Source organism: Erinaceus europaeus, chromosome 10 (assembly GCF_950295315.1).
Source record: "Erinaceus europaeus chromosome 10, mEriEur2.1, whole genome shotgun sequence".
Taxonomy (NCBI): Eukaryota; Metazoa; Chordata; class Mammalia; order Eulipotyphla; family Erinaceidae; genus Erinaceus; species Erinaceus europaeus.
The window spans coordinates 70012867-70301224 of NC_080171.1; the positions used below are offsets into that span (position 1 = coordinate 70012867).

At 39.8% G+C, this 288358-nt stretch overlaps 3 protein-coding genes across 11 annotated transcripts in view; 2 read left to right on the forward strand and 1 right to left on the reverse strand.

Moving 5' to 3' along the window:
* Positions 1 to 21486: 21486 nt before the first annotated feature.
* Positions 21487 to 168558, reverse strand: CFAP95 (cilia and flagella associated protein 95). Of its 4 annotated transcripts, none has more exons than XM_060199733.1 (6): positions 168414 to 168558; positions 90170 to 90278; positions 87724 to 87842; positions 85286 to 85354; positions 46176 to 46233; positions 21487 to 21754 (listed from the first exon to the last, which is right to left on the reverse strand). In XM_060199733.1, the coding sequence occupies exons 1-6, from the start codon at positions 168506 to 168508 to the stop codon at positions 21566 to 21568; spliced, it is 639 nt and encodes a 212-aa protein (XP_060055716.1). In that variant the 5' UTR covers positions 168509 to 168558; the 3' UTR covers positions 21487 to 21565. The 4 variants fall into 4 exon arrangements, with proteins under 4 accessions (XP_060055716.1, XP_060055718.1, XP_007531158.1 ...); XM_060199735.1 differs by lacking the exon at positions 168414 to 168558 and adding an exon at positions 111691 to 111776; XM_007531096.2 differs by lacking the exon at positions 168414 to 168558 and adding an exon at positions 110437 to 110631.
* Positions 168559 to 171571: 3013 nt separating this feature from the next.
* Positions 171572 to 234859, forward strand: PTAR1 (protein prenyltransferase alpha subunit repeat containing 1). The gene is made up of 7 exons (XM_060199732.1): positions 171572 to 171974; positions 179756 to 179925; positions 208276 to 208342; positions 212759 to 212863; positions 215520 to 215733; positions 222624 to 222928; positions 225418 to 234859. The coding sequence occupies exons 1-7, from the start codon at positions 171616 to 171618 to the stop codon at positions 225755 to 225757; spliced, it is 1560 nt and encodes a 519-aa protein (XP_060055715.1). The 5' UTR covers positions 171572 to 171615; the 3' UTR covers positions 225758 to 234859.
* A 35520-nt stretch (positions 234860 to 270379) lies between these two features.
* Positions 270380 to 288358, forward strand: part of APBA1 (amyloid beta precursor protein binding family A member 1) — a 467998-nt gene continuing 450019 nt past the window's right edge. For 5 of the 6 annotated variants that reach the window (XM_060199719.1, XM_060199722.1, XM_060199723.1 and 2 more), the window contains exon 1: positions 270380 to 270510. The gene's annotated coding sequence lies outside the window, so the exon portion shown is untranslated. Of the gene's footprint in view, positions 270578 to 288358 lie in introns of all 6 variants that reach the window. The other variant, XM_060199720.1, reaches the window with a different exon arrangement.

Genomic DNA, 288358 nt, shown 5'->3' on the forward strand with positions numbered 1-288358 from the left:
TGTGGCAATTTCCACAAATGGAAAACCCTCATCTCTCAGCTCCTATGCTGCATATTGCTCTTGGACTTCAGATTAAAAGTAAATGAGGTGGAGGGGTGGCAGATGATATGGCACACTTGGTTGAGTGCACGTTACCATGTGCCAGGACCTAGGTTCAAGCCCAGGTCAGGTTCCCACTTGCAGAGAGGACACTTCACTAGTAAGGAAACAGAGCTACAGCACTCTCCCTTTCCCACCCCCTCTCCCTCCTCCCCTTTCTATCTCAGTTTCTCTGCTCCTATCCAATAAATATAAAATATTTTAATAGAGGGGAAAATCATATCATCCAGTAGAGGGAGCTAAACTTTAAGAATGAACTAGAATACAGTTTGTTCTATGACAGTATTTTGTCTCACACAGAAAGAGAAAATAACCATTTTTTTTCTTACCAAATTCTCATTTCTGGGTCTTAAATAATGCTGTAGCATCTATACTATAGATACCAACATTTATTTTCAAAAGGGCAAGATTATTCCTAGTAATGAAAATTGTTTTTATTTTTTAACCTTTCTCTATCAATTCCATCAGAAGTGGTAGGAATTTTACAAACATCCATTCAGCTTGTGTTTAATTCAAGACAGACAAACTGATGAAGATGCCAATAGGATTTTTTCTTTCTTTTTTTTTTTTTTTTTTAGTTCAAGTAAATTTTTTATTACCTTTATTTATTGGATAGAGAGAGCCAGAAATTGAGAGGGAAGGGGGGGGGGATGAGAGGAAGAGAAGCAGAAAGACACCTACCTTCAGCACTGCTTCACCACTTGCAAAGCTTTCCCCCTGCAGGTGGGGACCTGGGACTCATGTACACTCAACCAGGGGCACCACCACCCAGCCCCAGTTTTTTTTTTTTTTTTTTTTTTTTTGCCTCCAGGGATCCTCAGTGCCTGCTCCAGGAATCCACTGCACCTAGAGGCTATTTTTTAAAAAAAATTTTTTATTTAAGAAAGGATTAGTGAACAAAAACATAAGGTAGAAGGGGTACAACTCCACACAATTCCCACCACCCAATCCCCATAACCCACCCCCTCCCATGTTAGCTTTCACATTCTTTAGCCCTCTGAGAGCATGGACCCAGGGTCGTTGAGGGTTGCAGAAGGTAGAAGGTCTGGCTTCTGTAATTGCTTCCCCGCTGAACATGGGTGTTGACTGGTCGGTCCATACTCCCAGTCTGTCCTAGAGGCTATTTTTTCCATTTTGTTGGCCCTGTTTTATCGTTGTTGTGGTTATTATTATTATTGTTATTGTTATCAGATAGGATAGAGAGAAATGGAGAGAGGAGGGGAAAACAGAGGGGGAGAGAAAGATAGACACCTGCAGACCTGCTTCACTGCCTGTGAAGTGACTCCCCTTCAGGTGGGGAGCCAGGGGCAGATTTTTTTTTAAATTGTGACATTTACTTATATTTAAAAAGTTTTTTCTTTTTATATGTAATTTACATATAACATTGTGCTAGTTTTAGATGTACAACATAATTTGATATATATATGTATATATACATTTTCCAAAATAATTACTCCAGTAAGTTAACATCCATCACCCCACAGCTAGTTCTTCTCTTTTGATGACAATTCTAAGGTCTAATCTTTTAGTAAATTTCAACTATAAAATACAATATTGTTGGTTATACTCACTGTATGTTACATTCATAAAATTTATTTTATAACTAGAAACTTGTACATTTTGATCACTTTCACTCATTTCTGGCAACCACAAACTATTCTCCTTATCAATGAATTCAGGAATTTGTTTGTACCCATGTATGGATGATATCATACAGTAATTCTCTCTCTTCTGACTTAGTATAAAGTCCACATGTATTTCTTTAATTAGTTGTTTGTTTATTCCTGGATATTTGTTTGATATTTTAGGTTATAACACAATACTTAAATTTTGTTGTTTGAGCTATATCTTACTATGAACACCTGGAGGACTTTTAGTCAACTCCTGTGTCCCTTTGACATATCTGAATCAGTGTGCTTGTGTGTGCATTTACTTAGTTACCAAAATTACAAGATGCTCCAGACCCAGCACTCTCTACTGTACATGAGATTTAATCATTTCACCAAGAAATTCTAGTGCCAAAAATGCTTTCAAGTCAAATTCCATTTCAAACTGAGTAATCAAATGTACATTACTACTGTTCCTTTCTAAAAGTCTAAAAAATGTTGAAAATGGGTGCTGGGTGATGGCAGATCTGGGTGAGTGCATATGCTACAATGCATAAGGACCCATGTTCAGGGACCCAGCCCCCACCTACAGGGTGGGGGTGGGTAGTTTCACAAGCAGTGAAGCAGTGCTGTAGGTATCTTTCTTTCTCTCCCTATCTCTCACATCCCCTCTCAATTTCTCTCATATCAAATAATAGAAAGATTTTTTAAGGGTGGAGGGAATATTGAAAATGCTGACTATTTTTTCCATTAATAATGTCTAATTCCAACTCTTTACTAGGATTTGAGAAGTGAGACAATTCTCTTATCCTCTTCTCAGAAAAAAAATCCCCATACTCCCATTTTCAGAGAAATCCAAGATTCTCTAGCATTCCATCTGACAGTCTTGAATACTTTTCTATGCCTTATTTCTCTGAAGTGAAAGGCATTACATTTGCTTCCACATTCAGTTCACCTGCTTTATTTCATAGTCTTGCCACGTCTTTCAATTACCCATTTCCTTGAGTTTTTTTTCCTCATACAGCCAGTGTTTTGCAGTTACTCAGTACAATCAGAAATGACAACAGCTTCTTTTTCTATATTTTTCTACTTTATGAAAGAGCTTTCTGCATACACCACTGAACTTTAAAATACTTATGAAAAATAAGCATCCTGAAAAGAAATGCTTTTATAATTCTTTTATGTTCTTTTCTTCAGTTGACTAGAATAGAATGATTTCAGAGTCACATATTTTCTTGAGCTCTATTGAAATATTTAACATATTTCTATTTTTAAGCTACTCTATATACTGTGCAGATTTTTAAAAATTTATTTATAAAATAAAAATAGAAAATGTCAACAAAACCATAGAATAAGAGAGGTGAAATTCCACACATTTTCCACTACCAGAGTTCCATACACCATCTCCTCCACTGGAAGCTTTCCTATTCTTTTTTTTTTTTTTTATCTTTTTTTCACTTTTTTTTATTGGGGAATTAATGTTTTACATTCAACAGTAAGTACAATAGTTTGTACATGCAGAACATTCCCCAGTTTCCCATATAACAATACAACCCCCACTAGGTCCTCTGAATCCTTCCTGGACCTGTATTCTCCCCACCCACTCACCCCAGAGTCTTTTACTTTGGTGTGATATGCCAGAAGCTTTCCTATTCTTTATCTCTCTGGGAGCATAGACCCAGGGTCATTATGGGGTGCGGAAGGTTGGAGGTCCGGCTTCTGTAATTGCTTCTCCGATGGACATGGGCATTGACAGGTTGATCCATACTCCCAGCCTGTCCCTATCTTTCCCTACTGGGGCAGGGCTCTGGAGAAGTGGGGTTCCAGGGTACATTAGTGAGGTCGTTTGTCTGGGGAAGTCAGGTTGGCATCATGGTAGCATTTGCAACTTGTGTTTGGAATACGTATTCCTTTGCTTCCTCCTTTCTTGTGGGACTCGAATCATTAGTTCTTGTAAGGTGGGGTTGATTATGGCAAATTCCTTTAGTTCTTGGATATTTGAGAAAACCTTTATTTCTCCCTCATATTTGAAGGATAATTTTGCAGAATACAACATTCATGGCTGGAATTCCCTCTCCTTTAGAACTTTGAATATGTCATTCCATTCTCTCCTGGCCTCTAGAGTTTGTGAAGAGAAATCTGATCAAAGTCTTATAGCTCTGCCTTTGTATGTAATGTCTTTTCTTTCCCTAGCAACCAGCAATTGTTTTCCTTGTTGTTGACTTTTGATAGTTTTACAATAATGTGCCTTGGCGTTGGTCTTTTTGTAGTTATAAATCTAGGTGATCATTCTGCCTCTTGAATGAGAATGTGCTAATGGTTTTCTAAGTGAGGGAAGTTCTCAGCTTAAATTGCTCTGAAAATGGATTCTGGGCCTTTGGCCTTGTTCTCCTCCTCAGATACACCTATCACTCTTATGTTTGATCTTTTGCTGGAGTCTACAGTTTCACAGAGAGTTGCTTCAGTCTTTCAGACCCATTCCTCTCCCTCGTCTTTGAATTGAAAGAGTGGGCTGGCTGTGTCTTCTGGACTGGAGATTATTTCTTCTGAATGTGTGAATCTACTTCCTAAGCTTTTTACCTGGGAATGGATTGCAGTTAGAGTGTCTTTTACTCCCTGGAGTTCAGACTGAAGTTCTTCTTTCAAGATTTGAAGATTCTTAGTGAACTCTAAGTTCTTCTCTTGTCTGTTTTGATTCCATAGTAACATGCTATTTTAATTTTTGCTTAAATTCTTGGAGAGTTCTCATAATGAGCTTTCTGCAGTCTGCCTCTAAGAGTTTCTCTAAATTTGTAATGGATTTCATCTGCTTCATTTATGTCTAGCTGATATGGCATAGTTGGCTGTTTAGTTCTGTTTGCACATTTTTATGTGCTGGTTATTGATGGCCAGCAGGTGTTGCTATTGTGATCTCTAGGTTTCTCTCATTTGTATGATCTGTGTCAGGTGGGAAGGGGTGAGGGGGTTTGCTTTGGACTGTCTTGTGGTCACAAATGACCTGTTTTATGTTGTGTGCTTACATTAAATTCAGAAGGCTAAAAAATTAAGAGGTTTTAAGCCCCTGTCTCTTTTCTTCAGGCACTAGTAACAATGTTAATTGCTTGCTGCACTTAAAGTGAAATCACCAAAATGGCACAGCTCAGCAACTGTGATGTCAGAAGTTCTGATTTGACTTTGCTGTTCTTCAACCCACGCCCCTTTTTGCTCCAACCGCACCAACCGCATGTGAGCACCCACCTGGGGCTGCAGAACTTTCAGCTGTAGATTATGATTTCAGTTGGGTCTCTTGTTGTATTTATTTGTTGTTTTAGGAGGAGATGCGATTTGGTCCCAGTTACTCCATGGACATGCCACCTGGAAGTTCTGTGCAGATTTTTCTCTTGAGAGTGACTAAGAATTTTTCTGTGACCAACTCTTGGGTTTTATTAAAATACATTTTTAATTAAATGGAAAAAACCCCACAATGTATTGTTAGGCTTAATACCAATACACCACCTGTTTTTATGAAAAAGAGAAATAAAAATGTCCAGGTAACCCTCTTTGGTGGATTTGATCAGCCACCTACCCAATGTCAGTTTGTCATATCTTTCCTCCTAATGAGACTCTGCTTTCTTTTGGGCAATCATGCCACAGTGGGCAGAGGAAGTTAAACCAATCCTCAGTTCAGAAGATTCTGATTTTTCTAGGCCAATCATGATGTTACTGCACATAGTACAATTCTCAACATGGAGACTAATTCCAGTAAATATTTCACCCCCTCAATATCTGGCTATCTCTATCCAATAAATACATAATTTTTAAAAAAGAAGTAAGATTTTGAGGCTAGACGTGGCACACCTGGTTAAGCACACACATTACACTGTGAAAGGACCCAGGTTCAAGTCCCTGGCCCCCACCTGTAAGGGGAAAGCTTCCTGAGTGATGAAGCAGGGCTTCAGGTATCTCTCTCTCTCCCTTTCCCAGTCTCCCCATCCCTTCTCAATTTCTCTGTCTCTATCCAATAATAAATAAATAAAAATATTTTTAAAAAGAATGTTACTACACTTGATAGAATTGAGAGCCCAGAAGTGAGCCCCCACACCTATGGACATCTAATGTTTGACAAAGGGGCACAGACTATTAAATGGGGAAAGCAGAGTCTCTTCAACAAATGGAGTTGGAAACAATGGGTTGAAACATGCAGAAGAATGAAACTGAACCACTATATTTCACCAAATACAAAAGTCAATTCCAAGTGCATCAAGGACTTGGATGTTAGACCACAAACTATCAGCTACTTAGAGGAAAATATTGGCAGAACTCTTTTCCACATAAATTTTAAAAACATCTTCAATGAAACGAATCCAATTACAAAGAAGACTAAGGCAAGTATAAACCTATGGGACTACATCAAATTAAAAAGCTTCTTCACAGCAAAAGAAACCACTACACAAACCAAGAGACCCCTCACAGAATGGGAGATCTTTACATGCCATACATCAGACAAGAGTTCAATAATCAACATATATAAAGAGCTTGCCAAATCCAACAACAAGACAACAAATAACCCCATCCAAAAACGAGGGGAGGACATGGACAGAATATTCACCAAAGAAGAGATCCAAAAGGCTGAGAAACACATGAAAAAATGCTCCAAGTCTCTGATTGTCAGAGAAATGCAAATAAAGACAACAATGAAATACCACTTCACTCCTGTGAGAATGTCATACAACAGAAAAGGTAACAGCAGCAAATGCTGGAGAGGGTGTGGGGTCAAAGGAACCCTCCTACACTGCTGGTGGGAATGTCAATTGGTCCAACCTCTGTGGAAAACAGTCTGGAGAACTCTCAGAAGGCTAGAAATGGACCTACCCTATGACCCTGAAATTCCTCTCCTAGGGATATATCCTAAGGAACCCAACACATCCATCCAAAAAGATCTGTGTACACATATGTTCTTGGCAGCACCATTTGTAATAGCCAAAACCTGGAAGCAACCCAGGTGTCCAACAACAGATGAATGGCTAAGCAAGTTGTGGTCTATATACACAATGGAATACTTCTCAGCTGTAAAAAATGGTGACTTCACCGTTTTCAGCCAATCTTGGATCGACCTTGAAAAATTCATGTTAAGTGAAATAAGTCAGAAACAGAAGGATGAATATGGGATGACCTCACTCTCAGGTAGAAGTTGAAAAACAAGATCAGAAAATAAAACACAAGTAGAACCTGAAATGGAATTGGCATATCACACCAAAGTAAAAGACTCTGGGGTGGGTGGGTGGAGAGAATAAAGGTCCAAGAAGGATGACAGAGGACCTGGTGGGGGTTGTATTGTTATATGGGAAACTGGGGAAATGTTATGCATGTACAAACTATTGTATTTACTGTTGAATGTAAAACATTAATTCCCCAATCAAGAAATTTAAATAAATAAATAAAATTTTAAAAAGGTTACTTTGCATACTATAAAGCTTTTATTAAATGAAAAAGAAAAGCCAAAGCTTCTGGATATTTCATGTCTTAACCTTTGATATGGAAGGGGCTTTCAGTAGATAGTGATAAGCAGAAGTAATCAGTATTCAATTACCACATCCTATATTTTAAGTATCTTTAATAATTCACTTGTTTGTTCTAATTCTAGCCCAAATCTACCTCTTTGTTCTGAAATTCCTGATGATTTGTGAAACTTGTTTATAAAAGGACACTGGACTAGCCTTTTTGCTGGCCTGCTCTTACTCCTATGATAATACAGGGCAGTGAAAGAACACCTCCAGATTCTCAGTAAAGATTTAGAACTCTCTAGTCTGAGTAATCTTTTTGGGTATCCTATATTTCTGGCCCTGACAGTGTGATACCCAAACACACTCGATAATATTGGATCAAATATCTGGACACCAGATGCTGATACAGTGCCTTATTTGTACCCAGAGTGCAATGAAGTTCCAGAACACTGGTTATGAAGTAGAGCAGTAGATATAGTGCCTTTTTAAAAAATATTTTGTGTATTTATTTTAATGAGAGAGCGATACACAGAGAAAGAGACAGGGGCCAGGTGGGCATACCTTGTTGGAGGATGGGGCCAACTGTCCTGTAATGTCCAGGCTGTTGTTTCCATGAGGTCCAAGTGAGTTGACCCCAACTCTCCCTTCTGGTCAAGACAAATGCAGGTTCCCCTGACCTCTTGAACTAATGAGGGATGACTTCTCCAGAATGGAGGCTACCTTTCTGCACATGCCCTCCTCTCCCAATAAAATAAAGGCCATGAATTACTGTACATTGTGTTTGGCCTAACTTGAAAGCCACCACATACTTTCTTGCTCAACTACTTCCCCCCTCACCCTGAGGTGCCTTTAATTTACCCCCAAGGAACCATGCACTGTGAAGCTTGTGATCAAACCTTATATGGTAACGTTCTACTTGTTATCAAATAGTTTGCAGGTCAAAATGTGACTATGCATTGTGTTGCTCTGTGTTTGGGTTAATGATTACCTTGACCTTCTCCCTGTGCAATGGGTATAATTGCCTGCTTTCTCCCTCAGTAAAGCCCCCACTGAGGCTCTCCCAGAGCTGACTCTCTCTTTGTCTCTCTGAGCATCTGCCCTTGACACTCGGAGCTACCCCAGGACTCCTGAGGGGCCACTTTACTTCCGTCTCCCAATGACCAGGGAGGCGGGGGACCCGGAGTGGCCAGGACCTGAAGTACCTGATTGAACACACTTGTGACAATGCACAAGGAAGGACTCAAGTTCAAGCTCCTGGTTCCCACCTGTAGGGGGAAAGCTTCATGAATAGTGAAGCAGTGTTGTAGGTTTTTCTCTCTCTCCCTCTCTATCTCCCTACCCTCTTGATTTCTGTCTCTATCCAATAAATATATAGAGAGAGACACCAGAGCACTGCTCAGCTCTGGCTTATGGTGGTGCTGGGGATTGAAGTTAGAGCTGCAGAGCCTCAAGCATGAAAGCCTTTTACATAACCAATATACTATCTCCCCAGATCTATGGTGACTATATTTATATGTTAGCTTGACTAGGCCATGTTGAAAGGAGTTTGGGAAAGAAGTTCCTAGAACCCTAGGATAGAGAGCACTACCTGACAAGAGCTATGACAACCAGCATATGTCACTCCATTTCACCTACAAATTTTATATCTTAAATATTCATAGTAGCAAAAGAAATAACCCAATGTCCAGTGACTGATCTATGACAACGCAATATAATCCACAACTTTTGGGGATATGTAATCCAAAAATTGAATTACTAAAGCTTATATCAACATGGTTAAATTTAGAAAACATGGCAAAGAAACCCTCTTGTGTTCACAAATGTACCATAATCCAGAAAGCCTCTAATGAAGTAAAATAATACTAACAATAATAATAACGAATATCATATATTATATGACTTCCCTAATTTATTTTTTATTTTTTCCTACTTAAAATTTATTTTATTGAAGAAAAATTAGTTCTCCCCTCATATGTATTTATATATTCATATATATGTATACATATATACATACATATACATCTATACGTACACATATATGTATGATATATATATGCATATACAAATACAATGTTATGCATGTACAAACTATTGTATTTACTGTCAACTATAAAACATTAATCTCCCAATAAAGAAATAAAAAGAGAGAGAGGAGACACACACAGAGAAAAAGAGAGAGGTCTTCTCAGCCACTCATCTGTTGTTGGGCACCTGGGTTCCTTCCAAGTTTTAGCTATTATGAATTGTGCTAATAGACCAGGTCCCCTGAGGTAGAGCATATGTTCACACGTGTCCATAAACCAGGGAAAAATATATACCTGAAAGCAGAAGTACACAAGAATCTGCAGTGAGTACCCCCCAACACTTCATCTGCACTATTCCAGCCTCTAGGTCCATGATTGATCAATTTGTTTGGCTTTGTATGTTAACTCTCTTTTCAGCCACCAGGTTCTGGATGCCAGCATGGTGCTGACCAGATGACCCCACCAATGTGTCCTGGAGCTCTGCTTCCCCAGAGCCCCACCCTACTATGGAAAGAGAGAGGCAGACTCTCTCTTTATGTTGTTTTCGACGGGTTATGTTGTTTTCGCCGGGCTAGCTTCACCAGCGGGTAACAGATGACCAGGGACTCATGGTTGAGCTGTAGGCAGTATCTCTTTATTCATGCAGGATGCAGCACAATCTAAGACGAGCTAAGCTAAACTCAAGGTACAGTACTCTAAAACTCACAATGCTGTCTTTATATATACTTCCCAAGTAGGGTGGAAACAGAATGTGACATAGAGAGGGTGGAGAGAAAAGTGACTGGCGAAAATCAGAGTGTGACAAGGAGGGGGTGGAGCAGGCGAGAATCCTATCACTGAACCACAAATGCCCTGGAGGGAGGGTGGAACTTGTTAACAGTGGTTATGTAAATAGAATGAAGTGGTTATGTAAATAGAATAGTGTTAAGCAGGGGGGATTTAAACCAAATGAAACAGAAGGAGTCTCATGCATACCAACATCTTTGGACTCTCTTTTGGGAATATGGATCGACCAGTCAATGCCCATGTTCAGCGGGGAAGCAATTCCAGAAGCTAGACCTTCCACCTTCTGCAACCCACAATGATCCTGGGTCCATACTCCCAGAGCGCTAGAGAATGTGAAAGCTATCAGGGGAGGGGATAGGATATGGAGATCAGGTGGTGGGAATTGTGTGGAGTTGTACCCCTCCTATCCTATGGTTTTGTTAATGTCTCCTTTCTTAAATAAATAAAAAAAGAAAAGAAAAAAGAAAAAGAGAGAGGCCACAGTACTAAAGCTTCCTCCAATGTGAGAGGGCTAGGCTAGAACCTGAATTGTGAACATGGTAAAACAGCATACAAATCAAGTAAATTATTTTGCCTGTCCCCATTTTGATTCATAATACATTGGTTCTAATGGTTGACCCATACTAGTTATTTAGAATGGGCTTCTAGGTATTGGCAAACTGCCATGATGCTATTTCTGAAATAAAGTTAGCTGTTGGGCAATATATTTAAAAGTAAGATTTCAACCTCACCAATATGTTCTAGAGCCCCAGCTCCCCAGAGCTCTGTCCCACTAGGGAAAGAGAGAGACAGGCTGGGAATAATGGCTCAACCAGCCAACACCCATATTCAGCAGAGAAGTAATTACAGAAGCCAGACCTTTTTCTGCACCTCATAATGATCCTGGGTCTATATCTGAGGGATAAAGAATAGAAAAGCTTTCAAGGAAGGGGATGGAATACAAACTTCTGGTGGTGGGAATTATGTGGAATTGTACCCCTCTTAACCTAAGATATTGTCAATATTTCCATTTTATAAATAAATTTTAAGAAACTATGAAAAAAAGTTTTTTTTTCAACTACTTTATTTTTTAAGGCAAAGCCAGGAAGTGAGTGTAGGAATAACTTAGAAAGGAAGTGAAATCAGGAATGTAAAAAAATGGGCAAAAAATAACTATAGATTATGTATGCATATATAATTATCAATATAAAGTCAATTCATATCTGTGGCCTGGGGAAAACTGCAGTTTCCACTGGAGGGGATGAAGACATAGAACTCTGATGGTAGAAACGATATGGAATGATAGCCCTATTATAATCTTGTAAATCAATTTTAAACCACTAATAAAAGAAACTGCAAAAATAAACTAAGGGAAAATAACAATAAGAATACATAAAAATAAAAGTAAAGAGTTAGAAGGTATGGGAGACAGCACAATGATACTACAGCAGACTTTTATGCTTGAGCTGTGAAGTTCCTTTGTTCAGCACCAAGCACAACCCCAATCCAGAGCTGAGCAGTACTTTGGTCTCTCTCATTAATAATTTTTTTAAAGTTTTAAAAGAATTGGAACAATGTCAAATTATCACTTATCATGCATTTATCCTAGGTTGGCTTTTCAGAAGACATGAAAATTCAAATACACTCAAAGATTAATTAGAGCTTGCCATCTAGGCAACCTTGTGTAACTTACTTAAGCCTTTGTAGGATTATTTGTTCATCTGTAAACTCAAAGAGTAAATCAAAGACACTGTAAAGAGGTCTTCTAAATCTAATACTTGGTGACTAGACTTTCCCATCAAACTCCTAGAGTTTCTGTTTACATCTCTGTTATCCATACACTAAACAAAAAAAGGAGAGGAACATATATTCTTCACCAAAAACTCTCACCAAAAAGTTACAATTTCTTTTATTAACTATTCAACATGCTTGTGGATAGAGATATAAATGAAAAGCAACAAAAAGGTTTTATCTTGATTAATAGCAAATACTATATTAAGTAAACAATAAACTAAAACACAGATAATTACCATAGATAAATCAGTCTGTAAAACACTCTCAATGCATACATACATATACACTTACATTCAGTTTTTTTTCTTTCTTTTCTGATTTTGTCACCAGAGTTATCACTGAGGCATGATTCCAACATTTCTCTTATCCATATTTTGATAGGTAGCAAAAGACAGAGAGTGAGAGATATAAAAAGAAAACACCTGCAGCTCTGCCCCATCTCTTGTGAAGCTTGCTCCTACAGTGGGGATTGGAGGCTTGAACTCAGTTTCTATGCATGTTAATGAGTGTGTTGCAATGGGCACATTTTCCCACCTTATGCTAGAGCTCTTTCCTCTTTTTTAGACAGGGAGAGAGAAACAACAAAGAAAAGATACCACAGCACTACTTCACTGCTCATGAAACTTCCCTTTGTGGAAGCTGCATGATGGTGCAGTGGGTTAAGCATACATGGTGGAAAATGCACGGGCCTCATCAGGATCCAGGTTTGAGCCCCTGGCTCCCCACCTGCAGGGGAGTCGCTTCACAAGCAGTGAAACAGGTCTGTAGGTGTCTATCTTTCTCTCCTCCTCTCTGTCTTCCCCTCCTCTTTTGATTTCTCTCTGTCCTATCTAACAACAATGATGATAAGCAAAAAAAAAAAGGGGGGGGGAACTTAAAAAAATAAAGTTTCTTTAAAAAAAAAGAAACTGAATAATAGGGGGCGGAGCCAAGATGACTACTGGAAGGTAGCTGTACCAGTATGAGCTCTGACAACAACTTCTAGAAAGCCTTAGAAATCCTGGCTTTCAGCAGGACAAACGAGGCATCCTAAACGTGAGTCCAAGGAGGTGACTATAATTCAATTTGGGTTAAAAATTAGAGCAAAAAGAAAGGAAATTTCTTGATTATTTCTTTCAGCCCCCCTCTCCCCATAACCAGACCCAGGTTTGGGAGCTGCTGCTAGCAGGCTCCCCACTGAGCTCCTTTCTTTACCAAGATTCCTGACCCACCAGGGTGCCACTCCAACTGCTCTTCCAAATTTCTAGGCTATCTTTGTTTTTCCTGAGTAAGGGACTTAGACCCATTTGGAGTGATAATTAGCTAATCAAGCAAGCCTCAAGCAGCCTGGGAAAGACTGCTTGAAAGTTTTTTTTTCTTTTGTTTGGTTTTGTGTTTTCTTTCTCAATCAGTTGTCTAGATTCAATGTGCATATGCTAAATGGGAGCTGTCCAAGCTGCAGACCCACTGCTTCAGCTTTTTACTCTGTTCTATTTTACTAATACTATTATATATACAAGCATATCCCTTTTGCCCCCTCCCTCAGGTTGACCAAAATTAACTCTTAGTATACCTTCCATTGGGAGGCAACAAGAACTATCACTCACTGTGAGAGAAACTTGTCTCACTTTTCATACCTCCTCTATCCACTCTTGCCCTTCTCCCACACCTCCAAGCCAATTAAAAAAAAAAAAAAAACAACTCTCCTTTCACTGCTTTTTTAAAAAACTGTTTTCTTCTTTTCTTTTTTTATTATCTTTTTCCCCCCTTTCTTCCTTTCTCCCTTCCTCCTCCCTCTGCCTTCTGAATTCACTGATACTCATTTGTGAACTATTTCAGGGAAGAAATCTGACTCATAGCAGACTCTATTTGTGTTTGTCTCTGCTCTACTTCCCCTTCTCCTCTTGATACCCCTAGAATTTACAGTGGACAGTAGATTTGCATACTTGTCTACTCCTGCTATCCCCTTTTTCTCTTTTTCTTTTTCATTTGGATTTGGTTGCTATTTTTTCATGAACTGGAGACATTGTGGGACTACTGGTATTGGTTAAACTGCTTCAGTCATTGCTTTAGTTACTATTGTAATTTCTGAGGGTGGTGATTGCATTTGTCATAAAGGTATTTAGTATAGTGTGGCTTGTACACAAAACACAATAACTGAGGAACAACAGGACATAAAAATAAAAAAATGGATAGATCAAGAGCAGGTAAAACTGCTACTACAATGAATGAAGACAAGAGCCCAGAAGAAAATACAAATGAGCCAGAAGTAACCATAGATAAGAAAAGCATGCAAGCAATAATAAATTTATTTATCACAGAAATGAAAACAACTTTGGAGGAAAGGAATAGCACTATTAGGGAAACAACAGATGAGACCCTCAAGGAAAATACTAACTACCTTGAGGCAATTAGAGAATTGAAAGCTGAAATAGATGAAATGAAGAAATCAGCTGAGGGAAGGGAAAGAAGACTAGCAGACGCAGAAAACAGAATTAGCCAGACAGAGGATGAGCTAGAAAAAACTAAGAAAGAGGTGAAAGAGCTCAAAAAGAGATTGAGACACACGGAAAACAACAACAGAGACATATGGGATGATCTCAAAAGAAGTAACATTTATATAATTGGCCTGCCAGAGGAAGAAAGAGAGAAGGGGAAGCAAACATTTTAGAGGAAATCATAGAATAAAACTTCCCAGACCTGAACAACAGAAAGGACATTAGGATTCAAGAGTCCCAGAGAGTCGCAAACAGAATCAACCCAGACCTGAAGACACTAAGACACATCATAGTCACAATGAAAAGAAATAAGGATAAAGAAAGGATCCTAAAGGCTTCAAGAGTAAAACAAAAAATCACATACAGGGGAAAACCCATAAGACTATCAGCAGACTTCTCCACCCAAACTCTAAAGGCCAGAAGAGAATGGCAAGATATCTATGGAGCCCTGAATGAAAAAGGGTTTCAACCAAGGATAATATATCCTGCTAGACTTTCATTCAAACTAGATGAAGTCATCAAAACCTTCTCAGACAAACAACAGTTAAAGGAAGCAACCGTCATCAAACCCTCTCTGAGTTTCTAAAAGACCTCTTATAAACAAGAGCATCACCATAATACTTGCAACATAGCAGAACAAATAAAAACTTGTTGAACAATGGCACTACAACACAATAAATCCATATTATCAATAAATGTCAATGGCTTAATCTCACCCATCAAAGGGCACAGAGTGGGAGGATGGATCAGAAAACACAACCCAACCATATGCCGCTTACAAGAATCCCACTTGACCCAACAAGATAAACACAGACTTAAAGTGAAAGGATGGAAAACTATCCTACAGGCTAATGGACCACAAAAAAGGGCAGTAACAGCCATTATTATCTCTGACACAATAGATTTTAAATTAAATAAAGTAATAAAAGATAGGCAAGGTCATTACATAATGATTAAAGGATCAATCAGCAAAGAAGATTTAACAATTATTAACATCTATGCACCCAATGAGGGACCATATAAATACATCAAGCACCTACTCAAAGAACTTCAAAAATACATCAATAGTAATACAATAATAGTGGGAGACTTTAACACCCCACTCTCACACTTAGACCAACAAAGCACAGAATCAACAAAGAAACAAGAGAATTAAATGAAGAGATGGACAGACTAGACATTTTGGACATTTTCAGAGTTCTTCACCCCCCAAAATTGGAATACACATTCTTTTCAAATCCACATACTCAAGGATAGACCACATGTGAGGACACAAAGACAGCATCAACAAATTCAAGAGCATTGAAATCATTCCAAGTATCTTCTCAAACCACAATGGAGTAAAGCTAACATTTAACAACAAACAGAAAACTATTAAAAGTCACAGAATTTGGAAACTAAACAACATACTCCTTAAGAACCACTGGGTCAGAGAGACACTCAAGCAGGAAATTCAAATGTTTCTGGAAACAAATGAAAATGAAGACACAACCTATCAAAATATTTGGGACACAGTTAAAGCAGTATTGAAGGGGAACTCATAGCCATACAATCACATATTAAACAACAAGCAAAAACTCAAATAAACAACCTTACTGCACACCTTAAGGACTTAGAGGAAGAGGAACAAAGGAACCCTAAAGCAACCAGAATGACAGAAATCATTAAAATTAGAGCAGAAACAAACAACATCGAAAATAAGAGGACCATACAAAAGATCAATGAAGCCAAATGTTGGTTCTTTGAAAGATTAAACAAAATTGACAAACCCCTAGCCAGACTCACTAAACAAAAAAGGGAGAAAACTCAAATTAATAGAATTTTAAATGATAGAGGAGATATCGCAACTGACACCACAGAAATCCAGAAAATCATGCGAAACTCCTATGAAGAACTATACTGCACCAAGCTAGAAAATCTGGAAGAAATGGAAGAATTCCTAGAAGCATATGCCCTTCCAAAACTGAACCAAGAAGAACTACAAAACCTAAATGCACCAATCACAGACAAAGAAATCGAAACTGTTATTAAGTATCTCCCCAACAACAAAAGCCCTGGACCAGATGGCTTCACAAATGATTTCTACAAAACCTTCAGGAAACAGTTAGTACCCATACTCCTAAAGCTTTTCTATAAGATCAAAGAGACAGGAACACTCCCTTCCATCTTCTATGAAGCCAACATCACCCTGATACCAAAAGCAGATAGAGGAAAACTAGGAAAACTACTGACCAATATCTCTGATGAACATAGATGCCAAAATATTAAACAAGATCTTGGCCAACCGGATACAGCAGCATATCAAAAAGACTGTTCATCACGACCAAGTGGGATTCATCCCAGAAATGCAAGACTGGTTCAATATCTGTAAGTCAATCAATGTCATTCACCACATCAATAAAAGCAAAGCCAAAAACCACATGATTATCTCAATAGACGCAGAGAAAGCCTTTGACAAAATCCAACACCCATTCATGCTCAAAACTCGACAAAAAATGGGAATAGACGGGAAATTCCTCAAGATAGTAGAATCCATATATAGCAAACCAACAGCCAACATCATACTCAATGGACAGAAGCTGAAAGCATTCCCCCTCAGATCGGGGACTAGACAGGGCTGTCCACTATCACCATTACTCCTCAACATAGTATTGGAATTTCTTGCCATAGCAATCAGGCAAGAGAAAGAAATCAAAGGAATACAGACTGGAAGGGAAGAAGTCAAGCTCTCACTATTTGCAGATGATATGATAGTATGCATAGAAAAACCTAAAGAATCCAGTAGAAACCTACTGGAAGTTATTAGGCAATATAGCAAGGTATCAGGCTACAAAATCAATGTACAAAAATCAGTGGCATTTCTTTATGCAAACACTAAATCTGAAGAAGAAGACATCCAGACATCACTCCCATTCACTGTTTCAGCAAAATCAATAAAATACCTAGGAGTAAAGCTGACCAAAGAAGTGAAAGACTTGTATACTGAAAACTATGAGCCACTCTTCAAGGAAATAGAAACTGATACCAAGAAATGGAAAGACATCCCATGCTCATGGATTGGAAGAATAAATATCATCAAAATGAATATTTTCCCCAGAGCCATACACAAATTCAATGTGATACCCATCAAAGTTCTACCAAGCTTCTTTAAGAGAATAGAACAAAAACTACAATAATTTATATGGAACCAGAAATAACCTAGAATTGCCAAAACAATCTTGAGGAAAAGAAACACAAACAGAGGCATCACACTCCCAGATCTCAAACTATATTATAAGGCCATCATCATCAAAACAGCCTGGTACTGGAATAAAAATAGGCACACAGACCAGTGGAACAGAATTGAAAGCCCAGACCTAAACCCCCACACCTATGGACATCTAATCCTTGATAAGGGAGCCCAAAGTATTAAATGAAAGAAGGAGGCTCTCTTCAATAAATGGTGCTGGGAAAACTGGGTTATAACATGCAGAAGAATGAAATTGAACCACCTTATCTCACCAGAAACAAAAATCAACTCCAAATGGATCAAAGACCTGGATGTCAGACCGGAAACTATCAAATACTTAGAGGAAAACATTGGTGAAACACTTTCCCACCTAAACCTCAAGGACATCTTTGATGAATCAAACCCAATTGCAAGGAAGACTAAAGCAGAAACAAACCAATGGGACTACATCAAATTGAAAAGCTTCTGCACAGCCAAAGAAATTATCACACAAAGAGACCCCTCACAGAATGGGAAAAGATCTTCACAAGCCAAACATCAGACAAGAGACTAATCACCAAAATATAGAAAGAACTCAGCAAACTTCGCAACAAAAAAGCAAATAACCCCATCCAAAAATGGGCTGACGATATGAACAAAACTTTCACTTCAGAGGAGATCCAAAGGCTAAAAAAATATATGAAAAACTGCTCCAGGTCACTGATTGTCAGAGAAATGCAAATAAAGACAACATTGAGATAACCATCTCACTCCCGTGAGAATGGCATACATCAAAAAGGACAGCAGCAACAAATGTTGGAGAGGCTGTGGGGACAAAGGAACCCTTTTGCACTGCTGGTTGGAATGTAAATTGGTCCAGCCTGTCTGGAGAGCAGTCTGGAGAACTCTCACAAGGCTAGACATGGACCTTCCATATGACCCAGTAATTCCTCTCCTGGGAATATACCCCAAGGATTCCATAACGCCCAACCAAAAAGATATGTGTATATCTATGTTCATAGCAGCACAATTCATAATAGCTAAAACCTGGAAGAAACCCAGATGTCCAACAGCAAATGAGTGGCTGAGAAAGCTGTGGTACATATACACAATGGAATACTACACAGCTATTAAGAACAATGAGCCCACCTTATCTGACTCATCTTGGACAGAGCTAGACGGAATTATGTTAGGTCAGCTAAGTCAGAAAGATAAAGATGAGTTATGGGATGTCCCCACTCATCAACAGAAGGTGAGAAAGAACAGAAAGGGAAACTAAAAGCAGTATCTGATTAAATTGAGAGCAGGGCACCAATGTAAAAACCGTGGTGAAGGGGAGGGTGGCCACTGGGCTTCTTGGTGCGACGGGGGAATGGGGGTTGGGACACAGTCTTTTGGTGGTGGGAATGTTGTTTATGTACACTACTATTAAAGTGTAAACATATAAACCACTATTTAATTAATATGAGAGGGGAAAAATTGATCATATGTCTAGAACTTCTTAAAACACAGACTGAGTCTTTTTAATACATAGGCTGAGTCTTTTATATGTGGACTCTCTCAAAAGCCTAGACCAGGGAGAACAGAAGCAACAGGTAGCACAGCTATATACAAGATGCTGGGTATTACACCCCAAACCCTAACAAAGGGACTTTCCAAAGTTAACCCAATCACCAAATAATGTGATGATAACAATAACTATCCATTGTCTTCTTGAACCGTAAGAAAACAGGAACCTTACATTTCTACTATAGAGCCTATATTTCCCCCAGTCCTGGAATATTAGGGTGGGGCCCACTTTCCTACATGCTGTTCTCAATTCAAATCAAATAATACTGCATCCATGGATTGCAACCTAATCAATGCAACGAGTGCCACCACAACATTCTTCACTTCAGACTGTGTCCGGGTGTGGAATGACAACCCTTCAGCTTCATCACTCGGGTGAGACCTTTCCTTTCACAGTATTCTCTAATTCCATTCCAGGTGGTCCCCTCCCCAATAAAGTCCCCAAACCTAGATATAGTCCAGGTCCCCTGAGATAGAGCATAGGTTCACACGTGCCCATAAACTAGGGGAAAAATATATACCTGAAAGCAAAAGTACACAAGAGCATGCAGGGATTAACCCCCAACACCTCATCTGCACTATTCCAGCCTTTAAGTCCATGATTGTTCAACAGTCTGTTTGGCTTGTTAACTCTCTTTTCAGCCACCAGGTTCCGGATGCCAACAAGATACTGACCAGACTTTCCTGGAGAGACGATCCCATCAGTGTGTACTGGAGCTCCACTTCCCCAGAGCCCCACCCTACTAGGGAAAGAGAGAGGCAGACTGGGAGTATGGATCGCCCAGTCAATTCCCATGTTCAGCAGGGAAGCAATTCCAGAAGCCAGACCTTCCACCCTTTGTAACCCACAACAACCCTGGATCCATACTCCGAGAGAGATAGAGAATGGGAAGGCTATCAGGGGAGGAGATGGGATATGGAGATCAGGTTATGGGAATTGTGGAACTGTACCCCTCCTATTCTATGGTTTTGTTAATGTCTCCTTTCTTAAATAAAAAATATATAAAATTAAAAAAAAAGAAATAATACTTAGCCCATATCTGCAATCTTAGGAGAACTGCTCTAGCTTACAATGGGGGTGGGGAGAGTGGGAATACAGAACTCATGGTGGGAGCAGTATCAATTTGTACCCCTGTACTTTTGTAAATCATTGTTAAATCACTAATAAAATTTTAAAATAATAAAAAAAAGAAAAGAAACTTCCCTTTGTTTAGGGTTCCCATGTGGTAGCTAGGGGCTTGAACCTGGGTCCTTGTACATGGCAATGTGTACAGTCTACCAGGTAAGCTATCATCACCTGGCTCCTACACTCAGTATTATTACAGGCAGATATGCTAAGCTACAACTTTTTTTTTTCTTTTTTTACCAGAGCACTGCTCAGCTCTGGCTTATGGTGGTTTGGGGAGTTGAACCTGAGATTTTGGAGCCTCAAGCACAGAGTCTCTTTGAATAACCATTATGCTATCTAGCCCCGCCCAACATTTTTTATTGCTGTGCCAAGGAATGAACCATCTCAGAGCAAACTCCTAGATCCAATAGTTTTATTTTTCATTTGAGAGAGAGGGAGGGTGGGAAGAGAAAGGTAGACAGACCACAGTAACCCACAGCCCACAGTATTCCCATGTGGTTCTGGGACTTGAAACCTGAGACACACCTGGCAGGTATGTGCTCTACCAAATGAACTACTTATCTCCCAGTCCTATATGAAATGTTTTTTGGTTTTTTTTTAATTTTTTAATTTATAAAAAGGAAACACTGACAAAACCATAGGATAAGAGGGGTACAGCTTCGCACAATTCCCACCACCAGAACTCTGTATCCCATCCCCTCCCCTGATAGCTTTCCAATTCTTTAACCCTCTGGGATTATGGACACAAGGTCATTGTGGGATGGAGAAGGTTGAGGGTCTGGCTTCTGTAATTGCTTCCCTGCTGAACATGGACATTGACAGGTCGATCCATACTCCCAGCCTGTTTCACTCTTTCCCTAGTGGGGAAGGGCTCTGAGGAAGCGGAGCTCCAATTTTTGTCCTGCTTCATATCTTAATTGCCTTTCAGCCACCAAGTTGCAGATGCTACTATGATTCCATCCTGAACTTCCTGGGCAGATGACCTCACCAATGTATCCAGAACCTCACCTCTCCAGAGCCCTGCCCGACTAAGATGACAAGAGGGCTCTGAAACCAAGTTCCATCAGGACCCAGAGAAAGAAGAAGAAGAAAAAGGAAAGACACTTTTAGTAATAGGTGTAGGTAGACTTAGAAAGAAAAAGGCAGAACCATAGGAAAAAAATGGGAAAAAATATAGGTAGATAGACAGATATAGAAATAATAGTCAAACCCCACCAATGTGCCTTGGAGCTCCGCTTCCTCAGAGCCCTTCCCCACTAGGGAAAGAGTGAAACAGGCTGGGAGTATGGATCGACCTGTCAATGAAATGTTTTTAAAAGAAACGTCTATGGTAAGATTACCATTGTGTTTATTAGGGGAAGAAATCAACTGTTACATTCATTATTCTTTCAGAGAATCAGATTCCATACCCTACTTTAAAAAGGGGGTGATAGGCCCATCTGTTAATGGACAGAGTTTCTGTTTCACATATGAATTAGCATAAATCCCACTCTCATCATGCCAAGTGTTGATACCAAACCTTTTGGAACCATCTAGATCTGTGAACTGAGAACGGCATTTTCTGTGAAGTATTGAATAATCATCTTGACAAGGATAAGCCTATGGTGTGGGAGAGGGGAGAAGAGAAAGAGAAATAATATTGAATGATTGAAATGTGTAAAAATAGGAACAATTTCCAAAAGATGATCTTTAATATATTGGTCTTGTTATAGTCAAAGACTAATTTTCAAACAGTTGACTATTCTCAAATTACAAATACCTCAATGGAAAAATAACTATTGTAGTTACAAATACTTTTAAATGTGGGGGAATATGCACAATTCGTGGTTATTTCAAGACTAAAATAACAAATTCTTTGATTGTAAAATTTTTATAAACCATAATATACAAGTTTATAATTTAAATTTCGAGATTATCTACTTATAAAACCAAAACAATTATAATTTAACACCTTTTAATAATTGGTTTAATTTGTATTGTTAGTTATATCTTTAATACAACACTATTAAGTCATACTTGTCAACAAATTTTCCAAGCTCAAAAATTCACTTCTATAAGAAATTTACTTCAGTTTAACTCAATATAATATTTAAAGTATTTATTACAAATTTATTTGTTTTTTTACCAGAGCACTGCTCAGCTCTGGCTTATAGTGGTACAGGGGGTTGAATATGGGACTTTGCAGCCTCAGATATGAGTCTTTTCGCAGAACCACTATACTACCTCCCCTACACTAACGTTTAAGGTGTTTACCCTCAAAGCACCTCATAAAAGCTCCTAATACAATAGAATGAGACACTTATCATTAGGAATTTGCCAAAAGAAATACTGATTTTCTCAGACTGTATCAAAGGTAACGGTAAATATGGATCATAAAACCCTTGGACCAACTGTCTAATTTCTGCTTTAAATTAGTATTCATTTTAAAACACTAAGGCAATATCAAAATTAAATCAACGAAAAAATTAAAAATAATGAAAGAAAGCAAAAACAATACTAATCTTAGATTGAACCTTATTTAAAATGACTGAAAAAAATTTAACCATATATTCCATCATAATAATCATTATCATTATGGTGTCTACCTATCTGATGAATGCCTATTATGGGTTGGCCATGGTATTTAAGTGTTTATGTCTTTTAATCTATAACAGGGTTCTGAAATAGCAAATTTTATTTCTACTTTACATATAAGAAAATCACATATAGTATGGAACTATACTCCTTATCTTAAAACCTTGTAAATTACTATTAAATCACTAATAAAACATTTAAAAAGAAATCATAGGAGATAATTTAAATAATGTCAAAAGCTAAGTAGCTCATCCAGTACTTCACACTAGTGGTAAATCCCATTATCTTTCCAGGGCCTTCACAAAATTTTTTTTTAATTTTTTTTTATTTAAGAAAGGATTAATTAACAAAACCATAGGGTAGGAGGGGTACAACTCCACACAATTCCCACCACCCAATCTCCATATCCCACCCCATCCCCTGATAGCTTTCCCATTCTCTATCCCTCTGGGAGCATGGACCCAGGGTCATTGAGGGTTGTAGAAGGTAGAAGGTCTGGCTTCTGTAATTGCTTCCCCGCTGAACATGGGCGTTGACTGGTCGGTCCATACTCCCAGTCTGCCTCTCTCTTTCCCTAGTAGGGTGGGTCTCTGGGGAAGCTGAGCTCCAGGACACATTGGTGGGGTCTTCAGTCCAGGGAAGCCTGGCTAGCATCAAAATTCTTAATTAAGAGATGAAAAGAGGGGCATGGAACAGTTTATCTGGTAGAGCACATTTACCATACACAAGGATCTGAGTTTAAGAATTTAGCATCATAGGAGTCCATCGGTAGCACAGCGGGTTAAGCGCACGTGGCACGATGCGAAAGGACCATGGTTCGAGCCACCTGCTCCCCACCTACAGGGAGTCGCTTCACAGGCAGTTAAGCAGATCTGCAGGTGTGCCTCTTTTTCTACCCCTCTCTGTCTTCCCCTCCTCTCTCCATTTCTCTCTGTCCTATCTAACAATGGCGACATCAATAACAACAATAATTACTACAACAACAATAAAAAACAAGGTCAACAAAAGGGAAAATAAATAATAAATATAAAAAAAAGAATTTAGCATCATATGGGAACTTCATGCATGGCACCAGGGGGCACTTCATGAACAGTGAAAGTCCAACATTGTTTGTATAAAACAGGTATTAATCTGTCTCTCATTTTAAAAGTATTTTCTTTCTTTTATTTGATACGACAGAGAAATTTGAGAGGAGAGGGGAAAATTGAGAGATAGATGCAGCACGGCTTTAGTGCTCATGAAACTTCCTCTCTGCAGTTGGGAACTGGGGGCTTGAACTTGGGTCCATGTACATGGTACCATATACACTTAACTAGGTGTACCACCACCCAGTCCCCTTTGTTTCTGTGTGAAATTAAAAAGGAAAAAACAATCTGCTTGGGCAGTGTAATCAAGTAGGTAAGAAACCCAGTGCATACAAAAGCAAAGAGAAAGATGGGGGAAAAAATCCTAATGCTACATATTTCTGGTTTTTTTTAATTAGTGATTTAATAATAGCTTATAAGATCATAAGGCTACATAAGGGGAATAGTTCCACACTGCACCCATCACAAATTTTGTTCTCTTCCTCATACCCTCCACTCAAGTACAACCACTATAGTTTCACAACATCTTAGTGAGTTTGGCTATTTTTTTTAACAAGTTCATATATTTTAGTTCTTTATACTGAACATATCAATAAAACCATATGTCTTTCAAATAAATGCAGGTTATTTGGTAACAGATATAAACTATAGCAACAAGAGTCCTTGAACACACACCAAACTAAAGAACCTCAAGTTATTATACATGTAAGAAGGATGAAAATAAAACAAAACAAAAAAATATGTAAGGAAGATTAGAAAGTGCTAGAGGGAAAATGACATCATTTAAAAATACATAAGAGGACCATATGCCTATAAGTGTGCTATACATAAAAGTGTACATATACCTCCGAAGGGAGGCTGGACAACATACTCTGCCTACCACCTGAGGAAGATGGGTCCTGAAGTTGGGGCAGCTTAGAATGTTCCTACTCATGACCACAGAATGCGAGCTCAGACCTACAGGGATGCAGAGGTCACATAGGCTCCTAAACTGAATATGGGCCTCAGATCACTACAGATCAAAGGGGTTTACAGTCAACAATATTTATACACATTTCCCATATTTGGGAGCTACTCTTTTCCCTGATCCAGCTTTCTAGCCCCTTTTCCAGCCATGACATCATTTCCCCAGACAACAACTTAGGTCTACCTGCATATCAGATGTCAGGCTCAGGAAAAAAACTAGTATAGTCATGGGCTCTTTGGAATATAACTAAAATAGGCCTACTACATATCTTCAAAATAGAGACCCCAAATCTTCATCTGCAATATTCCAGTCTTTAGGTTCATGATTAGTCAACAATTTGTTTGGCTTTATAAGTTAACTCTTATTTCAGCCACCAAGTTTCAGATGCTACCATGATGCCAATTGGACTTCCCTGGGCAGATGACTCCACCAGTGTATCCTGGAGCCCCACTTTCACAGTGCCCAGCCCAGCTAGGGAAAGAGACAGGCTGGGAGTATGGATCAGTGGGGAAGCAATTACAGAAGCCAGACCTTCCATCTTCTGCATCCCATAATGACCCTGGGTCCATACTCCCAGAGGGACAAAGAATAGTAAAGAATATCAGGGGAGGGGATGAGATACAGAGTTCTGGTGGTAGGAACTGTGTGGAGTTGTACCCCCTCTTATCCTATGGTTTTGTCAGTGTTTCCTTTTAGATAAATAATTTTTTAAAGTATACATATAATCACTACATAAATGTTTTATATAAATACATCTAAAAGAATCATTAAAAAAACTCTTTTCTCACTGCTCTTTGTTTGAATATCCTCTATTCATTTCTTTCTCCCACTTCATACTTTAAAGTTATTTCATATTTCTATAACTTAGGTTTCTGGGTCTCTTTTACAATATATCATCTTGTTGAGAGTTAAATGTTGCTTCTGTCTTTCTTTCTTTTTTCCTTTCTTTCTTTTTTTTTTTTTTTTTGCCTCCAGGGTTATTGCTGGGGCTCACTGCCTACTCTACCAATCCACTGCTCCTGGAGGTCATTTTATTTTGTTGCCCTTGTTGCCGTTATTGTTGCCATTGATGCTGTTTAGGACAGAGAGAAATTGAGAGGAGGAAGACAGTGAAGTAGAGAGAAAGGTAGACACCTGCAAACCTGCTTGTGAAGCGACCCCACACACACACAGGTGGGGAACCTGGGTCTCAAACCGGGATCCTCATGTTGGTCCTTGCACTTCGCATAAGGTGTGCTTAACCTGATGCACTACCGCCCAACCCCCACTTGTTTCTTTCTTGTGGCACTCTTTTAAGTAACTCTTGCAAGGTAGGATTGGTAATGGCAAACTCCTTCAGTTTTTGTATGCCTGGTACTATTTTGACTGTTCTTTTAAATTTGAATGTGTCTTACAGGGTAAAGTATGTGTGGCTGACAGTCTTTTAAAAGCTTGAATATACCACTCACTCCCTCCCAGCCTCCATGGTTCTTGCAGAAAAGTCTGGTGTGAGTTTGACTACACTGCTTTATAAGTCACCTTTTTTCTTTCTTTTCTTCTTTCTCTTCTTTTCTTTCCTCTTCTTTTTCTTGCTTGTGGAGATTAATGGTTTATAGTGACTGTAAAATACAATCACTGATATATGTGTAACATTTCTCAGTTTTCTACCCCTAGGTCCTCCTTTGCCATCATGTTCCAGGACCTGAACCCTCCTCCCACCCCAGTCTTCTACTTTGGTGCAATACAGCAGCTCCAGTCCAAGTAATGCTTTGTGTATTCCCTTTTGTTCTTACCTTCCACTTCTATCTATGAATGGGATCGTCCCAAATTCATCCTTCTCTGTCGGGCTGTGACGTGAAGGAGAGAGAGAGGAGATCCGGAGTGGAGAGGGAACACAATTCTTTATTTGCGTGGGCACCTCAGAGTTGGATGAGAGCGCAGTAGTTCGGGCCACGTGGAGCTAGCCAAAATGGCGGCCTCACGCAGCACCCTTTTCTGCGTCTAATCACTGAGGTGAAAAGCGGGCAAGAGAGTGAGGGGCGGAAGAAAAAGGGCTTTATAGGGCAAAAACCGGGAGTGACAAGCCAGGACAGGATTGGCTGGGAAAGGCACTCTAAGAATATTGTATTAACTCTCTCAGGAACTGGCAACAGCCTGAGGGGACAACATGGCAGATGTGACTGTATCTGCACAATTTCCCAGCACTTCTCTCTGGCTTATCCCATTTAACATGATTTCTTCAAGCTCCATCCAAGATTAGGTGAAGAAGGTGAATCCACTACTTTTAATAGTTGAGTAGTATGTCACTATGTATATATACACCACAACCTACTCAGCCACTCATCTGTTATTGGACATCTGAACTACTTCCAGGTTTTGGCTATTACAAATTGTGCTGCTATGAACATAGGTATACACAAATCTTTTTGGATGGGTGTGTTTGATTCCTTAGGATATATCTCCAGGAGGGAGTTGCAGGGTCATAAATAGGTCCATTTCTACCCTTGTGAGATTTCTCCAGACTGCTCTCAACATGGGTTAGATCAATTTACATTCCTACCAGCAGTGCAGGAGGGTTCCTTTCTTCCCAAAACCTTTCCAACATTTGTTTCTGCTACCTTCTCTGATATATGACATTCTCACACGAGTGAAATGGTATTTCATTGTTGTCTTTATTTGCATTTCTCTGATAATGACTATAAGTAACTTTCTTCTTTACTCTGGAAGCTTGTAAATTTTTTTCCCTTGGTTCTTGACTTTTGATAATTTCACGAGAGAGAGAGAGAGAGAGAGAGAGAGAGAGTGTTGGGGTAGGACTTTTGGGGTTTAGGAATTTGGGTATGTTCTCTGCTTCGTGAACATCTAATTCTGACCATATCCCAGTTTGGGGGGGAAAAATCACAATTATTCTTTGAATATGGTTTCTGCTCCTTTCTGTCCATCCTTTTGAGACCCTTATAGTTCTGATATTTGTTTTTCTGTTAGAGTCTTCAATCTCTTGAAGAGCTGCCTCATTTTTTCTAAATCTTTTTTTCTCCTACTTTGAAGCCAATGAATGTTATTTGGTCTTCTGGTCCTGATGTTCTCTTTTCTACAGGTAAGTCTACTTCCTTGACTTGCTGTTTGAAAGTGGAATGTATTCAACGGCAGAAACTGCCTCAGTCTCCAAAGAGAGGCTTGAAGAAAACTAGTCCTGAAATGTGTGCAGCATAGATTATTTTCAATAACGGGAACTACTCTCTGCCCTAATCCAATTTTCTAGCACTCTTCTCTACTCTGACTCTATCTTCTTAGAGAATAGTTTTGTCCAACTCCATGCCACCTATCAAACTCAAGCAAAACCTACCATAGGAACTTGCCTAGAATGAATTCCTAGTTTCTTTCCACCCTAAGATCCCTATTCTCACCTGATCTACCCCTATGTTTTGTTTCTAGTTCATTAATAAATTTTTCTTTGTATATTGCTACCTTTCAGTTACCACATTGCAGACACTATCATGATTCCATCCTGGACAGATGACCTCATTAATGTGTCTTGGAACCTCACTGATTCAGAGTTCTTCCCCACTAGGGAAATATAGAAACAGGCTATAAGTATGGATCCACCTACCAACCAACACCCATGTCCAGTGGAGAAGCAATTTCAGAAGCCAGAACTACCACTTTCTGCACCCCCAAAATAATTTTGATCTATACTCCCAGTGTGTGTGTGTGTGTGGGGGGGGTAAATGAAATGGGGAAGATGACAAGAGGGCTCTAAACTCCAGCAGGAACCAGAGTGAGGAGGAAAAAGGAAGGGGTATTTGGATGTAATAATAGGTCTATATGTGACTTGGAAAGGAAGAGAAAATAGGACCTTAAAAAAAAAAGGACAAATATATACAAATATGGACAGATGGTTATAGAAATAATAGTTAACCCATACATACTACCTTGGGAGAACTACTGTAGCTTACAATGGAGGGATTGGGATTCAGAATTCTGGTTGTGGGAATGGTATAGAGTTGTACCCTTGTTATCTTGTAATTTTGTAAATCAATATTAAATCACTAATAACAGTCTTTAATAAAAAATATGTTAGAATGCAAAGTATCCTTCACACTCTGTAACTCTGTTTTTAAGTCTTTCATTTTCCTCTCATGGATCTCTTCCTCTATATTAAATTGAGAGCTCTTTATTTCTTCCAATTTCCTGACAATGTATTTCCCAAGTTATTTTCCTGACAGCTTCACTGAATCTGCATCACATAGTGTCTGTCATCTTCACTGTCCAAATCAGTATCTTTCTACTTTTACCCATCTGTCTTGATTTCTGTTGCTGGCCTGAAGCTGGCACTGGGTTCTGCCTTGTATGTTAGTTGTGGGAGACATATTATGGTGCCTGATATCCCTTAAACAGAACCCTAGGGTGGGGTTGAGGGGGCTGGGGGCCCCAGACCTCCTCCTCTTCTCAGCCTATTTTCTGAAAGTGGGAACTCTGCTGTGAGGTCACTTTTCTCACCTGCAGAGCAGTCTGATCCAATTCACTGGGGTGGTCTCTATAGCAGATGGAACACCTTAGAGTTCTGTTGACTTCCCTACTACCACAAGTTTACAGTGTTCAGGAGAGTCAAGCAGTAGCGCAGTAGGTTAAGCTTACTTAGGTGGCGCAAAGTGCAAGGACCAGTGTAAAGATCCAGGTTCGAGCCCTTGGCTCTCCACCTGCAAGGGAGTCGCTTCAACGGTGGTGAAGCAGGTCTGCAGGTGTCTTTCTCTCCCCGTCTTCCCCTCCTTTCTCCATTTGTCTCTGTCCTATCCAACAATGACTACAACAATAAAACAACAAAGCAACAAAAAAGGGAATAAATAAATAAATATATTTTTTTAAAAAGTTTACAGTGTTCAGTTCCCTGGTTCCCTGGGAAGCCACTCAAGAGTTCCTGATTTCTGCAGTTCTAAACAGCAATCCTGAGCTCCTTTTATTATTTTAAAAAATATTTTATTTATTTATTTACTTATGAGAGGCACAGGAGGAGAGAGAGAGAGGGAGAGAAAGAGAGAGAAAGAACCAGACATCATTCTGGTACATGTGGTGGTAGGGATCGAACTCAAGACCTCATGCTTAAGACTCCAACAGTTTTCCTGGAGCTCAGCTTCCCCAGAGACACACCTTACTAGGGAAAGAGAGAGGCAGACTGGGAGTATGGACCGACCAGTCAACTCCCATGTTCAGCAGGGAAGCAATTACAGAAGCCAGACCTTCTACCTTCTGCAACCCTCAACGACCCTGGGTCCATGCTCCCAGAGGGCTAGAGAACGGGAAAGCTATCATGGGAGGGGGTGGGCTATGGGGATTGGGTGGTGGGAATTGTGTGGAGTTGTACTTATGTTTTTGTTCATTAATCCTTTCTTAAATAAAAAATTAAAAAAAAAAAAGACTCCAACAGTTTATCCACTGCACCACCACCTGGACCACCTGAGCTCCTTTTCTTAAGCTACTTAGGTTACTGAGCAGTTCTAGGCAACTCCTTTAAATCTACTGTATGGATTTAAAGAAGTTACAAGTATGGCATCACCCAACAGTGCAGTACAATGTGTCTCCTTGAGTCTCTCTCTTTCTCCTACTGCTCCAGCTGTCCATAGCAATCATCAACCTTCAGATAATGATACTCCTTTATCAAAATTCCAGCTGTTCTCTCACAAAATTCACTGAAATATTTTGTTTTAATATTTGCTTTCTGGGGGAGAGGCAACTTCTCAAGATTAGGTCACCAGAGCTCCACACTGGAAGTTCTGCTACATGTTTCTATCTGAGGTTAGAAACATATTTCATTGGGCTGGGGAGACAGTATAATGATTATTTCATGCCTGAAGCTCTGAGCTCTCAGGTTCAAACCCCAGTATAACCATGAGCCTGAGCTGAGCAGTGTTCTGGTTCCCTCCCTTCCTTCCTTCATTTCTCTCTATATATCTCTCATTAAAATAAAGTATTAAAAAAAAAGAAATATTTCATTTCAAAACACAGTTAATGGGGGGGGTGTCTTATGTTAATGGCATAGTCAGTAGAGCACATTAACTGCCATTTCTAAATGGCAGTTAATGTTGAGTGTCGACTGGGACCTAAGGTGGTGGGGCTGTTGACTGAAGCACCATATAGGTCCTCAAATTGTGCCTCCTTGGACTTTCTCACAGCATGACATAAAGGAGATATAAAGACAACAGGCAGGAAGCTGTATTGCTTTTTACCTTCTAATCTCAGAAGTCAGATAGCAGAACTTCCACCATCTTCATAGTTCACCCAGATTCATAACTCAAACTAAGCCGTGCAATGGGAAAAGTATCAAAATCATATTGTAGAATGGTGTTGTGTTATACTGTTCTTTTGGGATAATTACAATCTGGTAAATGGAAAAAAGTAGGATGTTACAGTTCCCAAGATTATTTCTAGGATTTGTCATTTCCTAAGGAGACTCACAGGACTCAACATACAGTGGTATTCATGGTTATGATTTATTATAACAAAATAAGGCAGAGTTAAATCTGCAAAGGAAAAGAAAAGGCACAAAAACTGAAGTGCAAGGGAGACCACATGCAAACTTCTGAGAGCATTCTCTCAGTGAGTTACAGAGAATACACTTATTTCCTCTAGCAAAATGCTGTCAACAGAGGAAACTCATTTAAAAAATTAAGTTGGGTGGGGAGTGTCGGGCAATGGTGCACTGGGGTAAATGAGCATAGTGTGAAGTGCAAGGACTGGCTCAAGGATCCCGGTTTGAGCAAGGGGGTCGCTTCACAAGTGGTGAAGCAGGTCTGCAGGTGTCTTTCTTTGCCCCTCTCTGTCTTCCGCTCCTCTCTCAATTTCTCTCTGTCCTATTCAACAGCAACAGTAGCAACAACAACAACAACAGCAACAACACCAACAACAATAGAAAAAATATAGCCACTAGGAGCAATGGATTCATAGTGCAGACACCAAGCCCCAGTGATAACCCTGGAGGCAGAAAAATAAACAAATAAATAAATTCAGCAGCCACAGCTTTTCTTAGGCACTGGTTACACAGACACTATCTGCCTAGTACATGGCAAAATTCCAGACTCCAGAAAGATGTTCAGCATAAACCATACTGTTTGCATAGTCCAAGTTTGAATCACTATTAGAACTATCCCAAAAGTCAAGTTTTTAGATGCTAACATGACAAACAGTATTAAAATGGATAGCAGTTTCAATATTGCTATGTAAGTTCTTTTCTTCAAATAGATTGTAGATCTGTGTGGTGGGGGAAATATTTTTAAAAACTTTTTCAGTGTTTTCACTTCCTTTTAAATATTTTTTTTCCTTTTGTTGCCCTTGTAGTTATTATTGATGTCATCGTTGTTGGATAGGATAGAAAGAAATGGAGAGGGGAGGGGAAGACAGACACCTGACAAAGGGGGAAAGAAAGATAGACACCTGCAGACCTGCTTCACCACTTGTGAAGGAACTCCCCTGCAGGTGGGGAGCCAGGGGCTCAAACTGGGATCCTTACACCAGTCCTTGCGCTTTGCGCCACCTATGCTTAACCCGGTGTGCTATTGCCCGATTCCTGTGTTTTCACTTCCTATAGGAATTATTTAAGTTATGAAATCAGATTATGCTTTAAATGAATTGAAGAGTTAATAGTTTTCCTGTTGATGGTGTACTCAGGAATAAGGCCAGTTACCAGTTTAGACATGCTCCCATTGCATATGTGAGTTGCAGTTATATTTTCAGTACCTAGTATAATATTTAATTTTTTTCTTCCAGGATTATCTCTGGGGCTAGTGCCTATACTATAAATGCACTGCTCCTATGGCCATTTTCCCCCCAATTTTTTTGGATAGGATAGAGAGAAGTTGAGAAGGGAGGGGAAGCCCAGGACCTTGGCTCTACCATAAAGCAATGACCGTAGGGATAGTCCCTTTGGAGACTGGGGTATCCTGCCCTGCCACTCAAAAAACACTGGTCCTGAAATGAGAGCAGGCTGCAATGTTCTTCAGATGTGACCATGAACTATAAGCTCAGACCAATAGGGACTTAGAGGTTACATAGGCTCTAGTGCTAACTATAAATATGTATTTACATATGGGCCCTGGAGCAGGTGGATGGAGGTAAAAGGTTAATTTTAGCCACAGATATTTTTTATAAGAATGGGAGCTATTCCCTGCCCTAATCCAACTTTCTAGCCCTTTTCTCTACTCTGACACCATTCTCTCAGACAATATTCTTATCCAATCTCAGGCTAGCTACGAAACTCAAGCAAAACTACCATAGTTGTATGCCCCCAGGAACATGTCTAAAATGGTTTTCCTAGCTTTCTTCTACCCTAAAATCCCTAATCATCTGCTCTAGTTCTACTTTTTGGTTCCTATTCATTAACCATCTTGTCTCAACTTAGGTTATGTCACCTTCCAGACACCAAGTTACAGATGCTCCATCCCAACTTCTCTGGGCAGATGACCTCACCAATGTGTCCTGGACCCTCACATCTCCAGAGCTCTGGTCCACTAGGGAAAGACAGAAGCAAGCTGGGGGTATGGATCGTCCTGTCAATGCCCAAGCTAAACAGAGAAGCAGCTACAAAAGCCAGAACTCCTACCTTCTGCTCCCCATAAACAACCTTGATCCTTACTCCTAGTTGGGGGAAAAGTGATAGGAGGGCTCTGCACTCCAGTTCCATTAGCACCCAGAGAGAGAGAAGAAAAAGAAGAGGGACATATGGGGGCAGCTACAATGTTATGAGTGGCTTAGAGGGAAAGAGAGGATGGAATCAGAAAAAGAAGGGGCAACTATGTATAAATGTGTACAGACAGTTGCAGAGAAGATAGTTGATCCATGTCTACAACTTTAGGGGAACAGTGGTGGATTGCAGTGAGGAGAGTGAAGATTCAGAACTCTGGTGGTGGGAAAGGTGTGGATTCAAATCTACGTCCACATGTAATTCTTAATGTAAAAATAAATTTTAAATTTTTTTTAAAAGAGGGGAGGGAAAGAAAGACACCTGTAGACCTGCTTCATCACTTGTGAAGCTAGCCCCTTGCAGACAGGGAGCAAAAGGGCTCGAACCAGGATCCTTACTTGTGTCCTTGAACTTCATACTTATGTGTATTTCACCTGGTGTGCCACCTACTAGCACTACAATATTTAAATATTTGGCCAACGTCTGTTGTAGTGGGAATGGAAAGAAGAGTTTAGAAATTGTATAAATAGACATAGTTGTGAATTACCACACATTACTGTTGACTGGCCTATCATTCCAATGCTACACAGATCCTGAGTTCTGATGTAGTTCACTGTGATAGGATAAACACCTCAACTTATTTCCTTCAAGTAGATAAGGGTAACTGGAAGAATGTAAGGTGTGTATTGAGTGAGCATTAGCACACAATGGCTTATGCAAAACCACACTAGAAGAAACAATTCACATAAAGATGCTAAACTTCTTACTTAACTGAAGGTAAAGAACTAAAAATGACCCACAGCTTCAAAGCTGGGTAGCTGAGAGAGTGATCATACTATAAAAAGAATAAGAAAGACATGGAGATGGGAAAGACTTTTTGGGGGGTGAGGGGTGGTGATGATGAGTCATAATTTTTAGACATTTAATTTGAGATGACATCATTGCAATATGTTTATTTGGAAGTGGGTGCTGTGTGACAGATGGTTTGGTGAGAGATCAGTGCCCTGTGCACACCAGTGACATTGGCTGGGGAGAAATAGCTGTACAGAACATTATGGGAACCATGGACAGTGTCTGCATATAGAATGTGCATTATATAATCCTAGTAATTTTCCTAAGGCTGAGAACTATCATAGCAATGTGTCCTGGTTCTTCAGAAATAAGCAGTGAGAGATAAGGTAAGCAGGCATAATGGTTCTACACTATTCCCAAATGGTAAAACATTGGTAACTCTATGTTATGTTTACATTAGAATTCCTTGTACTGTTGCAACGTTCCTGTAAGTTTTAAGTGATGTAAGCAATAAGTTAGCATTCCAAAAGTGATGGTTGGGGGGCCATGGAAGCAGATCTCTGAGATTGTTCAAAATGAGAGAAACAGGGTTCTGAGGTCTAAAATTGCCCATGGTTGGTCCCACAAAGAAGCCATGGAGGGCAGAGAAGGAGTGGTGTGGAGAGAGCCTAGATTCTGAAGGGAAAAGGAAGTCAAAGAGTGCAGAGGTACCCAATAATTGCTCTCTGCCAAAGAAAGTATCATAGTCGGAACTGATAGAACACATTCAAACAGTAAAAAATCAATCTCACCATCTATTGAGTGTTCTGTCTCAGAGAAGGACTGAGGGAAGTTGAATGAAACATTCTGACAAAAGATGGGGAGAAAAGCAGCATGTCAGACAAAGAAACGTGAGGGTAAACAGGCCCTACTGGAGAAAAAAAGAGCAGCCTTAGAGAAAAAATATGCCTTCAGAAAAAAAAACTTTTTTTTCCTTCTTTTTAACAGATCATAGATAGACACATTTATAAGAGGGTCCTTTTGTTGAGCACTTTTCCTCGTCTACCTTTTCACATTATGAAAAATAAAACATAGTTTAACTACTCTTATAAGTAAAATGTGTCAACATATCTTTAAGTGATGGGTAGCCTACTCTCAGCTACCTATCTCCTTCCCATCACCAATATACCTGTGACTGGTATATTCTTATTCCAAGCACCATTATCTCAGAAGCTTTTTAAATAAGATTTCTTTTTCTATGAAAGAAAAGAAGGCGGAGGGAGCACTAGCTCAGCCTGGGATAAAGTGGTGTCAGGGATTTACTCTACAGCCTCTGAAGATTCAGGCATCTAAGTTGTGTGTTCAAACAGGCTGCGTTATCTCCCTGATTCTCAGAATCTATTTATTTTTAAAATATTTATTTAGGGTGGGGGTGGAGACACAGAGCTTTGGTCGTGGGAATGGTGTTAATATACACTATTAACTTAAAATCTTATAAATCACTACTTAATCAATATGTGAGGGAAAAATTAAACTTTCTTTTACTGTATAGACCCCAGATCTGAGTAGATATTCCTCCAATCTAAGCACTTAATGTTTCAAATCGGTAACCTGACTGAATTTAACAGTGGGCTCAAATTTTAACACATTTCTAATAATTACTGCTTAATTGAAATATTAAATCACTGGGGGTCAGGTATTGCCACACCTGGTTAAGTGCATGTGTTACAGTATGCAAGGACCCAGGTTCAAGTCCCTGGTCCCCACCTGCATGGGGAAAGCTTTACAAGTGGTAAAGCAAGACTGCAGGTGTCTTTCTCTCTTACCTCCTCCTCCCCTCTCAATTTCTCTCTGTCTCTATCCAATAATAAATAAAAACATTTTAAAACAAAAGACATATTAACTCACCTATAGTCTTAGACCAGGGAGACAAGAAGTAGCTGCTTGTGTCACTATATAAGATACAGCTATAATGGCATAAATCATGATAAGGTCTTTATGATACCGTAAATCCTAACCATGGGATTTTCTTTTTTTTTAAAGAATTTACACTTATTTATTCATGAGAAAGATAGGAGGAGAGAAAGAACCAGAAATCACTCTGGTACATGTGCTGCCGAGGAGCAAACTCAGGACCTCATGGTTGAGAATCTAATGCTTTTTATCCACTGTGCCACCTCCCGGACCACAATCATGGGATTTTCAAAGTAAATCAAATTCCCTAATAACTTGGCTACAATAATAACTATCTATTGCCTTCTTGAACTCTAAGAGAGCAGGAACCCTCCCCATTCTCTATAAAAACCCGTATTTCTCCCAGTCCAAGAAACTCTGGGGCATAGCTTGCACGCTTTATTCGATCCATACCATTTGATACTGCATCTGTTGATCTCAACCAAATCAGTGCAACCAGTACCACCTCTACATTTTTCACTTTGGATTGTGTCCAGAGACACCAACCATGGAATGTCAACCCTTCAGCTTCAACACCCTGCTGAGACCATTCCTAGCTCATAGGACTCCTCAATTCCATATCGGGTGGTGTACCTCCTAACAAAGCCACAGAACCTAGATGTAAATCTGGGCCCATGAGGCAGAACACATGCACACATGTACCCACAAGCTAGGGGGAAATATACATCTCAAAGAAAAAGTGCACAATAGTTTGCAGTGACCCAAAACAACAATCAAGTAGAAAGATCTTAAAAAAAAAAAAAAAGGGAGTTGGGTGGTAGTGCAGCACAAGGATCCCGGTTGGAGTCCTGGCTCCCCACCTGCAGGGGAGTCGCATCACAGGCGGTGAAGCAGGTCTGCAGGTGTCTATCTTTCTCTCCCCCTCTCTGTCTTCCCCTCCTCTCTCCATTTCTCTCTGTCCTATCTAACAACGATGACAACAATAATAACTACAACAATAAAGACAAAAAGGGTAACAAAAGGGAAAATAAATAAAATTTTTTTAAAAACTTAAAAAAAAAAAGACACCATAAAATGATATAGTCAGAAACAGAAGGATGAATATGGGATGATCTCACTCTCAGGGAGAAGTTGAAACACAAGATCAGAAGAGAAAACACAAGTAGAACCTCAACTGGAATTGGCATATTGCACCAAACTAAAAGACTCTGGAGTTGGGGGGGGGGAATACAGGTCCAAGAAGGATGACAGAGGACCTAGTGGGGGGGTTGTTTTGTTATATGAAAAACTGAGAAATTTTATGCATGTACAAACTATTGTACTTACTGTTGAATGTAAAACATTAATTCCCCAAATAAAGAAATAAAAATAAAAAAGAATATACATTTCAAATATATATACATATATCTGCACATAGATAGTTATAGAAATAATAGTCAACCTACATCTGTGATCTTGGGAGAACTACTGTAGCTTCCAATGGGAAGAATGGGGATACTCAGAGGACCTAGTGGGGGTTGTATCGTTGTGTGGAAAACTGAGAAATGTTATGCAGGTACAAACTATTGTCAACTGTAAAACATTAATTCCCTAATAATAAAGGAAAAAAATGAGATACAGAACTCTGACAGTGGGAACAGTGGGAATTACACCACTGTTATCTTATAATGTTGTAAATCAATATTGTCACTAATAAAATTAAAATAAATAACAAAAAATGATACTTATATACTTTTCCCATATTTAGGAGCTAGTCTCTGCCCTGACAAGCTTTCTAGTCCTATTTCCAACTCTGACACCATCTCCCCAGACAATAGCCTGGGTCCATCCACCTGCATGTTAGCTGCCAGGCTCAGGCAAAAATTAATGAAGTCATGGGCCCCTTGGAATATACCTAAAATAGACCGCACTAGCTTTTTCCAAAATGGAGACTGCAAAACTCATTTTTTATATTCTTGCCTTTATGTTCCTGACTCTTAAACATTTTTTCTGCTTTATATCTTCATCCTTTTTTAGCCACCAAGTTGCAGGTGCTACCATGATGCCAACCTGACTTCCCCGAACTGAGGAACTCATTAATGCACCCTGGACTTCCGCTTCTCCAGAGCCCTGCCCCACTAGGGAGAGAGAGAAACAGGCTAGAAGTATGGATTGACCTACCAACATCCATGTTCAGTGGAGAAGCAATTACAGAAGCCAGACCTTCCACCTTCTGCAGTCCATAATGACCCTGGGTCCATGCTCCCAGGGGGATAAAGAACAGGGAAGCTTTCAAGGAAGAGTATGGGATACAGAACTCTGGTGGTGAAAACTGTGTAGATTTATACCTCTCTTATCCTATGGTCTTGTTGGTATTTTTTATTTTATAAATTGAAAACTTATTTATTTATTTGATAGATGGAAATCAAGACAGAAAGGAGAGATAGGAAAGAAGAAAAGGAGAGAGATACCTGCAGCATTGTGTCATGGTCCATGATGCTTCTCCTGCAAGTGGAGACCAGGGGCTTGAACCCAGGTCTTTACATATGGTAATATGTATGCTCAACCAGATGTTTACCACCCAGCACCCCTCAGTATCTCTTTAAAGAGTAAAATGTTTCTTGATCAACTATAATCTGGTCCTCACCTAGTTTTTCTCAATCTTCCAAGAGGCTGTTTTATGTTTATCCTATTTGGCTTCAACCTTTTTCTTCAAGACCTATTTCTTTTTTATTTTTTATTAGTGATTTAATAATGACTGGAAAGATTATGGGATAAGAGGGGTACAATTCCACACAATTCCCACCACCAGAGTTCTGTATACCAACTACTCCATTAGAAGGTTCTCTATTCTTTATCCCTCTGGGAGTATGGACCAAAGATCTTTATGGGGTGAAGATGGTGGGAGGTCTGGCTTCTTTAGTTGCTTCCCTGATGGACATGGGCATTGGCAGGTCAATCCATACCCCCAGCCTGTTTCTGTCTTTCCCTAGTAGGGTGGGGCTCTGGAAAGGTGGGGTCTGCCCAGGGAAGTCAGTTTGGCATCATGGTAGCACCTGCAACTTGGTGGCTGAAAAGCATTAAGAAATAAAGCAGAACAAACTGTTTAATAATCAGGAACCTAAAGGTAAGAATATAGCAGATGAGATTTGGGGTATTCATGTTGGAAGGAGCTAGGATGTCTATTTTAGGTATAATCCAAGGGGCTCATGACTTTAGTAATTTTTGACTGAGCCCAATAGCTAACATGCAGGTGGGCTAAGAGTATTGTCTGATAAGATGGTGTTAGAGTTGGGAATAGGACTAAAAAGCTGGATCAGGGCAGAGAGTAGCTCCAAATATGGGGAAAAGAATATAAATACCATTAACTATAAACCCCATCGACCTGACCTAGGGCCCATGTCTACTTATATTTGGCACAGAAGCCTGCATCCCTGTTAGTCTGAACTCGCATTTCATGGTCAAAGCTAGGAACATTCTAGGCTGCACTCATTTCAGGACCAGTCTACCTCAAGTGGCACCCAGCTTCCCTTTGGAGAGTGGCACATTGTCTACCATTGTTGTTCTACATTGAGGGCAATGTCCTGCAATGAGGCCCACAAGAGTGTTTATGATGTTATTCCCAGTGGAGATGACCAGTGATAGTGAAGAGAGGGATCTGTTAGAGGTCTAGGCCCATCATATCTATGTGGGAATCCCAAGATTCCCTAAGTAGGGCCTTGGATGATGGGGTGGCCTGGTAGTGACAAAAAGGGCCATCATTAAAGTGTGCCACTAAAGATCTATTTTTCATGGCATTTTTTTTTCAAGGTCACTTTCAGCTTAAGATTTGCCTTCTGGAATATCAACTAACTGTGCCTAATTTAATATTATAACATAATTTGAAAACACAATCACAATTCCTTCATCCATATCATCTATAAAAATGCATAATGTGTTATGTTTCCTGGCCAAATCAGTCGCTGCAAACTAACATTGTATCCACCCTTATAGACAGCCATTAGCCACCTGGAACTCACAAAGGAAAGAGCATCCTCCCCTAGCATGCCCATAACTAGGCTCATTTGGAGTACTTCATTTAGTCAGTCTTAAAAAGGTATTTTAGGCAGCAAATTAATTTATGCAAATGTCACATTGGTTGGAGTGAAAGTAAATGTAAAAGTAAATCACTAATATTGTTTCATTATTTTAGTATATATCATACATAAAATCTTACACTTGACTGGAGACTTGTTTCTATGGTTAAATAGTAGAATCATTTTGGAACACCCTGACATGAATTTAAAACTGCTAAGTATAATCATATGGTCCCTTAGTCTTCAATTCCACCCCCTCACTACTATTACTTCATTTGAAGATTCTAAAAGTGTCTTTCATTTCATTTCAGTCAATTGTACATAATAAGATAAACAAGCACATTCAACAAATGGTTATTATCCTTTTGTTAGAATATACTGAGTCAAAAGATTAACAGGACAAGAAGATGTTGGCTGTATTCAAAGTCAGAACAAAGAAGAGAAGCGTAAAAATTAAGTCATCAAGGGAGTCGGGCTGTAGCGCAGTGGGTTAAGCACAGGTGGCACAAAGCACAAGGACCGGCATAAGGATCCCGGTTCGAACCCCGGCTTCCCACCTGCAGGGGAGTCGCTTCACAGGCGGTGAAGCAGGTCTGTAGGTGTCTATCTTTCTCTCCTCCTCTCTGTCTTCCCCTCCTCTCTCCATTTCTCTCTGTCCTATCCAACAACGACAACAACAATAATAACTACAACAATAAAACAACAAGGGCAACAAAAGGGAATAAATAAATAAAATAAATATTTAAAAAAATTAAGTCATCAAGACATATCATAAAGTATGAAACATTATCTTCTTAAATTTAACCTTATTTTTTTGGTAAAAGTTTGGTTAGATCACACATTATTAAAAATAAAGGTTTATTCAAGGTTATTATATGTGGACACATTAACACTGCATAACTTTTCATACTATTATTCTGAAAAATCCCATAAAATCAAAAAGACTGTCTAGTCTGGAATAAAAATATAGGAGAGAATAGGAACATATAGTGAAACACCGGTGAGAGAGAGAGAGAACATTAAAAAAGAAGTAATAACAAAAAAAATAATTCAGAAAATAACATAGTAACAATATGAATACATTCAGTGTTAGCAAATTCTACACAAAAAAGGTTGAGGTAATAAATTCTATGTTATATGTATTTCATTACAATAAAAAATACAGATGCCATTTTGAAAAGCTATCAAATGATATAAACTTACAATGAAGCTAAACAAGGATGTGGGTTATGTAATATTTATAAAGTCTCAGGGCAGAAAATAATGGTAGTTATTATACAAAAAATTTTGCTAAAAATAGAGTTTGGAAGTGAAAAGTATTCCTCAGAAAAAAATAGTAATGTAGGCTTTATTTTTGCATAATAGCATTCACTAGTATGCTGGTAATTTCAGGAGGGTTAACAATAATATGATCACATAATATACTCATAAAGTACAGTAATATAGTGATAAAAAGGCAATGGGACAATGTAGAGGAAAGCAGAAAAGTTTTTTTTCTTTTCTCTTTCCCTTTTCTCTCTTTCTTCCTTCCTTTTTTCTTCCTTCCTTTCTTTCTTTCTTTCTTTCTTTTTCTTTCTCTTCTTATTTTTTACAAAACATGAATGAGAATACAGTCTGAAAGGAATTTTGTTTAGTAAATCCTTAAATTTAAAATTAATATAATCCCTCACTGCCCTGATCCAGCTTTCTAGTCCTGTCCTCAACTCTGACACCATCTTCCCAGACAACACTCCTAGCCCATCATGCATGCATGTTAGCTGTTGGGCTCAGGCAAAAATTAGTAAAGTAATGGGACCCTCGGAATATATTTAATAGACATCCTAGCTCCTTCCAACATGAAGACCCCAAATGTCATATTCTATACTTTTACCTCTAGTTTCCTGATAATTAAACAAATTATTCTGTTATTATTTTTATATCTTAATGCCTTTCAGCCACCAAATTGCAGATGCTACCATGATATCAACCTGACTTCCCTAGGCAGACAACCTCACCAATGTATGCTGGAACCCATCTTACCACACTAGGGAAAGAAAGAAACAGGCTGGAGGTATGGATTGACCTGCTAAGGCCCATGTCCAGCAGAGAAGCAATTACAGAAGCCAGATCTCCCACCATCTGCACCCCATAAGGATCTTTGGTTCATACTCCCAGAGGGATTAAAGAATAAGGAACTTTCTAATGGAGGGGGTGGGGTGGTGGGAATTTTATGGAATTGTACCACTCTTATCATACAGTCTTATTAATTATATTAAATCACTAATAAAAATTATCTTAAAATTAATATAATCCAAATTGGGTTATATTTGTCATTCAAACCAACATAACTATAAATATGATGACTATTTTTTTTAATGACAGGAGACTAAGAAGAGGGCCAAGGAAAGTTACTTTATAGTCCTGGGCCTGGGGAGTTTAGGGAAGGGCTGGAGCTGCTCAGGTAGTTGGGTCTGAGAAGAATCAAGGCCACAGCTAAGTACTTTAACAATGCTTCAGGCATAGTGCACAGAGTCCCAGTAGTAGAAGAGGCCAAGCCTTCTACTGTTGGAAATAACTGTTAAATAGATACAGCCCCTGCCTTGCCAAACTACGATACATTATGTGGGCTCTTTATGGCCAATTTGGAACGTCAACTTTTAAATATAGTTCTCTGTTAAAAACATCATCAGGGGGTCAGGCAGTGGCACACCAGGTTAAGTGCACACAGTACACAGCAATAACCCTGAAGGCCAAAACAAACAAACAAAAATAATCAGTTTTCTATTTCTATCCCTGGGTGAACAAGGATAATCGACATTTTGGGCTTCAAAGACACTCATATTCTTGAAAGATAATTCCAGAGGCAATACCTAAGAAGATAAAATGTTACTCTATAGTTGATACTGACCAACTAGATGTACCAAATGACAGGTGCATGGCTGGAAGGAACCATTAAGTTTACTGAGTCCAGGTCTGTCTCATTCAGTTTTTGCTAACACCTTTCTTGCATGATTTCCATCACCCACGTTAAGCTTTTCCCCAAAATCTGGCTCCCACTTTTTCACCCTCTTAAGTTAATGTTGTTGTTGTTATTGTTCTTGTTGCTACTGCCAGTCTCATGCCTGCAAGATTCCACTGCTTCTGGTAGGCTTTCACTTTCCTTTTAATTTCAAGTAAAAAGAGACAGAGATAAACAAAGAGGAGAGGAGAGAAGAGGAGAGGAGAGGAGAGGAGAGGAGAGGAGAGGAGAGGAGAGGAGAGGAGAGGAGAGGAGAGGAGAGGAGAGGAGAGGAGAGGAGAGGAGAGGAGAGGAGACACACCACAGTACCACTGCACTGGATCCAGGAGCTTGAGCCCAGATCCTCATGCATGATAATGCATGTGCTCTACAGGTGAGTTGCCTCCCAACCTCTCAAGTCAGTGACTTAGGGACTCTGCTATACAGCTGGTGGAAGTTCAAACTGATGAAGCCCCTCCAGAAGACTGCAATCAAAAAGATGATAGTATGCCTTTGGGGACTAAATGGATAGAATTGGAGGTGATGGTGCTTAGTGAAGTAAATAAAGAGATGGAAGACTACTGAATAGTTTCATTCATATGTGAACTCTAGAGAACTGATACACATAAACTAAACTTGCAAAACAAAACAAAGCTTGCAAAATAAAACAGAAGCAAGCAAACTATTTCTAAGACTTTGTGAGAACTATAGTGGTTATCTTTAGGAGATGGGAGGATGAGGACACAGAATTTTGATGGTGGTTGTGGTGTGGAACTATACCCTGTAATCTTATAATCTTGTAACTCTCTATGAATCACAAATAAAAAATGAAAAAAATCAATGACTCTGATTTCACTATCAAAAGTTCTTTCCAGGGAGTTGGGCAGTAGAGCAGCGGGTTAAGCGCAGGTGGCGCAAAGCACAAGGACCAGTGTAAGGATCCCGCTTCGAGCCCCCAGCTCCCCACCTGCAGAAGAGTCCCTTCACAGGCAGTGAAGCAGGTCTGCAGGTGTCTCTCTTTCTCTCCCCCTCTCTGTCTTCCCCTCCTCTCTCCATTTCTCTCTGTCCTATCCAACAACAATGACAGCACAACAATAATAATCACAGCAATAAAACGACAAGGGCAACAAAAGGGGAAAAATTTTTTCAAAAGTTCTTTCCATTTCCCAGAACTACTCTATCTCCAGAATCCCAAGAAATTCTGGTATGTCCTCTTTGCTTATTGCCTACAGTTCTGACTCTCTCACCCTTCATTGCTATTATAGGTGTTGTTCTCTTCTCTTTTTTTTTTTCAATATTTGCAGACCATTGAACTTATTCTTTTCCTTATATATCCTGAATGTATTCAGTTTATTCCACAATTGTACTCAAATGATTTGTCCCCTATACCTAACGGGGTCTTTGGGTAGTGTTTACAGATATTATTTTAACTACTTTGTTACATATTATTTCACAAACATTATTTTAATTAGTGTTATTGATTTACTACTGGCTTATATTTGTCTATATATACTATAAGTTTTAGGGATAGAGATTCACAGCACTATATAATCCTCAGGGTATCTACCATTAAATATAAGATATATTAATTCATGAGCTATCTATCATGCATTTCTTTCAGTAACAACATATAATGATAGTTGTGTCATGAATCTTTTAACTCCCTAGAATGGTTATGACACTGTTTCAAAACACTTTTGGTTTTTCTCATCTACTTGTTCTTTCAAGTAATTTATAGAATCTTAGCATTCTGATGGAAAACAAAATCCATCAGGATTCCTATTATAATGTCATTATACCTACAAATTTATAATTCAGTTCTATAGTTTTCTACAATGTTTAAGCTGCTCTCTCTCTTTTTTTAAATTTCTTATTGCAGAATTAATGTTTTACATTTGACAGTAAATACAATAGTTTGTACATGCTTAAGTTTCTCTCTTTTATTTGAGATTTCTATATTAGTTACCTTGGATATTTCATTTGAAAAATTAACTGCAAAAAGCCATTATTATATTCTTGAAACTTCTTGTTTTCAGGTTCCAGTCAAGTGGTAGCTGGACCTGGAGTCAGGCTCAACTAGGTAGAATTTTTCCATTCATAAGGCAAGTGTATCAGACCTTTGACCTAGTGAAATAGACTGAATTTCTTGCATAGTGCTTCAGGGCCCTAAGAACCAGAACATTATTTTTAAAATGCCAACTGGAAATGGCATAAGACCACTTTTACCATGTTTTAAATAATCAAATCACTCAACTTATGGCCCAGATCCAAAAGGTGGTGTGGAGAAAACTTATCTTTGATGGATGGGCAAATTTTGAGGATTCCACCAAAAATATTTAAAACATGTGTTACTATAGGTTTTTGCATGATTTTTATGTGTAGTTTACTAAGCAGTTGTAGCTGATATGAAGACAAAATAGTGCTGTTGATATAAATGTTTTGTATTTGTATAATCACTTTCCTTAATGGTCTTATATATTCTAATTACTTCTCAGTTTAATATATTGTTTCTCCTAAGAGTATAGTCATAATTTCTGAAAATAAAGATTATCATTTCCTTCTTATTTTCAGAAGGTACATATCTTATCTGTTTTACAGGTTAATATTTACAACTCGGTAATAGGAAGCATACTTGCTTTGTTTCTGCCATATAATTTTAAAATACAAGCATATCGAGATTAAAGATTTGTTTTTTAAATATATGTACTGCCTAGAATTAAACTAATGCACTTGCTTTATGTGCTAATGTAATACAAGTGAATAGAAAAAGAATTTCTTGGTTCAAATAAATGAAGTTAATGGAGGAGGACATCAAAGCAAAACAAGAAAGAAAGTAACATATTTTGGACACTAACATTTTCTCCTTAAAATTTGTAAGCTTCTTCAATAAGTCAACCATAAAACAGTTCACTATCACAAATAGCTAATATCTCTAAAATAAGTGTAAAGCATAATAAACTTTAGCAACACTGTAAGCACACAAAGAAGTATTACAGTAAGGCTTTCCAGCCTTCTTTTACTCACAAGTGACTGGAATTCATATGGCCAAGTATATTCTTCAGCATAGGTTGTCAATGTATACCTAGAGGGATAAGTCAATATTTGAGAAAACAGTGACTCTAGAAAGTAATAAAAACATTTTAAGGAGGGTTGGACCTAATTAAAATTTTAGATACCACAACTGCCCCAGGACTTCCTTATAATGTTGCCCACCAACAGCATGGTACCCTTCTGTCAACTACTTCCAATACAATAAGCATTGCCTACTATCTGCACTAATAATATGTCTACCAAGTCCTAAATCCCCAAACTCAGCAACTTCTAGATGTCAGGGATTCATTTTAACACCCACTTCCTGCTTCTCAGTTTTTCAGCCTGTGCCACATATTTTCTGCAAAATAACAACTGACAATTGGAGATAGCCAGATGTACTATAATTATACAGATCCCCAACTGCACCCCAGTAAATCCACAGACACACAGGATAAAATACATCTTCTCTCCCCACGTCTACAGGTAAAGCCAAGCTTAAATGGATAATAATGAGAAGCTGGAAAATGGCAACTGATACTCCTTAGAATGGGAAGTCATAAACTGACACCCCAAGGTGGGGGTCTGTAGTTATAAGTCAAGGAGAGAAGACACTGCATTAGGCTCACTTGAGACAAAAAGCTAAACTTCTTACAATCTGTAAGAATTATAGTTCTATAGAATCTGTAAAGATTATAGTTCCATATAAGAGAGACTAGTTTCACCTAATCTCAAATGGAGCTTGAATAAATCATGTTAAGTGAGATAAGCCAAAAAGAGAAAGATGAATATGAGATGATCTCACTCACAGGCAGAGCTTAAGAAACAAGAATAGAAAGAGGAAACACAAAGTAAAACTTGGACTGGTTTGGTGTATTGCACCAATGCAAAGGACTCTGGGGAGAGAGGGGAAGGGATAAGAGTGGGAGGGTCTTTGAAGTCCTGGTGCACAATGATTGAAAAGGATCTAAGCTGGGTGTGAGGTGAGACACCTATCATGTGAGATGGTAAACTATATTAAATTGTACCCATATGTCAACAATTGTACCGTAAACCCTTAACCTCCCAATAAAAAAAAAATTTGAGAGACCAGCATAAATCCAGTGACCAATGCCAAGAAAAGTTCTCTTTGTTTGAAATCACACAATGGAAAACATTATATTATTTTATTAGGAAATAAAATTCTACTTTTGTTTTTGCAATTATAATGGCACTAGAAGTCCAAAGTGAAACTAAAAATACCAGGTAGAAGGAAATATAAACATCTTATTGGATGCTTGAACTGGTGGTAAAGCAAGAGAATCAATAAGAAATTCGGAACAAGAAAGATAGGACTGGCAAAATATCTCACTTGGATAGTGCACTGCTTTGCTATATGTGTACTGATATGGCCCTCACCAGACTGAAGGAAGCTTTTGTGCTGTGGTCTCTTTCACTCTCTTTCTGTATCTCTCACCCTCTGTCTATATTTATATTTTTAAAAAAGTCCAGTTAAGAATGGTTACTGAATATAAGTGCTAATATCTTCCTGATGGTAAATTGTAGTTTCCAGAGTAGCAGCATCAACATCATCTGGGAGTGTGTTCTTATGTTATTATCATATGTAATAGACAAAATAATAAAATTTATTACTTATAAAGATCTTTATTTACTAATTAATCAACAAGTAGATATAACCACCTTAAAAGCAGTAAATCTATAGAACAGTCCCCTGTAGGAAGCTTTAGTGCTGTGGTCTCTCCATTTCTATATCTTTCTCTATCTTTATCTCTCTCTTTTTTTGCCTCTTTGACTGTATCATAAAAAAAATTACAGAATCACAAAGATAAAGCAACAAATCCACATAGACTACTGTGACACCTTTGGTTACAACACGTTCCTAAAAATCCAAACTTCTACATTCATTCACCAAAATTGTACAGTCAATCATATAGTAAAACCACATAAAAGCTCATTACAAGTGGTGGATACTCAAATTTTTTACTAGTGATTTAATAATGATTGACAAGATTGTGGAATAAGAGGGGTACAATTCCCACCACCAGAGTTCTGTGTCCCATCTCCTCCATTGGAAGGTTCCCTATTCTTTAATCCCTCTAGGACTATATACCAAAGATCTTTATGGGGTGCATATGGTGGGAGGTCTGGCTTCTGTAATTGCTTCTCTGCTGTCCATGGGCCTTGGCAAATCGATCCGTACCCCTAGCCCATTTCCGTCTTTCCCTAGTGGGACAAGGCTGTGGCAAGGTGGGGTTCCAGCATACATTGGTGAGGTCGTCTGCCCAGGGAAGTCAGGTTGGCTTCACCGTAGCATCTGCAAGTTAATGGCTAAAATCATTAAGATATAAAGCAAGGAAGATGGCGGACTGAGAAGCTGCTAATGGCTTGAGCTCTGACCACATCTTCTGGAAACAGTAGGATTTTCTGCCTTTAGTAGGCCAGTCAATAAGGGGTCCTAGCGGTGACACCAAGGAGGTGACTATAACTTAATTTGGGTAAAAAAATAGAGTAGAAAAAAAAGGGAAAAAATTTTTTTCTTTTAAAATTATTAAGCACACCTCCTCCCCCTCCCCCCCATAACCAATCCCTGGGGACCAGCTCCTAGCAGGCTCCCCTGCTGAGCTTCTTTCTTTACCAAGATTCCTGTCCCACCAGGGAGTATCATTCATTCTAAGTCTATACCCTTCTGAAACCTCTGGCCTTTTTTCTTTCTAAGTAGCCAACCCCCCCACCTCACCCCGCATAGCTAATTAAATAATTAAAAATAAATAAATAAACTGTTTCCTTTCACCACTCTTTTATGACTGTTCTTTTTCTTATCTTTTTCTTTTTTCTCTCTCTTTTTTTTTTCTCATTCTTGTCATCCTTTCTTCCTTAATCCTACAGCTTCCAAAGCCACAGGCCACATCCCCCACACCACCAAACAGTGTGCTTTTTTGAATTCACTGATACACATTTGGGAATTTGGGGAAGAATTCTGACTCAGAGTAGACTCTCACTGCGAGTATCTCTGCACAACTTCCCTTCCTCCTTCAGCTACCCCTAGAATATACAGTGGATAGTAGATTTGCATAACTGTCTATTTCAGCTATCCTTGTCTAGTCCTGAGGTTTTTTGTTTTTTTCTTCTCTTTCTAACAATCAGCTGCCTCTGATCACGAGGTTTGAGGTAATCTGGGAAAGGGTTTTTTTTTTTACCCTGATCTATTTTATTATTAATATTATATAAAGACATATATCTTCCCCCTCTTAGGTTGATCAGAATTAACTCTTAGGGTATTTTTCATTGCTAGGGTAGTGGGCATCTTATCTATTGTGGGAGGAACTTGTCTCCTTACTCCTACCTCCTCTACATACTCTCCCCTCCCTCCTCCTCCTAGCTAATTTAAAAAATTAAATTAAATTAAATCAAAAATAAAGTAATCAAAAAAAACCTTTCCTTTCACTGCTCTTTAATTACAGCTCTTTTTCTTATCTGTTCTCTTTTCTCTCTCTTGTCTCTCTCTTTTTTTTTATCTTGTCATACACTTCTTCCTTCCTTCTTCTTTGCCTTTCTGAATTTGTGAATTATTTTGGGGAAGAAATCTGATTGAGAGTGGACTCTCTATGTGTGTATCTCTGCTCTAGTTCCCTTTGCCCTCTTGTTACCCCTAGAATATACAGTGGATAGTAGATTTGCATAACTGTCTATTCTTGCTATCCTTTCTTTTCTCTTTCTTCTTCACTGGGATTCGGTTACTATTTTTTCACGGACTGGAGAAATTGTTTGGCTAAGTGGTAGTGATTAAACTGCTTCAATACTTGCTTCAGTTGCTACTGTAATTCCTGAGGTTGGTGAGTGCAATTATCATAAAGGTATTTAGTACAGTGTTGCTTGTGCTCAAGACACAACAACTGAGGAACAACAGAGCATAAAAAAAATGGAAACACATAAATAAAAAAATGGGTAGATCAAAAACAAATAAAACTGCTACTCCAATGAATGAAGACAAGAGCCCAGAAGAAACTACAAATCAGCCAGAAATAACCATAGATAAAAAGTATGCAAGCAATAATAAACTTATTAATCACAGAAATGAAAACAACATTGGAGGAAAGGAATGGCAGTATTAGGGAAACAACAGTTGAGACCCCCAAGGAAAATACTGATTATCTTGAGGCAATTAGAGAAATGAAAGCTGAAATAGCTGTAATGAAGAAAGAAGCTGAGGGAAGGGAAAGCAGACTAACAGAAGCAGAAAATAGAATTAGACAGAGGATGAGTTAGAGAAAACTAAGAAAGAGACTGAGAGACACTGAAAACAACAACAGAGACATATGGGATGATCTCAAAAGAAGTAACATTCATATAATTGGCCTGCCAGAAGAAGAAAGAGAGGAAGGGGAAGCAAACATTCTAGAGGAAATAATAGAAGAAAACTTCCCAGACCTGAATAACAGAAAGGACATCAAGATTCAAGAGGCCCAGAGAGTACCAAACAGAAGCAACCCAGACCTGAAGACACCAAGACACATCATAGTCACAATGAGAAGGAGTAAAGATAAAGAAAGTATGCTAAAGGCTGCAAGAGAGAAACAAAAAGTCACATACAGGGGAAAACCCATAAGATTATCTGCAGACTTCTCCACTCAAACTCTAAAAGCCAGAAGAGAATGGCAAGATATCTATGGATCCCTGAATTAAAAAGGGTTTCAACCAAGGATAATATATCCTGCTAGACTTTCATTCAAACTAGATGGAGAGATCAAAACCTTAGACAAACAACAGTTAAAGGAGGCAACCATCACCAAACCGGCCATGAAAGAGGTTTGACCTCTTATAAACAAGAACATCACTATAATACTTGCAATATATCAGATCAAACAAAAAAAATTTTTTTGAACAATGGGACTACAATACATTAAATCCATAATATCAATAAACGTCAATGGCTTAAACTCACCCATCAAAAGGCACAGAGTGGGGGGATGGATAACAAAACATAACCCAACCATATGCTGCTTGCAAGAATCCCACCTATCAAGATAAACACAGACTTAAAGTGAAAGGAAGGAAAACTATCATACAGGCTAATGGACCACAAAAAAGGGCAGGAACAGCCATTCTCATCTCAGATACGATAGATTTTAAATTAAATAAAGTAATAAAAGATAGGCAAGGACATTACATAATGATTTGAGGATCAATCAGCCAAGAAGACTTAACAATCATTAGCATCTATGCACCCAATGAGGGACCATATAAATATGTCAAGCACTTACTGAAAGAATTTCAAAAATACATCAATAATAATACAATAATAGTGGGAGACTTCAATACCCCACTCTCACACTTAGACAGATCAACAAAGCAGAGAACCAACAAAGAAACAATAGAATTGAATGAAGAGATTGACAGACTAGACCTCTTGGACATTTTCAGAGTCCTTCACCCAAAAAACTGGAATACACCTTCTTTTCAAATCCACATAACACATACTCAAGGGTAGACCACATGTTAGGCCACAAAGACAGCATTAATAAATTCAAGAACATCGAAATCATCCCAAGTATTTTCTCAGACCACAGTGGAGTAAAACTAACATTTAACAACAAAGAGAAAATTCTTAAAAGACACAGAATTTGGAAACAAACAACATACTCCTTAAGAACCACTGGGTCAGAGATTTACTCAAGCTGCAAATTCAAATGTTCCTGGAAACAAATAAAAATGAAGACACAACCAACCTATCAAAATACATGGGACAGAGCTAAAGCAGTACTGAGAGGGAAACTTATAGCCATACAATCACATATCAAACACCAAGAAGAAGCTCAAATGAACGACCTTACTGCACACCTCAAGGACTTAGAGGAAGAGGAACAAAGGAACCCTAAAGCAACCAGAAAGACATAAAATACTAAAGTTAGAGCAGAAATAAACAACATCGAAAATAAAAGAACCATACAAAAGATCAATGAAGCCAAATGTTGGTTCTTTGAAAGATTAAACAAAATTGACAAACCCCTAGCCAGACTCACCAAACAAAAAAGAGAGAAGACTCAAATTAATAGAATTGTAAACGATGGAGGAGATATCACAACTGACACCAAAGAAATCCAGAGAATCCTGCGAAACTTCTATAAAGAACTATACTCCACCAAGCTAGAGAATCAGGAAGAAATGGAACAATTCCTAGAAGCATATGCCCTTCCTAAACTGAACCAAGAAGAACTACAAAATCTAAATGCACCAATCACAGACAAAGAAATTGAAACTGTTATTAAGAATCTCCCCAACAACAAAAGTCCTGGACCAGATGGCTTCACAGATGAACTCTACAAAACTTTCAGGAAACAGTTAGTACCCATACTTCTTAAGCTTTTCCATAATATTGAAGAAACAGGAACACTCCCTTCCACCTTCTATGAAGCCAACATCACCCTGATACCAAAAGCAGATAGAGACACAACAAAAAAGGAAAACTACTGACCAATATCTCTGATGAACATAGATGCCAAAATATTAAACAAGATCTTGGCCAACTGGATACCAAGTGGGATTCATCCCAGGAATGCAAGGCTGGTTCAACATCCATAAGTCAATCAATGTCATTCACCACATCAATAAAAGCAAAGCCCAAAACCACATGATTATCTCAATAGATGCAGAGAAAGCCTTTGACAAAATCCAACACCCATTCATGCTCAAAACTCGACAAAAAATGGGAATAGATGGGAAATTCCTCAAGATAGTGCAGTCTATATATAGCAAACCTACAGTCAACATCATACTCAATGGACAGAAGCTGAAAGCATTCCCCCTCAGATCGGGGACTAGACAGGGCTGTTCACTGTCACCGTTACTCTTCAACATAGTATTGGAAGTTCTTGCCATAGCAATCAGGCAAGAGAAAGGAATCAAAGGAATACAGATTGGAAGGGAAGAAGTCAAGCTCTCACTATTTGCAGATGATATGATAGTATGCATAGAAAAACCTAAAGAATCCAGTAGAAACCTACTGGAAGTTATTAGGCAATATAGCAAGGTATCAGGCTACAAAATCAATGTACAAAAATCAGTGGCATTTCTTTATGCAAACACTATATCTGAAGAAGAAGACATCCAGAAATCACTCCCATTTACTGTTTCAGCAAATTCCATCAAATACCTAGGAATAAAGTTGACCAAAGAAGTGAAAGACTTATATACTGAAAACTATGAGTCGCTACTCAAGGAAATAGAAACTGATACCAAGAAATGGAAAGACATCCCATGCTCATGGATTGGAAGAATAAATATCATCAAAATGAATATTCTCCCCAGAGCCATATACAAATTTAATGCAATACCCATCAAAGTTACACCAAGCTTCTTTAAGAGAATAGACCAAACACTACAATCATTTATCTGGAACCTGAAAACACCTAGAATTGCGAAAACCATCTTGAGGAAAAGAAACAAAAAGGGAAGCATCACACTCCCAGACCTTAAACTATATTATAAAGCCATCATCATCAAAACAGCATGTTACTGGAACAAAAATAGGCACACAGACCAGTGGAACAGAATCCTTCTTCTCCTAGCGTTTGCCCTTCTTCCATAGCCAGTCAACAGTGTCAGGTTGAGCCTGACGTAAAGTTTCGAGACCTCCTTTGAATCTGGAGAGGTGGCAGTCGTTGACTATGTGGGTCATAGTCTGTCTGGAGCCGCAGGGTCAGTTCGGGTTGTCTCTGGCTCCCCAGCGATGGAACATAGCGGCGCACCGGCCATGGCCTGTTCAATAGCGATTGAGGAGGGCCCAATCATATCGTGCTAGGTCAAAGCCAGGTTGACGCTTGCAGGGGTCTGTGATGAGATGTTTGTTCTTTACCTCAGCTGACTGCCAACTCTGTTTCCAAGAGACTGGAACAGAGAAGTTCAGTGTAGGCATAGGGGACCAGATTGGGTGACCAGACGTCAAGCGTTGGACAGGGTGGGCGAAGATATCCACATATATTGGCAGGTCCGGACAAGCGTAGACGTGGGAAATGAGCTTAGATGATGCCGCATCCCGACAAATATCTGGTGGGGCGATGTTGCTAAGAACTGGCAGCCATGGAACCAGGGTGGAATGGATGGTTCCAGAAATTATCCTCATGGAGGAATATAATTTGGAATCGACCAAGTGGACATGGGGGCTACGGAACCATACTGGGGCACAGTATTCTGCAGTGGAATAGCATAATGCCAGAGATGATGATGGTAGTGTGGAAGCGCTCGCGCCCCATGAGGAGCTGGCCAGTCTTGCAATGATGTTATTCCTCGCGCCCACCTTTGCTGCAGTTTTTATGAGATGTTCGTGAAATGACAGAGTGCGATCGAGAGTAACGTCAAGATAGACTGGCTGGGCTTCATGCCGGATTCTCGTATCGCCAAACTGCACATTAAGCTCACGCGAGACCGAGGCATGGTGTAGATGGAAAACAGATGATACCGTTTTTGCAGTGCTAGGGATTAGTCGCCATTTTTTACAGTAATCAGATATCTGAGACATGTCTTTCATGAGTGTTTCCTCGAGGATGTCGAACTTTGATGCCTGAGTTGCACAGCAGATGTCATCGGTGTAGATGAACTTCCTTGAAGAATTTTCTGGGAGGTCATTGATGTAAATATTAAATAGCGTAGGAGCCAGAACAGAGCTCTAGGGGAGGCCACTTGAGAGAAGTCTCCATCTGCTAGACTTATTACCCAGATGCACCTGGAATCTTCTGTTTTGCAGAAGAAACGATATAGTGTTGGCCACCCATGGAGGCAGGCATCTTGAGATCTTGACTAGGAGACCACGGTGCCAGACCGTGTCATAGGCTGCTGTGAGATCAACAAAGATAGCACCCGTCTTTAAATTCTTCTGGAATCCATTTTCAATGTAAGTTGAGAGGGCCAGGGCTTGTTCGCAGGTAGATCTTCCTGGGCGGAAACCAGCTTGGGCGGGTGATAGGAATTTCTCTATAAGATGAGAAATACATGACAGAAGCAGCCTCTCAAGGAGTTTGTAACACACGGAGAGGAGAGAAATTGGTCTATAGCTGGCGGCCAATGTTGGGTCTTTGTTTGGTTTCAAAACCGCTTTCTTTGGTTTCAAAACAGAATTGAAAGCCCAGAAATAAATGCCCATACCTATGGACATCTAATCTTTGATAAGGGGACCCAAAGTATTAAATGGAAAAAGGAGGCTCTCTTCAATATATGGTGCTGGGAAAACTGGGTTGTAACATGCAGAAGAATGAAATTGAACCACATTATCTCACCAGAAACAAAAATCAACTCCAAATGGATCAAAGACCTAGATGTCAGACCAGAAACAATCAAATACTTAGAGGAAAACATTGGTAAAACAGTTTCCCACCTATATCTCACGGACATCTTTGATGAATCAAACCCAATTGCAAGGAAGACTAAAGCAGAAACAAACCAATGGGACTACATCAAATTGAAAAGCTTCTGCACATCCAAAGAAACTATCACACAAACAAAGAGACCCCTCACAGAATGGGAGAAGATTTTCACATGCCATATATCAGACAAGAAACTGATCACCAAAATATATAAAGAGCTCAGCAAACTTAGCACCAAAAAAGCAAATGAACCCATCCAAAAATGGGCAGAGGATATGAACAAAACATTCACGTCAGAGGAGATCCAAAAGGCTAACAAACATATGAAAAACTGCTCTACGTCACTGATTGTCAGAGAAATGCAAATTAAGACAACACTAAGATACCACCTCACTCCTGTAAGAATGGCATACATCAAAAAGGACAGCAGCAACAAATGATGGAGAGGTTGTGGGGACAGAGGAACCCTTTTACATTGCTGGTGGGAATGTAAATTGGTACAGCCTCTGTGGAGAGCAGTCTGGAAAACTCTCAGAAGGCTAGACATGGACCTTCCATATGATCCAGTAATTCCTCTCCTGGGGTTATACCCCAAGGACTCCATAACACCCAACCAAAAAGAGGTGTGTACTCTTATGTTCATAGCAGCACAATTCATAATAGCTAAAACCTGGAAGCAACCCAGGTGCCCAACAACAGATGAGTGGCTGAGAAAGCTGTGGTATATATACACAATGGAATACTATGCAGCTATCAAGAACAATGAACCCACCTTCTCTGACCCATCTTGGACAGAGCTAGAAGAAATTATGTTAAGTGCGCTAAGTCAGAAAGATAAAGATGAGTATGGGATGATCCCACTCATCAACAGAAGTTGAGTAAGAAGATCTGAAAGGGAAACTAAAAGCAGGACCTGACCAAATTGTAAGTAGGGCACCAAAGTAAAAACCTGTGATGAGGGGTAGACATGCAGCTTCCTGGGCCAGTGGGGGGTGGGAGTGAGTGGGAGGGATGGGTCACAGTCTTTTGGTGGTGGGAATGGTGTTTATGTACACTCCTAGTAAAATGTAGTCATATAAATCACTAGTTAATTAATATGAGAGGGGGAAAATTAATTGTATGTCTCGAAGTTTTTCAAAACACAAACTGAATCTTTTTAATATATAGGCTGTGTATTTGATATGCAGACTCTCTCAAAAGCCTAGACCAAGTAGATCAGAAGCAACCAATAGCACAGCTATATACAAGATACTGGGTACTGTACAGCAAACCCTAACAAAAGGACTTTTCAAAGTTAACCCAATTACCAAATAATATGATGATAACATTAACTATCGATTGTCTTTTTTAACCCTAAGACAGCAGGAACCTCACATCTCCACTATAGAGCCGCTACTTCCCCCAGTCCTGGAACCCTTGGATAGGGCCCACTTTCCTGTATGCCTCTCCCAATCCATATCAAATAATATTGCATCTGCCGATCACAGCCTAACCAAAACAACAATTGCCACCTCAACATGCTTCACTTCAGACTGTGTCCAGAGACTTCACGTGTGGAATGACAACCCTTCAGCTTCATTACTTGGGTGAGACCTTTCCTTTCATAGTATACTCTAATTCCATCTCAGGTGGTTCATTTTCTAACAAAGTCCCAAAACCTAGATATACACCAGTTTCTGTGAGAGACAGCATATGTTCACACGTATCCGTAAACTACTGCAAAATATATACCTGAAAGCAGAAGCACACTAGAGTTTGCAGTGAGTACCCCCCTAACACTTCCTCTCCACTATCCCAAGCTTTGGGTCCATGATTGCTCAACAATTTTTCTGGCTTTGTATGTTAACTCTTTTTTCAGTCACCAGGTTTCAGATGTCATCAGGATGCCGGCCAGGCTTCCCTGTACTGAAGACCCCACCAATGTGTCCTGGAGCTCTGCTTCCCCAGAGACTCATACTACTAGGAAAAGAGGCAGACTGGGAGTATGGACTGACCAGTAAGCGCCCATGTTCAGCGGGGAAGCAGTTACAGAAGCCAGACCTTCTACCTTCTGCAACCCACAATGACCTTGAGTCCATGCTCCCAGAGGGATAGAGAATGGGAAAGCTATCAGGGGAGTGAGTGGGATATGGAGATTGGGTGGTGGGAATTGTGTGGAGTTGTACCCCTCCTACCCTATGGTTTTGTTAATTAATCCTTTCTTAAATAAAAAAGAAAAAAAATATATAAAGCAAAACAAATTGTTTGGTAATCAGGAACCTAAAGGTAAAAGGAATACTCAAAATTTTGCTTTACTTCTTGGTGAAAAAGCAATACAGAACCAATAGAGCCAAATCTAGAATCTGTGATGTAACAAAGTAAGATGAATTACATTAAAGAGAAAAGAGAGGGTGGCAGGTGGGTAGAGGGGATGGATCACAGGACACTGTCCCAGAAAAGGGAGTCCCCTTCATTGATAGGAGAATATTGAAAATAGATCAGAGAATAAAGAATCTGAACGCTAGTTTTCCAAGAGACTTGAAGAGTATGAAACATCAGAATGATAGTCTTGGGAAGGTGATGCTGCTTTGAAAGAGGAAAAAGTAGCCAGGTAAGGAAAATAAGAAATAAAGTCCCAAAATTAGTGGTCCTTATATTTTAAAGTATATAATATAATGCTATCACTACTTTTACAAAGAAAACAATGAGATAAAGTTCACTTCAGTGTCCCAACAGAAGGGGGCACTCCTGAACTAAAACACTAAGAATACTGCTAATACACTGAGATTAAAAAGTCAAGGTTCTGTCCAGGGAAATCTGGTTAGCATCATACTAGCATCTGGAACCTGGTGGCTAAAAAGAGAGTTAACATATAAAGCCAAACAAGTTGTTGACTAATCATGAACCTAAATGCTGGAGTAGTGCAGATGAAGAGTTGGGGGAGGGGGAGTTCCGTTCTGTAGAACTCTTCTTATCCTATGGTTTTGTCAGTGTTTCCTTTTTATAAATAAATAATAAAACTATGCAGCTATTAAGAACAATGAATCCACCTTATCTGACCCATCTTGAACGGAGCTAGAAGGAATTATGTTAAGTGAGCTAAGTCAGAAAGATAAAGATGAGTATGGGATGATCCCACTCATCAACAGGAGTTGAAAAAGAAGAACAGAAAGGGAAACTAAAAGCAGGATCTGATTAACGAGAGTAGGGCACCAAAGTAAAAACCCTGTGGTGAGGGGGAAGGTGGACATTCGGCTTTCTAGGGTGGCGGGTGGGTGGTGGTGGATGGGGGTGGGATGGGACATAGTCTTTTGATGGTGGGAATGGTATCTATGTACATTCCTGTTAAAGTGTAAACATATAAACCACTATTTAATTAATATGAGGGAAAAATTGATCATATGTCTCGAACTTTTTAAAACACAGACTGAGTATTTTTAATACATAGGCTGAGTCTTTGATATGTGGACTCTCTCAAAAGCCTGGACCAGGGAGAACAGAAGCAACCAGTGGCACAGCTATATACAAGATGCTGGGTATTATACAACAAACCCTTACAAAGGGACTTTTCAAAGTTAACACAATTACCAAATAATGTGATGATAACAATAACTATGCATTGTCTTCTTGAACCCTAAGACAGCAGGAACCTCACATTTCCACTATAGAGCCTATATTTCCCCCCGTCCTGGAACATTAGGGTAGGGCCCACTTTCCTGCATGCTTCTCTCAATTCATATCAAATAATATTTCATCCGCCGATCGCAACATAATCAATGCAATGAGTGCCACCCCAGCATGCTTCACTTCAGACTGTCCAGAGACTTCAGGTGTGGAATGACAACCCTTCAGCTTCATCACTTGGGTGAGACCTTTCCTTTCATAGTATTCTCTAATTCCATTCCAGGTGGTCCATTCCCCAATGAAGTCCCCAAACCTAGATATAGACCAGGTCCCGTGAGATAGAGCATATGTTCACACGTGTCCATGAACCAGGGAAAAATATATACCTGAAAGCAGAAGTACACAAGAGTCTGCAGTGAGTACCTCCCACCACTTCATCTGCACTATTCCGGCCTTTAGGTCCATGATTGTTCAACAATTTGTTTGGCTTTGTATGTTAACTCTCTTTTCAGCCACCAGGTTCTGGATGCCAGCATGATGCCAACCAGACTTCCTTGGACAGACCACCTCACCATTGTGTCCTGGAGCTCTGCTTCCCCAGAGCCCCACCATACTAGGGAAAGAGAGAGGCAGACTGGGAGTAGGGATCGACCAGTCAACGCCTGTGTTCAGCGGGGAAGCAATTATAGAAGCCAGACCTTCCACCTTCTGCAACCCACAATGACCCTGGGTCCATACTCCTAGAGGGATACAGAATGGGAAAGCTATCAGGGGAGGGGATGGGATATGGAGATTGGGTAGTGGGAATTGTGTGGAATTGTACCCCTCTTATCCTACGGTTTTGATAATGTCTCCTTTCTTAAATAAAAATAAATAAATATTAAAAATAAAGTCAAGGTTCTGGGGGACGGGTGGTAGCACAGCAGGTACAAAGTGCAGGGTGCTTAAGGATCCTGGTTTGAACCCCTGCCTCCCCACCTGCAGGGGGTCGCTTCACAGATGGTAAAGCAGGTCTGCAGCTGTCTATCATTCTCTTCCCCTCTCTGTCTTCCCCTCATATCTTGATTTCTTTCTGTTCTATCCAACAACAATGATATCAATAACAATAATAACCACAACATCAATAAAACAACAAGAAGGGCAACAAAAGGGAAAACAACCACCAGGTGCAGTGGATTCAAGGTGCAGGCAGCAAGCCCCAGCGATAACCCTGGAGACAATAAATAAATAAACAGTAAAGGTTCTTAACAATAGACAGAAAAGGACATTACAATGAGAAGAAAATAGAAAATGAGAATAAAAACCTAGCTGATGAAAAGCTTCCCAGAGATATTTCCTATAGAAGTCCTCCATCCTTTCTGGTCCTTTTTCCAGCCATGACATCATCTCCCCAGACAATAACTAGGATCCACCTGCATATGAGATGTCAGGCTCAGGGAAGATAAAAAGAAAGAAATCAAATCACATCAAATCCATGGGGTTTACAGTCAACAGTATTTATACATCTTTCTCATATTTGGGAGCTACTCTCTTCCCTGATCCAGCTTTCTGGTCCTTTTTCCAGCCATGTCATCATCTCCCCATCCTTTTTATCAATAAAAAAAATCTCCATTTTGCATAGGTAATAATGTTTTCTATATTTAAAAAAATCTGAGATAATCTACAAATCACAAAAATGGTCAATTTTCAGGAAGGTTGTTGGAAACAATATCAATATACAAAAATAGTGTGCCCATATACCAACAAAAAGATATTTTTTAATTTAATTCACTTTTATTTTTATTTTATTTTATTTATAAAAAGGAAACACTGACAAAATGATAGGATAAGAGGGGTCAAGCTCCACACAATTCCCGCCACCAGAACTCTGTAGCCCATCACCTCCCCTGATAGCTTTCCATACTGGGAGTATGGACGCAAGGTCATTGTGGGATGCAAAAGGTGGCAGGTCTGGCTTCTGGAATTGCTTCCCCGCTGAACATGGGCATTGGCAGGTCAATCCATATGTAAGTGTTTAGTCTTAAACTGTGTGACTAATGACAGATTTAAATTTGTTCTTAAATAATGTGTTTTTATAACAAAAGTTCTTTTTCCTCCAGTTTGTTATAACTAAATGTTTATGGGTATGCCTCAAGTTTGGTAACACTAACTTAACGGTCAAAAGTGTAACCCTACAGCTACACTTTTACCAGACAAGGTAAAAATTAATTTGTTAAGGTAACTTACTATTTAGGTAAAAGTCTAAATGTTCAACGTGACTATTCATTCCCAAAACTAAACTATATAAATTTTATATACAGGACACCTTTGAAGGGCCCCCAAAGGTGCCCTGTAAACTATCTTGTGGAAATTAATCCACAACAGATCTGGCATCAATCTGGCACTGTAAACGTTCAAATCATTGTCACGAATATGCGTTAACTCTCTAAGCAATTTGAGTCTGTTTAAAATACATATTTTATGTTGGTATGCATGAGACCCCTTCTGTTTCATTTGGTTTAAATCCCCCCTGCTTAACACTATTCTATTTACATAACAACTTCATTCTATTTACATAACCGCTGTTAACAAGCACCTCCCTCCAGGGCATTGGTTCAATCCCCACTGTTTCATGATATGTTTTTGCTCCACCCCCCCTTGTCACACCCTGATCCCTTCTTTGTCACACACTGATTTTCACCAGTCACTTTTCTCTCCACCCTCTCTATGTCACATCCTGTTTCCACCCTACCTGGCAAGTATATATAAAGACAGCATTGTGAGTTTTACAATACTGTACCTTGAGTTCAGCTTAGCTCGTCTTAGATTGTGCTGTGTCCTGCATGAATAAAGAGATACTGCCTACAGCTCAACCATGAGTCCCTGGTCGTCTGTTACCCGCCCGTGAAGCCAGCCAGGCGAAAACAACATACCCCGTTGAAAACAACAATGTTAGCTAAAATTGGTCTCAAGATCCTGCGGAAGAGGCTCCTACAGGAGGTCACATTAGATGACCTTTAAATAAAATCATAAAGAGATTCTAAACCAATTATAATCATCGAGGTATCAACTATAACAAACCTATAACTTGTTACAAGTTCAAATTAACCACGAGAAGCAGATTGTTTGTGTTTCTTTCACAAGAATCCCAGAAAAACCATCTGAACCCCTGCACACCCTGATGTCACCCACTAGATGGCATGACTACCGTGGCACACCCCCCAAAACCCTAGATGTCACTCAACGCGATCTGAAGAACCTGATACACAGACTCCAAGGACAGAACTTTCTTCATGCCTGGTTACCGTTCCTGCTTCTGACCTGCTTGTCACGTGTTGGCAGTTCCAGCTGGCTATCTACAGAAAAGCAACATTCCAGCAGCTGACCTCCCTCATGCAGCGTTGCATCCCCTGCCAATTCTTCCCCTAGCCATCTACTTCGGACTGAGACTTGTATCGGACTTTCTGACATACCCTATATACATTTTACACAATTTTGAAGCAGCTTATTTCCCTTCACGCTGCTGGTTTTTCATAGACTGATCCTGAGTAACTCATAGACTTTACAGACTGTTGCCTTGAGGACTATACAATGCCAAATAGCCCCTCTGTTTGGTGGGTCATGCCTCCCGCCTCCCCCTCATTATGTACCCTTGCCCCTTTCCCCACCCAAGCAGGGAATGTTCCTTTACACACCAATCCTTCCCTTCACACCACACTGGCTTTTACTACTCCCCTACTTATCCCTTCCTATTTTGTTATATCATTTAGGCTTATGCCCAAAAGGTTTCTGCCCCATGATAGTCTTTTATGGACTTTGTACATCTTATGCAATTACTAGATAGAAAGATAGAAAAGATGTAGAGATATTGTGAAGAGATGGTTGAGCAGGCTGCGCTTAAACCTATGAGATGAGTCTCTCCAGGTAAGTCTCTCTCTCTAAAGAGGGGTTGAGCACAGGAGGAGGCATAAATCTCACAAGGTTCGCAGCCATTTAAGCCTTCCCTCCTCCACAGAAAGTCCTACATCTTCCCACCTGAGCATGGCATTCCTCTAAAACATTTAAGCCTGCTCCATTCCATTTTTCTTTACTGTGTCCATTTAGATATAAAGGGATAGGAGGAGATGTTGCTGAGGAGTTATTCTGATGCAGTCTCCGCCCCCAGGTTTTTCTATGCCCTGCAAAATCCTAGAGTGCCCCCTTCAACCAATCCTGGCCCTACACGTCACCCCTGGTTGTTGCCCAATAAAAATCCCCCTCACGCCCCCCCCCCCCCCCGGGCTCTCAGCTCTCCCTCTCTGAGGTCTCGCTCCCTGCTCTCCCCCCGTGGTCAACGGCCACTGCCGGCTGGCTCCACGTGGTCTGAACCAACCCCCCCCCATCCTATAATAAAGATTTGTGTACCCCTTTGCTCTGGACGTCCGCTCTCTTCTCCGCGGTGCAGCCTGACACCAGACCACCACAACAACAGGTATGAACTGAAAGAAGCATGCAGGAAAGTGAGCCCCACACTAGAGGTCCCAGGACTGGGGGAAATATAGGCTCTATAGAGGAAGTGGGAGCTTCTTGCTGTCTTAGGGTTAAGAAGGCAATCCTAAGGTTTTGTTAATGTCTCCTTTCTTAAAGAAGGAAAGAAAGAAAGAAGGAAAGAAAGAAAGAAAGAAAGGAGGAAAAAAAGAAAGCAGGGAATGCATAGTTATTGCTATAATCACATTATTTGGCATTGGGTTAACTTTGAAAAATCCCTTTGTTAGGATTTGTTGTATCATAACCAAAATCACCATAAATTATGTCCTTTGTCATTATTTGTATATAGCTGTGCCACCGGTTGCTTTTGTTCTCCCTAGTCTGTTGTTTTCGCCAGACTGGCTTCACGGGTGGGTAACAGATGACCAGAAACTCGTAGCTGAGCTGAGAACGCATTTTAATCTTTATTTACGAGCGGGCAAACAATCTAACACCTAATCACCACACAGATCTGTCCTGCATCTTTCTCCTCCTGTGGCAGCAGCAGGAACTCAGGAAGTACGTAGGGTAGGGGGCGGGGAGAAGGAAGAAGCACGAAACTAGCAAGGGCTAAACCAAATCTCCCGGAGATGGGGGCAGTGAGACCAAACCAATGTAACAGAAAAGACCATGTAAATAGACCACAATGTCAAGCAATGTAACAGAAGCAGAGTTAGATCCCAGAAGCAGAACTGAAGCATACCAACACTGGTCTATGCTTTTAAGAGAGCCAGCATATCAAAGACTTAGCCTATGGTCTGTGCATTAAAAAGTTTGAGACAATCAATCAATTCTTCCCCTCTCATATTAATTAATGATTTATATGACTACAAATTAATAGGAGTGTACATAAAAACCATTCCCACCACCAAAAGACTGTGTCCCATCCTATCCCCCACCCATGAAGCCGAACCTCCACCCTCACCCTCAACCCAGGGTTTTTACTTTGGTGCCCTACTCCAAATTTAGTCAAATCCTGCTTTGAGTTTCTCTCTATTCTTCTTTCTCAAGTTCTGTTTATGAGTGGGATCATCCCATACTCATCTTTATCTTTCTGACTTAGCTCACTTAACGTAATTCCTTCTAGCTCCATCCAAGATGGGTCAGAGAAGGCGGGTTCATTGTTCTTAACAGCTGCATAGTATTCAATTGTGTATATATACCACAGCTTTCTCAGCCACTCATCTGTTGTTGGGCACCTGGGTTGCTTCCAGGTTTTAGCGATTATGAATTGTGCTGCTATGAGCATAGGTGTATACACATATCTTTTTGGTTGGGTATTATGGAGTCCTTGGGGTATATCCCCAGGAGAGGAATTACTGGGTCATATGGAAGGTCCATGTCTAGCCTTGTGAGAGTTCTCCAGACTGCTCTCCACAGAGGTTGGACCAAGTTACATTCCTACCAGCAGTGCAGAAGGGTTCCTTTCTCCCCACGGTCTATCCAGCACTTGTTGCTGCTATCCTTTCTGATGTATGCCATTCTCACAGGGGTGAGGTGGTATCTCAATGTTGTCTTTATTTGCATTTCTCTGACAATGAGCGACCTGGAGCAGTTTTTCATGTGTTTGTTAGCCTTTTGGATCTCTTCTGTCGTGAATGTTTTGTTCATATCTTCTGCCCATTTTTGGATGGGGTCATTTGCTTTTTTGTTGCTAAGTTTCCTGAGCTCTTTGTATATTTTGGTGATTAGTTTCTTGTCTGATATATGGCATGTGAAGATCTTCTCCCATTCTGTGAGGGGTCTCTTTGTTTGTGTGATAGTTTCTTTGGCTGTGCAGAATCTTTTCAATTTGATGTAGTCCCATTGATTTATTTCTGCTTTATTCTTCCTTGCAATTGGATTTGTATAATCAAAAATGTCCTTGTGGTTTAGGTGGGAAAGTGTTCCACCAATGTTTTCCTCTAAGTATTTGATAGTTTCTGGTCTAACATCCATGTCCTTGATCCATCTGGAGTTGATTTTTGTTTCTGGTGAGATAAGGTGGTTCAGTTTCATTCTTCTGCATGTTGCAACCCAGTTTTTCCAGCACCACTTGTTGAAGAGAGCCTCCTTCTTCCATTTAATATTTTGGGCCCCTTTATCAAAGATTAGATGTCCATAGGTGTGTAAAAAGATATTTAAAAGAATACTAGAATGAAAAAGTTCCATTTACAGTTGAAATAAAATATCTAAGCTTTTTTGAGGAGTATGTCAGAAGATTTCCAAGACAATTATGGATAAAATATAAATTTTTGGACATGTATATAAAATAAATATTTTATTTATTGCAGGATGATTTGATATGATAATGCTGATTATTCTACCGACCAGATTTAAGGTACTGCTAACCCAAACACTACCTGGGTATTTCATGAACTTGAAAAACATCTTAAATACAAGTGACACCATAAAGTGAAAAAGAGAGTTGAGACAATTAGACCAAAAAAGAAAAAGTCAGCAAAATTCTTTCTACCAGATATCAAGGCTTAAAATAAGCTTTAGTAATTAAGACAATGTTGTATCTGTACTTACACATAAACCAGTAGAGTAGAACAGAGTTTAGAAGCAGATTTACTTAAATATGGGACTAGAATGTATGATGAAAATGACTTCACTAATCAGTGAAGAAAACATAGGCCAAGTAGTGCTAAAGTATTGAAAAATATGTATTTTCCCTTTGAGACATATCATATTGTCTCTCTGGAACAAAATGGATGGAACTGCATGGGACCATGCTTAGTAAAATAGATAAAGAAATGAAACACGGCTACCAGGTGGTTTCAGTCATATGCAGAATCTATAAAGTTGAAATTCTATATGGGAGGTGAGTGTATGTGTGCATGTATGTATATGTATACATATAATTTCTTAAAGGCTGACAGTCTGATATTTTATATACAAGTCTTGGTTAAATTATAATTCAATCAATTCTGTTGTTCAAAAGATACTATAGAGTTAATAAAACAAGAAGTCATAGATAAGATATTTACTAAAAATATAGGCTTATGCCATGCTTTCTGGTGGGCCTATTCCACCAGTCTGTCCCTACCTATTGCTGATAGGTCTACATATCAGACACCAGCTCCCATTCATCAGGTCAAGGACCTCCTTGGGAATTTTTTCACAAAAAAAAACAATGGAAAAAGGCCCGTTGATCTATGATGAGAAATATGAGTGCAACACCTTTCACCTTCAGAGAGAATAAATGAAGTCCATGGGAAGAGAATCCTGGTACCTATTCCACTAGTCTCTGAAACTCTGTGACCTTCCCAAGAATTCCATGAGCTACTCCAGTACTCTTAAAAATCCCTTTTTAGGGGGTCGGGCGGCGGCGCAGTGGGTTAAGCGCATGTGGCGCAAAGCGCAGGGACCTGCGTGAGGATCCAGGTTGGAGCCCCCGGCTCCCCACCTGCAGGGGAGTCGCTTCACAGGCGGTGAAGCAGGTCTGCAGGTGTCTATCTTTCTCTCCCCTTCTCTGTCTTCCCCTCCTCTCTCCATTTCTCTCTGTCCTATCCAACAACGAATTGCGTCAACAAGGGCAATAATAATAACCACAACGAGGCTGCAACAAGGGCAACAAAAGGGAGAAGAAAAAAAAAATGGCCTCCAGGAGCGGTGGATTCATGGTGCAGGCACCGAGCCCAGCAATAACCCTGGAGGAGGAAAAAAAAAATCCCTTTTTAGTTTAAGATCATTTTAAATGTGCTTTTGCCCAGCAATAAAAGTCCTGGTTATTATAGGCAAGCACTTAAGAGTCTCATTTTTTTCATATCTTTTTATTGGGGGGAAAGGTTCATGGTTTGTTGTACAGTTACTGACATATGGGTACAATTTCTCATCTCCCTATGATAGGTATCTGAAAAACATTCTTACTCCCAAGTTAGGTACTGTTCCACCATCATCTGTGCACCAGGACCCCGAAATATTTAGAGAAAAGCACTGGCAGAACCCAGGCTATTTATTAAAGTAGTCCCATAACTAGGACTTCCTTTGTTCTGGTTCCAAACACTAGACAATATTCTGATTACAAGTTGATCTCCTGCATTTTTTTTTTACTGAGGGAATTCTTTTTTTAGAATGATATACAATGTGCCTGAGTATTTTTTTTCTCATTATAAATAACCTAATCAGAATTCTAACTTTTCTCAGAGTTTAATGAGCATAAATCAATCCCCACTAATAAGATATTCTGAAACAAGAAAGATGGCCTTTCTGAGAGAGAAATATAAAGACCACATACAGATAAATTCAGCAGGATAATACCACACTGTAAGGATTCTGGATGCTGAACAACTGGCTTTCAACTGCTGTCACCCACAATTTGCGATTCATGTTCTCTTCAACATTTAATGTAACCATTAAAGGGAAAGAACTACTAAAGGTGCTTTTTAAGATGACTAACAAATATACTGTGTTTAAGTTACAATTAAAACTATGGTATTAGTTCATATATCTGCACCTTTACTAAGAGCAGTAGTAACATTTATGAGTCTATAACAAGATGACTAGCAAAATACATAAAATCCCAATTTCTTGAACAACAGTTTCATTTTTGTTTTGTCTGAAGGAGGGTGCAGATATTTTCTTGCCCAGATGTCTGACAGCCAGAACAAGATCATGTGATATATATTCATCAAATCTGATGGTTCTAACTAAGAGTCTATAGCTGATGAAACTCAAAAAGGCAGGAAACTTCTTTAGAGTTAGTCCCATGCTGGCAGCAGCAGCATTCATCATTTAATCTAAGTATAGACACAGAATATCATGGACTTGACTTTGTGTGAGAGGAGGAAGGAAAAGAGTTTACAACCACTATGAGAAATGGCCTTGTTCTGAAATAGCAGCATCACTTAAAACAAAACAAAAATTCGTATCAAATTAAAATGAGTACTCTATAGCTATTTCCTCTTCTTTCTATCAATTGAATGAAGCCACACACACAAAAAAATCTTCTACTAAACACCAGATCTAATTTTCAGAAATCAGCTTCTAAGAAGTTAATGAGCATGGGAGGAAATACGAAACAGAGGACAAATTGAATATTCATTTATACTTTCTCCAAGTCAAGCCCTTACTTGTTTCCCTAACAATTTGGAAGCAACTCTTTCAGGAACACAGAACTATCAACCTAGGAGACAGTTCTGTGTTCTCTACCGAGAACACAGAATAAGAACACAGAACTATCAACCGATGAGATTCTGGTCTTTGCTTTACCACCAAGTAATCATGGGGCAATGAGTAAATCATTTAAACCCTCTGCATCTTAATTCTCCTTTTAGTAACTCTTCAAAAATATTTATAACATAGACATATAGATTAAATAATTAATAAGAAGTTAGAGTCCTTATCTGAGCTTCAATTTCCTCCCATATACAATTAAGAAAATATACCTATCCAAATGACCTTGCAGGACTACTAGGAGAAAAAGAGTAGTGGGCAGTAACATAAAAGCACTTGTAAAAACATGAAAGAGTTACATACATTTAAAAATGAAAGACACCCCCAAACACACACATACACCTATGGACATCTAATTTTTCACAAGGGGGCCCAAATTATTAAATGAAGAAAGGAAAATCAGTTCAAAAATGTTATTGGGAAAATTTAGTTGAAACATGCAGAAGAATGAAGTTGAACCACTCACTTCACCAGACACAAAAGTAAATTCCAAATGGAGCAAGGACTTGATTGTTAAACCAGAAACTGTAAGATACTTATAGGAAAATATTGGCAGGACCTTTTCCCATCTAAATTTTATACGCATCCTCAATGATAAAAATCCAATTGTAAAGAAGACAAACCTAACTAAAGGAAGAAAATAAACCAATGGGATTACATTAATTTTTTATTTAAATTTTTTATTTATAAAAAGGAAACACTGACTAAACCATAGGATAAGAGGGGTACAACTTCACACAGTTCCCACCACCAGAACTCTGTGTCCCATCCCCTCCCCTGATAGCTTTCCTATTCTTTATCCCACTGGGAGTATGGACCCAAGGTCATTGTGGGATGCAGAAGGTTGAAGGTCTGGCTTCTGGAATTGCTTCCCCACTGAACATGGGCATTGACAGGTTGATCCATATTCCCAGCCTGTCTCTCTCTTTCCCTAGTGGGGAAGGGTTCTGGGGAAGCAGAGCTCCAGGAAACTTTGGTGGGGCTGTCTGTGCAGGGAAGTCTGGTTGGCATCAGGATCCTGGTGGTTGACAAGAGAGTTAAGATACAAAGCCAAACTCATTGTTAACCAATCATGGACCTAGGGGCGGGAATAGTGCAGAGGAAGAGTTGGGGGGGTCCTCCATTTTGTAGATAGCTGGTAGGCATATTTTAGTTATATTCCAAAAGGCCTGTGGCTATCCTAGTTTTCTACTAGCTGGATCAGGAAAGAGAGTAGCTCCCTAATATGGGAAAGGGGTATAAATATTATTGACTGTAAACCCATCGATTTGATGTGATCTGGGGCCCATATTCAGATTAGGAGCCTACGTGACCTCTGCATCTCTCTAGATCTGAGCTCACATTCTGTGGTCATCAGTAGGAACATTCCAGGCTGCCTCAATATCGACCCATCTTCCTCAGGTCTCACATAGACTATGTTGTCCATCCTCCTTTAGAGGATGGAACATTCTTTACCATTGTTGATCTAAGTTGTGGGCAAGGTCCTATGGGGGCCCACAAAGGCGTCTATTGTGTTGTTCCTGATAAAGATGACTGGTAGCAATGGAGAGAGGGATTTATTCAAGGTCTAGGCCCATCATGTCTGTTTGGGAATCTCAGGACTCCCCGAATAGGGCCCCAGCTGATGGAATGGCCTGATAGTGAGTAAAGAGTCATTGTTAAAGTATGCCAGTCTCTTGCCTTTATTCAGCTTTTGCAGTCCTTGCTTTGCTAAGGTTAGCTTTGGAGTGAGTGAGAGAACTATAATAGGAAGTAGGTGAGGAGGGTATCTAAGTCTAAATAGACACTATTTCATTATGAACTTGATACTGACTCACTACAGAGTAATGTATTTTTGCTTTCAGGTATATATTTTGTCCTAATTTATGGGTACATGTGAACATATGTTCTATCTTACGGGACCTGGTCTATATCTAGGTTTTGGGACTTTGTTAGGAAATGAACAGCCTGGAATGGAATTAGAGACTACCATGAAAGGAAAGGTCTCACCTGAGTAATGAGGGTGAAGGGTTGGCATTCCATGCCTGACATCTCTGGACACAGTCTGAAGTGAAGCATACTGAGGTGGTACTCGTTGCATTGATTAGGTTGGGATCAGCAGATACAATATAATTTGGTATGACTTGAGAGAAGCATGCAGGAAAGTGAGCCCCACCCTAGAGGTTCCAGGACTGGGGGAAATACAGGCTCTATAGAGGAAGTGGGAGGTTCCTGCTATCTTAGGGTTAAGAAGACAATAGATATTGCTGTAATCACATTATTTGGCAATTGGGTTAACTTTGTTAGGATTTGCTGTATAATACACAACATCACCATATTTTATGTCCTTTGACATTATTTGTATATTGTTGTGCCACAGGTTGCTTCTGTTCTCCCTGGACTAAGCTTTTAAGAGAGTCAACTTATCAAAGACTCAGTCTATGTATTAAAAAGACTCAGTTTGTGCTTTAAAAAGTTTGAGACATTCAGTTTTTCCCCTCTCATATTACTTAAATAGTGATTTATATAACTACAAATTAATAGGAGTGTACATAAACACAATTCCCACCACCAAAAGACTGTGTCCCACCCTATCTCCTTTCCCCTCCCCCCCACCCCATGAAGCTGAATATCCACCCTCACTCTCAACCTAGGGTTTTTACTTTGGTGCCCTACTCTGGAATTACATTAATTTTAAAAGTTTCTGCGCAGAAAAAAAAAATACTACCCCCCAAAAAAAAAAGCTTCTTTACAGAATTGGAGAGCTTCACATGCATATATCAAAGGCTAATAACCAAAATATATAAAAAGCTCACTAAACTAAACAACAACAACAAAACCAAATGACTCCATCCCAAAGTGAATGTGAACAGAATATTCACCAAAGATAAGGACCAAAAGGCCAAGAGACATATGAATAAATGTTCTAAGTCATTGACTGTCAGAGAAATGCAAATAAAGACAATAATGAGATACCACCTCACCCCTGTAAGAATGCCATACATCAAAAACAACAGTAACAACAATGCTGGATAGGTTGTAGGGGCAAAGGAACCCTCCTGCACTGCTGGTGGGAATATAAATTGGTCCAACTACTGTGGAGAACAGTCTGGAGAACTCTCAGAAGGCTAGAAGTGGACCCACCTTATAATCTGGTAATTCCTCTCCTGGGGATATATCCTAAGGAACCCAACACACCCATCCAAAAAGATCTGTGTACACATATGTTCATAGCACAATTTGTAGTAGCCAAGACCTGGATGGAACCCAGGGGTCCAACCACAGTTGAGTGGCTGAGAAAGTTGTGGTCTATATATATAATGGAATATTACTAATCTACTAAGAATGATGAATTTGCTTTCTTCACCTCATCTTGGATTGAACCTGAAGGAATATGTTAAGTAAGATAAGCCAGGAAGAGAAGAATGAATTTGGGATGATCCCACTCATAGACATAAGTTGAAAAACAAGAATAGAAAGTGAAAATATGAAGTAGACTGAGATTGGTGTATTGCAGCAAAATAAAGGACTCGGGGGCAGAGGGAGCTTTTAGGCCCTGGTGCATGATGCTGGAGGAGGTCCTAGGCTGAAGGTAAGAGTTTCACAGACAACTGACAAATTTTACACATGTACCAATAACCATATTTACTGTAAATCATTAATCTCCCAATAAAAATCCATAATAAAACCATGAAAGACAATGTAAAGTAGCAAAACATAAATGCTATATAATCAGATTAAATATGAGTCAAAACCCAGCTCTGAGCATTTACCAGGTAAGGAACTTTTGGAAAACTACTTTACCTCTCTGAGCCCTTTTGAAAATGGAGATAGTGGCCATGTCTGCCTCACACAATGAGAATTAAATGACACAAGGTACATAAAAACTGCCAGACTCACAGTATGAGTTAAATAGTATAAGAAGGGAAAAAAAGTAAATATGCTCTAATGACATTAATTTATTAGTGGAAGGACATGGCTCTCCTTTCATTTTAATTGGATTATTCAAACAGCAGGATGGAAAATGGATTAGAATAGACAAGACTAGAGGTAGAAAAACTACTTATGATACTTATAGTAGCAATTGGATCTCCATCAGTGAACTTTTTCATGTCGCTGCTTCAAATATCCACCTGCTATCTGACATTTACTCTTCCTCCTGTTTCCACTGCGTCAATGAATGATCTCAGTAACCACTGGTTGCCTAAATTAGATGCATGTGAATCAGCCTTGAGTCACATTTACCTTTAAAACAAATGAGTTACTTGACCCAGGAGGTGATGCAGTGAGTACAGTACTGTACTTGTAAGCATGAGGTCCTGAGTTCAAACTCTGGCACTACATATATGCCAGAGTGATGCTTTTCTGGATTGTGAAATAAATAAAACAAATCTTAAAAAGCCATAAAAAATTAATCAGCTGGGCCAGTGACATAGTTCACAAGGCAGGGTGTGTGCCTTGTTATGCATGGGGTTTTGGTTCCTGCCCCAGTACCAAATGGAACTTGTTATGGCACCAAAAAAAAAAAAAGAGGGGGAATTCTCTCTCTCTCTCTCTCTCTCCATCTCTGTCTCTCTCTCTTCTGTCTCTTAGTCAGAGAGGCTATTCCTCTTTTCCTCTTTTTTAATATGTAGGCTGGCCCATTCATCTGTTTCAACCTTTTTTCTGTCTTATCTCCATTTAGAAGTTGAAAATACTATTCTAACAGGGTGGATGGGGTGGCAATAGCATTGTATTCAGTAGATACAGAATAAAGATTCTGCAGTAGAGAATTAGAGAATTTTGTTATACCTCTTAACTTTCCCATTTCTTCTCATCTTTTTTTTTTTTTTTTGCCTCCAGGTTTATTGTTGGGGCTCGGTACAGGTGCTACAAATCCACTGATCCTGGAAGCCATTTCTCTCTCTCCTCTCTCTCTCTCTTCCTTTCTCTCTCTCTCTCCTTTTTTTTTTTTTTTTGGACAGGACAGAGAGAAATTGAGAGAGGAAAGGGAGATAGAGAGGGAGAGAGAAAGATAGACATCTGCAGACCTGCTTCACCACTTGTGAAATGACCCCCCTGCAGGTGGGGAGCAGGGGGCTCGAACTGGGATCCTTGTGCAGATTCTTACACTTCGTACTATGTGCACTTAACCCCCCAATAACACTATTTAGGTATTGTGCCAGTTTTAAACTTCCTTCTATTTCATGAGAATTTATCAAATTACCAAAGATGCTATTAGTTAAATTTTCTGTTGCTTTCAGCCAAGCATATTTATTACTGATAAAATAGTAGTAACTGGTTGTTTTTATGCTTTATGTTGTATGGTGAACTATTAATATTTAAGAAATAAATGTGTCCTTTGTCACATGTTCCTAGTACTTAATTGTTCCTAGTACAAAGTAGACAGTCTTTTCTTTCTCTAGCTGAAAAAAAATTGGCCTGGTGACAAAAAAGAGAGAGAGAGAGAAGATTATAAAAGGGTAGTGGTGCACCAGGTATGACTGGTATGACAGGAATTGATGAGATACATAAAGGTCAAGACAATTATTCTCCATGATGTAAGCAACTTAATTATCCAAAGGTATTTGAGAGAAACATAGCAGTTAAGTCAGTAGGGTAAGATAGAGAGAAGATAAACACGCTTGACAGATATCAGGAGGCTATAAGGAAATAACATTTGGAGTTTCACTGACTGAAGTCAAGGAGGTGTTTGATGGAGTATGCTTTCTCTAGTGATCAAAAGTGAGGTGATTGTGTGAACTTTGTGTGACTATGTGAAGTTTAAATGAACCTTAAGGCAGGCAGCCATGTGGCCTGCAGTTAATGGAGAGAGGCAATGAGGTTTCTGTGGGCTTGAGAGACTGAAAGGGAAGAACTAAGTCTGAGAGACTGTTTTTCCCTTTTGCTCATCTCAGTTGAGAGAGACTAACAAGGGGGTATCTTCTCAGACCTCCATCCAAGGATGGGGGGAGTTTTCCCTAAGCTCTATCAAGCTTACACATATCCCCACACCCCTTGCTCCCCAGAGCATAAAGGGGGCATCCTCATTATAAAAGCAACTTTTAAACTGCTCCTACCTTCTGGGAAAATATTCAACAATATTTTATCAGGAGACAAGTCACCAAACAAGTGACAGATTAGATAGTAATGTAAATGCTTTATGCTGCACTTTGATAAAAGAAAAGTTTATCAACACACACATACACACACACCTCACTTATCATTTGCAACCATTTTCCTGTACAGAATGCCAAAGGTTTTACAAATGCTAAATACCCCCTGAAAGGGTCAAACTGAAGGACGTTAAGCTGTGGTCTAAGTTTGTTGCTGACTGCTGTGGCATGATTACTCACACACACAAAGATAAGCACTCTGTGACAATGAAAACTTAACTGCCTGATATACTTTTGACTTCACTTAACTTTTCATTTATGTGGCTAACAGATGACTTTCTCCCTAAAGTCATAACATTTTAGGGCAGGAAAGAATTTTACAGATCATTTATTTCAGCATCCTCATTTTCTAGATGAAAGCAACTGGAGCCCAGAGAGTGTTATTAAGCAACACAAGGTCACAGAGCAGGTGCAATGCAGACTCAAAAAGCAGAGCCCAGGCCTTCTCATATTTTTCTTTTTTCCTGCCACCAAGGTTAACACTGGGGCTCTTGATGCCAGCATTATGAATGCATTGCTCCCAGTAGCCATATTCCTTCCCCTGCCCCCCTTTTTTCCCTATTTTTTAATTGGATAGGACAGAGAGAAGTTGAGAGGGGATAAGGAGAGAGAGGAAGAGAGACACCTGCAGACCTCCTTCACCACTCATGAAGTATTCCCCACTATGGGTGGGGAGTAGGGGCTGGAACCCAAGTCTTGCTGAATGGTAATGTGTGTGCCACTGTTGCCCCCTTCCTCCTTTTATTGTTTGTTTGTTTTTACCATGCCCTTTCTTTTTCTTTTTTGCCTCTAGGGTTATCACTGGGGCTCAATGTCTGCACTACAAATCCACTGCTCCTGGAGGCTGTTTTTCCCATTTTTTATTTTCTAGGACAGACAGAAATTGAGAGGAGAGGGGGAGGGGACATAGAGAGGGAGTAAGGTAGACACCTGCAGACCTGATTCATTGCTTGAGAAGAGACCCCCTGCAGGTGGGGAGCCAAGGGCCCAAATGGGGCTCCTTGTGCAGGTCCTTGCACTTTGTACTCTTTGTGCTTAACCCAGTGCACTACTGCCTGGCCCCACCATGACCTTTCTGGAAAAAAAAAAAATCAACCCAGTAAAATACAAACAAACAAACAAACCCAGTAATTCAAAACACTAATTTCTTTCTTCCCCAGAGTATTGTGAATCACGTAAGTATTGGGGTACATTCTGTAAATAAGGGGAAGCTCAGTAGATCGTGCAATAACTGGAACATTGGACTTAAAGAGCCTGAAAGAATCATGTTAACTAAGATAAACTAGAAAGAGAATAGTAAATATAGGATGATCTCACTTGCAGGCAGAACTTAAGAAACAAGCATGGAAAAGAGAAACTTGGACTGGGTGGGTTATATTGCACCAAAACAGAGGACTTTGGAGAGGGACGGTAGGGAGAGTGTTAGAAATGGGGGGACATTAGGGTCCTGGTGCATAATGGTGGAAAGAAACCTAGACAGGTAGAGTGTTCTGCAGACATCTATCATGGTGAGATGAGAAATTGTAGCCATGTGTCAACAACTGTATTATAAACCATTAACCACCACCCCCTATAAAATGATTTAAAGTTTGGGATCCTGAGTTAGAGCCCTAACATTGCATGTTCAACGGTTCTAGCCTTCTTTCATGTTAATAAAAACCTTTAAAAATATGTAAATAAGACATTTATCACAAAATTTCAACAACATAAAGTACTCACTACCACAAGAAGACAGTGGCATTTGGGAAAAAAAAAACTGACAAGATGCTGTGGTTAAATTGGCCTTGAGAAAAGTCAGCCTTGGACTGGGAAGACAGCATAATGATTATGCAAAAAAAGTTCATGCCTAAGGCACTAAGAGTACCAAGTTTAATTCCCCCTCCCACCCTTACCCCACCACTACAAACCAGAGATTAATAGTGCTCTGGTAGAAACAGGGGGGGAAAAGTCATCCTTGACAATTTCTCTATTCTCCAGCAAGTGGTCATTATTCCAGGCCTACCTTTATATTGACTAGACTTTGTGGACTTTTTACTCATCCAGAAAATACTCTGTGCCAGAAATGACTTTTCCCTGTCAATAAGATAACTTCTCCTGTGAACCATTACCCAGAACTACACATGGTTACATATTGATATTTAAATAAAGAGTTCTGAAAAGTAAAATCTTAGACTGTATGTACAGTGTAATTCCCCTTTCAGAAATCAATCTTCTTGATTTTTTGTTTGTTATTTGGTCACAGATGCAGACTAGATACCATGCATTGAGAACCTTGTTAAAATAAATCAGCTCAGAGTCAGGCCGTAGCTCAACGTGGCACAAAGCGCAAAGATCAGTGTAAGGGTCCCGGTTCGAGACCCCAGCTCCCCAACTGCAGGGGAGTCACTTCACAAGCAGTAAAGCAGATCTGCAGGTGTCTATCTTTCTCTCCCCCCTCTGTCTTCCCCTCCTCTCTCCATTTCTCTCTGTCCAATTCAAAAACAACAACATCAATAACAACAATAACTACAACAATAAAACAAGGGCAAATAAATATTTTTTAAAAATCAGCTACAGCTGTCTGCTTCTATAAACAAGTAATAAAATTAATTTTATTAGATTTTAAGATACCCAGGGTCATCTTGATAATTAGTGAGTTCACCTTACATGCCTCAAAAATAACACTTTCAAGTTAAGTGAAAGCTCCGTAAGGATTCTTGAGCAAAACGTTGGAGGGAAAAGGAAAAAAACAAAACAACTGAGTAATGATATTTATGTTCCCATTAAATTTTCCTATGTGCCTGAAGAAAGTGGGTCTCTCTTTACTTTTATGCACTTTTAAGGTCTGTATCCATGTAGTGAAAGTAGTGTGTGTTTGTTAAGGCCACATTGAGCATCATTGATGTCTAAAAGGCTTTTAAACGTCCTTGACTTTCACTACATCCTTTACTGACCAGTGCCAAAAATCTTGGAAATTCACTAATGGAGCTATAAACAACTCTAAAGGTCAATAATAAATCTAGTTCCAGGTGAGCTCAATCTAGCCTCAGTCTATGTAAATCTCATTTTTAAAGGTTAAATCATCAGTAGTACCTATAGTCCCAACAAGACTGCTTCTGATATTGCAGCTTTTAAAAATGCATCTTAATGTAAGACCTATCTGTAATAAATTATCAACTGAGCCTTTTTCTCTAGCTAAAGCCAGGTGAGATAAATCCAGTGTTATTAAACATTCTGGTTGCTTTGATTTTCAATGTGCCCCAAAGATGTTTACTGCCAGCTTGAGGAGGAAAAGTGTTTTGTCTTTGCATAGATTAAGGAAGGTGAGCTATCAGTTGAGCTGTGAAAAACAAAATATCAGTAGAATGTTAAATGGTATCCCAACATAGCAGACATTATCAGGAAATTAAGATAAATGCATCTAATGTCTTCTCAATAACAAAATCAAATCTGTATTATGGTTTTTTGCTTTAGAGGTAACATAAAGTGTAAATTTACATTATAATTACAGTTTCATTTTTATAAGCTGAAGCACCTTACTTTGGTCTACTGAGCAAATTCATTTTTATTCATTGCCTCTTAAAGTTCACATTTAATTTCCACAGCCATACAGTTGACAAGAAGCAAAAGAAAATTTAATATTCAAGACAGCATATTGTGAAACACCACAGTATTCTATGGTATGGGCTATCGTATAATCAGTGTACATCAAATAAAAGAGAAATTACATAGGAAATTGGTAGGGGATGGCTGAATTAAATACTCCTGTATTTAATTCTGTACTAAGGCTCATGAACAAGTTTTGCAATTGAAACTAACAAGGTAATTTTCTAAGAGAAATCACTAATTATAATGATCCAGTGTGTTCATAGTGATCATTAATAATAGCAATTTTCTCAGACCACATTTTTTTCCTTTTTTTTTTCATTTCTTTATTGGGGAATTAATGTTTTACATTTGACAGTGAATACAATAGTTTCTACATGCATTACATTTGCCAGTTTTCCATATACCAATACAACCCCCACTATGTCATTTATCATCCTTCATGGACCTGTATTCTCCGCACCCACCCACCCCAGAGTCTTTTACTTTGGTGCAATACGCCAATTCCATTTCAGGTTCTACTTGTGTTTTCTTTTCTGATCTTGTTTTTCAACTTCTGCCTGAGAGTGAGATCATCCCATATTCATCCTTCTGTTTCTGACTTGTTTCACTTAACATGAATTTTTTAAGCTCCATCCAAGATCAGCTGAAAATGGTAAAGTCACCATTTTTTAATAGTTGAGTAGTACTCCATTGTGTATATATAACACAACTTGCTCAGCCACTCATCTGTTATTGGACTCCTGAGTTTTGGCTATTACAAATTGTGCTGCTAAGAACATATGTGTACACAGATCTTTTTGAATGGGTGTGTTGGGTTCCTTAGGATATATCCCCAGGATAGGAATTGTAGAATCATAGGGTAAGTCTATTTCTAGCCTTCTGAGATTTCTCCAGACAGAGTTTTGACCAACTGATATTCCCAGCAGCAGTGCAGGAGGGTTCCTTTGACCCCACAACCTCTCCTGTATTTGCTGCTACTACCTTACCTGATGTATAATATTCTCACAGGAGTGAAGTGGTATCTCATCGTTGTCTTTATTTGCATTTCTTTGACAATCAAAGACTTGGAGCATTTTTTCTATGTGTTTCTTGGCCTTTTGGATCTTTTCTGTGATGAATAATCTGTCCATGTCCTCTCCCCATTTTAGACCACATTTTCTAATGCATTTACCAGAACAGAATCAAGAACATTAGATTCTCTAGACTTCGAAGCACTATATCAATATGTTAAGAAGTAGTCATACCTCTTTTCCATTATCATTTTCATTTTCTGATCTACATTAGAAATAATCCATTCCATAAAGAATTACTGTGCATCATCAATAGGTCAGGCTTTCTTCTCTTTAGAGCATTGAATTTAACAAGAAAAGTAGACAAGAATGCAAGTAACTGTAACCAAAGTGAAAAAAAAAAAGTTTGGATAAAGAAGAACTAGGAGCTGTAGGCACACACAGAAACCTACAGACTTGTGGGGGCTAGAGGGTGACAATGTGAAGTGAGGGTCCTTCAGAGGAAGTGACATTTCAAAGGAGACCTGATGACTTCACAGTAAAACTGAATGTACAGTTTGTATGTTGCTTCTTCAAAATGCCCCAATGAAAACACATGAAAAAGACCTAAAGCATAATATAACCACAAGAACAAGGAAAGGAACAAGATTAATAAATTCTGGCAGCTAAAGAGAATATGGACAAGTGGACTCTGACTTAGCAGAAAAACTGAATAAAAACTAAGTCAGTAAATAAGAATTGGAGAAGAGCTGCGTGAGAAGCAATTAGAGCTCCAGTTTATTCTGCCACTGCTCCTTCTGCTGTGTCTGTCCTACCCCCTTCCTATTAGATCAGGAAGTTAGGGATGTACTCACTGGGAAGGGTAAAAGAGAAAGTCCCTGGTCAACAACACAGTCCATCTACCAAACACAATGAAGGCTTAATGCTGATGTTCCAGACAATTGGCCTGCTTGCATCAAGACACAGGTGATAGCCCCTTGCTCTTAAAATGGGTGATTAAGGAAGTTTCTGGCTGGAAATCTGACTATCCCATAAGAAGAATATATTGCTTCTCACACAACTCTTCTCCAATTCATATTTACTAACTTATTTTTTATTCAGTTTTTCTGCTAAGTCAGAGTCCACTTGTCCATCTTCTCCTGAATTGCCAGAATTTATTAATATTGTTCTTTCCCTTGTTCATGTACATATACCAGAGCTTCTAAAAAACAAAAACAAACAAACAAAAAAAAAGTACGCCAGAAAATCACACTCACAGTCTTTGTCTCATTTCTTTTTTTTTTTTTTTTTTCTCCTCCAGGGTTATTGCTGGGGCTCAGTGCCTGTACTACAAATCCACTGCTCCTGGAGGCCATTTTTCCCCTTTTGTTGCCCTTGTTGTTGTTATTATTGTTGTTACTGCTATTGTGTTGTTGGATAGAAATCGAGAGAGGAAGGGAGACGGAGAGGGGGAGATAAAAACAGACACCTGCAGACCTACTTACCTGTGAAGCAACCCCCTGCAGGTGATCCTTGCACTTTGCACCATGTGTGCCATGTGCGTTTAACTGCTATGCTACCAACCAACCCATTTCTTAATTGTAAGAGGAAAACAAATGTGTGATTACAGATGTATGAATAAAACCCCTAGGATAGTAAGATAGCATACAAATAAATTTGGAGGAAATAGAAACTGTATGGGAAAAATTTAATAAAATCATTATCATGAATGTCCCCAGAAAGAAAATAATTCTCCCATGAAACTCAAAGAGTGTATAAAAATAGAAGGATTCAGGTCTAGGAAATGACTCATTATTCAAGTGCAGGACTTGAATGCATGACATTTTTAATTCAATTCTTGGCACTGAATATGCTGGCATGATATTCTGGTTCTATCTTAATAAATAAATAAACAAATGAATATTTTAATCCTGAGGGCCAGAGACACAGCTCACCAGCTAGGGTGCATGCCTTGCCATGTGTACAGACCAAGTTCAAATCCTGGCACAACATGGGAGGTGCTGTCATACCAAGGGTGCTCTGGTACTGTCATTTCTCTCTTTCCTTCTCCCTCTCCCTTCTACTCTCCCTCTCCCTCCCCCCTCTTAATTTTTTATCTTTATTTATTTGTTGGATAGAGACAATCAGAAATTGAGAGGGAAGGGGGTGATAGAGAAGGAGACAGACAGAGAGACACCTGCAGCCCTGCTTCACCACTTGTGAAGTTTTCCCTCTGCAGGTGGGAACCAGGGGCTCAAACCTGGGTCCTTGCGCACTGTAACATGTGCGTTCAACCAGGTGCACTCCTCTTCCTCTCTCTTCCTCTCTCTCAGAGAAGAAGTTACCCAGAATGATAAAATAATGCAAATGCATGGCTCTGTCTCTGAAAAGTAAATTCAGTTTTCAGAGAACAAAAAGAGAACTCAAGAGTTGAAGAAGCAGAATGAAGTGGATGCTAAAGACAAAAATAAAATAGATAAAAGGTCTGACTTCTCTGCCTTTTTTTACTATCTTGCATGAAATAAATAAATATTAAAAATGAATAAATAAAGAGAACCAGACCAAGCAATTTAACATCCACATAAAGGATTTCCAAATAGAAAAAATGGAAGGTATAAATTATTAATTAAAGAAGTCAAGAAATTGCACCTGAACTAATAGATGTGAGTTTCCAGACTAAAAATGATTTGTCCAAAGCCTGTTCTAGTTGATTTGCACAACACATACCATGTAAACATCAATTACTGTTGTTATTTTACATCTATTAATTTGCCCAAAGCATCACAAAAGCACTATGACACAGTGTTTCCTTTTTACATACACAAAAACAGAAACTCAAGTACAAAATGAATAAGAAACATGCCCAAAAATCATACAGCTAATACATAACAGGACCAGGATTTGAAGACAATTAACACAGCCCTGGTGCCAACTAATATATGCTACCATGTAGGAAAGAACAGTTATAAAATCTCAGGATACAGTGTAGATAGTGTATTCTATTTGATTAAAAAAGTGAAGAAGACAGAGTGTATATGAATTTGAGAGTGCATGAATGTCCTGTTAAATCAAAGGAGCATGTGATACTCCCCTCTCATCTCAAGAAACACAAAGTCAGAATGGTTGCTATCCATCACTTGACAACAACTGTCTAATATATTTTGCCCAGTTCTAGTATTATTTGTGCCAAGATAGTAATTTTGAAATCAGTTCTTGTATTTCTGAAGATATCTTTCAACATTCACATTTAAATAACTTTAGGTTCAGCATTCTGTTCCAACATTTTAATGCTATGCTCTTATATCCATTGTTGCTAGAGGTAATAATGTCAATCTGGTTTTTACTATTTTGCCTGATTTTTTGCTGATGCTTCCTTTACTTTTGTTTTTTTAAACCAGAGCACTACTCAGTAGGTGTCTCTCTGTCTCTTTCAGAAAAGAAAAACAGGGGACTGAGCAGGGAGGGACATTCCTGGGTAAGTATGCATAGTGTGAAGCACAAGGACCCACTCAAGGATCCAAGTTCAAGCCCCCGGCTCCCCACCTGCAGGGGGGTTGCCTCACAAGCAGTGAAGTATGTCTGCAGGTATCTATCTTCTTCTCCCCCTATTTCCTTCTCCTTTCTTAATTTCTCTCTGCCTTATCCAATAAAATGGAAAAAGTGGACTCCAGGAGCAGTGTATTTATAGTGCCTGCATGAGTCCCAGTAATAACCCTGGAGGGAAAGAGAGAGAGAGAGAGAGAGAGAGAGAGAGAGAGAAAGAAAGAAAGAAAGAAAGAAAGAAAGAAGGAAGGAAAGAAAGAGGAGGAGGAAGAAAGGGGGAAAAAAAAAAGGCCACCTGGCATAGAGAAGTCATTGTGCAGGCACTGAGTACAAGTGATAACCCTGGTGTCAGGAGTGAAAGGGAGCGGTGTGTGTTCAGGTGGGTAGAAAAAGAAAAAGAAACCAAACAAGCAGCCAATGGGTCAAAATAGAAGTGAAAAGGGCAGGAGGGGAAGGTAGATAGCATAATGGTTCTCGATGGAGCTAGAAGGAATTATGTTAAGTGAGCTAAGTCAGAAAGATAAAGATGAGTATGGGATGATCCCACTCATCAATAGAAGTTGAGAAAGAAGAACAGAAAGGGAAACTAAAAGCAGGATTTGACTAAATCTGGAGTAGGGCACCAAAGTAAAAACCCTAGGATGAGGGTAAGGGTGGACATTTGGCTTCCCGGGCACGGGGGGGGGGGGGTAGGGTGGGGGGGTTGGGTAGGACACAGTCTTTTGGTGGTGGGAATGGTGTTTATGTAAACTCCTATTAATTTGTAGTCATATAAATCACTATTTAATTAATATGAGAAGGGAAAAATTGATTGTATGTCTCAAACTTTTTAAAGCACAGACTGAATCTTTTTAATACATAGCCTGAGTCTTTGATATGTTGACTCTCAAAAGCCTAGACCAGGGAGAACAGAAGCAACCAGTGGCACAGCTATATACAAGATGCTGGGTGTTATACAGCAAATCCTAACAAAGGGACTTTTCAATGTTAACCCAATTACCAAATAATGTGATGATAACAATAACTATGCATTGTCTTCTTGAACCCTAAGACAGCAGGAACCTCACATTTCCACTATAGAGCCTATATTTCCCCCAGCCCTGGAACCTTAGGGTGGGGCTCACTTTTCTCATGCTTCTCTCAAGTCATACCAAATGATACTGCATCCGCCGATCCCAACCTAATCAATGCAAGGAGTACCACCCAGCATGCTTCACTTCAGACTGTGTCCAGAGACGTCAAGCGTGGAATGTCAACCCTTCACCTTCATTACTTGGGTGAGACCTTTCCTTTCATGGTATTCTCTAATTCCATTCCAGGAGGTTCACTTCCTAACAAAGTCCCAAACCTAAATATAGACCAGGTCCCATGAGATAGAACATACGTTCACACATATCCATAAATGAGGGCAAAATATATACCTGAAAGCAAAAGTACACAATAGTCTACAGAGAGTACCCCCCAACACTTCATCTGCACTATTCCAGCCTTTAGGTCCATGATTTTTCCACAATTTGTTTGGCTTTGTATGTTAACTCTCTTTTTAGCCACCAGGTTCCAGATGCCAGCATGTTGCCAACCAGACTTCTCTGGACAGATGACCCCACCAATGTGTCCTGGAGCTCCGCTTCCCCAGAGACCCACCGTACGAGGGAAAGAGAGAGGCATTCTGGGAGTATGAATCGACTAGTCAACACCCATGTTCAGCCAGGAAGCAAGAAGCCAGACCTTCCACCTTCTGCAACCCACAATGACCGTGGGTCCATACTCCCAGAGGGATAAAGAATGGGAAAGCTGTCAGGGAAGGGGATGGGATATAGAGATCTGGTGGTGGGAATTGTGTGGAGTTGTACCCCTTCTATCCTATGGTTTTGGTAATGTCTCCTTTTTTAAATAAATAAACTAATTAAAAAGAAAAAAGTGAAAAGGGCAGAAGGGGAAGGTAGATAGCATAATGGTTCTGCAAAAGACTCTTGTGCCTGAGGTTCTGGTGTCCCAGGGTCAATGCCCTGCACCACCAAAAGCCAGAGCTAAGCAGTGCAGTGAGGGACCATGACAACAGGTGGCTCACCCAATAATAGAGCACTCGTGTTTCTAGGCATGAGGACCTGGGGTTGAGCTGAAGAGGCCATGCAAAGGACATTTTATTGACCATGGTATGCCCCTCAACCCCTTAATTCAATAAACAAACCTCCTGGGGTTACTTAGTAACATTTTGTGCAGTCCACAGCATTTTAAGGACTAACCTTTTACGCGGATCTGGTGGGTTTCTAGTAAAGAGAGCTCCAAAACCTGTTGCAGGCAATCCAAGGTCCCTGGAAACAACAGCACAATTTTTAGAAAACATGTCAGGTTGATTCTATAAACCTTTATTTAAAGCTGCACAAAATTAAATTAGGACTATTTTTTAATGATTTTCTTTTTGTTTCAGTGTCTAGGAATGAATTTAGGGCCCTTTGCGCATGCAATATCACTGAGGTGCCTTCTTGCCCTAGCTTTTATTCTATTATTCTGACAAAGGGAGAAAGAAAGAAAGAAAGAAAGAAAGAAAGAGAGAGAAAGGAAGAAAGGATGGACCACTCTACCACTACTGGATTTTGCTTGGTAATGTCTATGATGTTCCCATGTACTGCCCAAGCTCAAACTCTAGGCTTCATGAATAATTAAGTAGGTGTTTTATCCACTGAGCCATATCCGAAGTCCACAAAACTTTTTGATCCTATTTATTTTATTTTTATACCACCAGGTTTATCATTGCAGTTCATTGCCTACACAATGAATCCATCACTACCAGTGGCCATGTTTTCCCTTTTCTCCTGATATAACAGAAATTGATAGGAAAAGGGGAAACAGAGGGTGCCGGCCTAGCTTCGCGGGCGGGAGACAGACAACCAGAGACTTATGGCTGAGCTGTACGCAGTATCTCTTTATTCATGTGGAACGCAACACAATCTAAGCCATCTAAACTAACTATAATCACAATCCTGTCCTTATATATATACTCACCAAGAAGGGTGTAAACAGGATGTGATGTAGAGAGGGTAGAGCGAAAAGAGATTGGTGAAAATCAGGGTGTGACAAGGAGAGGGGGTCGAGCAAAAAGACATCGTGAACCAGTGGGATTAAATCAATGCCCTGCAGGCATGCTGGTGCTTAGTTAACAGTGGTTATGTAAATAGAATACAGTGTTAAGCAGGGGGGATTAAACTAATGAAACAGAAGGGGTTTTAGAAGCAGAATTAGAAGCATACCAACAAGAGGGAGAGAGAAAGACACCTGCAGCACCACTTAACCATTCATAAAGCTCCCCCCTGCACGTGGGACCCAGCACTTGAACTGAGTCCTTTTGCACATGGTAATGTATATACTCAATTGGCCAGCTCTTGTGGTTCTTTAAAACAGATTTTTGGGGGTCGGGCGGTGGCGCAGTGGGTTAAGCGCATGTGGCGCAAAGTGCAGGGACCGGCGTAAGGATCCCGGTTCGAGCCCCCGGCTCCCCACCTGCAGGGGAGTCGCTTCACAGGCGGTGAAGCAGGTCTGCAGGTGTCTATCTTTCTCTCCCCTTCTCTGTCTTCCCCTCCTCTCTCCATTTCTCTCTGTCCTATCCAACAACGAATTGCGTCAACAAGGGTAATAATAACCACAACGAAGCTACAACAAGGGCAACAAAAGGGGGAAAAAATGGCCTCCAGGAGCGGTGGATTCATGGTGCAGGCACTGAGCCCAGCAATAACCCTGGAAGAGGAAAAACAAAAAAAAAAAAAAAAAAAAAAAAAACCAGATTTTTATATTTGCAACTCTTAAATACTTTGCAAAAGCAAAGTAACCCAAAAGTGAATTTTTCAGCATGCTGTCATTACTTTTTAGTTGTCAGTAACTGCAGTAGCAGAGTCTGTCAAATATACCCATGGAAAGACACTGTGCCAGGTTGTAGTACTGCAGATATGACTAAGAAGCCACTCCTAAAGAAACTAAGTGTTATACATCAAAAAAGGTAGCAGCAACAAATACTGGAGAGGTTGTGGGGTCAAAGGAACCCTCCTGCACTGCTGGTGGGAATGTCAATTGGTCCAACCTCTGTGGAGAACAGTCTGGAGAACTCTCAGAAGGGTAGAAGTGGACCTACCTATGATCCTGCAGTTCCTCTCCTGGGGATATATCCTAGGAACCCAACACACCCACTCAAAAAGATCTGTGTACACATATGTTCTTAGCAGCACAATTTGTAATAGCCAAAACTCAGGTTTCCAACAACAGATGAGTGGCTGAGCAAGTTGTAGTATATATACACAATGGAATACTACTCAGCTATTAAAAATAGCGATTTCACCATTTTCAGCCCATCTTGGATGGAGCTTGAAGAAATCACGTTGAGTGAAATAAGTCAGAAACAGAAGGATGAATATGGGATGATCTCACTCTCAGGCAGAAGTTGAAAAACAAGATCAGAAGAGAAAACACAAGAGAACCTGAACTGGAGTCAGTGTATTGCACCAAAGTAAAAGACTCTGGGGTGGGTGGGAGTGTGGGGGGGGAAGAGTACAGGTCCTGGAAAAGGTGACAGAGGACCTAGTGGGGGTTGTATTGTTATGTGGAAAATTGAGAAATGTTATGCATGTACAAACTATTGTATTTTCTTTCAACTGTAAAACATTAATTCCTCAATAAAGAAATAAAAAAATACCTTTCAATAATTCCAGAGCTAATTGTTTCCTCATTCAATAAAGCTTTAGGCTTTACTTCAGCCAGTCTTAAGTTTAAATAAGGCTGTGACATTTGTTCTTGTGTTTCAGATATCCAAATCTGGAAGAATAGAAGTAGAGAATCAGCTAATCTCTTCCCTGACATACTTGTTCCTACTTGCAAATTTCTCTGGGTAAAGAAGAGGGAAAGCTTAAATCTTTAATAAAATTCATAATTTTGATTATTACAATGTGAACAATAGACTTTCTATTATCTGAAAGTAATCATTCAAAGGATGAAAACCACACAAAGCTTTACCCAAGGATGGTAAAAGAATTAACTCTATGACATAAGGCAAGGCATAATGGTTATACAAAAAGATTTTTATGTGTGAAGCATCAAAATCCCAGGTTCAATGTCCCATACCATCATAAACCAAAACTAAACAGTTCTCTAGCTTTAAAAAAAAAACACAGCAAAAGTACACTAATTCATTTTATAAATAGATGAAGAGTAAGTCTCAAATATGGACTATTATTGTAAATGAAAATGTCAGTTGAAATTTAATGACCTCAAAAGAGACATAAAGGGATCTGTGAAGTTCAGTTAACATTGAACTTAATTGTTTCAGATCATTTTTCTTTTTGCTTTCTTCCTTTCTTTCTTCCTTCCTTTCTTTCTTTTTACTGCCACCAGTGTTAGTTATCACTGGGGCTTGGTGACCACACAATGAATCCACTGCTCCTGGTGGCCATACCCACTCCCTTCTTTTTTCATTATTTTCTTTATCCCTTCCCTATTCTTTACATCCTTCCCTTTAAAAAAATATTTCTTAAATACCCTTTATGCATCAGGAACCATTATAGGGATTGGAGGTACAGCAAAGAATCAAAGAGACCAAAGTCCCCTCTATCACAGAGCATATATTCTAGTAGGAGACAGACTAACAATTAAATAAATCTGAAATGTTCATCAATTTAAGTTATATTAAGAAAATTAGGCTAACAGAAGGCATTAAAGAGATTATGTGAATGAACACATAGGACTCTTTTTGACGTCTCAGATAACATGCAGACAAAGAGAATTCCATTTTAAGTTCTGTTATTACAAGTAACAATGCTCACACTAGCACCAGCAGCAGTATTTGAAGGCAAGGAGACCTTGAGTCACTTAGACACAAACAGCAACCACTCAGCAGAAATAATGAAAAGAAAAGTGTAAAGAAAGTATTCAGGAGAGAAAACAGGTGGGGACTGGACTAGTCAGGAAATATGTAGACATAATTTGGGAAATAGGACAGAGGTTGAAGCTAAAATGAATGAAATCAATGCTTCAACATAAATGCATTGAGAAGTAATTCATATCCAGGTTAGAGTAAAAATGAAAAAAATCACCTTTTTTGTTGTTGGCAGTGGTGGTAGCATTTTGTTTTGTTTTGTTTCAATGAGGTGGCCTCCTTGGGAGGGAGAAAGGATGTGAGAATAAAAAGGAAGTGAAGCAACTTAATACTTCACAAGACAGTATAGGAAAATATTTAAGACCTTAGACTTCGGAGCAGAGAAGATGAATGTTAATCTGTAATACACTTTCTAGCTGTTTTGACTTTAAGAAGCGATTAAGCCTAACTTGGCCCCAGTTTACTCATACATATAGTGCTTTATCAAGTGCATAAAGAGTTGCCTGAAGGATGAAACAAAACAGTACCCTACTGCATACATAGAAAGTAGTCATGATTCAGGTTTATTTTAGTCCTGTTGCCTCTTTTATCCACATGGATGGCTAGTTCCTTTCTTTTGCTTAATGGAAATTTTAGGCACATCCCAGAGCTTTCCTGGGTCCTACAATCTCAAGAAGGATCTCATTTAGTTATGAAAATTTCCAATCCCTAGAAATAATTTGAAATGATCAAAACTTGTTTTTATGTTTAAGTTTATTACTTCCCAGCTCAGTGCTGCTTCAGGTGTGGGAGTCTGCAGTGACTGACTATTGCTATTTTAACTTCGGGTCTGCTTTGCCTCCAGCTATGCATTGGCCCTGCCCAGGTCAGGTAGATTTTGGAAGTGAAAAGATGCAACATTAAGTGATACTAACTCTTTTGCCATGAGTGAGTTTCTCCTGGACTATAAATGAGAGAAAATGGTGACTTTGCAGGCTTATTGTGAAGGTGAAATGGGACACTCGACAAGAATAGCATCATTCAACAGTAATAATTTCTTAAGCATCCACTATGTGCTTGGCACTCTACTTGCTTTATCTCATTTTCCCCAATAACCTTATTAAGTGTGCACAACATACAGGTAAGATTACCAAAGTAAACAGTGACCAAACCATTTACCTAGGGAACCAGCATAACTATAAGGGGTGGCAATGGCAATGGGCTCCTCCTCTACTTTTTCCTTATTCACTAGCATGTGAAGTCTAGATTTAAAGAATTAGCAACTACTTACTGGGGGTTCACTGGTTCCAAGTCTCCAATACGTTGAATTGCATAATTTTTTAGTTTCCTCAGGACCTTCTATATCATAATCTTTGGGATAAGCTTCTCTGTCACGGTGCCTTAAGAAGAAAATTAGAATATGATAGGGATACAGTTAATTATTCTATATTACATTTAAATATTTTTTGATTATCTAATGAAAACTGATAAAATGTGAGGCACATTCTAATTGTGAATTTACTGGGTCTGGAATATGTAGAGTATTTTATTAGACATCTCTTTTCAAGTGTTGCCGAGCCTGCTTTGTTGTATGCTTTACATTGGGTTCTAGTTCTCCCCCGCCAAGAGAATTGGATCAGTCCTGTTAATTGCACGGGCCTGCTTGGCCCCGCCCCAAGGAACCCTGCCAGAGTTCCAGAGTGACAGAGTTGGAGGGTTCCAGAGTTTCAGAGTAAGAGAGAGTGCTTGCACCGCCGCAAAGAGACAGCAGAGTTCTGTTTGGTGATTAGTTTGGTTTAGTTTATGAATCGTTGTTCCTGAATAAAGAAATACAGCTTCCCTGCCCAGCCGTTGTCTCCGCGTCTCTGTTACCCGCCCGTGAAGCTACCCAACCAGCTAGAGCCCTCCGAAATTTTTAACAACAAATGGCGCCCACGTGGACCTGACCTGTGCATCTCTCAGATAAGTAAAGACAATTTGGCTACCTATCCACTATGGCCTTCTCTTCTGCTTGTGAAGAGATCTCCAAAGGCCTCTGCTCTTTCTTCACGAGACTGTTTTGCTGTTTCTGGAACATTTATCTCTGGACCACTCTGTGGTTTCCACTCGCTCGGGCGAACTCAGAACAGCCAGCGGGAATAGCCAGCGGGCGGGAGGCGAGGCGTGGAGCTGCTGTTTCCACCTGGTTAAACAGCTAGCCAGCCGGCTGCGCCCAGACAACCCTGCGCACCGCGCCCACAGCCCCGCAGCCCCGCAGCCTGCAGGAGGCTGATGCCAGCACACAGGAGCCCGATGCCACCACACAGGAGCCCGATGCCAACACACAGGAGCCCGATGCCAACATGCAGGAGCCTGATGCCACCATGCAGGAGCGTCCTGGAACTTCTGGGGCATGCTTCTCTCGATCCATACCATTTGATACTGCATCTGTTGATCTCAACCAAATCAGCGCACCCAGTACCACCTCAATATGTTTCACTTTGGATTGTGTCCAGAGATGCCAGGCGTCGAATATCAACCCTTCAGCGCCAACACTCTGCTGAGACCTTTCCTAGCTCATAGGACTCTTCAATTCCATGTCCGGTGGTGCACCTCCTAACAAAGCCACTGAGGCTAGATATAGATCAGGGCCCATTGATAGGACATATGCACACATGTATCCATAAGTTTAAGGAAAAATATATAACTTAATGTAAAAGTGCACAACAGTTTTCAGAGACCCAATCAGTGCAGTAAACAAATAGAAAGGCCTTAAAAAGTTACTTTTTGAGCAAAGATGGCGACTTTGGAGCCGCAGCTGCCATGAGCTCCAAGAGGCAGCAGCTTGCAACCCAGAATCCGCTGGATCTGGTAGGATATTGGGTTGTCTATAGGAGGGTGAACACAGGCTGGTCAGAGTGACACCAAAATACAGTCCCATAACTCTCTCTTGGGCTGACAAACGGAGGTCAGGGGGACAAAGGAAAATCCTTTGATTATTTCTGAGCTCACCCCCTCCCCAGTACCAGCCTGCAGGGACAGCACAGCCTCTCCTAGCAGGCTCCCCGCTGTGCTATTTTCTTTACCAAGATTCCTGGCTCACCAGGGGTGTCATTCCAAGCCTTTTCCTTTTTCTTCTTCTTCTTTTTCTTCTTCTTCTTTTTTTTTCTTCTTCTTCTTCTCCTTCTCCTCCTTCTCCTTCTTCTTCTGCTGCTGCTTCTGCTTCTTCTTCTTCTTCTTCTTCTTCTTCTTCTTCTTCTTCTTCTTCTTCTTCTTCTTCTTCTTCTTCTTGTTTTAAGTGGCTGGAGCTCTATTTGAGTAACAAAATACCTGACCACTCAGAGCCTAATCCCTGCCTAGGAAAGACTACCTGGAGGGTTTTTTTGGGATACTTCTCACAATTGGCTGTCTTTGCTCAGGCTGCCTGCAGCCAATCTAGCAGTCCAAGCTGCATACTGACTGTTAGGGGGTTTTCTACTCTATTTTATTTCATTACTATTATTATATACATGTGTCCCTTTTCCATAAACCTTCTTCAGGTTGACCAAAATTAACCTTTGGTGTTTTTCCATTGCTAGGTGACTGGGTGTCCTATCCATTGTGAGAGGCACTTGTTTCTCTCTACTCTCCTTTTTTCCCTCCTCCTAGATAATTAAAAAAAAAAAAACTCTTTCCTTTCACTGCTCTTCCATTTTTCTTCTTTCGTTCTTCCTTTTTTTCTTTTCTTTCTTTCTTTTTTATTCTTTTCTTCCTTCCTCATTCTTTTGTTTTCTGAATTCACTGATACTCGCTAGTGAATTATTTGGGGGAAGAAATCTGACTTGGAGTGGACTCTGTGTATTTCTTCTCTACTTCCTTTTCTATCCCTAGAATTTATAGTGGACAGTAGATTTGCATAATTGGCGATTTTTGCTTTCCCTTTTTTCTGTCTCTTTCTTTTTCTTTTGTTTGGTTGCTATTTTTTTCTTTGACTGGAGGTGTTTGGCTAACTGGTGTTGGTTGAAGTGCATCATTCCATGCCTCAGTTACTATTGTTGTAATTTCTGAGGTTGGTGACTGCACTTGTCATAAAGGTCTTTAGTATAGCATAGCTTGTACTCAAAACACAACAACTGAGAACAACAGAACAGAAAAAAAAAAACCACATCAATTTAAAAAATGGTTGAATCAAGAGCAAAGAAAACTGCTACCACAATGAATCAGGACAGGAGCCCAGAAGAAACTCCAAATCAGTCAGAAGTAACCATAGATAAGAAAAGTATGCAAGCAATAATAAACCTAATAATCACAGAAATGAAGACAACTATGGAGGAAAAGGCTATCAGAATTAAGGAAACAACAGAGGAGAACCTCAAAGAAAATACAAGCTGCCTTGAGGCGATTTGAGAAATGAAAGCTGAAATAGCTAAACTAAAAGGCCAACTAGCAGAACAACCTAATACTATAACTGAACTAAAGAAAGAAGCTGAGGGAAGGGAAAGCAGATTAACAGAAGCAGAAAGCAGAATTAGCCAGACAGAGGATGAGCTAGAGAAACTAAGAAAGAGGCAAAAGAGCTAAAAAAGAGATTGAAAGACACTGAAAACAACAACAGAGATATATGGCATGATCTCAAAAGAAGTAACATTCATATAATTGGCCTACCAGAGAAAGATAGAAAGGGGAAGAAAATATTCTAGAGGAGATAATGGGGGAAAACTTCCCAGATCTAAACAACAGAAAGGACATTAGGATTTAAGAGTCCCAGAGAGTCCCAAACAGAATCAACCCAGACCTGAAGACACCAAGACACATCATAGGTACAATGAAAAGAAGCAAGGATAAAAAAAGGACCCTAAAGGCTGCAAGAGAAAAACAAAAGTCACGTACAGGGTAAAACCAGTAAGACCATCAGCAGACTTCTCCACTCAAAATCTAAGAGCTAGAAGAGAACGGCAAGATATCAATCGAGCTCTGAATGAAAAGGGGTTTCAACCAAGGATAATATATCCTGCTAGACTTTTATTCAAATTAGATGGGGGATAAAAACCTTCTTAGACAGTCAACACTTAAAGGAGGCAACCATCACCAAGCCTGCCCTGAAAGAGGTACTAAAAGACCTCTTATAAACAAGAAAATCACTATAATACTTGCCATATACCAGAGAAAATAAAGAATTGTTGAATAATGGCACTACAAAACATTAAATACATAATATCAACAAATGTCAATGGCTTAAACTCACCCATTAAAAGGCACAGAGTGGGAGGATGGATCAGAAAACACAAACCAACCATATGCTGCTTGCAAAAATTCCACCTGACCCAACAAGACAAACACAGACTTAAAGTGAAAGAATGGAAAACTATCCTACAGGCTAATGGACTACAAAAAAGGCAGGAACAGCCATTCTCATCTCTGACACCATAGACTTTAAATAAAGTAACAAAAGATAGGCAAGGCCATTACATAATGATTAGAGGATCAAACAACCAAGAAGATTTAACAATTATTAACATCTATGCAGCCAATGAGGGACCATCTAAATACAACAAACACCTACTGAAAGAACTACAAAAATGCATTAATAGTAATACAATAATAGTGGGAGACTTCAACACCCACTCTCACACATAGACAGATAAATGAAGCAGAGAATCAACAAAGAAACAAGAGAATTAAATGAAGAGATGGACAGACTAGACCTCCTGGACATTTTCAGAGTCCTTCACCCCAAAAAACTAGAATACACATTCTTTTCAAATTCACCCAGCACATCCTCAAAAATAGACCACATGTTAGGCCACAAAGACAGTATCAAGAAATTCAAGAGCATTGAAATCATCCCAAGTATCTTCTCAGACCACAGTGGAGTAAAGCTAATAATCAACAACAAACAGTAAATTACTAAAAGTCACAGAATTTGGAAATTCAACAACATACTGCTTAAGAACAGCTGGGTCATAGAGAAACTCAAGCAAGAAATTCAAATTGTTCCTGGAAACAAATGAAAACGAAGACACAAGTTATCAAAATATTTGGGACACAGCTAAAGCAGTATTGAGAGGGAAACTCACAGCCATACAATCACATATTAGAGAATAATAAAAAGCTCAAATAAATGACCTTACTGCACACCTTAGGGACTTAGAGGAAGAAGAACAAAGAGACCCTAAAGCAACCAGAAGAATAGAAATCACTAAAATTAGAGCAAAAATAAACATCAAAAACAAGAAAGGCATAGAAAAGATCAATGAAGCCAAATGTTGGTTCTTTGAAAAAATTAAACAAGATTGACAAACCCCTATCCAGACTCACTAAAACAAAAGGGAGAAGGTCTAAATAAATAGAATTGTAAACGATAGAGGAGCTATCACAACTGACACAACAGAAATCCAGAAAATCATGCGAGACTTCTACAAAGAACTATATGCCACTGAGCTAGAGAATCTGGAAGAAATGGAAGAATTCCTGGAAACATATACCCTTCCAAAACTGAACCAAAGAGAACTAAAAAACCTAAATGCATCAATCACAGATAGTTATTAAGAATCTTTCCTACAACAAAAGTCCTGGACCAGATGGCTTCACAAACGAATTCTACAAAACTTTCAGGAAATAGTTAATACCTATATTTCTAAAGCTCTTCCACAAGATCAAAGAAACAGGAACACTCCCTTCCACCTCTATGAAGCCAACATCACCCTGATACTAAAAGCTGATAGGGAAACAACAAAGAAAGGAAAACCACAGACCAGTATCTCTGATGAACATAGATGCCAAAATATTAAACAAGATACCAGCCAACTGGATAGAGCACTATATCAAAAAGACTGTTCATCATGACCAAGTGGGATTTATCACAGGAATGCAAGGCTGGTTCAACATATGTAAGTCAATCAATGTCATTCACCACATCAATAAAAGCAAAACCAAACACCACATGATTATCTCAATAGATGCAGAGAAAGCCTTTGACAAAATCCAACACCCACTCATGCTCAAAACACTACAAAAAAATTGGAATAGATAGGAAATTCCTCAAGATATTGGAGTCCATATATAGTAAACCTACAGCCAACAGCATAATCAATGGACATATGCTGAAAGCATTCCCCCTCAGATCGGGAACTAGACAGGGATGTCCACTATCACCATTACTCTTCAACATAGTATTGAAATTTCTTGCCATAGCAATCAGGAAAGAGAAAGAAATCAAAGGAATACAAATAGGAAGGGAAGAAGTCAAGCTCTCACTATTTTCAGATGATATGATAGTATACATAGAAAAACCTAAAGAACTGGAAGTTACTCCGTGTTCATGGGTTGGAAAAATTAACACCATCAAAATGAATATACCACTCAGAGACATATGCAAATTTAATGCTATCCCCATCAACATCCCAACCACATTTTTTAGGAGAATAGAACAAGTGCTACAAATGTTTATGTGGAACCAGAAAAGACCTGGAATTGCCAAAACAATCTTGTGAAGAAAGAACAGAACTGGAGGCATCACTTCCCAGATCTCAAATTGTATTATAGGGCCACTGTAATCAATACTGCTTGGTACTGGAACATAAGTAGACACACTGCCCAGTGGAATAGAATTGAGCCCATAAGGGCCGGGCTAGCATGGGGGTGCCTCTTCCTGTGCACGTAATCTCTGGGTTGGAGAGAACGTGACCGAAACCAGCCTGGGCTGCCACTCACTCAGCGACATGAGAGAGATGACTAGGAACAGACTGGTAGTGGCAAGGCAATTTGATTCTTTATTGAACAGAGAGCCAAGGCTTTTAAAGGGCAGACTCAGAAGTGGCAAGTCAAAAACAGAAATGGCTTGACATGGTTTGGAAAGGGGCGGAGAAAGGCAAAAGGGCTGGGAAAAGTAGGAACTTTCTTAGCAACTGCTGTGAGGGTTTTAACCGGTAGGATTAATAATACTCTGCAGGCAGGGAGGGTATTGAGGGTAGAAAGAAGATTGATCAAAGGAATGGAATGGGTGGGGATCTTTAAGGCCAAACAATGATTATGTAGATAGTAAGTCTGATAAAACCAGAGGATAGATGTCCCCTCAAGTCAAGCCCTGCCAAGCTCAACCATAGCCTCATAATTTCCCGACACAGAAGTAAGCCCCCACACCAATGGGTATCTAATCTTTGACAAAGGGGCACAGACTATTAAATGGGGCAAGCAGAATCTCTTCAACAAATGGTGTTGGAAACAATGGGTTGAAACATGCAGAAGAATGAAACTGAACCACTATATTTCACCAAATACAAAAGTAAATTCCAAGTGGATCAAGGACTTGGATGTTAAACCACAAACTATCAGATACTTAGAGGAAAATATTAGCAGAACTCTTTTCCACATAATTTTTTTTAATTAATTTTTTTATTTAAGAAAGGATAAATTAACAAAACTATAGGGTAGGAGGGGTACAACTCCACACAATTCCCACCACCCAGTCTTCATATCCCATCCCCTCCCCTGATAACTTTCCCATTCTCTATCCCTCTGGGAGCATGGACCCAGGGCTGTTGTGGGTTGCAGAAGGTGGAAAGACTGGCTTCTGTAATTGCTTCCCCACTGAACATGGACATTGACTGATCAGTCCATACTCCCAGTCTGCCTCTCTCGTTCCCTAGTAGGGTGGGTCTCTGGGGAATCTGCATAAATTTTAAAGACACAAATAAATTTTGAATCCAATTACATAGAAGACTAAGGCAAGCATAAACCTATGGGACTACATCAAATTTAAAAGCTTATGCACAGCAAAAGAAACCACTACACAAACCAAGAGACCCCCTCACAGAATGGAAGAAGATCTTTACATGCCATATATCAGACAAGAGGCTAATAACCAAAATATATAAAGAGCTTGCCAAATTCAACCACAAGAAAACAAATAACCCCATCAAAAAATGAGGAAATGACATGGACAGATTATTCACCACAGAAGAGATCCAAAAGGCCGAGAAACACATGAAAAAATGCTCCAAGTCTTTGATTTTCAGAGAAATGCAAATAAAGACAACAATGAGATACCACTTCACTCCTGTGAGAATGTCATACATCAGAAAAGGTAACAGCAGCAAATGCTGGAGAGCTTGTGGGGTCAAGGGAACCCTCCTGCACTGCTGGTGGGAATGTCAATTGGTTCAACCTTTGTGGAGAGCAGTCTGGAGAACTCTCAGAAGGCTAGAAATGGACTTACCCTATGATTCTGCAATTCCTCTCCTGGGGGAATATCCTAAGGTACCCAACACACCCATTCAAAAAGATCTGTGTACACATATGTTCTTATCAGCACAATAGTCAAAACTCAGGTGTCCAACAACAGATGAGTGGCCAAGCAAGTTGTGGTATATATACACAATGGAATACTACTCAGCTATTAAAAATAGCGATTCCACCATTTTCAGCCCATCTTGGATGGAGCTTGAAAAATTCATGTTAAGTGAAATAAGTCAGAAACAGAAGGATGAATATGGGATGATCTCACTCTCAGGCAGAAGTTGAAAAACAGGATTAAAAGAGAAAACACAAGTAGAACCTGAACTGGAATTGGCATGTTGCAGCAAAGTAAAAGACTCGGTTGGTTGAGGTGGAGAATACAGGTCCAAACAGGATGACAGAGGACCTGGTGGGGGTTGTATTGTTATATGCAAAACTGGAAAAATGCTATGCATGTAGAAACTATTGTATTTACTGTCAAATGTAAAACATTAATTCACCAATAAGTAATTTTAAAAAAAAGGAAGGCTGGAATAGTTCAGATGAAGAGTTTGAGGGGGGTCTCCGTAGATAGTAGTCCTATTTTAGTTATATTCCAAAGAGCCTATGACTATACTAGTTTTTTTCTTCTTTTTTTCCTGAGCCTGACATCTGATATGCAAGTGGATGCAAGTTATTGTATGGGTAGATGTGATGGCTGGAAAAAGGAACAGAAAGCTGGATAAGGGAAGAGAGTAGCTCCCAAATATGGGAAAGGTGTATAAATATTGTTGAATGTAAACCCCACTGATTTGATCTTATTTAGGGCTCATATTCAGATCAGGAGCTTATGTGAATTCTGCATTCCTATAGATCTGAGCTCACATTCTATGCTCATGAGGAACGTTCCAAGCTGCCCCAATTTCAGATCCCATCTTCCTCAGGTGGAACATATCATATGTTGTCCAGCCTCCCTTCAAGGGATGAACATCCTGTGTTTTAATAGCTGGATCTCAAATATCTTGAGCACATCTGAGGGTTTCTTTAATCTTATCCTGTAGAAACAGATCATGTTGACCGGCTAAAGACAGTATAGATGATGGAAGAGTAGGACTGAAAAAAAAGTTTTTTGAATGTGTATATAAATATTTTTAATATGGCAGCATCATTTTTTAGGATTAGAGATCTAATTGAGGCAACACTGGCTTATATTACTCATAAGTTTCAGAAGTGTTTTCTCTCATCTCTTCATAAGTGGTTTCATTGTATCTACCATATTAAGTTATGGTGAATATTTTCCATGTGCCTGTTTACATGTCTTCTTTGGAGAAATACCTTTTCATTTATTCTGTCCATTTTCGATGGAATACTTTGCTTTTCTAAATATTGTTAGATTTTTTATGGTTTATGTACTTTGTATATTAGTTACTTTCCTGCTGTATGGTGTGCAGATATTTTCTCTTTCTCAGTAGGTTGTCTGTTTTGCTGATAGATTCTTCACTATGCAGTTTTTCAAATACCATGATCCTAACTGTTTGTTTGCTTCAGTTTCCCTTGCTACTGGAGTTGAGTACACCCTTTATTGTAGCTAACATTGTAGATGTTAGCTTTTGTACTCATCCATGGTTTTATTTTGTTGTTGTTCTTTATTTCTTTATTCTATTTCACAGGAGGGAAAATGAGAGGGAAGGGGGAAGTAGGAAGAGAGAGAGAGATAGTGAGACCTGCAGACCGACTTCACCATTGGTGCAGCTTCCCCCTGCAGGTGGGGGGCAGCAGGGGCTTTAAACCAGGTCCTTAGACATTGTAACATGCGCTTAACCACGTGTGCCACCACCCAGTCCCCCTGATTCAGGTTTTATATAGGTTTTACAATAAATACTTTCACTCATTTTTTTATATTTTATTATTTATTTATTCCCTTTTGTTGCCCTTGTTTTATTGTTGTAGTTATTGTTGTTATTGATGTCATTATTGTTGGATAGGACAGAGAGAAATGGAGAGAGCAGGGGAAGACAGGAAGACCAGCTTCACTGCCTGAGAAGCAACTCCCCTGCAGGTGGGCAGCCGGGGGCTGGAACTGGGATCTGTATGCCAGCCCTTGCACTTTGTGCCACTTGCGCTTAACCCACTGTGCTACCACCCAACTCCCACTTTCACTCATTTTGAATCAATTTTTTTGTGTATGGCATGAGATGGTGGTCTTATTCAATTCTTTTGTATGTGGCTATCCATTTTTCCCAACACTACTTGTCAGAGAAATGGTCCTTTGTCAAATTGTATGCTCCCGGCATCTCTGTCATAAGTTAACTGCCCACATATGTGCGCATTTATATCTGGGCTTGCAATTTTGTTCCATTGATCTATGTGTCTTATTTATTCCAGTTTCATGCTGCTTTGATTACTGTATTTTTGTACTATTGTTTGAAGTGGGGGAGTATAGTGTCAGTCTATTTTCTCAGTTTTTAGAGACAGCATAGGACAGAGACCTTCATCTGTCACATATGAATGATTCTGAAGGATGCTAAAAAGACAGAGAAAGACCACCCCATCACCTTGGGCCCTAGTCAGGGAATCCTGGGATTCCCACAGACATGATGGGCCTAGACCACTAACAGATCCCTCTCACCACTGTTATTGGACCCCTTTGTGGGCCCCTTATACTACCTTGCCCTCAGTGTGAATCAATAATGGTAGGGACTGTTCCATTCTCCAGAAGGAGGCTGGATAACATACTCTGCCACCTGAGGAAGATGGGTCCTGAAATTAATGCAGTCTGAAATGTTCCTAGCTGTGACCACAGAATGCAAGCTCAGACCTACAGGGATGCAGAGGCTACATAGGCTGCTTGCCTAATATGGGCCCCAGATCAAATCAATGGGGTTTATAATTAACAATTATTTATATATTTTCCCCATATTTGGGAGCTACTCTTTTTCCTGGTCCAGCTTTCTAGTCCTTTTTCCAACTATGATACCATCTCTTCAGACAATAACTTGGGTCCACCTGCATATTAGATGTTAGGCTTAGGCAAAAATAAAAGAGTAAAATGAATGAATCAATGAATGAATAAAAAGATCCATCTTGCAAACAGAACTACTTCGTTTTGACCAAAGCAACTTAACTGAGCAGAACTTTATCAAAAGGTCAAGTGATAGCATTTTATAATCACTAGCTTTCAAAAAAAAAGGGGGGTGGGGTTGTTTCACTAGTTTTGAAAGAAAAATGTAATCGAGAAAGAAAGTTGAAGACCTCCTTGAACCTGATATTGAAAAATAGAAAATAAGGTGCTAGCCAGGCAATAGCACATCTACTTGAGTGCACAAGTTATCATATGCAAGGACCCAAGTTCAAGCCCCTGATCCGCATCTGTAGGTGGGATACTTCATGAGCAGTAAAGCAGGTTTGCAGGTGTTTCTTTCACTCCCTCTATTCTCTCCTTCCCTCTAAATTTCTGTTTTTATCAAATAAGAAAAGAAAGGGGCCAGGTGGTAGTGCAGCAGGTTAAGTGCATATGGCGCAAAGCATATGGGCCAGCTCAAGGATCCCAGTTTGAGCCCCTGGCTCCCCACCTACAGGGGAGTTGCTTCACAAGCGGTGAAGCAGGTCTGCAAATGTCTTAATCTTTCTCTCCCCCTCTCTGTATCCCCATCCTCTCTCGATTTCTCTGTCTTATCCAACAACAGCAATAACAACAATAACAATAACAATAAATACAATAATGATAACAACAAGGGCAACAAAAATGGAAAAAATAGCCTCCAAAAGCAGTGGATTTGTAGTGCAGGCACCGAGCCCCAGCGATAACCCTGGAGAAAAAAAGAAAGTAAATAAAGTGTTGCTCCCCCCATACAAAGGAGAAAAAAAACCTACTACATTCAAAAAACATTTGTGGGTATGTGCGTAAGTTGAGGAATAAACTGTAGGACTAGATTAAAAATAATCATGGCGTAGGAGCTACCATTATAGAACAAAGACAAGAATGAAAGGGTGGCTAACCAGATGAATGTGAACAACATCATCCTTTTCATGCAACATAAACTAGCAATTAGAGATATTTTTAAAAGGCTCATAATAAACCATTAAGAGTGACTCAGACTCTGAAAGAAATGAAGGATTGTGTCTAAATTTTGATTGTTTAAGGAATGTTTCAAGTGAAAGTTATAAAATGATACAAAAATGTTTAAGCTCTTTTTTCTTCCTTGTACAAAAGCAGATATTCATTTTGGAAAATCTAAAAGTGACGAAGAAAAAAAAAGAAATTCATAAATCCACCATTCAATAACAGTGACTATCATTTCAGTACATAAGAGAAAAATGTTTTAAAGGAAAAAGAAAAAAATCCATCACTTTCTATTTTTTAAAAAAATTTTAAAAAGTAATATTATATTTTTCCCTTCAACTTGATTATCACTTTAATGAGGACATGTTGATTTACAAGACTGTCCTCACAGGGGTACAGTTGCACATATCACCAACATAGAAATCAACATACTGAATCCTCTTATTAACTTTAATATAACCTTTGCTTAATAAATACATGGCATTAATATTTGCATTGGATGAATTAGTAATTGTTTATTTTCCTTCATATTTCTGGTCAAACAGTATTATTAACCCAATAAAGTGATTTGAAGGGGAAAAAATCAGATGGTTTTATGAACAGGCTTAGAGACGACTTTTGGCAAGATACAACAGCTATTTATGATAAAATCTTTCACTAAAATGGGGATAGAGGAAAACACCTCAACATAGTAGTGGCTATAACTAACAAACTCACAGCTAACATCATACTCAATGTGGAAAAATGAAAGTTTTTGCTCTCAGATCTGCAACCAAATAAAGATACCCACTCTCACCACTACTTATTCAGTATAGGATTAGAAGTCCTAGCCATAGTAATTAGGCAAAAGAATAAAGCAAAAGCTGGAAAAGAAAGGAAACTATCACTATTTACAGATGAACTGATAATTAACATAGAAAAATCCTAAAGACTCCACAGAAAACTATTAGTCTTAATATGTGAAGTGGCAAGATACAATATCAATATATAAAAATCTGTTAAATTCTAATATTTAGCGATACAGCAAGCAAGGAGAGAAAGAAATCAAGAAAGCAATATCATTTATAGTCACATCAAGAAGAACAAGGTACATTTTCCAACTGAGAAAATGAAAGACCTACACAATGAAATACACTGCTAAAAGAGAAAGCACAATAGACTGGGAGAGATAATCCTTTTTTCTTTTAATTTCTTTATTGGAGGATTAGTGGTAATTAACAGTAAATACAATAGTTTGTACATGCATAACATTTCCACACAATTCAACCCCCACTAGGTCCTCCTCTGCCATCATGTTCCAGGACCTGAACCCTCACCCCCACCCCAGAGTCTTTTACTTTGGTGCAATACAACAACTCCAGTCCAAGTCCTGCTTAGCATTTTCCCTTTTGATTTTGTTTTTCACCTTCTGTCCATGACTGAGATCATCCCATACTCATCCTTTTGTTTCTAACTTATCTCTCTCAGTGTGATTCCTTTGGGCTACATCTAAGATGGGGTAAAGAAGGTAAGTTCACCATTTTTAATAGCTGAGTAATATATATATCACAACTTGCTCAGCCACTCATCTGTTGTGGGACACTTGGATTGTGGATGGGTGTGTTTGGTTCCTTAGGATATATCCTCAGGAAAGGAATTGCAGGATCATAGGGTAGGTCCACTTCTAGCCCTCTAAGAGTTCTCCAGACTGCTCTGGGAGAGATAATTTTTGTCCATAGGTTGAAACAACTAACATTACTAAAAATAACTATGCCCAGAAAACACCTAGAATTGCCAAAACCATCTTGAGGAAAAGAAACAGAAATGAAGGCATCCACACTCCCAGATCTCAAACTATATTATAAGGCCATCATCATTAAAACAGCCTGGTATTAGAACAAAAATAGGCACTCAGACCAGTGGAACAGAATTGAAAGCCCAGAACTAAACCCCCACACCTATAGACATCTAATCTTAGATATAGGGGCCCAAAGTATTAAATGGAGGAAGGAGGCTCTCTTCAATAAATGGTGCTGAGAAAACTGGGTTGAAACATGCAGGGAAATGAAATTGAACCACTTTATCTCACCAGAAACAAAACTCAACTCCAGATGAATCAAGGACATGGATGTTAGACCAGAAACTATCAAATATTTAGAGGAAAACAATGGTGGAACACCTTCCCACCTAATCCACAAGGACATCTTTGATGATACAAACCCAATTGCAAGGAAGACTAAAGCAGAAACAAATCAATGGGACTACATCAAATTGAAAAGATTCTGCACAGCCAAAGAAACTATCACACAAACAAGGAGACCCCTCACTGAATGGGAGAAGATCTTCACATGCTATACATCAGACAAGAGACTAATCACCATAATATACAAAGAACTCAGCAAACTTAGCACCAAAAAGCAAATGACCCCATCCAAAAATGGGCAGAGGATATGAACAAAACATTCACTACAGAAGAGATCCAAAAGGCTAACAAACACATGAAAAACTGCTCCAGGTTGCTCATTGTCAGAGAAATGCAAATAAAGACAACATTGAGATACCACCTCACCCCTGTGAGAATGGCATACTTCAAAAACAACAGCAGCAACAAATGCTGGAGAGGCAATAGAGACAAAGGAACACTTCTGCACTGCTGGTAGGAATGTAAATTGGTCCAATCTCTGTGGAAAGCAGTCTGGAGAACTTTCACAAGGCTAGACATAGACCTTCCATATGACCCAGTAATTCCTCTTCTGGCGACATACCCCAAGGACTCCGTAACACCCAACAAAAAAGATATGTGTACAGCTATGTTCATAGCAGCACAATTTGTAATAGCTAAAACCTGGAAGCAACCCAGATGCCCAACAACTGATGAGTGGCTGAGAAAGCTGTGGTATATATACACACAATGAAATAATATGTGCTATTAAGAACAATGAACCTACCTTCTCTGATCCATCTTGGATGGAGCCAGAAGAAATTATGTTAAGTGAGCTAAGTCAGAAAGAAAGATAAGTATGGGATGATCCCACTCATAAACAGAACTTGAGAAAGAAGAACAGAGAGAGGGAAACTCAAAGCAAGATTTGACTAAATTTGGAGTAGGGCACCAAAGTAAAAACCCTGGGTTGAGGGTGAGGGTGGATGTTCAGCTTCCCAGGGTGGCTGGGGGACATAGTCTTTTAGGGGTGGGAATGGTATTCATGTACACTCCTATTAATTCGTAGTCATATAAATCACTATTTAATTAATATGAGAGGGGAAAAATTGAATGTCTCAAACTTTTTAAAGAACAGACTGAGTCTATTAAACACATAGGCTGTCTCTGATATGTTGACTCTCTTAAAAGCTTAGACCAGGGAGAACAAAAGCAACCAGTGGCACAGCTATATACAAATAATGTCAACGGACATAAAATATGGTGATGTTGGGTATGATACAGCAAATCCTAACAAAGGGATTTTTCAAAGTTAACCCAATTGCCAAATAATATGATTATAGCAATAACTATCTATTGTCTTCTTAACCCTAAGACAGCAGGAACTTCCCACTTCCTCTATAGACTCTATATTTCCCCCAGTCCTGGAACCTCTGGGGTGGGGCTCGCTTTCCTGCATGCTTCTCTCAATTCATACCAAATGATACTGCATCTGCCTATCCAACCTAATAAATGCAAGGAGTACCACCTCAGCATGCTTCACTTCAAACTGTGTCCAGAGACGTCAGGCATGGAATGCCAACCCTTCACCCTCATTACTCCGGTGAGACCTTTCCTTTCATAGTATTCTCTATTCCATTCCAGGCAGTTCACTTCCCAACAAAATCCCAAAACCTAGATATAGACCAGGTCCCATGAGATAGAGCATATATTCACATGTATCCATAAATTAGGGCAAAATATATACCTGAAAGCAAAACTACACAATAGTCTTCAGTGAGTCAGTATAAAGTTCCTAATGAAATAGTGTCTACTTAGACTTAGATACCCACCTCAGCTACTTCCTATTACAGTTCTCTCACTCACTCCAATGCTAACCTTAGCAAAGCAAGGACTGCAAAAGTTGAATAAAGGCAAAAGACCAGTATACTCTTTAGTCACTATCAAGCCACTCCATTAGCTGGGGCCCTATTCAGGGAGTCCTGAGATTCCCAAACAGACATGATGGGCCTAGACCTCAAATAAATCCTTCTCTCCTTTGTTACCAGTCATCTCTATCAGGAACAACAAAATAGACTCCTTTGTGTCCCCCCCATAGGACCCTGCCCTTAACTTGGATCAACAACAGTAGAGAATGTTCCATCCTCGGGAGGATGGACAACATACTCTATGCTACACCTGAGGAAGATGGGTCGATATTGCGGCAGCTTGGAATGTTCCTACTCATGACCACATAATGTGAGTTCAGATCTACAGGGAGAGATGCAGAGGTCACATAGGCTCCTAAGCTGAATATGGGCCCCAGATCACATCAAACTGATGGAGTTTACAGTCAGCAATATTTATATACCTTTCCCATATTTGGGAGCTACTCTCTTCCCTGATCCAGCTTTCTATTCCTTTTCCAGCCATGACCATGACATCATCTCCCCAGACAATAACTTGGATCCACCTGCATATGAGATTTCAGGCTGGGGGGGGGAGAAAAAAATTTAGTATAGCCATAGGCCCTTTGTATATAAATCTTTGAAATTATGAGTTTTCCTACCCTATGGTGATTATCATAATCTATCTTTCTACCCTTTCCTCCTATTCTTTCTGTCTTTTTCCTATTACAGGGGGAGTATAATAGCAATGGTCCTTAATATAGGGCTGAGGCAGGAGAGAAAAGTAATTGGAATCATAGTTAAAATTAACCTGAGCCCTTAAAACTCTAAGTGTCGCCATGGAGACTGGAATATGAACTGTCTCCATAGAGATTTGAATGAATCTTCTCAGTTTAAATCATCACTCACTACTGGATGTTGATAGCGACCAGGAAGAGATGAGCAAAATAAATAAATAAATGCACCACACACCAGAGAATTTATGAAGGAAAATCTAGTTGTTTTTGTTTTGTTTTACCCCATTATTTCAACAGGTGGGAAGATATTCCAAGAGAACATTTCACCACAACTTGGAATTTCCTTTTTTCTTTCTTTCTCTTTCTTTCTTTTTGCCTCCAGGGTTATCGATGGGGTCCAGTGCCTGCACTATGAATCCACTGCTCTTAGAGGTCATTTTTCCCATTTTGTTGCCTTCATTGTTACCTTTGTTTTTATTGTTATTGTTGCCATTGCTATTGTTTTTGTTGGATAGGACAGAGAGAAGTTGGGAGATGAGGGAGAGAAAGATAGACATTTGCAGATCTGCTTCACCATTTATGAAGTGACCCTCCTGCAGGTGGGGAGCTGGGGCTTCGAACCCAGATCCCTAGGCCAGTCCTTGCACTTCGTGCCATGTGCACTTAACATGCTGCACTACTACCTGGTCCTCAGAATTTTCAATTGAACAATCTAATGCTATAAATCCATAAATGTTATAGGGAATGAATAAAAAAAGACTTTTTTTTTCAGAAAAATCACCAAATTAAAGTATTAAGTTATGTTCCAAGTGGTATAACTCTTTATTCACTACCCCAGAATCAATCTTGAAAATATATTAATCTCAGTAATGGAGCAAAGACATACTAGGCAACTATTTTGTGTAAATCGCTTTATCATGTCTACTATTCACAGCAGTTCATACATTGTACATATTTCCTCTATAACGTACATCCAGCCTTCCTGCACTTAAGGACACTAGACAGAACTTAACCATTATGTTTCAAGGCCATTCTAACAACAAAATCACCAACAAAAAGTCTCAAGATATAAAAAATAAATAAAATTAAAATGCTGCTAAATACATTCATGTGTTCCTTAGTTACTGATTCTCCACATCCATATCCAGAGTCAGTTTACCCAGGGGCTTTTGTGTCCTAGGTGCTTTTACCACCAACCCCCATCATGTCTGACAAGCTTACAGATAACTTTACTAGGTACAGAGTCCTCCAGGCCGGGTTAGGTATTAAGTATATTTACATCAAGTTTGAAATCATCAGATATCTAGCTGGATTGTGCTGCTATAACATTTTCCTTTAATAGTCTATGGAACTCCTTGAGATCAATGACCATGTTCTGATACATGTATCTAACATTTAATATGCTTACCATGTGCCAGGTTACATGTTAAAAAAAGTGTTACACATACCTTTTTTGCTCTTACAATAATTCTATCAACCCCATTTTATAGCTGCAGAAAATCACATGCCACATTGCATAGCTGTAGGGCTGATATTCAAACATAAAGCCCAAGTATTTAATCATTAGGGTATCCTAAAGACATAATACTTGACTCCTAAGTACTACCACTTACGACTGATTAAGGTATTGTGCTAAAGGTTTGATTCAAATTGTGTCATTGAGCCCATCTGATCCACTTTGGTGTCTCCAACATGTAACAAAGTATGTGATGACATGAGTATCTGTTGGATTGAGTTTCATTCTTCCTGCTCTCTAGCCTTTCTAAAGCCAACCTTGCATGGATAGAAAGTTCTCTACATTTCTAGCAGTGATCAAAATTACTTCTAGTGTTTCACTGTCCTCCTTCAACAAGTTCATCTTCTCATTTATTTTCTCCTATTGTTTTTGCCACTGAAGTCTACACTGTTAGTATGGTGGCTAGCTTTTCAAAACAATAGAAGAGAGAAGCATGATATACTTAAATAAGGTCTCTCTTTAACAACATTTTCTAATGGGGATTTATATTGTGATCTAAATCCTTGTGGAGTAACCCAATCATGGAAGAGCTAAGTGGTTTGCTTGAGGGCTATGAGGTGAGCCCTTTATAAAACTTCAAGAGGATTTTCTATTTTTCAAGGTAACTTTGGATTTCAAATCTATATAACTTCTCATGTTTTTTTTTTTTAAGTAGGAAAAAGTTCAAATTTAGGGAAGAGAAGTAAAAGTAGAGATGTGGGCTTGTGGAGAAGTGAGTCAGCTGGAGAAAATTTCCAAGACAGAAATTACAGGCTTCTCATAAATTCCATTAATGAATAAAATTCAGTAGGGCTTGGTGTTAGGCTTAGAGTCAAAATCACTCATATTTTGTGGGCAAAAGTATAAGCCAGAGCTGAGCAGTCATAGATCATCCCCCTCCTCCAGAGTATTCTGCTTTGATGCAATACACCACACCCAGTCTGTTCCATTTTTGTATTCTCCTTCCTTGTCCCCTATATATTAAATTTCACTTATAAGTGAGATCATTGGGTATTTGTTCTTCTCTTTTTGGCTTATCTCAATTAACATGACCTCTTCTTCCTCCTCCTCCTCCTTTTCCATCTTCTCCTCCTCCTCCTTCTCTCTCTCTCATTAAAATAAAAAGAGAAAAAGAAAAAATGCTTTTCTTAAGATAAATATTTGATTTAAGAAGTGATTCCCAGGTCCCAAGCATCTCCTAGCCATCCTCTGCATGAGTGATCTATGACTTCTGATGGCTGCTGGCTAAAACAGGTAGGGGAAGGGATTCTCTTGGAGGGTGTTCCCTGTCTCATCATGGCTACCACCCTCTCCATCTCTCCCTTGAAGATCTGTTTGCCCTTTATTTTCTCTTTTTCCTTTTCCACATCTGTCTCATTTTCTCCTTTTTTAAAAAATTTATTGAGGGGGTTAATGCTTTATAGTACAGTTATTAATCTATGAGTACAGTTTCACTATGCACCAGGACCCCATAATTCTCTTCCACCCCAACCTCCCCCTCCTCCAGAGTACTTTGCCTTGATGCAATACACCACACCCAGACTGTTTCATTTTTGCATTCTCCTTCCCTGTCCCCTATATATTGTTTCACTTATAAGTGTGATCGTTTGGTATTTTTTCTTCTCTTTTTGGCCTATCTCACTTAACATTACATCTTCTAGTTCCATCCAAAGGAGACAACTTTATCATTTTTAACAGCTGATTAGTATTCCATCATGTATATATATACAATTTTTTTATCCACTCATCTGACATTAGACATCTGGTTTGCTTCCAGGTTTTGGCTATTACAAATTGTGCTGCTATGAACATACGTGTACAAAGATCTTTTCTGATAGGTTCTTTTGGGTAAATCCCCAGGAGAGAAATTGCTGGGTCGTAGTGTATGCCTATTTCTAGTGTTCTGTCTCATTTTCTTTCTCATCTCTCTCCCTTCCCTCCCCCCTTTTCTTGTTCTTCTGTATATTCTCTCTTCTTTACCCTAGTCCTCTATCTCTGCACTTCTAACCTCCTTCCCTCTGCCCCTATTCCCCCACCCCATCACCCTTCCCAGCTCTGCTCACCAGGAGTACACCAGCACGGGCTTGGAGTATTTCTTGTGGTGAGAGCGGAGGGTCAGGGAGCCCCTGCGCTCCAGCAGGTCGGGGGGGCCGAGCTCCAGCCTATACTGTCCACTGCGGGACACGTTGTAGCTGTCCATGGCGCCCCGGGGCCACCGACTTCAGAGGCTTTCCCTTTGCTCTCTGGTTCTGACCCTACACAAACCAAAGTTCTGAGTCTCTCATCTCCTAAGCAACGCCCCCTCTGGTTCTAACCCTACACAAACCAAAGTTCTGCATCTCTCATCTCCTAAGCAACGCCTGACAAGGCCAACCGAGAGGGAGGGGCCAGCAGAGGGCCTGTCAGGGACGCAAAAGAAAACATATTCGCTGGAGCAGTATTGTGCAGGGTTAAGCGCACATGGTGGCTTGCCTAGTTAGGCGCACGTTACCTTGCGCCGCCGCCCCTCCTCCCCCCGCCAGAGCGATAGATTTGTATAGTGCAGCCACCAAGGCTCAGTGATAACCTTCGTGGCAATAATACATGAGTAAATACAAACACATATTCCAGGATGCAATTAATGGGCTATGCAGAGGCCTGAGATGAACTGCAGTAAGAGTGTGGTATCTGGTTTCTCTTTCGTTCTTTCTTTCTATCTCTTTCTTTCTTTCTTTCTCTCTCTCTCTCTCTCTCTCTCTCTTTCTTTCTTTCTTCCTTCCTCCCTCCCTTTCTTTCTTTCTTTCCCACTTCTTTGACGCTCAGAGTGACTGTTAGGAATTCAGAGTTTCTGGTTAGCTAAGAGGTAAGGAGACTCCGCAGTGGGGATATTCTAGCTGTCTTTTGCGCAAGTTCATCTCGCCATTCAACCATCATCTGCTGTAACTAACCTTTTGGTCTGCAAGTTAAGTTTCAACAAAAGGCAACAAGAGGGGACTGGAGATGGCGCACCCGGTTGAGTGCATATGTTACAATGCACAAGGTCCCGGATTGGAGCCCCAGGTCCCCACTTGCAGGAGGGAATGTTTAATGAATGCCTGGGTGTTGTCTCCCTCTCCCTCCTCCCTCCCCCTTTTAATTTCTCTCTGTCCTATCAAAGTAAAAAAAATTAAAGAAAAAAAAAGGTGGCTAGGGAACTCTCCCTAATGACTTCTAAAGTTTGTCATTTCTCCACAGCTCTCCATCCTGAGAAAGAGGGGGGCTGAGTCATTCAGCACATCTACTGAAAAGTCTGAGGTTGAAAAGACACGGCTGGTGTCAGTTTCGCCTGCTCTCTTCACCTTTCTGAACTGTAGTTCTTTCCCCCAAAAAAACGAGGCAGGGGATGAACCTTGGGAAGAATGAGGTGGACACAAGAATTTGAGGTCCCTTCAGGTTGTGATGCTGCAGAATCCAACCTCTAGATACAATTTAGGGCTCAGGGTTCACTTGGTGCCCCCAAACCTGTCTTGTTCTCATTGTGACATTTACTGTCTCATAAGTGACAACATATACGCATCATGTTATTACATTGTGACTTATATGCATAAAAGAGATTTTTTAAAAAGATCTATGGTCTCACATTCAAGAAATCATTGGATAGCTCTCATGTAAAAGGAAGGTGTTGGAAGCTGGGCGGTAATGCAGCAGGTTAAGCAAAGGACAAGGACCTGCAGAAGGATGGCGGTTGGAGGCTCCCCACCTGCAGGGGAGTCGCTTCACAGGCAGTGAAGCAGGTCTTCAGGTGTCTATTTTTCTCTCCCCATCCTCTCTCCATTTCTCTCTGTCCTATCCAACAACGATGACATCAATAACAGCAACAACAATAATAACTACAACAATAAAACAGCAAGGGCAACAAAAGGGAATAAATAAATAAATATTTTTTTAAAAGGAAGGTGTTGGGCTGGGTGGTTGAGCGCACATGTTAGAATGCACAAGGATCCAGGTTCAAGTCCCTTTTCCCACCTGCAGGGGGAAAGCTTGGCAAATGGGGAAACACTGATGCAGGTGTTTGTCTTTCATCCTATCACCCACTTCCTTCTCAATTTATGACCGTCTGTATCCAATAAATAAATAAAGATAATAGAAAAATTAATTTTAAAAATAGAAAGAAGGTGTTTAATTCATTTTGGACCAACAAGAGAATACATAGCACATCAGAATTATCTCCATCCTAATTGAGCACCTAAGGGGTATGGACTTAATCGTGGGTACTCTTAGCACCAGGAATGGTGCTTAGTACATGACAGGATCATTTCAGAATGCTGAGTGAACAAAATGAAGATTACATTTTAATAACTTATGTGTCTGGGCTTCCATAAACTCTCTAATCATCTTACTTTTAATAGACCATGTGTATACAGAAATTCAAATGTAAAAACATATATATTTAGAGATCTGCATCACAGAACGATTCTGTAGTATGCAAAAGATTTTTCACAGCATTCCTAGAATTAGTGAAGTGTTCCTTTGACTCAGTTTTCAAAAATTTAATTACACACAACTACTAAGTGCTTTTCTATGGCCTGTGGTGCCCAGCATGGATGCCTGTGGTATCCTAAGGACCCCATTCTACTAACAGAAGCAATTTTACTTAAAACCAAATAAATAGTCCACAGTCACTAGCTAAGTGCTTAAAGAGTGCTGGTTGCTATTTTAAACCCTTTCTTCTTAAAGAAATGAAAAGTAGAAATTAACTTTCAAAAGGTAATTAAAATCTTATTAAGCTCCGTTCCATCCAATCCAAGCATATTGCTGTTGCTTCAAAAGTATTATCATCATTGCTATAATATCACTTTTCCTTTTTTATTTAATTTTTTTATCAGTGAGTTACAAAATTATGAGACAACATGGGTATAATTCCATGCCATTCCCACTACCAGAGTTCTGTGTCCTCAGCCCCTCTGTTGGAAGCTGTAGTGGTTCTCCCAAGGTCACAGATATGAGTAGACTAGTATTTTTATAACTATATATATATATATATATATACATATATATATATATACATATATATCATATCTTTTTTTCTGTGTTTATTTTACTTCAGATTAAAGTAGTCAACATAGTAGGCATGTAGCCCAGATGTCAGGACTCTGCTGGCATTTGACTCTGAGAAAGAAGCTACCCAGAGCCAAACCATTTCTGCAGTGTATGCTTGATTTAAACACTTCTCAGCACACCAACAATTGTGAGTGAAGGTGTAGGGATTTAAATTAGAGTTTCTAAGTCTAACTAATGTCCTATGCTTTGTTGTGGGACTATGTGAAAGCTTGATAGAGCTTAGGGGAGCTCTCCCATGCTTGGATGGAGGTCTGGAAAGACACCCCACTTGTTAGCCTCTCTCCTTATAGAGATGAGCCAAGAGGGAAAACTCCCAGACTCACTTTATCCTTGTTAGTCTCTCAAGCTCACAGAAAGCCTACAGGCCTCTCACACTTAGTTTCCCCTGCTAGCAGCAGGCCAAATGGTTGCCTGCTTTATGGTTTACTCAAAGTTCACACATCTACTTCACCTTTTGATCACAAAGGAGAACACACTCTATCATACACCCCTAACACCAGACAGTGAAAAGCCCCAAATCCTATTTCCTTATGGTCCTTGATATCTGTGATTTACATCAAGTTTTGTTTTTCTTCTCCCCCACCTCACCTTACTGGTTTAACCCCTATGATTTTCTCAAATGCCTTTGGATAATTAACTTGCCTGCATCATGGAGACTAATTGTCTTGACCTTTATGTATCACATCAATTCTTGTCATACCAGCTCCCTACCACAGGGGCAAGCTGACCTTTAAGAAACCTATAATTTCTGACATATGTGAAAAATGTTCTTTGTTTAACTCTCTATATAAACCTATACCCATCTCCAAATAAATGAGTGTTCATACCAGAGTACTCCCTGAGTCCTCCTTTCTGTATCACACAATGATACAGAAGCTAGAGCTGGTGAGGGAGGATTGGAGACTTACCCCCTGGCTGGAGCCACTCCACGTGTGCCAGAACTTTGTATTATATTCTTTCATTTTTGTATCAACTTTATCCTTCTTATAAATCTATTACCATTATTAGTCTTCCATGTCTACATAGTACTTTTCCACATTCTTTTTCTTTTTACTTTTCTACATTATAGAGAGATAGGAGAGTAACTCTCTCATGAACCCTACATCCATGCACTTCATTTCTTTTGGTTTATACTGGTACACTCTGGAGTGTGTGGTTAACTGGTTCCTTATTGATAAAACAGGAACAGAATGATAGAGATTTGGAGAAGAATTTTATGATAATACATATATTGGTAAAATACAAAACAGTGCTTAGATGCTTAGTCCTCAATTACATTTCAACTATAACTGCTTCATTGTTTCCCCAACTGTTTTTATTATTTAAGGAAATATCCTAAAACATAATTATTGTGGTCTGGGAAGTGGCGCAGTGGTAAAGCTTTGGACTCTCAAGCATGAGGTCGCTAGTTCAATCCCTGGCAGCACATGTACCAGAGTGATATCTAGTTCTTTCTCTCTCCTCCTATCTTTCTCATAACTAAATAAAATCTTTTTAAAAAACATAATTATTAATGTGAATTTCCCTATCTATACTTAAGTTTTTTCCCCAAGCTTTGTTTACAAGGTCTTTTAAATGGATATCTCTTTATTATACTTTAATATGGAGTGATGTTGGCTGGGAAGATAACACAATGGTTCTGCAAAAGACTTGGAGACCACAGGTTCAATTCCTAGTACCAACAGCAGTGCTCTGGCTTATCTATCTTTCTCTCCATATCTCTTTCAATTAAATAAAAACTAAAAAATAAAGAAATAGTATCTTCCTTCCAATTTAATATATATTTTAAGAGGAAGTAAGGAATGAAGGGAGGGAAGGAGGGAGGAAGGAAGGAATGAAGGCAGGATGGAAGGAAGGAAGAAAGAGAGAGAGCAAGAGAAAGAAAGATGGGGGGCTGGCGGTAGCACACTGGATTAAGCGCACAATGTGTAATGCACAAGGACCAGTGCAACAATTACAATTCCAGCTCCAGGCTCCTCACCTGCAGGGGAGTTGCTTCACAAGTGGTGAAGCAGGTCTGCAGATGTCTATCTTTTTCTCCCCCTCTGTTTTCCCCTCCCCTCTCCATTTCTCTCTGTCCTATCCAACAACAATAGCAGCCAACAAGAGCAATAGGAAAAAATGGCCTCCAGAAGCAGTGGATTCCTAAGGCAGACACCAAGGTAGGAAGGAAGGAAGGAAGGAAGGAAGGAAGGAAGGAAGGAAGGGAGGATAGAAGGGAGGAAGGGAGGAAGGGAGGATGGAAGGATGGAAAGAAGGAAGGGAGGATAGAAGGAAGGGAGGATGGGAGGGAGGAAGGGAGGATGGAAGGGAGAAAGGGAGGATGGAAGGGAGGAAGGAAGGAAAGAAGGAAGGAAGGGAGGGAGGGAGGGAGGGAGGAAGGAAGGGAGGATGGAAGGAAGGAAGGGAGGATGGAAGGAAGGAATAAAGAGAGGGAGGGAGGGAGGGAGGGAGGAAGGAAGGAAGGAAGGAAGGAAGGGAGGAATCTGGACAGAACTCAGTGAAAAGAGCATAAGGCTTTAATATAAAATGTGCGAATTTGAAACAAAAATGTTGACAAGTTATTTTGACGTTAGCAATGTTAATGATGGTTCTGTAACCATAGAGAAGCCTTTCTATACAAGGCTATTAAAACTTTATAAATGTGTGATCACGGGGAGTTGAGCGGTAGTGCAGCGGGTTAAGCATACGTGGCACAAAGCGCAAGGACCAGCATAGGGATCCCCCATTTGAGCCCCCGGATCCCCACCTGCAGGGGGTTGTTTCACAGGTGGTGAAACAGGTCTGCAGGTGTCTGTCTTTCTCTCCCCCTCTCTGTCTTCCCCTCCTCTCTCCATTTCTCTCTGTCCTATCCAGCAACGATGATATCAATAACAACAATAATAACTACAACAATAAAACAAGGGCAACAAAAGAGAAAATAATTAAATATTTAAAAAATGTGTGATCACTAATCCTCCGCACACTTTTGAGTTATTGTTGTCTTCTTCAGCCTTCACCAAGCCAATGAAGTGTAGAACATAATACAATTAATACAAATTAATCTCTTTTTACCATAATATCCTTGGGATGAGAAAATTACACTCAGGTACCTGAAACATTTTTTTTTTACTTTGTTTTGTTTTGTTCTTTATCCTACGGGATAAGTGCAAGCTAAACAACTTGGAAGATAGAACACTTTCAATTTAGCTTATTTAATATTTACTTGCTAGCAATATCAAATATTCAAAGAGTAGGACAGCAAATCTAAAACAAGTATTAGCTGATTAGATTGAAATGGTCACAGAGACAAACTTTTTCATCTCCTCCCCTTTCCTGTCTTAATAATCCTTTGCTTACTTTCCAGAAACACCCCTGCTCAGGATGTTCCAAGATTACCATCAGATGTTCTCCCCACAAGACCAATATTTAATAACTAATATTAAAATTTTCTCTACCAAAGGTCATTCCATTAAGCTAAAAGACAAACATTTTTAATTATGTAAGAAAATAATTTTCATTAACACTTAATGTTGAATCTTTTACTCAGGCTGTATAAAACTAAGGAGTTCAAAAGTGTATTGTTCTGTGATTCTTTTTTCCAATCACCATCAGGATTATTGATGGGGCTCAGTGCCTGCACAACGAATACACCTTTCCCAGTAACCAATTTTTCCTTTTTCTTTGATCAGAGAGAAATTGAAAAGAAAAGTGGAAATGGAGAGAGAGAAAGAGAGAGAGAGAGAGGAGAGAGAGAGACTTGCAACACTACTTCATCTCTCATGGAGCTTTCCCCACAGGTGGCTTGAACCCAGGTCCCAGAGTATGGAAATGTATGCACTCAGTCAGGTGTGCTGCCACCTGACCTAGTGTTTTTAGTTTTACAATAAAGAGGAACTACCAGTATCCACCTATATCTACATGTATGAGTCCACTTTCAACATTTTTTGTTGTAAAATGTATAAAATGTAAAAGTTCATCTGCTATAAAATGAATGAGAGGTATCTAGCGATTCTTGTTCTACTCCTCCTTTCCTTTTCTCCCTTTTATTCTCTCTGTACTCCCTCTCTCTTTCCTCATATTCCCTCCTCTTTCACTTTCTCCTTTGAAAGGTGATATGGATTTTAGAGACAATATATTACAACAAGATATTGAAAGTTATATGAAAGAAAAATGGTAAGACCTAGAAACCCAGGACCAAAATTTATATAAATAAACTCCTGTTTAGTGGGCCAAGAGCTTGCAAAGGAATCAGTTTGACAAAAGAAGCTTCAAACTTCTTTTTCTTCCTTTTTTTTTTTGCCTCCAGGGTTATTGCCAGGGCTCGGTGCCTACACCACAAATCCACTGTTCCTGGAAGCCATTTTTTCCCTTTTGTTACCCTGGTTGTTTTACCATTGTTGTATTATTATTGTTGTTATTGATGTCATCATTGTTGGATAGGACAGAAAGAAATGGAGAGAGGACAGGAAGACAGAGGGGGAGAGAAAGATAGACACCTGCAGACCTGCCTCACCGCCTGTGAAGCAACTCCCCTGCAGGTGGGGAGCCAGGGGCTCAAACCGGGATCCTTAAACTGGTCCTTGTGCTTTGCGCCACGTGCACTTAACCCACTGCCCTACCGCCCAACCCCCAAAAGCTTCAAACTTCTTTCCTTTCCTTTAACGATTCATAACTACTAATGGTCTTTTTCAGAATGATTTTAAGCTTGAGTTAATTCCTTGATGAATCTAATTTGAACTATAAACTTACTATGCTTTGACTTGTTCAACTCTATTATTAATTAGTTTTAAGTGCTGTCACATATAAGCATTATTTCTGGAACACCTACTATTAGCACATGGGATTAGTATATAAAATATACAATGTATAGTATTCTATAATTCAGCATTTCACTTATTTTGATGTCTAATAAAATCTATAAGTGAAATTCTTTGGCAGAGGTGCCCATAACTATTGCAATAAATTTTTTATGTCCTGGATTAGGAATTTCTTTCTATCCTAAAAATTGGATATTTTTAATTATTCAAAGACTGCAAGCACATTCTCACAAATTATCTAAGCCCTTGACTATTTCTTTTCTTCACTATGGTGCTTCTGTGTTGTTAAAGTTCGGAGGCTCCAGCAGGCTGGGCTAACTTCGCGGCGGTAAACAGAGACAGAGACTCGAGGACACACGGCTGGGCTGAGAAGCTGCAGTTTAATCTTTATTCACGAATGGGCAAATCACCCCACCATGTGCTTCCCCATCATTCTCCCTCAGCCACTGCTGCTGGGACTCTGGATGTCCTTAGCATAGGGGGTGGGGAGAAAGCAGGGTGTGAAACTAGCAAGGGCCAAACCAATTTTCTCAGAGGTCGGGGGAAAGGGAGCAAACCAATATAAAACATACCAATAATTCCCCCTTCTGTTTTTAACTAAATAACCACAGTATCAGGGGTGTGGGGTGAACAGAAACCTATATCGTACAGGCATTTTCAAAAAAGAAACTGGCACAAACATGGAGGAACATGTAAGTGAGCAACAAGAACTAGTGTGCTGCCAAGGGAAGGCCAGAGGGGGCCATTTTTTGCCTCTGTGGACAAAACTTTATCATGCAAAAAAAAAAAAAAAACATTTCCTGCCTCCGGGGGGTGTTACTTGCCTGGGCATTTTCTAGCATGGGGGGAGGGTAAAGCCTAGAGTCCCAAGGCATGGCTGCAGTCAGTCTTTGAGAAACCCAGCAGCATAAGGGAAGCTGCTAGTTTTGTGCAAAGTGTCCGAGGTGTACCAGTGAGTCCAACAGAAGTCCAAAGCAGATGTCCACCGAAGAATTGCCAGGGGGTGAATTGTTGTACATCTGTCTCGATGGGGAATGTCAGCCATTGGAATTTTGCTTTTCTGTAGAGAACTTGACAGATGCAATTCACTTACTTATGAAACAAAACTTGTAGCAGGTTAGAAGTTTACCACAATTGATAACTCTATCACAATTGGAAGTCCCTTCTAGCATGATTCCAAAGCTATTTAAAGTTCAAACAATAAAATGTGGAAAGGCAAACATGAGCCATAGAAAGAAAAAAGCCTCAGGCATGAGAATTATTAGCATAACCATAGCAATCTAACATTTCAATTGAGAAGGAATTTGAGACTTTTACATATCAACAACGTCTTTTTAACCTTTTATTACACCCATTCATGATGGAGACACACCCTAGGTGTGCGCAGGTTTTTTTTTGTGACCAACTTAGTTAAAATATATTGATATTCAAACTAATTTTTACCTCAGACTTTAAATGTAAGTTAATTTTATCTTTATGAGAATTACGTTGAAAACCTTTTTCATTTAACTCTGTCTGGTAAGAATTTAGCCTTAAAGTTACATTTTTAACCTTAAAGTAACTGTTTACCAAACTTTAAACACACACATAAACATGGTCATTAATACACAAGGAGAGAAACCTTTGTTACAAAGACATGTCATTTTAAACACGAATTTAGATCTGTACTGTCTTAGTTGTTGTTGGGGGGTCACCATCCGGAGGTGGGGCCTCCCGTGCAGCTCAACTTCTAGGAATTGTAGGTTGCAATCTCTTTACGAATCTCTGCATATTCTAGCTCGTCTGCCTTCAGACCCGAGCTGAGGATCTCGGCCAGGGGGCCCAGTTTCAGCAGGGAGCCCGTGGTCTCCGGGGGGGTCCGGGATCTGCCAGACTTCATAGCAGGAGGGCGGGCAGGCCAGCTATGCAGAAGGCGCGGGCTGAGGTGCTCTGGGGTGGCGGCCAGAATAGGCCGCCGCAGCCCTGCCCCATGGCCCTGCCATGTCTGCTGTCCTGTTCTCAGCAGCCGAGCAGCATGGAGGGAGCCCATGCCCAATGTCCCACACCACGTGGCAGAAAGCCGGCTCATGCGGGCTGGCGTTGGACTCCTGTGGGTTGGCGTTGGGCAGAAACCACAGAGTGGTCCAGAGATAAATGTTCCAGAAACAGCGAAACAGTCTCATGAAGAAAGGGCAGAGGCCTTTGGAGATCTCTTCACAAGCAGAAGAGAAGGCCATAGTACAAAGGTAGACAAATTGTCTTCACTTATCAGAGAGATGCACAGGTCAGGTCCACGTGGGCGCCATTTGTTGTTAAAGTTCGGAGGCTCCAGCAGGTCGGGCTAACTTCATGGTGGTAGACAGAGACAGAGACTCGGGGACACACGGCTGGGCTGAGAAGCTGCAGTTTAATCTTTATTCACGAACGGGCAAATCACCACACCATGTGCTTCCCCATTATTCTCCCTCAGCCACTGCTGCTGGGACTCTGGATGTCCTTAGCATAGGGGGCGGGGAGAAATCGGGGCGCAAAACTAGCAAGGGCCAAACCAATTCTCTTAGAGGTCAGGGGGAAGGGGAGCAAACCAATATGAAAAGAACCTTAAACCATGTGCAGTCCACCCCGAGAGCTCCGTCCCCGTAGACACGTGTTCAGTTTCCCCTGCGGCCACTACAGCAGTCTCCACGGCACCTTCCACTTCCGTAGCTCTCTCCCCAGCATCACAGAACCAAATCCACACCTTCCCAAGTAAACGTGGCCCCCTCTAGACAAAACCCTCAGACGTGGCACCCATACACCTCTAAAGAACTCAGAGAACTCAGACAAGTGGTCAGGGAGGACAAGTTCATGCACCATGGACAAAGTCCATTTTAAGGAGTTTTTACCAGCACCTTAACACCCCCCATGACTGGAAAGACCTGGCTTGTGCTGCACTCCCAGACCCCCTCTACCTACAATGGAAAGCATGCTTCCGTGATAAATGCTTTAGGCAATCGCAGGAAAATAGTAACAAACAGGTAGAATGCAATTTTGATGCTTTGTTTGGAGCAGGAGCATTTGAATCTGGAACTCAGCAGGCAGAAGCCAGGTTTCCAACTGGTTATTTTGAACAGGTATGCATCTGCGCAACACAAGCATGGGAAAGGGTGACCCCACCCAATGTAGATTCGTCAGTTTCCATTAACTCTCTTCGCCAAGGCACTGATGAATCATAAGCGAGCTTCATCTCAAGGGTGAGGACAAGCTTAGAGAGAAAGGTTTATAATCCTGACGTCTGCTCTCTACTCCTGCGCTCTATTGTCTGGGATGGCATGATACCACAATTCTGTCAGGCATGCCTTAATCTTAAACAACTACACCCAGATAATTGGATTTTAGGACACAGGAACTTACATCAGGCTCTTATGGGGCACCTGCTTCAACACAGGTTTATGCAGTTACCCCACGTAATCAAAACAGGGCCTGCTTTCAGTGCAGTCGCCAAAGGCATTGGTGTAACCAATGTCCTGATAAGCTGCGACCACGCCTCCAGTTAGAGCAACCCCACCCCCAGTCAGGGCAACCACGCCTCCAGTCAGGGCAATCCCACCTCCAGTCAGGGCAACCCCGCCTCCAATCAGGACAACCCCGCCTTCAGTCAGGGAGCCAGAAGCCACGTACAGTTTGTCCCAAATGTCGTAAAGGGTTTCATTGGAAGAGAGATTGTTGGTCCAAATTTCATAAAGATGGCACGCCCCTGAGTGGTACAAATTCAGGGCCTGCGATTTTGTGGACCATTCCTGTTTTAGAACGAGGTCACCCTTCTATGACAGTAAAGGTTGACAATTTTCCTTGTAAATTTTTTATTGACATAGGGGCAGAAAAGACGATTTTAAGGCAAGAAGAGGTTCCCCAAGATTGGGAACTTCTCCCTGGATCCAGTATACATGGAGTAGGAGGGGTGACCCCATCATTTCACACACGAGATTCGCAGGATGGTGCTGTTATCCCTGAAGAACAAGAAATACTACAAGAGTACCAGATGCAGGATACATCCCAGGACCCATAATACGACATGGCTGAACCTACAAAATCTGGCTCACAGAGACCACTCTCCTACCTTTTCCCTGAATGTCTTATGTTATAACTGGCCAGTTGTGTTTTGTGAGTGTGTTGAATGACCAAAAAAAATTTTTTTGCATGACCCATCTGCTTGGAGTACTCTAAAAGGTAATTGGCTTTATATAAAAATGTTGGACGCAGCCAAAGTTTCTGGAGACGTCCAGAAACATTCCAAAATTTTTGTTTTTCCCCCTCTTTTGATTTTTATATATAGTTTTGGTATATATGTAAGTGTTTAGTCTTAAACTGTGTGACTAATGACAGATATAAATTTGTTTTTAAAATGATATGTTTTTACAACAAAAGTTCCTTTTCCTCCAGTGTGTTATAACTAAATTTTTATGGGTATGTCCCAAGTTTGGTAACATTAACTTAACGGTCAAAAGTGTAACCCTACAGCTACATTATTACCAGACAAGGTAAAAATTAATTTGCTAAGGTAACTAACTATTTAAGGTAAAAGTCTAAATGTTTAACGTGACTATACATTCCCAAAACTAAAATATAAATTCTCTATACAGGACACCTTTGGAGGGCCCCCAAAAGTGCCCTGTAAACTATCTTGTGGAAATTAATCCACAACAGATCTGGCATCAATCTGGCACTGTAAATGTTAAAATCATTGTCACAAAAATGCGTTAACTCTCTAAGCAATTTGAGTCTGTTTAAAATACATATTTTAACTAAAATTGGTCTCAAGATCCTGCTGTAGAGAGGTCACATTAGATGACCTTTAAATAAAATCATAAAGAGATTTAAACCAATTATAATCATTGAGGTATCAACTATAATAAACCTCTAACTTGTTACAAGTTCAAATTAACCACGAGAAGCAGATTGTTTGTGTTTCTTTCACAGGAATCCCGGAAAAACCATCTGAACCCCTGCACACCCTGACGTCACCCACTAGACGGCACGACTACAGTGACACACCCCCCAAAACCCTAGATGTCACTTAACGCGATCTGAAGAACCTGATACACAGACTCCAAGGACAGAGCTTTCTTCATGCCTGCTTGCTGTCCCTGCTTCTGATCTGCCTGTCACTTGTTGGCGGTTCCAGCTGGCTATCTACAGAAAAGCAGAATTCCAGCAGCTGACCTCCCTCATGCAGCGTCTCATCCCCTGCCAATTCTTCCCCTAGCCATCTACTTTGCACTGAGACTTGTATTGGACTTGCTGGCATACCCTATAGACATTTTACACAATTTTAAAGCAGCTTATTTCCCTTCACACTGCTGGTTTTTTATAGACTGATCCTGAGTAATTCATAGACTTTACAGACTGTAGCCTTGAGGACTATACAATGCCAAATAGCCCCTCTGTTTGGTGGGTCATGCCCTCCCGCCTCCCCCTCATTATGTACTCTTTCCCTTTCCCCCCCAAGCAGGGAACATTCCTTTACACACCAACCCTTCCCTTCACTTCACACTGGCTTTTACTACTCCCCTACTTGTCCTTTCCTGTTTTGTTATATCATTTAGGTTTATGCCCAAAAGGTTTCTGCTCCATGATAGTCTTTTACAGACTGTGAACCACCTTATGCTATGACTAGATAGAAAGATAGAAAAGATGTAGAGATATTGTGAAGAGATGAGTCCCTCTAGGTAAGTTTCTCTCTCTAAAGAGGGGTTGAGCACAGGGGGACACATAAATCTCACAAGGTTGGCAGCCATTTAAGCCTTCCCTCCTCCACAGAAAGTCCTACATCTTCCCACCTGAGCACAGCACTCCTTAATAACATTTAAGCCTGTTCCATTCCATTTTTCTTTACTGTTTCCATTTAGATATAAAGGGAAAGGAGATGATGCTGAGGAATTATTCTAATGCAGTCTCCGCCCCCAGGTTTTACCATGCCCCGAGTAATCCTAGCAGTGCCCCCTTCAACCAATCCTGCCCCCACACGTCACCCCTGGTTGTCGGCCAATAAAAGCTCACTCACTCCCCCCCCCCCCGCGCTCTCTCCCTTCTGGCCCAGTGGTGAGGTAGTGGGGACGGCCATTGTCGCCTGACTCCACATGGCCTGAGCCACCCCCCCCCATCCTATAATAAAGATTTGTGTACCCCACTTGCTCCGGACCTCCTCTCTCTCTCTTCTACGCAGTGCAGCCTGACACCTAGCCACAACCAACACTTCTGGTTTTTAATACCTTAATTTTTATTGACAGCAAGAATAAAACAACTTAGATACCAGCTAGAGGGCTTTAGGAAAGAAGTTTGTGATTAAAAGTAAATTCAACATGGTTGTGGCTTTCTTTATTCCACATGTCTTTAATCTGAATCAAGTGATATCCATTTCCAGGAAAGAAGCCAAGTGAAAAGAAATTGAATGTGGACTCAGTTCAGCTCCTGCTATCTGGTATCAGGACCCTGGAACAAAGATGCCCACATGTAATTCATTGGTTTCTCAAGAGTTTCTAAGAGGAAAGCACTGTTGCCAACAGCATGCTGTGTATCTACCTGCTTGCTGAAGTCACCTGATGTCATTAGGTATATTTCTTGGACACAGTCCTTTGAAATTGACTTATGTCAACTAACCCTGCTTTTTTTCCCATAAGAAAATTGAGCATTTCTGTACCCTTCAAATCCTAGAAGCATGGGTTGCTTTCTTCAGACTCTGCCACTGTACAAAGGCCAGGACATCTCTTCCTTTACATATTTCCAATTAGAAATGAACACAGCTAACCAGTTGCTCCAAATCCCTGGTGTACATGGCAAAATCTCTAAGGGAATTTTATGTGCTCAATATAGGTCCCAGATCAAATTGATAGGGCTTACAGTTAACAATATTTATATACTTTTCCCATATTTGGGAGCTACTCTCTCCCCTGATCCACCCTTCTAGTCCTTTTTCCAACTATGACACTATCACCCCAGACAATAATTAGACGTCAGGCTCAGGTAAAAAATAGTAAAGTCATGGGCCCCTTGGAATATACCTAAAATAGACCTACTAGCTTTTTCTAAAACAGAGACCCCAAATTCTCACCCACAATATTCCAGCCTTTAGGTTCATGTTAATTAGGCCCTACTTAATTAAAGCTGTGACCATGGACTGTGAGCTCAGACTGAGAGGGACTCAAGAGGTTACAAAGGCTCTTGTGCTGGTTATGAATATATACGGGACCTAGAGTAAAGAGTGAGTTGCATTTATTCAAGTTTGGCCCTAGCCCAGCTTTCTAGTCACATTCTCAATTGTGAAACCATCTTCCCAGACCATATTTTTAGTCCACCTGCATGCCAGCTATCAAGCTCAAGAAAAAATTATTAGCCATGGGCCCCAGGAACATACTTAAAATAGACTTTCTGGCTTCTTTTCACCCTAAAATAGCTATTCTAATTCTGCTCTAATCCTACTTTTGGATTCCTGTTTATTAAACATTTTGTCCTACTTTATATCCTACTGCCTTTTAGCCACGAAGTTGCAGATACTACTATGATTCCATCCTGAACTCCCTGGGCAGTCAACCTCACCAATGTGTTCTGGAACCTTACCTCTCCAGAGCTCTAACCACTAGGGATAGAAACAGGTTGCGATATGAATCAAGATGCCAATGCCCATATTCAGCAAAGAAGCATTACAGAAGCCACCTTCTGCAATCCATAAAGAATTCTGGTCCAAGTAGGGCACCCAAGTAAACACCCTGGGTTGAGGGTGAGGGTGAAAGTTTGGCTTCATGGGGCGGGGGTGTGGGGGGTGGGCAGCTGTGGAGGGGATGGGATGGCACACAGTCTTTTGATGGTGGGAATAGTGTTTATGTACACTCCTATTAATTTGTAATCATACAAATCACTAATTAATATGAGGGGAAAATTGAATGTCTCAAACTTCTGAAAGCACAGACTGAGTCTTTTTAATACATAGGCTGAGTCTTTATTTTTGTTTTAATTTCTTTATTGGGGAAAAAATGCTTTATCTTTGACAGTAAATGCAATAGTTTGTACATGCATAACATTTACCCATTTTCCATTTAACAATACAACCCCCACTAGGTCCTCTGTCATCCTTTTTGGACCTGTATCCTCCCCCCACTTCACCCCACACTGCAGAGTCTCTTACTTTGGTTTAACACGCCAATTCCAGTTCAGGTTCTACTTGTGTTTTCTCTTCTGATTTTGTTTTTCAACTTCTGCCTGAGAGTGAGATCATCCCATATTCATCCTTCTGTTTCTGACTTATTTCACTTAACATGAATTTTTCAAGTTCCATCCAAGATCAGCTGAAAATGGTAAAGTCACCTTTTTTATAGCTGAGTAATATTCCATTGTGTATATATACCACACATGCTCAGCCACTCATTTGTTGTTAGACGCCTGAGTTTGGGCTACTACAAATTGTGCAGCTAAGAACATATGTGTACACAGATCTTTTTGGATGGGTGTGCTGGGTTCCTTAGGATATACCTCCAGTCAGTCTTCCCTGGACTGAAGACCCCACCAATGTGTCCTGGAGCTCCTCTTCCCCAGAGACCCGCCCTACTAGGAAAAGAGAGAGGCAGACTGGGAGTATGGACCGACCAGTCAACACCCATGTTCAGCGGGGAAGCAATTTCAGAAGCCAGACCTTCCACCTTCTACAACCTACAACAACCCTGGGTCCATGCTCCCAGAGTGATAGAGAATGGGAAAGCTATCAGGGGAGGGGATGGGATATGGAGATTGGGTGGTGGCAATTGTGTGGAGTTGTACCCCTCCTACCCTATGGTTTTGTTAATTTATCCTTTCTTAAATAAAAAATAAATTAAAAAAAAAAGAATAGGAATGCTATCAGGGGAGGGGATGGGATATAGAGTTCTGGTGGTGAGAAAAGTGTGGAGTTCTACCCCTTTTATCCTATGGTTTTGTCAAGTTTCCTTTTTATAAATAAAAAAATTTTTAAAAAAACAATGTAGAAAAGAAGAACAGAGAGACAGAGATTAAAAATGACTACAATTCAGATATTGGCCAAATAATTGAGAAAAGTCTTAATAGTTAGATTTGTCCAAAAACCAAATTAACTTATCCTTTATCAAAGATGAACAGCCATCCCTTGGAGAGCACACCTGCAATCTATGTTTCTATTATCTTTGTTTTTACAAAAGTAAACAATCAGCAAAATCTAACATTATTTAACTTCCTTACTCCTTTTCTTTTTTAAAAAAGCAGTAAGTAGAAAACATTATTTTTGTGATGCAAAGAATTTGTACAAATTTTGTATTATAATATGTAAAGGGCATATGAAATAAGATAATAAAGCCATGTGTGTACATCTCCATTTAGGGGAATGGTAGTTCATAATAAATGGTGGAAATGTGAACTAAAAATTAGAAGAGGTTCGGTAGTGGTGCACTTGGTTGAGTGCACATGTTATAGTGTGCAAGAACCCTGGTCAAGTCCTCACTTGCAGAGAGGAAGCTTCAGAACTGCTGAAGCAGGTCTGCAGGTGTCTCTCTCCCTCCCTCTCTGTCTCCTTCTTCCATTAAAGTTTCTCTCTGTCTCTAGCCAATAAATGAATAAGCAAATAAAGTAATAAAAAAGAAAATATTTAAGAAATAAAAAGAAAATCAGAAACATGAAGATGGCGGACTGAGAAGCTGCTAGCAGCATATGCTCTGATCACATCTTCTGGAAACGGTAGGATTTTCTGCCTTTAGCAGGCCAGTCAATAATTATAGTCACCAAAAAGGTGAAGAAGAGCGCTGCTGGGCGGCCGGACCCGGAGGGAGCACTATAGCTTGGGGGCTTTCTCTTGGGAGTCTCCAGGGACCACCGCGACCCTGAGAGCAGATCCAAAGACTTCTTAAGTATAGCTCTCATTGGATCAAAGGACTTGGAGCTAGTTTTCATTTTCGAGAAATCCTTTAAAAAAGTCTGGAGGGGGGTGTTTTCCGGAAGATGGCGGACTGAGAAGCTGCTAGCCACTGAGCTCCGAACATATCCCCTGGAAACAATAGGATTTTCTGCCTTTAGCAGGCCAGCCAATAAGATGTCATAGCGGTGACAAGGAGATGACTATAACTTAATTTGGGTTAAGAATTAGAGTAGGGGAAAAAATTCTTTTTTCTTCCTTTTAATTTTCAAGCATACCTCCTTCCCCCACCCCCCGTCCCCCACCATAAACAGTCCCTGGGGACCAGCTCCTAGCAGGATACCCCATACCACCAAACAAGGTGAAAGAGCTCTAAAAGAGATTGAGAGACACTGAAAACAACAACAGAGACATATGGGATGATCTCAAAAGAAGTAACATTCGTATAATTGGCCTGCCAGGGGAAGAAAGAGAGGAAGGGGAAGCAAACATTCTAGAGGAAATAATAGAAGAAAACTTCCCAGACCTGAATAACAGAAAGGACATCAAGATTCAAGAGGCCCAGAGAGTACCAAACAGAATCAACCCAGACCTGAAGACACCAAGAAACATCATAGTCACAATGAGAAGAAGTAAGGATAAAGAAAGGATCCTAAAGGCTGGAAGAGAGAAACAAAAAGTCACATACAAGGGAAAACCCCTAAGATTATCTGCAGACTTCTCTACTCAAACTCTAAAAGCAAAAGGGAGTGGCAAGATGTCTATCGAGCCCTGAATGAAAAAGGGTTTCAACCAAGGATAATATATCCTGATAGACTTCCATTCAAAATAGATGGAGGGATCAAAACCTTCTTAGATAAACAACAGCTAAAGGAGGCAACCATCACCAAGCTGGCCCTGAAAGAGGTTCTGAAAGACCTCTTATAAACAAGAACATCACTATAATACTTGCAATATATCAGAGCAAACAAATTTTTTTAGAACAATGGCACTACAATACATTAAATCCATAATATCAATAAATGTCAATGGCTTAAACTCACCCATCAAAAGGCACAGGGTGGGGGGATGGATCAGAAAACATAACCCAACCATATGCTGCTTGCAAGAATCCCATCTGTCACAACAAGATAAACACAGACTTAAAGTGAAAGGATGGAAAACTATCATACAGGCTAACGGACCACAAAAAAGGGCAGGAACAGCCATTCTCATCTCAGATACGATAGATTTTAAATTAAATAAAGTAATAAAAGATAGGCAAGGACATTACATAATGATTAGAGGATCAATCAGCCAAGAAGACTTAACAATTATTAACATCTATGCACCCAACGAGGGACCATCTAAATACATTAAGCATCTACTGAAAGAATTTCAAAAATACATCAATAGTAATACAATAATAGTGGGAGACTTCAATACCCCAATCTCACACTTAGACAGATCAACAAAGCAGAGAACCAACAAAGAAAGAAGAGAATTGAATGAAGAGATTGACAGACTAGACCTCTTGGACATTTTCAGACTCCTCCACCCCAAAAAACGGGAACACACCTTCTTTTCAAATCCACGTAACACATACTCAAGGATAGACCACATGTTAGGCCACAAAGACAGCATCAATAAATTCAAGAGCATAGAAATCATCCCAAGTATCTTCTCAGACCACAGTGGAGTAAAACTAACATTTAACAAAAAACAGACAATTATAAAAAGTCACAGAATTTGGAAACTAAACAACATGCTCCTTAAGAACCACTGGGTCAGAGACTCACTCAAACAGGAAATTCAAATGTTCCTGGAAACTAATGAAAATGAAGACACAACCTATCAAAATATTTGGGACACAGCTAAAGCAGTACTGAGAGGAAAACTTATAGCCATACAATCACATATTAAACACCAAGAAGAAGCTCAAATGAACGACCTTACTGCACACCTCAAGGACTTAGAGGAAGAGGAAGAAAGGAACCCTAAAGCAACCAGAAAGACAGAAATCACTAAAGTTAGAGCAGAAATAAACAACATCGAAAATAAAAGAACCATACAAAAGGTCAATGAAGCCAAATGTTGGTTCTTTGAAAGAGTAAACAAAATTGACAAACCCCTAGCCAGACTCACCAAACAAACAAAAAAGAGAGAAGACTCAAATTAATAGAATTGTAAACGATGCAGGAGATATCACAACTGACACCACAGAAATCCAGAGAATCCTGCGAAACTTCTATAAAGAACTATGCCACCAAGCTAGAGAATCTGGAAGAAATGGAACAATTCCTAGAAACCTATGCACTTCCAAAACTGAACCAAGAAGAACTACAAAATCTAAACGCACCAATCACAGACAAAGAAATTGAAACCGTTATTAAGAATCTCCCCAACAACAAAAGTCCTGGACCAGATGGCTTCACAAACGAATTCTACAAAACTTTCAGGAAACAGTTAATACCCATACTTCTTAAGCTATTCCATAAGATTGAAGAAACAGGAATACTCCCTTCCACCTTTTATGAAGCCAACATCACTCTGATACCAAAAGCTGATAGGGACAGAACAAAAAAGGAAAACTACAGACCAATATCTCTGATGAACATAGATGCCAAAATATTAAACAAGATCTTGGCCAACCGGATACAGCAACACATCAAAAAGATTGTTCATCACGACCAAGTGGGATTCATCCCAGGAATGCAAGGCTGGTTCAACATCTGTAAGTCACTCAATGTCATTCACCACATCAATAAAAGCAAAGCCCAAAACCACATGATTATCTCAAAGGATGCAGAGAAAGCCTTTGACAAAATCCAACACCCATTCATGCTCAAAACTCTACAAAAAATGGGAATAGATGGGAAATTACTCAAGATAATGCAGTCTATATATAGCAAACCTACAGCCAACATCATACTCAATGGACAGAAGCTGAAAGCATTCCCCCTCAGATCGGGGACTAGACAGGGCTGTCCACTGTCACCGTTACTCTTCAACATAGTATTGGAAGTTCTTGCCATGGCAATCACTCCCAGACCTTAAACTATATTATTAAGCCATCATCATCAAAACAGCATGGTACTGGAACAAAAATAGGCACACAGACCAGTGGAACAGAATTGAAAGCCCAGAAGTAAATCCCAACACCTATGGGCATCTAATCTTTGATAAGGGGGGCCAAAGGATTAAATGGGAAAAGGAGGCTCTCTTCAATAAATGGTGCTGGGAAAACTGGGTTGAAACATGCAGAAGAATGAAATTGAACCACTTTATCTCACCAGAAACAAAAATCAACTCCAAATGGATCAAAGACCTAGATGTCAGACCAGAAACAATCAAATACTTAGAGGAAAACATTGGTAAAACACTTTCCCACATACACCTCAAGGACATCTTTGATGAATCAAACCCAATTGCAAGGAAGACTAAAGCAGAAACAAACCAATGGGACTACATCAAATTGAAAAGCTTCTGCACATCCAAAGAAACTATTAAACAAATAGAGAATGGGAGAAGATCTTCACATGCCAGATATCAGACAAGAAACTAATCACCAAAATATATAAAGAGCTCAGCAAACTTAGCACCAAAAAAGCAAATGACCCCATCCAAAAATGGGCAGAGGATATGGACAAAACAGTCACCTCAGAGGAGATCCAAAAGGCTAACAAACATATGAAAAACTGCTCTAGGTCACTGATTGTCAGAGAAATGCAAATTAAGACAACACTAAGATACCACCTCACTCCTGTAAGAATGGCATACATCAAAAAGGACAGCAGCAACAAATGCTAGAGAGGATGTGGGGACAGAAGAACCCTTTTACATTGCTGGTGGGAATATAAATTGGTACAGCCTCTGTGGAGAGCAGTCTGGAAAACTCTCAGAAGGCTAGACATGGACCTTCCATATGATCCAGTAATTCCTCTCCTGGGGTTATACCCAAGGACTCCATAACACCCAACCAAAAAGGGGTGTTTACTCCTATGTTCATAGCAGCACAATTCATAATAGCTAAAACCTGGAAGCAACCCAGGTGCTCAACAACAGATGAGTGGCTGAGAAAGCTGTGGTATATATACACAATGGAATACTATGCAGCTATCAAAAACAATGAACCCACCTTCTCTGACCCATCTTGGACAGAGCTAGAAGGAATTATGTTAAGTGAACTAAGTCAGAAAGATAAAGATGAGTATGGCATGATCCCACTCATCAACAGAAGTTGATTAAGAAGATCTGAAAGGGAAACTAAAAGCAGCACCTGATCAAATTGTAAGTAGGGCACCAAAGTAAAAACCCTGTGGTGAGGGGTAGACATGCAGCTTCCTGGGCCAGTGGGGGGTGGGAGTGGGCAGGAGGGATGGGTCACAGTCCTTTGGTGGTGGGAATGGTGTTTATGTACACTCCTAGCAAAATGTAGACATATAAATCAGTAGTTAATTAATATGAGAGGGGGAAAATCAATTGTATGTCTCAAAGTTTCTCAAAACACAAACTGAATCCTTTTAATATATAGGCTGTGTATTTGATATGCGGACTCTCTCAAAAGCCTAGACCAAGTAGATTAGAAGCATCCAATAGCACAGCTATATATAAGATACTGGATACTATACAGCAAACCCTAACAAAAGGACTTTTCAAAGTTAACCCAATTAAGAAATAAAGTGATGATAACATTAACTATTGATTGTCTTTTTGAACCCTAAGACAGCAGGAACCTCACATCTCCACTATAGAGCCGCTACTTCCCCCAGTCCTGGAACCCTTGGATAGGGCCCACTTTCCCGTATGCATCTCCCAATCCAAACCAAATAATATTGCATCCGCCGATCACAACCTAACCAACGCAACGATTGCCACCTCAACATGCTTCACTTCAGACTGTGTCCAGAGACTTCATGTGTGGAATGACAACCCTTCAGCTTCATTACTCGGGTGAGACCTTTCCTTTTATAGTACACTCTAATTTCATCTCAGGTAGTTCACTTTCTAACAAAGTCCCATAACCTAGATATACACCAGTTTCTGTGAGAGAGAGCTTATATGCACACGTATCCATAAACTACTGCAAAATATATACCTGAAAGCAGTAGTACACTAGAGTTTGCAGTGAGTACCTCCCTAACACTTCCTCTCCACTATTCCAAGCTTGGGATCCATGATTGCTCAACAAATTGTTTGGCTTCGTATGTTAACTCTCTTTTCAATCACCAGGTTCCAGATGCCACCAGGATGCTGGCCAGGCTTCCCTGGATTGAAGACCCCACCAATGTGTCCTGGAGCTCAGCTTCCCCATAGACACACCTTACTAGGGAAAGAGAGAGGCAGACTGGGAGTATGGACCGACCAGTCAACACCCATGTTCAGCGGGGAAGCAATACAGAAGCCAGACCTTCTACCTTCTGCAACCCTCAACGACCCTGGGTCCATGCTCCCAGAGGGCTAGAGAATGGGAAAGCTATCATGGGAGGGGGTGGGTTATGGAGATTGGGTGGTGGGAATTGTGTGGAGTTGTACCCCTCCTACCTTATGTTTTTGAGCATTAATCCTTTCTTAAATAAAAAATAAAAAATAAATAAAATAAATAAAAAGAAAATCAGAAACATGAGGGCATTGAGGTAGCATACCTGTTTGAACACACATGTTATAATGTGCAAGCACCCAGGTTCAAGCCCTCCAGTTCCCACCTGTAGAAGAAAAGCTTCTCCACGGGTGAAGTAATGCTGCAGATGTCTCTTTTCCTCTCTATATACCTCTTCCCTCTGGATTCCTTCTGTCTCTATCCAATAAACAAATAAATATGTTTTTTTAAACTTAGACATATATAGCAAGATTATATTATCATGTTTCTAAGAAATATTTAAGAAGTTTTCCAGTCTCTTTATAATTTTCTTTGAATTTAATTATGAGATGGCCTCAATTACACTTTGAAATAATTCTTACTTTTTAAAAATATGGAAATAAAATAACTGATCCTGAAAAAAAAAATTCTGGTCCATACTCTTCATGTGGGAGAAATGTTAGGGGAAGATGACTAGAGGGCTCAGAGAACTCCAATTCTGTCAGGACCCAGAAAGAGGAAAGGAAAAAAAGGAAGGACATTTGTAAGTAGTAAGAGGTATAGGTGTGACTTAGAAAGGAAGTCAGGCCCACAGAAAAATGTATAATATATATATATATATATATATATATATATATCCACAGAAAAAAATGTATATATTGTAATCAATCCATATCTGTCACCTTAGGAGAACTACTGCAGTTTCCAGTGGGGGGAATGGGGACACAGAACTCTGGTGATGGGAATGTTGTGGAATTATACCCCTGTTATCTCATAACATTGTGAATTAATATTAAATCACTAGTTTTTTTAATCTAGCCAAGGAATAAGAAACTAGTCAAATATCAGAGAAACTTTTTATGTGAACAGAGATGTGTTAATTAGTATTTCATTCTGAAAGTCACAAAGATATGGAAAGTATTGGTAAAATTTTTAAATTAGGGTTAAGAGAAAAACTTCAAAAGATTTATAAAGGCTGCTTAACTTGCAGAATTCACATGGCAGTATGTGAAGAGAAGCCCAAGAGCTATATGACAGACAGAATCCTAAAATCCTTGCCACACCCTTTCCCCCAACATTTCCTATTCTAATGCAATCCATGCAAATATATTGAATACAATATTACAGCTGTGATTGTGTTTTGTTATTTGGCAAATGAGATTTTGTATATACAACTGAAAGTATGAGCAAGCTTAGAGTCCATTAAAAGAGAGATTATCTGGGCAGACCTAATTAGTCACAAGATGCCTTTGAAAGCAGAATGTTTCCTCTTTGATTTGGAGCAAAAGGTGAAGTCAGAAAAATTTGAAGCAGAAGGGATTCAGGGTTGTTGAGCAGCCCAGAAGATGGTGGTGCTCTGGACTTGTAAGCTTGAGGTGGTGTTGCTAGCTCTGATGATGAAGGGGCCACATGAAGGGGCAGTGCGTAGTCTCTGGGAACTATGAGTGTCCTCATCGGAGAGGTCTAGTTCACTGTGCAGCAGAACAGACACACCAGCACTACAACTACAAGAAAAATTGGCAACAAGCACAATGAGCTTGGAAGTGACTTCTTTTCCAGTTATTGCAGATAAGGGCCCAGTTTGGCCAATACACTGATTTTGGCTTTGTGTGACAATCACTAGACTTTTAACTTATAGAACTTTGCACTAGCAAATCAGTGTTTCCTTAAAACATTAGCTTTGGGGGTTGAGTGGTAGTGCACCTGGTTGAGTTCACACTTTACAGTGCACAAGGACCCAGGTTCAAGCCCCCCATCCTCACCTGCAGTGGGGAAGCTTCACAAGCAGTGAAACGATGCTGCAGGTGTATTTGTCTATCTGTCTGTCTCCTCCTTCCCTCTCAATTTCTCCCTGTCTCCATTCAAAGTAAATAAATAAAAACATTTAAAAAAAAACATTAACTTTGTGGCAACTTGTTATTGAGTAACAAAAACTGAAATAAGTGGTATTTCCATAATTACCTAAAAAATAATGAGGTATAACTTAATATACAAAATGTATCTTTAGTGAGCAGCAAATAGACTGGGCAAAAAGTGAGGTGAACGGTATCAAATGCCCCCTTTATGAGTGACATAAACAGAAAAGAAAGGCTAAATAGTCTGCTAATGTATACATCCAACCTAGTTCTTATCATCTTTGTTCAAAGAAGCCATTATGATTGTGCTTCTCGCCCCAGTGAAATTAGATCCTTTGTTTCATTTTCATTCTTTTGACTTCGAATTTTACCTTTTTGACTTAATATTGCATAGTTATTCTGGTGCTTTATGTTTTCCTAGTGCATTTTGGTCAACTAACTTTTATTCTTAGCCTGCTAGCATTACTTACCATGAAGTTCAGTTACAGGTAGGATATAGCTGATCTTTGCTTTTCAAAGGGAAAAGTAAGCTGTTTTTCTTGGTTTTTATAACTTATTTTCATCTAGTTCCATTATTTTCCCAATAATTTCTTGCTTTTTTTTATTTCTATATATTCTATGCAGTGTTCTTTGTATGATGTTATATTTTCTACTGTTTTAAAAAAACAGAAATTTCAGTTTTATATCTACTAGTGATTCCTATAAGTATTTTAAAACATATTCTGTAACCTGTACTTGCCTAGCTTTCAAAAACAGGAATGAAATGTTACCTTTTGACACATAAGATAAGAATGCTACAACAACATATGCCACCAAAAGTGTTGTTTTTAAAAAATTATTATTATTATATTGAATTGAAAATAGTCTGTTCTGGCCATCCCATCATCTGGGGCCCTAGTTAGGGAATCCTTGAATTTCCACATAGACAATATGGTCCAAGACATCTAATAGACCCCCTTCTCCACCATCACTGGTCACTTTCATCAGGAACATCAGCATAAGCCCTCTTCTGGACCTCTCAAGGACTTTACCTTCACTATAAAGTAGCAATAGTGGGGACTGCCCCACTTTCCAAAGGGAGGCTGAGTCATTCTACTCTACCACTCAAGGAAGACTGGTCCTGAAATGAGTGCAGCTTAGAATGGTCCCAGCTATGACTATGAACTGAAAGCTCAGACTGACAAGAACTTGGAGGTTACACAGATTGCTGTACAAAATGTGAATATATATGAGTTCTGGATCAGATCAATGGGGTAAAACAGCTAACTGTATTTATATACTTTCTTTACATTTAGAAGCTACTCTCTGCCCTAACCCAGCTTTCCTGTTCTATCCTCAACACTGACATCATCTTCCCAGATAATATTTTAAGTCCATCTGCATATTAGCTATCAAGTTTAGGCAAAAAATACTAAAGGCATGGCCCCTTGGAACATACCTATATTGACCCTCCTAGTATGTTTTCACCCCAATATCACTATATACTTCAAAGTAAAAATGCTTAATAGCTCTCAGAGTAGACGTAAGACTTAAATAGGCCTGACATTCTAGTGGAATGGCCTAAAGAAGGAATCATAAATTCTCCAATAATATATTTACTACTTAGACACTCTTCACTTCCCTCAATCACTCTATCTATTCAATTAACTATACAAAAGAAAGATATATTCTTCCTTTTTTGTTAAATGAGTATTTTCTTTCTTTAAGACTTTATTTATTTTTTTATATTTATTTTATTTATTTTCCCTTTTGTTGCTCTTGTTTTTTTTTATTGTGTTGTAGTTATTATTGTTGTTATTTATGTCGTTGTTAGATAGGACAGAGAGAAATGGAGAGAGGAGGGGAAGATAGAAAGGGGGAGAGATAGACACCTGCAGACCTGCTTCACCACCTGTGAAGCGACTCCCCTGCAGGTGGGGAGCTGGGGGCTCGAACCGGGATCTTTATGCTGGTTCTCGCACTTTGCACCATGTGCACTTAACCTGCTACACTACCGCCCGACTCCCTTTTTTTTTTTTTTTTTTTGCCTCCAGGGTTATTGCTGGGACTTGGTTCAGGCACTATGAATCCACTTCTCCTGGAGGCCATTTTTTTCCATTTTGTTGTTGTTATTATTGTTGCTATTGTTGGAGAGGACAGAGAGAAATCGAGAGAGGAGGGGAAGACAGAAAGGGGGAGAGAAAGATAGACTACTACAGACCTGCTTTACCACTTGTGAAGAGACCCCTTGCAGGTGGGGCACCAGGGACCAATCCATGCACTCCACAGCATGTGCTCTTAATCTGCTGTGCTACTGCCTGGCCCCTCTTCCATCTTTTTAAATCTTTTCTGACAGAGCATCAGCATTACTGTTACCCCTTGATCAGCTTTAGAAGAAACACTATATAACTGACCAAGAGTTATACTGACAAAAACTACATATCAAGTAAAGGACAACTATAGTCCCTTATGACAACCTTTGATAGAATCATCAGACAAGTGAATGAAGAAAGACTTAAAGCTAAGTAAGACCCCACTAAAAAGCTAGGTCTAGGGACTCGGGCGGTAGCGCAGCAGGTTAAGCATGTGGCGCAACGGGTAAGGACCATCGTAAGGATCCCGGTTCGAGCCCCCTGCTCCCCACCTGCAGGGAAGTCCCTTCACAGGCAGTGAAGCAGGTCTGCAGGTGTCTGTCTTTCTCTCCTCCTCTCTGTCTTTGCCTCCTCTCTCCATTTCTCTCTGTCCTATCTAACAACGACAACATCAACAACAATAATAATAACTACAACAACAATGAAAAACAAGGGCAACAAAAAGGGAAAATAAATAAATATTAAAAATTAAAAAAAGAAAAGCTAGGTCTAATTCTTCCCTAACTTGAGGCCAGATCCCATAGGCCTAATACTGGTTTGGATACAACAAAGGACAGTCAACTCTTAAACAACTGGGAGGAAGTCTAAGCTTGTCAAACTAGAAAAGCTTGGTAAAGACAAGAGACTGGCTCACTTAATGATAGTCTTTTTGGCCATCCCATCACCCAGGGTCCTAGACATGGAATCCTTGGCTTCCCCCATTGATAATACGGGTCTAGACCTCTAATAGATCCCTCTCTCTACTATTACTGGTCACACTCATTGAGAACATCATTATAAGCCCTTTTGTAGCTTCTTCAGGACCATACGCTCACTATGAAATAGCCCCAATTTCTGTCTCTAATGCTCCCAACTGTGAGTATGGACTGTGAGCTCAAACTGACAGGGACTTGGAGATTGTATAGGCTTCTGTGATAAATACGAATAGATAAGGACCTCAGGTGAGATCATTGTGGTAAACAGAATGCATTTAATTAATTGCATTTGTAGATCTTCTTCAAGTTTGTGAGCAACTCTCTACCCTAATTCTGCTTCTTAGTTCTATTCTCAACTCTGACACTCTTCCCAGACAATATTTCTGATTCACCTCCATGTTAGTTATAAAGCTCAAGCAATGATTACTAAGACAAAAGCTCCTAGGAATATTCCTAAAATAGACTTCCTAGCTTCCTTCTACCCTAAGGTATCTACTTTCATCTGCTCTATTTCTACTATATGGTTCCTGTTTATTAAATATTTTGTCCTGCTTTCCATCTTACTGCATTTCAGTCACCAAGTTGCAGATGCTACTGTGATTCCATTCTGATTTCCCTGGGCAGATAACCTCACCAATGTGTCCTGGAGACTCACCTTTCCAGAGTCCTACCCCACTAGGGAAAGATAAAAAACAGTATGGGGGGGGGAGTCGGGCTGTAGCACAGCGGGTTAAGCGCAGGTGGCGCAAAGCACAAGGACCAGCATAAGGATCCCGGTTCGAACCCCGGCTCCCCACCTGCAGGGGAGTCACTTCACAGGCGGTGAAGCAAGTCTGCAGGTGTCTATCTTTATCTCCTCCTCTCTGTCTTCCCCTCCTCTCTCCATTTCTCTCTGTCCTATCCAACAACGACAACAACAATAATAACTACAACAATAAAACAACAAGGGCAATAAAAAGGAATACATAAATAAAATAAAATAAAATAAAACAGTATGGTAGTATAGATTGACCTGCCAACATCCATGGAGAAGCTATTACAGAAGCCAGAAATCCCACCTTCTGCACCCTAAAAAGAATTTTGGTCCATACTACAAGAGGGATAAACAACAGGGAAGTTTCCAATAAAGGGGATGGGGCACAGAACTCTGATGGTGGGAACTGTCTGGAATTATACCCCTATTAGAGTTATACCCTTTATAGTCTTATAAATAAATATTAAATCACTAATAAAAAACAAAACATAGGGAGTCGGGCTGTAGTGCAGCGGGTTAAGCGCAGGTGGCGCAAAGCACAGGACCGGCATAAGGATCCCGGTTCGAACCCCGGCTCCCCACCTGCAGGGGAGTCGCTTCACAGGCGGTGAAGGAGGTCTGCAGGTGTCTATCTTTCTCTCCTCCTCTCTGTCTTCCCCTCCTCTCTCTATTTCTCTCTGTCCTATCCAACAACAACAACAATAATAACTACAACAATAAAACAACAAGGGCAACAAAAGGGAATAAATAAATAAAATAAATATTTAAAAAACTATTTTAAAAAAACATAAAAAAGAATTTTTAACTTTTTAAAAAAAAAGGATTTCAGAAGTTAGACCTTCCATTTATTCTGAATAATACTGCCAATCTCTATAATGTGTATTGTAATGGTGGTTTTCTTTTATATCATTAAACTTGTGTTGGACCTACTCCAGGTGCTTATGTTCAGTTCTTCCATCAGTCCGAGCTTAAAAGTGGCACTGTTGATGCAGTAGCCACATTCTACCCCTCTGAGTACATAGGGCAAATGTATTTTGGAAGTGATATAGATTGCTATTTTCTTTCTAAGGCTAGAATTTATATATAGATAAATGCATATAGTAATATGTCTTAACCTAAGACTAATGGAGAAAGGAGACTGAAGTCAAAGAGCAGGTAGGAAAGTGCATAAAGCAATGTTGTGACCTCACAGACCTCAAAATATGCCACATTGCTTAGATAATGATATTTAGTTTCTTTCTTTCTTTTTTTTTTTTTTTGCCTCCAGGATTATTGCTGGGGCTTGGTGCCTGTACTACGAATCCACTGCTCCTGGAGGCTATCCCCCCCCCCCCCGTTTTTTTGCCTTTGTTGTTTATAGCTTCATTTTAGGAAAAGAGCACTGTTCACGTCTGGCAATTGGTAGTGCCAGCGATCCTCCCTCTTACATATAGGTCCTGTGTGTTACAATTGCACTATTTCAGGGAGTCGGGCGTAGCTCAGAAGGTTAAGCACAGGTGGCGAGGTGGCGCAAAGCACAAGGACTGGTGTAAGGATCCCGGTTCGAGCCCTCGGCTCCCCACTTGCGGGGGGGGGGGGGGGGGGGGGTCGTTTCACAGGCAGTGAAGCAGGTCTGCATGTCTTTCTCTCCCCCTATCTGTCTTCCCCATCTCTCTCCATTTCTCTCTGTTCTATCTAACAACAGCGACATCAACAATAACTATATCAACAATAAAAAAGGGCAACAAAAGGGAAAATAAATAATTTTAAAAAACTGTAATATTTCTCCAGCCCAACACTTAATTTTTTATTATTTTCATTATTTTTATGTTAATATTTCTTTATTTTTTTTATTAGTGATTTAATAATGATCAGCAAGATTGTGGGATAAGAGAGGCACAATTCCATACAGTTCCCACCACCAGAGTTCTATATACCATCCTCTCCATGGGAAGCTTCCTAATTCTTTATTCCTCTGGGAGTATAAACCAAAGATCTCCAACACCTAATTTTTAAATGCGGATTTCTGTGAGCAAAGAGGTAAGTGGAAAGAAAGACTTTGATACAGCCACCTCTCTCATGATGGGGCCCTTCATAGGGCCACTTATTTTTGAGTTATTTTGCTGTAACAGGACAATTGATGTCCATGGAGGCTGCACTGACCTCCTGAGGAGACATCCCCATCTGGATTCTCTTCTTCCAATTCCCACTGCATAAGAACCACAATAACATTAGATGTTAAGTGGGGCCTTAATGCAGTCCAGATGTCCATGTTCCATCATCTGGGACCTAGATATGTTGATTAATATTTCCAGAGGGAACATTAGATAAAAAATAATGATTTGCTAAATAGGAACATCTAATTCTCTCCCTGTATTGCCAAATCCCTAACAGGTATAAAGGAAACTCGCTACTTGTTATTCATGTCAGTATCTATTAATAGAGCTTTCAATTCTGCCCATTTATAATGTATAATTCAAATAGTAATAGTGCCAATTTTTGTTAAGATTGTTTTCTGTCATCTATATGGCATATATATATATATGTATTTATATATATACATATATATATATATATATGTATATAATAAAAAATAAGAAAGAGAAATTAGGAAGAAAGACCACAATATCAATACCACTGTTAGCACTTTGGTAAAAATTTTCTAATATTTTTGTTATTGATGATTTGCAATCAGAACATAAATACCATTATACCATTTGAACTTGCTTTACTCATTATATTAGCACTTTTCCAGATCATTAAACATTCCATAATATAAATGTTAATGACATAATTTTTTTTATTTATTCCTTTTTTGTTGCCCTTGTTTTATTGTTGTTGTTTGTTTTTATTGTAGTTATTGATGTCATTGTTGTTGGATAGGACAGAGAGAAATGGAGAGAGGAGGGGAAGTCAGAGAGGGAAAGAGAAAGACAGACACCTGCAGACCTGCTTCACCACTTGTGAAGCAACTCCCCTGCAGGTGGGTAGCCGGGCTCGGACTGGGATCCTTACTCCGGTCCTTGCACTTTGTGCCATGTGCGCTTAACCCGCTGCGCTACCGCTGGACTCCCTACATAACTTCTAATGTGTGGATAGTCTATAAAAAGTTTTCTATTGTTAAATATTTGTTATTTATTAATTTTTAGTATCAAATAATGCTATTGTAAACATTCTATAACTAGATCTTCTGCTTGCATAATGATTTCCACATTTTTTAATTTTATTATCTTTATTTATTTATTGAATAGAGACAGCCAGAAATTGAGAGGGAAGAGGGAAATAGTGAGGGGGAGTGACAGAGAGACACCTGCAGCCCTGCTTCACCACTTGCAAAGCTTTCCCCCTGCAGGTGGGGACCAGGAGCTCGAACCTGGGTCCTTGTGCATTGTAACGTGCGCTCAACCAGGTGCGGCCACCACCCGGCCCAGATTTCCACATTTTTTTTTAAAAAGTGTAGAAATTGAATTTATATGTCAGGTGGGGGAGACAGCATATAGTTATGCAAAGAGACTCTCCTGCCTAAGGCTAAACAGTCCCAGGTTCAATACCTCACATCACCTGAAGCCAGAGCTGAGCAGAGCTCTGGTAAAACAAACAACAACAAAAATGCAAACAAAAACAAATAAACAAAGAATTTATGGGTCAAAAGCTAAGTACATCTTTACAGTATTTTAATCTGTCTAGCAAGCAATACTCCAAAGCAACTGCAGGAATTTATACTCCCTTCAAGAGTATATTCATGTGTTTATTTTTCCATATCCTCTTTGTCATAAACATTACACTTGTCAAAGAAATCTGAGTCACCAACGAAGTCAGCCTGAAACTACCATCCTTCATGGTGAGCCATTCTGTGAGCCATAGGTCAGAACTCAGGGGTCTGATTATATGAAGAGGCAGCACCACAAACTTCCTTATTCTGTGGCAGAGCAGGGACACAATGCTCTAGATGCTTTATCAACCATCAAAGATGGACAATACAGCTGATTCATGGCATCCTATACCTAGTTTCCTGAAGAATGGGTTAATGGGGTAAATGGAAACATTAAATAATGTGACCTTGCCTGGTTTCCCCCAGCCGATAAGCACTGAGTTATACTGCAGAGTCCCTTAGATAATAGATGTAAGCTCCCTCCATTACACAGTATATACACACACCATGATCAAAGCTGTGGACCAGTTCCCTCAGAGCAATGTGAGAACTGTTCTAGGGTTCAAGTCCTTCCAAACTTGAGTCTTCGGTTTGATTCTTTAATAGATGAACCTTAAAAAAAAATCTGGGAGTCGGGCGGTAGCAGAGGTGTTAAGCACACGTGGCGCAAAGTGCAAGGACCGGTGGCTTAAGGATCCCTCCCAGTTCGAGCCCCTGGCTCCCCACCTGTAGAGGGTTGCTTCACAAGTGGTGAAGCAGGTCTGCAGGTGTCTATCTTTCTCTCCCCCCTCTCTGGCTTCCCCTCCTCTCTCCATTTCTCTCTGTCCTATCCAACAACAACAATAAAAAACAAGGGCAACAAAAGGAAAATAAATAAAATATAATTAAAAAATCTAAGTGTTTTTTTTTTATTTTATTTATTCCCTTTTGTTGCCCTTGCTGTTTTATTGTTGTAGTTATTATTGCTGTTGTCGTTGTTGGATAGGACAGAGAGAAATGGAGAGAGGAGGGGAAGACAGAGAGGAGGAGAGAAAGATAGACACCTGCAGACCTGCTTCACCGCCTGTGAAGCAACTCCCCTGCAGGTGGGGAGCCGGGGTTCGAACCTGGATCCTTATGCCGGTCCTTGTGCTTTGCGCCACGTGCATTTAACCCGCTGCGCTCCAGCCCGACTCCCTAAGTGTGTTCTTTTTTAAAAAAATGTTTATTTATTTATTTATCTATTTGCCTGCAGGGTTATCACTGGGGCTCGGTGCCTGCAGTATGAATCCACTGCTCCTGGAGGCCATTTTCCCCATTTTTGTTACCCTTGTTGCTATTGTTATAGTTACTGCTGTCATTGTTGTTGGTTAGGACAGAGAGAAATCAAGAGAGGAGGGGAAAACAGAAGGGGGGAGAGAAAGATAGACATCTGCAGACCTGTTTCACCACTTGGGAAGCAACTCCCCTGAAGGTGGGGAGCCGGGGGCTCCAATCAGTCCTTGCACTTCTCACCATGTGCAATTAACCCACAGTGCCACCACCTGACTTCCAGTATGCCTTTTCAGTTCACATGCTTAAAGAGTCATTTTTACCCCCTTTTAAGCTTCATTTCCTTTTAATCTCTTGACAGCTTTTCACATAATAATGCATCAGAGTTTGCATAACATGAATGTTTATCTTATAAACAGTTTACTACAAAGCAACCTAAGGATCAGGATACACAGAATCTACTAGCTATGACTCAACCTCTCCAGGATAAATCAGGGGTCTTGGGAGAAAAGCAGAGTAATAAAAAAAAGGTCTGGGAGTGAGTATATGAAGAAAATACAAAGTGATCTTGAGTTTTCATCTACGAGAAACTCTGAGTAAAGTGACAAATATCTCAGTAGGACAAATGTATCAGTGTGTGCACAATGTTTAGTCTATATTTTATTCCTAAACTTCAGAATTACAGAAGTTATGCATCTTTAGTTACTTTACTCATCACCACCACTAACATCCAGTCCATTAGAAAGGCCTATCGATCCAAATCCCCAGCCCATTTCTATTTTTCCCTAGCAGGACAGGACTCTGTGAAGGTGGGGTTCTGGATTTATTGGTGAGGTTGTCTGCCCAGGGAAGTCAGGTTGGTATCAATGGTAGCAGCTGCAACTTGATGGCTGAAAAGCATTAAGATGTAAAGCAGAACAAGTTGTTTAACAATCAGGAACCTAATGGCAAGAGTATAACAGGTGAAATTTGGGGTCTTCATTATAGAAGCAGCTAAGAAGTCTATTTCAGAAATATTCCATGGGCCCACAACTTTACTAATTTTTTCCTGAATCCAACAGCTCACATGAAGGAGGGCTAAAAGTATTGTTTGGATGGTGTCAAGAGTTGAGAATAGGATTAGAAAACTAGATCAGGGCAGAGAGAAGCTCCCAAATATGGGAAAAATATATAAATACCATTAACTGTAAGCCCCACTGATCTGCCTAGGGCTCATATCTATTCATATTTAGCACAGGAGCCTGTGTAACCTCTGCATCTCTGAGCTCACATTCCACTGCTAGGAACATTCTAGGCTGCATTTGTTTTCAGGACTAGTCTTCCTCAATGGCAGTGTTTTGACCCAGCCTACCTTCAGAGAGTGAGGCAGTTTCTACCACTATTGTTCTACATCAAGGGCAAGGTTGTATAAAGTCCCTCAAGGGGTTTTATAATGTTGTTCCTGATGGAGATAGCCAATGTGGACCGACTTGTCAATGACCATGTCCAATGGAGAAGCAATTACAGAAGCCAGACCTTCCACCTTCTGTTCCCCATAAAGATTTTTGGTCCATACTCCCAGAGGGATAAAGAATAAGAAAACTTCTGGTGGAGTCAAGATGGTGACTTGCAAGCAGCTGCTGGCGTGAGCTCCAACAAGCAGCAGCCTATGACCTGGGATTCTCTGGATAGGGTAGGATACTGGGCTGTCAGCAGGAGGGTGAATAAGGGGTCCTAAGGGTGATACCACTCTTGGGTTAGAAAATGGAGGCCAGGGGGAAAAAGAAAGGAATAGCTTTTGATTATTTCTGAAGCTTGCCCCTCCCCCCCACCCCAGAACCAGCCCCCAGGGGCTGGACAGCCACTCCTAGCAGGCTTCCCACTGAGCTATTTTCTTTACCAAGATTTCTGGCTCACCAGGGGGTGTCATTACAAGCCTTTTCCTTTTTGTTTTCCTTCTTCTTCTTTTTTTTTTTTTTAAGTGGCTGGAGCACTATTTGAGTGACAAAATATCTGACCAATCAGAGCCTCACCCTTGCCTGGGAAAGACTACCTAGAGGGTTTTTTTTTTTTGGTTTTTTTGGATACTTCTTACAAGTATCTGGCTGTCTTTGCTCAGGCTGCCTGCAGCCAATCTGGAGCAGTCCAAGATGCAGACTGCCTGTTAGGGTTTTTTTTTTTTTTTTTTACTCTATTCTATTTTATTATTACCATTATTATATACATGTGTCCCTCCCCCCCTTCTTCAGGCTGACCAAAATTAACTGTTGTATTTTTTTCCATTGCTAGGTGACCGGGTGTCCTATCCATTGTGAGAGGAACTTGTTTCTCTCTACCTCTTCCTTCCACTCTCCTTTTTTCCTCCTCCTACCTAATTAAAAAAAAAAAAAAAAACTCTTTCCTTTCGCTGCTGTTTTTTTTTTCTTGTTCTTGTCTTCTTCCTTCCTCCTTCTTTTGCTTTCTGAATTCACTGATACTCATTTGTGAATTATTTTGGGGAATAAATCTGACTCAGAGTGGACTCTGTGTGTGTGTGTCTCTCTATTCTCTACTTCCCTTTCTCCTCTTGCTATCCCTAGAATTTACAATGGACAGTAGATTTGCATAATTATCTATTCTTGCTTTCCCTTTTTTTCCTTTTTCTTTTTCTTTTGGATTTGGTTGCTATTTTTTCTTGGACTGGAGGTGTTGTTTGGCTAACTGGTATTGGTTGAACTGAATCAATCCTTGTTTCAGTTACTATTGTAGTAATTTCTAAGGTTGGGTGATTACATTTGTCATAAAGGTATTTAATATAGCGTGGCCTGTACTCAAAACACAACAACTGAGAACAACAGAACAGAAAAACAAAAAACACATCAATGAAAAGAAAATGATTAAATCAAGAGCAAATAAAACTGCTACCACAATGAATCAAGACAGGAGCCCAGAAGAAACTCCAAATCAGTCAGAAGTAACAATAGGTAAGAAAAGTATGCAAGCAATAATAAACCTAATAATCACAGAAATAAAGACAACTATGGAGGAAAGGGCCAGCAGAATTAGGGAAACAACAGATGAGACCCTCAAGGAAAACACAAGCTACCTCGAGGTAATTAAAGAACTGAAATCTGAAATAGTTGAACTAAAAGGTCAATTAGCAGAACAAGCTAATACTATAACTGAACTAAAGAAAGAAGCTGAGGGGAGGGAAAGCAGGCTAACAGAAGAAGAAGAAAACTTCTAAGGAGGGAGAGGTATGAAACTCTGGTGGTGGGAACTGTATGGATTACAGTTCTCTTATTCCACAATCTTGTCAATCATCACTAAGTCATTAGTAAAATAATATATATAGAAAGCCTATTGATTGGGTAAGAATGTATGAATATATATGTGTGTATGTGAATATATATCATATATATATGAATATGAATATATATGAATATATATATATCAGTTGCCACCTCATCTTGAAGGCATCATGTTAAGTGAGATAAGCCAAAAACAGAAGAATAAATATGAGATGATCTCCTTATAGGTGCAACTTAAGAAATGACAGAGAGAGAAAACACAAAATGAAACTTGGACTAGAGGTTAGGGTGGGGCTATATTGCATCAAAGAAAAAACTCTGGGGAAGGAGAGCAAGGAAGAGGGGGTAGAGAAAGCCTGGGAAACCAGTGCATGATGATGAACAAAGGTCCAAGTTGGAGAAGAAAGTGTTCTAACAAAGTCCTTTTACAGGGAGATGGGAAATAATACCCGTGTCAACAACTGTACTATGAACTATTAATCCACCAATAAAAATTATTTTAAACCACTGTGCTACCACCTGACTCCCAAACTATTGATTTTACTTACTGTTGAATGTAAAACATTAATTCCCCAATATTAAAAAAAAAGTTAATTTTTCCCTTTTGGCAGATAGCACAATGTTGTCCTTCTTAGAAAGACCAAAGTCGCCCCAGGTTCAATCCCCCACACCACCATAAGCCAGAGCTGAGCAGTGCTCTGGTAAAAAAAAAAAAAAAAAAATTAAGTGCAGGGGTTGATAGCATAATGGTTATGCAAAGGAGACTTTCATTCCTGAGGTTCCAAAGTCCCAGGTTCAGTCCTCTATACCACCACAAGCCAGAGCTGAACAGTGCTCTGGTATAAAAGAAAAATCATTTTTAAAAGAAAAAGGGAGTCGAGTGGTAGCACAGCGACTTAAGCGCATGTGGTGCAAAGTACAAGGACCAGCATTAAGGATCCCAGTTCGAGCCCCTGGCTCCCCACCTCCAGGGGAGTCACTTCACAAGCGGTGAAGCAGGTCTGCAGGTATCTATCTTTCTCTTCCCCTCTCTGTCTTCCCTTCCTCTCTCCATTTTTCTCTGTCCTATCCAACAACAACGACGACATCAATAAGTACAACAATAAAACAAGGGCAACAAAAAAGAATAAATAAATAAATAAATATTAAAAAAAGAAAGAAAAAAGAAAAGCCTACTCACTCTAACTTTTGTCCATTTTCCCTCAAATGATTAGCATCTCTCATCTGACAATAGATTCTTCACTATTCTCCTTGAGATCTCGTCTGGAAATGGATAGGATCTTTCTTAAAGCAGCTTCATACAATGAGGATGGGACTATTAAGAAAAGCTTACATTTAAGCCTTAAATAATCTATATTATAGCAGAGAGCAAAATGAAAATTATGTCAAGGGGGTCGGGTGGTGGCGCAGTGGGTTAAGCGCATGTGGCATAAAGTGCAAGGACCAGCGTAAAGATCCCGGTTCGAGCCCCCGGCTCCCCACCTGCAGGGTAGTCGCTTCACAGGCGGTGAAGTAGGTCTGCAGGTATCTATCTTTCTCATCCCCTCTCTGTCTTCCCCTCCTCTCTCCATTCTCTCTGTCCTATCCAACAACGAACAACATCAACAATGGCAATAATAATAACCACAAGGAGGCTACAACAACAAGGGCAAAAAAAGGGGGAGAAAATGGCCTCCAGGAGCGGCAGATTCATGGTGCAGGCACCAAGCCCAGCAATAACCCTGGAGGAAAAAGAAAATTGAAAATTATGCCAAGAAGTTGAGATGAGATAAATCTTGGCAGACAATAAATAGTATCTGGTAACTCTGAACATCAGTATTTCAAATTTTTGAAAAATTACTGCATTTCTACACTGAAGAGACAGTAAAGTGGTAGCATAGCAGACCGGCATGCTTGAGGTCCCAGAGGTCCCTGGTTCAACCCCCTACGGTCTTTTTCCCATGAAAATAAATATTTTTTTAAAATAAAGCATCATAATGTATGTTAAAATACAACTGCATTTATTACTAGTTTTCATTAGCATTCTCACATCTGCTAACTATTTTTCCCCCTCCACTTTATTGAGCAGGGTTAATGATTTATGGTACAGTAGTTGACATGACTCATTTGTGTTTAAGTTATTTGAAGGGCTCAATTCTCCTTTTCTTTAAAAAATAAACTAAAATGAAAAAGGAAAAGGAAAATAAGGAATCATATTGCAGGATGACATAATTACTAAACCTGAAGCTACTTTACAAAAGCCACCACTTCAGGAAAATTCTGTCTATAGTTGCCAAGTTCATGAGTTTTGTCTGAGAACAATGTCTATTCAGTATAACAAGTGAAGCAATAAATCCACAAGTGATTACTTGTTTTGTACTAATCACATCTTCATTAGTTGAATAATCAAAAGGACTGATGCTCCCAAGAACAGTTGTAAGTTTTACTAACAACCCAAGACCATTCTCTTGTAATGTCATAAAATAATTTATGTTCTAGATCTCTCCTAAATTTGTCCCCAGACCTTTCCTTAAGGTAGAAAAAGCTAAAGCATCATGCTGAGTGAGACAAGTTAGAAAGAGAAACACTAATACCAAATGATCTCACTTATAGGTAGAACTTAAGAATAAAGAACAGCAAGGAAAAATATAAGGTAAAACTTGGACTGGGTGTGGTGTATTGCACTAAAGCAAAGGACTTTGGGGAAGGAGGGGGAAGGGATAAAGAATCTGTGTCTCCTGAATACCAGTCAAGGGAAGATGAGAGTCTGTACCTAAGTGTTCAAGTCTAGACTGTAACCCATTAAACTTCCCCCCATATTTTTTTAATTAAAAGATAAATTAATTTTTCACATGTGGGAGAACAAAAAAAATATGCCAAAAAAAGTTGAATAACATATTGTTTTAGCTCCAGTTACCTTTTAACTTGTTTTCTTTTGGCTGAATATCATTCACTTGAGGAATAACTGAGGCCAGTGAGAATGAAACCCTCACAGTTTATTCTAGTTGAAATCAGCTCCACCATTTTGAATCAAAACAATAAGTGTTTTTGCAAGTTCTCCTTCATATCTATTTACCCCCAATGTTTTCATTTTATTTACTAATTACATTATAAATTTAACATATATAAAATAACAGATTTTCCCACTAAAAGATGTCCCTGTTGACCACCTGAGAGGTAGTGCAGTGGATAAAGTGTTGGACTCTCAAGTGTGAGTTTCCACACTTGATGTTTAATATCACCTGTACCAGAATGATGCTTTAGTTATCTCTCTCCCTCTCTCCTGCTCTCTCACAAAATAAATAATTAAATGTTAAAAGACAGAACATAGTTCCCTTTTAAATAGTAATATGCAACATGTTCATTAGACAATAATGGGATTGTTTATAATTTTCTTATAAATATATGGCAATTTAAATACTAATATTGATTATTATTATTTTGTATCTCAAAATTTTGATTTCTAGGGGCTCAGGCGGTAGCACAGCAGGTTAAATGCATGTGGCGCAAAGCGTAAGGGCTGGCACAAGGATCCTGGTTAAACCTCAGCTCTCCACTTACAGGTCTGCAGGTGTCTATCTTTCTCTCCCCCTCTCTGTCTTCCTCTCCTCTCTCAAGTTCTCTCTGTCCTATGCAACAACAATGACAGCAATAACAACAGCAATGATAAACAACAAGGGTAACAAATGGGAAAAATGGCCTCCAGGAGCAGTAGATTCGAATACAGACACCAAGCCCCAGCAATAACCCTGGAGGCAAAAAAAAATTTTTTTTTTTAATTTCTAGATGAAATATAACAAACATGTTTCTCTGTTTTCTGAAGTTAAGTGGAATGTCCATGAAGACCTCCTCCCACTGTGAGATTAGGTATATTCACTATTCTTTCAAGCATCTTTAATAAATTTTTTAATTTTTCTGTAATTGTCAGACATCATTTTTGCCCTTAATTCTATACTTAGCTAATGAAAACCTTTCAGAAACTAATAATAAAACCATTTACGTTATGTCTGAGGTGATAAATGAGGTCTTTCATGGAAGGTGTTGTCCTATTAGTGGCTCTCTCTAGATGACAGCATCACCATTTGCAGGTATGTACCTACATGAATAACTACCAAAGCATTTTGATTTCCAGACCAACGTATAAAGGAAATGTAGGAGAAAGTCAAAGTCAGGAAGAAACTGTAAGAATCAAAAGCAAAGAAGTGAGAAGAAAGGCAAATTCTATTACTAGCATGCAGATCTATTATATTAATCTTCTGTTTGCTTTAGTTAAGGTAAAAAATCATATCAGTTATACTATCCTATGGCAATGAACATAGTATTTAGAAACATAATAGACTGTGAAGGGGGGTGTTGGGCGGTAGCACAGCAGTTTAAGTGCACAAGGTGCAAAGTGCAGGGACCAGCATAAGGATTATGGTTCCAGCCCCTAGCTCCCCACCTGCAGCGGGTCACTTCACATGCGGTGAAACAGGTCTGCAGGTGTCTATCTTTCTCTCCCCCTCTCTGTCTCCATTTCTCTCTGTCCTATCCAACAACAACAACAGCTCTAACAATAGCAATAACAACCACAACAAGGGCAACAGGGCAACAAAATGGGAAAAATAGCATCCAGGAACAGTGCATTCATAGTGCTGGCATCAAGCCACAGTGATAACCGTGGAGGCAAAAAAAAAAACTGTGAAGGGAGAACTGAAGAAGGAAAGTATAATTTATGACTCCTTAAAATACATATTGCTGGGGAAATCAGTAATCAGGGCTCTTTTAGCAGCCAAAGAATATACATCTGCTCAACTGTCATAATTACAATTCATGAGCCAACAGGTAGGGTAAAAGTGTTCGAGAATCACTTCTGCTCTTTATATAAAGATATTGACACATTTGCTGTTATTCAAACATTTTTTTCTGCCAGAGAGCTAAAACCAGGCGAGGGGAAGGGATATGGAGATCTGGTGGTGGGAATTGTGTGGAGCTGTACCCCTCTTACCCTATGGTTTTTTTTAATGTCTCCTTTTTATAAATAAAAAAATTGAGACATCAGTTAGGACTCAATTTTTCAGAGATAAATCAATGAAATTCTTAAAACGTTCTTACATGGTGCTCTGAAGTTTTTCTTAGAAGCTAAGGTGAGAGAATTTAGGATATTAATGCATTTGGTTTTTACTGGATTACTGATTAAACATATTGATTTAAAAGTTCATATGTTCTATTAGAGGAAGCAAAAGGAAAATTGTTATTGACAACTGAAAGTTAAAACAAAGAGAAACAGACAAAAAACAAACAAAAACAAAAAGCAGACAACTCCATAACATTGAAAGGCTTGACCCAGAACACATAATTAGAAAAGGTCTGAATTAAGACTTTAAATCAGGTTTTTCTGATCCTAGTTTTAATGAAAATTGCTTCAATTCCACTGTTTCTTTTACTATAAAATTTTTGGGGTTTGAGCCGTCAAAATTGGATAGTGTGTTGCTTTGTCATGTGTGTGTGACCCAGTTTCAAGTCTAAACCCTAGTATATTGAAGGAGGTTTTGGTGTTGTGATATCTCTCTCTCTTTCTCTGTCACTATATTAAAAAGTAAATTTCTCGGGAGTCAGGCGGTAGCGCAGCAGGTTAAGTGCAGGTAGTGCAAAGCGCAAGGAACAGTGCAAGGATCCTGTTTGGAGCCCTGGCTCCCCACCTGCAGGGGAGTTGCTTCACAGGTGGTGAAGCAGGTCTGCAGGTGTCTGTCTTTCTCTCCCCCTTTTTGTCTTCCCCTCCTCTCTCCATTTTTCTCTGTTCTATCCGACGGCAACAATAATAACTACAACAATAAAACAAAAAGAGCAACAAAAGGGAATATTTTTTAAAAAGTAAATTTCTCATTTTTTCAAAATTTTATACTAAGGCTTGGATTTGTGTGTGTGTGTGTGTGTGTGAGAGAGAGAGAGAGAGAGAGAGAGAGAGAGAGAGAGAGGCCATCACTGAGAGAGAACACCACTTTGACATATACAATGCTGGAGATTGAACCCAGGACTTTACACATGCAATGCATGCAACTCAACTATTCAGCCACTACCCAGATACTTCAAACAAGCTGATTTTATTGTTAGTTTTTTAAAAGATTTATTTTTTTATGAGGGAGGGGAGCACACTGCTCAGCCCTGGCATATGGTGCTACAGGGGGGCTTGAGCCTGAGACTTCTGGTGCTCCAGGCATGCAAATCCTATGATCTAACATACTGTACCATCTCCCCAGCCTTCTCTGAACAGTCTGATTTTAAAGAACTGCAGTGGCTTGATATAATTAAAACAAAGGATGATAAAGTTGAGAAGATAAAGAAAGGAACAAGTTGTCATTATACTCTTTCACTTGGTCAGTAATAACTTAATGTGATCTTCCTTGCATGTATTTATAAAGCTTATGCTTTGAGTAGGCCATAAGATCTTTGTCAAGACCTAGGTCAAGGATTTTTACCCTCTAGAATGTTTATGTTTTCAGATCTTGCATTTGAATATTAATTTATATATTTTTACAAATGGTTTAAGGTTGGAGTTTAGTTTTACATCTTTGTGTATATAGTTCCCTTAGTACCATTAATTGAAAAGATTATTTTTTCTCTGCTGGTGATTGTTGGCTACCTTGTCAAATATTAGTTCACCGCAGTTTTCTTTTTATTTAATTTTTCATTAGTAATTTAATATTGATTTACAAAATTATGAGATAACAGGGTATAATTCCACACCATTGTCACTACCAGAGTTCTGTGTCCCCATCCCCTTCATTGGAAATTGCAGTAGCCCGCCCAGGGTCAGAGATATGGGCTGACTATTATTTCTATAACTATATTTACATATATTTGCCAATTTTTTTTTTTGGTCCTGCTTTCTCATCCTTTCTAAGTCACACCTACACCTGTTGCTACTTCCAAATGTCCTTCCTTTTTCCCGCTTCTCTCTCTAGGTCTTGATGGAATTGGAGTTCAGAGTCCTCTGGTCATCTTCCACTAACATATCTCCCCCTCGGGAGGTATGGGCCAGAATTCTTTTGGGGGTGCAGAAGGTGGGAGTTCTGGCTTCTGTATATGCTTCTCTCCTGGACATGGGCATTAGCAGGCCAATCCATACTCCCAATGTAATTTTATTTCTAATCTCTTTATTATATTCCATTGGTCTTTGTGTGTATTTTTGTATTAGAATCATTCTTTGCTGTTAGAGTTTTTATCTGGAAGTGTGATATCTCTAACTTTGTTTTTCTTTCTCAGGGTTGCTTTGGCTATTTTCAAACTATCTTTCATAGGTCTACATACATTTTAGGATTGGTTTTACTATTTCTGTACAAAATTCTATTGCAATTGTGATAGACAACATTTAATCTATAGATCATTTGCAGTAATACCAAGGACCTTATAAACAATATTCTTCCAATCGATGAGCACTGGAAATCTTTCCATTTATTTGAATCTTCAATTTCTTTCATAAATGTCTTAGTAGCCTTCAGTGTACAGATATTTCACCTCCTTGGTTAAATTTATTCCTAAAAGTTTTTGATGCCCTTGTAAATAACTTTGTTTCACTTATTTCTTTTTTGATAAATCGTTAGTCTATAGAGATGTAACCTAAATACATATACATTATTTTCCAAATCATTTTTTGGGACAGATAATGATTTACAGGATACTTGTTGATACATAGGTACAACTTCTCATTTCCCTGGGGCAGGTGTTTTCTCACACTCCCACCACAACCTCAGTGTTTTTATTTTCAGGAATTTAAATTTTATTCAGTAAAATTGAGAACATTCACATGTTAGGACATGAGAGACAGAGAGAGACAGAGAGAGAGAGAGAGAGAGAGAGGGAGAGAGAGAAAGAGGGAGACAGAGTTAATACGTACAAGATGACCTGGATAGAAAGAAAATGAGAAAGGCCCACAGGTCTAGGTTTTTAATACCCAAGCCCGCGTCCACCTTTCGAAGCCACCACTCTCATTTTCTAGGAGGTGCCCTCCAGGTACCTCCTGTCCCTCAACATTTCCCCTTCTAAGAATATGGACCCACAATTCTTTTTTGGGATATAACCCAGGTCTTAATCAACCATCATGTACTGGATTGCAGATACCCTTTCCCTACTGCTCAACAACACTCCTGTTCTTTTTTGTAAAATTCATTTATTTATTTATTTATTTATTTATTTAAAAAAGGAGACATTAACAAAACTGTAGGATAGGAGGGGTACAACTACGTATCCATAAACTACTGCAAAATATATACCTGAAAGCAGAAGTACACTAGAGTTTGCAGTTCCAGATGCCACCAGGATGCTGGCTAGGCTTCCCTGGATTGAAGACCCCACCAATGTGTCCTGGAGCTCAGCTTCCCCAGAGACACACCTTACTAGGGAAAGAGAGAGGCAGACTGGGAGTATGGACCGACCAGTCAACGCCCATGTTCAGCGGGGAAGCAATTACAGAAGCCAGACCTTCTACCTTCTGCAACCCTCAACGACCCTGGGTCCATGCTCCCAGAGGACTAGAGAATGGGAAAGCTATCATGGGAGGGGGTGGGTTATGGGGATTGGGTGGTAGGAATTGTGTGGAGTTGTACCCCTCCTACCTTATGTTTTTGTTCATTAATCCTTTCTTAAATAAAAAATTTAAAAAAAAAAAAAGGAGGGGTAAAACTCCACACAATTCCCACCACCAGATCTCTCACTCCCTGTTCTTTACTTTGCTGTAATGCAACATTTCTGATCCAGGTTTCATCTTATGTTTTCCTCTTTTTTTTTTCTTCAGTGTTTCTTAGTTTGCTACTATAATTGAGATCATCTAATATTTGTCATTCTCCTTCTGTTATCACAGTTTACCAGATGTTAATTTGGATGTCAAGTTCGATCCAAAATAAGACAAGATTACTCCATTATGTTCAGATCTACATAGTATTCCATTTCATATATATATATACAACACTACTTTTTTAGCCATCTGTCTGTCATTGGGCATCTAGGTTGTTTCTCTGTGTCCATCTAAAAAACAACTGTGCTGCATTAAGCATAGGTGTACAAAGGTCTTTTTGGATAGGTGTTCCATCAATAAGAATAGAACTGGACTACCACATATCACCAGGCACAAAGATCAACTCCAAATGGATCAAAGACCAGAAACTATCAAATGCATAGAAAAAAAAAAAACACTAATAGAACACTACACAATGTTTGCTTCAGAATCAAGGCCTGCAGCAAGGAAAACAAAAGTAAAAATAAACCAGTGGGACTACATTAAACATTCTGCACATCCAAACAATTATTAAACAGAAAGATACCCTTACTGAATGGGAGGAGATCTTTACAAGCCATTTGTTGGAGAAAGGGCTGATAACCAAAATATATATTGGGCTCACAAACTCAGTAACAACAACAACAAACTCCATTAAACAATCACAGAGGGGGTTGGGAGGCAGTGCAGCAGGTAAGCACACATGGCATGAAGTACAAGGACTGGCATAAAGGATCCCGGTTCGAGTCCCCGGTTCCCCACCTTCAGGGGGCTCGCTTAATAGTACAGAGGGAGAGACAGAGAGAGAGAGAGAACACACCAGGACACCACTCTGGCCCATATAATGCATGTAAAACTCAAGACCTCATCTATTGAGTACAATGCTGTAGTCACCACCTCCCAGGTCACTGCACTTGTTAAATATTGTATTGTATTGTACAACAAGTGTATTGTACAACAAGATGCATTTTTCACTTCTAACCAGTTTGTAATCAGAAATAATTAGTGTGTATAAAGGCTGATTTAGTACAAAGCACTCCATGTATCGCCTTAAGTTGATATGTGTAATAAATCTCTAACATATTGTACTTGTTTTTCAAAAAAGAAAGAAAACTATTAGAAGCTATTCAGAGCTATATAGCAAGTTGTAGACTGTGAATTCTAAAAATAAGTCATTTCCTATCTGAATTCTTCAGAACAGCCAATGCAAATGTCTTGAAGATGTTTGAAAGTTGTTAGGGATGGGGAAAACAGCTCCCTTGGATACTGTGCGTGCTTTGCTATGTGGGCAACCCCATTGGAGACGGTCCCCACACTAGAGGAAGTTTCGGGCATGTGGCAACCCACAACCCCTATGCACTCTTTCTTTCTAGCAAAAAAAAGTTGGCCTGGAGTTGGAATTTATTAGTTAACTTTAATTACATAATTCTAGTCATTGACATATGGAGAAACTTGTCTTTGAATGGGAGTGATACTTTGTACATCATATAAATAAATTTGAAAGAAATCAAATCCCACAAGGATAAAATTTATCACTTGGAGTAGGAGATAGCTTTCTTGACACACTTTACCAAGGGTGAGGACCCAGGTTTGAGTCTGTGGGAGAACCATTAAAGGAAAGTTCACAAGCAGTGAAGCTGAGCTGTGATATCTTTCCTCCTTTCTTTGTCTCTTCATCTGTCACCTGATATCTGATGGGAAAAAGTCTGCCAGAAACCATCAAGTCGTATAGGCACAAGGCCCAGCATAAACTTCAGAGTGACTCATTACAGTTTTCTGCTCCCCCATAGTGCATTTAGGATGTTTTCCAACATACAACCCAATCACAGCAACAGTCACCCCTGACCTGCTACTTCCTAATCCCTCAGAACAGAAGGGTATTTATTCACAGATGATAAAAGTTCTTCTAAGGGAACAAATTCGGTGCCAAGGATATAAGTCAAAATATTTAGCAAATTTGTTTTTCTGTTATTTATTAATACATATTGTTAAGACTTTCTTTTTTGGTCAGACTATTACAAACTGAAGAATGAATGAGCTGCTGTCATGTATGACTCTCCATATGGCAAAAAGAACCTTGTTCAAAAAGTAAAATTAAGCCATCTGTGATGGTGTTCATTTTTTTTCTTATAAAATGATCCATTTTTTTTTAAATCAATCAAATTTATTGTCCTTTAGGGTCAAAAATTCATTGTAACCTCCATCTCAGTAATTCTATAAATAGCAACCATCACCAAATTTTCCCTGAAGTGGGATGGAGTGTGTGTGTGTGTGTGTGTGTGTGTGTGTGTGTGTGTATGTGTGAAAGAGAGAGACAGAGAGAGAGAGAGAGGGTCGGGGAGGTTTCCAGCACCCAACATGCTTGGTGAATACTCAGAAAGAAACTTCTGTGATCATGTTTGCTCATCTGTTGATTTTTTTTTTGGTTTGTTTATTTTATTGGGGGTTAATGGATTTCAGTATATTACAGACACATGGGTATTGACTGACACTGGTCCTTTTTAATGCTAAAACACATAATATTTTTCATGTAGAGGCTGCATAGTTACTTTGGTGATGATGATGATTTTGGGTTTTTGAAGACCACAGAACCATTTCTCCTTCAAAAGCAAAATGAAGTGATAGTAAATAATACCCTAGAAAACCTGAAATTTTCCTTGTATGCTTTTACACTTTTTAGTTTTTGTTAAATTCTGGAAGTGAAAAAAATCTAAATTATTAATTCCTCACTTGTTACCAAAGTGATAAAGCTGCCACTACTGAGAAATATTTATAGGATATAATAATATAAGGCTATATTACTAAATAAAGACACTTAGAAAAATGACACAGGGGAGTTTCCGGAAGATGGCGGACTGAGAAGCTGCTAGTGGCTTGAGCTCTGACCACAGAGAAACGGTAGGATTTTCTGCCTTTAGTAGGCGAGTCAATAAGGGGTCCTAGCGGTGACACCAAGGAGGTGACTATAACTTAATTTGGGTTGAAAAACAGAGTGAAAAGAAAGGGGAAAAATTTTTCTTTTAAATTATTATTCCCCAAGCACAACCCCTCCCCCACCCCCCTATAACCAGTCCCTGGGGACCAGAGACCTGCTCTGAGCAGGATCCCCTGCTGAGCTTCTTTCTTTACCAAGATTCCTGTCCCACCAGGGGGTGTCATTCATTCTAAGTCTATTCCCTTCTGAAACCTTTGGCCTTTTTTCTTTCTAAGGAGGCAACCAGCTGCCTCTGCTGAGAGGGCCTGGGGCAATCTGAAGCCATCCAAGCTTCAGGACAGGTTTTTCACTCTGTTCTATTTTACTATCAATATAAGATAAACACATACCCCTTTCCCCCTCTCCTTCAGGTTGACCAGAATGAACTCTTAGTGTATTTTCCATTGCTAGGGGACGGGGTGTCTTATTCACTGCTAAAATAATTTGTCTCACTTTTCCTACCACCGCTAGCCATTCTCTCCCTCCCAGGGACTAGACAAGGATGTCCATTATCATCATTACTCTTCAACATAGTATTGGAAGTTCTTGCCATGGCAATCAGGCAAGAGAAAAAAATCAAAGGAATACAGATTGGAAGGGAAGAAGTCACGCTCTCACTATTTGCAGATGATATGATAGTATACATAGAAAAACCTAAAGAATCCAGTGGAAAACTACTGGAAGTTATTAGGCAATATAGCAAGGTATCAGGCTACAAAATCAATGTACAAAATTCAGTGGCATTTCTTTATGCAAACACTAAATCTGAAGAAGACATCCAGAAATCACTCCCATTTACTGTTTCAGCAAAATCAATCAAATACCTAGGAATAAAGTTGACCAAAGAAGTGAAAGACTTGTATGCTGAAAACTATGAGTCGCTACTCAAGGAAATAGAAACTGATACCAAGAAATGGAAAGATATCCCATGCTCATGGATTGGAAGAATAAATATCATCAAAATGAATATTCTCCCCAGAGCCATATACAAATTTAATGCAATACCCAGCAAAGTTCCACAAAGCTTCTTTAAGAGAATAGAACAAACACTACAATCATTTATCTGGAACCTGAAAACACCTAGAATTGCCAAAACCATCTTAAGGAAAAGAAACAGAAATGGAGGCATCACACTCCCAGACCTTAAACTATATTATAAAGCCATCATCATCAAAACAGCCTGGTACTGGAATAAAAATAGGCACACAGACCAGTGGAACAGAATTGAAAGCCCAGAAATAAAGCCCCCCACTTATGGACATCTAATCTTTGATAAGGGGGCCCAAAGCATTAAATGGAAGAAGGAGGCTCTCTTCAATAAATGGTGCTGGGAAAACTGGGTTGAAACATGCAGAAGAATGAAATTGAACCACTTTATCTCACCAGAAACAAAAATCAACTCCAAATGGATCAAAGACCTAGATGTCAGACCAGAAACAATCAAAATACTTAGAGGAAAACATTGGTAAAACACTTTCCCACATACACCTCAAGGACATCTTTGATGAATCAAACCCAATTGCAAGGAAGACTAAAGCAGAAACAAACCAATGGGACTACATCAAATTGAAAAGCTTCTGAACATCCAAAGAAACTATTAAACAAACAGAGAGACCCCTCACAGAATGGGAGAAGATCTTCACATGCCATACATCAGACAAGAAACTAATCACCAAAATATATAAAGAGCTCAGCAAACAAAAAAGCAAATGACCCCATCCAAAAATGGACAGAGGATATGAACAAAGCATTCACCTCAGAGGCGATCCAAAAGGCTAACAAACATATGAAAAACTGCTCTAGGTCACTGATTGTCAGAGAAATGCAAATTAAGACAATATTAAAATACCACCTCACTCCTGTAAGAATGGCATACATCAAAAAGGACAGCAGCAACAAATGCTGGAGAGGCTGTGGGGACAGAGGAACCCTTTTACATTGCTGGTGGAAATGTAAATTGGTCCAGCCTCTGTGGAGAGCAGTCTGGAAAACTCTCAGAAGGCTAGACATGGACCTTCCATATGATCCAGTAATTCCTCTCCTGGAATACCCCAAGGACTCCATAATACCCAACCAAAAAAAGGTATGTACTCCTATGTTCATAGCAGCACAATTCATAATAGCTAAAACCTGGAAGCAACCCAGGTGCCCAACAACAGATGAGTGGCTGAGAAAGCAGTGGTATATATACACAATGGAATACTATGCAGCTATCAAGAACAATGAACCCACCTTCTCTTACCCATCTTGGACAGAGCTAGAAGGAATTATGTTAAGTGAGCTAAGTCAGAAAGATAAAGATGAGTATGGGATGATCCCACTCATCAACAGAAGTTGAGTAAGATGATCTGAAAGGGAAACTAAAAGCAGGACCTGACTAAATTGTAAGTAGGGCACCAAAGTAAAAACCCTGTGGTGAGGGGTAGACATGCAGCTTCCTGGGCCAGTGGGGGGTGGGAGTGGGTGGGAGGGATGGGTCACAGTCTTTTGGTGGTGGGAATGGTGTTTATGTACACTCCTAGTAAAGTGTAGTCATATAAATCACTAGATAATTAATATGAGAGGGGGAAAATTAATTGTATGTCTCGAAGATTTTAATATATAGGATGTGTATTTGATGTGCAGACTCTCTCAAAAGCCTAGACCAAGTAGATCAGAAGCAACCTATTGGTTGCACAGCTATACACAAGATACTGGGTACTGTACAGCAAACCCTAACAAAAGGATTTTTCAAAGTTAACCCAATTACCAATTAATGTGATCCATTGTCTTTTTGAACCCTAAGACAGCAGGAATCTCACATCTCCACTATAGAGCCTCTACTTCCCCCAGTCCTTGAACCTTTGGATAGGGTGCACTTTCCCATATGCCTCTCCCAATCCATATCAAATAATATTGCATCTGCCGATGGTAACCTAATCAATATAACAATTGCCACCTCAACATGCTTCAGCTCAGACTGTGTCCAGAGACTTCACATGTGGAATGACAACCCTTCAGCTACATTACTCGGGTGAGACCTTTCCTTTCATAGTATTCTCTAATTACATTCCAGGTGGTTCACTTTCTAACAAAGACCCAAAACCTAGATATAAACCAGTTTCTGTGAGAGAGAGCTTATGTTCACACGTATCCATAAACTACTGCAAAATATATACCTGAAAGCAGAAGTACATTAGGGTTTGCAGCGAGTACCCCCTAACACTTCCTCTCCACTATTCCAAGCTTTGGGTCCATGATTGCTCAACAATTTGTTTGGCTTCATATGTTAACTCTCTTTTCAGTCACCAGGTTCCAGATGCCACCAGGTTGCCGTCCAGGCTTCCCTGGACTGAAGACCCCACCAATGTGTCCTGGAGCTCAGCTTCCCCAGAGACCCACCCTACTAGGGAAAGAGAGAGGCAGACTGGGAGTATGGACCGACCAGTCAACGCCCATGTTGAGCGGGGAAGCAATTACAGAAGCCAGACCTTCTACCTTCTGCAACCCACAACGACCCTGGGTCCATGCTCCCAGAGGGATAGAGAGTGGGAAAGCTATCAGGGGAGGGAGTATGATATGGAGATTGGGTGGTGGGAATTGTGTGGAGTTGTACCCCTCCTACCCTATGGTTTTGTTAATTTATCCTTTCTTAAATAAAAAATAAATTTAAAAAAATGAAAAATGACACAAAGTATTATGTATGTATTTAAATGAATAAATGAGCTTTTTTTTAATGAAAGAGAACTAGGTTCTAAGTAAGATAAGATTTGCAAATCTAACTTTTGGCTTTCCTTTATTTTTGAGAAAATATAGTTTGGGGACATTTCAGAATTTTGGAATGTTATGTTGAATCTTTCCAATAACTATAAAAGGAGTGATATGTGTGAGGGAACGATCAGAAAGAGAGAAAGGAACTGACACTATGTCCTTAACTGGCCTTAGCTCTCTTTCTCTACTTGAAAGCTAGTCAATCATGAATCATTTCCTAAGTCCATAATGCTATGACAAATCCTGGAGGGTTAGACATGAAAGAGCAACCAATTCAAAAGATAGCTTACCCAGTAGAGTGCATGAGCAAAGACCAAGCACCTGCACAAGGAGAAACTTCAAAAGTAATGGAGTGACACTGATGTCTCTCTTTTTCTCAGTCTTTCTCTTTTTCTCCCTCCCTCTCTGTTTCTTTCTGTAACTGAAAGGGTGGAAAAGTTCACTGCGAGCAATCGAATCATGCAGGTGCAAACCCCTGGAGAAACCCTGGTAAAATAAAATAAAGTTACATTAAAAAGTTTTTAAAAATGAGTGACTAGGAGCCAGACAGTAGCGCAGCAGGTTAAGCGAGCATGGTGACAGCACAAGGAGGCATAAAGATCTAGTTCAAGCCCCCTGCTCCCCACATTTCACAAGTGATGAAGCAGGTCTGCAGGTCTTTTTCTCCCCCTCTGTCTTCCCCACCTCTCTCGATTTCTCGCTGTCCTGTCCAACAGCAATGACAACAATAACAACAACAGGGGCACAACAAGGGCAACAAAAATGGAAAAAAATGGCCTCCAGGGGCAATGGATTCACAATGTAGGCACCAAGCCCCAGTGACAACCCTGGAGGCAAAAAATAAAATAAAATAAAAAAATGAGTGACTGAACAAGAAACAATAATCAGAGCTGTGAGTGAAGAAATTATCTTGGGTATTAAAATCAGACAAGTCTTCAGGTATCTTCAACCCCAGCCACTATCTGATTGTAGTTGGATTATCTTATTTAAAAGTCACCCTACTGAACAAAATCAACACAGAGAACTGTGTTTTGCTATTAGGTTTGAAGGTTTCTCTATACAACAATTGAACAGTATGCCAAACTTCTGATGAAGGAATTCAATTTATAAAAAAAAAGGAATACATGAATAGACTTAATTAAAATTCATGGTATTTACTGGTCATAACATACACCCAAACATTCTGAGGCAGCTGGCTAGATAAGACAGTACCCCTCTTATCCTATGGTTTTGTCAATGTTTCCTTTTTATAAATAATAATAAGACAGTGCAATGTCCTACTGAAGACTCAATTACAGTGCCAGAGAGGGCAGTGGACTGTGGGTTGTGCTATAGTACAAATTACATACGTAATCAGAGCAGTACTTAAAACATGATGCCATATTTTCTGTAACTAGAATCTATGCATCAAAGGGTCAAGAAGTGCCTTCTTTTACCATCATTCTAATGGAAAATCCACTAATTTTTGCTCAGCAAAGCATGAGAAGTGACCTGTACTTAAATAGGCTATTGGCAACTAGGGATGACTGTCACATAGCTATTACCTCATCCCTTTCTTTTTTTTTTGGGGGGGGGTGTTAGTGGTTTACAATATATATGGTTACTGGTATATGTATACAATTTCTCAATTTTCTACAAAATATTCGCCTCCACCTAGGTCCTCCTCCACCATCAGCACCCAGAGATTCTTTTACTTTGGTGAAATACCCCAAACCCAGTCCAAGTTCTATTTTGTGTTTCCCCTTTCTGTTATTTCTCAGGTTCTATCCATGAGTGAGACCATCCCATATTCATACTTCCCTTTCTACCTTATCTCACTTAACATGCTTCTTTCAAACTCCATCCAAGATGAGGTGAAAATGGTGAATTCACCATTTTTAATAGCTGAGTAATATTCCATTGCATATATAAACCATGACTTTTTCAGCTACTCATCTGTCGTTGGGCACCTAGGTTACTTCTAAGTTTTCACTATTACAAGGTGTGGTGTTGTGAACACAGCTCTTGGGATGAGTGTGTTTGATTAATTCTTCCCCAGAAGAAGAATTACAGGGTCATTGGGTAGGTCCATTTCTAGCCTTCTCAGAGTTCTCTAGACTGCTCTCCACAGGGGTTGGATAGATTTACCTCTCCCACCAGCAGTGTAGGAGGCTTCCTTTACCCTAGCAACTTCAACAACATTTGTTGTTGCTATCGTTTCTGATATATGACATTCTCACAGGAGTGAAGTGTTATCTTATTGTTGTCTTTATTTCCATTTCTCTGACAATCAATGACTTGGTGCAATTTTTTCAGGTTTGTTGGCTTTCTGGTTCTCTTCTTTGGTGAATATTCTGTTTATATCCTCTCCTCATTTATGTATGGGGTCTTTTTTTTTCTTTTTGCTGAATTTGCTGAGCCTTATAAATTTTGGTTATTAGTCTTTTGTCTGATGTATGGCATGCAAAGATCTTTAATTATTTATAAAAAGGAAACACTGACAAAACCATAGGATAAGAGGGGTACAACTCCACACAATTCCCACCACCGGAACTTTGTGTCCCATTCCCTCCCTTGATCAATCTTTTTTTAAAATTATTTTTATTTATGTTTAGCTAAAGTTCACAAGCATGTAAATTTAGTGAATTAGGCTCCCCTACATCTTCAAATACTATATAGTCACTATGAAAGTACTAGGTCATTTTATTTATTTTGAAGATTTACTGGAAGGGGAGTTATTAGGGCACTACTGGTATTTGCATCCCTAGGAATCTAACCAGTAACCTCAAGCATGCAAAGATCTTATCCCATTCTGTAAGGCATCTCTTTGGGTGGTGGTTTCTTTTGCTGTATAGAAGCTTTTAAATTTGATATAGTCCCACTGGTTTATTTTTGTTTTGTCTTCCTTTCAGTTGGACTTGAGTCATTGACTATGCCTATAAAATTTAGATGGAAAAAGTTCTACCAATATTTTCTTTCAGTTGTTTGATTCTGATCTAACACCTTGACCCACTTGGAGTTTACTTTTATGTGTGATAAAATATATTTGTTGAGGTTCATTCTTCTGCAAGTTTCAATCTAATTTTCCCAGCACTATTTGTTGAAGAGACTCTCCTTTATCCATTTAATATTTTGTGCCTCCTTGTCAAAAACTAGATATCCATAGATGTGGGTGCAACTTATCTCTTTCTAAAGGGTAAGTCTTCTATAACAGAGAAGCTGGGAGCTACAGAATTGTTCTCTATCTACTTAAAAAATAAATTTAATTTCTTTTTCTTTAATTCAGTAAAGTGTGAATATTCTTCCATAGAATTAAATATTATGCTAGACATTTTTGAACAGTGTGTTATATAAAGTACCATTATTTAAGTAGTCTCCAGATCATTAGCACACGAATTATCTCAATGAATGTTTTTTTTTTTTTATCTACCTCTTCATTAGTTTGAACTTTATTTTTATATGAGTTTTCCTATTTGTTTTATTTTTACTTCATTGGGTTTGGTATATTGCACTAAAGCAAAGACTTTGTGGGAAAAAAAAAGATAGAGAACAAAGAGGGCCTTGGGGTCATGGTTCATGATTGCAGAAAAGGGCCTAAATTGAAGGAGTGTTTTGCAGACATCTGTCACAGGGAGATGAGAAAATGTACCCATGTGTTAATAACTGTATTGTAATCCCTATATACTTTTAGAGTCTACTAGTGATAGCACCAGATAATACAATAGAGAAAAAAGGGGAGGCATTTTTTCACCAGAAAACAGTTTCAAGCAGAAGCACAGGTAGCCAGCCAACATGAAGTTTAAAGTTTGAAGCACTTGAGTTGGTGCAGCAGAGAGATTAGATAGGGGAATTCCGAGAGGTTCTTGTCATTTCCAGTAATTTTTTTAAGAGTCATAGTATAATCACTTGTTTTTGAGTTGAAGGCTGAAAAGAGTGACAGGTTCCCTTTGCTACCCCCCACCCTCCCAGCAGGTATGTCAGACACAAATGACATGTACTAAACTACTTTTCTTAGAATATTTACTAGAACTTGTTTCCATGACAGAACTAATATACCATATAATGCAACAATTTTTCATTATCTGACAATACATCTAAGATACTCAGTCCAGAGAACTAGTTTGGAGTAGCATTCAGGAACCAGCAATCTTGAAATTGAAATCATTTTATATATGCTATTGGGTCAGTAAGAGTCATAGTTTGGCCATCCTTCAACTCCTAAGGAATTGCTAGGTACTTAGTACCTTTACACATAAAGTTTCCACTATAGGGAGGCTTTTTCCTTGCTTTCTACAGGTTTAGTACTTCTCATCTTTCAGAACCCAGATAAATATCATTGCCAAAGCAGGCTTCCTTTGCCACACTATCTAGAGATTTGCCCCTTTCCCACACTGTCATCATATGTCACAGAGACCTAGCTTTTCCCCTTTCACTGTTACAATTTTTCATTACTTATTTGTTAATTTGAATACTATATATATGTATGTATGCATGTATGTATGTATGTATATATATTATAAGACTCAAAGTCCCACAAGAAGAACAATACCTTTTTCTCACCATTACATACCCATTGTGCTAGCTAGCATACTGCCTTCTACACAGTAACATTCATAAAAAAAATTGTGGAGTAAATAAGTATGATTGAGTAGAGTCCCACTCTCTTGGGGATGATAGTCAGCCTTCTCATTCTATGAACCCAATACATCATCCTCAGCATGGTTACTTTTGCATGCCACTAATGATTAAGGAGATTTAACATAGAAATTAAAGTGTCTGGTATCCTCACAGAACTAGAACATTTTTTTTCCTACACTATTTGATTTCACTTCAAGATGAATAAATCCTTGTCAGCACACACACACACACACACACACACACACACACACACACACGAAATTAAAGTGTCTAAAATCAGAAGGTAAATTGGAGGTAAACTCTGGCATTCTTTCCTAAAACTTGGACTTAATCTCTGGATATACTACACTATTGTTATAAGGTAGTACATAATTCAGTATTTTTTTTTAAATGCATCATTTCCTGTAGATGATTTTTGACCTGATGTTAACTTTGACAAGTCTACCCAGTTACTTCAAATATGAAGAAAAGTAAGCTGTATGTTATTATGAAATTTCTTAGCTGAAAAACTAACTTTAGAAGGGAGATGAAAGAAGAGGAGATAATAGCGCTCTCTTAACTTTAAACAATTATTGAATAGAGGTCTCAGACTGAGTATCTTTTGTAATCAAAATGAATTTAGCACCTCCCCATGGTTTCATATATGACTTTTGAATCTATGATTTTTATCAGTTGTATCTATTGAAAAATAAGTACAAATAAAACAGAAAAAAATTCTAGTATTCTACCTTTTTAAAAAAAATTTTATATTATATTTATTTTCCCTTTGTTGCCCTTGTTGCCTAGTACTCTACCTACATTGAGTATGCTTTCCTTTTAACCATCTAATAATACATAGATTACTGAAAAAATTCTTACCTATAATTTGATATCTTCAGCACATGCGAAATATCAATTGCATCATGGAGAGAGACCTGTCTCCCTAGCTGTTTCCATATCCATATGTTTTGCATTACTCTTTTTCTCTCTAGACATTTTCTCTTTTTTTTTTTCTTTCTGAAGATTACATCATAATTCTCCTGGGTTCTGTAGTACAGAGAAAGAAGAAAGTAAAGGGGAAAAATGACATTTTGGAACTATCAAATGTCAAGGCAAATGAAGTGTCACATTATGCTTTAATATGGATTCTAATATCAGCATTAACTGATTGCTTATATTCATCTTTAGTGTCTTGGTAACATTTACCTAATGAGTCAGGTTTTTTCTAAGGCATGTTAATACTAGAAAATTAATTTTAACTATAATAATTTTCTTAGAAATACTGAACAGTAATGCTATATTGAAATATAGCAATTAGTCTTAGTGTAGTGTTTTTATCTGATTTACTAATAGGCAGTACTTTCCTTATTCATAAAATAATAATTTGTATAATGTCTGAGAGAATAAAATTGCTATCACATGCATTTTTCACTTTTACCTCAACAGTAATACTTGCATACTATATAAGTAAAATGCTTGACATTTACTTTCCTGGGTGGTTTTATGAGTAATGAAATTAGTTTTTTGGCGTAAGGATCCTGGTTCGAGCCCCTGGCTCCCCACCTGCAGGGGAGTTGCTTCACAGGTGGTGAAGCAGGTCTACAGGTGTCTATCTTTCTCTCCCCATCTCTGTCTCCACCTCCTCTCTCCATTTCTCTCTGTCCTATCCAACCACAATGACATCAATAATAACAGTAACTACAACAAGAAAACAACAAGGGCAACAAAAGGGAATAAATAAATAAAAATTCTTAAAAAAAAAGAAATTAGCTTTTTATTACCATGAAGTTTTGCATTTGGAAAAATATACTCATACACCAAGGCAAAGAGTATACCAGAACTCCTCTAACATTTGATGTACATGTCTTTTAAAATATGTTTATTAATCTCCATTCCTATTTTTGAATGATTTTTAACAAAAACTTTAAAGATGAGTAACACTGAGATTGACTTGCCTTAAAAATTCATTTAAAAAAAACTTTGATATTAATAACCTCTTGACTACTACATTTCCTTTCCCCTTTGTCTTAGTAAATTCTTGGATTTTAAATTTTGCTATAATGGTAAAGTTGAGGTTTGGCACACTATAAGTATATAGTTAGTCACAGTTATATTATAAGGAAGCATTTATAATTGAGCATTGAATTTTTAAATTAGGGTTAATACACTTGTTTTATAATAGCTAGCACATGGTAAGAATACATCTAGTCTTACATGACAGCTTGAGAAAATGGTCTCTAAGTATAAATGTAATAAACAGTGCATCATAGTAATGTTAAGCAGAATAATAAAGAGCAAATAGGAATACAGAGTACAAAAATATCTTAACTCCTCACCAAAGAAATTACTGCTAGATCTATCACTGAAACTATTTTGGTGTCTTTTTTTATTCCATTGAGTATATATTCCATAACTTCTTTGTAGTCTTTTTTTTAAGACTACTTTTAAATTTTTACTATTGTGAACAATGTATCTATGAATATAAAAGTGCACATATCATTTTGTATTAGTGTTTAGGAAGCTTTGACTATACACTTAAGGGCAGTATTGCAGGATTATAATACATTTCCTTTTTTGTTGTTGTTGTTGTTTCCCATTCCTTCTTCTATAACAGATGCACCAGTTTGCATATCTACTAACAGTGTACTAGAGTTTCTTTTTCTCTACATTTTCATTAGCACTTTTTGTTTTCAGTCTTTCTTTCCTTCTTACCAAGGTTATTGCTACCGGATTCACTGTTCTGGTGACCTTCTCTTTAAATTTAAATAGAGGGTACAGAGAGGAAGAGCCAGTGGGGGAAAGAGACACCTCAGCAATGTTCCACTGTTCATGAAGCTTCCTCAGTTCAGGTGCCCCCATGTGTGGCCGGTGGGGCTCAGGGTAGCTGGAATCTGAATCCTTGCACACTTGGCAAAGTGTGTGCTCTATGGGGAAGCTATCTCCCAGTCCCCTATTTTCTGTCTTTTTGATGAATGTCGTTCGCACTGGTTCTAGATAGTATCTCACTGTAACTTAAAATTGCATTTCCACCCCACCAATGTGTCCTGGAGATCAGATTTCCCAGAACCCCGCCCCACTAGGGAGAGAGAGAGGCAGGTTGGGAGTATGAATCAACTTGTCAACACCCATGTTCAGCGGGGAAGCAATTACAGAAGCCAGAACTTCCACTTTCTGCATCCCACAATGACCTTGGGTTCATATTCCCAGTGATAAAGAATAGGAAAGCTGTCAGGGGAGGGGATAGGATATAGAGATCTGGTGGTGGGAATTGTGTGGTGTTTTACCCCTCCTATCCTATGGTTTTTGTCAGTGTTTCCTTTTTATAAATAAAATAAAAATTAAAAAAATGTATTTCCATAAGAAGTGATATTGAGTACCTTTTCATGTCTGTGGGCCAATTGTTTATCTGTTTTAGAGAGGTATCTAGAGTCATTCTGCCCATTAAACTGAGTAGCTTCTTTTATTTTTAGTTGTACAATTTCTTAATGTAGTTTCATTGTTAAACCCTTGTTGGATGTATGAGTGCAAATATCTTCTTCCAGTTACTAGGTTGTGGAAGTCTCTTTCAATGTGTAAAATGCCTTTTGACATTATCTCATTTATTTATTGATGTAGGCTTATCTTTTTTGCATCTATTAATCTTTAAATTTAAAAAAAATGTCTGAGGCCTGCTTTCACACTCAGGGAACAAAAGGACTCAGTCTGCTATTAGCCTATCTGAGAGTGGCAGATCTGGGAATCTGAGTTACTCTGTTCCTAGTTAACTATGAAACAGATAATGCTAAAAAGTATCCAGAAGGAGAAAAAAATAAAGGGAGAGCAGGAGTAGACAGCATGATGGCCATGCAAATAGACTCTCACGCCTGAGGTTCTAAAGTCCCAGGTTCAGTCCCCAGCACCAGCATAAACCAGAGCTGAGGCGTTCTAATGAAACAAAACAAACATAAAATAGATAAATAAATAAGTAAATAAATAGGGAGAGGGAGGAGCAAAGTCTAGAGGTGCCCAGGGGGAGGGGAGTCTGCACAGTGATCCGGACACCTTCCTCCTGGCCCGAGGGGACTACGAACTTTAAAACCAAATGCGTGGAAGAACCAACCACCTGAGGCAACTTTGCAAGCGCGGCTGCAGAACCTCTCCACAGGCTCCGGAACTTCAGCCGAGCCGAAGAACCGAACGGAAGTCAGGTCCCCGCCCGCTGATTGACCCGGAAGTTCTCGGCGGCGAACGCGACGGGGGGTGGGGCCACGGAGAGAGGCCAAACCGGCGCTCACGCGCGCGCGCGCGCGCGCGCGTTTACCGCACAACTCCCACCGGCTGCTCAGAGCTGTCCTGCAGGCGCGCCGCCGTTAACATGGCCGAGACGAGCGAGGAAGTGGCGGTCCTGGTGCAGCGGGTGGTGAAGGACATCACCAACGCCTTCCGGAGGAACCCGCACATGTGAGTGGCGCGCCGGCGTTGTGCCCGCCTCCGGGGGTCTACGGGGGCTGTGCGCGGGCGGGGTGGAGATGGGAGCGACCTCCGGCGGCGGCGGCCGGGTGGCGTTCGGGGTCCGCGCGCCCCTCGGGAGAGCGGAGCCGCCGCGCCGGGACCGCCGGCATCCCGACACCGGACGCGCTGGCGGGCGAGTCCCCTGCGGCGGTGACCTCGGAGGACCCGGGCAGAGAGACTTTGCTTCGCTCTCCTCCGCCCCGGTTCTTTCCCAAGAGTTCGCCAAAGTGGAAAACCTTCACCCGAGGGTGCACGGACAGACGGATACACACAACACACACTCACGCGCGCGCGCGCGTGTGTTGGACACACAACTCTGAGGCTCCATCCCGGACGTGAGCACCCGGTGCTGGGGATCATCTTCCCAATCCCTCCTGCTCCCCTCCCCAGGAAATTTTAAAGCCCAGTTTACCAAACTCAAGATAGTTTAGGGACTGCTTTTGACCTTCACCTCATTTGCCCCTTAGCTGCGATCCTAGAGGAACCCCGAAGAATCACGGTGAAGAAGAATAGAGCTTCTTTGGGATTCTGGGGCATGATGGTGGGAAAAGGACCTGGCTTGGGGGTGAGAGTGGTCTGCAGACACCTAATCATCACAGGGAGATGAGGAATTGTGCCCGTTTCAACATCTGGACTGTAAACCATTAACACCCCCATCGCCACCACCACCACCATTAAGTAAAAAGAAAAAACATGTTAAGCGTATAGTTGCTGGGTGCGCAGGATGGGTCTGGTCCACAGCAGATGAAACCTCGATACTTTTTAGCATTAGCTGATTCATAGATACAGGGAGCAGAGTAACTTTCAGATTCCCAGTCCTGCCACCCTCATAAGTAGGACACTCACCAGATCCCTCCTCCTCTCTCTCTCCCTTCTTCCTTCCTTTGTATCTTACTTGGAATACTTTGGGAAGATAGCGCAGAGATAGCATTCTTTCAGGTACTACTTTTGTGTAACTGGTAGAAAGGAAGTTACTAAAGAAAATAGAGATCTACATTATAGGAAACAATGAGAAAGGAGCTCTTTCTCCATCCCTCCTCCCCTCCCCCAAAGGAAAGTACTAGGGAGTCTAGTTGTGCATTATTGTCATTTTATCTATGTGTGGTTTATTTTTATAGTAAATATACATAGCATTGAACATTAAACAAAGATATTAAACATTACCATAAAAAACTAACTGGAACGTATAAATTATTCTTTACAAGCATTTTTAACCCCTTTCCAGCTAAAAGAGGTGCCAGATCTACATCTAAACGAAATGTCCTAGTCCTTCAAAGTGATATTTATAAGAGAATTAAGAAGCTCTCTGATGTATTGCTCCCTTGTGACACAATTAAAGACCTGCAACTGTGCCTCATTAAATACAGAATACTACTGGCCTCAAAATACACCTGCTACCTCTGCCACCATTCACTTCCTTTCCCCTGAATGAGTGCTGCCTTTTTTTCAAAATGAGAGTACTTGGAATGATTCCCTGGCAGTAACTATAGTGGGTATTGGGCCTTCTGAAGAATGCTTTGATGCCTTGTTATATATCAGTCTTTCAGTCCCCTTTTGAGAATGAAAGCTTTAGTGCAAATCAGAGACAACCTCAAAAAAAGAAAGAAAAAATTTGGATAAATATGTGAAGGGCCTCTTTTCCCATGGTTGTTATTTTTCTTGAAGAAATTTAGCAGAGGTTGGAAGTCGAATAATGGAACAATTGTCTTAGTTCTTTGAGGTTAAAACTAGCAGAACATCAGTACTTTGCATTTGAAGAAACTGAGATTGAGTGTTCTCCTTGCTAGGTTGACTGAGCAGTTTGAGACACATCCCAGTTCTTCTGGATCATATTTGTCATAAAAAAGACTTTATTGGTACCCTCAAAACATATATATATATATATATATTTTTTTTTTTTTTGAGTAGTGTATATAAACACCATTTCTGCCACCAAAGGTCTGTGTCCCTACTCCTACCCTCCTGTAATGAAGCTAAAAATCTACCCTTCATCCAGAATTTTTTACTTTGGTGCTAAACTCAAATTCTACTTTGCATTTCCCTTTCTATTCTTCATTCTTAACTTCTGTTTATGAGTGGGATCATCCCATACTTGTCTGACTTACCTCACAACATAATTCCTTCTAGCTCCACCCAAGATGCTGTCTTGGTGAAAAATCATTAATAAAGAATTTGAGATAGTTACAGGTCTGGAATTTTTGAATAATGTAACTTTCTAATGTTAGTTGTTAGTTGTAGATTTGTATACATTCCCTACAATAACTATTTTCCATACTATTCATCTTTTGAAATTTCCAATATTTTAAACTTCCTTAAGTTCCCTCCACTTCTACCCCTAGAATAGCCCTTTTACATCCAGAATATTTGGAATAAAATAATCTCTCTCTTGTTCCATTGCACCTAGTTAAAAGAATAAACACATTGTTCATCTTGAAAGTTAGTGTTTAATTACTTCCATTATTATGCTTTTTTCATTCTTAATGTTTTTCCTCTTTTCTCCTAACACAGATTGTAATTTTATTAGCCAACACTTTCTCCATTAAACATGTGTGAGGCCCCAGGGACACTAGGTTTGATCCCTAGCACCAGCATACTCCAGAGTTAAGCAAGTGCTTTGGTCTCACGCTCATAAAAGAATTCTCTTGGAAATGATGACTTGTAGAATTATCTAGCCAGGAGTTGTCAGACTCATAGTGGGTGAGATGTGAGTTCTGTTACTGTTGGGTGTGGATAAGACCCTTGCTCTCATTCTTAGTTTTGATCTTGTGAGATTGATGAGAAACAGGAAGATCACCTCACACAGTGTGTGTAGTACTTCATTGCATTAGGTAAATAATAAACTTCACCTGAATCCTTGGGTTCCTCAAAAAATGTATTGCCTAGAATGAAGTTGGTGTATTACACCAAATTAAAAGACTCTGGGGTGGGTGGGGGTGGGTTCAGGTCCTAGAACATGATGTCGTCAGAGGACCTAGTGGGGGTTGTATTGTTAATGTGGAAAACTGGGAAATGTTATGCATGTACAAACTATTATATTTACTGTCGACTGTAAAACATTAATCCCCTAATAAAGAAAAAAATACATATACATTACCTAGTTGGTGATGCCAGTCACCTACAGGCTGAAAAATACCATACAAATGTTGCGTGGTTGCCTTGTAGAAAATGTTAACTACAGAAACAACTGAAGGCTTCTTGCAGAAATGGGCATTAAGTGTAGAACTCTGTGCTCATGAGGAACGGCTGTTCTCTGTGCCATGAAATTTGTATCAGAAGTCTTTTATCCAGGAAGCGAGTACTTTTTATTGATCTATTAATTGTTAGTTGAACTCTTATTATTGATATGTTGTTTTTTTTCCGACTCCCATATCACTTTATTGAGGAAATGCTGATTTACAGGTCCATTTTTTTTTTAAATTTTTATTTACAAAAAGGAAATACTGACAAAAACCATAGGATAAGAGGGGTACAACTCCACACAGTTCCCACCACCAGAACTCCATATCCCATCCCCTGCCTTGGTAGCTTTCTTATTCTTTATCCCTCTGGGAGTATGGACCCAGGGTCATTATGGGGTGCAGAAGGTAGAAGGTTTGGCTTCTGTAATTGCTTCCCCGCTGAATATGGGCGTTGACAGGTTGATCCATACTCCTAGCCTGTCTTTCTCTTTCCCTAGTGGGGTGGTGGGCCTCTGGGGAAGTGGGGCTTCAGGACATATTGATGGGGTCATCTACCTAGGGAGGTCCAGTTGGCATCATGTTAGCATCTGGAACCTGAAAAAAGAGTTAACATATAAAACCAAACAAATTGTTGGCTAATCATGAACATAAAGGCTGGAATAATGCAGATGAAGATTTGGGTTCTCCGTTTTGTAGATAGCTGGTAGGCCTATTTTAGTTATATTCCAAAGTGCCCATGACAATAACTAGTTTTTTGTTGTTTTTTTTTTCCCTCTGAGATTGAAATCTGATATGCAGGTGGACCGACCCAAGTTATTGTCTGGAGAGATGATGTCATGGTTGGAATAGAAATGGTTGCCCTAGGCTGGGAGTATGGATTAACCTGTCAATGCCCATGTTCAGCGAGGAAGCAATTCCAAAAGCCAGACCTTCCACTTTCTGCATCCCACAATGACCTTGGGTCCATACTTCCAGAGGGTTAAAGAATAGGAAAGCTGTCAGGGGAGGGGATGGGATATGGAGTTCTGGTAGTAGGAATTGTGTGGAGTTGTACCCCTCTTATCCTATGGTTTTGTCAATGTTTCCTTTTTATAAAGATATTAATTAAACAAATAAATAAATAAACAAACAAAAATGGTTGCCCTGTAGGTACTTTTTTTTTCTTTTTCCCACCAGGGTTATTACTGTGAATCCACCATTCCTGGCTACAATTTCCTCTTTCTCCCACCCCCCTTCTTTCATTTAATAAGACAGAGAGAAAGTGTGGGGGAGAGACACACCTACAAACCTTCATCAACCCTTGTGAAGTGCTCCCTCCTCCCCTGCAGATGGGGAACAGAGACTCAAACCCAGGCCCTCACAAACAGTAATGTGTGCACTCTACCATGTGTGCCACCACCTGACTCCCAGTAGGTGCTATCTTTACAGTATGGAAGATGAAGTGGAGAGCACAGCTCTTATACTCAAAGTATCTATGGTGATGGAAATATTTTTCTGTCCAGTTCAATAGGCTTAGCCACTGGCCACTTGTTGGTAAGTTGTGCATGAAGTGTAGTTAATGGTGAATGAAACAATAAATTAAATTTTTTATTTGCTTTTAGTTTCTTTATTCATAATGACCACATGTGCGTAGTTAGTACAGTTCAAGTCTAGATGGAGGTCAAAGGTGTACATTTATCAACAATCCCTTAACACTGCAAAGCAATTTATGATGAAGGTTGGGCCAGTAGCTAGTGTGTCAAGAAGCACATACCCATATGAAATATGGGGAAGTAAGCATATTTTACCAGGCTTCTCAGGGGAGGTTTGCTTTAAGTTGAGCTTTGAAGACAGGGAGGGATTTATAATCTTGGAGGAGTCAGAGACCACCATAGAGAACAGTGTGCTGACCAAAAGTAGCAAAATGTAACTGAAAAGATAAAAGCAATGGCAGATTATGGAAATCCTTGACTATCTGGCTTAGTTTCATTCTGTGCATGAGCTCAGTAAAAGAACACCTCATTTTGACAGATAGGATGCTAGTCAGGGTATATAATGGGTTGAAGACTAGTGAATATGGTACCTGCCCTAATGGGCCTTTAGATAAATCAACTTACTAATTATATAAAGAGCCCAAAAGGATAAGAAAGTTACTTTGAAAAAAATAATAACAAGTAGGCCTAATTTAAATGAGGTCAGAATACTTCTTTCTGAGGAAATAACATATAAAAGTACTTGCAGTACTTGCCTCACCACTTGTGAAGCTTCCCCTTTGCAGGCGGGGAGGAGGGGGCTTGAGCCCAGGTCTTTAACCAGGTGTACCACCACCAGTTGCATATTTTAAATTTCCTAATCAGTTGTATAAATTATTTTTATTAAAAAAAACTCAGCAAATAAAACTTTGGGCTTGTCAGCTCACACACACACACACACACACACACACACACACACACACCTCTATCTATCTGTCTACATATATCCATACATACTGGATAGCTAAGAAGTAACCTATTTTCTAGGTTATTTCATGAGAATACTGGCAAGAGGCCCTAGATGTTGCATGTCACTAATCATTCGTTCCAGATAATCTAATTTAAAATTAGGTCTTGGGGGCCCAAAGTGTTATGTCTTGTTAACTTAAATGGTTAAGAAAGACAAGACTTAGGTGTCTGAGGCACCAAAGGTAGGTTCAGTCATATATGTATATGATTTAAACTTTAAAAAAAAAAAATTCCTAACTTCTGGATATAGTCTATTTGAAGGTCTCAGACTTTTAACTTAAAATCACAATGTAAAGATCTGTCTTTATTTATTACCAACAATCAAATGCTCAACTAATAATCTGGTATCTATGTGTATAATCACTAAAATTTCTAAGAAGCAGACATACTTTGTGCAGACCTTAATTTCTTCATTTATAAAATGGTGGAACTGGGAGTCGGGTGGTAGCACAGCAGGTTAAACGCAGGTGGTGCAAAGCGCAAGGACCAGCCTAAGGATCCCGGTTCGAGCCCCTGGCTCCCCACCTGCAGGGGAGTCGCTTCACAGGCGGTGAAGCAGGTCTGCAGGTGTCTGTCTTTCTCTCCCTCTCTGTCTTCCCCTCCTCTCTCCATTTCTCTCTGTCCTATCCAACAACGATGACATCAATAACAATAACTATAACAATAAAACATAAAGGGCAACAAAAGGGAATAAATAAATAAGTATTTTTAAAAAATGGTGGAACCACCTATTTCTGAACATAAGAACTGCCAGGTCTCATTTGGCTTTCAGCTTTTATGACTCAGAAACTTGGCAGTTGTTCTTATATAAAGAGAATAAAGACAGTCATTATCATGGAATGTAAAGCTCTAGGGGGGAGGAAATCTAGAGATAGCAGGATGTAAAGACAAGAGCATGCAGCCTTCTGAGGTCTAGGGTTCTTGCCAGTCTCCGGTGTACTACCAACCATGTAAATTTTACAAGTCACTTGCTATCAACACCCTCATCCAAAATTCTGAAACACAACAGTACCATCCGGTCTCTTATGAAAAGCAAATGACAAAGTAAAAAATTGGTGAGCTGTAAGTGATAGGCTATAATGAAGTGCTATTGTTAATTCACTTAAAAGTCTATGGGCAAGGGCGAGGTGGTGGGACACCTGGTTGAGTACACCTATTACAGTGCACAAGATCAAGCACCTGGTCCCCACCAGCAGGGGGCAAATTTCATGCATGGTGAACAGTACTGCAAGTATTTCTTTCTCTCTGTCTCCCCCATCTCTTTCAGTTTCCGTCTCTAGCCAAAATAAGTAAATAAAAATATTTAAAGAAAAAGCAGCTAGAGAGTGCAGATGAACTGAAATTGCCCTTCAATAATTTAAAATCATTCAAAAATGTTTGTTGGGGGTCCATCAACTGCCTAGGAAATCTTTTAGTACTTTACCCCTGAGCTAATTCTTATTTATCCAGCATACTTCATTTTATATGTTATTGTCTCCCTCTCCGCACTCAGTTGTTCTCTGTCTGATCAAAAGGGGGAGGAGGAAGGAAAAAATGGCAGCCAGACAGTGGAGTTTGGGGTGGGGAGTGTGCTTTACACTGTTGTTGGCAGGTTTTTTATTGTTAAACCCAGCAAATGCTGATCCAACTCATTCTGTTCTTTGCAACTCTATCAACAACATAGATAAACTATATTCTGTGGGTCTTACATAGATACACATTAAAATTATTTTCAGCTTTGCTATCGTGTTGCAATGACATCCTCTATATGTTTTAGCATAGTTTTCTGAATAATAGAATTACTAGGTCACAGAGCATGTGCATTTAAACATTTTAAACACATTTTCACATTTTATCCAGAAACTAAGACAATATTAATTCCCATGTTAATACTGACGAGAAGATACTATTCTCCCCCCCCCTTATTTTTATCAGTATAAACAAACTTAAAAAAGATTATGTCTCCCATCCTTTGGGTAAATTAAATATTTTTAAGAAAGGAAAATATGTGCAATTTTCTGAAATTCTCTGTTGAACCTGAAATTTTTGAAAAAACTATATCTTTAATCTTTCTTATGTTTTACATCTTAAGAGATGAAATTGGCCTGATCCAGTGCCCTGAAGCTAGATACAACCGAAGTCCCATAGTCCTGGTTGAAAACAAACTTGGTGTGGAGAGCTGGTGTGTCAAGTTCCTCTTACCATACGTCCACAAGAAACTCCTTTTGTACCGAACAAGAAAGCAGTGGCTGAACAAAGATGGTAAGTATGAGGTTCTGTCCTCCTCTGGCTTTGAGAGACAGCTTGCGGTATAGCGGGAAGAAACCTCTCAGGTTGTTGGCAGTCCTGCGTCTTAGATCTGTTACTTTCATTTACTGCATGGCATGTGCTTAATCTGACTGTCAAGTGAGGAACTCAGTTTTAGCTCAGTATTTGAAAACTTGTAGTTTTCAAATTTTGCATTTGTGGGGATTCTTTGGAAAGTGCTGCAAGTACAATTTCAGTCTACATACAGTAAACGTCTTTTAACTTTTTATATATTGTAGTTATTTTAAAAATAGTATTTGAAGAAAGCATCCTTAACTTAATTTTTTCTTTTTTTTTTAATGATTGAAAAGGACTCTAGTATCTCAGATTCAGTAGTTTCTAATCCTTTAGTATTCTAGGAGCCATAGAACTCATTTCACTAACAGTCTAGCTGAAGGGAGTTCTGATGTTGCTGACAATACTGTGAACCAGCTCAATGATTTATAAAAATGCCTTGCACCTGTGAGTCCCAGCTGAGTGTTGACCTTCTGTGTGAGTCCCAGCTGAGTGTTGACCTTCTGTGTTTGGTTCCATGCAGAAATGAGCAAAAGAAAGCCACCCAGCATTACCTCTTTGGCTCTTTGAGATAGTTCTTCGTTGCATCTAACTATCTCAGCTCACCTTGCCAGGTCTTGTTTCTTAGATTTCCTCCTAAATGTGATATTAAACCTTCATGTACACAGCTCTGTTTGCCTTTTAGGTAAAATGAGACCTGATTCTCACTTTTTTAGAAAGTACTCCTCCAAGAATGTGTTCTCAACTGTTTTTGTGATGTATCTTTCTCTTCCCACATACAGCATTAATTTCAAAAGTGCTCAGTTATGCCTGTAGCTAATTTTGACTAAGAACTTTGTTCCATAGAGAATTTTAATTACCAGTTTGTTGGCCATTATCAAGGGCCTACTCATACCAGAAGCTGTTCTAAGGATTGCAAGTGATAAAAAGATGAATAATGCATGTTTCCTTTACTCAGGAAGCTTGGGCTTGAGTAGAGAATAGTGTTGCCAAACATTTGACATAGCTGATTTCCTTATGTTTCTCCAAGTACTGTCTTTAATATACTGTCATACTTGGTTAATGGTTCTTTCACATTTAAATCAGTAGAAAAGGATTTGAGGGGGTCGGACGGTAGCGTAGTGGGTTAAGCGCACGTGGCACAAAGCGCAAGGACCTGCGTAAGGATCCTGGTTCGAGCCCCTGGCTCTCCACCTGCAGGGGAGTCACTTCACAGGCGGTGAAGCAGGTCTGCAGGTGTCTATCTTTTTCTTCCCCTCTGTCTTCCCCTCCTCTCTTGATTTCTCTCTGTAGTATCCAAAAACGAACGACATCAACAACAATAATAACCACAAGGCTACAACAACAAGGGCAACAAAAGGGGGGAAAAATGGCCTCCAGGAGCAGTGGATTCATGGTGCAGGCACTGAGCCCCAGCAATAACCCTGGAGGCAATTAAAAAAAAAGGATTTGAAACTTTAATGTAAAATAGTTTCTGTGTTCTGTGTGGTATTTTACTCAAATAGTCTTTTTACATGTCATTCTTAATTATAAGGCTACATCTGTTTATGGCATAACTAAGTTTGTAGTTAAGTGTATTACGTTTATCTGTTACTAGTCTTCTGTTATTCATTCCCTCATCCTAGGATTATATAGTAGGTGTCAGTAACATAAAAGTGAAAAATAACACAATTTAAATTCAAGTTATTTTTTTTTCCAAACAAAACTGTATTTTGTATGTTCTGACATAAAGAAATTGCACAATTAAGCCAACACATACCTAACTCAGGCTGGGGACTGGATGGAGAGTGATGGTCTTGTAGAGAAGAAACAGTATGGATTTCAAAGTAGCAAAGGCTGTTATTTCAGATCATTATTTATTGCTCATACATGTGTATTAGCTCAATTTGCCTTCTTCCTGTAGGCTTCCAAGTCCTTTTCTCCATTTCCATTTATTTATTTATTTTACTTTGCCTTTCTGGATATTGGCAGGCTTTGCTGAATCTTCTTATCTTGTAGTTTTAGTCTTACTAGGCCCAAGAAGACTCAGGCAAAAGATATACAAGTAGGTGGCATCTAAAATTTGCATTCTGGTGCGACTTTGTTTTTTTCCCCTTAATTTTTTATTAGTGATTTAATATTGATTTGCAGATCTGTAAGATAATATGGGTACAATTTCATCCCTTCCATTGGAACCTTTCTTATTTACCCCTCTGGGAGTATGGACCAAAATTCTTTTTGGGGTGCAGAAGGTGGGAGTTCTGACTTCTCTGGTAGACACAGGTCAATCCATAACCTCCAGGCTGTTTTTACCCTAGGGGGGAAGGGCTGTGGAGAGGTGAGATTCTGGGAAGCATTGGTGAGGTCATCTGCCCAGAGAAGTAAAATGGAACCATAGGAGCACCTGCAACTTGGCAGCTGAAATGCAGTAAGATAGAAAGCAGGATAAAATGTCTAATAACCCCACACCTATGGACATCTAATCTTTGATAAAGGGGCCCAGACTATTAAGTGGGAAAGCAGAGTCTCTTCAACAAATGGTGTTGGAAACAATGGGTTGAAACATGCAGAAGAGTGAAACTGAACCACTATTTCACCAAATACAAAAGCAAATTCCAAGTGGATCAAGGACTTGGATGTTAGACCACAAACTATCAGATACTTACAGGAAAATATTGGCAGTACTCTTTTCCGCATAAATTTTAAAGACATCTTTAATGAAACTTATCCAGTTACAAAGAAGACTAAGGCAAGTATAAACCTATGGGACTACATCATATTAAAAAGCTTCTTCACAGCAAAAGAAACCACTGCCTAAACCAAGAGACCCCTCACAGAATGGAAGAAGATCTTTACATGCCATACATCAGACAAGAGTTTAATGACTAACATATATAAAGAGCTTGCCAAACTCAACAACAAGACAACAAATAACCCCATCCAAAAATGGGGGGAAGGACATGGACAGATTATTCACCACAAAAGAGATCCAAAAGGCCGAGAAACACATGAAAAAATGCTCCAAGTCTCTGATTGTCAGAGAAATGCAAATAAAGACAACAATGAGATACTACTTCACTCCTGTGAGAATGTCATACATCAGAAGAGGTAACAGCAAATGCTGGAGAGGTTGTGGGGTCAAAGGAACCCTCCTACACTGCTGGTGGGAATGTAAATTGGTCCAACCTCTGTGGAGAACAGTTTGGAGAACTCTCAGAAGGCTAGAAATGGACCTACCCTATGATCCTGCAATTCCTCTCCTGGGGATATATCCTAAGGAACCCAACACCCATCCAAAAAGATCTGTGTACACATATGTTCTTGGCAGCACCATTTGTAATAGCCAAAACCTGGAAGCAACCCAGGTGTCCAACAACAGATGAGTGGCTGAGCAAGTTGTGGTCTATATACACAATGGAATACTACTCTAGCTGTAAAAAATGGTGACTTCACCATTTTCAGCCGATCTTGGATGGAGCTTGAAAAATTCATGTTAAGTGAAATAAGTCAGAAACAGAAAGATGAATATGGGATGATCTCACTCTCAGGCAGAAGTTGAAAAACAAGATCAGAAAATAAAACACAAGTAGAACCTAAAATGGAATTGGTAAAAGACTCTGGGGTGGGTGGGTGGAGAGAATACAGGTCCAAGAAGGATGACAGAGGACCTGGTGGGGGTTGTATTGTTATATGAGAAACGGGGGAATGTTATGCATGTACAAACTTGTATTTACTGTTGAATGTAAAATATTAATTCCCCAATAAAGAAATTTTTTAAAAAGTCTAATAAACAGGAACCATAAAAAAGAAATAGGGTAAATGAAAGTAGAGACCTTAGAGTAGAAGGGAGCTAGGAATTTAAGAATGTTCGTAGGAGCCTATGTCTTAGTAATCTCTGCTTAAGCTTGATAATTATCATGGGAGTGGACTAGAAATATTGTCTGGAAAGATGATGTCAGAGTTGAGATTAAAACTAGGAAGCAGGATTAGGGCAAAGAGTTACTCGAAAACTTGAAATGTATAAATGCATATAGCTGTTAACCACAATGATCTAACCTGGGGTACACATGAATTCACATTTAGCACTAGAGTCTGCAACCTCCAAGTCCCTGTCAAACTGAGCTCACAGTCCATAGTCATGTCTGGGAACACTCTAGGCTGCATTCACTTCCGAAACAGTCTAAGAATGGCAGAATAGGATGACCCAGCCTGTCTTTGTAAAGTGGGGCAGTCCCTACTATTGCTAGTTCATAGTGAGGGTACAGTTGAAGATGAGTTTATGATGGTGTTCCTGGTAGAAGTGACCAGTGATGGTAGAGAGGGGGATCTATTAGAGGTCTAGGACCACATTTTCTGATGCAGCTTTACATATATACAGAAGCAACATGGTTTTATGCTACCATTGGCTACATGGAAGCTGTTTAGAGCTTCACTTTTCGTTTGGGGTTAGAGCAAGGACAGCGTAGCTCAGTGTCATGCCACATACCACCAAGTTTGACTTACATTGTTGGTAAAAACTTGGAATTGAAGCTCTGGAAAACAGCTTGGCTGGTACTATAAGTGCCTTGCCATGCACATGACCTGGGCTCAAGCTCCTGTGCCACTCAGGAGTGCCATGGCACTGAGGAAAGCTCTGATACTGTATCTCTCCTTCTCTGTCTCATTCTCTGTCTGAAATAAAGAATGAAAAATCTTTAGAGCAGTTAAATTGTGCATATGTGAGGCCCTAGAGCTACATATACACACACGCCACCCACCCAAAACACACACACCACCCACCCAACAGTAAGTTTCTGATTTGACAGAAAGACACCTGTAAATGCTGACTAATTTACATCAGAATATTCTGCTAGACTTGTGAGCTAAAGCAGTTAGAGCAGAGGTGAATCTTTTGCTAAGGGAATAAGAGAAGGGGGGGGGGGGAAAGTAAAATATGTTAGGGGAAAACACTTATTTTACAAAACTATTTTGCCTTTAAAACTTTTTTTAAAAGAAAATATAAGAAAAGATAATTGGGAGTCGGGTGGTAGCACAGTGGGTTAAGCGCACGTGGCACACAGTGCAAGGACCAGTGTAAGGATCCCAGTTTGAGCCTTCGGCTCCCCCCCCCTGCAGGGGAGTCGCTTCACAGGCATTGAAGCAGATGTGCAGGTGTCTTTTTCTCCCCCTCTTTGTTTTCTCCTCCTCTCTCCATTTCTCTCTGTCCTGTCTTAACAACTATGACATCAATAACAACAACAATAATAACTACAACAACAATAAAAGGCAACAAAAGGGAAAATAAATATAAAAACATTTAAAAAAAGAAAAGATAATTAATGAAATTTCAGGAATTTTAGCTTCTGTCTGACTTATCATAGGAAAATCCTAGGCATCCCCTAAGTATATATTATTCTGGTGGTTTGGGAGATGGCACAGTGGATAAAGCATTGGATTCTCAACCATGAGATCCCAAATTCAATCCCCTGCAGCACATACTAGAATGATGTCTGGTTCTTACTTTCTCTCCTCCTATCTTTCTCATGAATAAGTAAATAAATTCTTTAAAATATATATACATTTATTATTCTGTAATGGAAAGTGACCATTATTCTTTAGATATTTTTTTCTTTTTAACTATACTGAATTTATGCTGTCATTAATTTGCTAAATTACATAGATGTCTGGGAAAATTATAGATATAAGGGATCTCCAGAGAAACAACCCGGTGAAAATTACATATAATAGTATATCTCTTTAATTGCCTAGAGACTATTTTTTTTTTTATCTTGTTGTTTCATAGCCATACCTAGCTTAGAACAAAAATGATGCTATGATTTTAATTTTTGAGAAAGTCACAGCTTTGGTGTCCTGGCAGGGTAGTATACTGCCTTGTGCTCTAGGCCCTAATGGCCTTTCCATCATCTTTTACTTCGTTCCTTTTCTCCCCAACCCACATCTCAATCTTTAACTATGCTTTTAAAAACCATTTCTTTCCAATACATATATAATTTCATTTATGTGTGAAGGAACCAGAGCATCCTACCACAAAGAAGGCCGGCAACCTCAATCTCAGGATCTCATGCTGAGTCCAATGCTGTATCCATGACACCACCTTCCAGGATGCTACTGTCCACTTATTTCTCACCTGACAAATGGTATTTCCTCTTAGGTGACCTACACCAGTTTTAGTCTCTCTTCTGTTACTCATGTCTGTCTTGCCACTATCCAGTTATTTCAAACACTTCCCAGCAACACTGTTTAGAAACATATTTTCAGAACTGCTTTTCGTGTGTGTGTGTGTGTGTATGTGTGTGTGTAAATTTCCTTTTTATTTTCCATTTTATTTCATGAAGCCTATACGACAAAGGTAGAATTCAAACTCAGTGGCATAGTATTCAGGATCTGTCCAAAGTCTGCATAACCTGCTTTTTTCCTTCATATCAGAGGATGTGGATTCTCAGCCCCATACTGAAGCTTGAGTGCAGAAACATTTCATTAAATTGTTAATAATTAGTTGAATAAACATTTAAAATTAGGATCAAGTTTTAAAATTAGAATGAAAATCTGGATTTCTGTCTTCACTTAAAATTGAGAGGCTTTGTGTGTTTAAAGACCTCATGGTCACAATTGGTTGGGGCTAGTAACTTTATTTTCTTTATTATCAGGCAAATTTGCCGATTTACTACAATCTTACGCCCTTCAGACACTGAGGTAGATTGTCAGTTGTTACTTATCATCTGATTTGTTTCATTGCTATTTGGCATTCATTTGAACCCTAAAATCACTTGAGTTTGTAGGAATTCAGTAAATATTCCAGCCAGAACATAATGCCTCTCCATTCTTGGGCTTTGCTATACTACCATCTTACCTCCATGTCTCTGTTCAAGCTAGGTTTATGTCTTATGTTATCATTGTCGTGGTTGACAACATCCACACACCCACAAAAGCTTCTTTCTCCTAGAGCAATAATTACTTCTCTGTGCTATTTTAGGAGTTGTTTATTTAAACTACTTGCATAGTAAAACTTAACCATACTTGATAAACATTTTCCCCAGCGATAATATGTTTGTTAAGAAGGAGGACTGTGGCTATCCTTTACTTAAAACATTCATGCTTTTACTTAAAACATTCATGTATTAAATGGACACTTATCAAATAAGAAACAAGAATTTGGTTTTTGGCTTTATCTTCTATCTATTCAATGCCCACATTCTGTAATAAACAGGATTTTTTGGTGTTTACCACTAAGTCTTGGGTTTCTCTTCTTGTAGTACCCTGAATGAATTTTGGAGGAAAAGGTTAACTAATTCAAGTTGACATTGCATTTATTTCTAGGTGCATGAAAACTTAGTTATCAAACCCAGTGACCATTACCAGGTGAATGCTGACTTTGTACCATTTTTAGAATATAATGTATCATGAATTTTTTCTAAAGCTTTTTTTACTAAGATGTATTACTTGATTTTTTATGACAGACAGAGACCAGAGCACTGCTCAGCTCTGGCATATGATGGTGACAAGGTTGAACCTGAGACTTGTAGATCCTCAGGCGTCTATAGCTGCACTGTCTGCCTAGTCATTACATGTTTATTTTAGATCTTGTTCAATTCCAGCTTGAAGGTAAATTAATTGAAGATTGTGCTAATCTGGAAAGTGTATTTGCTTTACAAGAAATCTTAGCACATTCAGTTCATTAGCACACTGAAGTTACTTAGCAGTGACTTTAGCCAAATTACTTAACCTCTTCCTACGTCTATACCAAATGAAGGAAATTGTAATAGTTCTCACAGAGGATTGTTCTGAGGAATACATACCAGCATAGTCCCTGGCATGAATTATGCTCTCAAGAAAATTTTTTTCCCTTTTACTTATATAGACAGAGCCAGTGAGGAATAAGAACAAAGAAAAACACATTCTTCACAAGTAAAACGCACATCTCATTTACTCGTAAGTGTATGTAATATAGTTGCTTCACCTTTGTTGACCTTTTCTCATTTTTGACATTTTAATTCACCTCTGTGTCTTAGATTGACTTGGAATGTTTGTTTTTTGTTTTTGTTCTTTAGGTGGATCCTATCTGAGACTTAAATCATGAAGTTAGGAATTTCTCAGAGGAGAAGGGTCTTAGGACTTTTGCGGTTATTAGGCAGGAACTGTTGGTATATTTTGTTGTTGATGGGGCCTCACAATTCTAGATAAACTTTTTTTTAATTTATAAAATGGAAATATTGACAAGATCATAGGATGAGAGGGGTACAATTCATACCACCAGAACTCCGTATCCCATCCCATCCCTTGATAGCTTTTCTTTTTTTTTTTTTTTTTTGTCTCCAATGTTATTGCTGAGGCTCCATTCCTACACTGCACATCCACAGCTCCTGGAGGCCATTTTTTCCCATTTTGTTGTTGTTATTGTTGCCATGATGTTATTGTTGTTGGATAGGACAGAGAGAAATTGAGAGAGGAGGGGAAGACAGGGAGGGAGAGAGAAAGATAGACACCTAGAGACCTGCTTCACCCTGTAGCAACCCCCTGTAGGTGGAGAGCCGGGGGCTTGAACTGGGATCCTTAAGCCAGTCCTTGCACTTTGTGTCATGTGCACTTAACCCACTGGCTACCGCCTGACCTTTTGTATTCTTTATCCCTCTGCGAGTATGGACCCAGGATCATTATGGGGTGCAGAAGGTGGAAGGTCTGGCTTCTGTAATTGCTTCCTCGCTGAACATGAGCATTGGCAGATTGATCCATACTCCCAGCCTATCTCTTTCTTTTCCTAGTGGGGCAGGGCTCTGAGGAGGTGGGGCTCGAGAACACATTGGTGGGGTCGTCTGTCCAGCGAAGTCAGGTTGCCATCATGGTAGCATCTGGAACCTGGTGGCTGAAAAAGAAGTAAGATATAAAGCAGAACTTTGACTAATTATGAACCTAAAGGCAAGAGTATTGCAGATAAAGATTTGGGGTCTCCATTTTGGAAAAGGCTAGTAGGTCTATTTTAGGTATATTCCAAGGGGCCTATCACTTTACTAGTTTTTGCCTGAGCCTGACATCTAATATGTAAGTGAACCCAAGTTATTATCTGGGGAGATGGTGTCATAGTTGGAAAAAGGACTAGAAAGCTGGATCAGAGAAGAGAGTAGCTCCCAAATATGGGAAAAGTATATAAATATTGTTAATTGCCCCATCAGTTTGATCTGGGACCCATATTAAGCACAGGAGCCTATGTAACCTCTACATCCTAGTAGGTCTGAGCTCACATTCTGTGGTCACAGCTAGGAACATTCCAGACTGCACTAATTTCAGGACCCATCTTCCTTGGGTGGTAGGTAGAGTATGTTGTCCAGCCTCCCTTCAGAGAATGGAGCAGTCCCTACCATTGTTGATCCACATTGAGGACAAGGTCCTAAAGGGGACCAGAAAGGGGTCCATTTTGTTGTTGCTGATGCAGATGACCAGTGACAGTGGCGACAGGGATCTGTTAGCAGTCTAGGCCCATCATGTCTGTGTGGGAATCCCAGGATTCCATGACTAGGGACCCAGGTGATCGAGTGGCTTGGTAGTAACCAAAAGAGCCATCATCAGAGTATTCCCATCTCTTGCCCTTATCCAACTTTGGTACTCCTTACTTTGTCCAAGTAGATTAGCCTTGGAGTGATTGAGGGAAGTGAAATAGGAAGTAGGTGTGGAGGGTATCTTGGTCTAAGTAGAAACTTTTTGACTGCAAAGCGTAAGAACCAGCATAAGGATCCCTGTTCGAGTCCCCAGCTCCCCACCTGCAGGAGGGTCACTTTGCAAGTGGTGAAGCAGGTTTGCAAGTGTCTATCTTTCTCTCCCCCCTGGCTTCCCCTCCTCTCTCCATTTCTCTCTGTCCTATCCAACAATAATGACAGCAACATTAAACAACAAGGGCAACAAAAAAGAAAAAATAATAACCCCCAGGAGCAGTGGATTCGTAATTCAGGCACCCAGCCTCAGCAATAACCCTGAAGGCAAAAAAAAGGAAAAGAAATGTTTTGACTAAGTACTTTATGGTGTCTTTTTTTTTTTTTTTTGTAGGTCTTTTTAGTTGCTTGCTGAACTCATTGGTTCACTGCAAACTATTATAAGTTTTACCTTAGGAACAGTTGGCACATTTTAACTTTCTTTGATTAATTTATGAGAAATACTTGTGGTTAGTAGCAGTGGTATTTAGTTGATCAAATATTGAGTACTCACAATGTGTTAACTGAAGAAATGGAATGAACCGCATTATTTACACTGAAATTGATGTGTGCCCCCCCAACCCATTTCACAGATAAGGAAACTGAAGTTCAAAGACATTAAGTTGCATAGGTTAAGTGGAGATACTAGAATTTAAATCCAGGCAATATGGTTTTCAGTCCTTTGCTCTTAGCACTTGACTATGGGGTAGATGTGAACTTTTGTGCAGAGACCATGTTTTTCTCATAGTTTGCTTTGTAAATACGTAATCTTGAGATTACGACAAGACCTGCCTCCAGAAAAATTATAATCTAAACAAGAGGACATTGTTTATACAAGATCAGTAACAAAGTAAGATACAGAATGTTCAGAAAGATTGCTTCCAGCTAGTAGGTCATGAAAACCCTTATTAATAATGAAAAATATTTTTCCCTCTGTTAGAAATAGAATAGTCTGTATTTCTTTTTTTTTTCTTTTTTTTTTTTTATTTAAGAAAGGATTAATTAACAAAACCATAAGGTAGGAGGGGTACAACTCCACACAATTCCCACCGCCCAATCTACATATCCCACCCCTCCCCAGTAGCTTTCCCATTCTCTATCCCTCTGGGAGCATGGACCCAGGGTCATTGAGGGTTGCAGAAGGTAGAAGGTCTGGCTTCTGTAATTGCTTCCCCGCTGAACATGGGCGTTGACTGGTCGGTCCATACTCCCAGTCTGCCTCTCTCTTTCCCTAGTAGGGTGGGTCTCTGGGGAAGCTAAGCTCCAGGACATATTGGTGGGGTCTTCAATCCAGGGAAGCCTGGCTAGCATCCTGATGGTATCTGGAACCTGGTGACTGAAAAGAGAGTTAACATATGAAGCCAAACAAATTGTTGAGCAATCATGGACCCAAAGCTTGGAATAGTGGAGAGGAAGTGTTAGGGAGGGTACTCACTGCAAACTCTAGTATACTTCTGCTTTCTTACTTTGGTGCCATACTCCAAACTCAGTCAATTTCTGCTTTGCGTTTCTACTTCTTTTTTTTTTTTTTTTACATGCATAACATTCCCCAGATTCCCATTTAACAATACAACCCCCACTATTTCATTCATCATTTTTCATGGACCTGTATTCTCCCCACCCACCCACCTACCCCAGAGTCTTTTACTTTGGTGTAATACTCCAATTCCATTTCAGGTTCAACTTGTGTTTTCTTTTCTAATCTTGTTTTTCAACTTTGGCCTGAGAGTGAGATCATCCCGTACTATAGTCTGTATTTCTATAGTAAACAGGTAGAACAGTTGTGTTAAGATAAAAGGAAGGTAGATGAGTAGAAGGAGTATTTAGAGAATGGTAGGGTATGCTTCTTTGCAGTGCATGTAAAAGAAGAACAATGAAGGACAAGGATGCTGAGATCAGGTTCTAGTTTCTTGATACACCACTCTAAATTCTGTTCTAGCCCTGTGATCCATAATTACTTTGAGAGCACATAGGCTTCATACTTGTTTACCTTTATTGATACTTTTTCCATTGATCTACAGTGCCCTTTACTACTATATTCAATATAACTTTTTCTGGCAACTACAGTAAAAATTAATTGTAACTTCATTAGTATTTTCCTAAATGTGTTATGTTTTTTATTGGAATATATTTTGTTTCATAAATAAATTACTTGTTTATATCTTCTTTCCATCTAATAGTAAGCTTCTAATATGCAAGAACAGGTCTTGTTTATTATAATATCTAGACTATCAGTTCTTTTTTTTTTTTATTTAAGAAAGGATTAATTAACAAAACCATAAGGTAGGAGGGGTACAACTCCACACAATTCCCACCACCCAATCTCCATAATCTACCCCCTCCCCTGATAGCTTTCCCATTCTCTATCTCTCTGGGAGCATGGACCCAGGGTCATTGAGGGTTGCAGAAGGTAGAAGGTCTGGCTTCTGTAATTGCTTCCCCGCTCAACATGGGCGTTGACTGGTCGGTCCACACTCCCAGTCTGCCTCTCTCTTTCCCTAGTAGGGTGTGTCTCTGAGGAAGCTGAGCTCCAGGACACATTGGTGGGGTCTTCAATCCAGGGAAGCCTGGCCAGCATCCTGGTGGCATCTGGAACCTGGTGATTGAAAAGAGAGTTAACATATGAAGCCAAATAAATTGTTGAGCAATCATGGACCCAAAGCTTGGAATAGTGGAGAGGAAGTGTTAGGGGGTACTCACTGCAAACTCTAGTGTACTACTGCTTTCAGGTATATATTTTGCAGTAGTTTATGGATACGTGTGAACATAAGCTCTCTCTCACAGAAACTGGTGTATATCTAGGTTATGGGACTTTGTTAGAAAGTGAACCACCTGAGATGAAATTAGAGTGTACTATAAAAGGAAAGGTCTCACCCGAGTAATGAAGCTGAAGAGTTGTCATTCCACACGTAGAGTCTCTGGACACAGTCTGAGGTGAAGCATGTTGAGGTGGCAATTGATGCGTTGGTTAGGTTGTGATTGGCGGATGCAATATTATTTGGTATGGATTGGGAGACGCTAACGGGAAAGTGGGCCCTATCCAAGGGTTCCAGGACTGGGGGAAGTAGGGGCTCTATACTGGAGATGTGAGGTTCCTGCTGTCTTAGGGTTCAAAAAGACAATCGACAGTTAATGTTATCATCACATTATTTGGTAATTGGGTTAACTTTGAAAAGTCCTTTTGTTATGGTTTGCTGTACAGTATCCAGTATCTTGTGTATAGCTGTGCTATTGGATGCTTCTAATCTACTTGGTCTAGGCTTTTGAGAGAGTCCACATATCAAATACACAGCCTATATATTAAAAAGATTCAGTTTGTGTTTTGAAAAACTTTGAGACATACAATTGATTTTCCCCCTCTCATATTAATCAACTACTGATTTATATGTCTACATTTTGCTAGGAGTGTACATAAACACCATTCCCACCACCAAAAGACTGTGACCCATCCCTCCCACCCACTCCCACCCCCCACTGGCCCAGGAAGCTGCATGTCTACCCCTCACCACAGGGTTTTTACTTTGGTGCCCTACTTACAATTTGATCAGGTCCTGTTTCGGGGTGTCTCTCTCCTTCTCCGGCAGGGTGGCCTCCAGGGGAAAGGTAACGGGCTGGTTCTTTATCGCTCACAACAGGGGTGACACGAAGTAAAAGACACCAGGGGACTCTTAGCGTGAATCTAGAATCTGAGTCCTTGAGTCCCAGAATCCTAGAGTCCGATTATTAGCAAAATTGACATAAGTTAAATAGAAAAGCAATGGAGGTAATTATTGTTGAAATATGACAGAAATTACAGGTTTCTTAACAGTCAGCATGCCCTTAAGGTAGGGGGCTGGTATGACAGGAATTGATGAGATACAAGACAGTTATTCTCCATAACACAAGCAACTTAATTATCCAAAGGTATTTGAGAGAAGCATAGGGGTTAAACCAGTAGGGTGAGACAGAGAAGATGGATATCAAAGAGCCATATAGTTTGGAATTTCTCTTGTCTGGGGTCTGAGGTGTGTGATGATGTGTGTGATAAGCTGTGTTCTTCTGTGATCAGAAGGTGACTTTGAATAAGTGAATCTGCAGCCATGTGGCCTGTGGTTAATGGAAAGAAGTACTGTGGTATCTGGGCCTGAGAGTCAAGAAGGAAAGAACCAAGTCTGAGTTTCCCCCCTTATGCTCACCTCAGTTGAGAGAGACTTACCAAAAGGTTATCTTCTCAGACCTCCATCCAAAGATGGGTTGGTTCTCCCTAAGCTCTATCAGGCTTACACATGTTCCCAACAGTCCTGCTTTTAGTTTCCCTTTCAGATCTTCTTACTCAACTTCTGTTGATGAGTGGGATCATCCCATACTCATCTTTATCTTTCTGACTTAATTCACTTAGCATAATTCCTTCTAGCTCTGTCCAAGATGGGTCAGAGAAGGTGGGTTCATTGTTCTTGATAGCTGCATAGTATTCCATTGTGTATATATACCACCGCTTTCTCAGCCACTCATCTGTTGTTGGGCACCTGGGTTGCTTCCAGGTTTTAGCTATTATGAATTGTGCTGCTATGAACATAGGAGTACATACCTCTTTTTGGTTGGGTGTTATGGAGTCCTTGGGGTATAACCCCAGGAGAGGAATTACTGGATCATATGGAAGGTCCATGTCTAGCCTTGTGAGAGTTTTCCAGACTGCTCTCCACAGAGGCTGTACCAATTTACATTCCCACCAGCAATGTAAAAGGGTTCCTCTGTCCCCACATCCTCTCCAGCATTTGTTGCTGCTGTCCTTTTTGATGTATGCCATTCTTACAGGAGTGAGGTGGTATCTTAGTGTTGTCTTAATTTGCATTTCTCTGACAATCAGTGACCTAGAGCAGTTTTTCATATGTTTGCTAGCCTTTTGGATCTCCTCTGAGGTGAATGTTTTGTTCATATCCTCTGCCCATTTTTGGATGGGGTCATTTGCTTTTTTGTTGCTAAGTTTGCTGAGCTCTTTATATATTTTGGTGATTAGTTTCTTGTCTGATGTCTGGCATGTGAAGATCTTCTCCCATTCTGTGAGGGGTCTCTCTGTTTGTTTAATAGTTTCTTTGGATGTGCAGAAGCTTTTCAATTTGATGTAGTCCCATTGGTTTGTTTCTGCTTTAGTCTTCCTTGCAATTGGGTTTGATTCATCAAAGATGTCCTTGAGATGTATGTGGGAAAGTGTTTTACCAATGTTTTCCTCTAAGTATTTTGATTGTTTCTGGTCTGACATCTAGGTCTTTGATCCATTTGGAGTTGAAAGAGAGCCTTCTTTTTCCATTTAATCCTTTGGGCCCCCTTATCAAACATTAGATGCCCATAGGTTTTGGGACTTATTTCTGGGCTTTCAATTCTGTTCCACTGGTCTGTGTGCCTATTTTTGTTCCAGTACCAGGCTGTTTTGATGATGATGGCTTTATAATATAGTTTAAGGCCTGGGAGTGTGATGCCTCCATTTCTGTTTCTTTTCCTCAAGATTGTTTTGGCAATTCTAGGTGTTTTCAGGTTCCAGATAAATGATTGTAGTGTTTGTTCTATTCTCTTAAAGAAGCTTTGTGGAACTTTGCTGGGTATTGCATTAAATTTGTATATGGCTCTGGGGAGAATATTCATTTTGATGATATTTATTCTTCCAATCCATGAGCATGGGATATCTTTCCATTTCTTGGTATCAGTTTCTATTTCCTTGAGTAGCGACTCATAGTTTTCAGCATACAAGTCTTTCACTTCTTTGGTCAACTTTATTCCTAGGTATTTGATTGATTTTGCTGAAACAGTAAATGGGAGTGATTTCTGGATGTCTTCTTCAGATTTAGTGTTTGCATAAAGAAATGCCACTGAATTTTGTACATTGATTTTGTAGCCTGATACCTTGCTATATTGCCTAATAACTTCCAGTAGTTTTCTGCTGGATTCCTTAGGTCTTTCTATGTATACTATCATATCATCTGCAAATAGTGAGAGCTTGACTTCCTCCCTTCTATCTGTATTCCTTTGATTTCTTTCTCTTGCCTGATTGCTATGGCAAAAACTTCCAATACTATGTTGAAGAGTAACGGTGACAGTGGACAGCCCTGTCTAGTCCCCGATCTGAGGGGGAATGCTTTCAGCTTCTGTCCATTGAGTATGATGTTGGCTGTAGGTTTGCTATATATAGACTGCACTATCTTGAGGAATTTCCCATCTATTCCTATTTTTTGTAGAGTTTTGAGCATGAATGGGTGTGGATTTTGTCAAAGGCTTTCTCTGCATCTATTGAGATAATCATGTGGTTTTTGGCTTTGCTTTTATTGATGTGGTGAATGACATTGATTGACTTACGGATGTTGAATCAGCCTTGCATTCCTGGGATGAATCCCACTTGGTCATGATGAACAATCTTTTTGAAGTGTTGCTGTATCCGGTTGGCCAAGATCTTGTTTAATATTTTGGCATCTATGTTCATCAGAGAGATTGGTCTGTAGTTTTCCTTTTTTGTTCTGTCCCTATCAGCTTTTGGTATCAGGGTGATGTTGGCTTCATAGAAGGTGGAAGGGAGTATTCCTGTTTCTTCAATCTTATGGAAAAGCTTAAGAAGTATTGGTACTGTTTCCTGAAAGTTTTGTAGAATTTGTTTGTGAAGCCATCTGGTCCAGGACTTTTGTTGTTGGGAAGATTCTTAATAACTGTTTCAGTTTCTTTGTGTGTAATTGGTGCATTTAGATTTTGTAGTTCTTCTTGGTTCAGTTTTGGAAGGGCATATGTTTCTAGGAATTGTTCCATTTCTTCCAGATTCTCTAGCTTGGTGGCATATAGTTCTTTATAGAAGTTTCGCAGAATTCTCTGGATTTCTGTGGTGTCAGTTGTGATATCTCCTGCATCGTTTACAATTCTATTAATTTGAGTCTTCTCTCTTTTTTGTTTGGTGAGTCTGGCTAGGGGTTTGTCAATTTTGTTTACTCTTTCAAAGAACCAACATTTGGCTTCATTGATCTTTTGTATGGTTCTTTTATTTTCGATGTTGTTTATTTCTGCTCTAACTTTAGTGATTTCTGTCCTTCTGGTTGCTCTAGGGTTCCTTTGTTCCTCTTCCTCTAAGTCCTTGAGCTGTGCAGTAAGGTCATTCATTTGAGCTTTTTCTTGGTGTTTAATATGTGATTGTATGGCTATAAGGTTCCCTCTCAGTACTGCTTTAGCTGTGTCCTAAATATTTTGATAGGTTGTGTCTTCATTTTTATTAGTTTCCAGGAACATTTGAATTTCCTGCTTGAGTGAGTCTCTGACCCAGTGGTTCTTAAGGAGCATGTTGTTTAGTTTCCAAATTCTGTGTCTTTTAATAATTTTCTGTTTGTTATTAAATGTTTGTTTTACTCCACTGTGGTCTGAGAAGATACTTGGGATGATTTCAATGCTCTTGAATTTATTGATGCTGTCTTTGTGGCATAACATGTGGTCTATCCTTGAGTATGTGTTATGTGGATTTGAAAAGAAGGTGTATTCCAGTTTTTTGGGGTGGAGGAGTCTGAAAATGTCCAAGAGGTCTAGTCTGTCAATCTCTTCATTCAATTCTCTTGTTTCTTTGTTGGTTCTCTGCTTTGTTGATCTGTCTAAGTGTGAGATTGGGGTATTGAAGTCTCCCACTATTATTGTATTACTATTGATGGATTTTTGAAATTCTTTCAGTAGGTGCTTAATATATTTAGATGGTCCCTCATTGGGTGCATAGATGTTAATAATTGTTAAGTCTTCTTGGCTGATTGATCCTCTAATCATTATGTAATGTCCTTGCCTATCTTTTATTACTTTATTTAATTTAAAATCTATCGTATCTGAGATGAGAATGGCTGTTCCTGCCCTTTTTTGTGGTCCGTTAGCCTGTATGATAGTTTTCCATCCTTTCACTTTAAGTCTGTGTTTATCTTGTTGTGACAGATGGGATTCTTGCAAGCAGCATATGGTTGGATTATGTTTTCTGATCCATCCCCCCACCCTGTGCCTTTTGATGGGTGAGTTTAAGCCATTGACATTTATTGATATTATGGATTTAATGTATTGTAGTGCCATTGTTCAAAAAGAAATGTATTATATTGCAAGTATTATAGTGATGTTCTTGATTATAAGAGGTCTTTTAGAACCTCTTTCAGGGCCAGCTTGGTGATGGTTGCCTCCTTTAGCTGTTGTTTATCGAAGAAGGTTTTGATCCCTCCATCTATTTTGAATGAAAGTCTATCAGGATATATTATCCTTGGTTGAAACCCTTTTTCATTCAGGGTTCGATAGATATCTTGCCACTCCCTTTTGGCTTTTAGAGTTTGAGTGGAGAAGTCTGCAGATAATCTTATGGGTTTTCCCTTGTATGTGACTTTTTGTTTCTCTCTTGCAGCCTTTAGGATCCTTTCTTTATCCTTACTTCTTCTCATTGTGACTATGATGTGTCTTGGTGTCTTCAGGTCTGGGTTGATTCTGTTTGGTACTCTCTGGGGCTCTTGAATCTTGATGTCCTTTCTGTTATTCAGGTCTGGGTCGTTTTCTTCTATTATTTCCTCTAGAATGTTTGCTTCCCCTTCCTCTCTTTCTTCCTCTGGCAGGCCAATTATTCGAATGTTACTTCTTTTGAGATCATCCCATATGTCTCTGTTGTTGTTTTCAGTGTCTCTCAATCTCTTTTTAAGCTCTTTCACCTCTTTCTTAGTTTTCTCTAACTCATCCTCTGTCTGACTAATTCTGTTTTCTGCTTCTGTTAATCTGCTTTCCCTTCCCTCAGCTTCTTTCTTCATTACGGCTATTTCAGCTTTCATTTCTCTAATTGCCTCAAGATAATCAGTATTTTCCTTGGGTGTCTCAACTAATACTGCCATTCCTTTCCTCCAATGTTGTTTTCATTTCTGTGATTTATTATTGCTTACATACTTTTCTTATCTATGGTTACTTCTGGCTGATTTTTAGTTTCTTCTGGGCTCTTCATTCATTGGAGTAGCAGTTTTATTTGTTTTTGATCTACCCATTTTTTTGATTTATGTGTTTCCTTTTTTTTATGCTCTGTTGTTCCTCAGTTGTTGTGTCTTGAGTACAAGTAACACTGTACTAAATACCTTTATGACAATTGCACTCACCAACCTCAGGAATTACAGTAGCAACTGAAGCAAGTATTGAAGTAGTTTAATCGTTACCAGTTAGCCAGTTTCTCCAAGTGAAAAAATAGTAACCAAATCCCAGTGAAGAAAGAGAAAAGAAAGAAAGGATAGCAAGAATAGACAGTTATGCAAATCTACTATCCACTGTATGTTCTAGGGGTAACAAGAGGGGAAAGGGAACTAGAGCAGAGATACACACATAGAGAGTCCACTCTGAGTCAGATTTCTTTTTTTTTTATAGTTTTTTTTTAATATTTATTTTATTTATTCCCTTTTGTTGCCCTTGTTGTTCTATTGTTGTAGTTATTATTGTTGTTGTCGTTGTTGGATAGGACAGAGAGAAATGGAGAGAGGATGGGAAGACAGAGAGGAGGAGAGAAAGACAGACACCTGCAGACCTGTTTCACCACCTGTGAAGTGACTCCCCTGCAGGTGGGGAGCCGGGGTTCGAACCGGGATCCTTATGCCGGTCCTTGTGCTTTGCGCCACCTGTGCTTAACCCGCTGCACTACAGCCCGACTCCCTGAGTCAGATTTCTTCCCCAAAATAATTCACAAATTCAGAAAGGCAAAGAAGAAGGAAGAAGTGTATGACAAGATTAAAAAAAAGAGAGAGAGATGAGAGAGAGAAAGGGAAAAGATAAGAAAAAGAGCTGTAATTAAAGAGCAGTGAAAGAAAATTCCCAAATGTGTATCAGTGAATTCAAAAAAGCACACTGTGGTGTGGGGGCTGGGGGCTGTGACTTTGGAAGCTGTAGGATTAAGGAAGAAGTGATGACTAGAATGAGAAAAAGAAAAAAAAAAGAAAGAGAGAGAGAGGAAAAAGATAAGAAAAAGAACAGTCATAAAAGGGCAGTGAAAGGAAAGGGTTTTTTTTTGTATTTATTTTTAATTATTTAATTAGCTATGCGGGGTGAGGTGGGGGGCTTGGCTACTTAGAAAGAAAAAAGGCCAGAGGTTTCAGAAGGGTATAGACTTAGAATTAATGATACTCCCTGGTGGGGCAGGATTTTGGTAAAGAAAAGGAGCTCCCCTCCCCTGCTATGAACTGGTCCCCAGGGACTGGATATGGGGGGTGGGGTGGGGGGGCCGGGAAGGATGTATGCTTAAAAATTAAAAGGAAGAAAAAAAAATTTTCCCCCTTTTTTCCCTACTCTAATTCTTAACCCAAATTAAGTTATAGTCACCTCCTTGGTGTCACCACTAGGACCCCTTATTGGCTGGCCTGCTAAAGGCAGAAAATCCTACCGTTTCCAGGAGATGTGGTCAGAGCTCAGCCACTAGCAGCTTCTCAGTCCACCATCTTCCAGGAAAACCCCCCCCCCCAAGCTTTTTTAAAGGATTTCTCAAAAGTGAAAACTATCTCCAAGTCCTTTTGATCCAATGAGAGCTGTACTCAAGGATGTCCTCGGAAACGCCCTCAGGGTCACGGTGGTCCCTGGAGATTCCCAAGAGAAAGCCCCCAGGCTACAGTGCTCCCTCCCGGTCCTCTGCCGGCCACCCAGCAGCGCTCTGCAACCGGCGGAGGAGCCTCCTTCCCGGGCCAAGGACTGTGCTGGCACACCCGCCTTGCCTGCCGCCGCCTGGGAAGTCTGGAGCAGCCCGCCCGCTAGTCTGCGCCACCTCTACTCTAATTCTTAACCCAAATTAAGTTATAGTCACCTCCATGGTGTCACCGTTAGGACCCCTTATTGACTGGCCTACTAAAGGCAGAAAATCCTACCATTTCCAGAAGATGTGATCAGAGCTCAAGCCACTAGCAGCTTCTCAGTCCGCCATCTTCCGGAAACCCCCTAGACTATCAGTTCTATTGCCCCATCTTAACGTTTCTACCGTAGTGTTTTTAGGATTAAGTGAATATTATAGAAGACTACATGTATTTCTATGGTAAATTAATAATTTGTTGCCTAAATCCACATAAAGTAAAAGACAAAGTAAAAGCTTAATTAGATTACTTTTTATAAACTTACTATATTTATTTGGAAAACAGAGATCAAATGTGTTACTGAGAGCTGAGTTCAGTATGGTGTATCTGTGTTTGCCTCTTTTCTGCAGTAATAGCATAGATACACCAGTACGTGGAATAGTCTGCAAAGAAGCCAGGCAGGCATCTAGATAAGCAGGCCTCTACAGCAAAGGGCAAAAGGCTAGCATGCAGGCTTGGGATACAGACACCCTCCCTCAAGAAAGAAAAAACACATTGCAAGCAGGGAGATCTCTCAGGTGCACATTTTTAATCCAGGTACTGGAAGAGTATGTTATGTCAAATTCCTGGCATCCCAGTTGTCATAATATTGTTACAACATTGCAGTGAGAGACAAACTATATACCGTAAGCTACTCTTTTTTTTTTTTTTTAGTATTTATTTCCTTTTGTTGCCCTTGTTGTAGTTACTGTTTTTGTCGTTGTTAGGACAGAGAGAATGGAGAAAGGAAGAGAAGACAGAGAGGGGGAGAGAAAGATAGATACCTGCAGACCTGCTTCACCGCTTGTGAAGCAACTCTTCTGCAGGTGGGGAGCAGGGGGCTCAAACCAGGATCCTTGCACTTTGAGCTACCTGCGCTTAACCCACTGTGCTACCACCCGACTCCCCATAAGCTACGTTTAACTGCATTCTTGATGACCTGTCCAATCTTATTGAGAACAATGTTGGTAAACTCCCTATTGGAATTCAGTTTCCGTAGTAAAGTCCTTAAGGGCAGATTCATTGATGAACTAGCTGCAGATTTAGCTGGGGACTAAGACACTTAATTCCTGGGGATAGGGTGGTAGTGCAGTGGGTTAAGCACACATGGCGTGAAGCACAAGGACCAAAGTAAAGATCCTGGTTTGAGCCCCCAGCTCCCCACTTTACAAGTGGTGAAGCAGGTCTGCAAGTATCTGTCTTTCTCTCTCCCTCTCTGTCTTCTCTCTTGATTTCTCTCTGTCCTATCCAATAACAATGCCATCAGTAACAATATAACCACAACAACAGTAAAATAACAAGGGTACAAAAGGGAATAAAAATAGTCTCCAGGAGCAGTGGATTCATGGGGCAGGCACTAGAGCCCCAGCAATAACCCTGGAGGCAAAAAAAAATAAATAAAACACTTAATTCCTGGCAAACAAATAAATCAGCCTCTTTACAATCCAGTCCTGACTACCACTAAACAAATTGCACTCATAACAACTAGCAAGCACCCTAAAGGTCTCCCAAAGCATAGCCAGCTAGCAGGGGAGCCTAGGTGCCTGTTGTGCTACATTGCCATCCTTTGAGTGCCAGACCTTGTTCTCTACCAGTCCCAGGGTGTAAGCACTCTCATCACCTGAGAATGTGGTCCCAGTCTCCTTTTTTTCTCTTTTTTAATTTTGTTATTGGGGGATTAATGTTTTACATTCAACAGTAAATACAATAGTTTGTACATGCATAACATTTCTCAGTTTTCCACATAACAATACAACCCACACTAGGTCCTCTGTCATCCTTTTTGGACCTGTACTTCCCCCCCCCCCCCAATCCACCCCAGAAACTTTTACTTTGGTGCAATACACCAATTCCAGCCTCCTTTCACATGTGAACTTCACTCATGGTAACCTAGACTACTGAACACTTACACCCTTGAACTCCTGGTTATTGCCCAGAACTTCACAAGCACATAATCCCTGGCTCAAGTCCTCACAAGCACCAAACATGGGAAGACAATACTTATACTAGTGGGTCAGTACAATAAAGTGGAGAGAACCCCATACGCAACAGTTTTATACACTTCCTAAAGAAGCCTTCAAAGCTTAAAGTTACTCAATGAAATGAGAAAAGCAGTAGAAGAAAACTTTAACCAAGTCAGAGAAAGTATAAGATGGCTCCTCATAAATCCTAAAGCTGATGAATACAGTAGCTGAACAGTAGAGGCGGCTACCAGCAGAAAGGCTGGGTTAAAATACACTAGAGAAGATGATGAGCAGATAGACATAAGCAAATGAATGAAGTTTAAATATAGGGTAGAGAAAGCCATTTAAAAATAAATAAAAGAACTGAAACAAATGAAGATTTTAGAGGTTTGGAACAATGTCATGAAACAGTATTTGCATCAGAATAGTGCCAGAAGAAGAGACAAAGACATAATTCTTCTGAAGAAATCGTAGCCATTAATTTTCCCTAAAACTGGAAAAGGAAGTACTCAGATCCAGGAAAATCAAAGAAATCCAGGCAGATGCACAGCAGAACACACATTACATTCAAAATGGCATAGGTCAGAGATAAAGATATTTAAATATTTAAAACAGAGAAAAACAAGTCACATTAAAAAACTATCAGATGATTTTTTTTTTAGTAGAAGCTAAAGAATGCTAAATTTCTGTAAGGCAGGTGTAATGGTAATGAATTATATAAAAAGAAAACACTGAATGATCTTACTCACAATGAGTATCTTAAAAAACAAAGTAAGGGAACACACAAGTCAAATAAAAACAAACCTTCAGACTTCAACTGCAGAACTGAAGTTCCCCATGGAAACTGAGGGCAAGGAACAGGTTGCTACGGTAGAGGAGGTTCAGTAAACTTTGGAGGAATATTGTTACTTTGGTGGTAGGTATGGTATAACATCTTAATTTTGAAGTGATGTAAAATTGCAATTCTAAAAAATATATACTATAGTCTTATCAACCAGTGTTACTTCAAATTTTAAAAAGTGAAAAAAATGTGCACTAATCGTTTCGTTTTTATTTATCTAATATACTCATAAATCATAGATTTAGAATGCATGTTAATCTCGTGTTAAGATGGTTGAGAATATAGTGATTACTTTCCTTGTTTGTTAGAGTATTTTAAAATGACTACAAAGATATATTTATATGTTTTTAGATTTTTAAAAATTCTATATTTAAACCCTGAGAATGTCCCAGTTATTTAATGTAAGCAGATATCTCAGTTGTAGTATAATTGAGTTTTTAATGAAAATCAGATGCTGACCTTTCTACTAATCTAGTGACTAGGAAAATTGCTTAAACTTTCTAGATGACAGTTTCCCTCCCTTCCTTCCTTCCTTCCTTCCTTCCTTCCTTCCTTCCTTCCTTCCTTCCTTCCTTCCTTCTTTTTCTTCTTTCTCTCTTTCTACCAGAGCACTGCTTAACTCTGTCTTATAGTGATGCAGAATTTAAACCTGAAACCTGGAGCTTCATGCATAAGAATCTGTTTGCGGGAGTCGGGCTGTAGCGCATTGGGTTAAGCGCAGGTGGCGCAAAGCACAAGGACCGGCATAAGGATCCCGGTTCGAACCCCGGCTCCCCACCTGCAGGGGAGTCGCTTCACAGGCGGTGAAGCAGGTCTGCAGGTGTCTATCTTTCTCTCCTCCTCTCTGTCTTCCCCTCCTCTCTCCATTTCTCTCTGTCCTATCCAACAACGACAACAACAATAATAACTACAACAATAAAACACCAAGGGCAACAAAAGGGAATAAATAAATAAAATAAATATTTAAAAAAAAGAATCTGTTTGCATAACTATTATGCAGTCTCCCCATGAGTTCTTTTAATTTTTTTGTATTTATTTATTTTCCCTTGTTTCCCTTTTTTTTTTATTGTTGTAGTTGTTGTTGTTGTTGTTGATGTCATCCTTATTAGATAGGACAGAGAGAAATGGAGAGAGGAGGGGAAGACAGAGAGGAGGAGAGAAAGATAGACACCTGCAGACCTGCTTCACCACCTGTGAAGCGACTCCCCTGTAGGTGGGGAGCCAGGGACTAGAACCAGGATCCTTATGCTGGTCCTTGTGCTTCGGGCCACGTGCTCTTAACCTGCTACGCTACCGCCCAACTCCCCCCCCCCCTTAAGTTTTTCTATCTTTAAAGTGAAATAGGAATATCTTGGACCATGATTGTAAAAATTCATTGAAGGGGTGTAAACAAAATACTTAATACTTTGGAACACAATAATGCTAAGTATAACAATTATTTTAAAAAAATATTTATTTATTCCCTTTTGTTGCCCTTGTTGTTTTATTGTTGTAGTTACTATTGTTGTTGTTACTGATGTCATTGTTGTTGGATAGGACAGAGAGAAATCGAGAGAGATGGGGAAGACGGAGAGGGGGAGAGAAAGATAGACACCTGCAGACTTGCTTCAGCACTTGTGAAGGACTCTCCTGCAGGTGGGGAGCCATGGGCTCAAACCGGGATCCTTACGCCTTTCCTTGTGCTTTGCACCACCTGTGTTTAACCCGCTGTGCTACCACCCGACTCCCAACAACTATTTTTTTAATGTACTTAACATTTGACAGTATTATGGTCATTCTTGATCATTTAACTTATTTTTTTAATGTCTAAACTTTATTTTATTTGACAGTACAGAGAAATTTGGAGGTGTATAAAGAGGGAAAGAGTGACAGGGAGAGATACCTGCAGGCCTGCTTCACCCCCCTGCAGGTGAGACAGGAGGCTTGAACCCAGGTCCTTGTACATGGTAACACTTGCACATGACCCGATAGAGGTGACACCACCTCACTCCAGGTTGATGATTTTAGTCTTGCAATTCTCTTTTCAGTTTTAGTAAAATGAAATCACCATACCTATTGCTGATCTTATTCTATTAGATATATGGACATAATACAGGACATATTAAGATATATAGGAATTATGTCAATACTATGATAGATAAATAACAAAATAAGATAAAGTAGAAAGTAGTAAACATAAATGAAAAATGTATACTCAAATTACAAATTAAAACAAAATAATTTATTTGTTGTGTTTTAAGAATGCAATTATATAGTTCAGAGTTATAGGGACATATAAACTTGTGTTTTTCCTAACAGAATTAAAAGATTCTGTCCATTGGAAGACAATTTGAGAGCTAATCTAATATTTCTGTTGTTTAGTATAGTACTTCTACTCTTGGAAATACATCCTACAAAAATATTAATACATGTAATTTTTAAAAATATTCATAGTTGCTAAGGACATGTCCTGTATATTCCTTATCTTTTCAGTGTCTAGTTGCTGAGAAGAAAGACCATACGTAGGGCACAATTTCACACACACACAAAACAAAATTCAGGGCTGGGGGGCCAGCATAATGGTTCTGCAAAAGCCTTTCAAGCCTGAAGCTCTTCCATCCTAGGTTCAATCCCCAGTACCACCATAAGCCAGAACTGAGCAGTGTTCTGGTCTCTTCCTTTCTCTTTCTCTATATCTATTCTTTCAATTAAAGTAAAATAAATAAAATTTTTTAAATGCAAAAGAATTTAAAAAAAGAAAATCATAGTAATATTTATTATCTGTAATAGTAAAAATAAGCAGAAAACAGCCTAAACAAAAATAAATAATAATATTAAGCTTAGAGGTTGTTATAGTTGTAAAAAATGCATAGCAACATAAGAAAATGAATATAAAATAATACTGAGCGAAAAGGAACAAAATACATCTCTTATTACAATGGCTATGTAAAAGAAAGAAATGTAAGAGAAGATGATCTTTGTAAGGAAATATAAACTGTTAAATTGGATTGTGTGTTTTTTAAATTTGCATATAATTACTTGATGGAATGACAGTGGAATTCAGTTATTCAGTGAATATATATATTGCATTTCTTTTAATTAATAAGTTAGTACTAAACTATGAATAAATTGAAATGACAGTTTGATTATAGGCATACTGTAAAGTTGTTGCAGTGTTGTCTTTTTTTTAACAGAACTTTGTTGAGGAAATGTTGGTTTACATGACTTGTCACGGGAACATTTTCGTATCTCCCCAAAATCGGTATCAGAACCTTGTCATCCATCATCAAATTGTCACCCTTCATCTTAGAGTACTAGGACTCTAGTCTCCTTTTACTGTCCTTCTGCCTTCCCCCTTTTGTGTTCTTAGAGCTGTTCAGAATACATTAATGTTTCCCCCTGAATTATCCCTTGATTTTGTCTAATAAGTTCCTCCTGAGAAAGATTATCTGGTATTCCTCCTCCTTCTGGTTTTTCAGATTCAATTTTTAAAATATACTTTAAAGTAAAAGTGCACCATAGTTTGCAGTGACCCAATAAGTGCAGCAAGCCAGTAGAAAGACCTATAAAAACCAACATAAAGTACTTAATCAGATAGTTTCTACTTAGACCTAGATACCCTCTTTACACACTTCCTATTTCACTTCCCTCTATCACTCTAACTCCAGCCATGTCAGATAAAGTAAGTACTACAAAAGCTGGATAAGGGCAAGAGACCGGGACACTTTAATGATGACTCTTTTGGTCACTACCAGGCCACCCCATCATCCAGGGACCTAGTCAGGGAATCCTGGGATTCCCTCAGACATGATGGGCCTAGACCTCTAACAGATCCCTCTCTCAACCATCACTGGTCATCTCCATCAGGAACAGCATCATGAATCCTCTGTGGGCTCCTATACGACCTTGCCCTCAATGTGGAACAACAATGGTAGGAACTGCCCCACTTTCCCAAGGGAGTCTGTAAATATATTCTGCCACTTGAGGAAGACTTGTTCTGAAATGAGTACAACCTAGAATGTTACTAGCTAGGACCATGGGATGTGAGCTGAGACCTATAGGTATGCAGAGGTTACACAGGCTCCTGTGCTGAATATGGACCCCAGATCAGATCAGTGGAGTTTAGAGTTAACGGTATTTATATACTTTTCCCATATTTGGGAGCTACTCTCTTCCCTGATCCAACTTTCTAGTCCTAGGTCAACACTGACACCATCTTCCCAGACAGTACCTTTATTCCACCTTCATGTTAGCTATTGAGCTCACGCAAAAGTTAGTAAGTTATGGGCCCCTTGGAATATACCTAAAATAGACTTCCTAGCTTCTTCCAACATGAAGGTCCCAAATTTCATCTGCTAATTCATACCTTTAGGTTCCTGATTATTAAACAGTTTGTTCTGCTTTATATCTTAATGCTTTTTTAGCCACCTAGTTGCAGTTGCTACCATGATGTCAAACTAACATCCCTGGGTAGGCAACCTCACCAATGTGTCCTGGGACCTCACCTCCCCAGAGCCCTGCTTTACTAGGGAAAGACAGGAACAGGCTGGGAGTATGAATCGACCTGACAACGCCCATGTCCAGCAGAGAAGCAATTACAGAAGCCAGACCTTCCACCTTCTGTACCCCATAATGACCCTGGGTCCATACTCCCACAGGGATAAAGAATAGGAAATCTTCCAAGGGAAAGGATGGGGTACAGAACTCTGGTGGTGGGAATTGTACCCCTCTTATTCAGAAAATCTTTTCTATCATTATTAAATCAATAAAAAAAAACTGTTTACAATAAGTAGAAGGAAATCTTGAGGATAATCATTTCTGTCCCTGACAGTTGAGAACTGGATGTCTATATTAAAGTTTTAACATGAAATATATTTAGTACATTGTTTGATATACATACATATTTATATATGCACACGCTTTCATATATATATATATACTTACTGTTAGTACACTCTGAGTCTTACTATGTATATGAATTTAAGAGAGATCAGGCTTTAAAGGATAGTATTTTTTGTTTTTAACATGACTTTTTTTTATTTTAGAATTGATAGATGTCACATGCACCTTGCTGCTTCTAAACCCAGATTTTACCACTGCATGGAATGTGAGGTATGTCATTCTTATCAGTGATGAAATTGCCCAAAATTTTAAAGACATGTAAGTCCCATGAATTGTAAGTTATTTTTTAAAAATAAAATATGAACCATTTATTTCTTTTTGTCCATATTTTATATATATATATATATTTTTTTTTTTTTTTAATTTATTGGATAGAAACAAATTGTGAGGGAAAGGGAGATAGGGAGAGAGAAAGACACCTATAGCATTGCAGAGGTTCCCCTGCAGGTGGGGACTGGGTGTTTAAACCTGAGCCCTTGTGCACAGCACCACCTGGCACCTTTTCTATCCACTCTTTATAACATCTTCATGAGAGTTCTAGCATACACTTCGTCCTTTCTTTTTTTTCTGTTTGTCTGTTCTTCATAAACTTCTTGTACATACAATAAATTGCCATGGTAAGTGATGTATACCATTTATATATGCTCTTAATTTCCTTTACTTTAGGGGAAAGCAACATAATTGGCATGTATGGGATTGGTTTGGTATATTTGAGAAGTACTGCAGTGTATATGATGAGGTGGAGCAGTGGATAAAGCATTGGACTCTCAAGCAGGAGGTCCTGAGTTCAATCCCCAGCAGCACATGTACCAAAGTGATATCTGGCTCTTTCTCTCTCTCTTCCTATCTTTCTCATAAATAAATAAATAAACAAATAAATAAATAGTGGTCTGGGAGGTGGCACAGTGGGGGAAGCATTGGACCCATAAGTGTGAGGTCCTGAGTTCAGTCCCTGGCGTCACATGTGCCAGAGTAATGTCTGGTTCTTTCTCTCTCTCTTAATGTCTTTCTCATTAATAAATAAAATCTTTTTTTAAATAAATAAATAAAATATTCAGGAAAAACAGTGTATATCATGATAACTCAAGCCAAAAGCACTTAACTTCACTTTACAAGTGGGCTTTAGTGCACAGATCACTTTAAATCTCTGGCATTTTTGTAGAGGGGATTTATTGATATCTTATGTTTTTTGTTTTTTTTTTCTTATTGTAGCCATTCTAAACACCACTTTATAGAGACATTAAAAAAGTTTAGATCAAATCCATATTTATTGATGTTTTCAGTTGAACAACATATATTCTTTCTAAAATTTATAGTTGGAAGCAAGGAGGTAACTCACCTGGTAGAGTATATCATGCACAAGGACCTAGGTTTGAGGCCCTGTCAGCCACATAGGAGCACCTGTACAGAGAAAGCTTCACAAAAGATGGAGAGGTGCTATGGTGTCTTTTCGCTCTGCCTCTCACCTTCTACCTTTAAAATAATAATAAAATCCTCTGGAAGAGTAGGATTGTGCAGGTACAGAGCTCTAGTGATAATCCTGGTAGAAGAACAAAATAGGGATCGCTTAAACCAGCACAAATTCTCTTAGAGACAAAAAAGAATATGAATTATAGATAAATGAAAGTTAAGTCCTTTTGAACATTGTAAACAGTTTAAATTTTCCTATAAGCTAATGCAATGACTAGATTACAACTATCTCTAAGTATTATTTAAACAACATTTAGTTTTTTTGTTTAAGCAAAGTTTTGAGTTCATGTTTAGTGGTACCTATTTAATGTATTTATGACCAATATTTTTTTATTCAGGTGACTTTTACGAGGCATTTTAGGTTTCTGGGTGCTTAATGGGGTAGATAGAATAAAGAAAAAAGTATAGAATGAATGAGATAGAGACTTTAAAGTTTTACTTGATTTTAGAGTATATAGTTTCTTTTTCTTTATTTATTTTCCCCCTTGTTGTTGTTGTTCTGTGTTTTGCCTCAAAGGTAAGACAGAGAGAAATTGAGAGAGGGAGAGAGCAAGATAGACACTTGCAAACCTGCTTCATGGCTTGTAAAGCAACCCTGCTGCAGGCCAGGCAGGGGAGTGGGGGCCACCGGGAGCTCAAATCCTTGCATGGGTCTTTACACTTTGTACTATGTGCATTTAACCTGTCGCACCACCGCCCACCTCCACCAACCCCCCCCCCCCTTTTTTAATGCAGTATGAGGTAATGAACCCTGGGTCTTGACACATGTGCAATAGTACCACTGAGCAACTTATCCTTTATTTTAGAGGTCGGGGGTTGGGGTGGAGGTAGACTCTTAAGAGTGGAGAAAGGGAGAAGAAATATCTTAACACCACTCAACCATTCATGGAAATCCCTCTGGTGCTGTCCATGGTGCTTCTACATGACGCTGATGCTCAAACTCAGTTCCTTAAACATGGTAAACCTATACCAAGTAAGCTGCTATCTCCTAGCCTCTAGATTTTCACTAATGGAAATCACCACACTGGCTAGGGAATAGACTTATCATTATGAATAGCTTCTACATAAACAAATCCAGAATGAAGTGTAGGCTTCCAGTAATAATAATCTATTAATACCGGTTGTATCAATAATAAATGCACCATACAAATGTAAGATGTCAGTAATGGAAGCTGAGTACAGAAAACCCAAGAATTCTCTGTATCGCCCTTTCAGCTTTTCTGTAGATTTGAAACTATTCTAAACATAAAGCTTTATTTTGTGAAGTTGGTTTTGTTTTTGTTTGTTCATGCAAAGCTGAGGCCCACAGCATAGTTTTACCACTCAGGCCATTTATCACTCAGACAGGGAGGAGAGAGAAACCACAGCACTGGAGTCTCCCAGGAGCCATGATACCTCCCATATGCCAGGACTCAAATCTGAGCCATGCAAATGGCAAGGCAGGTACCCTCCCCATAGGATTAACTCTCCAGCTCTGTAAGACTGTATATCTGTTTTTCTTTCATTGATTTAAAATTGGTTCACAGAATGACAAGATTTCAGGATTTAAGTTTCATAACTATCTGTTGATATGTGTCACCAATTCACCACAAACACCACCAATGTTCCTGACCACTTCTGTATTCCCCCCAGTGTCCATCCAGAACCACTGTGATTCTCAGAATTTAAGACAACTTGTTATGTGTTTTTTTTTTTCCTCCAAGGTTATCTCTGGGACTCTGTGGCTGCACTATGAATTCACCGCTCCTGGTGGACATTTTTTTTTTTCCATTGGATAGGACAGAGAGAAATTGAGAGGGGAGGAGAAGATTGAGCCGGGGGGAGAGAGAGACAGATATCTGTAGATCTGCTTCACCATTTCTGAGGTGACCTTCCTGCAGGTGGGGAGCCATGGGCTTGAACCAGGATCCTAGCACAGGTCCTTGTGCTTCTTACTATGTGTGCTTAACCAGGTACACCACCGCATGGCCCCTCTCTGTTCTTTTTTTTTTTTTTGCAAGTCTGTATAAAACTTGCATAATATAATGAATTTCAAATGGTTCAACATAATACAGATTGTGGGAATTTAAATAATACATATAAATCTCTTGAAACATCATCAAATTATAGCAAAGCTGCTGAATAAAACTATTTCACTATTTAGAATGTTTGTTTTTAAAATTATATAGTACCATGGGGTAATTAGTAAGCTAAAAACAATATTAAGTTATATGTTAGAATATATGTATAGAGAGTTGGGCTGTAGCACAGTGGGTTAAGTTCAGGTGGCTCAAAGCACAAGGACCAGCGTAAGGATTCCGCTTTGAGCCCCCAGCTCCCCACATTGTAGGGGAGTCACTTCGCAAGTGGTGAAGCAGGTCTGCAAGTATCTGTCTTTCTCCCTCTCTGTCTTCCCCTCCTCTCTCCATTTCTCTTTATCCTATCCAACAACAGCAACATCAATAACAACAATAACTACAACAGTAAAACAACAAGGACAACAGAAAGGAATAAATAAATATCTTTTTAAAAAATATGTGTATAGACCAACAAAACAGCTCACTTGGGTAGTGCACTACTTTGTCATATATATGATGCAGGTTTGAACCTGGCCCCATGACATGGAAGGAGCTTTAGTGCTGTAATTTCTTTGCCTTTCTCCCTCTTTGCCCTTTTGTTCCTGTCTAAAAAATTAATTAGCTTATTAATTATAAATATATATGTGCATATGAGAAAAGGCAGAAGGGGAAATTTAACGAAAGCACTTCTGATTTTATTTAGGATGATGATTGAATGATTTGGGTTTTTTTTGCCTTGTGTTTCAGTCATAACTGCATTCATTGTTATATGTGACTTTTGTTAATGAATGAGATCATATCAAGTCCTACTTAGGAAGCTAGAGCAATTCTTGACTAGTATTGAATCTGTCCCTACAGATAATGATGTCAGGTCAGGCCTTTTTTGGAAGTAAGGCAAGCCAGGAAACTCTTTTCTCCTCTCCCTAAGAAGGAAGTCTACATGCTGTCAATTTAAACACTTCTGTTTCTGCTTGTTCAATTCTTGGTGTGTGGCATAAGGTGTTTTACCTTTAATTCGTTTCACAATTAGGTTATATCAGTAACTATGCAGTATGTTTGACTAGGAAGATGAAATAACGATTCTTTTTTTCTTTTTCAGAAAAGAACTGATCCTTTCTGGCACTTTAAATCCAATTAAGGACTTACATTTGGGAAAACTGGCCTTAACTAAGTTCCCTAAGAGTCCAGAAACATGGATTCACAGGTCTGATTAATTCAAACCATCGCCTTCATAGTGGGATTCATAAAATGACTGTTGGAAAAGTCTATAAAACAGGTCATATATTAGTTCAGAATATGAATTCAGGTTACCTAGATTTAAGTCTAAAATGATACCTCCTATATGGCCTTTAAAACCTATTTAGCTTGTTTAAGTCAGGTGTCCTCTTTTGAGTTGTGGGGACAATAACTGCATCTTTTTCACAGTTAATTATTGAGTTCTCATGAAGTGAAATATATAAGCACAACCAGTTTCTGGTACATATTCAGTACTTGACACAGTTTAACCATCATTATTCACTGTTTGAGTCAGTCGTGCCAATTGCATTCAAGTTGATACTCATCCATAGTGAGCAGTTTGAGTTCTGCAGCATGTTAGGTCAGGTGTGCTCTCTGTAAAAAATGGTGGCGGTGCTGGTGATGGTTGTGTTTCTAAAATAAATAAGAAAAATGAGGGCAACTGAAATCAATGATGTATAAGCTGAGCTAATGTTAAGATGATAGAGACTAAGAATATTTTCAGGTTTAAGGCTTGTGACAGCCAAAGTGCACATAAGAACTCTTGAAAATCCTGGTTATAAGGGAGCATCCTCCATTTGCACCCTGTATATCAGCTCTGTTGACTAAACCAGGGTGATAATGGGCTTACTAGTTGGGAGTTAATGGGAAGATTCTCTGCAGAAATCTGTAGCAAGTCACTTATATTTTCCTTATATCCTTAGCATTTTTACAATCTTAAAGTCAGTTCAAGGGTTATCTCAGGGCTTTCAGATCAGCTGCTTTCAAACCTTTTTTTTTTTTATGACTGTGTGGTAGCAAGAGAAAAAAATTAATAGATATGTGTCTCATCAATTATCTAGAATATAACAAAACAAGCTTTTGTTGCTAAGTTTCAAAAAACAGAAGAAACTTAACTGTCGATTAAGCCTGATAAAATGTTTTTTTTCTTATTCCATTTCCTGTGCCTTGGGTTTAGTCTTTAAAAAAGAAAGAAAAAGGGAATCTGGCAGTAGTGTAGCGGGTTAAGCACCACCAAGGAGCCACGTAAGGATCCAGGTTCGAGCCCCCGGCTCGCCACCTGCAGGGGAGTTGCTTCACAAGTGGTGAAGCAGGTCTGCAAGTGTCTATCTTTCTCTTCCCCTCTCTGTCTTCCCCTCCTCTCTCCATTTCTCTCTGTCCTATCTAACAACAAAAACATCAATAACAACAACAATAATAAGACAACAAGGGCAACAAAAGGGAATAAATAAATATTTTAAAAAAGAAAGGAAGGAAGAAAGAAAAAGGAAAAGAAAGTCCCCGTAGGAGCCAGCTAGTAGCATACCTGGTTAGGTGTACCTATCACAGTGAGCAGGGACCCAGGTTCAAGCCCCTGATCCCCACCTGTAGAGGGAAAGCTTCGTGAGTGCTGCAGAAGGGCTGCAGGTATCTCTCTGCCTCTCTTCCTCTGTATCTCCCTTTTCAGCTTCTCTCTATCCAGTACTAAAAAATAATTATTTTTTAAAATGTCCTCTTAAAGGAGGCCAGGCAGTAGGTAGTGCATCCAGTTGAGTTACCTTGTGCAAAAAACTGAGTTTGAGTCTGCACTTCCCAGCTACAGGGGTGAAGTTTCACTAGCAGTAAAGCAGGTCTGCAGGTATCTCTCTTCTCTCCCCTCCCCTCCCCACCTCTGCTTCCTTCTCAGTTTCTCTCTCTGTCCAATCTGATCAAAAAAAGAAAGTACGGAATGGCTGTTGGTAGCAGTGTCTTTGTAGTACAGGTACTGAGCCCCAGGGATAACCCTGGTGGCAACAAATTAAAAACAACTAAAAAATAAAATAAGCAATGTTTTTAAAAGTCCCCTTGTAAAATATTTGTTAGGAATCAAAGGCTTCAATGTGATCAGACATGTTAAAACTACTTTGATTTTTTTTGTAATTAGTTGTATTTTATTTGCTTCCTTCCAGATTCTATGCTGTAATAGTGAAATTCTGCCTCACGAAAACTATCATGATGCAATCTCTTGTTTACAGATAGATGTAGAGTGAGGCATGCACATGTAATCAAAGACGTAAATCATGACTGTTCTAGTAATTACCAGCCACTCAGTAGTATCCCACCACCACACATGCACACAAATGCACAGGTCAGTTGCTTTTCATGTTTCCTGATCAAAGTTTTATAGTTGTTATTTTTTAATCTAATGGAAGCTTTTGCACTTTTGAGGGACAAATTTTGAGGTTTTTTTGTTGGTTTTTTTTTTTTAATGTTTCTTTTCCAATTTGTCCTTGCCTCCTCCCTCCCATCATACTGCTAATTTTAATTGTAGTTTAAAACAATGGTGGGACCAGAGAGGTAGTTCTAGTGGATAGGGCATATGCCTTGCCAGGTGTGTGGCCCCAGTGCCATATGGGAGGTCCCATGGCTCTGGGAGAGGCTCCTCCCTCTGTCTATCTGAACAAAAAAGTCAGGGTTAAGTCCCCTGCTCAACAACAGCAAAAAACAAACAACAACAAAAAAAAACTACGAGGTTTTGGGCAGACACTAGTTTGCAACATTTGTGAAAGTTTCAAGGAAAGTTAAACATAGAACTAGGAAAACTGATTACTTTTTTGGTTCATGTTACACCCTCACTTTTTCCCCCACATGCTACTTTTTAACAGGCGATGGGTGCTACAACAGCTAATTCAGGAAACCTCCATGCCTTCCTTTGTGACCAAAGGAAACTTGAGATCTGTTCCTGTAGAAAGAACACAGCAATTAATAAGAGAAGAAATGGAGGTCTGTGGTGAAGCAGCAGGGAGGTACCCAAGCAACTACAATGCCTGGTCCCATCGCATCTGGGTTTTACAACACCTGGCCAAGCTGGATGCCAAGGTAGGATATCTTGCTAGGTCGAGGCATGTTACCTTTAACATCTTGTAATAAAGGGGCCAAGTGGTGGCACACCCCATTGAGCACACACATTACAGTGAGCAGTGACCTGGGTTCAAGTTCCCATTCCCCATCTGCAAGGAGGATGCTTCATGAGTGGTGAAGCAGTACTTCTGGCATCTCTCTCTGTCTTTTAAAATATTTATTTATTTATGAGAGGGATAGGAGGAAGAAGAGAGAGAACACTAGACATCACTCTGGTACATATGCTGCTGGGAATTGAACTCAGGATCTCATGCTTGAGAGTCCAGTGCCTTATCCACTGTGCCACCTCCCAGACCAATCTCTCTTTCTTGCCCTATTCTCCTTTCCTCTCAATTTCTCTACCTCTAGCCAGTAAATTCATAAGTGATTTTTAAAAATTCCTTTAAGTGAATAAAAGATTGCAATAGCAGCTAAGAAATTGTTTCTAAAAAGAACATTGTACCACTCTATGTTTTATCATTTATAAGAAATAGTGTACTGGGGGCTGGGCAGTTGCACAGTGGGTTAAGCGCACATGGCGTAAAGCAAGGACCGGCGTAAGGATCCCAGTTTGAGCCCCCAGCTCCCCACCTGCAGGGTGTAGCTTCACAAGCGGTGAGGCAGGTCTGCAGATGTCTGTCTTTCCTCCTCTCTGTCTTCCCCTCTTCTCTCAGTTTCTCTCTGTCCTATCCAACAACTATGACAACAATAACAACTACAAGGGCAACAAAATGGAAAAAATAGCCTCCAGGAGCAGTGGATTCATAGTGCAGGCACCAAGCCCCAGCAATAACCCTGGAGGCAAAAATAGAAAAAGAAAAGAAAGAAATAGAGTACTCAGAACTTGTACTGACTAGGGAAATAGTACAATGGCTAAGCAGAGGACTTTCATGTGAAAAATTCTAGGTTCAGTTGTTCTTATTCTATCTATGGCCAGAGCTAAGTGGTACTCAAAACAAACAAAAAACAACTGAAGTCTACTGAGCCCGAGTTAGATACAGCAGTGAAAAGTGATAAAAAGCCCAGAAATATATCCAGATATATAATATATACAGATTTTATATATTTATATTTTTATAATATATACAGATTTATATACAGATTTTATTGATGAAAAATACAGTGTTTCACACATTTTTTTTAAAAAGGGGTTAAAAAATTGAATAATTTGTGATGTTGGTAAAATTATTAACTTTTTAGAAAGTAATTTAGATTCTAATTTCATTTACCAAACTAAATCCTAAATAAAGTAAACAACTATGTGGAGAAAAGATGGATTTAAAAAAATCAGTGGCAGAAATATGTTAAGAAAAAAATATTTATAACATACTTTTACCATCTATAATGAAGATCTCTACAAAGCCATAAGGAAAATGGCTGCCACAAATAATAAATTAGGCGATTTGTAAGGTGGAATTAAATTAAGTAAAACCAACAAAAATGAATGAGAAGAAATATTTAGCTTTAAGGTAACTAATGAAACAATAAGACCAGTTTTCCTAACTATCAAATGAGCAGAAATTAAAGTAAGAAATTTAGGAAACAGATATTAGCATGTTCTTTCAGTGGGGATTTAAGTTTTACAGCCCTTCTGGAAAGTACTTCGTGCATATTAAGAACTTAAGGACCACGCAAATGAACCTGGAACCCCACCTCTCCAGAGTCCTACCCCACTAGGGAAAGATAGAAACGAGCTGAGTGTATGGATTGACCTATCAACACCCATGACTAGCAAAGCAATTATAAAAGCCAGACCTCCCAGAAATATAATGGTTCAGTTTCATTCTTCTGCATGTTTTAACCCAATTTTTTCCAACCCCATTGCTGAAGAGACTCTCTGCTTTCCCCATTTAATAGTCTGGGCACCTTTGTTAAAGATTAGATGTTCATATGTCAAAGACTAGATGTCCCGGCTCTCAATTCTGTTCCACTGGTCAGTGTGTCTATTCATGTTCCAGTACCAAGCAGTTTTGATGACAACAGCCCTATAATACAATTTGAGATCTGGCAGTGTGATGCCTCCAGCTCTGTTCTTTCTTCTCAAAATAATCTATTTGCATTTGCTACCTGCCCAAGACACTGCCAAATTTATCTTTTTAAATCCTATTTATTTTTATCATTCCACTTAAAACTCTTTAGTTTGCAGAAATTGGTCACACAAAGATCTAAGCAAGCAATTCAGTGCTGGGACTGGGAGAGGATACCATAGTGATTATGCAAAAGATTTTCATGCTTTAGGTTCTGAAGTCCCAGATTAGTCCTCCATACTGCCATAAACCAGAGATAAGCAGTGCTTTGGTAAAAAAATAAATAAATAAACAATTCAGTGCTGAAATTTGTTCTACCTATTTATAGAAAACCATATAGCAATAAGTGATTTTGACTAAAGGAGTTAAAACTGATGAGCTCTTGATAAGTACTGCTATATTTCACCAAATACAAAAGTAAATTCCAAGTAGAACAAGAACTTAGGTGTTAGACCACAAACTATCAGATACTTAGAGGAAAATATTGGCAAAACTCTTTTCTGCATAACTTTAAAGACATCTTCAGTGAAACAAATTCAGTTACAAAAGACTAAGGCAAGCATAAACCTATGGGACTACATCAAATTAAAAAGCTTCTGCACAGCTAAAGAAACTACTACCCAAACCAAGAGACCCCTCACAGAATGGGAGATCTTTATATGCCATACATCAGACTAAAGGCTAATAACTAGAATATATAAAGAACTTGCAAATCTCAACCACAAGAAAACTAATAACCCCATCCAAAAATGAGGAGAGAACATGGACAGAATATTCACTACAGAAGAGATCCAAAAGGCTGAGAAACACATGAAAAAGTGCTCCATTTCTCAGATTGTCAGAGAAATGAAAATAAAGACAACAGTGAGATATCACTTTACTCCTGTGACAGTGTCAAACATCAGAAAAGGTAACAGCAGCAAATGCTGGAGAGAGTGTGGGGTCAAAGGAACCCTCTTGCACTGCTGGTGGGAATGTCAATTGGTCCAACCTCTGTGGAGAGCAGTCTGTGGAGAACTCTCGGAAGGCTAGAAATGGACCTATCCTGCAATTCCTCTCCTGGGAATATATCCTAAGGAACCCAACACACCCATCCAAAAAGATCTGTGTACACCTATGTTCTTGGCAGCACAATTTGAAATAGCCAAAACCTAGAAGCAACCCAAGGTGTTCAACAACAGATGAGTGACTGAGCAAGTTGTGGTATATATGTATACAATGGACTCAGCTATAAAAAATGGTAACTTTACCATTTTCAGCTGATCTTGGATGGACCTTGAAAAATTCATGTTAAGTGAAATAAGTCAGAAACAGAAGGATGAATGTGGGATGATCTCACTCTCAGGCAGAAGTTGAAAAACAAGATCAGAAAGAAAACACAAATAGAACCTGAACTGGAATTGACGTATTGCACCAAAGTTAAAAGACTTTGGGGTGGGTGGGTGGGGAGAATACACATCCAAGAAGGATGATAGAAGACCTAGTGGGGGTTGTTGTGATATGGAAAACTGGGACATGTTATGCATGTATTGTATTTACTGTAGAATGTAAAACATTAATTCCCCAATAAAGAAATTTTTTAAAAGATAGAAAAAAAAAACTTAGTATTCCTTTCAGTGTATAATAACAAACAGCAGCAGCAGTTAAGAAAAAAGCTGCTGTAGTATAACCTAAATTATGCAAGGCTATTCTTTAGGTACTATAGTATATAGTAACCTTAAGATTAGTATTTCCCAGGTCTCCGTCCACCTCATGTTATTTTGCTTAATTTTTAAATCAGATGAAAAAGCTTTTCCATTTCTGAGAAGCTCACATTTTTATGGGTAAGAGAAGTGACTCAGCTCTAGGGCATGTTTTGCAGACCTTAAGCCATAGGTTCAATCCCTGTGTTTGCACATGGCCAGACTGGGTGTGTGTGTGTGTGGGGGGGTGTTTATGTGTAAATATCTGAAAAAGTTAGCCAGAGTGATGAAATGAGAAAGTAAATAATAAATGGATAAATTTTATGACTTCGATAACTCACTTTTTTTTTTTCCTTCCCAGAGCACTACTCAGCTCTATTTCTTGGTGGAGGGGAGAGGGGGACTGAACCTGGGACTTTGGAGCATTAGTGTCAAGCATTAGTGTCTCTTTGCATACCCCATTATGCTTTTTATCCCTGCCCTTTTTTCTTTTTCTTTTCTTTTTTTTTTTTTTTTTTGGTATACTCCCTGCTACCTCATAAGTAGTCACTGTTACAGGGTCTTTCTGTTTTGTTTTGTTTAGTGCCCCCACCTTATGTGCTTTATTTTTGCATTGTTTGTATTGCTGTCTTCCAGCTCACAGGTCTTTTGTTTTATAGAGTTGTGGGTTTTTTTGTTTTGTTTTTGTTTTTTTTAACCAGAACACTGCTTAGCTCTGGCTTATAGTTGTGCAGGGGACTTAATTTTTATAACTTTGAATAAACTCATTAGAATTTAAAGATGTTTAAGAATTTCATTTATAAAACTCAACCCTCCTAGCTGAAACTAATCTTACTCATTTTTATTAAATTGTTGATTTATTTATCTATAAAATACTTGTATCCACTATGATGTCCCTGTATACAGGGTGATGGAAATAACAATTAGGAATTAATATGTTGTAGAATTTAGTAGGGACGAAGCGATATGCAGAAAATTGTATAATTGGTGTGGCAAAACACAAGAAAGAACCATGGAGTTTCAGAAGAGGGAAAGAGAAAAAACTGAGCTCAGTGAAATAGCTCACTTGAGTGTTTCTTTGCCATGTGTGCAACATAGCTTTGAGCATAGCCATTAACACATTGAAGGAAGCTTCAGTGCTATGATCTCTTTCACTCTCTTCTGCCTATCTGTGTCTATCAAAAAAATAAAATTCTAAAAAGAAAAAGAACTGAGAGTAAAGACATTTATCTTGATATATTGTTATATATATGTGTATGTAGGACCCTATACACTGGCACTATGTTACCTATATTGTTCACTGTTTAAAAGCATGTCTTTCCTTTACATGGTCTGAAAATTTGAAGAGGCCATCAATGCACTTTTCACTGATGAAATCTATTTGCATTTGCTACCTGCCCAAGACACTGCCAAATTTATCTTTTTATATCCTATTTACTTTTTTATCATTCCACTTAAAACTCTTTAGTTTGCAGAAATTGGTCACACAAAGATCTAAGCAATTCAGTGCTGGGACTGGGAGAGATTTTCATGCTTTAGGTTCTGAAGTCCCAGATTAGTCCTCCATACTGCCATAAGCCAGAGATAAGCAGTGCTCTGGTAATAAATAAATAAATAAATAAATAAACAAACAAATAAACAATTCAGTGCTGAGATTTGTTCTACCTGTTTATAGAAAACCATAAAGCAATAAGTGATTTTGACTAAATGAGTTAAAACTGGTGAGCTCTTGATAAGTACTGCTATGAGTTACATCAAACTAATTTCTTGATCTCTCTTCTCCCTTCAACATCAGCATTACTTGTAAAAACTCTGATATTTGGGGGCAGGCGGTGGTACACATGGTTAGCAAATATATTACAGTGTGCAAGGACCCAGGTTCAAGCCCCTGGTCCCCGCCTGCAGGGGAAAAGCTTCACGAGTAGTAGTGAAGTAGAGCTGCAGGTGTCTCTGTCTCTCCCCCTTTACCTCCCCCTCCCCTTTCAACTTCTCTCTATCTCTATCCAATAATAATTTTTTTAAAAAACTCAAATATTCAACATTTTCTAATTTACTTTTATTCTATGCATGACTATTAAGATGTTATCTGGGAGCCAGTCAGTGCACCCAGTTATGCAAACATGGCACTAAGCTCAAGGATCTGGGTTTGAGCCCTTGACTCCCCACCTGCAGGGGGAATGCTTTACAGAGGTGAAGCATGCCTTCAAGTGTCTAGCTTTCTCTGTCCCTCTCTATTTCTCCAGCCTCTCTCAGTTTCTGTCTGTCCTATCAAACAAAATGGGAAAAAATGGCTGCTAGGAGCAGTAGACTCATAGTGCCAGCACCAAGCCCCAGCAATAATCCTGGAAGCAAAGAAAAAAAGATGTGATCCTTCAAAGATTCAGACAGAGAATGATATCCTTAAATACTTACATGTCGGGGGTCAGGCGGTAGCACACTTGGTTAAACACACATAGTGCGAAGCCTCCAGCTCCCCTCTTGCAGAGGAGTCGCTTCACAAGTGGTGAAGCAGGTCTGCAGGTGTCTTTCTCTTCCTTTCTCTGTCTTCCCCTCCTCTCTTGAATTCTCTCTGTCCTATTCAACAACAACAGCAATAATAACAGCAACAAAATGGAAAAAATGGCTATCAGGAGCAGTACATTTATAAGAGCCCCAGCGATAACCCTGGGGGAAATATGTAAATATATATATATATACATATATATATATATTTACATGCAACACATATCCTTTAACTTTTTTTTTTTTTTTAAGAGAGGGAGGTAGAGTTTACAGCACTTATGCTTCCTTCAGTGAGGCAGGGGCTGGGCTTAAACCTGGGTCATGCAATGGCAAAAAGCAGCACACTGTACAAGTGAGCTATTCACTAGTCCTGTCCCTTAACTTCATAAGGGATAGCATTTACTCAACTCCTACAAAGTGACAGCACAGCTTTGGACATAATTTATACAATATTGGTGTAAATGATTTGTGTTTGTGGTTTAGGGCATTGAATCTAGGACCTCACACATGAGGCATGCAACCTACCTCTGAACTGCATTCCCAACCTAGGTAGGATGATGTTAACAAACAAAGAAATCAGGAAACAGAAATACAGGTGTTAATGGAGAATGAAAAAAGCTTTGGCAATTGCTCTTCTCACTTTTTTTTTTCCTTCAAGATTCTTCTTGATGAACTATCTTCTACAAAACATTGGGCCTCCATGCATGTTTCAGACCACAGTGGATTTCACTACCGCCAGTTTTTATTAAAGTCTTTGATTAGCCAAACTGTGATCGATGGTCCTGTGTTGGAACACAATTCTTTGAGAAATGAGCAAGCCCTAGTTCCTCCAGGAAATGAAGGAAAAGCATCTTCAACAGAAGAAACAAGGATAAATCTTCCCCATCTTCTAGATGAAGAAGTTGAATTCAGTACTGATCTTATTGATTCCTACCCAGGACATGAAACCCTTTGGTGTCACAGGTAAGAGAAAGGAAATGTTGTTTACTGTATGAAATCACACACATCTGTGAAAGTTACAGAAAATATTACATCTTTCTTTTGCCTGCTTTGGTAAGTGTGCTGATCTTTTTGTAAAGCATTGCCTGAGGGAGTTTGGAGAAGTCTCCTTATCCTCTGTGGTTGCTGATATTAAATTCTATTAAATCTAGTCTTGACTGCATAAGGAATAACCTTTGTTTCTCACGAAATAGAAGTAAAAGTATCTCAGCTTCCTCCCTGGAGATCCTTATAGTTAGCATATCTGGAATGGGAAAGACATGCTGCTAAGCAAACAAATGAACAAGAACAAAACCCTGCAGACAAATTTGATGCCTAATCAGGGTTGATACTGATCAGAGCCTGAGAAATAGTTTCTTAGGTATATCTTTTGGAAGTGGAATGGGATGAGTGAGAGAGAATTAGCAGCAACTTTATAACCCAGTTCTCAGTGTATTTCATAGTAAAGCAGTTTTCTTTCTTTTTTTTTTTAATTTCTTTATTGGGGGGTTAATGTTTTACATTTGATAGTAAATACAATAGTTTGTACATGCATAACATTTCTCAGTTTCCCACATAACAATACAACCCCCACTAGGTCCTCTGTCATCCTTTTTGGACCTGTACTCTCCCCCCCCCCCACATCCACCCCAGAGTCTTTTACTTTGGTGCAATACACCAAGTAAAGCAATTTTCAAGCTTAAATGAAGTTCAGGTATTAGAACCCCTCTATTGATTTATTTTAGGTCATTTTCTAGTTGGAGGCTTCTCCATCTTTATAAATACAGATTCTGCTGAAGCCTATAGGATTTTGTTTGTAGACAAAATACTTCCCTGTACTAGATAAGAAGTATTTAAAATATGTGTGTATATTGTATACATTGTTGAGATTTTTCCCTCTTTTTCCAGTCTAGTTTTTATAAGCCATTTGAGATCTGCTCAGCTAGTATATTGCATGTTAAAGCTATTTGGAAGGTAGAAGAGAATTCTTTTGCACTTTCATAAATACAGAGCTTTCTAATTCTCATAAAAACAAGAGATTCTGTATTTTTTTTTTTTACCTGCTTGACCGCTTGTGAAGCGACCCCCCCCCTGCAGGTGGGGAGCTGGGGGCTCCATATTTTCTTTAGGGAAGATCATAACTTGCAAATTATTTGTACTAATTTTATAGATTTGTTGTTGCTATTTCATATTTAGGCATATTAATAACAAGACTTCAAAGATTTTTAAAAGGTTCATTTATACTTTGCAGAATAGAAACTTCCTTGTTCATATAAAGTTTAATTGAAGTTTGGGGTGGGGTATAGGAGAAGAGATTGCTGGGATGACCTGTATGATACAGGCCAGTTTTCTACTACTGATTCATTGCCTTTAGCCAGCTTAACTGCCCTTCATACCTTCACCCCCACCCCATAAGATTTGTTTGTTTACTTTTATGAGAGTGAGAAACACCAGAGTACTACTCCAGCATATGCACTTCTGGGGATGGCTTGTAGGACTGTCGCACATAGACTAGTCTGCACTCTGCTCACTAAGCTACCTCCCTGTCTGCTATCCTTTAAGCTGTATCCTCTATAAAGTGACTACATGCTATGCTTCCTGTTTACTCTAGACTTCAGGGAGAATGAATATAATTGTCTCCTAAGGACTTAAGATTTGTAAATATAAATCTATGTAGTTTAGTGGGGACAGTTGATGTGTAAATAGCGGAGTCAGTCTATGTGCTAGTCACATAGATCTTTTTTTTAATTTTTTTAATTTGCTTTTTCCCCCCTTTTGTTGCCCTTGCTTTATTGTTCTTGTACTTATTATTGTTGTAGATCTTCATTTTTACAGGTAACTCCAAATGGCTTTAGAGGCAGGAAACTGTTTCTTAAGAAAACGAACAGGAACTCGTATCTTTTAACATGTTTTGCTCAGAGTCCAACATACCACTACTGCATAATGAGACTGCAGTGATGGATTTATGGGAAAGATCAGCTGCTTTCCAGATAACTACAGCAGATCTGTTCTTATTAAGGAAAGTATTGGCTAGAGTTAAGCCTCTTGAAAAACCACCTGATCCTCTTTTCTGAATCATGTCTTTCAGAATATCAGTGAGGTTAACTTTCTAGTTTGGTTTTGTATTCAAATTTATAGTAGAGATTGGACTGAAACCTATTTCTGACATCATCAGTAAAAGAGTAACAACTTCAAGTAATTATCATCGATTCAGCCAACACTATTAGAAAAAGAAGAAGAAAAGAAAGAAAACCTCAGTGTGGAGGATCTATTCTTTTTTCACAAACCAGTAAATGGGACTAGAAATTATTTCTTCAGATGTACAGAAATTCCTCCTTCCTGTAGCTAACTCTGGACTATAAAAGATCAGGAAACTTGGGTTTTAAAGTTGTCTCCTAATTTTGGGGTTTTGTTCATTTTAAGTTTGATTGAATCTTCCAATGTTTTCTCTTTTTTTCCTTCTCCTTTCACAGACGGCATGTTTTCTACCTTCAGCATCACTTGAATGGTAGATTTCCACACAGTGTGAACCAACTGCCTGCAGACAGCCCTGGGGGGACTTCCAATGACTCACACCTCAGTCCAGGCATCCCCCACACTTCTCAGGCAATGGAGGTAGATGGAATGAGTTACTTTAGCAAGCAAGGCTACTCGCAGGAAACCAAACGCCTCAAGCGGACCCCTGCTCCAGATTCTCTAGACCTGGAAATGGAGCACAGGTTCATCGATCAAGTATTGTCCACCTGCCAGAATGTAGAGCAGGCCAGGTTTGCCAATGCATACAGAAAATGGCTGGCTACTTTGAGTCAATGAAATAAGCGGATTCCTCCTGCAAGCTACCTTGTTTTAGTGCAATATTACTTTCCTTTCTACTTGCAGAGTTGCATGGGTTGTTTGCTATTGTTGGCTATGTTCTTTATCTTTAGGTTAAAAATCCAAAGTAACTTTAAATTTATTTTACTAAGAACTGGCAATCTTTTAGGGGTAATATAATTATGCAGTTTCTTTCTGCTAAGCAGTGATACTTAATGTTTTTCTTTGTAGCTTCTCATCCTTTATATTTCTGTATGTGAGACTTTTAATTTTGTTTTCCTAATTGGTTCACATATCTAAACTGTTACATAGGCTAATATCTTTTAATTTAAAATTTTTATGTTGTAGTTCAGTTTTAGAACAAAACATGGAAAATTTCTTGACCTAATTATTTTGAGGATCAGATGGACAGATGGATGGATATGTGAAAGTACAATTTTTTTTTCTTTAGCATGTTCTGCTCAAGTTACAAACCACCAAAGTCAGATATATTGGGATTTGTATGAAAAACATGCTTCTAATGTAACTCATTTTTAAAACTATTATTTAAAAAAAAACAGAAAGTTTATTTAATAGCAGTACTGGAAAATTATTTTTATTACTAGTTTTGATAGATTGTTTTTACCTCAAATTTAGTATATGCCAAAAGCATTTGTTAGCCCTTATTAGAAAACTTTTTAGAAACCCAGAATGCCATTTTCAGTTATTAACTACCTATCTTTTTCCAAATTCACTATGAAAAATGAGCAAAATATGCATAGAAATAAACCCATAAAGGTTTCCTTTTTAAAAATTAAGTTATTGCATATACACTGGATAAACTACAAAATTTTATTAAGTGATTGTTAAAAAAAAATTGTTGGCAAAAGCCAAGGTTAATGAATAGTTTTGAAGGTTTAGTTCTTCAGTTTTTATCTTTAAAAAATAAAATAATGAAAAACAATTAATACTAAACTTATCAGGGATGAGGTACCAAAGTATCTACCTTATAGCTGTATCTTATCTTTTTAATAACAAGGGCTGGGTTTTTCAGGTCAGTGATGTAGCAATGGGGGAAGGGGCAGTAATGTCTATATTCTTATCCCATTTTTTTCTTTATAGGTAATCTTTTTCTTTTCCCCATATGCCATTCTCTGTATTTCCCCCAACCTCTTACATATTTTACACAACTTTTAATTTTTGTTATTTTTTTCTTGCCAGTCTTATATGAGGGATATAGACTGAAAATACTCTTCTCCTTATTTCCAATGAATGTCATGCCCCATTAAATACAATCCCTCTAATAATTCCCTTAATTGTAGAAGCAATCTTTTAACCTGGGGATATGTAGAATGCAATTTATTAGTGGCATGTGTGACCACCTTGCTTCCTTCTTGCTGGGTCAGATGAGAAGACAGATAGATGTAGGGAAAGACAAACCTGTCCTCTCTCAACACCCTGAATTTGAGGTAGGTGCAGAAAAAAAGAGCAGGCTCTTTTTTGTTGAATGACAGGCCATCAAATGAGATTTTGAAACATCAGAAAAATTGTCCAAATTGATCTCTATTGACAGAAGTCATTCTTCTCTCATGGCAAAAAAATTACCTTTTCATATTTTCTAGTAATTAGATGAGAAAATAATCCCATGACTGTGTAGAAAGTATATTTTAAATCAAATACCTCAAAGTCTTTTGGAGACTTCTGTGTAAAATCATCAGTTTGGTTTTCAGCACCTACAGGGCCTAGTGGGATGAGGGGAGGAATTCTGTATGTTACTGCACAGACAGGGAAGAGTCTACCCAACCCATTAATACATGTTGCCAAGCTCTGACCTCACTTGGTATTAACCTTTTTCTAAGCATCAATTTAAGTATCCCAAGTAATATAATCTCTTATGCACTGAAGTAAGTGTCAGGACTTAACCTATAGACAATACCCTGTTGATATTGTCTGTAGACAGTATCACCTATATTTTTACAGTGCTCCAGACTTCCTTAAGCCTTCCACGGAACATTGTATCCATCTTCGATGTTAGCTATCTTCATGTGTTTTAAGGCTCTTAGCCCCTCCCCCATGAAGCCATGCACTCCTTTAATATATCTTAGTCTTTTGTCTTCCTAATAAAGTTTTTAAGTAGGGGATAGAAATACAAATACCCAAAGGATATTGTTTGCATGTGGCTTTTATGTGCTACTTTATTTCTAAAATTAGCATTTTAAGTGTTCATTCACAGAAAAATTTAGTATTGTTCTATATGATTGTGGTTTTAGGTGCTTTTTGTTTGGTTGGTTGGTTGTGTGTTTTTTTTGTTTTGTTTTGTTTTGTTTTGTTTTTTTATTGTTTTTTAATGGTTTGACATCTAAAGTCACTAGCATGATAATATCTGACTAACAGAGCTCCCATGCAGTAGAAAAGTCCTATCTGTTTTCAGGGACTTCCTAATCTTCACTTATTTTTTTATGTGTGAAGAAAAAGAAAAAGGTTGGTACATATTTCATCAAACTGTCATTGGAAGAACAGTAAACCACCATATTGTCCTGTGAATCAAGAATAACTCCTAACAACAACAAAAAAGCAATAATACCTATAAATCTCTTTGACTACCCCATTCACTTCACCTCTAATTAAAAAAAAAAAAAAAAGGAAAAATGATGCATTTACTAATGAGAGAGAGAGAACCAGACCATCACTCTGGCATATGCAATCCTGGGGCTTGAACTTGGAACCTCATGCTTCAGAGTTGAGTACTTTATCTACTGCACCACCTCCCAGACTTCATCTTCCCTTCCCCCCATTGGCATACCTACCTTGGTAATGTATTGCCAGATTCTACTCTGTGCCTTGCACACTGTGAAGACTCATCATATATTTTTTAAATTAATGGATGACTAATTGAAAAAGGGAAAGAATAAGGTATGAGTAATTATGAATGAAAAATTGATAGATTAAAGTGAATGAATGATGTATTCTAACTTCAGGGGAGCTATTGCATCTATAGGATAATTTCATTTATTCATTTAAATACCTTGTTTAAATTTGTTAAAGACCAGTCAATAAATGCAACTCTATCACATGACTGTATGTTAATGCATACTAAGAATTTCATATAGAGTGAGCCAGCAAATAACTCACTTGGCTAGTGTGCTACTTTACCATATACACAACCCAGGTTCAAGCTCTACCCCCACTGCATTGAAGAAAACTTCAGTGCTGTGGTGTCTCTCTCTCCTCTCTACTTTCTCCCCACCTCTTCTCCTCCTCTCTCCTTCTCATTCCCCTCCTCCCCCCATGCCCACTCTCCCTCTCTCTCTCCACCTTTCTGCCTCTACCAAAAAAAAAGTGTAGAGCTAATAAAGCTTATTTCTATTAGGAACACTACATTCTGTTTATTTTTGATGTTGAAGGACAGAGCCAGAGGCATTGAAAGAGATGTTTTAATTTCAGAGACTGGTTGATCTGTGTCAGTGTGTGGATAGTCTTTTTATGCTTCTCTGTTTTCCTTCCCCTAACTTGGAACTGTGAACTTTCTAGATATTTCTTAAACCTGTGAGTCAGTTTTAAATGTCAGGGTTTAATACCTGTGAATATCCCCTTTTTGTTCTCTAGATTTTAGTACTTAATACCTCTTGAAAACTTTGGGCCCAATCCTTTAGTCATATTTCTTATTCCTGTGGTACAGTTCTAACTTCAGTTAGAGATTTTATTAGTAGTAGGGCTGAATGTGTAGAGAATGCCACTAGTGAAAGTAACTTAAATCTTCACTAAGGGCTTATATGATGATGCAAGATGTGGAAACAAGTTAGTAGACTAATAAGGTATTGTGTAGGCAAGCATACATGGTGGTAGACATTTTTTCCTTTAGATTTATTCACATCATCTCAGTTCATGTTTGTTGAGACATATATGTGTGTGCATCCAAAGAGAATTATTAATACTATTGAGAACAAATACCAGTTTTCTCTTCTACAGCACAAGATCTGACAAGGAGCTTATAATATTGGAGTACAACTACCACTTACTATACATTCTAGTTTCTGTCTTAATTCTCCTGAATGGCAGAAGATGCTACAAAGTTATAAAAGGAAATGACATAAAGTCTTCTTTTTTAATTGGTTAAAAGGAATCCTGTAAACTTATAGTTATTTTGCTACTAGAAAGATTTTAAAATGTCAAGATACTTTATGTACGCTAGAAAATTTGAATGGCATTTGTAACAGCTGAACCTTTTGGCTTCAGGATAAGGTTCTCTGATAGAACTGTATAAGCCCTATGAGCCAGGCCTGTCACACCTGGGTGTTCTCTGTAACATCCTTCCACTTGTTTGATGGAGAATTGTTGAGCACAGGGAAGCTTAGGTGGATCTACTGTCATGAAGGCAGTGAGTAGGAAAAACAGCTCTGAGAAATTTATTTGCATCGCAGTGTCTTTCAAAAAAAAAAAAAAACTATGTACTGTGTTAATTTGAGTGCCTTTCTTATATTTGGGGTTGGGGGATTAAGTTATATTTAAAAGTAGCAAACATGCTGGATGTTGTATCACACAGTTGATTGTTCATTAGTTACCAGGTGTGGCCCCATAAAGTATATTATCCTATAATATAAGGTACTTTTAGGAGCAGGTAGGTCACTTTGTTGTGTATTGCATTGAAAGAAAGAGAGATTGAGAGAGAGATTGAAAGGGAGAGAGTGTGTGAGAGAATGTTTCTGTCTAAGGAATGAATTCAGGACCCCACATATGGTTGATACCAAGGCTTTTTTTCCCCCCATCCTTTTAGAGAGAGGAAAGAAGGAGAGACTGTCACAGCACCACTCCACCTTCCATGGAGCTACCCTGGTGTTGTCCATGGTGCTTTTGTGTGGTGTCAGTACTCAAACCCAGCTCCTGGAACACAGTAGTACTGACTCTTATCACTATGCTATATCCTGGACCCTAATTATCATTATAAACATCCTACCAAGAATTTATTCTTCCTCTATAGTAACTTTTTTTTAACTTGCCAGCATCAAAGGTCTGTAATTAAAGATCTGCCTGAGACCTGTACAGCTTGTATTGAAAGGGAAACAGTAGCACTCTGCCCTAAAAGAAAGACCAGATAGATGTCCTTTCCCTCACTAAGAATTCCCTGCCATATTATGCCTACATAAAATAGCTGAAAAGGACGGAAAGGTGGAATTTTCCCTTTTAAATATCACTAGGAAAGAAGATAAACTGTAGCATTTAACTTTATAAAAAAATAAAAACTTATAGCTAAAGATTCCAAAGTGCTTTTCAGAAAACTACTAACTGACATATTTCTAAAGAGCAGCAATATGCCATGTGGGTGGAGTCAGAAGACTATTGAATCAGTTATAAGTCTAGAGTGAGAGAAATCAACCTATCCCAACTTGGACTTCTGTCATTTCTCACCAGACTATGTTAATACTGTAAAATCATATGCTTTACTAAAACACATAAGTAGAGAACATCTTCATTGCTGAGCTTGCTGATTAAACCCTGTGCTTCTGAGAATACTATCAATATATATCATTGGTGCTTTCTGGACAGAAATATGTTCCACGTAGCTAACCCTGTCATTTCTTTTACTGGTCTATTATTCCTCAGGGTGTAGAAGATTTAGTAAATTTAGAACAAAATTTTATATTCAGTGGCAAAAAAAAAAATAAAAGGCAAAAATATGCTAAATATATTACTAGCTCTTAAAATTTTACTATAGGTAGTATTTTTTATAAAACACCACCAGAGCTGTTGCTTATAGATGTCTCATCGCTGCCTTGTTCACCTCACTGCCCCAGATCTTTATGACTCTTCTGAATGTTCTCTGACCCTTGTCTTCTGTTGAATTTATTTCTGGATTATATGATTTTTTTTTCCTGTGTGGTTGAGGCAGGGATATTTTCATTGACTTAATTCTCAATTTTGGGAAATCCTATTGAGGAAAATGATTACTGTTAGTTTTCAGACTGACAATCCCCATCTTAAAGATTTCAGTTTCCCTGAAAGAGTACACTTCAGGTGCAAGTTTTATTTACATGCATAATGCTTTGTACTTTGTGAAGATTCAATAAGTCAGTTGTTACAGTTTAGGAAATTTAAAATGGCTCATCTCTGTCTTAGCCCCATTTTTCACATTTTTAGCTTCTGGAAAATGCAGCATCTTGCTTGCCTAAGATATATTATCTGATTCAAATGTACAAGGTGAAGATACACAACTATCTAAGATTATAAGTGAAATTAAAATGATCATGAGGACACATAAATGTTTGGATATACCCTAAATGAAATTGGGGGATTAATATAGTGGTTTTACAGAGAATTTTATCCAAAGGACTTCTAGTTTTAATGTTTGCTTAAAAGCTTTTTGATTTCAGATAACTTTTTTTACATCAACCCCCTCAAAGTTGGAAACCCTAACATAAGTGCCCACATACCTGAGTTAAAAAAAAAAAAAAGGTGTATGTGTAACTATTTATATTATAAAGTCTTTCGTTGCTTATGAACAATGACATCCTGGCTTTTTGACCATAACATTAGGAAACCAACTTGAATGTATGGCAATCACTTTCCTTCCGCAGCATAGTTCTAATGTTTATCATTATAAAGTATTTAGTAATATATTTGAGTTTTATGTCACAGGATCGAAGAGTTCCATATGTCTGCATGCTGACTTAGATAGCAGTCTATTTGGGGGTGCTCATATATTATTATTCTAAATGTCATCTTGCATCTGGAGCAGTTGTTTGTTCTTATGGGTTAAAGAATTGAGTATAGATTGAGTGCAATCATAGGTGCTCAATAAATATTTAGTCAGTTGTATGACTAACAACAAATTCTAACAGCTTTTAGAAAGAAAATATTGTCATCTTTTCACTAGTATATATTTTAGATGTGTTTAAAATTGAAAAATTACATTGTTTGACATGGATTATTAGGCTTCTTTAGGCTGAGATCATGTTTATGTAGGGACGTGGGTGTGAAGACAGGTGATAGGAAAATTATCTTTTATTGAAAGTCACAGTAATAAATGTCTTGTCATAGGCTACTAAACTAGAAAAAACAACTGGCCTTCTGCAGTGGGTTTCTATGTCATAGCCAGTATTGTCTGCTTTGGGTTCTGTTTGTTTCTTCCTAAAGCATGGCTGATTTCCAGTGTCTGAAAAAGCAGTAGCAGTAAAAGTGAACTTATATTAAATAATATTGTGCAGATTCAAACAGCAGATGAATAGGCTTTTCAACCCCAGCTCTGAGAAGCAGAAAGTTCATTGCAGGTATAATTAGGCACTGCCTCATGGTGAGGTTTGATAACTGATGATGATAGAGGCTTCTGACTGAGGTCACTACTGTATTTTGATGTGTGGTGTTCCTGCAGGAATAATGCCATGAGTATAGAAGTAACTGTTTTGATTTGGGAAAGAAAAAAAAAGGGATGAGCTATTGTAAGTATGCCAAATATTTATACACTCCATAACAAAAACTGTGAAAGAGAAGGTGAGAAAGAAAATAAACAGTGGTCAGTGATTGTTTTAATAGCTTCTAAAATAATCTTTTTATCTAAGTATCTTGAACACTAAACAGTTGCTTACTTTAACAGAGCAACTTTAACGCGATATATCTGTTTCTTAGAAATTACCATTTGTGTTAATTTTACATTGAAGATTTTTTAAACGTGGAGTAGTATTTAAGTAGCAACCAAAGCTGTTTTAAGATTTATCATTAAATGGACAAGTTAAACACACATTCTATCGGTACAAGGTCAGATCCTGTGCATAAAAGATAAGTTTAATTTATTTTACTGGAAGATACTACTTTTCTTCACTCTGATTACACTATTTTTCTTAAGCTATTTTCTATCATTGTAATAGTCTGTTTTGAAGTTCTTTTATCTCTCACCATATGGTAATTGACACTTTATGGGGAAAATATTTTGTGCATTCTTTTTTACACTTAAAATGTATACTTTGCAGATGAGTAAAAATGAATTGATAAAAAGTTATGTGGAGCATGTGCTTATGGTGGTATTCTGGGAATTAGTACTTCAGAGTGCTTACAGTATAATGATAAAATATAAGGCCAATATTACAACTTTAGGTTTATCAGCACTGCCTGATAGAAATAAAAAGTGAACTACATATGTAATTTAAAGATGTCAAGTAGCTACATTAAGAAATAGGTGAAATTGATTTTGATAATATTTAATTTAGGGGTAGGGAGATAGCATAATGGTTCTGCAAAAAGGCTTTAGTGCCAGAGACTCCATTATCCCAGGTTCAGTCTCCAGTACTACCATATGCCAGAACTGGAGAGTGCTCTGGTTAGAAAAGTAAAGAAAGAGATAAAAATAAATAGAAATCCTTTAGAACAACTACCTTGTTTTTCCTCCATAATATGTCTTTAAAATTCAGTCTGTATTTTGCCCTCAAAGCACATCTCAATTCTAAACAGCTGCATGGAAGTGCTTAGTGGGACAGCATGTGTCAAGGGCTATTTGCAGATTCATAGGATACAAAGTACAGATTGATTCGCTTTAAACTGTGAGATTATGAGGTAGGGATGAAACTATGGTACTTTTTAATAGATTTAATATACATACAAAAGTGTCTAATAGAATTTCCCATTCATTTGCCCTCACTCACCTTCATTTTAAACTTGCTCTGGAAGTAGGCTTTAACGTGTTCTAATTTGCCAAGCATTATTTCAGGAGAAAGAAATTCAAAACCATGTAAATACCGTGATATGCTGATTATAACATTGTTAACAATTTTTTCAATGTACTCACTGAATTTTGTCTTGTTCCTTCAACATAATTACTTAAACTGCATGTTAATTGTATATCTGTACCTTTTATTTTTATATTGTTATACAATTATGTGTATTAAAAGCAGCCCTAGGATTCTAATCTTCCTATCCAGCTGTCTTCCAGTACTTACTGATACACTTACTAAGTTGTGGTAAATGGCAGAAAAATAGAATAAACCATTCTTTCTTCCATTAGATTTATTTTATCATGTGACTGTACTAGGCCAGCTATAAATTATTGTATTCTGCAGAATATGGAAAATAGTGTCATGTCTTATCTTTGCTAAGTGTTTGTGATTTCTAAGTAAACTTTTCTTTTTCTAAAATGAATCTAAAGTGTAATTTTTTTTTTTATGGGATGATGTTCTAAGCAGCTCCAATCTGTCATGGTCTTCTGTTTAATTGCTGTCAGTGGTGGTAATGGGGTAGAGGAGTGAGTTATTGTTTATTGTCTAACAAGACCAGTGATGTGATTTCCTATACTTGTTGAAAGAGTAAATGTCTTTGTGTGTCTAGGACATGAAAGAAAATGTTAAAGCCAAACTATAAAGTATCATTGTACTCTTAAGAGTGCATTAATACATACATAAGTCAATAAAATTTTGTCTCATTCTTCAAGTGAAGGTATAGAGTAGGGAATTACTAAGTTTTGTGTTGTTTTCCAGTGTTGCAGTCCATGTTTTCTGAGTCTCATCTCTATGTTTGTGATAACTCAGTTACTTAAATGACATAGTACACAAACTGAGAAGTACTTAGTGAAGTGGGTTTGTTTTTTTAAACTTAGGTTTAGAATATTTCAAAAGGTTATTTTGTGGGAGTCACTTCTTACTTTGCCCATGACTACTTAGGATGACATTTTAGACAGGGTCCGGCTGGAGTTGTGGCTCTGCCTGTGAACTTGGAGACAGACAGACAAGAGTTTTCAGGTTCAAAACCTGTCCTTCCCAGAAGCTGGTGATTCACTGGGGGAAAAAAAGGGGGGGTGGGGGATGACATTTTAAATAGCACACAACTGCTATCCATGCCTATTTGTGATAGGAAACGATTAAAAAAAATTTATTCTGTATCATTCTACAGTACCACAGCATTTAAAACTGCAGTGTTTTTGTTTTCATGAGGTGGGAAATCTTGCTAAAGACAATCTTGGTTTGAATTGGGAAGCAAACTAAGAAGTTTGATAATATTAGCAAAGTACATTCTTGGGGAATTGCTTAATAGGATGTTTCTTGAAATGAAAGATTAACAATATAAGAGGATAATATTAAAATATGACCAAACAAGCATTTCATCATTTGTCTACATTTAGCAAATATGACACTTCAAATTGGAAATTCACATTTCTGCTTTCAGTGCTTTTATATATTTATTTATTTATTGTACTGGCGTGTCTTTTTTTTTTTTTAATAATGATCAACAAGACCATAAGATAAGAGGGATACAATTCTATACAATTCCCATCACCAGAGCTCCATATCCTCTCCATTGGAAGCTTTCCTGTTCTTAATCCCTGTGGAAGCATGGACCCAGGATCATGGGGTATAGAAGGTGGAAGGTCTGGCTTCTCCACTGGACATAAGGTACTGGCAGGTCTATCCATGCTCCCAGCCTGTTTCTGTCTTTCCCTAGTGAGTCAGGAGTCAAGACATGGGGTTCCAGGGCACATCAGTGAGGTCATCCAGCCAATCAAGTTAGATTGGCATCATGATAGTAACTACAATTTGGTGGCTCAAAAAGCATTAAAATACAGAGCAGAACAAATCGCTTAATAATCAAGAATCTAAAGGCAAGACTATAGCCGATGAGATTTGGCATCTTCATTTTGGAAAAAAAAACTATTTGAAGTATATTCCAAGGGGCCCATGGCTTTACTAGTTTTTATTTGAGTCCGACAGCTAACATGCAGGTGGGCCACAGGCACTGTCTGAGGAAATGGTATCAGAGTTGGAAATTGGACTAGAAAGCTGTATCAGGGAAGAGAATAGCTCCCAATTATGGGGAAAGCACAACTATTGTTAACTGTAGGCCCCATCGATTTGATCTGGGGCCCATATTCAGCACAGGAGCCTGTGCAACCTCTGTGTCCCTGTAGGTCTGAGCTCGCATTCCATAGTCATAACTAGGAAAATTCAAGGCTGCACTCATTGTAGGACCTGTCTTCCTCAAGTGGCAAGAGTATGCCCACCCAAACCTCCCTTTGGAGAATGGGGCAGTCCCCACCAATGTTGAGCCACATTGATGGGTCCACTATGCTGTTCCCAATGGAGATGAGCAGTGGCAGTGGAAAGAGGGATCTGCTAGAGTTCTATGCCCATCATGTCTACATGGGAATCCCAGGATTGCCCATCTAGGTCCCTGAAAGATGGGTTGGCCCAGTAGTGGCCAAAAGAGCCACTATTAAAGTAACTGGCATGTCTCCTAACTCCTGCTAAATCAAACTATGAAAAAGTAAATGGTAAGTACAGTATCATGTGATCTGCGTTACAGAAGCAGTACTTTTCCCTAGTGTTTTCCACAGGAAAAAAAAAAAAAAAAAGCAATCCTGGTTTCCAGAAAGAATTCTCTTAGTACTCCTGAGTTTATATGGACATATAATGCCTTTTGAATTTGTATTTTCAGCTTGGGCTTGTCTAATGATTTATAAATTTTGTCAGTTTTTTCATATCCCTTTCACATGTGTTAGGAGAGCTAGCTAAGTATAGATCAAAAACAGTGCTTTGTTATTTTGTATTCTTTCTTAAACTGGTAGTAACTTCCTTACCTAGACAAGTTACCGAGTGAATACTTGATGGTGGGTAAATTAATGGACTGGCACAGCACCAATCACAACACTTGTTTAGTTTTCAAGGAAATTATGTAATCTTTCCTTCAGCTAATGTCCCTTACCAAAAAAAAAAAAAAAAAACCCCAACTTATCACTTGTCTGTAACTATATAGGTTCATATCTAATTTGTAGTACTGGTCTCATGTGAGTCTTAATGTTATTTTATTCCATGTAAAGAGATTTTTTTTTTTTAATTGGAGTGTTAATGGTTTACAATGCAGTGGTTGACATGGGTATATTTCTCTTCTCCCTGTAAAAGTTCTCTACAGAATATTCACCCATGATTTGACTAAATCTAGAGTAGGGCACCAAAGTAAAAACCCTGTGGTAAGGCATTTGACTTCCCAGGGCAGTGGGGGTGGGTGGGTGGGATGGGACATAGTCTTTTGGTGGTGGGAATGGTGTTTATGTACACTCCTATTAAATTGTAGTCATATAAATCACTAATTAATAAGAGAAGGGTTATAGGCTGAGTCTTTGATATGTTGACTCTCTTAAAAGCCTAGACCAGGGAGAACAGAAGCAATTGGTTGCACAGCTATATACAAGATGTTGGGTATTATACAGCAAATCCTAACAAAGGGACTTTTCAAAGTTAACCCAATTACCAAATAATGTGATGATAACAATAACTATCCATTGTCTTCTTGAACCCTAAGACAGCAGGAACCTCACATTTCCACTATAGAGCCTATATCTCCCCCAGTCCTGGAAGCATAGGGTGAGGCCCACTTTCCTGCATGCTTCTCTCAATTCATATCAAATAATATTGCATCCGCCGATCACAACCTAATCAACTCAGTGAGTGCCACCTCAGCATGCTTCAGACTGTCCAGAAACTTCAGGTGTGAAATGACAACCCTTCAGCTTCATTACTTGGGTGAGACCTTTCCTTTCATAGTATTCTCTAATTCCATTCCAAGTGGTTCACTTCCTAACAAAGTCCCAAAACCTAGATATAGACCAGGTCCCCTGAGATAGAGCATATGTTCACACATATCCATAAACTAGGGCAAAATATATACCTGAAAGCAAAAGTACATAGTAGTCTGCAGTGAGTACCCCCCAACATTTCATCTGCACTATTCCAGCCTTTAGGTCCATAATTGTTCAACAATTTGTTTAGCTTTGTATGTTAACTGTTTTCAGCCACCATGTTCTAGATGCCATCATGATGCTGACCAGACTTCATTGGACAGACTATCCCACCAATGTGTCCTGGAGCTCCGCTTCCCCAGAGACACACCCTACTAGGGAAAGAGAGAGGCAGACTGGGAGTATGGATCGACCAGTCAACACCCATGTTCAGTGGGGAAGCAATTCCAGAAGCCAGACCTTCCACCTTCTGCAACCCACAATGACCCTGGAGGTCCATGCTCCCAGAGGGATAGAGAATGGGAAAGCTATCGGGAGGGGATGGGATATGGAGATTGGGTGGTTGGAATTGTGTGGAGTTGTACCCCTCCTATTCTACAGTTTTTTCAATGTCTCCTTTTTTAAAGAAAGGAAGAAAGAAAAGAATATTCACCCACAACTAACACTATGCTTCATGGCCCCACGATTCTCTTCACTCCTCCCTACCTCTTCCCCAGAGTCTTGTGCTATAGTGCCCAGTCCAAGTTTCACTTTGTGTTTTCCTTCTCTTGCCTTATCTCTTAAGGTCTCTCCTTTAAGTGAGATCATCCAGGATTTGTCCTACTCTTTTTAGCTTACCTCACTTAACATACCTCCAAGTTCCATCCAACATGACACAGGAGATGACTACATCATTTTTAACAGCTGTGCAGTGTTCTGTTGCATATATACATATTTGCCTCCAAGGTTATTGCTGGGGCTCAGTGCTTGCACCACAAGTCCACTGCTCCTGGAGGCTATTTTTCCCCCTTTTGTTGCCCTTGTTGTTTATTGTTGTTGTTGATGTCCTTGTTGGATAGGATGGAGAGAAATGGAGAGAGGAGGGGAAGACAGAAGGGGAGAGAAAGATACCTGCAGACCTGCTTCACCACTTGTGAAGCGACCCCCCCACCCCCCGCACCATTCTTGCGCTTGAACTGGAAACCTTAACACCAGTCCTTGTGCTTTGCTTAATGTGCACTTAACCCACTGCGTTACAGCCTGAACCCCCTGTTGCATATATTTACCAAGGTATTTTTTAGCCACTCATCTGCTGTTGGACATCTGGATTGCTTCCAAATTTTGGCTATTATAAATTGTGCTCCTGGGGACCAGGTGGTAGCACACCAAGTTAAGTGCACATAGTACTAAGCACAAGAACCAGCTCAAGGATCTCAGCTCCAGCCCTGGTGAAGCAGGTCTGTCTTTTCCCCTTCTATCTTCCACTCCTCTCAATTTCTTTCTGTCCTATCCAACAACAAAAATGGGGGGAAAGATGGCCACCAGGAGAAGTGAATTCCTGGTGCAAGCACCAGTGATAACCCTGGAGGCAAAAAAAAAAAATGTGCAGCTATGAACATAGGTTTACATAGATCTCTTCTAATAGGTGGTTTTGTTTCCTTTGAGTAAGTCCTCAGGAGAGACATTACTGGGTCACAGAGTAGGTCTTTTTTTTTTTTAATTTAAGAAAGGAGACATTAACAAAATCATAGGATGGGGGGATACAACTCCACACAATTCCAACCACCCAATCACCATATCCCATCCCCTCCCCAATAGCTTTCCCATTCTCTATCCCTCTGGGAGCATGGACCCAGGGTCATTGTGGGTTGCAGAAGGTGGAAGGTCTGGCTTCTGGAATTGCTTCCCCACTGAACATGGGCGTTGACTGGTCGGTCCATACTCCCAGTCTGCCTCTCTCTTTCCCTAGTAGGGTGAGTCTCTGGGGAAGCGGAGCTCCAGGACATATTGGTGGGGTCTTCAGTCCAGGGAAGCCTGGCCGGCATCCTGATGGCATCTGGCACCTGGTGGCTAAAAAGAGAGTTAACATACACAAAGCCAAACAAATTGTTGAAGAATCATAGACCCAAAGGTTGGAATAGTGGAGAGGAAGTGTTGGGGGTACTCACTGCAAACTCTAGTGCACTACTGTTTTCAGGTATATATTTGCCCTAGTTTATGGATACCTGTGAACATATGCTCTATCTCCTGGAACCTAGTCTATATCTAGGTTTTGGGACTTTGTTAGGAAGTGAACCACCTGGGATGGAATTAGAGAACACTATGAAAGGAAAGGTCTCACCTGAGTGATGAAGCTGAAGGGTTGTCGTTCCACACCTGAAGTCTCTGGACACAGTCTGAAGTGAAGCATGCTGAGGTGGCACTCGTTGCCTTGATTAGGTTGTGATCAGCTGATACAATATTATTTGATAAGAATTGGAAGAAGCATACGGGAAAGTGGGTCCTACCCTAGGGTCCCAGGACTGGGGGAAGTTTGGGCTCTATAGTGGAAATGTGAAGTTCCTGCTGTCTTAGGGTTCAAGAAGACAATGGATAGTTATTGTTATCATCACATTATTTGATAATTGGGTTAACTTCGAAAAGTCCCTTTGTTAGACATACAATTTTTCCCCCTCATATTAATTAAAAGTGATTTATATGACTACAATTTAATAGATGTGAACATAAACACCATTCCCATCACCAAAAGACTGTGTCCCATCCCACCAACCCACCTCCAACCCTCACCCCCCGCCAGCCCAGGAAGCCACATGTCCACTCCACCTCACCACAGGGTTTTTACTTTGGTGCCCTACTTTCAATTTAGTCAGATCCTGCTTTTAGTTTCCCTTTCTGATCTTCTTTCTCAACTTCTGTTGATGAGTGGGATCATCCCATACTCATCTTTATCTTTCTGACTTAGCTCACTTAACATAACTCCTTCTAGCTCTGACCAAGATGGGTCAGAGAAGTTGAGTTCATTGTTCTTAGTAGCTGCATAGTATTCCATCGTGTATATATACCACAGCTTTCTCAGCCACTCATATGTTGTTGGGCACCTGGGTTGCTTCCAGGTTTTAGCTATTATGAATTGTGCTGCTATGAACATAGGAGTACATACCTCTTTTTGGTTGGGTGTTATGGAGTCCTTGGGGTATAACCCCAGGAGAGGAATTACTGGATCATATGGAAGGTCCATGTCTAGCCTTGTGAGAGTTCTCCAGACTGCTCTCCACAGAGGCTGGACCAATTTACATTCCCACCAGCAATGTAAAAGGGTTCCTCTGTCCCCACAGCCTCTCCAGCATTTGTTGCTGCTGTCCTTTTTGATGTATGCCATTCTCACAGGAGTGAAGTGGTATCTCAATGTTGTCTTTATTTGCATTTCTCTGACAATCAGTGACCTGGAGCAGTTTTTCATATGTTTGTTAGCCTTTTGGATCTCCTCTGGAGTGAATGTTCTGTTCATATCCTCTGCCCATTTTTGGATGGGGTCATTTGCTTTTTTGGTGCTAAGTTTGCTGAGCTCTTTGTACATTTTGGTGATTAGTCTCTTGTCTGATGTATGGCATGTGATGATCTTCTCCCATTCTGTGAGGAGTCTCTTTGTTTGTGTGATAGTTTCTTTGGCTGTGCAGAAGCTTTTCAATTTGATATAGTCTCATTTGTTTGTTTCTGCTTTAGTCTTCCTTGCAGTTGGGTTTGATTCATCAAAGATGTCCTTGAGGTTTAGGTGGGAAAGTGTTTTACCAACGTTTTCTTTTAAGTATTTGATTGTTTCTGGTCTAACATCCAGGTCTTTAATCCATCTGGAGTTGATTTTTGTTTCTGGTGAGATAAGGTGGTTCAGTTTCATTCTTCTGCATGTTTCAACCCAGTTTTCCCAGCACCATTTATTGAAGAGAGCCTCCTTCTTACATTTAATACTTTGGGCCCCCTCATCAAAGATTAGATGTCCATAGGTGTGGGGGTTTAATAGGTCTGTTTTCATTCTGAGAAATCTCCAGACTGGTTTCCCCGGAGTTGGGCCAATTTATATTACCACCAGCAGTGCAGCTGTGTTGTTTTCACCCACATTCTCCAACATTGGTTGTTTCTGTCCTTACTAATGTGTGACATTATCACAGGTATAAAATGGCATCTCACTGTTGTCTTTATTTGCATTTTTCTGACCATCAGTGACTTTAAAAACTTTCTCTGGGAGGTCACACAGTGGCTAAGGCACTAGACTCTCAAGCATGAGGTCCTGAGTTCAATCCCCGGTAGTACATGTACCAGAGTGAGTCTGGTTCCCTCTCTCTCTCTCTCTCTCTCTCTGTCTCTCTCCCCTATCTTTCTCATTAATAAATAAATAAATAAAATATTTTTTTAAAAAACTTTCTCCCTGGAGCTCAGCTTCCCCAGAGACACACCCTACTAGGGAAAGAGAGAGGCAGACTGGGAGTATGGGCCGACCAGTCAACGCCCATGTTCAGCGGGGAAGCAATTACAGAAGCCAGACCTTCTACCTTCTGCAACACACAGTGACCCTGGGTCCATGCTCCCAGAGGGATAGAGAATGGGAAAGCTATCAGGGGAGGGGGTGGGATATGGAGATTGGGTGGTGGGAATTGTGTGGAGTTGTACCCCTCCTACCCTATGGTTTTGTTAATTAATCCTTTCTTAAATAAAAAATAACTTTCTCCTCTGTTTCATTGGTCATTGTGTCTACATTCCAGGACCAACCAGCTTTGATTACAATGGCCCTGTAATACAGTTTGAGATCTGGGAGTGTTATGCCTCTAGTTCTGTTCTTTCTTCTCAAGATTGCTTTGGCAATTCTAGGTATTTTCTGTTCCAGGTAAATATTTGTAGCTTTTGTTCTATTCTAAAAAAAATTGAATGGGATCTTGTGGGGATTGCATCAACTTTGTATATGGCTCTGGGTAGTATATTCACTTTGATGATGTTAATTCTTCCAACTCATAAACATGGAATATCTTTCTACTTCTTTGTGCTTTTTCTTTTTTATATAAATTTATTTTTACTTATTATTGGATAGAGACAGAAGTTGAGAAGGGAGGGAGATAGAGAGACATCTGCTCTGCTTCACCACTCATGAAGTTGTCCCCCTGTGGGTGGGAACTAGAGGTTTGAACCTGAGTCCATTTGCATTGTAATGTATGCGATTAAGCAGTTGTGCCACAGCCTAGCACACTTTGTGTCTTTTTTTAATTTCCTTGAATAGTGACATTTTTCAGTATACAAGTCTTTCATTTCTTTTGTTAGTTTATTCTTAGATATGTTATAGTTTTCATTGCTATAGTAAAAGGGATTGATTTCTGGATTTCTTCTTAGTGTTTGCATAGAGGAATGCCACTTTTATATGCTAATTTTGTAGCCTGACACTAAATGGCCTGATGATTTTCAAGAGCTTCCTGCTGGATTCTTCAGGTTTCTCTATGTTTCTCTATCATCTGCAAATAGTGAAAGTCTGGCTTCTCTTCCAGTTTGCATCCCTTTAATTCCTTGCTCCTGCCTGATTGCTATGGCAAGAACTTCCAACACTGTGTTGAATGATAAAGGTGACAGTGAGCAGCCCTGTCTAGTACCTGACCTGAGGGGGAATGCTTTCAGTTTCTCAACGTTGATTATCATGTCGGCTGTAGGTTTGTATTCCTGGGATGAGTCCCACTTAGTCATAACGTACAATCCATTTAATATACTGCTGTATCTGGTTGGCTAGAATTTTGTTCAATATTTTAGCATCTATGTTCATCAGAGATGTTGGTCTGTGCTGGGAAATTGTGCAGTCACATCTGTCATGTTGTCCCCTTGGGCTATTGCTAGTTCCCGTGAGAGTTGGGACATTCTCAGAGCACCTGTTCCACCATGTTGTGCCCTCAGGGCATTGTCTATTTCCCCGCCATAGTTGAAGTGCTTTGGTTACTCCTCCCCCTTCCATTCTCACGAGAGTTATTATCCTATCCTGGAGTGCTATGGTTACTCCTCCCCCTTCTCATTCTTGTGAAAGCTACTCCTATAAAAGCCCTTATTCTTCTGCACCTCGTTCTCTTGCAGCTCTTGACTTGGGTGTTCAGATGCAGGAAAGGTTACTGCGTGATGTGACCATTTTCGCTACCTCCACGTGGCCCAACCTGCTTCTCTAGCACCCAACTCCGAGGTGCCAGCGCAAATAAAGATTTGTGTTCCCTCTTCGTTCCGGACCTCCTCTCTCTCTTCTCCGCAGCGCAAAATGACAGGTCTGTAGTTTTCTCTTTTCGTTGTGTCCCTGTCTGCTTTTGGTATCAGGGTGATGTTGGCTTCATAGAAGGTAGAAGGGAATTTTCCAGTGTCTTCAATATTTTGAAAGAGCTTTAAAAGTTTAGGTATTGGGGGTCGGGCGGTAGCACAGCGGGTTAAGCGCATGTGGCATGAAGCACAAGGAACTGAGTAAGGATCCCGGTTCAAGCCATCAGCTCAGCACCTGCAGGGACGTCGCTTCACAGGCGGTTCTTCTTCTAGCGTTTGCCCTTCTTCCGTAGCCAGTCAACAGCGTCAGGTTGAGCCTGATGTAAAGTTGCGAGACCTCCTTTGAATCTGGAGAGGTGGCAGTCGTTGACTATGTGGGTCATAGTCTGTCTGGAGCCGCAGGGGCAGTTCGGGTCGTCTCTGGCTCCCCAGCGATGGAACATAGCGGCGCACCGGCCATGGCCTGTTCGATAGCGATTGAGGAGGGCCCAATCATAACGTGCTAGGTCAAAGCCAGGTTGACGCTTGCAGGGGTCTGTGATGAGGTGTTTGTTCTTTACCTCAGCTGACTGCCAACTCTGTTTCCAAGAGACTGGAACAGAGAAGTTCAGTGTAGGCATAGGGGACCAGATTGGGTGACAAGACGTCAAGCGTTGGACAGGGTGGGCGAAGATATCTGCGTATATTGGCAGGTCTGGTCGAGCATAGACGTGGGAAATGAACTTAGATGATGCCGCATCCCGACGAATATCTGGCGGGGCGATGTTGCTAAGAACTGGCAGCCATGGAACCGGGGTGGAACGGATGGTTCCAGAAATTATCCTCATGGAGGAATATAATTTGGAATCGACCAAGTGGACATGGGGGCTACAGAACCATACTGGGGCACAGTATTCACAGGCGGTGAAGCAGGTTTTCAGGTGTCTGTCTTTCTCTTACCCTCTCTGTCTTCCCCTCCTCTCTCCATTTCTCTCTGTCCTATCTAACAATGATGACATCACTAACAACAACAATAAAAGAAACAACAAGGGCAACAAAAGAGGAAAATAAATGTTTAAAAAAAGACTTTAAAAAAGTTTAGATATTAACTCTTGAAGGTTTTGTAGAATTCATTTGTAAAACTATCTGTCCAAGACTTATTGTTAAGAAGGTTTTAGATAACTATTTCAATTTCTTTGGCTGTGATTGGCCTGTTCATATGTTCTTTTTTTATTGGGGATTAATGTTTTACAGTTAACAGTAAAATGCAGTAGTTTGTACCTGTGTAATATTTCTGTTTTCCACATAACAAATTAACTCCCTCTAGGTCCTCCTCTGCATCATGTTCCAGGACCTGAACCCTCCCCCTGACCCCAGAGTCTTTTACTTTGGTGCAATACACCAACTCCACTCCAAGTTCTGCTTTGTATTTTTCAACTTCTTCTTTTTTTTTTTTTTTTTTAGTGATTCAATAATGATCAACAAGATGCAGAGGTTACATAGGCTCCTGTGCTGACTATAGGCCACAGATAGGGTTTACAGTCAACAATATTTATATACTTCTCCCATATTTGGGAGCTACTCTCTTCCCTGATCCAGCTTTCTGGTCCTTTTTCCAACTATGGCACCATCCCCCCAGAAAATAACTTAGGTCGCCTGCATATTAGATGTTAGGCTCAGGCAAAAACTAGTAGGGCCATGGGCCCCTTGGAATATACCCAAAATAAACTTACTAGCTTTTTCCAAAACAGACCCCAAATCTTCATCTACAATATTCCAGCATTTAGGTTCATGACTAGTCAGCAATTTGTTTTGCTTTATATCTTATCTCTTTTTTAGCCACCAGGATACAGATGCTACCATGAGGCCAACCTGACATCCTTGGGCAAACAACCACACTAATGTGTCCTGAAACCCCATCTCTCCATAGTACTGACCACCTAGGAAAAGACAGAAGCAGGCAGGGAGTATAGATTGACTTATCAATGCCCAAGTCCAGTGGAGAAGCAATTATAGAAGCCAGACCTTCCACCTTCTGCACCCCATATTCATCCTTGGTTCATTTTCCCAGAAGGATAAAGAATAGGAAAGCTTCCAGTGGAGGGGATGGGATACAGAACTCTGGTGGTAGGAATTATTATATGGAATTGTATCCCTCTTATACCACAATCTTGTCAATCACTATTAAATCAGTAAAAAAGAAAAAAAGAATTTAACTCTCTGTACTGCCTTAGCTGTGTCCCAATATTTTGAAAGTTTGTGTCTTTTCAGTGTGCTCTCAAACATGTTCTTTTTTTCCCCTTAATTTCATCTTTGACCTAGTAGTTGTTAAGTAGCGTACTGTTGAATTTCCATATTTTGGGACTTTTACTAATTTTCTAATTTAACTTTAGAAATGTTTTAACAATTTAAGCACAGTTTCAGAGTTTGATAAGTTTACACATTAGAAATATGAAATGCTTAGACTAAAATCTAGGCAGTTAACTTAAAATATTCAATCTACTTTTTGTTTGTTGGCCTTTCGAATCTCTTCTTTGGTAAATAGTCTATTCATATTCTCTCTTTTTTTTAAATTTATTTCTTTATTGAGGAATTAATGTTTTACATTCAACAGTAAATACAATAGTTTGTACATGCATAACATTCCCCAGTTTCCCATTTAACAATACAACCCCCACTATGTCATTTATCATCCTTCATGGACCTGTATTCTCCACACCCACCCACCCCAGAGTCTTTTACTTTGGTGCAATACGCCAATTCCATTTCAGGTTCTACTTGTGTTTTCTTTTCTGATCTTGTTTTTCAACTTCTGCCTGAGAGTGAGATCATCCCATATTCATCCTTCTGTTTCTGACTTATTTCACTCAACATGATTTTTTCAAGGTCCATCCAAGATCAGCTGAAAACGGTGAAGTCACCATTTTTTTTACAGCTGAGTAGTATTCCATTGTGTATATATACCACAACTTGCTCAGCCACTCATCTGTTGTTGAACACCTGGGTTGTATCCAGGTTTTGGCTATTACAAATTGTGCTGCCAAAAACATATGTGTACACAGATATTTTTGGATGGGTGTGTTGGGTTCCTTAGGATATATCCCCAGGAGAGGAATTGCAGGATCATAGGGTAGGTCCATTTCTAGCTTTCTGAGAGTTCTTCAGACTGTTCTCCACAGAGGTTGGACCAATTTGCATTCCCACCAGCAGTGTAGGAGGGTTCCTTTGACCCCACAGCCTCTCCAGCATTTGCTGCTGTTACCTTTTCTGATGTATGACATTCTCACAGGAGTGAAGTGATATCTCGCTGTTGTCTTGATTTGCATTTCTCTGACAATCAGAGACTTGGAGCATTTTTTCATGTGTTTCTCGGCCTTTTGGATCTCTTCTGTGGTGAATATTCTGTCCAAGTCCTCCCCTCATTTTTGGATGGGGTTATTTGTTGTCTTGCTGAGTCTGGCAAGCTCTTTATATATGTTGGTTATTAAACTCTTATCTGATGTATGGCATGTAAATATCTTCTCCCATTCTGTGAGGGGTCTCTTGGTTTGGGTAGTGGTTTCTTTTGCTGTGAAGAAGCTTTTAATTTGATGTAGTCCCATAGGTTTATACTTGCCTTAGCCTTCTTTGTAATTGTATTCGTTTCATTGAAAATGTCTTTAAAATTTATGCAGAAAAGAGTTCTGCCAATCTTTTCCTCTAAGTATCTGATAGTTTGTGGTCTAACATCCAAGTCCTTGATCCACTTGGAATTTACTTTTGTATTTGGTGAAATACAGTGGTTCAGTTTCATTCTTCTGCATGTTTCAACCCATTGTTTCCAACACCATTTGTTGAAGAGACTCTGCTTTCCCCATGTAATAGTCTGGGCACCTTTGTCAAAGATTAGATGTCCATACATGTGGGGCCTCATTTCTGGGCTCTCAATTCTATTCCACTGGTCAGTGTGTCTATTCATGTTCCAGTACCAAGCAGTTTTGATGACAACGGCCCTATAATATAGTTTGAGATCTGGGAGTGTGATGCCTCTGGTTCTGTTCTTTTTTCTCAAGATTGTTTTGACAATTCTAGGTCTTTTCTGGTTCCAGATAAACATTTGTAGCATTTGTTCTATTCTCCTAAAAAATGTGCTTGGGATCTTGATGGGGATAGCATTAAATCTGTAGATGGCTCTGGGTAATATGTTCATTTTGATGATGTTAATTCTTCCAACCCATGAACATGGAATATCTTTCCACTTCTTTGTGTCTTTTTCAATTTCATTGAGTAGTGACTCATAATTTTTAGTATACAAGTCTTTCACTTCCTTGGTTAGATTTACTCCTAGATATTTTATTGTTTTTGTTGCTATAGTAAAAGGAATTGATTTCTGGATTTCAATTTCTTCTAACTTAGTGTTTGTATAGAGGAATGCCACTGACTTTTGAATGTTAATTTTATAGCCTGACACCTTACTGTATTGCCTGATGATTTCCAAAAGCTTCTTGCTGGATTCTTTAGGTTTTTCTATGTATACTATCATGTCATCTGCAAATAAGGAGAGTTTGACTTCTTCTCTTCCAATCTGTATACCTTTAATTCCTTGCTCCTGCCTGATTGCTATGGCAAGAACTTCCAACACTATGTTGAATAGTAATGGTGATAGTGGGCAGCCTTGTCTAGTACCTGATCTGAGGGGAAATGCTTCCAGTTTTTCACCATTGAGTATGATGTTGGCTGTAGGTTTGCTATAGATAGACTCCACTATCTTCAGGAATCTTCCATCTATTCCCATTTTTTGTAGTGTTTTGATCATAAAGGGATGTTGTATTTTGTCAAAGGCTTTCTCTGCATCTATTGATATGACCATGTGGTTTTTGGTCTTGCTTTTGTTGATGTGGTGGATCACATTGATTGATTTACGTATATTAAACCAACCTTGCATGCCTGGGATAAACCCCACTTGGTCATGATGAACAATCTTTTTGATATACTGCTGTATCTGGTTGGCTAGAATTTTGTTCAATATTTTCGTATCTATGTTCATCAGAGATATTGGTCTGTAGTTTTCTTTTTTGGTTGTGTCCCTGTCTGCTTTTGGTATCAGGGTGATGTTGGCTTCATAGAAGCTGGCAGGGAGTATTCCAGTGTCTTCAATCTTCTGGAAGACTTTTAAAAGTAGAGGTATTAGTTCTTCTTTGAAGGTTTTGTAGAATTCATTTGTAAAACCATCTGGTCCAGGACTTTTATTTTTGGGGAGATTTTTGATGATAACTGTTTGAATTTCATTAGCTGTGATGGGCCTGTTCATGTTATCCACTTCCTCTTTACTTAGTTTTGGAAGTTGGTAGGTATCTAGGAAATCGTCCATTTCTTCCATGTTCTCTAGCTTGGTGGCATATAGTTGTTCATAGAAGCCTCGCATGATATGTTGAATTTCTGCAGTGTCTGTTGTGATATCTCCTCTTTCATTTACTATCTGATTTATTTGGCTCTTCTCCCTTTTTTGTTTTGTGAGTCTGGCTAAAGGTTTGTCGATTTTGTTTACTCTTTTGAAGAACCAACATTTACTTTCATTGATCTTTTGTATGGTTTTCCTATTCTCAATGTTATTTATTTCTGCCCTAACTTTAGTGATTTCTGACCTTCTCATTGCTTTAGGGTTCCTTTGTTGTTGTTCTTCTAGGTCTTTAAGATGTGCAATCAGGCTGTTTATTTGTGCTTTTTCTTGTTTCCTAATGTGTGCTTGTATAGCTATGAACTTCCCTCTTAGGACTGCTTTAGCTGTGTCCCAAATATTTTGATAGCTTGTGTCTTCATTTTCATTGAACTCTCGAAACATTTTGATTTCTTCCTTGATTTCCTCTTTGACCCACAAGTTGTTAAGAAGTGTACTGTTGAGCTTCTACATTTTGGCACTGTTACTAATCTTTTGTTGATTGTTAAGTGTTAGTTTAATTCCCACTGTGGTCTGAGAAGATGCTTGGGATGATTTCAATGCTCTTGAATTGGCTGATGCTATCTTAGTGGCCTAACATATGGTCTATCCTTGAGAATGACCCTTATGGATTTGAGTAAAATGTGTATTCCAGTTTCTTGGGATGAATGACTCTGAAAATGTCCAATAGTTCTAAGTTCTAGCTTATCTATCTCTTCATTTAGCTCCCTTATGTCTTTATTGATTTTGTTCCTGGATGATCTGTCAAGTTGAGAGAGTAGGGTGTTGAAGTCCCCTACTATGATTGTGTTACTGTTAATATATTGCTGTAGCTCTTTCAGTAGAAGTTTGATATATTTAGATGGCTTCTCATTGGGTGCATAGATGTTAATAATTGTTAAATCCTCTTGATTGAGTGATCCTCTGAGCATTAAGTAGTGTCCATTCCTATCTTTTTTAATCTTATCTATTTTAAAGTCTATCATGTCAGATATGAGAATAGCTGTTCCTGCCCTTTTTTGTGGGCCATTGGCTTGTATAATAGTTTTCCATCCTTTCACTTTAAGTCTGTGTTTGTCTTGTTGAGTTAGGTGGGTTTTCTGTAGACAGCATATTGTTGGGTTGTGTTTTCTGATCCATCTTCCTACTCTGTGTCTTTTAATAGGTGAACTCAGGCCATTGACATTTATTGATATCAAAGATTGGAGATATTTTAACGCCATTCTTGTAGAGTTTTAGAGTGTTTTGATATATGTCCTATTTGTGGTGGTCTGATTGTTTATAGGAGACCTTTCAGAACTTCTTTCAGGGCAGGCTTGGTGATAGTAGATTCCTTCAACTGTTGCTTGTCTGAGAAGGTTTTGATGCCTCCATCTAGTCTGAATGACAGTCTAGTAGGATATAGTATTCTTGGCTGAAAGCCTTTCTCATTGAGCACTTGATAGATATCCTGCCATTCTCTTCTGGCCTGTAGTGTTTGTATGGAGAAGTCTGCTGCTAATCTTATGGGTTTTCCTTTGTAGGTGACTCTTTGTTTTTCTCTTGCAGCCTTGAGGATCCTTTCTTTATCCTTATTCTTTTCCATTCTAAGTATGAAATGTCTTGGTGTCTTTAGGTCTGGGTTAATTCTGTTTGGGACCCTCTGGGCTTCTTGAATCTTTATGTCTTTCATGTTGTCTAGACTAGAGAAGTTTTCAGCTACTATGGCCTGGAAAATGCTTTCTTCCTCTCCTTCTCTTTCTTCCTCTGGTATGCCAATAATGTGTATATTGTTTCTTTTGAAGTCATCCCATAGGTCTCTGTTGTTGTTTTCAGCATCTCTCAATCTCTTTTTGACATCTCTTACTTCTTTTTTAGTTGTCTCTAATTCATCCTCAATCTTGCTAATTCTGTCTTCAGCCTCTGAAGAATAGAATAGATTCTATTCTCTCTGCCCTCTACTGTTTTCTGGAGTTCATCTATTTTGTTGCCCTGCTCTGATACTGTTTTAGCTTGTTCAGCTAGTTGTATTCTTAGCTCAGTGATTTCAGCTTTCAGCTCTCTAATAACCATGAGATAATTAGTATTTTCTTCCATATTCTCATTTGTTGTTCCTGTATTTCTGATTACAATTTTTTCAAATTCTTTACTCACTCCTGTTATTATTTCCTTAGCTAATGTTTGGATGTTGAACTCGTTATTTTGTGCTTCATCCTCTGGAGGACTTTTAGCTGGGCTCTTGTCCTGGTTAGATTCTCCAATATTTCTTCTTGTTGTTTTAACCATTTTATATATTATGTTATAAGTTCCCTTTATCAGTACTTTTCAAATTATTGATCACTATTGCCTGGATTGACTTGTGTCTAAGTAAGATAATTAAAGGGTTCACAGTGGTGGAAATTAACAGTTGTTTCAATAGTATTTAAATCTCTGAGTTGGAGCTCAGTGGTTTAAAAGCCTCTTTTTTTTTCTTCCCTGTAGGCTATGGGAGCCTGAGGGCTTTTAAACTATCAATAGGCTTCAGCTTAATCACTGACTCCTGACCAAGAGATAAAGCAGGGTGTGGCAGAGATAATCCAGTGGTTATGCAAAGAGACTTTCACAGCCCCTCAGTTATGCCATGGAGGTATAAGTCTTCTCCTGAGTTTCCTGGTTAGATCTCTGTCCCCTGGTGTCCCTCCCTGTCACTGCTCCAGATTCTGAGGGTAGTAGCAATGGAGACTCAGAGTTGACTTGGTGAGTCTCTGGGGAGTCCTCTCCTCCCTTAAGCTGTCCCCTTGTTGGTGGAGCAGACTGGAGGTGGTGTCTCAACTGATAAACTGCTGAACTGTTAGCAGTCACTTAATCTCTCCTTAGGCTCCTCTCTCCTCTCTGTCACCAGCCACACATGTTTGTACTCACTGGTGATTTACTGGGTTCCTGTGGTCATTCTAGTCCTGTCTTGTTTCGGTCCCAGGTGGTCTCCTTTGGTATTCCTACAGGGGCTGGCTTCACAAGCGGTGAAACAGGTATGAAGGTATCTCTCCTCATTTTCTCTTTTGGATGGGGTCATTTTTGTTGTTGTTGTTGCTGAGTTTGGTGAACTCTATATATTTGGGTTATTAGCGTTTTGTCTGATGTATGGTATGTAAAGATGTTCCATTCTGTAAAGAGTCTGTTTGGATATATATTTCTTTGTCCTATGTAAATAGGATGAAAATACATACCTGGTGTTCTGAGCAAGATGCCTGTAGTCCCACCTCAACTATCCACCTGGCAATAGAACTTTATTATTGCACACATTGCAGATTGATGCTACATAGTTCAATAAGACCCATTTCAATTGATTTCCTTGAGAGATTTGAGCAGCTTGAGGATGAAAATAATTCCCAAGGGGCAAGGAAGGTAAAAACTCTGCTGTCCTGAATCCCAGAACATGTTATTACTCAACCTATCAGACCTTATTAAGAGTGACTTTAAAATCTATCAGCTTTCAAAATGGTTTCTCCAGTAACAGATTTCTTAGTTCCATCTCAGTTCCTGTACTTTTCATAACCACAACCTATTCAATTTAGTAGTGCTCTGCTGTATGAAATTAAAATGTGCTTTCAAAATTCAATCCATAGAAAAAACTGACCTAACTTAGAAGTATCTGCACAGTTAGATTTAATAAAGAGATGAGTTTCAGGTAGAAAGCAGAAATTGGATAAATTCCTCTGAGGAATGAAATAAAAAGTAGGAACTTCTTTTGAGTCTCCTGTTTGACAGGAAAATAAAATAAAATTCTAAGTCCTTTGTCTTCAGGTTTCAGATGGTTTATTCTTTAAAGAAAATTATCTCTATTGTGTTTCTGAAAGCAGACATTTTAGTCTGTCTACAATGCTTTAAAAACATCTATATCTAAATTGAAACAGTTATCAAAAACCTTCCCAAGAATAAAAGTCCTGGACCAGATGGTTTTTAAATGAATTTTACAAAACCTTCAAAGAAGAATTAATACCTCTACTTTTTAAAAAAAAAATTTTATTTATTCCCTTTTATTGCCCTTGTTGCTTTATTATAGTTATTATTGTTGTTATTATTGATTTCATTGTTGTTGGATAGGACAGAAAGAAATGGAGAGAGGAGGAGGAGAGGGGGAGAGGAAGATAGGTACTTGCAAAACTGCTTCACCGCCTGTGAAGCGGCCCCTGCAGGTGGGGAGCCAGGGGCTTGAACCAGGATCCTTAGGCCAATCCTTGCGCTTTGTGCCACCTGCGCTTAAGCCGCTGTGCTACCGCCCGACTCCCAATACCTCTACTTTTAAAAGTCTTCCAGAAGATCAAAGACACTGGATTACTCCCTTCCAGCTTCTGTGAAGCCAACATCACCCTGATACCAAAAGCAGATAGAGACACAACCAAAAAAGAAAACTACAGACCAATATCTCTGATGAACATAGATGCGAAAATATTGAACAAAATTCTAGCCAACCAGATACAGCAGTATATTAAAAAGATTGTTCATCATGATCAAGTGCAGTTTATTCCAGGGATGAAAGGTTGGGGATTATAATATATGTAAATCAATCAATGTGATCCACCACATCAATAAAAGCAAGACCAAAAACCACATGATATCAGTAGATGTAGAAAAAGCCTTTGACAAAATACAACATCCCTTTATGATCAAAACACTACAAAAATGGGAATAGATAGAATATTCCCCAAGATAGTGGAGTCTATATATAGCAAACCTACAGGCAACATCATACTCAATGGTAAAAAACTGGAAGCATTTCCCTTCAGATCAGGTACTAGACAGGGATGCCCACTATCACCATTACTATTCAACATAGTGTTGGAAGATCTTCCCATAGCAATCAGGCAGGAGCAAGGAATTAAAGGGAAACAGATTGGAAGAGAAGAATTCAGACTCTCCTATTTGCAGATGTCATCATAGTATACACAGAAAAACCTAAGGAATCCAGCAAGAAGCTTTTGGAAATTAAGCAATATGGAAAGGTGTCAGGCTATAAAATTCACATTCAAAAGTTAGTGGCATTCCTCTATACAAACACTAAGTTAGAAGAAATTGAAATCCAGAAATCAATTCCTTTTACTATAGCAACAAAAACAATAAAATATCTAGGAATAAACCTAACCAAAGAAGTGAAAGACTTGTATACTGAAAATTATGAGTCACTACTCAAGAAAATTGAAAAAGACAAAAAGAAGTGGAATGATATTATGTGTTCATGTGTTGGAAGAATTAACATCATCAAAATGAATATACTACTCAGAGCCATATACAAATTTAATGTTATCCCCATCAAGATCACAACCACATTTTTTAGGAGAATAGAACAAATGCTACAAATGTTTATCTGGAACCAGAAAAGACCTAGAATTGTCAAAACAATCTTGAGAAGAAAGAACAGAACCGGAGGCATCACACTCCCAGATTGTATTATAGGGCCGTTGTCATCAAAACTGCTTGGTACTGGAACATGAATAGACACAATGACCCAAGTGGAATAGAATTGAGAGCCCAGAAGTAAGCCCCCACACCTATGGACATCTAATCTTTGACCAAGGTGCCCAGACTATTAAATAGCGAAAGGAGATTATCTTCGACAAATGGTGTTGGGAACAATGGGTTGAAACATGCAGAAGAATGAAACTGAACCACTGTATTTCACCAAATAAAAAAGTAAATTCCAAATGGATCAAGGACTTGAATGTTCGACCAGAAACTATCAGATACTTAGAGGAAAATATTGGCAGAACTCTTTTTCCACATAAATTTTAAAGACATCTTCAATGAAACAAATTCATTTACAAAAAATATTAATGCAAGTATAAACCTATGGGACTACATCAAATTAAAAGCTTCTGCACAGCAAAAGAAACCACTACCCAAACCAAGAGACCCCTCACAAAATGAGAGATCTTTACATCAGACAAAAGGCTGATAACCAGAATATAGAAAGAGCTTGCCAAACTCAACCACAAGAAAATAAATAACCCCATCCAAAAATGTGGAGAGGACATGGACAGAATATTCATCACAGAAGAGATCCAAAAGGCCGAGAAACACATGAAAAAATGCTCCAAGTCTCTGATTGTCAGAGAAATGAAAATAAAGACAACAATGAAATACCACTTCACTCCTGTGACAATGTCATACATCAGTAAAGGTAACAGCAGCAAATGCTGGAGAGGTTGTGGGGTCAAATAAACCCTCCTGCACTGCTGGTGGGAATGTCAATTGGTCCAACCTCTGTGGAGAGCAGTCTGGAGAATCTCAGAAGGTTAAAAATGGACCACCCTATGATTCTGCAATTCCTCTCCTGGGGATATATCCTAAGGAACCCAACACAGTCATCCAAAATATCTGTGTACACATATGTTTTTGGCAGCACAATTTATAATAACCAAAACCTGGAAGCAACCCAGGGGTCCAACAACAGATGAGTGGCTGAGCAAGTTGTGGTTTATATACACAATGGAATACTACTCAGCTCTTAAAAACAGTGACTTCACCATTTTTAGCCCATCTTGGAAGGAGCTTGAAAAAAATCATGTTAAGTGAAATAAGTCAGAAGCAGAAGAATGAATATGGGATGATCTCACTCTCAGGAGGAAGTTGAAAAACAAGATTAGAAGAGAAAACACAAGTAGAACCTGAACTGGAATTGGCGTATTGCACCAAAGCAAAAGACTCTGGGGTGGGTGGGTGGGGAAATACAGGTCCACAAAGGATGACAGAGGATCTAGTGGGGGTTGTATTGTTATATGGAAAACTGGGAAATGTTATGCATGTACAAACTATTGTATTTACTTGATGTTGAGGAATTACTCAGATGCAGTCTATGCCCCCAGGTTTTACCACTTCCTGCAATATTCTTGCAGTGCCCTTTTCAACAAATCCTTTCCTAACACGTCACCCCTGGTTGTTGCCCAATAAAAGCCCTCCCACTTCCCCCCCCCCTCGGCGTCCGCCCTCTTGCTCTCTCATTCTCTCTCTCTCCACCGGGTGGTAAGGTATCGGGGACGGCCATTTTCAGCTGACTCCACGTGGCCTGAGCCACCCCCTCCTGATCCAATAATAAAGATTTGTGTACCACATTTGCTCCAGATCTCCTCTCTCTCTTCTCCGCGGCACTGCCCAACACCTAGCACCCATTGTGTCCCGCACTCACGCCCCGCTGGGTGGCCCGGCCTGAGGTCCATGAAAATTGCCCAGACACAGGTAAGTGGCATCCACCTGCCTCTGTGGCCCCGCGTTTCCCCTCACCATGGGATTTTTTCTGCTTTATGAGGAGGTGTCCCAGACATTATATTCTTCTCTCCTGGGACAGGTTTTTGATCTCAGAGATGCTTTAATTTTCGCTACACCGTGGGTTCTCATGGCTATATTTGCTACTTTCAGGATATGTACAAGGCCTCCTGCCAAAAGGTTAAGTGACCCTGAGGCTGAGATACAGGAGTTAAAGGATATTTGCTTAGGACTTAAATGCTCTAAGCGATCTGTAGTCAGCCCCAAAACTTCTGCCCCTGCAGACACATATTCGGCTGCTTCTTTGACCCCTCCTCCCACTGATACCTCATCATTAAGAGACCTTGTGGATAAGATACAAGAATTAAAGGATATGTTTTCAGTGCTTAGAGACCTTAAACATTTTGCAGTCTGCCCCAAGAGCTCTGTCCCCATAGATACGTGTTCAGTTTCCCCTGCGGCCACTATAGCAGCTTCCACTTCTGTGACTCTTCCCCCCACGTTATCAAACCAAGTCTACACCTTCCTGGTAAATGTGGCCCCCAATAGACAAAACCCTCAGGTGTGGCATCCATACTCCTCCAAAGAACTCAAAAATCTCAGACAGGCCATGAAGGAAGACGGAATTCATGCCCCATGGACCAAGTCCATTTTACAAAACTTTTTCCAGCACCTTAACACCCCCCAAGACTGGAAAAAGTTAGCTTGTGCTGCACTCCCAGACCCCCTCTACCTGCAATGGAAGGCATGCTTCCATGATGAATGCTCTAGACAATCACAAGAAAATAGTAACAAACAGATAGAATGGAATTTTTATGCATTGTTTGGAGCAGGAGAGTTTGAAACTGGAACTCAGCAGGCAGAAGCCAAGTTTCCAACCGGTTATTTTGAACAGGTACGCATCTGCGCAACACAAGCATGGGAAAGGTTAGCCCCAACCACAGTAGAGACCTCAGTCCCCATTAACTCTCTTTGCCAAGGCACTGATGAATCCTTAGCGAACTTCATCTCAAGGGTGAGGTCAACCTTAGAGAGAAAGATTTATAATCCTGAAGTCCGTTCTCTCCTCCCGTGTTCTATTGTCTGGGATGGCATGGTCCCACAATTCCATCAGGCATGCCTTAGTCTTAAACACCTACACCCAGATAATTGGATTTTAGTGACACAGCAACTTACATCAGGCTCTTATGAGGCACCCATTACGACACAGGTTTATGCAGTTACCCCACGTAATCAAAACAGGGCCTGCTTTCAGTGTGGCTGTCAAGGGCATTGGTGTAACCAATGTCCAGATAAGCTCCAGTCAGGGCAACCATGCCTCCAGTTAGAGCAACCACACCTCCAGTCAGGACAACCCCATCCTCAGTCAAGGATCCAGAAGCCATGAACACTTTGTCCTAGATGATGGAAAGGTTTTCATTGGAAGAGAGATTGTTGGTCCAAATTTCATAAAGATGGCACGCCCCTGAATGGTACAAATTCGGGGCCTGAGATTTTGTGGACCACTCCTGTTTTAGAACGAGGTCACCCTACTATAACAATAAAGATTGACAATATTCCTTTTAAATTTTTGATTGACACGGGGGCAGAAAAGATTATTTTAAGGCAAGCAGAGGTTCCCCAAAATTAGGAACTCCTCCTGGGGCCCCGTATACATGGAGTTGGAGAGGTGACCCAATCCTTTCTCACATGAGATTTCGCTCATGTGGGAAGACCCAGAAGGTTCTACTGGACACCTCCACCCATTGGTAGCTGATATTAGCACCAACCTATTGGGCAGGGATCTTCTAGAATGTCTTGATGTTAGGATATCCACAGATGCCTCTGCAGAGCGTAACACCCACTCCTGCGAAACCAGATCTAATCAGCACCCCCAATACTAACTGCCACTGTTCGTAACCAAACTCCCTGCTTAGACTGGCTTTCTAATGAGCCTGTCTGGGTGGAACAGTGGCCTTTGCCTAGGGATAAGCTAGAAATTTTAAAAGAGCTCGTTCAAGAGCAGTTATCCTTGGGACACATTCGTCATTCTCAAAGCCCATGGAAGACTCCTGTCTTTGTGATTAAAAAGTGCTTGGGAAAATGACACCTCCTCCAAGATCTCCGTGCAGTAAATAAAACCATGCAGGTCTGGGGCTCCCCCCAAAGGGGTTTGCCTCTTGCATCTGCAATTCCCATGGGAATTCCAATCATAGCTATTGATATACAAGATTGTTTTTTCTCTATTCCCTTGCATCCACAAGATTGTAAATGTTTTGCCTTCTCTGTTCCTTCTATTAATAATGCCAGCCCTGCTGATAGATTTGAATGGGTAGTGCTACCCCAGGGCATGGCCAATAGTCCTACAATTTGTCTAGAGGCTGTTAAATCTGCCCTTTATCCATATATTCATAAGAGCTTTAATGTTTTTCATTACACAGATGACATATTAATATGGGGGAAATCAGATACAGATCTCTGTGCCCTACGTGATTTTCTCATTCCTGCATTAAAGAAAAGTGGCCTTAATGTAGCCCCTGAGAAGATACAGCTAATTCCTCCAATATCTTTCTTAGGTTCAGAGATTTCTCTAACGCAAATTCATCCCTTAAAACCTAGTGTTACTTTTCCTTCTAACCTTACTCTTGCTTCTTTACAAAGTTTTCTTGGAAATTTAAATTGGCTTAGGCAGTATCTTTATCTGCCTACAAGCTGCCTCCAACCACTGTTTGACCTGTTAAAAGGAAACAAACAGCCCTCCTCAAAACATAAGTTAACTCCCGAGGCCTCCTCGGCACTGGAAAGGGTTAACCAGACCCTCCAGGACATGCACCTTGTTTGATTCTCCCCCTCCTCTCCGGTAAACCTTCTAATCTTTAACTCCACCCCCACAGTAGTAGTAGGGCCATTGTGGCAGAACCATGGGGTTCTTGAGTGGCTTCACATGCCAGTAGGTGGAGCTCCAAACTCCTCACTGAGATACACGCATTAGCATTCATGGTTCGCCAAGGAAGAAATAGGTCTGTGCAGGTCTTAGGGAAAGAACCGGATTTAATTATCCTCCCCTTTTCTCTTACAGATACAGAGTGGCTCATACACAATCATTCCCGCTTTGCCATAAGCTTCGTGGGGTTTCCAGGACAAATAGATAACCATTTTCCTTCTAATAAATTGATAGCTTCTTTACCTCTTTTGCCTCTACTAGCACCTAAACTTTTCTCTCGAGATCCCATTCCTTCTGCTCCTACAGTCTTCACTGATGGTGGAAAAAAAGGGAGCTGCTGCCCTTATATATTACCCATACAAACAATCTCCTAAACCTCTCTTTACTGAGCTTCCTGAGAATTCCCTTCAGTACAAAGAACTTTATGCTGTTTTCCTTGCATTAAAAGCTGTACCAGAATCCTTCAACCTTTTTTCTGACAGTGTGTATACTGTTAACTTACTTCCATGGCTTGCTCATTCTTATGTGAGAATTGATAACAATCCATTTTCCCCTCTCTTGATTCAAATCGCCTCTATGCTCTCTTCTCGAACCCAACCACTATATATTCAACACCTTCGTTCCCACAGCCCTCTTCCTGGTTCCCTGTCCGAAGGAAATGCTGCAGCTGACTGCCTTACCTCCACAGGAACTCTCCTAGTCTCTGTCTCCGATCCTGCTGACTTTCATTCCCTAAACCATGTTAATCTTAAAGGCCTTTGAGCTCGATTTCCTGATGCTCCTTTCCACAGTTGAAACATATCCTTGCTATATGCTCTTCCTGTGCAAGTCTCATAAAAACACCTGCTATTCAGACTCTTGGGGTTAACCCCTGAGGCTTAAAGCTAATGCTATTTGGCAAATCGATGTCACCCGCATACCAAACTTTGGCAAACAAAAATATGTGTTTGTCTCAATTGATGCCTTTTCTAAATTTATGTGGGCGACAGCTCAGATGGGAGAAAGCTCAAAAAAGCTTTATGCTATCCTGTTTTGTTGTAATGGGTTTGCATCTTCATCTGAAAACTGACAACGGGACTATGTTTACCAGCAAACAATTTAAATATTTTTGTTCCCTCTGGAATATTACTCATACCACAGGCATTCCCTATAATCCACAGGGACAAGGCATTGTCAAGAGGGCCCATCAAACCCTTAAGGCTCAATTTACTTACTGTTTCCATTTAGATATAAAGGAAAAGGAGGAGATGATGTTGAGGAATTATTCAGATGCAGTCTATGCCCCAGGTTTTACCACTTCCTGCGATATTCTCGATATTCTCGCAGTGCCCTTTTCAACCAATCCTGTCCTGACATGTCACCCCTGGTTGTTGCCCAATAAAAGCCCTCCCACTTCCCCCCCCACCCACCCTCTTGCTCTCTCTCTCTCTCTCTCTCCCCACTGGGTGGTGAGGTATCGGGGATGGCCATTTTCGGCTGACTCCATGTGGCCTGAGCCAGCCCCTCCTGATCCAATAATAAAGATTTGTGTACCCCATTTGCTCCGGATCTCCTCTCTCTCTTCTCCGCTGTGCAGCCTGATATTTACTGTTGAAAGTAAAACATAATTCCCCAATAAAGAAATTAAAATACATATCTATATCTAGGGGGTCAGATGGTAGCGCAGTGGATTAAGCACAGATGCCGCAAAGCACAAGGACTGGTATAAGGATCCCAGCTCCCCACCTTCAGGGAAATCGCTTCACAAGTGGTGAAGCAGGTCTGCAGGTGTCTATCTTTCTCTCCCCCTCTCTGTCTTACCCTCCTCTCTCCATTTCTCTCTGTCCTATACAACAACAATGACATCAATAACAACAACAATAATAACTACAACAATAAAACAAGGGCAACAAAAGGGAATAAATAAATGATGTATCTATATCTATTCCTATTGAAAAGGGAAGGGGGCACAGGTAAATAATGTAAATAATGTAAATAATAATAACATAATGGTTCAAGCCCCCAGTAGGAGGAAAGCTTTTCAAATGGTCAAACAGTGCTGAAGATATCTCTTATCTCTCTTCCTATCTCTCCCTCTCCTATCAATTTACAACTATCTCTGTCATAAAAAGATAATTTTTAAAAAATTACATGTAAAAAAAAGTAAAGATATTTAAAAATAACAAGGTTGTTTTTATTTATTTATTTTGCCTCCAAGGTTATCACTGGGGCTTGGTGCCTGTACTACGAATTCACTCCTCCTGGAGGCCATTTTTTCCATTTTTATTGCCTTTGTTGTTGTTGCTATTGTTGTTGTTGTTACTGATGTTGTTGGAGAGAAATGGAGAGAGGAGGAAAAGACAGGAAGGTGGAGAGAAAGACAGACACCTGTAGAGCTGCTTGTGAAGTGACCCCCCCTGTAGGTGAGGAGCTGGCAGCTGGAACTGGGATCTTTCCGCTGGTCCTTTGTGCCATATGCTCTTAACCTGCTGCGCTACAGTCCGGCCTCCAACAAGTTTATTTTAAAAAGCTATTTATAGAACTTGACTCCTAGAAGAGAATCGCTTTCATTCCCTGAACACATAGTATTATTTTTAGATATTTATTTTATTTTAATGAGAGAGATAGAGGGATATACAGAGAGAAACCAGAGCACTGCTCAGCTTTGGCTTATCAAGATAACACAGTATTTAAAAAAACAAACAATAACAGCAAAAACATCATTTGGTCCAGACCCTTCTTTTTACATTTCATATCACAGTCAGTACCATGATTATAAATGCTGCCTTGGCTTCAACAGGTCTTCCCTTTCTGTTCCCTTAAGTATTTGGTCTGGTACCATTCTTTTCTTGAATTAACGTTCCCTATGCCCTTTGATAATTCCAACCAGAATTTTGTTTCATTGTTATGTTTATCTGATACATGGGAAGATAATCAAGCATATCATATAGTAATTCTGCACCTGAAAATAGAGTTTCTGAATGAGGGGTGTCATAGAAAGAGTGAATTTCACATCACTGCAATGATTGATTTACAAATCTGTCTGCCTTTCTTGAGAAAGAAAAGTCCTTGAGGGTGGAAAACTTGTGATATTTGGCCTCCCAAATGTCCACCACAGTGGCTAGCATATGTAGCGAACTTAATGCATGTGGAATGAAGATTAAATATTGAGAGGCTTTCTGATGTATAACCTACTGGAATTTTCAATATGGCCATGACTGTTATAGTGCTATTATTCATCCTGAATACTGATACTGTACAATTACATGGAGGAAGCTCCCAGGAAGTAAAAGTAGTGCTTAAACTGGGTCCAGGAAGTGGTGCACCTGGTAGAGCACACATGTTAGAATATACAAGACCTGGCAGAGGAAATAATGAAGATCTGATAAAACTGCTGGCATTATTCAGTAACATATAATAGTATTCTGTTAAAGCCTTATCAGGCTCCTTATTTTTAAGACAATAGAGATATGTTTTTTCCTCAGAGACTATTGACTGCTGACCAAAAAAAAAAAAAAAAAAGTAACAAATGAATAAGAAATGACTTCAAACGCAAATGATTTCAATAGTCTTCTTGAGCAATGTAACTGGGGCAACTGGAAGGGTAGTTAGTATTTATGTTAACCAGTAAACAAGTATTTGACAAGTACTTCCTAGATATACAATATGCTGGGTGAAAATACAGTGGGAATATAATTGGCATTTGGTCACTTATGGGTTCATGAGTTAGTAGAGGAGGTGATAAAACATACCTGAGAGCAAATACCAGACAGAAAAGAACACTAATGCAGGGATTTTTAATTATGCTTTCATGTGTCAGAGTTATTCTAGAAACAGAACTGAAGGACTTCCTGCCAAAAATGAATAATAGTATCTGGTTTCTTGATTTATAAACTGGTCAAACTTGGTTATTAGAATTTTCTTAGTTTCATATTTTTACTTTTTTATTGTCTTTAAATCATTAGTGTTAACTGCCACTTACATGTTAAAGAATGGCAGAAGGATATATAGCAAATATATATTGAGAGGGAAAAGGTTTCTGAAACTCTGAGTCTATAATTTAAGTTTGTTGTCTTTTAAGAAGTACACTTTTGTGGTCCCGGATATGGCACAATGGATAAAGCACTGGACTCTCATGCATGAGGTTCTGAGTTCAATCCCCAGCAGCACATGTAACAGAGTGATATCTTGTTCTTTCTCTCTCTCCTCATATCTTTCTCATTAATTAATAAGTAAAGTCTTTAAAAAAAAAAGAAGGTGGGGAGCCAGGCGGTGGCGCAGTGGGTCAAGTGTACATGGTGTGAAGCACAAGGACCATTAGGATCCCGGTTTGAGCCTCTGACTCCCCACCTGCAGGGGAGTCACTTCACAAGCTGTGAAGCAGGTCTGCAGGTGTTTATCTTTCTCTCTCCCTCTCTGTCTTCCCCTCCTCTCTCCATTTCTCTCTGTCCTATCCAACAACAACGACAGCAATAACAGCAATGATGATAAACAACAAAGGCAACAAAGGGGAAAAATGAATAAATAAATAAAGTTTAAAAAATTTAAAAAAAAAAGAAGGTGGTCCAGGAGGTGGCACAATGGATAAAGCATTGGACTCTCAAGCATGAGGTCCTGAGTTCAATCCCTGGCAGCATATGTACCAGAATGATGTCTGGTTCTCTCTCTCCTCCTATCTTTCTCATAAATAAATAGATAAAAATCTTTAAAATAGGGAGTCAGGCTGTAGCACAGCGGTTAAGCGCAGGTGGCGCTAAGCACAAGGACCCGCATAAGGATCCTGGTTCAAGCCCTGGCTCCCCACCTGCATGTGTGTCGCTTCACAAGCGGTGAAACAGGTCTGCAGGTGTCTATCTTTCTCTCCCTCTCTCTGTCTTCCCCCTCCCCTCTCCATTTCTCTCTGTCCTATCCAACAACAATGACAACAATAATAACTACAACAATAAAAAAAAAAACAACAAGGGCAACAAAAGGGAATAAATAAATAAAAATAAATATAAAAAAAAATTAAAAAAAAATCTTTAAAATAAATTATTAAAAATTAAAAATCACACTTCTGATAGTAATACTATTTCTCTTATGGCAATAATCAAAGTTTCTTCTGTTCTTAGCTGATAGAATGAATTAAATAACTTGGTATTCTTATTTGTAGAAAGGCACTGGGAGTCTCTAGCATGTGTGGTGACAGACTGAACTTGAGAAAAATAGACACCTATAGAAAGACTGAACTCTTCAAACCTTATGCTGTCATATTCAGAATTTTATCACACCAGAGAGAGAGAGAGAGACAAGAAGAAGGAGGAGAAGGAGGAGGAGCAGGGGGGGATGAATTTACATACAGAAAAGTTAATGGAACACTTACCAGCATATAATCGTAACTATGTTGAAGTTTAGAGTAATTACATTAGTGATGATTCTGTTCATATATTTTATTTTTTTTTATTTTTTTTTATTTTTATTATTTTATTTTATTTTATTTATTTATTCCCTTTTGCTGCCCTTGTTGTTTTATTGTTGTACTTATTATTGTTGTTGTTGTTGTTGGATAGGACAGAGAGAAATGGAGAGAGGAGGGGAAGACAGAGAGGGGGAGAGAAAGATAGACACCTGCAGACCTGCTTCACCGCCTGTGAAGCGACTCCCCTGCAGGTGGGGAGCCGGGGTTCGAACCGGGATCCTTATGCCGGTCCTTGTGCTTTGCGCCACCTGCGCTTAACCCGCTGCGCTACAGCCCGACTCCCTCTGTTCATATATTTTATATCTTGAAACAAAATGACTATGATGTAGACTAGAAAGGGTCCTTGTATGTCTATCCCACATACAACTCTAGCTCACAAGACTGAGACAGAAAGAAGATCGTCACTGAAGAACTTATCTGGTAGCTACAAATGTTGTTGGACAGGACAGAGAAAAATAGAGAGAGGAGGGGAAGACAGGGGGAGAGAAAGATAGACACCTGCAGACCTGCTTCACTGCTTGTGAAGCGACTCCCCTGCAGGTAGGGAGCTGGGGGCTCGAATCGGGATCCTTAGGCTGATCCTTGTGCTTTGTGCCACCTGCACTTAACCTACCGTGCTACCGCCTGACCCCATTGAATGGTGGTTTTGACCCTTACTAACAGAAGTAGGGAGATAGAAATATTTGAAGTGGTTTGCAAGGATGCATATAATAAAGTAGGAAAATGCTTATAAGGCAGGCCCAGGAGAAATTACAGTCAGATGAACAAGAGCAGAGGAAGAGCTGAGACATTGGTGTAAATATTCCTAGGGAAGTGCCCATTTGCTTTTGGTGGGGTGATACATGGTGAAGAGAAAAAAAGAATGGAGTTTTCCATATATGAATACCTAGTGACTAATTAGTGTTACAGGTTGTCTTTTTTTCATTAAAAAATATTTATTTATTTCCTTTTTGTTTTTATTGTTGCAATCGTTGTTGGATAGAACAGAGAGAAATGGAGAGAGGAGGGGGAGACAGAGAAGGGGGAGAGAAAGACACCTGCAGACCTGCTTTACCACCTGTGAAGTGACTCCCCCGCAGGTGGGGAACCAGGGGATTCTTATGCTGGTCTTTGAGCTTTGCACCACACGCTTAACCTACTGCGCTACCTCTAACAGGGGTATTAGAGGTTATTTTAAGTCACCGTTATAACAATTGCTTTTCTTTGTATGAAGAATAACTTGACATACTCCTTTTTTTCCCACATACTTTTTTTACCCTGCACAAAAACCTGGTGATGCAAGATTTGAATATTGTTAAGACAATGGTGTATCTTTCACTCATGAATCAAGGACTTTTGTCTCACTGAAGGCACAGCACCAAATAGAGAAAATAAACCAAGGACTGAAATAATAGCCCAGATGACAGCAAATATACACATGGGAAAGAATCTCTCAGGCAGAACCTACTACCTTGCTTTACTCAAACTTAAATTCTATTTACAAATAATTTATTGCCATGTGAACATATGTGAGATACACACACACACACACACACACACACACACACACACACACACACACACACACACATTGCTGGGGACTGAACCTGGGGCCACCCACATGCAAGTTCTTGCACTTTGCCCTGGAACTACCTCCTCAGCCTGCTAATCTGAAACTCTAAGAGATTCATCACTGGTTTAAAACTACAGCAAAGGAAAGGGAGTAAATTGCTGAGGATTTATTTATTTATTTATTGCAGAGAGGCACTTGAAACCCCCTCCCCCCAACTGGTAGGTAGGAAAGCAGAGGCAAGAATTACAAACAAACAGAAGAGTGGTCAGTGTAAAAAATGAGTACTATACACACTCACCAAGTAGCATAAGTGGGCTGTGCCTGCAGCATGTACCTGAGCCTGACCTTCACCTGGACCTTTCAGCAATCAATTCTTCACCAAAGCTACTGCCTCAGGCATCTTTCAGGAACTGTAATATGATCATGCTCCACAGATCCTAATTCGTAGGCCCTTTCACCTTTCAGTGACCTTTCAGGTGTCATAAGATACTATCTTTTTTTTTTTCCCCTCCAGGGTTATCCCTGGGGTTGAATTTTAGCACTACAAATCGCCTCTCCTGTTGGTCATTTTTTTCCTTTTTAAAATTTTTTCTATTTTATTTAGCACAGAGAAAAACTGAGAGACTATGGGAAGACACAGAGGGAGAGAAAAAGATAAGACATCTGTAGACCTGCTTTACTGCTAATGAAGCCTTCCTCCCTACAGATGAAATGGGGACTCGAACTCTGTATATGTGCTGCCGAAGTGAGCACAGGGACTCGAACTCTGGTCTTGCACATGGCAATGTGTGTTCTTAACTGGATGTACACCACCCAGCCCCCTGATACAACCCTGATACAATCTTTATTTAGAGCAACCCATAAGAGGCTGGTGATATAGCTGATTTGGATAGTTTGCTGCTTTGCCATGTGCACAACCCTGGTTTGAATCCAACTCCCACTGCATTGAAGGAAGCTTTGGTACTGTGGTCTCTTTCACTCTACCCCTCTGTCTAAAAAAACAAACAAACACAAAACACAAACAAAAAACCAGTGACCCATAAGGTCCTGTGGTACTGGCTTCCCCTGTGTCCTTGTATCCCCTGGCCCTCTCAACTTCCAAGGTTTTTTTGTTTGTTTTTTGTTTTTTGCCTCTTTCCTTCTGTCTGCCTGGATTTGCCCCATTACTGCCTCTCTTGGACATCCTGAACAGTCATTCCCCTAGGAAGTATTATTTAGTCCTTAGTCTAGATAAGGTTTCTCTGTAAACCCTTTGCACCTTTGCAGATGATAATTTATTGCATTTGCACATACTTAGTCTAATTGTTTAATACCCATATCCTCCAAGGTACTGTAAGTTGGGAGGACAGGGACCATGTCTGGAATAAAAACCAATATTCACTGTGAGGGAAAAAGACGATATGTAACATCCTTAAGTTTTTTGGTTTTTTTTTTTTTTGCCTCCAGGGTAGCAATAGCTGGGGCTCAGTGCCTGGACCATGAATCCACTGCTCCTGGAGGCCATTTCCCCCCCTTTTGTTGCCCTGCTGTTGTAGCCTTGTTGTGGTTATTATTGTTGTTGTTGATGCCTTTCGTTGTTGGACAGGACAGAGAGAAATGGAGAGAGGAGGGGAAGATGGGGAGAAAAAGACAGACACCTGCAGACCTGCTTTACCGCAGTGAAGCGACTCCCCTGCAGGTGGGGGGCCAGGGGCTCGAACTGGGATCCTGATGCCAGTCCTTGTGCTTTGTGCCAAGTACGCTTAACCTGCTGCGCTACCGCCCAACCCCCAACATCCTTAATTTTATTTAAGTGGTACATCTTCCTAATATACAGTATCTGATTTTTTACTAAAATATATTTTGGAGGGAAGGGGAAGCTATTGCTTTCTTTATTATTATTTATTTTTTTATATTTATTTATTTTCCCTTCTGTTGCCCTAGTTGTTTAACATTGTTGTGTTTATTGATGTCATTGTTGTTGGACAGGACAGAGAAAAATGGAGAGAGGAGGGGAAAACACAGAGGGGGAGAGAAAGAAATGCTTCACCGCTTGTGAAACTACTCCCCTGCAGGTGGGGAGCCCGGGACTGGAACCGGTATCTTTATGCCGCTCCTTGCCGCTTTGTGCCACGAGCGCTTAACCCGCTGTGCCACCGCCTGACTCCCTGCTTTCCTTATTCAAGGGTAAAAAAAGAAGTAATTATGGAGAGCATAAAATTCATACAAATCTGAGCATTTAAACACCAACAAGGTTTCAAGGCTGCTTTTTCCCCATGGAGGCATTACGCCTAAAATAATATGGAAGCCCAGTGTAAAAAAAAAAAATCATCCATCTCCCATGGGGAGTGCGGTGGGTAAACAAGGCACATCTTCCTTTTACTAGCACACAGAGAGGGCTTTGCAAGCTATCAGGCTTGGTGCAGACATAGCTTCTTACAATTAAGAAATCTGTGTTCAGCAGGGAGGCAGTTACAGAAGCCAGACCTTCTACCTTCTGCACCCCATAATGACCCTGGGTCCATACTCCCAGAGGGAGCATATAAAGAATAGGAAAGCTATCAGGGGATGGGATGGGATGCAGAGTTCTGGTGGTGGGAATTGTGTGGAGTTGTGCCAGTCTTATCCTATGGTTTTTGTCAGTATTTCCTTTTCATAAATAAAAATTAAAAAAAAAATCTGTGTGCGGGAAAAGGGGAAAGATCAGGCACTGAAGGCGAGGTAGGCGAAGCACCCAGGTCTCCAGAGACCCGCGCAGCCCGCCCCTGTTCATTAACACACTGCACCTCCCACCTGCCTCTCCTCCCCCCCCCACGTGCCCCCCCCCCCCAATCTGGGGCTGGTGCCCTAAGGGAGGCTCAAACATACTTGGAAGTCCGTCCACCATTGTGGAGAGACGTGCAGGGAAAGCAAAGCTGAGCATCTCTTGACCTCGGGATGCAGAGGCCTTCCTCGGCTTCTCCCCAGGGTTGGGCAGTGCCCCCTAGCAGGCCTGCCAGCTCCTCCCGCCCAGCCCGAGCCATTCGCCCCCTTGCGGCCACGAATGGGAACTGCAGCAGTGCGCCCCGGGCTGCCGCCTAGAAGGACCTCCTGAGACCACAGGCCCCCAAGTGCGGACGGCGTTCGCTGGGGGCCTGCACGCAAAGGCGGGCCACAGCAGCCACTGAGGAAGCCGCAGAGCCCGCCCCCGCCCCTGAAGAACAGTCTGGAGAGACTGGATGCACATCGTGCCCCGGGAGCCCGGGGTGGGCGGGGCTCAGGAGGGGCAGGCGCGCGCCTGGGGAGGACCCGCCCGGGTCTCGGGCTCGCGCCGCGCGCGCAAGGGGCGTGGGAGGCGGGGGCGCCGCGAGCTCGGGCCCGCGCGCGTCATGATGGGCGTGGCAGGGGCGGGGCCGAGGGCGGGGCCGCGGGAGCCGGAGTCAGGGCCGAGCGCGGCGGCGGAGCTGGGAGCGGGGATCTGGGAGCCGGGAGCCGGGACCTAGCGGGCGAGGTTGGCGGCGGCGGCGCGGGAAGATGGTGGCGGCGCTGGAGGTAGGAGCGACGGGCGCGGTGTCACCCGGCCGGCCTGCGGGGTCGTTGGCGCCGGCTGTCAGGCCAGGTACCCGGCGGCGGGCGGGGTACAGGGCCGGGCGGGGGCGCCACCCCGACGGGACCACCCAGCTTCTCGCCGGAGGGCGCCTCCCGCGGGGTGCGCGGAACAATAGTGTCGCGGAGTGGGAACCGCCGGCGACATCCCGGGGCGAAGCCGTCAGCGCCGAGCGCGCGGGGCGGGGCGGGGAGGGGGCGCTGGGCCGGGATGCTCGGCCTCTGGGGACCACGGTGGAGGCGGGGTGTGCGCGCGTGTGCATGCATGTGTGAGTGCATGTGTGTGCATGTGTACACGCCTGTATGTGCATGTATACATGGGTGTGTAAAAGGTGCAAGCGGGGGAGGGGTGGCCCCGAAGGTGTGGAGGGAGGATGACATTTCTAGGAATCCCCGCTAGGTTGCTCCCCCGGACTCCAGGGGCGCGGGGGAAGCGGTGACTGTGGGCAGGGTGCGGGGTGAGGCGGGCAGGTGTGTGCACGCGCGCGTGAGGCGACACCCACCCCCCAAACCGGTCCACCGTGGGACAGACAGCGCTGCTGGGTTGCGACCCTTTAACTCTGAGTGCAGCTGTCTCTCGGGGTCTCTGTGTGGCTCCTTGGCCTGGATGCTACCCCTTTCTTTGGTCTCTTGACATCAGGCTGTGGGAGTGTGCTTGGGTGGCTTAGGGTGGATCTGGGGGGGTGGTGTGGAATCAGCGAATGGGAATCCCATTTGGGTGCACTACTGCCTCCCTCCCCTCTCACATCCCCAGCTTTGCAGGGAGCTCCCAGCTTGTGACTCTCCTGTCCTCACCCCCTGTCCCTCAGTCAGGGTCTCATTCAAAATCCTGACTGCAGTTTCCATTGTTTAGCCCTTTTTTGACCAGAGGGAGAAGGGTCTTTCACAGCCACACCAACCCCCTATAATTTGGGATATCGACAAGCCCTTCTCCCACATTTCAGCACTGGGAGCCCTGAGGGTTGAAGAGGAGGGTGGTCTCTATGTGAGAATGACTCCGGAGGTGTGTCAGAGGGAGCACTCAGGAAGAAGGGAAGTACCTCACCCAGCCAGCCCTCAAGGCTCCCCAGTTACCCAGGCAGAGAGCATTTTTCCTTGGTGGAGAAAAGGCTTATACTTCATTTCTGTTGAAGGCTACATCCGCTCCAGATGGATCATTCAGGAGCTGAAAGTCTCCAAGACTGGCGGGGAGGGACCCTGGCTTGGTCCGATTGCCTGGCTGATGTAGCTGGCTACTAGGGAATTCGGGAAATGTCATGCTGACAAGAAGTCACTGAGCAGGAGCTGGGACGCTGCACGCAGAGTCCATGACTGGCTAATTGTCTCTGTATGATAAAGATAGGAGTGTGGGGGCCTACAGGGGAGAGAGAGAGAGAGAGAAGAGGGGAGACTACATACTCATGTGTATATCCACTGCAGTCTGACTCCCCAGGGCCTTGTATTTCTCCTGCCATGTTCATAGGCATGTGAGCTGCTTTGAACTTAGACTTGATATTTCTGTGCTTTTCTTTTAAAGTATCATGCGTGTCAATGAACCTGCCTTGAATGTATCAGACCCACAGCACCTTCCATTTTCCTGCAGTGCTCCCAGCTTCCAGATTGGCTGCCCAAGTCCTCTTTGAAAATCCCATAGCAGTTAGAGCTGCACAAGGAAATATGCAGATTCTTTCTCTCTCTTTTTAAATTTTTTTTTTTTTGTCGAAGATTGCATGGTGCCATTATTCCACCTATGCTTTTTGCCTTCACACTTATCTTCTTGTAATTAATGATGACATATAAACCAGGTGCTCTCTAGGCTATGAACGTGAAAGTAAATTTCCCCGTGTCCTTCAAGTCAAGCCTGCTAAGATTTTAATGTGAGGTTGTTGGAGCTCATCCAAAATTTAAGGATAGATTTATAAAAATGAATTTCAACTTTTAGCTCTTTGCTTACTCGCTCATTCTGCCCATTTCGTTTTGAGAAAAAGTACTTATGGAATTTAAGAAGCATTTTAAGAGGCTTTGGTTTTTACAAAAGGTGGTTTTTACATATGCAAGTAAAATCCAAAGTTGTATCGTAAATGAATCTATGGGAAAGTTGAAGGAATTACTAGATAAATAAGCTTTCTTTAGAAAAAAGAATTCCATAGTAGCACAGTTGGTATCTCAGAAGTCATTGCTTTCTTTCTAATGTAGATGTAGCAGTTGCTAAAATGCAGTGCCTGGCTGTCTGAAGGTGGGGGCGGGAAGGCTAAGGCCATGGTCTCATTATCTGATTCAGCCTGCTAGACAGGTGCACCTTTTGCTGTGGCCTGCAGCAAGCCATTTGTTTTTCACGGATGGGTTTTCTTCACTGAAGTAGCATTAATGCCTTTTCTTTATTTTTAAAAATTTTTTTCCCTTCATTGGGGGATTAATGTTTTACATTTGGTAGTGAATACGATAGTTTGTACATACATAACATTTCTCAGTTTTCCACATAACAATACAGCCCCCCCCCACTAGGTCCTCTGCCATTCTTTTCCAGGACCTGTACTCTCCCCCCAACCCCAATACCATTTCTATTCCATTATTAGATGGCTCAAAGAAGTCTGTTTCTTCAGAAAGCTTGAGAGGAGAGAACACTGGAAAATTAGCCTGTGGGGCCAAAAGGAGCAAGCCATCATGCTATGGGAAGATGGGACAGGCTAAAAGAGGATGAAAAATGCTGCTAAAATAGAATTCCAGACACTAAAATCTAATTTGGATTGCAATGACTAGTTTCCAAATGTTTATTAACCACCAGTCATGTCTCAGTTACTGCATACTTTAAGATAAGGTTCAATAAATGTTGTAAGGATGAGAGATTTTTTTTCTTCTTTCTTTTCTTTCATATATATATATATATATATATATATATATATATATATTTATTTTTATTTATTTATTTGTTTTTTTGCACTTAACCTGTTATGCTACTTCCCAGCCTCCAAGACCTCCTCCTGTGTGTGGAAAGCATGAATTTGTAATGGAGGTAATGATCCCTATGCAGAGTCTGGTGACGGCCTATGTAATTTATAATAGCTTTAATGGTGTTAAATATGATTTTTCCTGCTTCCCTTAAATTCAGCTTACCTGGTTGAACGCACATGTTACTGTGCACAGGGTCCTCGGTTCAAGTCCCTGGTCCCCACCTGTAGGATAGTAGAACAATGCTGCAGACATCTCTCTCCCTCTATCAAAAAGAAAAAAAGAAAAAGTGGACACTAGGAATGTGATAACCCTGGTGGCAAAAATAAATAAATGAATCCAAATATTCAGTTTGTTGAATGAAATACTCCACCAGAAGTATTCCTGTGACTACTCCCTCTCCAAGATCACTGCCTTCAATAAGTAATTCTTATGTAAAACAATAGAGAAGAAAGCCTAGTGAGTAAGAGCAGGCTTCTTGTGGGAGGCCTCTGTTGAGGAAAAAAATGAAGGAAGAGAACACAAGGGCCAGAGGGAAAAATGAAGATCATCGAATGGTGTCTTGGGCGTACAAGCAGGTAGCTTTCTGGTCTGTAATGGGAGGATGTGCTGTTAAAATGAAACAGTGTTGATTTCTCCAAATGAAAAGAGGAGCCTAGACTTAACTCAGTAGTAGGCTGCTCACCTCAGCATGAAGGAAGTCCTGGGTTCAATTTCCAGTACCACAATGGAGCAACAAGGAGAACTCCACAGATGGTGAAGAGGTAATTCTTCCTCTCCCCTTCTCATTCTCTATGATTTTATCTTTCTCACTGTGTCTTTCATTCTAAGAGTAGAAGTTGGACAGGGGCAGTGGCAATTAGTAACACATTGCGAGACCCTGGGTTTGATCTCCACCACTGCATAAAGTCAGACCAGAGGAAACTCAAATATTGGGTTGTCCAAAAAATCATCACACATTTTTGTATAGAAAAGATACAGGGCAGGGGCTGGGCAGTAGTACAGCAGGTTAAGCACACATGGCATAAAGCACAAGAACCGGCATAAGGATCCTGGTTGGAGCCCTGGCTCCCCACCTGCAGGGGAGTCACTTTACAGGCAGTGAAGCAGGTCTGCATGTGTCTATCTTTCTCTCCCCCTCTCTGTCTTTCCTTCCTCTCTCCATTTCTCTCTGTCCTATCCAGCCACAACAACAGCTATGACAATAATAACAAGAAGGGCAACAAAAATGAGAAAATGGCCTCCAGGAGCAGTGGATTTGTAGTGTAGGACCGAGCCCCAGAAATAACCCTGGAGGAAGAAGGAGAAGGAGAAGGAGAAGGAATGATAGAGGGCAATTCTATATAAATGTAGATAGATAGTTGTAGAAATTAACCCATCTGTAACCTTAGCAAAATTGCTGTAGCTTACAACAGATGGACTGGGAATTCAGAATCCTGGTAGTGGGAATGGCATGGAATTATGTCGTTTTTGACGGGTTAGGTTGTTTTCTCCGGGCTGGCTTCATGGGCGGGTAACAGACGACCAGGGACTCATAGTTGAGCTGTAGGCAGTATCTCTTTATTCATGCAGGACGCAGCACAATCTAAGCCGAGCTGAGCTAAACTAAAGGTAAAGTACTCTAAAACTCACAATGCTGTCTTTATATATACTTGACAAGTAGGGTGGAAACAGGGTGTGACATAGAGAGGGTGGAGAGAAAAGTGACTGGTGACAATCAGAGTGTGACAAGGAGGGGGGGTGGAGCAAAAACATATCATGAAACAGTGGGGATTGAACCAATGCCCTGGAGGGAGGTGCTTGTTAACAGCGGTTATATAAATAGAATGAAGTGGTTATGTAAATAGAATAGTGTTAAGCAGGGGGGATTTAAACCAAATGAAACAGAAGGGGTCTCATGCATACCAACAGAATTATGCCTCTGTGGTCATGTAATTTTGTAAATCAATATTAAATCACTAAAAAAACTGTAAAAATATAAAAAAAGACAAGACACACCATGACTTTTCCGACAACCCAATATAATTTGTCACTCAGACAATGCATTCAATAAAGAACGTGTGTGTGTGTGTGTGTGTGTGTGTGTGTGTGTGTGTAAGCTAGGCATAGGATCTAAGATCTACAATATCAGGTTGTCTTTCTTACTTCTTCTGTAGACGTTGACTAAGTGGCATTCCATGACCTCTACAAGTTCATAATAGAATTAAAGCTATTTGACTTATTCATACATGATACTTATATTAATGCTTCGCACAAACAAACATACAAACAAAAAACCACCCCCCCTTTGAGTCAAGCCCTTTAAGTTATGGGCTTGTGGAATGATTCCAGATGAGTTTATATAACTTCAGTGAGAGTAAATGATGATTTTGAGATTCTCATAATGAAATGAAGCCATTCATTCCTTTCTTCAGCAAATGCATCTTGAGCACTTCTTTGGGCCAGGCAATAAGCTAAATGCAAGGGGTACAGTGGGGAAGCAGGGGAACCCCTACTTCCACTGGGAGATCTCCATGGAAGGAGATAGGGACAAGGTGGGAAAGGCATGGGGTGTGGCAGTATCAGAGTGCTGTTTTTTATCTTATTATTTATCGTTTTTTAATTGCCACCAGGGTTATCACTGGGGCTTGGTGCCAGAACTTTGAATCCACTGCTCCCAGCCGCCATTTTCCTTTGTATTTTACTTGATAGGACAGGGAGAATTTGTGCGGGGAGATAGGGAGAGAGACAGAGACACCTGCAGCTCTGCTTCACTGCTTGTGAAGCTTACCCCCTGCAGGTCAGGAGTGTGGTCTTGAACTCAGGTCCCTATACATATACTCAGTCAGGTGTACCACTACCTGCCTCCCTTTTTTATTTTAAACTAATATTTTTATTAACATTTTAAAACATTTTTATTATATATATAGAGAAATTGAAAGTTAGGGGAGAGAGAGAGGGACACCTGTAGACCTGCTTCTTGAAGCTTCCCCTTAAAGGTGGGGAATGGAGGCTTGAACCCAGGTTCTTGTATATGGTAATGTGTGTGCTTAACTGGGTATGTCACTGCCTGCCCCCTCCCAGAGTACTATTTTCTTTTTTAAAATTTTTTTATTTATAAAAAGGAAACATTGACTAAACCATAGGATAAGAGTAGGATAAGAGGGGGTACAACTCCACACAATTCCCACCACCAGAACTTTGTATCCCATCCCTTCCCCTGATAGCTTTCCTATCCTTTAACCCTCTGGGAGTATGGACCCAGGGTCATTGTGGGATGCAGAAGGTGGAAGGTCTGGCTTCTGTAATTGCTTTCCTGCTGAACATGGGCGTTGACAGGTCGATCCATTCTTCTAGCCTGTCTCTTTCTTTCCCTAGTGGGGAGGGCTCTGGGGAAGCAGAGCTCCAGAACACATTGGTGGGGTTGTCTGTCCAGGGAAGTCTTGTTGGCATCATGCCAGAATTGGAACCTGGTGACTGAAAAGAGAGTTAACATACAAAGCCAGACAAATTATTGACCAATCCTGGACCTAAGGGCTGGAATAGTGCAGATGAAGAGTTGGGGGGGTCCTCCATTTTGTAGACAGCTAGTAGGCATATTTTAGTTATATTCCAAAGGGCCTGTGGCTATACTAGTTTTTTTTCCTTTAACTAAATAGTATGCCATTATTATATTTTAAGATCCTTACAATTTAATGTCAGAAACATCTGGGGAGTTGGGCGGTATTGCAGCAGGTTAAGCGCATGTGGCGCAAAGTGCAAGAACCAGCATAAGGATCCCAGTTCAAGCCCCTGACCTGCAGGGGAGTCACTTCACAAGCAGTGAAGCAGGTGTCTCTCTCTTTCCCCCTCTCTGTCTTCCCCTCCTCTCTCCATTTCTCTCTGTCCTATTTAACAACGACGACATCAGTAACAACAGCAATAACTACAACAACAATAAAAAACAAGGGCAACAAAAGGGAAAATAAATATTAAAAAATAATAATAAAAAAAAGAAATGTCTACAACAATCACAACTTTAATCCCCTGGATCCATCTTATGGAGAGAATGAGGTCTGAGCAGTTGAAATGATATAAAGTTATTCTATGTCAGTGAGATATGTAACTATAAAAGACATTGACTCCTGGCTGGGCGGTAGTGCAGCGAGTTAAGTGCACATAGCGCCAAGCACATGGGCCGGCATAAGGTTCCAGCCCCTAGCTCCCCACCTGCAGGGGGGGTTGCTTCACAGGCTGTGAAGCAGGTCTGCAGGAATCTGTCTTTCTCTCCCTCTCTCTGTCTTCCCCATCTCTCTTGATTTCTCTGTCTTATCCAACAATAATAACATCAGTGACAAGAATAATAATAACTACCACGACAACAAGAACAAAGAAAACAAGGGCAACAAAAGAGGAAAAATAAATAAAAATAGCCTTCAGGAATAGTGGACTTGTGGTGCAGGCACTGAGCCCCAGCAATAACCATGGAGGCGAGAAAAAAAAAAAGACATTGACTCTAGTCATTTCACTAATGATTCAATTATTTTACTAAAATACTCTCCATATGTGGTTGCTCAGGTCCTGTATCGATGCTTAAGAAAGAGTTCTCACTGTTGACAGCACATGATTTATCATTGACTAACACTGACATTTTTTTGTCACTGACATTGTCTTAATTGAGCTGCAGTATGCTTCTCACTAATTTCCACTTATTGGCCTAGTTCACCCCTCTGTCTGGATGCTGCACAGAATGAGAAAATCTTTTTTTTTTAAAGACTTTTTTTTTAATTTTCTCTTTTGTTACCCTTGTTGTTTTATTGTTGTAGTTATTATTGTCATTGTTGTTGGACTGGACAGAGAGAAATCGAGAGAGGAGGAGAAGAGAAAGATAGACACTTGCAGACCTACTTCACTACCTGTGAAGCAACTCTGAAGCAGGTGGGGAGCCGGGGACTGGAACTGGGATCCTTACGCCAGTCCTTGCGCTTTGTGCCACCTGTGTTTAACCTGCTGCGCTACCGCCCAACTCCCAATGAGAAAATCTTAATGATGAGTTTGTCCTAAGAGTGAACACATCCAAACCTTATGCTGAGGCCTCCTGTGTCTGCAGAGCCCCCAGCAGGGACTTGAGTACACACATTTTATTTGCAAGGTGATTTTATTTGCAAGCACAAGTGAAAGAGTGGAGGAAATTCTTCAGGGGTGAAACTTCATGAGCTGTGAAGCAAGTACTATGGGATGTCTCTGTCTCTCTCCCTATTTTTTTCTCTCCCCTTGTCAGTTTCTCTCTGATCTATCAAATGAAGGAGAAGAGGAGGAGGAGGAGGAGGAAAGAAAAAAAAGAGAGTGGAGGAAGTGAACTAGGGAAAGAAAGCACACTTCTGAGAGGGGGCTAGTGAGCTGGAGGACTGACTCTTCATGGAGCATGAGGACTTGAAGTGTTTATCCACACTTAATGCTGGGGACAGAAACCCCCCTGCCAGCATTAGCCCACGCCAGCCCCAGAGCCACTAGGGAAAGCCCTGAGTGGCTAAATGGTGAGGCAGGCTGCACTGCCTTAGAATGCTGTCTGAGTGAAGTCCATCAGCACTGTAGGAGCATGAGAAGGGGCTGCAGGCACAGGGCAGGAGAGCAATAGCCTCTATGCCAAATGGCCAAAAGATACCACAGAGACTTCTTAAACAGGCAACAGGCTATTGGTGTTTTAGTTTAAAGGTTTTTTGTTTGTTTGTTTGTTTGTTTTTTAATTAAAAAATATTTATTTATTTTCCCTTTTGTTGCCCTTTCTGTTTTATTGTTGTAGTTATTTATTTTTTTTGTTGTAGTTGGATAGGACAGAGAGAAATGGAGAGAGGAGGGGAAGACAGTGAGAAGCAGAGAAAGATAGACACCTGCAGACCTGTTTCACCACCTGTGAAGCAACTTCCCTGCAGGTGGGGAGCCGGGGGCTTAAACCAGGATCCTTAGGCTGGTCCTTGTGCTTTGTGCCACATGTGCTTAACCTGATGCGCTACCGCCCGACTCCCGGTTTAAAGTTTTTTTTTTCATTTTTTTATTTTTATTTATTTTATTTTTTATTTAAGAAAGGATTAATTAACAAAACCATAGGGTAGGAGGGGTACAATTCCACACAATTCCCACCACCCAATCTCCATTTCCCACCCCCTCCCCTGATAGCTTTCCCATTCTCTATCCCTCTGGGAGCATGGACCCAGGGTCATTGTGGGTTGTAGAAGGTAGAAGGTCTGGCTTCTGTAATTGCTTCCCCACTGAACATGGGTGTTGACTGGTTGGTCCATACTCTCAGTCTGCCTCTCTCTTTCCCTAGTAGGGTGTGTCTCTGGGGAAGCTGAGCTCCAGGACACATTGGTGGGGTCTTCAGTCCAGGGAAGCCTGGCTGGCATCCTGATGACATCTGGAACCTGGTGACTGAAAAGAGAGTTAACATACGAAGCCAAACAAATTGTTGAACAATCATGGACTCAAAGCTTGGAATAGTGGAGAGGAAGTGTTAGGGGGTACTCACTGCAAACTCTAGTGTACTTCTGCTTTCAGGTATATATTTTGCAGTAGTTTATAGATACGTGTGAACATATGCTCTTTCTCACAGAAACTGGAGTATATCTAGGTTTTGGGACTTTGTTAGAAAGTGAACCACCTGAGATGAAATTAGAGTATACTATGAAAGGAAAGGTCTCACCCGAGTAATGAAGTTGAAGGGTTGTCATTCCACACGTGAAGTCTCTGGACACAGTCTGAAGTGAAGCATGTTGAGGTGGCAATTGTTGTGTTGGTTAGGCTGTGATCGGCAGATGCAATATTATTTGATATGGATTGGGAGAGGCATACAGGAAAGTGGGCCCTATCCACTGGGGGAAGTAGAGGCTCTATAGTGGAGATGTGAGGTTCCTGCTGTCTTAAGGTTCAAAAAGACCATGGATAGTTAATGTTATCATCACATTATTTGGTAATTGGGTTAACTTTGAAAAGTCCTTTTGTTAGGGTTTGCAGTACAGTACCTAGTATCTTGTATATAGCTGTGCTATTGGTTGCTTCTGATCTACTTAGTCTAGGCTTTTGAGAGAGTCTGCATATCAATTACACAGCCTATATATTGAAAAGATTCAGTTTGTGTTTTGAAAAACTTTGAGACATACAATTAATTTTCCCCCTCTCGTATTAACTAGTGATTTATATGACTACATTTTACTAGGAGTGTACATACACCATTCCCACCACCAAAAGACTGTGACCCATCCCTCCCACCCACTCCCACCCCCCACTGGCCCAGGAAGCTGCATGTCTTCCCCTCACCACAGAGTTTTTACTTTGGTGCTCTACTTACAATTTGGTCAGGTCCTGCTTTTAGTTTCCCTTTCAGATCTTCTTACTCAACTTCTGTTGATGAGTGGGATCATCCCATACTCATCTTTATCTTTCTGACTTAGCTCACTTAACATAATTCCTTCTAGCTCTGTCCAAGATGGGTCAGAGAAGGTGGGTTCATTGTTCTTGATAGCTGCATAGTATTCCATTATGTATATATACCACAGCTTTCTCAGCCACTCATCTGTTGTTGCGCACCTGGGTTGCTTCTAGTTTTTAGCTATTATGAATTGTGCTGCTATGAACATAGGAGTACATACCTCTTTTTGGTTGGGTGTTATGGAGTCCTTGGGGTATAACCCCAGGAGAGGAATTACTGGATCATATGGAAGGTCCATGTCTAGCCTTCTGAGAGTTTTCCAGACTGCTCTCCACAGAGGCTGTACCAATTTACATTCCCACCAGCAATGCAAAAGGGTTCCTCTGTCCCCACAACCTCTCCAGCATCTGTTGCTGCTGTCCTTTTTGATGTATGCCATTCTTATAGGAGTGAGGTGCTATCTTAGTGTTGTCTTTATTTGCATTTCTCTGACAATCAGTGACCTGGAGCAGTTTTTCATATGTTTGTTAGCCTTTTGGATCTCCTCTGTAGTGAATGTTTTGTTCATATGTTCTATAGTGAATGTTTTGTTCTCTGCCCATTTTTGGATGGGGTCATTTGCTTTTTTGGTGCTAAGTTTGCTGAGCTCTTTATATATTTTGGTGACTAGTTTCTTGTCTGATGTATGGCATGTGAAGATCTTCTCCCATTCTGTGAGGGGTCTCTCTGTTTGTTTAATAGTTTCTTTGGATGTTCAGAAGCTTTTCAATTTGATGTAGTCCCATTGGTTTGTTTCTGCTTTAGTCTTCCTTGCAATTGGGTTTGATTCATCAAAGATGCCCTTGAGGTGTAGGTGGGAAAGTGTTTTACCAATGTTTTCCTCTAAGTATTTGATTGTTTCTGGTCTGACATCTAGGTCTTTGATCCATTTGGAGATGATTTTTGTTTATGGTGAGATAAAATGGTTCAATTTCATTCTTCTGCATGTTACAACTCAGTTTTCCCAGCACCATTTATTGAAGAGAGCCTCCTTCTTCCATTTAATCCTTTGGGCCCCCTTATCAAAGATGTCCATAGGTGTGGGGATTTATTTCTGGGCTTTCAATTCTGTTCCATTGGTCTGTGTGCCTATTTTTGTTCCAGTACCATGCTGTTTTGATGATGATGGCTTTATAATATAGTTTAAGGTCTGGGAGTGTGATGACTCCATTTCTGTTTGTTTTCCTTAAGATGGTTTTGGCAATTCTAGGTGTTTTCAGGTTCCAGAAAAATGATTGTAGTGTTTGTTCTATTCTCTTAAAGAAGCTTGTTTCCCTCTTGCAGCCTTTAGGATCCTTTCTTTATCCTTACTTCTTCTCATTGTGACTATGATGTGTCTTGGTGTCTTCAGGTCTGGGTTGATTCTGTTTAGAACTCTCTGGGCCTCTTGAATCTTGATGTCCTTTCTGTTATTCAGGTCTGGGTCGTTTTCTTCTATTATTTCCTCTAGAATGTTTGCTTCCCCTTCCTCTCTTTCTTCCTCTGGCAGGCCACTTATATGAATGTTGCTTCTTTTGAGATCATCCCATATGTCTCTGTTGTTGTTTTCAGTGTCTCTCAATCTCTTTTTGAGCTCTTTCACCTCTTTCTTAGTTTTCTCTAACTCATCCTCTGTCTGACTAATTCCGTTTTCTGCTTCTGTTAGTCTGCTTTCCCTTGCCTCAGCTTCTTTCTTCATTACGGTTATTTCAGCTTTCAGTTCTCTAATTGCCTCAAGATAATCAGTATTTTCCTTGGGGGTCTCAACTGTTATTTCTCTAATACTGCCATTCCTTTCCTCCAATGTTGTTTTCATTTCTGTGATTAATAAGTTTATTATTGCTTGCATACTTTTCTTATCTATGGTTACTTCTGGCTGACTTTTAGTTTCTTCTGGGCTCTTGTCTTCATTCATTGGAGTAGCAGTTTTATTTGTTTTTGATCTACCCATTTTTTTTATGTGTTTCTTTTTTATGCTCTGTTGTTCCTCAGTTGTTGTGTCTTGAGCACAAGCAACACTGTACTAAATACCTTTATGACAATTGCACTCTCCAACCTCAGGAATTACAGTAGCAACGTTTCCAGAAGATGTGGTCAGAGCTTAAGCCACTAGCAGCTTCTCAGTCCGCCATCTTCCGGGAACCCCCCGTTTTAAAGATTTTTAAAGTATCATAGCAACTACCTGCAGTTCCATTCATTCACATGCCACTGACTCTGTTGTTGAGGTGGTCTGGTGTCGGGCTGCACCGCGGAGAAGAGAGCGGACCTCCAGAGCAAAGGGGTACACAGATCTTTATTATAGGATGGGGGGGAGGTTTGGTTCAGACCACGTGGAGCCAGCCAGCAATGGCCCACCACGGGGGGAGAGCAGGGAGCGAGACCTCAGAGAGGGAGAGCCGAGAGCCCAGAGAGAGAGAGGGGAGGGGTGAGGGGGCTTTTTATTGGGCGACAACCAGGGGTGACGTGTAGGGCCAGGATTGGTTGAAAGGGGGCACTCTAGGATTTAGCGAGGCCTAGAAAAACCTGGGGGCGGAGCCAGGATTGGTTGAAAGGGGGCACTCTAGGATTTAGTGGGGCATAGAAAAACCTGGGGGCGGAGACTGCATCAGAATAAGTCCTCAGCAACATCTCCTCCTATCCCTTTATATCTAAATGGACACAGTAAAGAAAATGGAGCATGCTTAAATGTTTTAGAGGAATGCCATGCTCAGGTGGGAAGATGTAGGACTTTCTGTGGAGGAGGGAAGGCTTAAATGGCTGCGAACCTTGTGAGATTTAAACGTCCTCCTGTGCTCAACCCCTCTTTAGAGAGAGAGACTTACCTGGAGAGACTCATCTCATAGGTTTAAGCGCAGCCTGCTCAACCATCTCTTCACAGTATCTCTACATCTTTTCTATCTTTCTATCTAGTAATTGCATAAGATGTACAAAGTCTATAAAAGACTATCATGGGGCAGAAACCTTTTGGGTATAAGCCTAAATGACATAACAAAATAGGAAGGGACACGAAGGGGAGAAGTAAAAGTCAGTGTGGTGTGAAGGGAAGGATTGGTGTGTAAAGGAACATTCCCTGTTTGGGTGGGGAAAAGGGCAAGGGTACATAATGAGGGGGAGGCGGGAGGCATGACCCACCAAACAGAGGGGCTATTTGGCATTGTATAGTCCTCAAGGCAACAGTCTGTAAAGTCTATGAATTACTCAGGATCAGTCTATGAAAAACCAGCAGCGTGAAGGGAAATAAGCTGCTTCAAAATTGTGTAAAATGTATATAGGGTATGTCAGAAAGTCCGATACAAGTCTCAGTCCGAAGTAGATGGCTAGGGGAGGAATTGGCAGAGGATGCAACGCTGCATGAGGGAGGTCAGCCGCTGGAATGTTGCTCTTTTGTAGATAGCTAGCTGGAACTGCCAACACGTAACAAGCAGGTCAGAAGCAGGAACGGTAACCAGGCATGAAGAAAGTTCTGTCCTTGGAATTCGTGTATCAGGTTCTTCAGATCGCGTTGAGTGACATCTAGGGTTTCGGGGGGTGTGCCACGGTAGTCATGCCATCTATTGAGTGACGTCAGGGTGTGCAGGGGTTCAGATGGTTTTTCCGGGATTCCTGTGAAAGAAACACAAACAATCTGCTTCTCGTGGTTAATTTGAACTGGTAACAAGTTATAGGTTTGTTATAATTGATACCTCGATGATTATAATTGGTTTAGAATCTCTTTATGATTTATTAAAAGGTCATCTAATGTTACCTCCTGTAGCAGCCTCTACCGCAGGATCTTGAGACCAATTTTAGATAAAATATGTATTTTAAACAGACTCAAATTGCTTAGAGAGTTAACGCATATTCGTGACAATGATTTTAACGTTTACAGTGCCAGATTGACGCCAGATCTGTTGTGGATTAATTTCCACAAGATAGTTTACAGGGCACCTTTGGGGGCCCTTCAAAGGTGTCCTGTATATAAAATTTATATAGTTTAGTTTTGGGAATGAATAGTCACGTTGAACATTTAGACTTTTACCTAAATAGTAAGTTACCTTAACAATTAATTTTTACCTTGTCTGGTAAAAGTGTAGCTGTAGGGTTACACTTCTGACCGTTAAGTTAGTGTTACCAAACTTGAGACATACCCATAAACATTTAGTTATAACAAACTGGAGGAAAAAGAACTTTTGTTATAAAAACACATTATTTAAAAACAATTTTAAATCTGTCATTAGTCACACAGTTTAAGACTAAACACTTACATATATACCAAAACTGTATATAAAATTCAAAAGAGGGAGAAAGAAAAAAAATTTTGGAATGTTTCTGGATATCTCCAGAAACTTTGGCTGCGTCCAGCATTTTTATATAAGGCCAATAACCTTTTAGAGTACTCCAAGCAGATGGGTCATGCAAAAAAAAGAAAAAAAAATTTTGTCATTTAACACACTCACTCACAAAAACAACTGGCCAGTTATAACATAAGACATACAGGGAAAGGGTAGGAGAGAGGTCTCTGTGAGCCAGACTTTGCAGGTTCTGCCATGTCATATTACGGGTCCTGGGATGTATCCTGCATCTCGTCCTCTTGTAGTATTTCTTGTTCTTCAGGAATAACAGCGCCATCCTGCGGGTATTGTCAGACATGGCGGGCAGGAACCCAGACAGGTTTAGAGAAATTTTGAGGGAAAATGCATGCGAAACCCCTTCCCATGGTCAATAATGGGTCAGGCCCTTTCCAAACTTTATCGAGTGGGTCTCTCCATTTCACCTTAATAGATGGGAGGGTAGATGGTGTTTGCCAGTGAAGAATAATAGGGGGTAAGGCTGAGTTATTGTAAATATTAAAGAGATTTAACATAGTTAAGGCTTTTGCTAGCTGGATATTGGGGGGATATGTTCCTCCTTTATCTTTATTTAGTTGAGCCTTCAGTGTTTGATGGGCCCTCTCGACAATGCCTTGTCCCTGTGGATTGTAGGGAATGCCCGTGGTATGAGTAATATTCCAGAGGGAACAAAAATCTTTAAATTGTTTGCTTGAAAACATAGGTGCATTGTCTGTTTTCAAAAGTAATGGGACCCCCATAACGGCAAAACAAGAGAGCATATGGCTTACAAGCTTTTTAGCACTTTCTCCTGTCTGAGCTGTAGCCCATATAAATTTAGAAAAGGTATCAATTGAGACAAACACATATTTTTGTTTGCCAAAGTTTGGTATGTGGGTGACATCAATTTGCCAAATAGCATTAGCTTTTAAACCTCAGGGGTTAACCCCAAGGGTCTGGATAGCAGGTGTCTTTATGAGATTTGCACAAGAAGAGCATGTAGCAAGGATATGTTTTAACTGTGGTACAGGAACATCAGGGAATCGAGCTTGAAGGCCTTTAAGATTAACATGGGTTAGAGAGTGAAAATTAGCAGGATCAGAGACAGAGACTGGGAAAGTTCCTGTGGAGGCAAGGCGGTCAACTGCGGCATTCCCTTCGGACAGGGAACCAGGAAGAGGGCTGTGGGAATGAAGGTGTTGAATATACAGTGGTTGGGTTCGAGAACAGAGCATAGAGGCGATTTTAATCAAGAGAGGGGAAAGTGGGTTGTCATCAATTTTCACATACGAACGAGCAAGCCATGGAAGTAAGTTAACAGTATACACACTGTCAGAAAAAAGGTTGAAGGATTCTGGTACAGCTTTTAGTGCAAGAAAAACAGCATAAAGTTCTTTGTACTGAGGGGAATTATCAGGAAGCTCAGTAAAGAGAGGTTTAGGAGATTGTTTGTCTGGGTAATATATAAGGGCAGCAGCTCCCCTTTTTCCGCCATCAGTAAAGATTGTAGGAGCAGAGGGAATGGGATCCCGAGAGAAAAGTTTAGGTGCTAGTAGAGGCAGAAGAGGTAAAGAAGCTATCAATTTATTAGAAGGAAAATGGTTATCTATTTGTCCTGGAAACCCCACGAAGCTTATGGCAAAGCGGGAATGATGGCGTATAAGCCACTCTGTATCTGTGAGAGAAAAGGGCAGAATGATTAAATCCGGTTCTTTCCCTAAGACCTGCACAGACCTATTTCTCCCTTGGCGAACCATGAATGCTAACGCATCTATCTCAGTGAGGAGTCTTGGAGCTCCTCCTACTGGCGTGTGAAGCCATTCGAGAACCCCATGGTCTTGCCACAGTGCCCCTACTACTGTGGGGGTGGAGTTGAAGATTAGAAGGTTTACCGGAGAGGAGGGGGAGAATCGAACAAGGTGCATGTCCTGGAGGGCCTGGTTAACCCTTTCCAGTGCCAAGGAGGCCTCAGGAGTTAACTTACGTTTTGAAGAGGGCTGTTTGTTTCCTTTCAACAGGTCAAACAGTGGTTGGAGGCAGCTTGTGGGCAGATAGAGATACTGCCTAAGCCAATTTAAATTTCCTAGAAAACTTTGTAAAGAAGCAAGAGTAAGGTTAGAAGGGAAGGTAACATTAGTTTTCAAGGGATGAATTTGCGTTAGAGAAATCTCTGAACCTAGGAAGGATATTGGAGGGATTAGCTGTATCTTCTCGGGCTACATTAAGGCCGCTTTTCTTTAATGCAGGAATGAGAAAATCACGTAAGGCATAGAGATCTGTATCTGATTTTCCCCATATTAAAATATCATCTGTATAATGAAAAATATTAAGGCCCTTATGAATATATGGGACAAGGGCAGATTTAACAGCCTCCTGACAAATTGTAGGACTATTGGCCATACCCTGGGGCAGCACCACCCATTCAAATCTATCAGCGGGGCTGGCATTATTAATAGACGGAACAGAGAAGGCAAAACGTTTACAATCTCCCGGATGCAAGGGGATAGAGAAAAAACAATCTTGTATATCAATAGCTATGATTGGAATTCCCGTGGGAATTGCAGAAGCAAGAGGCAAACCCCTTTGGGGGGAGCCTCAGACCTGCATGGTTTTATTTACTGCACGGAGATCTTGAAGGAGGCGCCATTTTCCCGAGCGCTTTTTAATCACAAAGACAGGAGTATTCCATGGGCTTCGAGAATGACGAATGTGTCCCAAGGACAACTGCTCTCGGACGAGCTCTTTTAAAATTTTTAGCTTATCCCTAGGTAAAGGCCACTGTTCCACCCAGACAGGCTCATTAGAAAGCCAGCTTAAACGGGGTGTTTGGCTACGAACAGTGGCATTTAGTATTGGGGGTGCTGAATAGACCTGGTATCGCGGGAATGAGTTTTACGCTCTGCAGAGGCGTCTGTGGATATCCTAACATTAAGACATTCCAGAAGATCCCTGCCCAGTAAGTTGGTGCTAATATTAGCTACCAAAGGGCGGAAGTGTCCGGTAGAACCTTCTGGGTCTTCCCACATAAGCGAGTCTCGTGTGCAAAATGCTCTTGTCATCCCTCCTATTCCATGTAAACTGGGTCCAGGGATGAGTTCCCAATCTTGGGGAACCTCTTCTTGCCTTAAAATCGTCTTTGCTGCCCCCGTGTCAATCA

Bases quoted from the DNA above. Each gene is read 5' to 3' on its own strand.
- CFAP95 (XM_007531096.2), bottom strand. From the start codon at position 110,573: ATGGACAGCTACAACGTGTCCCGCAGTGGACAGTATAGGCTGGAGCTC. The intron at 87,843-90,169 runs GTAAGTAGTTGC...CTATTCTTCCAG, and splicing joins TTGGAACCAGTGAACCCCCA to ATTTGGATATCTGAAACACA. The intron at 85,355-87,723 runs GTATTTTTTTAT...TGTTGTTTCCAG, and splicing joins AGCTCTGGAATTATTGAAAG to GGACCTTGGATTGCCTGCAA.
- PTAR1 (XM_060199732.1), top strand. From the start codon at position 171,616: ATGCGTGGAAGAACCAACCACCTGAGGCAACTTTGCAAGCGCGGCTGC. The intron at 171,975-179,755 runs GTGAGTGGCGCG...TTACATCTTAAG, and splicing joins TTCCGGAGGAACCCGCACAT to AGATGAAATTGGCCTGATCC. The intron at 179,926-208,275 runs GTAAGTATGAGG...TTTTTATTTTAG, and splicing joins GCAGTGGCTGAACAAAGATG to AATTGATAGATGTCACATGC.